This window comes from Pungitius pungitius, chromosome 16 (assembly GCF_949316345.1).
Source record: "Pungitius pungitius chromosome 16, fPunPun2.1, whole genome shotgun sequence".
NCBI classification, from domain to species: domain Eukaryota; kingdom Metazoa; phylum Chordata; class Actinopteri; order Perciformes; family Gasterosteidae; genus Pungitius; species Pungitius pungitius.
In genome coordinates, this window is record NC_084915.1 from 16,805,914 (window position 1) to 17,063,816 (window position 257,903).

Below are 257,903 nucleotides of genomic sequence, written 5' to 3' on the forward strand. Positions count from 1 at the left end.
CACGCTCGCTGTCAGGGGTTTGAACGTGTAAACAACAACCCACGAGGTGCCCCCCCCCCCCCCCACCTCTCTGCGCCGCTTTACTCCAACAATATCTGAAGTTCTTTCATGGGTTCGCTCATTCTAACCATGTGTTAATGCAGAAATGCATGTGATTTGATTTGATTGTCAGTTTCAGTATCAGGTTTGTTTGATTGGAATTATTTTCCTTTTTTAATTATTAGGCTACGTGTTGTTTGGAGGACGGTTTATTGTCTTTTGTTTTTTTAAAAGAAATGTTTTTGTGCAACAAATTAGTTACTCATCTTTCCATATTTCAACCATCAAGGTGTTTTGGGCTTGGCAATTGACTCATTGTTCCTGTCGGTAAAAAAAACTAAATAAAAACAATAGCAACGAAACACAAACAACATAAACACCGCTCATCAAAAACGTGAACGTGTTAAAGAAGAAGCTTAATTCAAGGTCCATCACCATCTTTACCAACCTGCAAATGCATCTCACTCTCTACAGTTATTTTGCTAGTCATTGCGTTTAACTAGTGACCTAAGTAAGGAACATAAAAGGACTTTCCATCACTTGACAGATGCTCCAAACTTGTTGGTTTGATGACAACTGAAGAAGAACCTGCCTCTGAAAGCTCTGAAGACTCAAGATAATGGACTTTGATCTTTTGGGTTGGACGGTTACTTTTGGACTTTCTCCGGCCTTTTCTCTTTGTTGTTGTTGAAGCCCCCGAGGAGAGTGCGATTGCTCTGCCTTGGATTAGTTCCCGATGAAGTTAATTAAAATCACACAATCGGTCTCACGCGGATGTTTAGGTATTGATATGTTTATCGGTATTTGAAGCCCGGGGAGTGAGATAAGAATGAGGCGGTACACTCATTCCTGCACTAGCATTGTGTATAAATCACCCAATAGTTCCTTGCAATAGTAGGCTGCCCATGTTCCATCAGAACATGGATGCATTTACAATAACAGATTTCCTCAACTGTGTCCTCTTGTAGTTTCCTCCCTAATGCGCTGACCCTGAAGAAGAAACACTTCATTTAAACGTAGTACATTGTACCAAAAGTACAATGAGCTGGTTTTGCTGTGCTTTGTTAAAAAAAAACTGGACAATTATTAAAATCATACAAAAGCAATTTGATGGACCTCTTGGGGCTGTTATTCTTAGTGGTGCACAATACTGTTAAATTCATAGGAATCACAATTAGTGACCCCTTGACCTTTTGTGTAGTATATGTATAATGTGCATATGATTAAATGATAATAATCCCGCCCGTGGGTGGAAATGGGACTTTTCATTTGTTTTGTATTTTCAAACGACCTCTGACCTCTGGCTGAGGGATCCCTGAACGTCCCGACCGGAGCTGAAAAAAAGGAGACCATAAATGCGCTGTTCTTCCTCTACCTAGCTGGGAATTCTACAATAAAAATAATCACAAAACATTCCAGGGTTGTTGCTATTCATGTCACGAGCGTATTCAAATGTGTTTTGTACTTTTCTTTATTCCAAAGTAACCCGTGAATCATCTCAAACAGCCAATTTCACGCAAGAAGCTGAACAGGCGCTGACACGCTGGTGGCAGCTCAATAACGCATTGTCCAATTTAAACATTGTTATTTAGAAATCTCTACATTACAGCGTCAGGTTCCGCGACAATTAATTGATGTTTTCTTTTCTCTTTTTTTCTCTCGGCTGAAGCTACTTTGAACAGCCTTATCAACAGCCGCAGCCCCACCATCTGCACGCCAGAGATGGAAGCAAGGAGAGGTGGCGAGAGGGAGGGGGGGGGGGGGGGGGGGGGGGGGAGCACGGACGAGGGAGTGATGAAAAGATAGGATGGAGAGAGAGAGAGAGAGAGAGAGAGAGAGAGAGACAACTAGGAAGATGAAAAACAAGTTCAGGGATAAGGCGGACGTAATATCGAGCCCACAGACCGAAGGAAGGATGAGAGGGAAGAAGAGACATCAGAGCGGATCGCAGCCAATCACCTGTACTGCCGGAGCCACTGCAGAATCCTCCCCCCCCCCCCCGGGAGTTGCAGTCTTTCTGCAAAGGCTTTTGTCTAAAGCGACGGTCAGGGCCCGCTTTCGAGGAACAACAGCAAGATGTAGGTCCATCAGGACTAAGAGCTCCCGCCACAGTTTGTTCCCGTCGGCCGTCTGGCTCATCAACAGAGCCCGGGTCCCCCCCCCCCCCCCCCCCCCTGACTAACTCTTCACTCTCTACATGTACATACACTTTGTCACTTTTACTTGTCACTTTCTGTTTGTTTGTATTTTTAACTCGTACTGTCTGCTGTCATGCACCAACCGCCAAGTCAAATTCCTTGTCTGTCTGACACATTATGGCAATAAATGTTTCCTCATTCCTGTCTACCGATCCATTAACATGCCGCGCTCAACTAGCACTATGAAATGTATAAATGTATTGACTGCTAACGAGGAAGCAGAACACACACCAGATATTGTTACATAACTGGAAATCTCTATTTGTCAAGTTTCTATAAAAGTTAAACCGTTGCCAAACTAAGGGTTGAATTATTTCATCATCTGCTCATTATTTTCAGGCTGTATGGCTGCCGGGGAAAAAAAAGGCAACCTGGCTGTTCTTTCGTCTCTTCCAGCCCATGATGCAGCACGTAAGTAAAGCATTGAAGACCGAAATAATTACGGCTACATCTGTACGCTGCCATGTTTCGGGGGTGAATCCATTCATCAGTCAGCGCTTTGAGTCGAGGTTTAGCCGCCCGCAGTTCAAAAAAAAATCAAATAGACTGAGATGGAGGAAGAGAAAAGGACGAGATGCCCCGTGGACGGTGAATGCCCATCTCCCGTCCTAACGACGCAGCTTCTGTCTGATGTCTGGCGGGCTGCAGCTAATGACGAGGCTTCGTTAGGTGAGGGAAACGATGGCGGGGCGGGGGCGGGTAAAGAAACCGGCCTCGTTTGATGTCTGCCTGGCCACAGCTAAATGATAAGTCAGGTAAAGGCAGGTGAGAGGGGAAGGGAAGGAGGGAAGGGTGGATTCAGAGAGAGAGAGACCACCAAGTGAGCAGAAAGGTCAGATCAACTTGCGCTCCAGACCTCTACGAGCGTGGTCAACTTCCACCCCCCCCCCCCTCCACGACCACCCGCCCCGCGTCCGCGTCCGCCCTCGAGTGTACACCGCCGGATTAATCGTGGCGGGGGGGGGGAGGGAGCGCCGGCCGAGCGTTCGGCATCATTACCTCTGCCTTGATGGGTCTTTGGCTGGTTTGTGCGCCGTCTGCTAACTCATTACCTTTTGTGTTTCTTGGTGGAGTTGTTTATGTGATTACGGGGGGGGGGGGGCCGCGGGGTACTCGCTGCTGTTTACATATTCAGGCGTGCCATCTGTATCCGCCGCGGCGGAGAGGAGAGGCGTCGAGGCCGCCGCTGCGGCGAGCCCCCTCAATGCACCTTTGCGTAATTACTCTTTAAAGAGAGGGCTGTCGTTGCAAATTGTTACTCGGGCTGTTTTTTTTCTCGTGTACTCGAGTGGCTCGTAGAAATGAGTCGTGCCTTTTTGTCTCTTCATCACAGAGCAGCCACAAATGATCATTTCTCTTTAATTTGACTTTATTTCAAAAGAGGGAGCTGTTGCCCTCGAGGAATGCGGCTTCGTTAACATCCGCCGTGGGAAAAATAAACGTTGCGGCTTCGTAATAAGGTCACTGTTAGCATCGTCATTATCAACACCACCATCTCCCGGCTAATCATTTCTCACCTGCAACGGAGGGGGAAGCGCTGGAGGGAGGGTGACATTTGACGAGGGAGAAAAGAGGTGCGCGAAGGCTTATTATTACGTTTTAATGGCTTTCCACCTGGCAGCGGAGGGCCCCGTTTCCTGCTCGGGCTAACGACCGGAGCGAGCGGACCAGAGGCGACGGCGTGCAAGCGGGAACAGAAGGAAGGGACGGGCGGGAGGGGGGGGGGCATGGACAGAGGAACAAGAGGAAGAGGGGGGTAATAGAGGGCAGCTTGTGATGGGACCCCCATGCACGTATTCCTCTTTGTGTAGAGCACATCGGCAGAGAGCCGATTAGCTCCCTGCGCTAAAGTGTTGGTGTAGTGTACTTTAAAGGAAAGCTCCACTCCAAAATGTTACTCCTCGCTTGGAAAACAGCAAAGAGCTACAAGACCCTACTCAATATTTAAAAAGGTAGACATTACGTATAGTTCACCACAAGGACCGAATGCCACTCGGAGGGCGAACATGTCTGAATGATGTCGTCACAGAAAGAAAAGGGCAGAAGCGGCTTCTGTTCACTCGAAGGAGCCATTTTCTGGTGGTTTGAACAACCCGCCGACGTGGCGCCGAGGAACGGCGTTCACATTTTGGCTTTGTGCCTTCTGCACCGGGCCGCGAAGCCCAGCGGGTGAACTGTGCGCTCGCTGCACCTCAGGCGCCAAAGCCAGCTGCAACGGTTAAATGTTAATCACCTTCTGAGGCATCTTCACCGTGGACACACACACACACACACACACACACACACACATGTTCTCTCCCCCGCTGCGCCGTGACAGCAACGCTTCAATCCAGCGTGATACTGTGGTTTCACTCTGCCCTCTAGAATATTTGGAGGCTTTTATGAAGAATAGCTCATTACTTTCACAGCTTTTTGGCTCATCGTCACCCAGGGTGCCAATAATTCTGGAGGATATATATCTTACCCTCCTACGACTGCTTCCCTCCTCGCCGTGTGCAGCCTTATCTCACTTTTACGCTGGTGAATAATTCATGGGCTTGGGCTTTTTTTTTTTCTGTAAGTGGGAAATTATACTTTAAAAATGAGCAAACAACAGGGATTTGATTATCTGAACAGGATTGAGCTCCACAGAACACTCTTAAATTTGATCTGTGCTCAGTGCTCTCATCCAACAATTGGAAAAATAAAAAAGACTCCACGCGGGCTTTTGGTGGGAATTTGATCTGTTTTTGAGTAGATGTTTAGTCTCGTTGCTCCTATCTCGTGTATACCTTCAGCGTAGCACAGAAGCACTAAATCCATTTAATGCAATGCTCGTGTGTTCTGATAATCACAAGGCAATTAGCTAAATGTCTCTAACATTTATCTCCCATTGACAACATGTCTGTAGAATAAAAGTGTATCAATAATGTCACATGTTTGTTTCAGTCTACTTTGAGATGAAATTGCGAGGGAAGAAATGGATAAAACACGACTAAGAGCGATTTCCCCTTTGACTTTACAGACTGGTATAAATAATCCTGTTAGGAACATTTGTGCTCAGCCTTTTTAAATGTCTATACTGCAGAAAAGGAACTTAAAATATTCCTAGCTGAGCACTGGATAATTGTGAGGATGTGATGGAGTTCACGAGGGCCAGTGGAATATTTTGTTGGAGCAATAAACTAGTAGCTTCTGTCTTTGGTGCTGAGCCAGGGCATCTGGGAACCCATCCACCACCTTGGAAAGACGAGCTCAGGATGACATAGCGGCTGCGCTTTATGGAGCTAATTGATTTTTTTTTTTTTTATCACATCTAGATGATGATTCTTGTGGCGAGTGATTAGATTCACACAAACAGGCAGCGCTCATTTGAGACGCACACCTCCAGTACTTTTATCCACTGCTGTATATCATCTTGAGCTTTTATGTCCAAAGTGTCGAGTGACCAATTGGCTTGACGGTGGCTTATTAATCATGATTTTATTCATTTGTTCCCAGACAGTCTGGGATGATAATAATGTTTCCTTTTGAGAACCGCTCTTGTTTATTGAGTAGAACGTGGAGTCTTTTATCTGCATTGTATTGAATCTCATCTGATCTGCTATGTGCAGACATTGAGGTCGTGGGGGGTCGGGGGGAAGTTTTAGTGAAGGGTGAAGCGTGGCCAAAGTCACATGGTGCATTCATGCACTTTTAACCAAAAACGTCACCCTGTTGAAAACCCCAAAAATAAGAGGTATATTTTCCAAACTGGTGAAATTTGCAGATCCCATGAAACCTTTTGACCACAGTCAAGGACGATGAGAATGATTTTTAATCTCTGCTCCATCAGACCCCACTTATGATAAAAGACATAAATGTGTCCGTAAGCAGGATGCTTAAGAGCAACATTACTCAATCCTCTTTTTTCTTCATTAAATAAAACGAGGTACTCAAACTCTTTGTGGTCACATCTACTTTGCCTCCTCGGGAAAATGTAAATGCGAAGAGGAAATGATGCATCGGGGGTGCACAGCCCCACTTCATGATGAATCTGTCCTTCCTCCCACCTCTGAAATCCCAGTGATCGTATTGCACCGGAGCTGCTTTGCATTATTTTCTGTAATGTTCCTGCTGCAGCGAGGCAAGGCAATCTCCTTCTTGGTGGTTTGGTTTGTGGTCCCCCTCTTTCTTGTGATGCTAAAACATATTAAGAAAAAGAAGCCAATAAAAAGTTGAATGAGTTTTCAAGGAGACAGATAGCTCACAGTTTGCTGCTTCTTTTGGAGAAATAGCTGGGAAAAAAATGAATAATTGAATGAATGTGCAAATAAATATGCATCATTGATTTATTCGGATATTGTTGAGTGCATCTTTAGAAAGATTACTGACGAAAGTTTCTCAGAAATAATTAAGGTTTCAAAAAGACTTTACTACTTTGCAGTTGAATATTTATTCCAACGTAAAAAAAAATAGCAATAAATAACTTTGACAATCTTATTTGTGTCCCCCTCTCATGCGATTGAGTATAATATATGAAATAATAATAACTATGATGTAATATATACTGTATATATATATGCCCTCTATTGGGAAAGTTATTATGATACGCTCATGCGATTGGCTGATAAGCTTCATTTAGAACTCCATCTGTTTCCTTCACCGATGAAAAAGTGGCACAACGACGAGGAAATCTGTGCTTCTTTATCCTACAGCGAACCTCGTATAGAACAAGTCTTATCGGAATGTCCCCCCCCCACCCCCCCTCCTCGTGACCTCCTCAACGTGTGTCTTATGGGGGAGAACTAGGGCCTCCGGGGGATTGATGCCCCTCCCTTAATGTCGTGTTTCACTGTGATCCCCGAGGGAAGCAGAGCTAACCGCAGAGGAGCCGTGTGCTGGAATGGGGTTTTATTTAAAAAATTCCCCCCACCGCTCTACTTTGGCTGTATTTCATCTCACTCTGTGTCCAGGTGGGTTAAACGAGGACATCTCGAGGAAGGAATGGCTCAGATTTGAATTGAATAGAATGTAAATCAAACTCTGCACACTGAGATTTAATAGATGGTTAATTGATGGGTTTATCGATGCAAGGTTCCACCAGGTGTGTTTACTGTAACTACGTATCCGCTACGTGTGTCACAGGCTTCTCGCGTTGGTCAAAGGTAGATCAATAACGTCCTCTGTTGTCGGTCACATCGGCCAACAGGACGTCCTGGTGTCACGCTAACTGCTAATGAGGGTAGCTTTTTTTTGTCCAATCAGAATCCACTGTTGATTGGCAGTACAAAATTACCTTAAGTGTTCAATTAACTCTGGTATGTGAACTTTAATACACTGTCAGAGTTCATTTCCACTGATTTAAATGAGTTTCGACTCCCTCTTCCAGGAATATTGGATGAAATCAGGTTGTTTTTGCAAAAACATGCAGAGGGGAGAAAAGTGTCTCCCAAACGGTCTCCATCTTAAAGCACAGCAGAGATTACGATGACGCCGTTGACACCTAACAAGAAAAATCAATGCAAAAGACTCAATATACAAAATTCATGACCCACCGGCCACCAGGTTTTAGGCTTTAACTCCCTGAGGAAATATTGAATATGTATCTTGCAGGCCTTGCTTCAAACTCACTTAGATGTCTTCCACTAGTCCGTCACTACTGCATTACGTTCCACGACACACGATTTATATTCGGCATTGTAAGCAAGTGGAGGGTAAAGTGCAGCGCGTCGAGCAGATGGGAGTGAACCTATTTCAGATGTGTTAACGTTCCACATCACTTAGAATGAGAATTGATTAAATAAAAGTTTATGTCAATGCTCCCTGCTTGGTGGTCCCTCTAAGACGTGAGTGCCTTTTTACATATTAGCATCAGTAAAAACAGACAGAAAGGCAGAGGCTGGCTCATTGGACCCCGTTTCCTTCATTAATAAATCATGAAAGGACCGCATTTATTTCCATAGCCTTCATTTGCAATTAGCCTCTCGTTTCGGGACGCACACTTGGACCTTGATTGCGACGGTGGCGCCAATCAAACCCGAATCCCAAAACTTGTTTCACCCGTTAAAGGTACCGCGTTGGGGCCCTTTTGTTTTGTGGTCCAGTGTATTTTCAGGAGAGTCCTCACAATATGTGAATTTGTATCTGTCCCCACCAAGTGACTGATGGCACACACACACACACACACACACACACAGCCACTTATCCTCCCGTACCTCTGTATTATATTCACAGATTCTATTTTAAAATAAAAATCTATTGAATTCAATTCAACCTCAGAGGTGATTTCGAGCGAGGCCCTCGACCACGTCGCTCTCCTCCTGGAGGGGCCGGCGTGCTGAGAGCTGCAGGTTCACACAAAGAGGACGCCTGCCCCCCCCCGCCCCCCCGCCCCCCCCTCTTCTATTTCACACTCGGCTGCACTGAGGAGAATACCAATGGTGCGGCGTCGTCGGGCCGCTCGCTGCGAGGTGCGCGCCTCGTCCTAAATCTGTTATCTGTTCCCGCTCAGCTGATAAACTGGAAGGTGCAGATGCGGCCATTTTCTTTTTGACAAATTGTTCCCGCGCCGCCGCAGGACACGGGTCGCAAACCCGTGCGCTGCGGTCGCTCCACACAATGCCCCCGAAAAATAATTACCTCGCGTGTGAGAGGATGCAATTAGTGGGAATCGAAGAGATTGGAATCAGCTTAAACTCCTAATCGCCACGAGTGGGAAACAATGTGAATGCAAAAGGCCGGGATGCGATCCCACGGGCCCATTAATTATCAATCGAGCAGGCGCTAAATGACGAATGCCGGGGTCCCAACCAAAAAAAAACAACTCTCGAATTACAGCACGGGTCAGCACAAGACGATGATGTTTAATGCTGTGAGAGTATTTAGAGGTGGATTTTATTCCCTTCCCACCGACCTTTGAGTGTTGTTAGTGATGCTGTGCTGTCCACTGAGTCCACAGCTAACGATTCCTTCTTCCCATTCCTTTTCCTCGGCACAACCGGTGTGGAAATGCTGCATTGTGGGCCGTGGCGTAATTTGGGCATAATCACAGCGGAGCGCCGCTCTGAGAAATCGCTCCACCCGCCGCTCTTTTCCTCCTTCTGAATGTTCGAGGCGCAGCACAAAACACTCAACACAAAAAAAGCCACTCAACTTATTTGTGTCAGAAAAAAGCTTCTCAAACCAAGAAATGAGTCCTGCTGAAACGCAAAGAGCAGCTGGATAATGAGCATCTGGAGGAGGGAGAATAATAATAATAATAATAATAATAGACGATTTCACCTGAACTGAGTGATGGGTTTTTTCTAAAGTCGGCTCAAGCGAGGGTTGCTGCTTCTAATTGAATTCCTGTTGGCTTCCAGCGTTATAAAACCAAAAATAAAAAAGTTTAAAGTCAGTTTGAAGTTTCTTGGGAACTAAAGATCATTTAAAACGGTTAGAACATTTGTTTTGTTTTTTAAATACGAGTGCAATTTACCATACTTACTCTGGCATTAAGGGAATAGTAACTGGGTGCACTTAAGTGATCATCACCTAGTTCTTCAAATTGTAATTAATCTTTAGGATAGGAATCTAAATACGAAGCGGACTCTTGGCCCATTTAATCAGCACTAAATTAAAGTCTTAAACTCGGGGGGTCCCGCTTGAAAGTCTTGCGTTGGACCCTCTCGGAATGAGAAATTATAAAGCTGATGAAGTCACTTGTCTGTCTCAGTGAGGCCTTTCGTCTGGTTCCTGATATGTGGATGTAGAGAATTGATTTCCCTGCTGATTCTCCACCTTCTGATTGTCGAACATCGGTGCCGCGCGAATAGCTCTGACATTTATAGATGAACAAATGTCCTGTTGTCCAAACTCATTGAGGCTGAAATATAATATATTAGTTGGTTAAAATCAAATCTGATGCTTTTTTACTTTATTCAGCCTTTTCTTTTTCCTTCGGGCTGTCTTTTTATTGCTGCATAATTTAGTCCTTGGAGGATGTTATTTGGTACATTGTGAATCACAGCTAATTTGTGCAGTCACACGTTGGGTTTTTGTTCTGTTTGTTTGCATCGTGCTTCATCCTGCGATGCCGCTCTCTGGGTCTTCCGATCAATTTCTGTTTCAGCAGCACGAGTGGAAACAGAAGTCCACACAAATGTGGTTATTTGTAGAACAGGCTGAATGCAGAAGTGGGTTAAGGGCTCCAAAAATGATGCATCCAGAACCAGGCTCTATAGCGGGACTCTTTCCACTGAGGTGAATTATTTCAAGTCTTTTAGTTCGTGTGGCAGAAGCAGGTGAGCAGATAGAGGTAATAAGGATAAGGCCTTCTGCGTTTTTTTGAAAAATGGGGTGTTTTTCTATTAAAGCTGAGCTGGCTCGGAACTGTTAGAACAAAACCTGAACAAGTTTTTATATTTTCTTACTTACTAATGAGCTACCTTCCAGATCTGAATGCGGGCAATAAGCCGAAACATTCTTTTTAAAGGTTGCGCTGCATAATAACGGCTCCACGTAAAGGTTTAGATGTTCTGGCTTTAAAATAAGAATTCTGATTAAACCATCTGCTCAAATGATTAATATCTTTGTCATAACTGCGTATGGATCGACTCATTTAAATCTGCTGTAATTCTGCCTCTTATCAAGTAAAGGCATAGAACATCTAAATATTTATTTCATGAAATATATACACCGTAATCGCTTTTGAGTCTTTTTAAGCCAAAAATGAAGCTGGTGGAAGATCTCAATCTGCTGTGAAAAGGGCCTTCCTGACCCTCACTCTCCATTCCCTGGACTGTGAGAGTCTCCTTTGGTAATCACCACCAATTTCAATGAAAGAAAAAGAAAAAGCAAATTTCTGTGTCACCACAAATCAATCGGTGTGATTTACCTTCTAATTACAAAATGCTGGTCTCTGTGCTACTGAACCACTACTGGTCCCATTTTATTTGTCTAGCAGCCCGTATGATTAGCAGGCCTACATGCAACTTTGAGGACTCGGAGGACTTGAATGCTTTGGAGGAACAAATCAGAAAAAAAAACAACTACATTAAGATGAAATAGAATGAAACAGTCGAACAAAATCACGTTTCAAGATATGAACAAAGTGTCTCAACTTTAGAGAGGTTCCTGCTTGTAAACACTGCAGCAGGCGCAGGTTTTCTGTTCGAAACCACAAAAACAAGATTGTGTTTCATTGTTGAATCATTCATTAAAAATGATTTCCCTGCCAAACATCTGACATTTAATTAAGTTGAATTCATGTTTTCAAAGCAATTCATCTTTCTCTTTGTGCGCGAAGACAGACTGAAGCCGAGGAGCAATCGATGTCACGTTTGATAAATGGCCCGATCCAGTCGACTCCCCTTTTGTTCTGTTCACTGCTACAGAAGAGCCACCTGGAGGGAGGGGGTGGGGTGGGGGGGGGGGCAGCGACCCTTTGGTCCTTGGACTCATGCACCCCGCTGTTGAGTAATGCATATTAAGGGGAAACCCAACGTGGTCCATCAGAATCTAAAGTCTCTGTCCCCTGATCGGATCGACGGTTTTGCAGAGCCAGGTAATCAATGATCACAGTTGGCTGGACCTGTTGCTCCCTCTGACAGAGGATAATTATTTTAACTGTGAATCCCGCTCCTCTCTGCAAATGTCTCCCCCCCCCCCCTTTCTCCACTCTCGTGTTTCTGTTGCTCCCGACCTATCAGCAGCCAGCTCTTTGTGTGTCTCACGGGGATTCATTAAAGGTCCAGACCTGTTGTTCCGGGCCGAGGACTCGTGGCTGTCCGATGGACGTTCTGAGCTGTTCCCAGCTGACTCTTCTCCCCAATCAGTTTGATGTTGGAGGCTTTGTTCAAAATACACAAGACGTCTTCTGCTTCGCTGTTGTCATGCAACAACACGTTTGACCTAAAATGGTATATTGGCAGCGAGTGTCAGCTGCTAACGTCTGCGTTCCTCTCCAAAGGCGGCGCGCTTGTGCTACCGCTAACGCTTTGGCTCTTCTGCGCGGGTTCCTCCTGCCGCTCTCTCCTCCCGAGCCTTGTTATCCCGGCCTTTGGTCAGGAACGGATCGCCCATTAACCCTGACTTCAAAAACAAACTAACAAGCAACACAACAGAGTGAAATATGAAAGCCTGCCATGCTCACTGTGTGAAGGGGACACACACACACACACACACACACACACAGTCTTTTAATAAAGGGAAGGGGGGCTGAAAAAAAATCACAGCAGCCAATGAAGAAGGAGCTATTGATTTTATTTTCCACGCTGACAATGCAACAAACAATTAGTGTTGACTAATAGTCATTTTGATTCCGGCGATCACGCAAAATAAAAGCCCAAGAAGAGAAATAATGAGCCATTCATAAGAACTCTAACTCTTAATCAAACAAAGTTCATGTAAACCCTTCACAGACGTCAGCGACACCTGCACCTTCATTAAAGAACTTTGTGATGTGATCCTCACAGGGTCGCGTGGAAGCTTTGGAGGAAAGTGGCCCGTCACGCGCCGCGCGTTCAGTGAGAGGTTAGGAGGCGCAGAGCAGAGGATGCGTTTCACGCAGCTCGTTGTGCGACGGCGTAAACGTTGCGTTAAGTTGTGGGAAAAGGCAGCAACAAAGGAGCAGGCGGGGGTGAAATTGGCGTCGGGAAGAGCCATTAAAGTGACGTGGAAGTCACCCCGGAATGAATCGCTGCTTTTAGCCTTTTAAATGTTGCCATTTCTCTTCTTCTGTCTCGGGTTTGGAGCTGATGTCGTTTTGTGTTTGTAGAACATCTGGGCCTTTTAAAATGTCAAAGTTGCTCGGTGAGTGTTTTAATGAAAACTTGTTGCGTGCACCTGATTGTTTAATTAAAACGTTCTTTTTCATGCCATGGATGGAAAGTTGACTTCTCTGCACAGGTGACAGAAGATACAGGTCCCAGATTTGCGTGTTTAACAACAACAACTCCTGTCTAATTGGACCAAATTGCAGACGCAGAGAATAATAGCTGCTAAGCATCAACTTGTGTCACCGGGCGATGGAGTGAGTGGAACACCTGGAGGCTAAAGAGGGTCTGTGGAAACCTACTTAACTCAAGCATGGATACTTGGGTATCACACACACACACACACACACACACACACACACACACACACACACACACACACACACACACACTGCCAGGACTCTGGCTTTGCAGGGATTCACCCCCCTCAATCAGCTCATTCGAATGCAAAGCCAGAATTTCCTTTCCAATTACACACTTTGCACCAGAGCAAAGTAAATCTGGGGACGCTTTTAGAAATGACAGTTATTAGATTATGAAGAGCAGAGTTCGGTTGAGAGGCTTAAGCCTCCGCAGTTTGCACGAGGAAAGCAGCCGCCGTGCAACTTCAGCCAGGAGCGCGTGTAACGCCTGCATGCGTGCAGCACATGCAGCGAGGCTCGCAGTTCCTCGTGGCTCCACCTGCTTTCTGCATGTGCTGCACGCATGCAAAAGGAAATGCATCAATAGAGTCACCAGGAAAACATGAAATGTTTCGTAGTGTCTTCAATGGGTTTGTTCATATCTAAATAAAGCAGGTTTCATGGGAAGACTTCATCCTGTCTCTCTTCTTCCAGCTTCATTCCTGCATGCGGCACGGCTGCAGCATCCCGAGCTGCTTCGCTTTCCTCTGGGTTCTGAACGTCGCCGTCCTCTCGGTTCTGGGAAGCCGGGCGTAAAAAAACGACCCCCGGGGGGGGGGGGGGGGGGGGGGGGAGAGGGGGGGGGGGCGTCGTGGCTGAACCACAAATCGCAGGTTTTGCGGCGACACCCCTGCAATCAGCCGCCACTCGAGTGTTGTTAAGCGAAGCGCTGGATCCAAAGCACTTTGTTCTAAACAACAGCGACACAAACGTCGCCCTTTCATTCTGGTTTCCTGGAAACGGGGCGCTCCTGAGCGGATGGAAGCAAGCAGAACGGGTGAATTCACACGTTATTCTTCAAAAGGTGCCTGTAATTGTGCTCCCGCAGTCAGAGGCGTCGTCTTCGTCTCCGTCCCCTCCATTACTGCCACGTTTAAGTATCACTTGCACGAGTTATGAATCCAGACAACATGGATTTTTGCGGGCCGGGCGTTTGACACCCAACAAATAAACACGTATTTAGTTAAATTGGGCTTTTACCGTCACACAGATTGCTGTAATTGTGTTACACAATGCGTTTGAAAGCTAAAAGCACACAACCCCCCCCCCCCCCCCAGCTGTTATTTTATATGTCATCCTGTCATCCACACACGTTAACAAGTACCACTCTCTTTGCCCACCTACCCGTCCAGCGCTCTGTGCAGCCTGCGTCCACTCAGCCATCCGTCCATCAGTCACTGCTGCAGTCCTTACAGCTGCCTCGGGAGAGATGCTGTCTTTCTTTCTTTCTTTCTTTCTTTCTTTCTTTCTTTCTTTCTTTCTTCTTCTTCTTCTTCCAGTTTGACAGTTCAGAGAAGACAAAGTGCTCTCGAGGCCGACAGCCGGCCGGTCAGATAGGAGCAGGTAAGTGGCACCTTCCGTTCATCACTGGCAGCAGAGAGTGGGCGCTGAGCACTCTCCCTGCTGCCAGTGGTCCTCTGAAGGCTCGGCGGCACCACGGCGGCACCACGGCGGCAGCAGATTTTGACGTGATCAGCAAAGGTGGCATGTATAGACTCAGACTCAATTTTCCTTAAATAAAATAAGTGTATGAATTATCAATCAAATAGTGAATAACTGACAGGAAATGTCTGGCTTATCAGTTTCAAGGATGTGGTGTGGCTAGAAAAACGAATGAATTTGAGCATTCTTTTCATGGACTACTCTATTAGAACATTTGTGTTTTAATTTGTAAAAAACACGCAGTTTGCTGTCAGAGCAAAGAATTCCTTTGTTGCTGCCATCAACATACAAACGGATCAACGTGATGACTCGCAACTTTTCCAGATAATTTGATCATTTCTTTAAAAATGACGGCAGACGCTCGTTAGTCAGGACGCATTCCTTCTCTCCCTCCCTCCACATCCCAGAAGTGAAGCTCAACTTCCTTGAAAATTCCCGCTGTGGCTCCGCCGGACTCGTTGGGCGGCCTTTTTTTTTATTTTTTCATTTTCAAGAAAACCCATTTCCTTCGCCATCGCCGCCTCGGCGCCTTAATCGGCCTCCAGATCGCCGTGATGGCTGCAGCAGATGGTGCGGCTGTCTGAGGAGCCTCAGTCTCCGTCTCAGGTGATCCGCTGAGAGGAACCGCTTCACTGGCAGCGTCATCAACAGCCGAGCCGGCCTTTGTTTAAGAACATAGCTGATTACGTGTTCTTCTGCCACGTGAATGGACATCATGCATCAGTAGACAAAGGCTTTTCTATCTACTGGGCCAATCTTGATTATTGAAATCAGGGTAAATGGTTGTTTTACAATAAAATGCACAAAATCCACCTCCAAGTGAATGAAAAAACACTGACAAAAAAACAGTGTCTCACAATCAATGGAGCAAATTCACCTGCCAATCGATCATAGACCTCTTAGTTTGTGACAACATGTTAAATCCTTATGGATTGGATGTCCCATTTCTGAAAATGCATTAAATGGATGAAAAATATCCCCCCCCCCTCTGGAGCCGTGACCTGAACTCGGACCTCCCATAATCCCGTAATGCTTTCTTCTGCTCGTGTTAAAGTGGTGAATTGGAGGCCTTTCTATCAGCCTGTTTAAACATCAGTCCGGGTTGATTAATTATGCCCCCGCATAGAGACACAGAGGAACGGAAGGGGGGGGGCAGCGGAGGAGAAATGAAGAAGAAACCGGGAAACGATAGTCCCGCGTGTCCTTGACCCGGCTCTCTTGTGGTACCTGCTTGTCTTTACAATAGGGAGAAAAAAAGGTATAAATATTTCAAGTCAAATAGAAAAAGCCGTATAAACTCAGTTTTCATCTTTTATTCATCAAAGCCGAGGGATGTGGATGCACATCCACCAGCCCTGATGCCTGCAGGGCCCGAAATGCTCCGGCTCTGCACATCTGTGTGGGTTTTCTCCAGGCGCAACAACTTTTCACGAAGAAAAACTTTTTGTCGTCAAAGCCAGATGATGAAAGACAAACTGAAGCCTTTCGTCCACCCTCCTCATCTTCACCCGAACCCAACGCTGTGCCGCCCTGTCAGAGGTCAGGTGACCCCTCGCGAAGAAAGGTGGACTTGTCTCAGGAGACGTGTGACTCTTTTAGTTTTCTAACAGGGCTTCATCACCACATCTAGTCTGTTAATAACAAAGCAGGTCATGTTATTGTCGAGCCTTGGTTTATGTGTTTTTGATGCTATTTGATACCACACTATTCTTATTGTTGTTTGTCTCTGTCCACTTTGCCGCAGCGATGCTGTGAATTCCCCCATTGTGGCACAAATAAAGGAAGATCTACCACGCGTGTGACACGTTGGTCATTCTACGTACGATGACATGAATTAGAAATTCAACTTACATTATGGAGTATTATGGTATGTACTTTCGCTATTGGAACATTCTAATTTTTCCATTCAGAGAATACCGAACGCGACATTACGCGAGATAACCTTCTGGAATACAGATGTAACATTAAACCCTGCGATATGAATATGAAGTGATTGAGTCCTGACTTTTCACCCTGTTGTAGCTCCTCCATCTACTCGAGAGATGATTCAAAAGGTTTGAAAAAAAAAAAAGAAAACCCTGTGCTAGCTGGATGCTGTCAGACTTGCAGGATGTTCAGTGGTAGAAACGAAGCCTCTCCACAGCACTTTAGAAGCCTCCCCTGAGTCCCGCCTGCACTTTTAAACCACTATGAAATAAGAAGAAAAAAAAAAAAGTGGACAACTAATGGTATCACCAAACATCCCACCAGCTTCATGTGATATGACCCTGCAAAAAGAACATGAATTCATGAATAAGTCATTTTTTTTCACGGGAGAAAAAGGGGATCAGCTTTCGTAAGACCACCTAATGACCAGCAGCCTCTCAACCACAATATTAACTGTCTATCAAATAATTAAGAGAAATGATCCGTTTTGAGTGATTTGCTGTTTTAACCCTTAACATTGCATTCAGAGAACTGTTGTATTCCTCCTTTCAAAGGGACCCCCGAGAATGAGAAACAGAGATTAATACACCGAAAGGAAGTCTTCTTAAAACTCGATGTTGTACCAGAAGCACAATAACCACATTTAAAAAGGAAGTCTGTGCAAGTAGGGACTAGACACAATATGAAGCTCGATAAATCTGTTCCTGCTCAGGCTCTTTGGATTGCGTTACATCCCAGTAAGCAGTAAACGCCGGGTTCACTTCGGTAAACAAAGCATCGCGGGTGTTTACCTCGTTTTGTTTGGAGCAAACGAACGAGGAAATAAAGTAGTTCGGGGAGAATTTGACGCATATTTGAAACTTTTTATTTATTTATTTTTTTTACAAAGTTTCACTCAAACGGAGCGCATCCATCACCACAGTTTACACAACCCCAGGCATTTTTCTGAGCTGTACAGAGTTAAGAGTAATGAATTAAGGGGCGTGGTGGGACATAAGCGGCAAATGGTACTCAAAGTACCAAATCAGAGGTATGGAGGGAGCTGTGTTAAAGAATCGCTCTTCAGGTGGAAGGAGGCAGAATTAGATATTGATCCTGCGGGGTGTTACAATGAGAAATAGAAATGAAACAGATAACAACACTCCTCTCTCTTAAAAATAATGGTAGAAGGGTCCAAATACAGAGAAACATGAGCAGAAGAATAGATGAGATACGAGTGTGCCGCGAGGGCAGCGAGCAGAAGCCTCAGTGAACGCGACGAGTAATAAAGGACGTTGTGATGGTTCACCAACGTGCACACTGAGTGATGTCCGGTATTGTGCAGCTCATAATTAAAATGAGTTCCAAAACTGAAATGATAAGCTCTAAACAAAGAGAGTAATCAGTCGAGAGAGAGAGGGGCCACGCAGGTCTCCAGGGTTTAGCCGGGTCCGACACGTGGGGCCTCCTCATCAAATCGCTTTCTGTCCAACAAAGCAAAGAGCTGCAAACAGCAGGTTTCTCCCAAAGGGTCTTTGTTTGCTCCCAACTGCTTTAGTCTCTGACCACCTCCATTTTACATTCACAATGTGCCACATTAATTACACTGAAAATCCTTTTTAAAAAAATGGTTTTGTTGTCAAATCAACAGCGTGTTGTTTTCTGGTGTACAGCGTGAGCACCATCGACCAAGATCCATTGCCCCCCCCCGCTCAGCGTGATGCTCTCAGCGGTGCCAGGCAGATGGAGGGAGGAGCGGGGCTAATGCCTGGCGAAGGCATGGGGGGTCAGTGTGCAGGGCCCTGCATGAGGGGGGTCAGTGTGCAGGGCCCTGCACACTGACCCCCCATGCCTTCGCCAGGCATTAGCCCCGCTCCTCCCTCCATCTGCCTGGCACCGCTGAGAGCGGTGGTCAGTGTGCAGGGCCCTGCATGAGGGGGGTCAGTGTGCAGGGCCCTGCATGGGGGGGGTCAGTGTGCAGGGCCCTGCATGAGGGGGGTCAGTGTGCAGGGCCCTGCATGGGGGGGTCAGTGTGCAGGGCCCTGCATAAGGGGGGTCAGTGTGCAGGGCCCTGCATGAGGGGGGTCAGTGTGCAGGGCCCTGCATGAGGGGGGTCAGTGTGCAGGGCCCTGCATTAGGGGGGCTCAGTGTGCAGGGCCCTGCATGGGGGGGGTCAGTGTGCAGGGCCCTGCATGAGGGGGGTCAGTGTGCAGGGCCCTGCATGGGGGGGTCAGTGTGCAGGGCCCTGCATGGGGGGGGTCAGTGTGCAGGGCCTCCTCAGCGCGTCACCGGCCCGCCACATGTGCTACAACCTGTTAGCTCCTGTAACTTCTGTCTTTTTTTTCCCGACCGCGTTCGGCGCTCTGCTGATGTGGGAGGGGGCGCGGCGTCCTCCGTCTGCAGCTACCTGCTCGAAACGGGGCGGCGTGCGCGGGTTCAAGGAGCCGCACGCGCTCAACGACACGAGAATCCCAGCCTTTGTGCTGAGGGAACCGAGCGCAGTGCGCAGGGAGGAACGTTGGTGAGAAAACAGACGACGACTCGTTGGCTTTAGATACTTCATTCAATCTCAGTAGTTTTTCCTAATTGGGTCCTCAGTGCCACTGTGGACTTGACTCTCGGTGCAGAAAATAACTTTCCACACGGCGATCCCCGCGTCCCCAGGAGGAAGCGACTAGAAGGACTCATCCAAAGAACGCGTCCGGCTGCACGGGCGCTCGGCGATCTGGCAAATTTTGGCACTTGATCTAAATGTGGCGTACGAGCGAATGTCCTCCGTCACGGATGCACGATGCATCAGTAAAAGAGACGAATGCATGGACGCTTTCCTAGAAGACACAGTTCTGCTGTCGCTGCTCTGACGTTTTTTTAAGAACTAGGCTTCATTTTTCGTTCAAGACTGCAGTTCTTAATCCAATGTTTAGACTTCTGTTCTGGAAACCCAACTGCACAGAAGCCTCATAATATGTGTGTCTCAAAAGAATTCTAGGGGTTACACAAATGTTTTTAGCCTCAAAGAATTCATCATTTCAAGTCAGTTTACAAAGTTAAGCTTTGAGAAACGGAGCGGTTCCTGTCGCACCTTCCCCTCGGGTCGTATCCGCTCGTCAGCCACGCCAAGAGAAAACAGCGCCTCGGAAGGACCCCGGATGTTGTGCACGTAACGGAACCCACCCACCCTCGGGGTCCCAAGCGCTTTACAGCCGTGCCATTACACCTCCATGCATTTTTAACAGCGAGCGAGCCGGCAGCTTTTAACCCTCTAAATGGATGAAATCAGGCCATCGGCCCCTCGTGTGCAACACAGACGGAGAAGGATGTTCAGACATTGAGATGTTTTCAGTGGGGTTTCAGCAGGGTTCCATCACTGTGTTCACCTCAATAAAATATGCGTCTTGTTTCCGTGACAACAATCAAACAGGCTGTCAGCAACAAGGGTTTGCTGCCCGGGTTGCTCCCTCCTGTCGGGACGTGGTATCCGTTCATTGATCAGCGATTTGTGCTCCACAATCTGCACACAACACCTTGCTACGGAAAGCCAATTAAAAGCAAAAACAACTGTTAATTTTCCCACTTTGATTTTCATCACATCAAACCAGCGTTTGATTGGTTTTCTGGCTGGTATTTTATTGTTATCGTTGAGTATTGATCATTAGTTACTCTTCTACATATTGACCAGTAGTCTCTAGTGTCTACAGACGAGTATCCGTTGTCTACACAGTAGGTTTCGGGCTTACCGGCTTCCTCAAGAGAATTCCATGCACCTTAAATAAAATAAAAGCAAAGGCTACAGTGACATCCGTGGACCCACAATGCGTCAGACAGTTATTGGTGTTGGACCGGAACCAACTGACACCCCCCCCCCCCCCCCCCCCCCGCCCCCCCGAGTGGAGGTATTAGAGTCGGTATCTGGAGAACAAATGTCTAATCCGAGCATCTTGAGCCCCCCATTTGCTCAGATGGAGCCGCTCATCGCTGAGCAGAAGGAGACTTTGGCTCAGCTGAGCACATCCCGGGGTGGGGGGGTGGGGGGGGAGCGGGCCGGGCTGTTGCCGGGGGAACCGCATCTATGATGATGCGCTGTAAGTGTTCTACCCGGGCAGATAAAGGTTAAAAGGAATTTAAAGCCAGCAGCTGCTGGCCAATGGATCTTGAACATGTCCAACGTGCTCGGAGGTAATAGAACAAGCTCTCAGAAATCCCCAGACTGTGAAATTACCATCAGTGAATGTAGCTTAAGCTTCTCTCTCATCTTCACCCAATCAGGAACAAAGCAGCTCTCCTCCCTGCGATGTTAGCGACGCTCTTTAGCCACATTTCGGGAAGACTTTTCCTCCGACTCCAGCTGCACGTCAAAGGGAAGAAAGAAAAGAAATCTATAAATACGCATTATGTAGGTTGCTTTTAAATGGCAGAATGTGATGTAATGCCACTGAAGCAAAAAGGTACGTATCACTTTCACAAAGCTGATGAAATGGGGAGAAATATAAATAACGGTTTAGGGCAGCAGGTATGTTTTCAATCTGCATTGCACAACACATCACATGCACCTCCTTCCGTTTCCAGCCAGCTTTCTGGAGCATGTACTGCCACAACAGGAACGTGTGTGTGTATATATATATATATATATATATATATATATATGTGAGTTACAAAAACTCTCAATTTTATCTCAAAATCAAGCTCCATGGTGCCACGATTGGTCAAAAACTCCACATTGTACTGTATTGTTATTCAGTGCAGATTATTGTCAATATGACTACAATTTCTACTAAATATGCAACGCGCATAAATTAAAAATAATATCCATTGAAGCTTTTAAACAATGCAAAATACAAACGAATGAGCAGCAAACTTGAGTTTCATTAAACAGGAGATAATTATGTTCTTTTGTGTATAAACCATAAAACTGAGCCAGCTGATACAGAGATTCTGACATCTGTGCGCATTTAATGACGCCATGCATGATGTCAAGAGAGGATCGAGAGGATGCAGGTCGTCATTCCATTTAATCAAGCGCTCGGGAAAAAACGTCCCTAATTGGATCCTCGGCTCTCTGGCAGAAGTCGTGCTAATCAGCGGGAGCGACTTGTTTGTCTCGGCCTGAAAGGAAAAAGCTGCACGCAGCACATTTGAATAAGTTTGGGCCTCGGGTTCATGTTCAAAATGTAGATCCCACTTCAAATGGCGACGCCAAAATTTTGCAGAACTCGTCACGGCTCTACGCTTCCCCCCTCTCACCCCGCTGGGGGTCGCGACCTGCGGGGTGAGGGGGGGAGGGGGGGTGTTGGAGAGGGCTGGAACATCAGTCAAGTCCACACTGCGTAATGACGTTTGCGTCGGTCAAAGCGGGCAAAATGATTCCGTGCATTTGCATTGAAGTGGAAAAATGCACTAAGACATTTTTCATTATTAAGTTTTCTCTTCTTCTTTGTGTTTGGCTCCTCGGGGGACGCTGTAATGTAGGGGGGGGGGGGTAAAAAAGACAAATTACAGCTTTCGGCTCCTTCATTGTTTCACCAATAGTCCAAAAGCCAAATGATGGCATAACGTAAAGCAGTAAATCCACACAGAGATGCATTGGTACGGCGACTCAATGTGACAAATATCTGCCTGCTTATTTCTGTGCTCGTATTCACTGATCCTGTTAAAGCTCAGAATTACACTTGGTGCATTCTTTATTGTCTTTATGGTTGACTGACATTTCAAAATTGTCTTCAAACAGCTACTAATATAAAATATACAGCACCAGTCAAAGATATTAAGCACATCGAATGAGAAAACGTGTCCAAACTTGCCTGGTATAAAATACAATAAACGTAGAATAGATGGTCTTGGAAACAAGAGAGAACTTTATCCCGCTGTGACACATTTTCAGACCGTGTCTTCTTAAAATAGACCTGTTATCTCTCGCTGACTGCAGTGCAGTGGAAACAGAAACAATTCCACCTTCCATTCGTGGGATAAATTAAGACATTCCAGTCAGAAAGCAACATCTGTTTACTTCGGCGCGCTGAACTTTTTCTTTTCTTATCAAACGATCCCGAAGGAGGTGAGAGGAAAATCTCCCCCCCTGTTTCTCCGGCTGTTTGAAACAGTTTTTTCTAGAGATTTCCTCCGTCCTTCCGGGGGGGTATCGTGACACTACAAAGAGGGCAGACAACGCGGGAGGGATTTGACTTGATCAACCAGAGCCTGCGGGACATGATGGATCTCCTGGTGGCACAGCGGCCCGGTCCTCTAACAGGACGATTAAATTACATCCCTAACACCGGTTCCGCTGGGTCCTGATATACATACACAGTGTGTGTGTGTGTGTTTGTGTGTGTGTGTGTGTGTGTGAGAGCTCAGGTGGAGATCCTCCGGAGACACACACACATTCCTCTGAGCGGAGGCGTGTTTGCACTCTGCTCTGCTCGGTCCCTCGAGGGAGGAGACGGGGCGCAACCTTTAAACGACGGCCAAGCTCCTCAATTAAAAGGACCAATTTATTATTATTTATTTTTTACATTCCATGTGGTAACTTTTGAAAGCAACACCTGTATCAAAGGAATCATTTGCTTTAATCGAGCCGATTTTTAAGCCGACTTTTAAGACTCAAGGCACGCGTGTTCCCTGCTACTGGCGTGTTTTCAAGATCCCCGGGGCAACAAGTCAGTGAGTGACAGCCGCGGATGCGTCGCCCCGGCAACAAAAAGATGCCTCCGCTGGCAGGGCGGGAGCCCGGGATCCGAGGCCTCGCCGGCGAGCCGCACTTTGCGCACTTTTGCTCCTGCGCCATTTTGTTTTGTTTGTTTTGCAACCAGAAGGAGAAAAATTCTCACTTCTTTTCGTCACTCGCCCGCCACCAAATGGAGAGGCGTAGCAAGCGCGCCGGTATCTCCGTGATAAATCCCCCCCCCCCCCCCCCCCCAAAAGCAGAGAGAAAGCGCAACAAATAGCCGAATGTCTGCAGAAATGACGAGCAGCGCCCCAGCTGCCTCCTGCCGTGATTCGGTCGTCTCGCTGTGGTTAAATCAGCGGGTGTTAACAAGCACCCCGGGGTGCCGCCGGAGGACAGAGGGGGGAGGAGGGGGGGGGGGGGGAACGATAATCTGATAGAAGGGCTCTCAAGGCAAAAAAAAACAACAAGGTGTCCTCCTGGCTGATCGAATCCCACGCGTTTTATTGCGAGTCCCGGCGTGCCGCGCCGGGGTTTGCCGCCAATTAAGAGGCCGCCGCCCCCTCTGGCCTCTACAAGATGAGCACTCTGATTAACGCTGTGACCTGCGTGTGAATGGAGACCCCCCCCCCCGGGTCGTTTAATCCGAGGTAGGGGAAAGACGTCTCAGAGAAATGATTATATTTCTACGAGCATCCGTCAGTCATCCTTCAGTCTGCTCTCCGCTTCCTTGTGATTCCGATCTTTGGCGGTGGTTCTGGATCCGGTGGTTTCTGGATCTGGTGGAAGTCCGACGGTTCCTGGTTGTCCTCCTTGTTGCGAGGTCAAAATACGTCTTGAGAATTTCTGAGCAGCCTCCGAAACAAATTGCAGCCGCAACTGGCATATCTCTCACACATATCAATGCGTCCGTATCGATCATTTCAGCACCAAGGGGCCATCAGGTTCCTCTCAAAATTCTGCTTTTGAAAGTAAAGCTCTTTTTTCTTTTTAATTGGACTAAAAAACGTTTTGTCGCGAGCCGATTTCAGTGTAATGAAAATGTTGAATAAATGAACACAAACCACCGAATTGTGTACATTGATACAAAGTATTCATGAGACATCAGGCTCACTGTGAGGAACATGAGCCCGAGAGCCTTAATTATGAATTTGACATTTCAAAATCTTTTTTTTTTAATGCTGTTTAACTGGTCAGTCTGAATTTTTAGAGTTAACAAATGTCACACCCTTTAAAACTTCCACCCTCATATTGTGGCTGGAAGGGCTGCGAGCGGGGGGAGGTGAGCGGGTGGAGGTGAGTGGGGGGAGGCGAGCAGGTGGGGGGGGTGGGGGGGGGGCCTCGTTCGGGCTCCGCTCCTTGATTAATGCGCCCCTTCTTTTCACAATCCGGTATTCAACGGGAATTCTGATGAGACAATCATATTTCCGCCGTTGCATTACTCCTCCGGCACCATGAAGGAATGCACCTTTTTTTTTTCGTGGGGCCCATTGTTTTTAATGATGGATCGCGTGCTGCATCTTGGGAGAATCTGAATGGGGGGGGGGGGGAGTTTTGCTCGCTCTGCTCTTTCACCGCTCTGATGAAAGGTGCCTCTTCCACCAGACGAACGTTGTGTGATTAACTAAACTCCGGATTCCAAGTTGCTTCATATATCTCGCAGAAACCTGCGCCACGTAGCGCGCTGGAGGGTCGACGTGTTCCACGCCCAATTACGTTTCTCCATTCGTTTTCAATTAAGTAAGGTTAATTTAGTTTATTAAACGTTCCCCGGTGCATCTTGGGAAAATGGCAGTAAATAGTTCTAGGTGTTTAAAGGGGAGCAAATGGATTAGTTTTATTTCACCCCAAACACTCAATGAAAGCTTGTGAAATGAAAACAGGCCAACGGAAAAGTTACAGGTCACCGTGATGTCACCGTGATGTCACCGTGATGTCACCGTGATGTCACCTCGCATACGCATGGAATACGTAACTTGTTTGGAATCGAGCAGGAAGGGAGTCGCACAAAAGATGAGCACACAGGATGATGCAGAGGAGCATCGGACGTGTTCCCCCCCCCATCGATGACTAACTCTCGTGTACAACACGTTTGTTCTCGTTTCGTGTTTCCAGTATCGGAATAATGTTGTTTAAGTTGTTGGCAAAGTAAGCGTTTGTACGATCATGTCACAGTGCAAGCACACAAAAGGCACAAAAAAGGGTGGATCCCACCCACGCTCACACGGGTCTCCAGTGACCTTCCTGACCTCTGTATCTCTGTATCGACACACACACACACACACACACACAGTGAGCATGAGGCTGCGTCATCGCCCCCGAAAGGCTCTCTCTGCCGCTGCGAGGCTTTCTCGCTGTAATGTGAATCTGAAAAAGACGAGAAAAGAGGAGCAACTTTTCTTCTTCACCTTCTTTGCTCGGCAGGCGAAAAATAGCAGGGTCTCAAACCGATGTGTTGTGTGCAGCAGCTGGAGCTCTTTCATCACACCACTTCTCCTGTGGAGAGAGAACCAACACAAGTCACACGGGCAGATGATCAATGGACTGATGGCTGATTAAATGCTTTTTGGGGGACATTTTCTTTTCATGTTATTTTACCTTTTACATTCATGGTGATTGCTGTGCATCCATGTTCAATAATGCATTTCTTTTTTGTCGTTTTCAGACTTTCAGAGTTTCCTGGGGTGCGTGCACTTGACTGACTGGCGTCCCAGTGCTTCCTGATGACGTCACGGCCGTCTATACATCCCCTTTGAGGAGGTGTTTGGGAGAAGAAGAAAAAAAGCACGGCGCTCCACAGCAGGGAAGAAAAACAGCTTTAATCTGAGATATTTTCCTCCCGACGCCTCTAACATCGCGTTTCTGAATCACGGTTCCCTGGAATGTGAAGCATCCGCCTTTACTCCACTTGGAGAAGCAAGGAGCCTTTCCTCATCTATTATTTAGCCACACTCTGCTCCTCGCTCGCAGCTCCTTTTCAAGTTTAGCAAAAAAAAAACGGCGGCCCCGTGTTTACGCTCATCTCCGGTGTTTAATCCATGCGAGGTGATCAGTGTGGAGGTTGTCATGTATGAAGTGTGTGTGGCAAAACACGTGTCCATGCGCAGAGACTTTTAATGCAGCCATGAGTCGTTCAGTTTGCAGTAAAACAAAAAAAAGCAAAGAAAAAAAAAAGCAAATGATGCTGATAATGATTTAGATTCCATAAAATCATCAACTTTTCTTTTCTTCAGGCGGACGCATCACACCAGGATGAAGGGATGAGGTTAATGTAGACAACGTGGCGGTGACGGAGGCGCTGTCAATCACAGCAGCCCCCCCCCCCCTCCCTCCCGCCCTAGAGCCCACCCTGCTTTACAGTCTGAATGACTCCAATTGGATTTATTGAATGAACATCACACCGTATGTTACAATTTACTAGTTTACTGATCCAATGAATCAAGTGGGAAGGAGAGTCAGTTTTTTTTTTAATTGACTTGCATACATTCCCACTTCATGGAGGGAACGAACGTTCTGAGACACCCCCCCCCCTCCCCCCCGTGTGCCCCCCCTCCCCGTTGTGACGAAGGTGAGCGATGAAGGTGCGGGTAAACCTGTCACCATGAATACTTCCTGATTCATTTTACTGAAGGGAACTGCTTCAGCACATCTTTCGTTTTGTCCGCCTCCGGGATCAGGTTACGGTAACGGTTCCGTCCTCGGTGAACACGCCGCTTTGTGTCTCATAATTCAGAGTTTTAACCAAATATCAGAAGACGGCTGGTGCTGCGTGTGTGTGAGGCGCTTACAGTGGAGGCGCTTTCTCCCCAGGTCACAGGTCACCTCCTTCCCGAGCGAGTGGCGAGATTCCTTTTGGCGGAGCTGGGGAAACGTGGCGTTTAATGAACGGGGGGGGGGGGGGGGGCAAATTAAAATCCATTTTGCGTGACGCTTAAGTGCATCTGGCGGGTACATTTCCATAAGCCAGACGGGGGGGGGGGGGGGGCTTAAGGGGCAGCACTCGAGGCGTCACTGCGCTTGTAATAACTGAATTATAATTTTATTAGAAGCAGCTAATTTCAAGTGAAGAAAATCACTCTGACAAGTGGCGGCGTTCCGGGGGGGGGGGGGGGGCACCGAGCGGAGGCCCTTCGAGTTCCCGACGCGGCGCACGTGTTCTCTTCAAATCGCTCCGTGACGGATTCGTTTTTCCCGGGCCTGAGCGGAACCGAACTAAGTAGGTCATGTTTACAAAGTGAAGCCTGAAGAGCTACACACGCAGTCAGAGGAGCAAACTTAAATGACATAAGACCTCTGCTCTGATTTGAATCTTTTCTTCTTATTCCTGCTGTTGGGTTGAACTCTTTGGCCCTTTGAAGGCTGGTGGGGGGGATCCGTTTTCTCCTCTCGGGGTCTGCAGCCAGCGGGTTCTGGATAAACCGGGTGCTGAATGGGTTTGTTTTTCCTGCAGCTGCGTTTAATTTAAGGAGAAAGCTTTATAACAAAGCCGTTGTGGCAGACAAAACGGTCAGTTCATCCCTGCCAAAACCCATTTGAAGCTGCAGGGTATAATTGTGTCTTGTCACAGACCTTATTTTTCAGCAGGAGCTGCTACTTTGAGGAAGCGGCTCCAGCCGCCCACGGAGCTCAAGGATAATTTACTTCCTTTCTTTTTTTCATAGCTGTCTTGGATGATCTGGATCGTCTGGTGATGCAGATTCAGAGGCAGGTGTCAGCATAAAATAAAAGAATGGGTAACTAACTATCATCAGGCCAACTCTGATTGCCAAAGCTGACATTTGAAGATGCAGCAGATGCTTCCTGGTGACGCCTTGACCTTTGGGCTGCTTCTACGCTTCCGCCAAACACTCCCATCGATCTGAAGCTTGGTCCATGCGAGCGCCAGGGGCAGATTTTCATGCAATTTTCTTTTTAAAATGCATGGCTGCCAGTGGAATAATGCTAATTTACTGACCTTAGCCCCACTGTATGACAGAACCACGAAGCCCTGCGAGAAGTGTACAAACTGCTCTTGGTGCCCAGTTAATGCAGCGGAGCTGCATCCTCTTCCTCGTCCTCACATCTTTGCACTGCTGTCCCACTTTTGGATTTTAAAAATCCCCGAATGATTTGGGTTTACCAAACTGAGGCTTAAAACGTTTCTATTAGTCACAGGCTATTTATTGGATTACAACTAAGGCCGTTATAGACTAACTTAACTTTGCTCGGCAAACCAACGTTCCCAGTGAAGCCTTTTGGTTTCTGCTTGCCTTCGGGGTCGGATATTTTTACTCCAAATGACACCAAATGTCACATGCCTAGTGTTTAATCTGCAATGCGTTGCTCTGATTGACATTTACTTTCCAGTTCCCAATTTAAATTACTTTAAATTTCTTTAGAAACTTTTGTTCTTGTCTCAGTAAACCCATTCGGAAAGGAAGACAACCGGCCTCTTCTCTCTGCTGTCTGAAGGGCATTTCTGTGTCCCTTTTCGTACTATTTTCTCCCAAAGAATGTGTTACATTGTATTTCATTACTTCTTTTTTCCCACCTGTGATCAATTCCACTGCTGCTGGATGAGAGGATAGGAACCGGGGGGCGGGTGGGGGGGGGGGCGAGGGACGAGTCCCTCTTTGTGAAGGGGAGGAAAGGAGTTGAAGGACCACAGGGGGAAGTCGGCGTGTCGACTGATCAAAATTGGCTTGTGGTTGCCATGGTTACGGCACATGAAAATGTCACATTGTATTCTGAGGAGATCAATAAAACACACCAATCATGTAAAAAATAATTTCCAAAAAGGAGGAAGTGGAAGGAGGCTTGATCAAGAAGGAAAGTACTTCCATATTTTTAATGAAATGTTAAATAACAATCATTTGCTGATAAAAAACAGGATTACTCTCTTACTGCCTTCATCACGCTTTGCTGAAAGCACTATCATCCATATTTCATGGGTTCCTCAGCTCCTCTTTCCACGTGAAAGCTGTCACCTGAAGAATGGAAGAGCATTTTTTTTTTTTTTTGGCAGATTGGTCTTTGAGGTTTTCATCGCCCCCAAAAGTAAGTTTCTTCATCTCACACTCCTGTAAAAGATTCACCTTTTTTGGAAGAATCTATTGTCTCTCCATGGTTTTCATTTTCAAAAACACGTCGAAGTGTCGAGGTTGAATCAGAACAAAAAGCCTAAAGTATCCCCCCCGCCCCCTACACAAAATAAACGCGTGAAAAAGACCGAAAACAACATGCTGACGGTGGTATTTTAAGGTGAGGCGCTCCACGATGACGACGTCGACTCTTCTTGGTTTTACAATGCTGCAACATGCTTCTCACGCCCCTTCCTGCCGTGTCTGTGAATGTCTGCAAATACATTTGTGACAAGTAATCCATCGCAGTGGACGCTGTGTCCATCTTATTTAAATGGCGTGGCTACGCTGTGCAAACCCATCTGCATTTCAAACCCCCCCCGTCCTGCAATGGTAGCGTCATTTCGAGGATAAGCGGCACAGAAGACGACTGACTGACTGAGTTCGGGTCTGATGTGAAACTCTGACCCAACAGAAGAGCAGTTTGCAGACACGTTGTTGTAGTTCTACAGCCGGGTGGGTTCATGTAAATACAACAACAACGACAACAGGTGTTCTACCAAGTCACCGAGCCTCGGGGAGCACAACAATATATTAAAAAAAGGGGGTTTCACAATACGGGATGAGATGTTGAGGATCTGATACCAGTTGGACCAACACACCCTCAGCTTCCGTGACCTTTTTTGGGGCTAACGGGCTGCAGTTGTTAAAGCAACGGAGCTTCATGTCACCTCGCTCCAAAGGTCAAATTAGGGAGAACTTTGGGAGCGTGATTGACCCCCGAACAAACGTTTGATACCACAAAGCGACCAACTAGATGTCCACGTGAAGGAGGTTCTGGGAGAAGTGTCCCTCTTGCAGCCTGTGAGTGGGAGGGCCAGCAGGGCCGCAGAGATGCACCGATAATACATTGTGAGGGTAAATATAGCTTTGGTTAGAACACGTGGCGTCTTGGTAGCAGTGGAATAGATGAAAGATCTGCAGATAATTGGGCAAAGCATCCCGCAAAGTCGTGTTTTTTTACCCGCACGACATTTGCTTCCACGTTTCATGAAGTAGTAAATCATTCTTTCATTCCCTCCATGCGGCCTGAAGGAGGAGCACGAAGGGCACGAAAAATGGAGAACGTCTGCAGCCTGCCGCCAGAGGAGCGCTGAAGGATTTGACCCGAATCAGTCCGCCCCTGCCCCCCTGCCCCCCCCCCTGCCGCGACGTGATTCCCCATTAGTGCGTGGCAGCGAGGGCCCCGTGGAGAGGCAGGTCGGCTGTAATTATTCAAGCGGCAGGCCGTGTGCAGAGCAGGGCCCGTCACACCTCTCCTGGCTTCCTGCGCGGGGCGAATTAAAGCCAATGACGGGGGTTTGGTGATTAGTCAAAGCAGCCAGAGAGGGAAACAGCACTTTAAGGACTCATCGAAATGGGATTCTTCTTTTTATAGGACCATTTGCCTGATTAAAAAGTGACTTTTTTTTTTTGGACCAAATAAAACTTTCTGGACATTAAAGAAAAAAAAAAAAAGGTTTTATTTTTCAGTCAGAATCAATGAAAAAAATAAAAATTCAGTTTTTGTCTGCTGGCTCGCATCTTTCTTTCCGTTTCATGCCGTCTGATGTTCACATCGGCAACACGATGGCGCACAATTTGCAGGGTCGTAATAACAGAGGCGAATGTGTAGAAATGGAATCAAAGTGACAGCTGTGGGGCTCTTGGCCTTTGTAAAACGCCCTCGACACGTCGCATTACAGAGTCAGCGCCGATTACCCAACGCTCGCTTCTGATCTTTCTCCGTGTGACACGTCGACGATTTAATCGCTGGTCTTTGCAGGAACTGAACAGAAATCCCAGTGACGGGCAGAAAGTGAATGGGAAAACGTCACTTCAAACTCCTTTCACTTCCACATGGCCGCTGCTTCTATCAGAACTGCAGAATGTCTTTCATCTTTCATTACATGTATCACTTTATCATTAAATGTGATTTCAGACACGTCGGTTTGTATCAATAGTTCATTTTAATGACCATGAAAACATATGCAGCCTTTGCAACGACTTTTCCTTCATCAACTGTGCTTTAAATGTCTATTTTAATAAAAACAGTTTGGATTGAAAAATCTGCCCCGATAACAAACCAAACATGTGCATTATAGTGGCGTCCATTTTTGAAACATATTATAAAATGACGACATGTTTGTTGAGCGTTGACCAATTTATGAAAAGGGCTTTAAAGATGTGGAGCTTTTTTTACTTGCAATCAAAATATCAATTGAGATGTTTATTGAGAAAACTATTTGTGGAAGTCAATTGTGACATCAAGAGAAATGTTCAACTAAATTGAAAGATTTCTTTTGTAATCCAATGAACTTTGTTACTGATCACACATAATGTGGATTAAGTTAATGACAAAAGTAATTTGACCCCTTTCTTTCCAGAACAAAGTGTATCATGAATATTTTTAATCGGGTGAATAGTTGTGGGTGTTGATATAAAGATTCATTATTAAACTCCAAAAAGGCCTAATATTACAGACTCAGGTTGATGATTCTCTTAATAAAAAGGGAAAGTGGGCCGAATGTCTCCTCCGTTCTGAAGGATGATGATGAGTTTCATCAGAAATGCATCTTGACGTTTTGGCTCGTTTACAGGAGCTGAGTCGAGGACCCGAGAGGTCAAATCATTTTGCTGAGACTTTCCAAATATCTGCACATGACTATGAAAGCCAACAAAATATCCGTGATTGGTCAGAGCTGTTCTGACCACCGACGGAGACCCAAACCTGGAAATCTCGTCCTTCTGGACATGGTGAGCTTTTAGAAAACATTTCTGAACAACCACAACGTTCTGGGGTGGTCTCCCTTTCTTTTCAGTAGCTGTGGCGCGTGGTCCTCGAACTCCTCCGGGTCCCAATCAGCCATCGGGTTGTAGCCGGGCCTCTCCTCGCTGAGCTCGGATCACACGGCAAATGAACCCAGAGCAGGGAGAGCGAACCGTGGCGGCAAAGCGAGGAGAAGCAGTTGCTGCAGTCATTTGTCAGACGGCACAAAAATATAAAAGGATTTAAATTGGAGAAGTAGTAGAAATTGACACCATTTCTTGGATGATTGCGCAGTAAAAAAAAAAAAAAACAGTTGCACCTTAAATATCTGAGTGTGTACGAGAGAGGAAAAGAGAGCCTTGCAGTTCATCTGCACACTGCAGGAATAATAGTTTCAACTTGTTCTGATTTCCTGAAGAGTTTGCAGAGGTTTTGATCCGCCGGAGGAAAGGAAAGGAGAAGAAATTTCCCACTTCTGGAATTAAGGCAACTGTTAAAAAGGACGAGGCGGACGAATAGACGATCCATCAGTTTGTGTTTCAGTCGGGGGACATCACAAAAAGGTCCGGGCTTCGGTCGGCGAGAGCTCCGTGTGGCGACCACGGGGACGATCAGGTTTCCCCCGTGGTCCTCCCACCTGAGGAAGAACAACACACACAGGGAAGTTCATCCTTTTTAAGACCAGTTTTGACCCCGTGAGACTAGTTGAATGCTGGTGCTTGGCCCTTTACCTCCATCCTCATCACTGGCTCGCGCGGCGTGATCGATCGACCTCCTTGCCGCCCGCGCCCAGTCGGATCTCCGCTCCGCCCCCGGGGCGACGCGGCTGTAGCAGCGCGTCATCCGCGCCTGGCCTCCATTAATATCTGGGGCCGACAGCAAAGAAAGACAAACGCTGTATTTCCTTTTCGCTGTTTTCCTTTCTCCCCCCCCCCCCCCCCCCACCACCCCCCACCACCCAGCCGCCGCGTTGATCCTGCGAGGAGGACCTCGCTCACCTGATCGGATGGGAGCGTCGCTTCGCGGTTCTTGGTCTCCCGCGGACGCCTCACCTCAGCGTCCCGGGGCCCCCGCTGGAGGCGCCCCGGTTGAAGAGCTCCAGCACGGTGGCGTTGGTCCTCTCGAACAGCCACTGCTGGCCGGGGGACGAGGGGTCGCAGGCGCTCATGAAGACGCGGCGCTCGCTGGGGCTGCAGTCGATGCAGCTGTTGCTGACGGGGTGATACAGGCTCTTGTCCTGCAGGGAACAGAACGGGGACGCTATTCATTCAGGTCGATTAAATGATCTTAACTTGTTGCTGATACAGAATGTCATTGGTTCTTTTCTCAGACTTTTTGATTGATGATGTTTTGTATGATGGTGGTCCTTTTAGCGAGTGCAGCTAACAACAAAAGATACCAAAGTACCACATGGGAACCAAACGTCTACCATATAAAACACAGATGAAGATGGATGGGCAAAGAGCAACAAGCTAGAAGTTGCATCTGTTGCTTATGTATCCTGCAAATTTACCTTTATATTTATATCATCCTAACAGATGGTCACGATTGTGTTAAAATCAAGTCATTGTTCGACTGAAATGTTGCCGAACTGACCAAAGTTCTGAAGGCCGCAAAGAGGCCCCCTCCCCCCCTCCCCCCGCCCAACTGTCCCCCTTTCCCCTCCCGCACCTCTCTGTAGCGCCACAGCTGGTTGCCCCTCATGCCGTGGCAGTCGTACAGCGTGACGGGGCTGTTGTGGGACACGGCGTCGAAGCAGACCTTCCTGGTGTGGATGGGGTCGCCCACCCGGATGTCCTCCCTCCACCCGAACGTCAGCACCTGAACACGTGACACGTAAACCTGCAAAATCGGTCCGCGGTGACAGGCTACAGAGTCCTGCGGTGTACCGACCCCGGGGGGGGGGGGGGGGGGCCCTCACCTGTCCGTGACTCCAGGCCACCTCGCCCCGGCCTTTCACGCAGCTCTCCAGGCGGATGGGGCTCCCCGACACAAAGTGCTTGATCTCCATGCACATGCCGCTGCCCGCGTTCCGGATCTACAAAACACGAGCAAATGTAGCCACTGCTGCAGAGGGACTGCGTGATGTTTGGAGAGGGCCCCAAGGTGTGAGAGCCGAGCGGACTCCCCTCCTGAGTTATTGCAAACATCTTGCATCACCTTTTCTTGTGTGTTGGCACCGCTGGGAGTTCTCCCCCCCCCCCTCCCCATCTCCACACCCTTCTCTCAAGTTGGAAACCTCCCAGAAGTATTTCATTCCAGCCGAGTCCAAAGACGTGTGTTGAATTGAGCGGGATATTTATCCCACGACCTTTTGTCTCCTCTGAATAAGACCTCTCCAAACTACGCGTGATTCTGCTCCAGGATGCCTGCTGGAGGAACAGCTCGAGGAACACAACCTCCTAGTATGAACAACAGGATACTTTCAGCAACGTGTAAAGTCCACAAAGGTGTGGACCAAGCAAGGGATGCGTAAGTGTGTAAACATGATTCCTCAGAAGGTAGAGAGCGCTGATAACTTTGCTTTTAGCTCTGTACCCTTTTGTACCCAATCCCTCGTTCCTCTGTGATTGCTCTTACTTTTGTCTCTGCAGGTCAGTTTTTATTTCTGAAATTAAAAAAAAGAAGATGTCATGTACGAACTTTAAATAACCGTGCTAGTGTCGACAGTGAGTGGGAGCTAATTGCCTTATTATTATCTCCACCGGGACATTATCTATTAGCCTGTGTGTGTGTGTGTGTGTGTGTGTGTGTGTGTGTGTGTGTGTGTGTGTGTGTGTGTGTGTGTGTGTGTGTGTGTGTGTGTGTCTGCCCACGGCTAATCCCACTCTACTGCTCGACCCGTCAGCCTTACTTTGGCGCTGCAACAAATCATGCGTGTTTCTAGAAGTTTTACTTTACAGCATCATTGACTTCTGATTCACGGATTCTGCATTATTTCTCTCTAAGATTTGCACGCGACGCTTGCATGCATGCATGTTAAGATCGTGGCCAACGAGGGAGGAGGGGCTTTTTAAACCCGGGCACATCAACAATTTGAACTCTCGACACAAGCCGGACATCAGATGTCTCCTCTTTCGTCTCCACCTGCCTGTCAGGTGTCCATCGGAGCACGGTGCGCTGAAGATAAAAAGTTTCACGGCCGGTTACCTCTCCCCAGGCGGCGGCGGGGGGCTCCACCATCGGGTAGTGCTTGGGCAGATCCCAGGCCACCTCGCTCATGAACCACTTGAAGCTCCGGCAGTTGAGCCGGTTCCTCAGCTCCTTCTGGGCCGTCATGTCGCCGGCCGACAGGTGGCGGTACTCGGGCCGGCGCTGGTACACATATTCCCCGTACTCGTCCATCCACACCTCCGCCACGCGTTTGAGGTTCTGAAATGGAATCAGAGGGAGCGAGAGAGAGAGAGGGAGGGTTGGGTTGGGGCGGGTTGCGTTCATTCAGTCGAGCGGCCTGCTTTCCTTAGCGGGCGCGTGGCGTCTGCCAGAATGTCTGTGAGCCTCCCGCAAATAAGCAGCAAATCCCTCAGTCCCTGGCAGCGAGGAGGCATCTCGCGGAAGCACATTGGACTGTTTTGTGAACATAAATGTCTGAGGGTTAGTGCTGCAGATGCCTCTCTGGGAGTCTGCTGCGACAGTACCACCTCATGCAACACGGGCCACCGGTTTTGTGCCTCCGATGTGGAGCGACCGGTCCGCGCCGACACCGAACCGCTGTGTCAAACCGCTGCAAAACATGTGATCTGCTGCATCGTAGTCCAGAGGAAAGAATTACCTTGGCCAAGCTGATCCCACCGGGGACCTTGTAGGGGACGTACTTCCTGTAGATGTGTCCTACCCGGGAGCAGGGGATGTCCTCCATTCGACCACCGCACATCCACACCTGCAGACACACACACACACACACGGGGAAGAGTCCCTTTCATCAGATGGAACTCTTTTGCACATGGAGGCTCCGTCTTAAATTGCAAAGATAGAAGAAGGTTGAGGTAGGAGGAAAGGTGAAGGAAGGAGACGATCAAGGAAATGAAGAGGAGAGTGATGGCTAAGCGTAAAAGAGGCGACGGTGCAGGGATTCTAACAGGTTTATGAATCCCGAGAGGAGAGAAGACACCTAAACTCGATTATGACGGTGACCTGAAATCAGCAGGGTCACATTGGAGGAACTCATCGGCAGAGTGTACGAAGTTTAAAAGGAGCAGATGGGGGGAGAGACACAAAAAGACTGGACTGCAGAAGCCTTCCAGGGAAACCACGCGTGCCGTTTCTTTGAAATGTTGTAGTCCTACGATAACATTTCATCCTTTTAAGCACCTTGATGTGCTATTTTTAATTAAAAATAAAAAAACCTCCCTTTTAATGTTATTTCATCTCGTTTGTTTTGCTTCCCCTTGTCAATCTCCCACAACCGGCTCCTCGTTTGAATCCCCCGACCACAACGAGGACAACGGAGACGATTCTCTGTCTCGGCTCGCGGCGTTGAAAATAAACCTCGTGAGAGAGAAAAGGGAGGCGATGAGGAGGATCGCCATGAAAAGGAAGACTTAAGAGACAGCAGGCGAGATGGAAGAAGGGTTTTTGTTTCGTGGGACAATGGCGCAATGAGGAGCCCGGGAAACGAAAAGCCGGATTCAAACACGAGGACAACAAGCGAGGTGTGAGCGTCCGGGACGCACAAATAGTTCCTGCAGAGTTAAGGTGCTTCAATACGTAAAGCGGGTGGATGCCGTGTGAAGGCCTCAAACTGCTGGGAGTTTGAGAGCATCGAAAGGAACGTGAAATGTACGTCTTTTATGCAGGATTTCGAGGTGTAGGTTCGAGTTCTGTTAGGGATTTAAGAAGTGCACACCTAGCGAATGTATAGAGTATAATACATGTCGAAATGTTTAGTGTTAGAATTGTAGTTTGTGTGATGGTAGATAGCAGTAATTAAATTAGCATGTTAGAAGAGATGATGCAATATAATCAAATAACAATCTATAGTAATGTTATTACGCCGTACAATTTGTCCCAATGGAATGTCGAAACCGAATTGTCGTCCTTTATGATATTTAGTTTAGTTGTTGAATACTTTTTGATTTTTTAATTCGAGCCAGATGACTCTTCTGATTCACCGTTTCCGGCCGGGTCGAGAACAAAGGAGTGTGATCTCCCTCGAGGGGCCTCGAACCCCCTCCAACAGGGGGGGGTGAGAAGACAACTCCTGTCAGCCAGCAATCATCTTACTTCAGTTGGACTTCTGCATTTACAGACTGTACATCTACTCTTAAAATGACCTTTTAAAATGCAGCCGGGTGAAAAACTCAAAGCTCAGATACGAATTATATTAAAATGAGGAAGATAACGACTGGTAGATTGCTATTGTTTTTTTTCTGATTCATTAAGGACTTTTATTAATATGACTTCTAATACGTTTAATGACTTTGCTATTTGTTTTTACTTTGTGTAAGTTATTGTTAATTCTGAACAATCGCTGTCACAGGAAGGTCCTTCAGGACTCATGAATGGCTGTTAATGAAAAAATATGCTAATAGCTGCTGTACTTAATAGGTTCAAGGCTTAAGAGTTGACATTCTTATTCTAATCTAAATCTAAAAAGTGCACACTCAGGGTGTTTTGACAACACAATTCACTCCAACTGCGTGTATAAAACATATCGCTGCCAGACAAAACCCAGCGAGGACTATAACGGCAAGTGAAACTTGAGTTCTCTCTATTGGTGTCCGTTGGATAAATAAAACATAAGCTCAGTAGATGTCGGTAGATGCTTGAATAATGATGACCGAACCGAAGCTGGAAAGGAGCGGAAAACGTGACGCCTGAAGCTCAATGCTCTTTAGATCCAAACGGAGGTCAACAAAGGTCCTTCTTCGTGTTCCTCAGGCCGGTTGGTTCGCATGAAGCACACTGACCAATGTGGGAAACTTTATGCAAGGCAAAAAAGTCACGCAACACATTTTCTAATACCTTTTTGTTACGGTTTTCCACTGTCAAATGGATGACTTTTACACTTTGCCTTAATGGATGTTTCATTCTTTCTGCGTTAACAAAACTGAGGCTACATCCAACCTCCAGCCAACGTGCACGCCTCGCTCCATCGCTCCATCGCCTCGCGTGGCGTCTGGGGTCGTGTGAGGACCAAGATGGGGGCTTCAGATCAACTGTACGGGTGAGTCAGGTGTTTCATGCGGTTGGAAGGATTCGGGTGAGAGCCCCTCTCTTCTGTATCAGCTAATGGGGGATCTTGAAATTCAAATTGAATATCTGTGTGCATGAAGTAGGGTCATGAGGCACAGCCACGTGCTGATAGCTCAATTTAACGTTGGTTCGGTGGAAGTCATCTTTTAAATGAATTTAATGATCTAAATGAGAAGCTTCTAAACAATATTTAATTGTAGGGGCTCACCTTTCACCAAGGGTTTGGAAACCACTGAAGGTCACAGTCATCCTAGTCCAGGCGCTTCGGGGAATTCATTTACATTTCAGGTCGGATTTCTTATGTTTAATTAAACCCCGACATCACACCAGGAAGAAAGAGGCCGCGCATTTCCGCCAATAGAGCCGTGTTAGAGATGCGTTTGCAAGATCACAAAGGACCTCAATCGTTGGTAAAGAGATTCCAAAGGCCTTTCTTCAGCTAAACTCAGAGAGGTCAACAATCCCCACCTGAACAACTTCAAAGAGGACAACAGTAAAATATGTCAAAGCAGCTCTGATCTGAATCACATTTCTCAGGGACGTGATGGACATGAAACAGGATGGTTGCATTCTTTGGGAGTCATTTTAATTCCCAAAAGGAGGTGTCTTATAATAACATGTGTGACCCTGATGCAGTGAGAACAGGCAGAACAATGATTGTTTAGAGGACGCGGCGTAAATTCCCTTAAAATATCCTCTTCAAACGAGTACAACACATGAGCGTTCACATTAGGGACTTCATCACTTTTACCTTGAAGGAGATCTCGTACTGTTCTCCTCCCCAGATCTCTAGACCCGTGTCGTATCCTCCCAGCTCCCAGAACCACTTCCTGTCTATAGCAAAAAGTCCACCTGCCATCACGGGGGACCTGAAGGACGCACAAATACAAAACACGAGTGTACACGCTTCTCAACGGCCAACAAAACTCACAAACAACTCACTTTTTATTTTTTTTGATCCAAAGGAACAGGATGGAGAGCGAGAGACGGCGAGGGCGTGTGGGACTTCTCCACAGAGCAATAGATGAGAGATGTGATTAGATGCGTTTGGACTCTAAACGTTTTTCCTCTCGGCCCGAATATCTGTTGTTTACACGTGAAGCCCAGAAAAAGAGGCCTCTCGTCTCCAGAGGCCTATTATATAGTTATACGTAATATAATCATTGTGAAATTAAATGGAATTATTTGATGAAAATGATGCTCTCCGTAATAATCGGTCAAAAAGAAAAAAGTTTGAGAGAAGTCTATTTGCTATTCAAAAGAAGAATAATTGGTGTGAGGTTTTGTTTGAATAAAGATGGGGAGCTAGGCCTGATGTCCTGATGATGACGAGAAATTATATGCAATTTTTTCTTGTCCAATTTGCTGGCTTCACCAGGGTCTAGATCCCATTATGTACCAAATCCAACTGAAAAGCAAACAGCTGATACGACCGTTGATCCAGAGGTAGCAACACACGGCAAAAAAGGGTCAAGATATATACGAATAGAGGGCTGAATGAACTCAATATGTCATGTTCACTGGATGAATCATGAGCAATAGGAATAGGAACAAACTGAGCATGTGAATGGGGAGCACAAAAGTGGACTGAAGTTGTTAATTATTGGACATAATTGTGCTTCTTGCCAACTCTGGTTGTCATTTGGAATCCACTGTGACGCCTGTGAAGTCAGAGCCTTCGTCCTTCAAAATTCCGATGGTGAAAATGAGTCGGAGTAGTCAGGAGATCCTGCATGTTTCTCAGCAGATAACGAAGATGCACAGACGAGCGCGGGGACCCACTGACCGCCCCCCCCCCCCCCCCCACCCCCCCACCCTCCGAGCACCGCGGCATCCTCCTTCAGTGACCCGCTGCACGCTCGTTAGCAGCCCCCCCGCGCCCCCCCCCCGGATCGGCGCACCTGCACCTGCAGACAAACGGGGGCAGCAGGTGTGCAGTAATAACGCCACATCCCACCCCCCCTCCTCCTCCTCCTCATCCCTCCACGTGCCCTTCTTTAATAGAAAGCATGTCACACCGGTGACCCAGACCCACAATAAGCGCTTGCTAGATACCACGCACGGGGTTGTCATAGTTACGAGCTCTTTCCATCAAGCAGGAGTCGGAGGCGGGGAAAGCCAGCAGGTGGTCTGCCGGCGCGGAGGAGGATCAGTTAAACGGCAGACAGGGCGGCTCATGTACTGTACTCCCCCCCCCCCCCCCCCCCCGCCCCCCCGCCACGAGCTGTGAGCACAGACGCGAGTTCCCGTGGCGATAACAGCCGGGCTTCAGAGGTTTTCCGTCTCCGAGGGGGGGAGGGGGGGGGGATGAAAGGAATCGAGTGGCAGCGGTAACTATGCAAACACCTGTGCACGTCCCTGCGATGTTCTCCTTTGGTTGTGTCGCTCACTGTGTTTTCTAGATATAATGAAGGTATAAACAGAGTGGAGAGGGGGGGGGGAATATCTATGGGGGTGTGTCCCTGTGCAGCAGGGTATTATCCTGCTCACCTTCACCAATGCCCAAAATACAACTCACCATTCAACACGTGTGGACGTACTTTATATATACCAACTCAAGCAACAAGTCAAACGTTTCCCCCCCCCCAGTGAGGTATCCATGTTTAATGCTTTGCTTTTGACCGACTACAGTTTTCAGTTCTATTAGAGGATTTATTACAAATGTTCGCAGTGAGCTTGATTCCCATTGGCTGGACCACAGTAATTTGAAGGAGCCGCAGTGCGATTACACAAAAGGTTTTTGATTTTGCATGATTTTCAAAGGAGTACATGAGGGAGCGAGCTTTAGAAAATGGCTTTTGTGTGTCGTGTTGTTTAAGAAAGCTGACGCTGCAGTTACACAAACAGACATATTGTGCAGCTTTAATAACTGTAATTATCACGTTATTCCCAACCAACCGCTCAACTGGTGATACTTTATTTCACCGAGTAAGTCCGGCCTGCACATCTGCAATTCTTCCCCCCATTCAATCCCCCCCCCCCCCCCACAGCCGCTCTCTAGTCTACAGCTTGCCGGTAGTATATACAAAGAGAATCACAAATGTTCTCCTGTGAGCGGATGTGGAACGACGGAGAGGCTGTAAGCCGGAGAACCACTGAGCCCAGATGTTTAATTCATCTGTTGACACGGCGTCTACAGTTAGAGGAGCACTGCAGGGGGAGGTGGGGGTGGGGGGGGGGGGGCACACATGGATTACCCCCTTCTCCTCCTGGGCTCTCAGTAGAAAAACAAAAAGTACAATGAATGACTGGCTTTTAGCCTGTCCTCACCTCCTGCACGCGCCGCAAGTGCTGCACGTGTCAAACCGGCAACCGGCATGACGGGCGGGTGAAGCACAGGCTGGAGTATTTCTGACAGATTTTTGGTGCATTATTATCACGTTTACATCCCCGCCCCCCCCCCAAAAAAATTCCAACAACTTGCAACAACCGTGCGGGTTTAAGGGGCCGAGTACGAGATCATCCTGGATTTGTGAGCAGAGGGCAGCGCCATAGGGACGTGTGCAGTGACTCACTGGAAGGGCTCGCTGGGGTCGTCGCTCTGCAGCTCCGGAGGGATGGGGATCCGCTTGTAGTACATCTCCCAGTCGAACGCCCCCCGCATGGCGTCCCCCGCCTGCGTGTCGTAGCCGAAGTTGTCGTGGTCGATCACGTCGATCATCGGACACACGATGGTCCTGCGGTTCTGGGCGATCCGGTCTGAGGGACACGGACGACACAGGCGGATGTTTTTCAGTCCCGGGGGAAGATGAAAACCCATCCGCGTCTTTTTACAGTGGTGATGGAGGAAGTTTGTGCGCTTTATAGTGCGTCGACTCGGTATGAAGGACAATACTGTACGAAAAGCACAGCTCTAAATCTATTTGAATCTCTATATTTCTGGTCCAGACCAGCTCATCTGTGACTCAACGTGTGAATATTTATAAGTGAGGGACTGGCAGTTTCTTTGATGTGTGTTCCTTGAAAAGCCATTATTTACCTTTGCTTAACAATTGGGAATTGCATATCATTAACAATGATTACACGCGTGTCATTTCAATGCCACACGTGGTGCATGTCAAAAGGAAATTGTACTCATCAATTCGTCAAAGCCTCCTTTAATGTCACAAAGTGCTGTAACTGAACACAACAGGTGGTCCGCTTGTGTCGCACAGCGTGACGCGGCTTTAAGGTTTTAAGGCCGATGTGGCGGCGAACGAGGGTCAATGGAAATGTAAAAAAAGTCATTCATGCCATGTTATCTTCTGCCATTCAAACCGTCAAATGCCCCCCGATGGTCAGTGGCGCATTAGTTGAGGAAAGCTCAACTGTTACCGTAACGTATCTACGGCCGAGGCGGCTGGCGCTAACGTGAGGTCGTGCTCTCGGGGGTTCGCTCGCGTCGCTCACCCATCAGCGGCGGCAGCCAGTTGGCGTTGGCCTCGCAGTGGGAGTCCAGGAAGGTGATGACCTCCCCTTTGGCCGAGGAGGCCCCCAGCAGCCGGGTCCTGATGAGCCCCTCCCTCTTCTTGGTCCTCAGGATGCGGACCTTGGGCATCCGCGTCATGTACTCCTCCAGGGCCCCCTTCAGGTGCTCTGAGAGAGAGAAAGAGAGGGGGGGGGCGGGGGGGGGGGGGTCGTCAGTGTCATGCTTGGTGCTGTCAAGAACCGTTCAGTGAAGTGCTATTATTTGCTTTCTCTCAGCCTGACACACAGACAGCAGTAATTTTCTTGGTTTCTCAGAATGCCTTTGGAAAGATTACAGAGTCGGAGATGAAAATTGTCAACAAAGCTTGGGCATTTCTTTAATCTGTTGATGGTGAACTTCAGATCGTTTGCTTGTTTAACCCGAGGTGCTGATTGGTGGCCACTCACAGACGGATGTTCCAGACTGAACCTGTTGAAAAGGCTATACACCCAGTCCCATTTTAACATTACAGACTAAACATTAAACGGCTCAAAGCAGCCCACACTTATGTTGCCCAGGACATGTTTTCATTAATGACAGAGAAATAACAACTTGAATCACATCCATCAAATCAAAGTTAAGTCAAGTCAAAGATCGCTACAATAACTTCAGCTTCCTTGGTTATATTTGGTTGAGGTATCATTAAAGATTTGAGTAATGTCTCTAAGGATGTGTTTTATTGTTGTGGAAGACATTATTAGACTGTGTTAGAAGAGACACAATTCTCCGACAAGCTTTACAAAACAACTTATTTTTGGACTTGTTCCTCTCTTGTATATTTGGAATGTTTGCCTTAAAAGCCAAGGTAGGGTTTGTTTGTTGCATTGAGGCTCCAAACTATGATCTAATTTTAGAGGATGAGAGCCTGTGGGGTCTAAATAGCAATGATCCCAGAGGAGGTTAAAACATAAAACATAACTTTGACAGACCTTTTGCTTTGTGCTGAGTAATAAAGAACTTTTTCTTTTACAAATTGATAGAAATAGGCAAAAATTCCACCAAAAAATACCAAACAAAGACACCAAGAACTCAAAAAGGTACAAGCAGGGATTTTGAGCTTCCTGCGAAAAGGTCAAGCACTTCAGGAGACTACTCATGAAATCCATACGTCCTCCGAAAGGTCTCATGACGCCGTGATCATCGTCAAGGTCACAGCTTATTGTTTTCCCACTCGTTTTCATTCCTTCCTCTGCATCAACCCCCTCTAAAAGACGAATCCCAATTACAATCCCTCCAATGTGAATTCTGCCGTCCCTCCCCCACGTATTTTCCCCCCGAGGCCTGCGAAGGTCAGCCGTCTTTATTTTTCCCCAACGCGGCGTTTACTGCGTTGGCGGCCGGCGCGCCGTAAAGTGTGACATTGCAACGGAGGGTGACGAAAGGTCGGCGGCCCAAACCGCGCCGGGAAAAAGGCGAGCCGTCCGCCCAGTGTGCTCCTGCAGAAAATCAACCCATTAAAAAAATATATATATATATATATACACTGACCATTACAAGCCTGACTCGCCCCTCAACACAGCGGCGTTCACGTCATCCCACTAATCAACAGGGCGAATGGAGCATGTGTGCAGGGGGGGAGGGGGGGGGGGGGGGGAGATCAGAGCCTTTCATTATGATTGGTTAATTTTCGCTGAATAAAATTTTAATACCCGCTCGAGATGTTTACTAAAAAGCAGAGGAGGCAATTAATCACGCTAACGAGAGCGAGCCGATGTCGGCAAACACCTGGGTCTTTATTGGGAGGGTGGAGGAGATCGGAGGGTTGAGGGGTCGGGGGTCACTCCTCCGCTATTGGATCACAAGGTGAGTAAAAAAAAAAAAAAAAAATCATTTAACCATGTATTCCTATCTGAATTCCGAGTAACCCGTCCACCGCTTTCCGTTTCTTCCACATGCCTGCAGTACGTTGCTCTCTCATTTCCTCCGGTGGACGCCGCCCCCCCCCCCCCCCCCCCCTTTTTTTCATCTGCTCGCGCGGCGCCGTGTTCGGCCCTGAGCCAGTAGGGATGAAAGGGGAAGGCAGTCCGCCTACGGCTCTCGTCGAAACGTCTGCGGTCATTAAAAAAAAATGTCATTGATGAAATGTGATTTCAGCTTACTGAGCTGAAATCACACCAGCTGACCGGAGTGATTAAAGAAAAGGAGCCGTTACCGCGTGGCCACCATGTTCACACACAGAATGCATGTCAGGTTGGCCTCACAAGACGCCCGCGTCCATTACAGGGATTTCTACCACCCTCCCGGACATATTTATCTACATTTTGTAGGAGCAGGTCCCTGCTTCCTGGCATTGGCACATTGCATGACATTTGGGATTTGTTTTGAAAGAGAAAACAGTGTTTTCTCTCCTTCTACCATAATGATGTCGTTCTTTAGTGCTGGCACATAGCTGTGGAGACCTTGAATTGAAACTGATTGTTACATATTCCCTTTCCGATCTTTAAATAACCCTTTAAACGGGCCGGTGCATGAAATTCTTTAAGCTTCATGAATGAAGGTCAAAGCAAACTCGCACACTATAAAATGGGGTGGCCACACGTTGCCACCACGATAAACCCCATCCACCCAAATGCATGAAGACAAATCATGCTCATTAGCTCAGTGTGCCACGTTGTGCCCCCGTCTTTTGTTTCCAGGGTTTATGGATTAATCCAATGATGCTCTGGCACGCCACCAACGACTGGAGCCGCCCGCTTATTCCCTCAGCTAAATATTCAAATGCCCTTGTGAACTCCATTACGCACTGTCAACTCCTGCAGCAGCTTGCATTTTGGATTTGTTAATAAAAAAATGATTTTCAGGCGAGTGACTGGGCTTGTTGTAGGTCAGTGTTTGCTGCATTGTGCGAGCGACAGCATGCACGGGGGGGTTGGTTCGTCATGTGGTTCGTTCCTTTCCCGTGACGTTCCATCACTGCAGAAAACCCAAAAACCCGCGGCCGCGACATAGTCACACCCAGAGTGCGCCGGAGGTCAAAAACGGTGACGAAGACGGTAGAATTTTGTTGAAAAATGGGGAAAAGCAACAAAGAAACCAACGGGAACACGAGAGACATTTGAAGGGCACAGCTTGGGACATTCTGAAGGCGTACAGTGAGAGGAGGTCACCTCTTGATCGGGTTCACTGGGGGGGGTCAAAGCTATTGAAAGACGCGAGGCTCCAGCTCTGTTTGGAAGGTCTGCAGGTCACCGCCCCTTCCTTTTTCTACCTCGCACTCACTGCACTCACTGCTAAGCCTGCGGAGGCACGGGGTCAGATTGGGTTCTCCACTTCGAGAGGGTTTCCACTGAGCTCTTCTCATGTGTGACGAGCACATGTTGTGCCACCTGGAAAGTGTCTTACAACAAAAAAAAAACAAGGAATAGAAGCTCTATCACAGAGTATACACATCATGCTTTGGAATTGTAGGGATGATTAAATCCATTTGTAAAACTGCACAACAAATAAATATGTGTGACCAAAAGAATGAACAAAGAAAATATAATGAATTAACATTTTGTAGAGGAAAAATATTTGCTCACTATATTAAAACTGAGTGAACCATAAAACCTGATTGATTTATTTATCTATCCCTCATCCTAATGTCACGATTGCGTCGTTGCTATGGTGAAATCTGGGTACCACCCCAGCCTCGTCCTTGCATCATATTACAGGTCGCATCAAACAATCAAGATCGAAGGCGAAGGTCTCCCATCAATCCTCCACAACCACACTCCAGCGCAGGTGGGGGATAGTGAAAGAAACATCACATCTATTGCAGCCTCAGTCCCAAACCACACAGCCATTTAAATTGTTTGCAACATCTGTTGTTCGTCTTGTAATCGGATAAAAATCTTAAGATGCCCCGAGAGTGTCTGGCCTTTGCCTCTCCGGCGCGCGTTTACTGTCGAAGTCTCACAAAGCGCGATCTGTCTCGGATTTCCCTTTTTCCGACGCTGCGCTTCCGGGGGACGGCGTCGAGGAAATGTCCTCTTTGCCTTTTGGGGTGAGGCATCGCTGACGCTTAAATGGAGCACCCTCACGTTAGTGTCTGTTATAAAAGCACAAACTGGATAGTTTGCCATTTCTTCCAGGTAGGTTTTGTTTTCTAGCTTCCCATCCCGACCCCCGAACCCCGATTAGTTTGTAACAAGTACATTAAAAACTAAAAATGTGACTTCCTCGTAGCCATTCATTTACGGTTGTCGCAACCAGAGGCGAGGGAATTTGCTCGTTGGCCTTTAAATGAGGCTCAATGGCAACGTTTTTCTAGTTCACGGCTTGATGCAGAGGCCAGTAAATGCATCGCCACGGCTACAGGAGACAACTTTGACGCGGTCCTCCTCGTCGAGGAGCTTGAATCGATCAGCTCCCATCCGACGGCTCGACGTCTCCAAATGGAAACACTTAATTAGCTCCTTTTGTCCCCCGTCGTCTGTCTCCCCCTCAACCTCCCTCTTCATATCGCTCTCTCCCTCGCCTCTCCGTCACACTTCACTGAGCGCCATTATCTCATTATCTCCCCACAGCCTTAGTCACATACAAAAACACACACACACACACACGCGCACACACACACAGAGACAATGAATAAATAAACATGCTGAACTTCGTTCAGTCTCGCTCTGTATTGCTTCCTCTTCCGTTCCTCAAATTGTCTCTGATCTCCTCGTGAACGCCGCGTTCCCCCTGAACCGATCCATCACGCAGACGGTTAGGCCGTCGGTGTCGATAAGACTTTTCAAAGTGGCTGCGCGCTGCTGACAGCCGATCCGCCATGCAGCGGTTCAATCATTATTACAACTTTCTTGAAATTAAATCATTGCATTAGGTACCAATTAGAAACGTGTGAACGGTACTTTTTTTTTCTCACCGTTTTTCTCCTCCAGCTAATGGGCTGTCATAGTGATGTCACTTGGTCAATAGTCCTGTCTGTCAGGCTGTCCATCAATAACAGAACACTTTGCTGCAGAGCTACAGTCCCTATCTGGACAACTGCAAGGCAGATTGCTTTGACATTTGCTGTGAATATTTTTCATCACAGCGGATTTAAAGGTTTCCTTCATGAGAAATGTACATTAAACTTAGTATTATTGTTCCCCTGGAGATGCATCCTTAAGGTTTAGTCACTCCACGAGCTTCCCTGTTGTGCCCAGCTAAAGCAAATGTCAAATTTGCTGGTGGTATTTATTCCTTTGGTTGCAGAAGCTACTTTAGCCTCACCATGAGTAAACAGGAGCATGTATTCAATCCACAAGCAGCTGTGGCTGCCAGGCCGAGGTTACAAATCATTCTCTTTTCAAGCGACACAGTGGAAATCTTTCCGCCTCCAGAATGCGAGACCTATTTCTGCACAATTAGCAGCGGGCCCTGTGGTTGCGTCGGGTTGGGGGGCTGCGCTAACACCTGCCTCCCCCCGCACCCCCCCCCCCCCACCACCAACGCCAAGCGGCATCTACATCTGACTGGAAATACATCACAAGTCCCTCTGCATAATAGCGGTGTGCGGACCCCTCTTTATTCCAAACGAAGTGGGGCAGCCATTTGCCCAACTGATCCCGATGGGGAGCTGGATAGAGGAAAGCAATAAATCAAACTGCCACCGGCGCGTTTGCACTACGGCAGCGGCTACTGGAGGGAGCCAGCGAGGCGCCGCTGGGTAAATACGGGCTCTGCTACTTACTACGACGGGAGGCTTTTGGCGTGTCGGGGAGATAATCAACAAATGCAACGAAAAATAAACCCAACCGGTCGTGCTCACGGACCGGGAATTCATAAAATCCAACAATATACACCACTCTAACACCATGGATGAATAACAGCCTTTGTGGGTTGGGTTGGTGCCGGCCGAACGAGCGGAATGAGCAGAACCTCCACACAAACCATCAATAAATTGATTATGGACTGATGGAGGAGACGAGATGCCTTCGGATCGGTGAGGTAGGGGATTGAGTCATCGATAAGATCACATTCGTGTTGGATCGTGTGTCCACTCCTCCCACCGCCGTACCTCCGGGGCTCTTGTTGCTATGATACCTCACCAAAAATCACTGACACTTGACAAATAGCATTGATCACCCGTGGCTTATGTGGGAAAAGGCTGCAGCTGAGGACGGAACCGAGAACCGCTTGGACCGTTTGCGTTTATTCTTTTTGAGACAGAATCACTTTTGGCGGACTGGTTTAGCGCGGCGTTCTCTTTCGGGTTTAGGAGGTCACTTCTGCACCGTTGGGGAGTAACGGAATACATTTCAGCGTCCGAAGACTCCCACCTGAAGAAGCGTCTTAAAGTAAGTTTATTTTTTAACCCTGACGACCGGACAACATGTCTCCCCCCCCCAGGCCCTAAAACAAAAGCTGGCTTTTGAAGAATGAGGTTGACGGGTTAATGGTCAAATCTTCTGGGACCTCATCACTAACTTCCTTTACCTTGGTCGACTTCTGACCGGTGGACACGTCATTGAAACGAGACCATGAGTCTGATTGGATGATCTGCTTTGTATCAAGGCCCCGGCACCTAGAGCGTCGTGGCCGTACTTTCACCACTTTTTTGTTACGTCTCTCCGCTCTGCAACAGCATGGGGGGGGGAGGGCGCGTCCGTCCTCCGGGGCTCGGGGTGGGCGTCACCCTCTAAGCGAGCCCGAGGGCGGCGGGAACGTCTCATTACCGTCCAGACGGGGACGTAAAACACATCCTTCAACCGGGGGGGGGGGCCGTGACGGAGAGAGCTAATTGGCAAGGAATTAGAACCCTTTCTTCAGGAGGGCTGGCAAGAGGCAGAGTGAGAGACAACAAGAGACAGGTGCACACGCGAGACACCGACGCGCACAAAGAGACGCACAACGACGATGCGGCGAAGAGACAAAAGCAGAGCCGCGCGGAACGGCACACAAACAAAAAACAAAAAAAAACAGAGGTCTTTTTGTTTGGCAAGATATGATTATACCTTGGTAATAATTTTGCTCAATGCACACTGATTGGACCAAAAGGTTTGTTGGGGGACTTGGAACTGAGACGCGGCAAAAAAAACACACACACTCACTCAGGTAAAGTACTTGAGGAAATGGCAAATCAATTTCTCTCTAATCTTGAATTATTTCTGAAGAATGAGCCCATGTTCTTCTCTTTCTTCACGGTTCAGGGGGTCAAGACGTGATTCATGAAAAGACCGACTACTAGTCATGTCAATCTAATGCGGTTTAGCTGAAAATACTCTTTTATCTTAAGCGGCTTACGGGTAGAGGAGGACAGAGATGGAGAATAGAGTCGGCTCAATGGACCCAATGACACGTGAAAACATCACATGAGTACCGGGCTTTCAATGTCTCAGCCAACCTTTGGCTCATTTCTCTGTGTATTAACAGATACAAAAAACATGAAGGTTTTCTTTTGGATTAAATGAGAGATTATCACTGGGAATAACACTTTTTTTCTTTTTTTGATTAAATGAAGAAAGAAATACACATTCTGATCACAGAAAGACGCTTCATTTAATTACTCTTCAAATGTAGTATTATTAACTTATTCTTCACATGCTATTGTTTGCAGAGAGATTATTCTGCTTTTCAGCTGCTGGGTTTCAGTTCTTTAGGAGGCCGAGCGTGAAGAGGTCAGAGATCGACTGATCATTTTTTAATAACCTCTTTACAGATTTAGCGAGTAAAAAAAACATCCATGATGAGAAATTTGATGTGTCGGAAACCCTCTTCAATTGGTCTCATCTACAACTAACTAAAAAATAATGTAAAAAAAAAAAAAAAATCAACAGAATGATCTGTTAAAAGTAAACAACTATAGTTTAGACCTAATAAGCCATTTATTTAAATGTGAATAAATGGTAGTATATATATTTTTTTAAATGCTATAAGTATATGTATATTTCAAAATGCCACACCAGGTGGTACCTTTGTCGCTGAAGTCGTCGACCAGGATGACCTCGGCGATGAGTTGCGGCGGCGAGCGGTTGAGGACGCTGTGGACGGTCCTCAGCAGCGAGGACCAGCCCTCGTTGTGGAACGGGATGATGACGCTGGTGTTGGGCAGCTTCTCCGCGTACAGCTTCCGCTTACAGCTGCAAAAAAAAGGGGGGAAAGTACATACGGAAATAAAAACCACTAATGCATGAAAGTACCATTCAGACCATTTCAGTGAGTGGTTATAAACAGGCCTTCACATTTCGTACATGCATCTCTATGCTTTTGGTGCCAAAAAAAATAATAGCAATAACAACAATCAAAACACAGATGATCACATTCCTCAAAACCAGCCATTTTCAGTGAAAAGCTGTGAGTAGTGCTGGCGGGGTGAAAGGTAACGGATGCTTAGGACTACACCCACATGACATCACAGCGTGACCCCTACATGGCAGCTAATCACGGCCCGCTCGCGATGGAGAGAGACGGAAGGGGGGTGGGGTGGGGTTGGGGGGGGGAAGGGGGTGGAGCCGGGTGTAGCGAGCCGTGTCAGTCGATCAGCGTCCGTGTTGAACACCGGCCCCGCTTGTTACTCATTCAAATGTGACCGCTGCGGGGACAGTCTGGGTGATCGGCGGGGGCAGTCGACTGGTGACTCTTAACAAACCCTGTCCAATTCCTGCATGCGTGTGCGTGTGTGTCATTTAAATCTTGTCAGCCGTGGGGGGGGGTTGCGAGCGGCTGCCCGGTCGCATGCCAAACACCAGGAGGGAGACGCTGCCCACGGCGCTCACAATCAATTCTCAACAAGTGAATAGTCCGAATTAAGTAACTACACGATGAAATACATTCTTTTATTTTGCTCTGTGGAATCAATATTTTTGGCATTTAATTATTTTGTATCGACCGAAAGTGCAAAATGAATAGAACCAAAGTTAAATTAGAAGGAAAAAGATAAACTGTTTGTTAATGCACGCATGAAGAGATATTGTAGAAGTAGATTTATCTTATATAGGAATGTTTATCACAATATATCCACATATGATTTCATCACAATACGTTTCCAAACAGCCTCGTATTGCATTACATCGTCAGTGTATATTTGTATGCCGAGTCATTGTATTGATCTACATCTCGGCCCAAAAGGCTATCTCTACTGAAGATGGATCCAAAGGAACTCCAGACATGACTAATAATTGTGCCTTCTTTGAACTTGAATAAAAAGCAATATGACAGGATTCGATCAGCTGACTGACAGCTAGTACCTGGTAGTTTTGAGGCGTTGTGGAGTTATTATTCCGGTTAACGGTTGATGCTTTCAACGGCATCGGTTTGGACAAGAAAAGAAACCGATCCTTCAAAAGGTTCAAGAGTCAGATGAGAGCGCGCCAGGCAACCAAAAGAAAAACTGGTCTTGAAGGCCTTCTACGAAATCACTATTTGAAATGGCCCTGGTCTCTAAATGATATAAAAATGGTGTTTCTGTCCCCATTTTGTGATGCAGCTGTAATGGTCCATCGAAATTGCAGCTGACGTTCTCTCCACAGCGAGCTGCTCCCATGAAGACGAACACAACAGGTGGCTGTCAGGGACTTTAATATCCACATCGTACCCAATGTTCAGGGTTCAACGTCACAGTCTCAATCCGGGCCTTTCACTACCAAGCTGCGTTTTGCACTCCAAACGCACACATTGACAGCGGGGTGGACTCACACAATCACACACACACAAAGTCGTCTTTCTACGAAGCTTCGGGACATTACGTTGATTCACACAGACACGCGCCGGTTGTGTAGAGAGATTTAAGGTCCCCCGGAGGACGCACGCCAACGCCGACGTACCCACGCGGGGACTCACTTTGCGTGTCGGATGTCGGGGACGGAGCGGTTGAGGGAGATCTGGTTGCTGATGTAGATGTTGAAGCCGTTCTCCCTGTAGGCCTGGTCCACCCGGTCACTATCCGACAGAGGAAACGGTATCCCCTGCTCGCCGTTCCCTGAATGCAACACACACACACACGTAAGGGTCAGTGACGCTGCATTAACCCTGAATCCATCTCAGACACATACATGTGGACCTTAACACGGTACATATGGACTAAAGGACGGAGGTTTTCCGGGCTGGAGGAGATCAGGTGTTTGTGCAGAAATGTCAGTTAAGGGTATTGTGACATTTCGTTACCTTTATGATGCTTCCTCACTGACATAGAAAGATCAGAGACAAAAGGTGATATTGAGAGGTACAAACAATCTAAAGGATCAAATTATACAACCTAAAATACTTTTTAACTGAATTGTCAGGAAATAGTAAAAAAGAAAATGTTTTCCTAATCTTGAGTGACTTGTTTTGTCTTACCAACAGTCCAAAAGCCAAACCTATTTAGTTTAATATCATTAAATAGCAAGAAAATATGGAAATATTCCAATTCAAGACACTGGAACGAGCTGGTGAAAAATGACTCTAAAAAAGGACAAATAAACCACTAAGCTTTCAGTTAATCATCGTTTCAGATCAGGACGGAGACAGTCCATGTATACCTGTCCATGCACCACGTGGCACTGTGTAGATGGCAGACGTGCACACACAGGCGCGCACGAAAAATCACCGAACCAACCGAACGCACAAACAACGCAACTCATTTCAGCGGTGCGTCAAATTACACTGAGCCGCATGTTCCATTAACCGCTCGTCAACAAAGAGGCTCATCTGCAGTCAGAGGAGGGCGTCGCATTAAAGTCGCCCCGGCGCCTGGCTTCATTACAGATGATCTTTCTACATTTCTGTGAGGTACCAACTGTGAAAAATAACTCTCTTCGAAGATAAACTCTTCGACTTAACTGCGTTTTTTTTTCTTCCCCCTCGAATAACAAACTCACTTATTTCGTTTTTTTTTCTTCTGGTCGTTCACACCTGAACCTTAAGAGATATTTTAAAACCATCCAACCCTAAGATTTGTTTTTGAGTGAATTACAGATTGTTTCAGTTTTTCTCGTCGGACGGAACCGTGGGAGCTCTTCACATGCCTAGTGTCGGCCCCATAAACACATTTGGTGGACACTTTCCTGGGTTGCGGCGTGTGAAAAGCTCCAGGCAGGTTTGGTTATTGACCGTCTCCCCAATTTGCCTTCCGCCATTACTGCACGCTGGGACATTCTAACCCAAGCTGTGTCCCACATTCAAACCGCTCAAACGCTCCGCAGCTCCTTTGTCTCAAAGCACAAGGAAAACGCTCATTTTTCATTGCGTTTCACAACAAAAAAATGAATTTTGTTCAACAGGAAAATACAAAAAAATACAAAACTATATTATACAGCAGAGGGAGAAAAAAATCCAGGGCCCTCACAGCTCAGCTCAGGTTGTTTGTGATGCTCATTCCCAGGACCTCAACACCATCGACTTTGCTCCACCTGTGCTCCATCGATGTGGACAAGTGTGTTGGTGTTAATCTAAAGTCGCTTTCGCCGTCTTTTCTTCCAAACGGCACCGTGGCCGATTGAGAGTGACGTCTCACGATGTCGGAAAGCCTCACAACAGAGTTCCCTAATATGCATTCTTCAGGAGTGATGTTTAGGAGTTTTTTTTTAATATAGGCCATTCTGCAGCTGCAGCTTCTTCCATCCAAACCTAAAACGTTTGTTGAGAGGTGGTCTCCACGGCCTGAATGAATCTTTATGTGAAATAATAAAAAGGCATATTCGATCGGTAACGTTTGGGACGAGGGTTTGTTTCCCACTCAATGCGTGAGGCTGAATCAATGCTTTGAGTAGCAGATTAACTGAGTGTATCTACAAACTCTGTTGAAATGAACTCCCAGCATCGATTCTCTCGCTCTCTGAAAAGCGGAGAGAGAGAAAGAGAGAGAGAGAGAGAGAGAGAGAGAGAGAGACACCCGGAAGGAATGAGTTGTGGCTCAGCAGAGCGCGAGGACCCACCTGAGCGAGCAGCGTCCCTTCTCATGGCTTCGTAGTCGTGCCAGTCCGTCCGCCGCACGCCGTCGGCTCCCACCTGGGCAACCTTCCTCACCTGGTTCGAGCCCTGCAAGGATGGACACACACACACACACACACACACACACACACACACACACACACACTCAGCGTTAAGGCCTGGGCCATTGGAGCCGGTGGGGGTCTGGAGATGCTGAGACCACACGACATCTGTGCATTCAAGATGCTTCCTTGAAGATAAATAATACAGAGGTGATGCTTAAGGATCCACGCAATGTATTCAACGAATTGCTGCAGTAAGATGCAAGAATAGAAGGAAAAAGAAAAGAGCTGCAATAAATCTTTTACAACAAACACACAAACACGTGCAGAATCCCACTTAACGTCACTTCATTTTCTTCCGCATGGTTATGTTTTCCTCCTTAAAGTGCCCCGCTCACAGCTGGGGGTTTACACAAAGGGTGGAGAACCTCCTTCTATTTTTTATGACATTCAGCCTCACACATGCACAGACGTGCAGACGTGCACATCAACAAAGCCATTATTCTCAACTCAGCGTTTAAATCTCAATGCAGCCATTTATTTAAATTTCCTCTGCTTTAAGAAATTACTTTGTGTGACTCTGAGGATATTATGGGATCACAGCACAATGATAAATCAATTAGCTCCATGGGAGGATGCAAATTAGCAAGTGCTGTTAATACAAACGACGCGTCTGACTGCGTGGAATGCCATTAAGACGGCTGTTAGCGGATGCCACGGCAAACAAACCACAACGTGTGTGACAGGTGTGTGTGTGTGTGTATGTGTGAAATGTGTGTCGGCTGCTTCCGGTCACAATGCCGCTCGACTTTCCACAGGTATTAAAGGGTAAAATTTACTGCATAAAACATGATTAAAACTCAAACCATGTTATTTACCTTCATTATAATCATCGTTGTTGTTTTTTTGTATCGATCTCTGAAGGCAGGACTTTAATTTAATTCATGTGGGGCCAGAGGCATATTGTCTTATTTCACTGTGAATGTATTTCCACACTGAAAAGCCTAAAAGAAGCAACAGTGGGTGCAGGAGTGTTTCATATTGTGTTAAATTGCATTTTGGGGTCAGAACCTCTGTTTTTTTTTTTGAGAGCCGCCTTTTTGGAACCAAAAGGTAAAAAATGTCTTGAAGAAGGCTCCAAAGGCTAAAACACAACGGTGTGAGAACAGAGCGGTGAACACGGGCCTCGTCCCCTCAGGCCGAGGCTTCAAGCCACCACGGGCGCGCCTCCCCGCCCGCCGGCACTTTCCGGTCTCCATCAATATGGGGGCGGTGCGGCGTGCGAGCGGCTACTGGGGCGCGACGGGGAGCCGCGCGGGCCGCGTTCCGTCTCCATCAACTGTTCCGCCATTAATTACCAAAGCGCCGTTTCACACGTGCCGGAAAGGAAGTCACACTTTATCAGCCCGAAACATTCAGGTCGAACGCAGTGAGGGAGAGAGTGACAACGAGGGGGTGGGCGGGCAGGCGGGGGGGCGCTAATTAACTTTCATGTAGCCTCCTAAAGACAAACTCATCTATTGGTCCAAGGATTGCAGCTTACAAAGCATCGGTCCCCCGGTGGAGGTAAAAATCAGGAGCGCTAACACACTATAGAACAATGCAGCTGATCATTGACTAAATGAACATCATGCTTGATTGAAGGAGACTACAAACCAGTGATTTGAGACCATGAGCCCATGTTTACGATGTTTATTCGTGTCACGAAAGAATTTAAAGCCAACTAAGGCGGCGCTAAGCAAATCATACCACTGCAGCCACGTGGGAGATGATGTCCTCAATCGTATTCTTGACATATCCACCACCTGGGACTGTTTTTTTTTTTTTACCCTCTCCCACTGGCTTCTGAAAAGGCCGCGCTCGTCGCACCTGAGCAGACTTGAAAAGGTCTCCAGCACCTCGAAAACCCCATGAAAAGCTCGCCACAATGAAAGGAAATGCCAGGGCTAACCTTTGAGGCATTATCTTTCCTGAGTTACCTCATCGGGCTTTGTTGCACTGGCTTTATTCTTCAGTGGATGTACAGTCTTATGGCACAAGGGGAGCTGCTCTTCTTAGAAATAAGTGACAGCAAAATCAGAAGAAAATGCCAGTGGAGTCTCCCTGGCGCCCTACCAACTTCCCATGAAAGCGTGGTCTGAATGCTTTGTATTCTCTGTCAGAGGACACCCCCAGACGCAGTCCCTGGAGTATGGGGAGACTTCCAAGTCGACAGAAATGCAATATAAAAATAAAAATATTTATCTTGTATAAATGTTAAACTAAGCAAATTTGAAGCCACTTTTTGCCCATTTCCAGCTGCTTCCAGGTCTGTTGTTTCTGCACAAAGACGCGGCGTCGCCACAGGGAGACTACTGTCGGACTCCCTTTGTTTGGAACGGAGGAGAAGCTGGTATTACCAGCGGAGCAGAAAGCCCGATAAGAACCCAGCTGCCTATTTGTTCTCCGAGGAGGACGAGTCCAACCCCCCCCCCCCCCGGGGGGGTCAACGCTTCTCTTTTCTGCTTCCTCTCCCCGCACTCACAGCCTGACAAGAGCTCAGAGTGGGAAGAGAAGGCCTCTCTGTTCTACCCCCCCCCCTTCCTTCCTGTCCTCTCAGATCACAAACAGATCCAACTCAACACCCCCTCCCCACCCCCCACCCCCCTCAGAGACACAATTACCTGTCTTTCTCATTCCACCTTCAACCCTTCAAGTCAAGCTCACCAATCCCCTGTTACCTTCTCTGAGAACATGAAAACCTCTGCATCTTCTGACTGGCCCGACGTCATAACCCCCCCCCATCCCCCCCTCCCTCCCTCCCTATACCCTATACCGAGCAGCAGTATAGGAGACACCATTCAAATGTACACATGCGCCATTTGAGTTTCCAGCCCTGTTTGGAATCACATGCAAATGCCTCCAGACCACCGCCGACTGCGCTGTCAGAGCTAGACATTAGTCTCGACCCTCCCCCCCCTCCCCCCCCCCCCACACCCCCTCGAAGAGAAGGACAAACAAAACAAGCCGCGTCCCCTCGTCTCCCGAAACAGGAGTCCGGAGCCCTCGGCCCCTCCGCTGGCATATCGACGGGTGCTTACAAAGCGACGAGAGCTCTGAATCAAAGTAAAGATTAACCCAAAGGGCAGAGAAGAGGACGCAAGAAGAAGAAGAAGAGGCGGCATTTTTTTCCACACCAAGCATCTTTTTCTCGGCTTTTCAGTCTTCCTTTTGATGTTATTTCTCTCAAACCAAATTACCAACAAGGACCAAGAGGACTTAACAAGGTCTAAATACATAAATAATTTGAACAATTTGTACATCTGCCTTAGGAAATATGGAATAATTTAGTCGTGGATGAGAAGGAAAACATAAGAAAAATGGTAATAAGAAGATGAAAAAAAATGGAGCCAGGTTCCAACATATTGTGTAAAGAACGGAGGCTGTGCAGCACATGTCTTTGTGTGCACACACACATGAACAAAACACACAAACAGAACAGACACACACACTGTCTGTTGTGTATCTGGAAGGGCTAATAGGCAAACCGTGTGTGGACAAACACCTGCAGCTAAAAGCAGCCGGACACCCAGGGTCCTAAAGTAGATTCATCACTACTGTTGAAGGATGCTGCTGGATTCAAGTGTTTAATTACAAATTACACAAAGAGGGCGACCAGGGCCATCCCACTCCATGCTGCCGGAGTGGTTTTTGTCCCCAGGGCATTCTGGGATATTCAGCACAGTACGAACGAGTTTACAATGCACCTACACATAATGCGATAATCATCCAGCACTTCGTCTTATGTCACAGTATATATTTAGCGCGTTAATAACGCTAATTAACTTGCCCAGTCCTAAGAAATAGTTACAAATTGAATTTGGGTGCACGGGCCGTTTCAGGCCTCCCTCAACAAAAGAACACACACACGCACACGCTGTGTGGGGTTTGCTTGTGATTCACAGCGGCGTCGGTTCTGCCTCCTCTGGCTGCGCTCCAAACACATCTGAGCCGTTCCAATAAGCTGCTTATTATCACAGGAAGGCTGGTCGGAATAACGGAGTGAGGCCCGGAAACACAGAGCGCCGGCCATTACGTTCTAAAGGCCCCCCCCCCCCACCCCCGCGGCTTCCTGTTTTGTTCACCGCCCGAGGCGCAGGCGAGGTGACACTTTTAGTGAGCTGTTGCTGAGCCCGGGGCTACTAAAAGGACGGGTTACCTTACTGTACGACTCCCCACGTGAAGCCGACCCACTCTGCTGTGTGAGTCTGTGTGGGTTGAGGTGTGTTTGTTCACTTTGAGAAACCCACAGTAGAAGTAACAATGGAAGCTCTCCTCACGCAGCACGGCGAGTGACGCTCTTCGGCCGCTTTAACATTTTAACCGTTAGCTTGACAGGCGACAGTTTGCGTTCCAACGTGCCCCACAATGAGCGCTTTTCATTCGGCTAATTTATTCGTGCCTCCCAAACTCGCGGATCAACCCGAGGTCCACCACCATCGCGATGGCAACGGGTCTCACAGGAGAGGAGAGGAGCGAGGAGGGAGGAGGCCCCTAGAAGGCCCTTGGGAGCGGAGCCGTTTAGTCGTTGGTGCGATCTGACGGGGGGGGGGGGGGGGGGGCGAAAGCATCCGCCGGCGCCAACGGATCTGTAATCACTACCGGAACGCCGGGCCGCACTTAATCATTTCCTCAGATTTCAGGTCAGTGGAGATGCTGTGCATCATGATTAATTGCAGTTGCCTCAACGTGAAGCCAGGACGCCTCGTTTAAAAAAAAAAAAAAAAAAGATACATCCCTGCTTGGCGTCTTTAAGACCGAAGGGAGCGATGCAAACGAGATTCAAGTAGTATTGTAATGAGTAATACTCCATTGAACTCTAGTGGTACCCAGCCACAAGGACAGTTTGAGATCATCTGTGAGGTTAGTTCACGAGGTCAAATACGATTTAGATATTTATTTTTCTTCTTCTTCTTCTTCTCCTCCTCAAATACTGAAGCTCTTACTCTGGATAATCCACACAACGCGCCAGTGCGGCCGGCAGTTCCAATGGAAACTGGTCACAGCGAGTTGCCGCTGCGCTTTCAATCTCCACACAGCAGCTTTGTGTCAGGCAATCACGCTCTCCCTCCGACCTCAACTGCTGCTACCGCAGGGCCCTGGAACCAATACCGCAGCCCAAACGCACCATTTCATCACAACCAGGGTACGTCACGTGTGTGTGTGTGTGTGTGTGTGTGTCTGGCTCAATGTGGTCTAAGGGGAACTGCCAGCTGTTCTTTCCCTGCAGACTCTGAAGAGTCCGAACCTCGCTCCTTGTGTAGAGGTCAGCGCTACGGGGGGAGGGGGGGGGATGTTGGGAGTGAGTGAAGATGGAGAAGGTGTTGGTCCCTGAAGACACTGAGGAGGTCCGCTCCAGGGCAACAGGAGGAAAATGTGCAACCAATGAAATGTGTGTTCAGTTGTAGAAAAAAAAAAAAAAAAACTCCCGTCTACCCCTCCTTGGTTAAATAACCCTTTAAAAAACGGATTCATTTGAATGTAGTGTATTCGACTTAAATCGAATACATCAGGGGGAGTGACCTAATGAGACCGCAGCTCATTCTGATGGTTCAAGCAACTGTGTCGTCTCCAAGCGAAGCCGACAGGATCCAACAAAAGGGAGGGAAATATCCGCTGCGGATGTCTCTAACAAGACTTATGTGGGAAAAGGCTGAATAAGGGTATTGATTTTTATCTACTTCAGTGAAGCCGTACCAGCCCACAGGGAGCACTCAAACACAGAACACAAGCAGATATTGGTCCTTCCTTTTCCCTCATTTGTCCTTTGTTGCGGTTGCCTATTAAGTTTCTCAAATTAAAAAAGAAGAAAAGAAATGCTTGCAGCTAGCTCTCCAGCTGCGTAAAAAAGGTTCTGTGTTATAGCACAAGCTGAGAGACACGTGTTAGCGTTGCTTGATGTAAATCCGGCCGCTTAGAGTTCTTTGCAGAATCAATGACACATCAAGTCAGAGATTAACCAGTTCCTCACCTTAAAACCATTATGTCTCGGCATGGAACCAATTAAATCACCATGTTCTACTCAGCAGACGCCGCAAGGACGTAGAGTCACGACAAAGTAAGCCGATCAGTAAACAAGTATTCTTTCTTTAATGAATTAGTGCTGAAAAAGACTTTAACAAAGCAAGCTTTTATCCAAAGCGCTTCCCAGCGTGACTTTAATCCATCCAGTCGCACAACCACGTACAGGCGACAGTCCTCCACCCTTTGAATGTGGAGGCATCACACGTTGGGGTTCAGTCTGTGGGCCCAGAGCCCAAATGTTTGGCAACCACGACCACGGCCGTGCCTCATCCGTCATAAGGAACTTCACCACGGTTCAGATGTTTAAAATGGCTTGGGAGTCATCCTGAAACACAATGATCACACTCTTTGATAGAACGCAAAAAATGAAGATAAAGTATTTGATTAGCTTTTATGTTGTTGAATTCTGGAACTAAATGAAAGGCAATTTAAATGTTCCCTCAGGATGACATCAAACGTAATATACAGCACCTGTAATGGTTTTAACAGCATTACATTAAGTTTAAAAACCGCACTCTCGCACAGAGGCATGCTTAGGGATAAATGACTGAGGACTTTCCTCCAGGAAAGTTGAATAAATTCAATTTTTAAGGGAAAACCAAGAAAATATTTTTCTGATTCATGAGGAATCTTTTCACCAACACTTTATAGAAGCCATATTACATCCAATTGAGTCATGGATCATACTTCTGCTACAGTTTCTCGTTAATTTCGATTTTCCATCAATCTTTCCATTAATCAATACTGCATATAGCCACTGGCAAGCTTACTTGTCCCCAGGCACTAAGGACGATACGTTAAAGGGCAGCAGCATCAATTAAAACCCAATCCCTTAATGAAACCGTCTCCAGTCGCTTCTCCGAATGAACATCTTAAAATGTCACCACTAAATGCAAAACATCCGCCGGCAGCATCAATAACACCGAGCAGCAAACAAGGCTGACGGGAGAGAAGAGCCTCGACCTCGGGCCAATCCTGAAGTACCCCCCCCCCAAAAAAAAAATTTGAATAAACCAACGCGATCTTTGATACGTCCCGTGCGTTTTGCGCTCTGCGCGCTCCCCGCGGCGCTGAACCCGAGTGGCGCTCTCCAGGGTCCTGAATGTGCGCTCTCCAGGGCCCTGGATGTGCGCTCTCCAGAGTCCTGACTGCGTGCTCTCCTGCGAGTTGACTCAACATCGGTCACAAAGGCTCCGTGGACTGGAGATGACCGTGAAAAAAAAGAAGACACACACCGCGGGTATATTTTTCTCTCCGAGATCCACTCACCTGCGTCCGGAGGACGGCGCCGCCCCCGCCGCCCGGACCGCCGTCCGCCGCGTCGGGCGAGTTCTCGAACACCCGGTCCCGGTAGAGGGACCAGAGCCCGACGTTGGGCAGGAACAGGAGAGCCGCGACGAGCAGCCCGGCGACCTGCAGCAACCGCTTCTCCTTCCGCCTCATGTCCTCTCTCCGGCTCGGAAGAAACTGAGGAGTCCCGGCCGGCTTCACCGAGCGGAGGCAACTTTCACTCTGGCCGTCGGAAGGGGAGGGACTGCTTTTCAAGCTGGTTGAAAAAAAAAATAACAAAAAAGAAAAATGTACGCAACGTCCTGTCATGACTTTCACAATAAAGTAAAAAACACGAGTTGCTTTGGCTTTGCTGGAGTGCAGTTCAAAGAGTAAAAGGGAATATACGCAGGGGGAACAGCTTGTTATATTCCCAGTTTAAAAAACTGGGAATATAACTGGAAATGTGGGAGTTTCATCTTTAAAGTGTAGAATTCCCACATTGCAAATGAGATCTGGTACAAATATGAAGGTTTAAATTGATCTTAAAGGCAGTGCTGAACGTCCCAGAGAATATTTGCCACGCCATATTAGATTAAAAAAGGAATACAAAAGGCAGATATTCACATATAAACTAAAAGGTATGATTTGTCAAATGACAGCTTTGTTAAGTTATATAAACAAACCACCATTATTGCTATTATTAATAAAATTAAAGAAGAAATCTTTAAAAAGCTACACACCTAAAGAATACTGAAAGATGTTTAAGTACAACCAAATGATAAAAGAAGATACAAAATGCATTAGAGCCACACAGCAGAGATGTAGAAACTCAGAGCTTTTTAACCATGTGGACTCCTGTGCAGGAAGTGTGTCTACGGATCTGAACGGAACAGAATTCCTATGTTATTATGCAAAGCACTTCTTGTCCCCCCCCCCCCTTCTCTCTTGCGAAGGACGGCATCCATGCTTTTATTTTGAAGGGTAGATCACTTAGCTTCCTGTATTTTTCTGACTCCGCTATCGAACTTGATCCAGTTAAAAAAAGGCATGAAGGGTGATTCATTGGATCCGCCTTTAACAAACTTCTCTAAATTTAGTGCGTGAGACTGAACAAAAGGAGGGAAACTAAAGATAGAAACTGACTTAAAGTGAACAACGTGAAACTGCATGTACCAGTTCATCCAAACACAACACCTCCTTCATCCTGGGCTCAGTCATCCCTTCCTGACAAGGACTGCTGACCTTCATCCAAAGTGTCCTTTGTGTCCCTGCCGGCTTTTAATTCCTACCAAAGTAACTTTTTCCTTTATTGCAAAGATGTGCAGACCTTTGGAATGAATCGAGGACAGTTGACTCCCGTGAATACTGACTCGATCACGAAGGACCAGCAAGAACATGACATAAAGGTTGTTTTGAGCTGCTGAAAGCGTTGCTGTACACGGCCGCCGTTGTGGGCTTTGATCTATCGAATAAAACTTCTGGGCACACCAAACAGAAACTGATAAGAAGCAAAGAAACTGGAAGCTTCCAAACAGAGAGGGCAGTAACACACCTCCCAAGCAGTGGTCGAGTGTCTCCTTAAAGGGAGACTGAAACCAACACGGCAGATATTCACAGGGAGGGGACGGCAGGGCAGGAAGTGACGCTAAGGGACACAAGAGGCAGGAAAACACAAAATAAAAAATCATTGACACATTAACAAATGCATATTTTCTTACGTCTGTCTTCGCGCTGTCTTTTGTGATTATTGGATCGGTTCGGAGCAGATTCGGCAGCTTGATTCACCCAAACAGAACGATGCTTAGGTAACGCTTATCAAGGGAAAGTCGTGGCGCGGCCTTTTCTCTGCTGCGCTTTCAGCACAGAGGAGTAAATCGGGGATTTTCCACCACGGGATAATAATGCTTCCATTTCCTCTGCTTTGATTTACTGAGAATTACCTGGGTTTTTCTTGTTGTTTTTTCCCCCCTCCTCCTGAACCTCGAGCAGGGAAGAGTCGCAAAGCCTAAATCCCCATCACATTCAGAGGGTTGCAGGGTTCATCCATAATTCACGCGGGACGACGCCGAAACGGATTGAATTGTCGCAACTCCGGGCCGCTCCAGATGGAGAAAAAACCCACGGGAGCAACGAGCCGCTCCCTGTCTGTCCCCCGAAGTGTCCAGAGCAGGGAGGGACGCAGCTGGATTAAAGACGAGGGGGGGGAGAGACTCCGTCGAACAATGCGTCTGATCCCGGGTTTAACCCACCCTCGCTCCTTCCACTGTATGTGCACGCCTGGCAAACGCGAGGGGTCGGGAGGGATTAGAGAGATGCTCGACTGGTTTAGGAATGAGGATTAGTTTGCGCGTGTCAGAGGTGGCCCGAGACGAGGCGGGTGCCGCGTGAAACGATATTGAATCAAGAGGGGGGGGGGGGGGGTGAGTTCGAGGTCAAGAGGAGGAGGTCAGCACTCCTGCTTTGCTATCAGTGACAGGCAGACGTGCAGCTAAGTGAGCGAATTTGTATTGAGTTAAAAAGCGAATAAAAATCCTCAGTTTAAATGTGTCTCAATCTCAGGCAGCAGGCCTTATGCTGTCATCACACATAGAGAGACACAAACAGGAAAGTGTTTCCACACATTGATTCATCTGCCCAAAGAGGTTGTGGTTCCGGTTTGTCTGTTTGACAGCAGGATTAGGAAAAAAAAAAAAACTAACGGCTCAATTTGGTGCACTGGTGAGCTCAAGTGCTCTCTTGGATGCCCCCAATATGTATAAAACTTGACAAAGTGCCCCTTTGGAGCGCTGTCACAGTTGAGGAAAAAGAATGAAGTTCCCTTTTGGAAGCAACTGCAGTGTATAAGACCTGATGGGATGTCCACTGGGGGGAACCTGCCGGTCATAGAAGGCCCCTCTGGATGCCCCGTACAGTCCAACACGTGATAACGTGCCCGCCGAGCAGGAGAAAACAGCGTGAGGTGTCTTTCCAGAAGAGAAAACATGATGAAGAAGATGACAAAGTGTCTTTTGTATTCCCCCGGAGGTGCATCAAATGGGACAATGGGCCCTCCTGGAGGCTCTCCTCTTGGATGTCCCTTTGACAGATGGGTCACCCTGGGTCGCCCCCTCACGGTCGATAAAATACGATCTGGTGCCCTCTGTGATGCCCTTTCTTAATGTGATAACATGATGATTAAGTGCCTTTTTGCATTCCAGTGGAGGAAACACAACAAAGTGCCCTCTTGAAGACCCCTAAGGCAACTAAAACATGATCAAGTGCCCTGCAGGGTGCCCTTGAAGACGATCAAAAAAAATGATAGAGTACCTTCTTGAATGTCCAAAAGGTTTACCTCTAGGGTTCAGTTTTAGCAGAGAAAATGAGATGCAGGGCACTAATGCCCCACATGGCAGACAAGGTTCTAGTCCCTGGTGCCCTCGTGCACCCTCACATGCAGCTGCAGTCCTACTCCATTATATTTTAGATAATGAATTTATAGTAAGGGATTGGGGAGACGACGCCTCCTCCAAGTGCAATCTGAGAAGAGGTCCTGTTGCATCTCCATCATCTGAGGTTGCAGGTTGCATGAATCACATGAATCAAGTTGTTAGATATACAGTTTGGGAAAGATTGCAAAGTGCAAACTCAGTCGATAGGAAATCAAACCAAGACGCGATCTGAACACTGGAGGAGACATTTATTCAGCTTCGTTAAAACGCTGCAGCGCCACCTCTGCAATTGTCTCTAATTTTAGAAATGTGTTTCCGCTGCTGTCATTGTTGTTCCCGTGGTATCAATTATTCTACGAGTACACACCTCCCGATAGATCACTGGCGTGTGTGTGTGTGTGTGTGTGTGTGTGATCTCGTGTGCACCTGGCGTTCTTTTATTCAGTTTCCCCTTAAGGGATTGAAGGTCTGTGACTGAAAGCCGGCACTCAATCAGAGAATGAAGAAGCTCCTTTTTTGCAAAAAGTATGACTGCAAATGTTCAGAACCCTTTTCCTGGCAGAGTTGCAGCATAAAAAGACATAAAAGCCTAAAATAGATTCAGGCGGGGGGGGGGGGGGGGGGGGGGGGGGGGGGGTTTGCATCAAACACACAGTTGTGTGTCGTAGCCGTGTGTGCGATCACCGCAACGCCTAATTAACAGAGCGCTGCCTTTGACCTGCGCCGTGTTCGTGCTATTTCGGTTCCCGCTTAACGTGACGACGAGTTTTTTCACTTAGATGGCACAATTTTCCTGGAGACACAACAGGTAAACGTGGGCAATTATTTCTGCAGCTTTGGCCCGTCTCACCTGTCTCACCTTTCCACGAGTGAGACATTATTCCTCTGGAGGATTAAGCAAGAGGCACCAAATGACTCTGATACACACCAACTCTGGGGATTGATAATCACTCGCAGCTGTGGATGTGTGCAAGTTGTGTTTCAATGAGTGATGTGTAAGCACATTCGTGGGCAGAGGAAAATGTGCACCTCCATAGGCGATGTGTGTGTGAATGGTGGGGGGGGAATAAGATGAAAGGTCAATCTCATTCAAAAGAAGGGACAAAGGAAAACGAAGGAACGTCTGCTGTGCTCAGCTGAAGAGTGGAACTGTTCTTTTTTTACTATCTTCATCTGGTGCTTTCATCATCATTTCATTTCATTGTTGCACAGCTTTTACCTCAACAACAATTCAAAGATATTCACATGGACGCGAAAAGCCCTGAAGCGTTACAATTAGGCAATACCACCACTTAGCTAATAAAGTTAGGTAAACCTTCTCGTGTGAAAGCTGAGTAAAATGCTGAAATGAGCCACAGATGTCCAAACACTTCAATTTTGGGACTCTCCTGGGACTCAAGCTGCGGCCTCCTGGGAGAAAAGTCCCGAAGTGGAGATGAAGATGGAAGCTAAAGGCTACGGAGCAAAGTGTGAAAGTGAACCAGCGCCAACACCTGGCGATCCAAACGGATGACGGTGAAAGTCACTGCTCCTGTGAAGACGGGTCGGTTCTCTATTAAATTATTTTCATTATCCCAACTTAAAAACCAACCCCAAAAACAATCACTTCATTGTGTGGTGTGTGGCAGCCAAATAAAAAGCTTTTTTGTTTCCATGCGAGGGTCCTTCTGTGCTCCAAATAATGAAGCCTTGCTTTTTTTGTGTGTGTTGTGTGAATTAATTATGCAGCATCAGGCTCCCTCAGACTCCTGGGGTTCCTGGCACAGAAAGAGAGATTAGAGCTGTTCCTGGACCAGTGCCCTCTGTGAATATGTCTCTGCTGGTCCCACCTCCGTCCCTCCGCGGTAACTCTCCATTTGTTCATACGTACATTCGTATAATATGCCAGGTGGTCGTATCTTTCCCCTGGAAGCTCGTCAAATATCCCGGCTGTGGGACGCGAGCTTACTGTCTGCTGTGCCCATTTTTAGACTTGTGTTGCTTCCTGTTGGTTTTTGTTGCTCTCCGATGTGTCGGTTCTGGTCCTGAGCAGTTTATAATGTGCCCGTCTCTCTCTCTCTTGCATTGATGTGAAGTTGCTGACCCTGTTTTTTTTGTTTTGGAAGAGTTCTTGTTTGCTTGCGTTTTGCTCTTTTCTATTTTATCTTATCAGTGCACCAGAGGTTCAGTTTCTCTCTCAAATACGAGTTCTATCGCTCACGTTGCGAACAAATCCCATGATGCCAACAAACCGCATGAGATTTAAACATCTCTGAACAACTTGGTCCTTTAATAACAGACCTATTTTAATATATTCTCATGGATATACATTAATTTATGTAGTCCTTTATGTTTTTGCAATATTCAATATTTCTTTCAAATATGTCTTCATATTGTATTACTGTTTTTTTATTTTTTATATGCTCGGATCCCAAAGTGTGCAATAATACTTGCAATGACCCGTTTCTGATTCTCATTCTAAATGTAAACCCCACCATCACATGACTGACAATGACAATAGACCATTGGCTCATAACCACGATCTCTCCACTTCTTACAGGCTCATTAAACGCAAAACATCAGCAAACTTAAAACATCTCTGTCAGAATGGGAACTTTTTTAAATCATCCATCGTCATGCTAAAGTTAGACATTTTTTGCTGGTCCAATCAGGACTATTGGTTCCTAAATGCATCCGCTATGCTAAATCCCCCTTTCTGTCTCAATTATCTTTTATCTAATAAGACATGCAATCCATTCATCTCCATCATGTGACGATTGTCCTTGATATTATGTGTGAGCTCGCCCCCATAACGCCTCTCGCTCCCTGCTGGTGTTTGTCCATCTCTGTGTCCTCTGTTTGTCTCCTCCTGATGCCTCCTCAGACGCTCCCGAGCATCACGGTGCGTTTATCAATTGCCCAGCGATCCAAACACCTTCATCAACATCCTCCGCCCGGCCACTTTTCTTCTCATTTTCTAACCGATTTTCTTCCCACTGGTGCCTTGATGGCTTCTTCGGCCTCTAATAAACCAGCGGCCTTAATTTGCCGGGCAGATGGTGCTGCCAACTTATTTACTTAAGGACAGTGAGATGGAGCTTTGAAAAGCAGCAATAGTAGTTTCTAGTGAGCTGACCTTCAAGCTGAACTGACCAAATAGCTGCTTTGGTAGTTTGTGTGTTATAATCTTCTCCAGCTCAACGTCCTCGGCTTAATCTCAGTTTTTCCGTTTTTTTCAACTGCCCGCATCTCAGAATGATAAACCTGTGGAACATGTTGTTACTTAGTCGTACTGAGAACAATCCTCCAAAAGCCGTGTTACTCCTTACTTGCATGCAAGAAATACATCAAGGGTTGGGTTCTTTTTTGGGGGGGTTTTGGTGCATTTTGGAAAAGGAGATCTTTGTGCCCGGCCAAGAGGCAGCGTGAGGAAAGTAGAGCGTGATGAGTTATAGAGTCTGAATTTGAGACGGAGCAGACACAGGGAATAAAAAGATGAAGAATGAGATTATGCGGCTCCGCTTCAGTGCCTTCGCGCTCCAGTCTTCCAACAAGTGCCTCGTCTTTGTAATTGAAAAAGACACGTTTCGGGTCAAAGAGAATGGGGGCGTTATCAGCCTCAGCCTCTATCTGTTATTCATTAAAGTCAAATAATGCAGGACCTCGTCCAACGCTCGGGCACCAACCAACCCGGGCAGCCGTGTTTTATTCCAACTGTCAAGCACATGTCAAGCAGAACATTATTAAAACATAAACTGAATGTTAATGTGAGTTTATGCACAACAAGTTTGATGTATCTCCGATGAGAAGAAAGAGCGTATTAATGTTGCAATTATTAGTAATGTTTAAAGAATTCTGTACCTGGCCGCACGGTGCTTCGTGATGATGCACCTCCACAGAATCTGTGGATTTGGGGGAAACAAATACAAATAGAAGTCTATGTTTGGGCTACTTCCTCAAAAGTAAAAACGCTTTTTTTTACTCATTTGTACGACTAACGACAACAAACAAATGCAGAGTGGGGGAGGACAAACAGGGGGTGAAAAGAAGGTTACATGGACCCCCCCCCCCCCCTTTCTGCAGTGAGTCTGCCGTACAATGCTTTATATAAAACATGGTCTCCCTCGCTGCTGCTGCTGCTGCTCGGAAAAGTTTTTCCAACTGTCACCCTTTCAACTTCACAACTTTCTCTGTGAAACCCAAAGCGACGTTGACTCAACAACGCAGGTGCGAGGACACGTCTGCGGCGACGCGGCTGTCAAGCGCTTTTGACGAAACAACCGGGACAGTCGGAGCAGCAGAGGTTCTAAATGACAGCGGTGCGAGCCCTCGGTGGGCGGATGGAGCTGACAGTGATGATCTGAGGGAAGAAGGAGAGGAAAAAAAAAAAGAAACAGTTTTAGAAAGGAAAATAGATTTGAGGTTGAGCTGTGATTCTGCTTGAATCAGTTCAAGACGGGTGGTTAATGGTCGCGGGCCGAGTATTTTGTATTAATTCCAAAGGTCGATTTCAGCGGGAAGGAGCTTCTCTTCCTTTTCCGTAGGAGCTCGTTCTTCTCCTGATCCTCATCTGCATGGAAGCCCATCAGGCAGATGTATGAACCAGTCAGCCCGCTGGCAGATACGGTCACGATGGATTCGTGAATGGAGGACTTTCTTTACCCTTTCCGTCTTTTTCTTTGTGCCTTCCCCCCCTCACAATTTTTCTTTGGCGGGAGCGAGCGAAGCGACCGTTTCATTACTTATTCCACCGCCTTTTAAAGCGCTTTCATCGGGGTGGGGGGGGAAGCATTCCCACCATGCCCTCTATTTTATGTATAATACATATATCTAATACTGTGATAACCTGTGATGTGACTGAGTGGCCAATGGAGAGACGCGTGTCTGCGTTAAATCGCTCAGGCTGTGCGCGCTAACGTTAGCTTCAAGGCTGCAAACATTTAAGGGAAAAACAGCACTTTGAACCGCGAAAAGCATTTTTTCCAATGAGGAAAAAATTCCAAGTTCCAATTTTATGACGCTGTTTTTCAAAAAGAAAGCATGTTGATATTGATCTCGCTTCCGTTTTCATTAGCATTGAATGCTAATGGAACCTTCAATCAGGAATATTGGTTCTACATCCCACAACGCAACTCTTTTTGTTCATTTGTTCTGATATTTTGCTCTGTAGCTGTTGGAGATCAAGATGATGGAAATTTGGGCCAGAACAAAACTACCAGGTAGAATATTAAACTGAATTGAAGTGTACCACTTTTACCGCTGCCCCAAAGTGACCTAAATAATGTAATTATGAATGAATTAGCTCACACCTGCTTTTTTTATGGTACATTTCTAAAGAGTCCCTGGTGAGCATGAATCCAGAGCAGTGATATAAACAAATAAGGACTGTTCCTGTTACAGTCAGCTTCCCTCAAACACACCCTCACTCCCTAATTATTACACACAGGAGGAGGCCAGTCGTCGATGGACTTATTGATAAAACAGTGCATTGGAGGTAATTAATGAGCTGCTCGTACACAGCGTGCCCTCCGTCCTAACTCACCACAGACAGCACGCGCATGAGTGATTCTCGCTTTGGCGCCATCGACATCTCGGGCCACGCAGCTTTCACCTTCAACCGAAGCCCGTGTCAATGCACCCCCCCCCCCCTCCCCTCCCGGAGGAGCGGTTCAGAAATCAAGTAATTGGTAATACTTTAGGCCGCAGGATGATTCAGCTCCGGCCCCCATCCGTTACACGGAGCAATTCGACGTGACGGCGCCACCGGCCCAGCGGTGTAACCGGGCCAGGATCACGAGTGGATCGATCATAGATACGAGCCGACGCCTCGGAGCAAAGATGCACGTCCGCCCAGAGGGAGGAAGTAAAGGAAGTAAAGAAGGTAAAGGAAGTGAAGGGTGTGAAGGGTGTGAAGACGACGAGGCGTTGTGTTGTCTCCGAATAAAAAAGCATCAGGATCCACACTGACTGTTCGAGGTCACACAGAAAGGAGATGAATATAAAAAGTTGTGTTCTCTAAAGAAAACGGTCAACGTTTTCGTTATCATCGTAAAGCATGAATAGCAGGTGCACTTTTATTAATATAAGTTGCTGAAACGGAGGCAGGAAATCGTATTTATTAGATGTGTTTATTTTGCTCTGTTGAAAAACAGGATTTTCATTTTCAATTAGATCCAATCCATTTTTGTCCTAACTTCCTGCGGCTTCCAGCGGTTGCTTAGCAACTGCTCAAAGCCAACAAATAGTCCATACACAACTGCCGGGAAAACAGCTAATTGTCACATATTTACCCCCCTTTTTAAAATTAAATAAAAATGAGGATTTGTTGATAACTGAGCTGGGGGATTTTGTCATGAGGTCATTTTAAGCTAAATAAACTGATCAACTTATGTGTGTGTGTGTTCGCTGCTGCTCGTGTTGACCCCCACGACCTCTGGTTTTGTTCCACTGCACGTTCCTCTCTGTGTACACTTCATACTGCACGTATGTGCGTGTGTGTTGTTGTTGTCACACATTGTGTCATCTGTCTGGTGCCGGCAGGACCCGATGCTCGCGTCTGCGTTGTGTTGCCCCCCGGTGTGTGTGTGTGTGTGTGTGTGTGCAACCTGGCTGGGTTCGGTGCTGTGATAAAATCAAAAAAACAGGAAGGCCAGCTGCCATGTGGGTTTTGTGCCATATGGAGGCAGAGCCGGGCTGCCGCTGGACGGAGAGATTAGGGAATAAATGGCTGAGAGCTGGGAGCCAGAGAGCCTTGTAGAGCAGAGAGGCGAATCCCAACCTGCAGCCTCCGAGGAGAGAAATAACGGAGGTTTAGGAGGTAATCAACAGGCTGCGATTGGGTCTGCATTGCATCAGAAAAAACTGCATTGTGGGTAAATGATTATTCATTGACGCGGAGGCTGTATTTGTGCACATTTCGTATTTGGCACATTTAAAACTGCAACGCGTCAAAGCAGCGTTGCCTAATTTGTTTGGATGGACATGTGGGAGTTTGACCTGATCAGTAAGGAACATTGATTCATTCTTCATGTTTATGGAACTCGGTGTGAATATTTTTGACACCGTGTAAAGAATCAAAGCTGGCTGAACGTTCAAAAACATTCACGAAGACAAACGCCATCGGCCACAGTCACCACCTGAAGCCCAGCTGACTTCAACCTGCACAGCTACCAACGTCAACAGATGACGGTCTAGTCGGACAGTCTTTAGATCCAATCTCCAGGGCCACCTGTACTTCTTCATTTCTTCCATTCCATTCAATACACTTTTCTCCTAATTTCCTGAAGCTTGCAGTGGTTGCCTAGCAACTGCTGGCCCCACAGCATCCTCGCCGTTATGAATAGTCCCGAGATTCCGGGTTTCTGTTCTTCCGTCCCTTTAATCATGCCGTAGACCCATCTCCGAGTTACCGTCACTCGTCCCCCTCCTGCCAGCGCATGCGGTGGATCTCCACGCGTCTGGTCCCGTCCTTTATTTCCGTCGGTCGCGCGGTGATATGACATCTCCTACCGCCGCTACTCGGATGATATCCAGCTCCTCCCTATAGCCGTGACGCCCGACTACGTCGCTGCTCGTCTGCTCACTGGAACCAGAGAAAGGGGCCGAAGCCGTCGGCATCTCTGCTGCCCTGCGCTGGTTTCCTGCTCTCGTTTCATGATCCTTCCGTTTGGTTTTATATGGTCCGGCTCCATCTCTATAGTCAGTAAGCCCACCATGGCTCCTTTGTGTTGTATCCCAATCAGCCCCTTCCCTAAGCTCATTTAAAACAACTCAAAACCTCCCTGTTATTGTTGAACTTTGTTTTATTATGTATTTTATATATATACAGTATATATATATATATAGTTGGAGCTCCTATGCTATGCTGCTATGCTGCTATGTATTGAAAGTGGCATGCTGCACTAAAGTGCCAATTAGCACCAAAAGAAAGAAAGAAATCAGGATGAATTCTGCCTAAACCATCAAACCAATAATGGCACCATTTCAAATAAGTATTCACTGTACTTTCCATTTGACCTGGTGAGTTCAATCGGAGGCAGCATGAGTCGTGTCTTTCAAGAATCTTTAATTCTCCTCATATCTAATTTTAGGTGAACACTAGACAAGAAGAATCCAACGGTTTGATCCCTTCTTCTTCTTCCTCTATCCATGTAACCAGGGACCTGCAATCACAAAACTGGACACTGGGACCAGATGGAAATGAGTACAGGGGGCGACACTGATGCCTCGTTAATGGAAACATGATGACGCGTGTTGCCATGGATACTGTTCACTGCTACATCCACATGCTGGGACCCCCGTGCAGCTTTGCTGAGGCGGATATTTACATTGGCTGATGGGGAGCAAGCATTAGTCAGAGTCCGGAGGTTGGGGTCACGCGCGCAGAGAGGTTTCTTGTTCCTTTGTGATGTGAAAAAGACGAAGAAGGTCACAGCAGACGGCCGTTTCTGTTCAGGCTCATTGATCTTGAGATATTTCCTTTTGTATGAGCACCGAGGGGCACTTTGTGGTTTGACGGTTTTAGTTCATTTTTTCGAGTTTCGAGGTTCCACATCTTGTAATTATAACGACAAAAACATCATCAAGTCCTCCAGCCCCTACGAGCACAAAGGCTGTCTGCTCCTACCCACGTAGACCTTCACCCCTCCTCGTACCCTGTCCTCTCTCTTCCTCGTTTATACCCCAGTGAGCTCGTGTCACATGGCGTGCTCAGATATTCTCGCGGATGCATTTGTTTTACGTAGACTTTACATTGGCTTTATTTTGCCCCCCCCCAACCACCACCACTCAATGAGCTGTGCAGAGGTCACGGCCATTTCTGCATCATGACAGCAGCTACCCGTCCCTCCTGAACCAATGAGGCTCTTAGCGTTCGCTCGTACTCAAAACAGCTGAGAAGAAAAACACAGTGACCCGAGCTTTTGAGGCTGATGCTGAAATGCAGTGATTCTTGAATAAAAGGTTCCTACAGTACGAAGGTGAGAGAAAAGTCACATTTTCCAGGTCGGTTATGTGCAAATCATCTTCATGAGATGCTAAAGACGGCCTCCGCGGCTCACGTGTAAGTTCTGCTGCATTCCGTGCAGAGAGAAACGTGGGACTTGAGCAGGACAAAGGTTGTTAATTACTTTTTTTGGGGGGGGGGCTCCAAGGTCCCGGCCCTGTGAATGTTAGGAGTTCTTCAGAGCTACAGATCCACTGGCAGGCACTCGGGAACTTGGCCGAGGCTGAAGCCGTTTCGCAGCCAGCCGAGAGATTTGTTTTTGTCTGGGGCAAAAACATCATTGTTTAATTTTGCATTAGAACATTAGAACGGGAGCGGCGCATTGTGCCAATGAGCATTACTCTAATTGGATCATCACAGGGAGACGCATGTGTGGGCGCTGTTTTGTCTTTTTGCCCGTTGCGATAATATAATGGAACCATGTTTTTCGGAGTCACCGGATTGTGGGATTCAAGTGGCGGCTAATTATTATTTTCTGCCTGTGATCAGCGGATCCACATTAACCGGCCAAAGCCAGCTTGTTTGAGAGTGTTTTTCGACGTTTATTGTTTTGATTTCCATTGTAGAATCAGCTCTGATCCCCGGGGAGCAGAGGTCTGGCTGTAGGTTTTTTTTTTTTAAATAAATGTTTTTGGAACTATTGATTGAGTGAGAAGGGCAGATGATGCTGCAGACCGTATACGCATATCAACACAGCAAATGCGTTCCAAATCCTACACACACTGCCGCTGGTTTAACCGTTTTTACCCACTTATTCAATTACAAATTATCGATGTCTGCGAACGCATAATGGAACTTTTACCCTCTGGAGACAAATGGCTTTTCCCTGAAGGACGAGCTCCAATTTTCCCGTTTCTCAGAGTGCTGCTGAATCGTCATAAATTCGGGCTGACCTTTTAAGAAAGCATTTTGAGAGCGGAAAACCTGGACTTTGTGCTTTTGCGCCTCGATTCCCGCTGCACCGAACGCTTCGATTTACGGCGAGTTTGAACAGGGAGGGACGGCGGCCGCCAATTCAACGAACCTTCTGGAATGTAATAATGGTTTTTAGGGAGTAAACGTCCGACGGTGCCCTTTAATCCATATTAGCCGAAACAATAGCTGTGGGAGATTTCACATTACTTCCTTTAACCGTGTTAGTGTGAGAAACCATTAATGAACAGAAGGAGCGAAAAAAAAGGTCCAATTAGATTGTTTCTGAGTAACAGCAAATGTATCGATTTGCAAGTTTCAATTATTCCAGAACACGGCGTCGCCTGTTGGGATCTGGGTGTAAAAAAGTCTTTGCAATTTGTGTTTGTAAAGTGGGCTCCATTGCGTAAAGTAAATCATACATTTGGAGACGCTAAAAATAGCTAAATGCTAAAATCTATTTGGCTTCTTCCTCTCAGCTGTGCATCTGCATAGAAACATGTTTGGACTGAATTCAAATATTTTCTGGAATAAATAAACGATGGACTCGATTTAACCGCCAAGCAGATTTAGGTCCTCGGGAAAAGTAATGGATTCATTTTAACATTACAGCACATTGCGGGGGACCCGCAGGGTGACCTTGATTCCGCCGTCGTTACCGTTTTAAATTCACAGATGAAGCTCCGTGCATTTTCACCGAGATGAAACCCGACGACCTTCATTACTCAGCAAAACCGCGTCAGAAACCACAGGATGACCTTCCCTCCGATGCAGGAGCCCGTCAGAGCCTTCTGTTCTGGACCAGCAGGACGACCTTCACTTCACATTTGGAACCCCGCGGTGACACGATGACGGACCGGTCTGAACCGGACAGAATAGAAGTCGTTCCCTCGTCGGGGGCGGGGGGGGGGGGGGGGGTTGACCTCTCAATGAACCACGCCCTGGTGTACTTTAATGTAGAAGCAGAATATGTTGATTCAATTAATTTCTCAATGAGTCATGTACTGTTGATGTTCCATTTTTGTATTTCACTATTGTCCACTAGTGATTACTGGCATAATATTTATTAATAATAAAAATACTTTAATTTTTCATAGTGTTTTTCTGGGTACCCGAAGACACTTTACAACGTAAATCCAAGTATTAGTGGTTCTGATATAATAATACATGATAGATTGGGTTTTGTCATACTTGATTACAAAATGTGCCCCATGAGATAAACAAAGATTTTTCAGAATGTAATTTAAAAAAAGGAGGATGTCTTTTCTCAATTCCAATGAGAAGGCGAAGAAGTGGCAAAAACAAAGTTTCTCCAATTGTGGAGGGGGGGGGGTACATGGGTGCAGAAAGAAGAGGTCGAAGAGCCACGAAACTGACGAAAAAAACAATCAACAGAGCCGACGGAGTCACCGAGCAGCCTCCATGGCCTCCAACCTGCCCCCCCCCCCCCCCCCCCCCCCCCCTCACAGATGAGTATGTACTCTTCTCTTTTAAAGAAAGAGTCGTCTCCACCGCGGAAATACAGCGTTTCCTTCAATGTCACCTTCAAGCCTGCACACAAACAACTGAGTCGTACCGAGGGAGGAAATGTTTGAGCGAGCCGCAGAGCCGGCGAAAAAAACGGATGCAAATCGAAAACTTTTTCAAATTTACAAAAAAGTAACACCGAAATGGTTGAAAAGTCAAAATGGGCCTGAAAATAAAAGCTATTCCAATCAACATTATTTTCAGAGATACTCCTGCAGTTCTACGTTCTTTAGCAAAGGAAATTGTCTCATATATATTAAAGAAATAAGTATGAAAAAAGTGTTTTATGCAAAGCAACTGTAATTCTTTCACACTCTCACGTGTCTCTTTACTTTGCAGCACTTTAAAATAAACCCAAGGAAAGAACGTTTTCTCACACAAGTGAAGGAACTGCAACAGGAGGAGAGACACTAAAAAGTAGTTCCGAACCTGCTAAATGGACGGAGGCCTCCGAGGGATTTTTCACCCTACGTAGATTTGCTCACACAATGAATTCAAACTTTGGAGGAAATGTGGTTTATTTGCAGCACAGAACATTTTCATTCCCCCTCTTAAGACTCCCGTTGGTCACGAGGGCCGCGTCCCTGTGTCACGTTCCATTTTTAGCTCGCAAGCTGTGTTTGATTAGTCCAACTCCTTCCTTTTTCGCAGCTAGAGAGAGAGAATGAAAGCATAATGAAACGCCTCGGGGCTGTGTTTTCAGGCAGTGGGGGAGGGAGGGAGGCGGGGGGGGGGGGGGGGGGGATTTATTTCTGATGGATGTCAGATGTTGTTACGGATGCAATCTGTCAATTGTTTGTGTGCAGCTAAGCGGCAGCGAGTTCGACAGGTTTGCTTCCTTTTCTTCTCTCTTTGCAAAGATAATTCTGTGAGCAAATGAACTTTGTAATTGAACCTGGACAACGGGTCCAAACGATGAAATACCTTCTTTATACCGTAGGATTTGGTCCACAAACATAACTTTCTTGCCCTGAGACATTTTGGAAAATGAACATTTTCTGATCTGACATCTTGTTTGGGCTCAAAAACGCATTTAGCATGTAAATAAACCCCTTTGGTGGCAAACTGCAAGAGGGACTAAAAAATGTAGAATTGAGGCATGTTCCCTCTTCAGATCCCTTTTCTCACGTTTCAACCCGACGGCGTCCCGCTGGACCGCAGCCCCTCACTCATCACTGCACTGTCAGCGCAGGTCGAGGAACGCGGCACGCGACCCGGGTCGCGCTTTGCACGTTCTGTGTCAGAGCGTCGTGTTGTGATCAGTCCTTGAATGCATTGGTTGAGCCTCCAGCGACCCGGGACGCATGTGTCCGCCTCAGCCGGGTCAGCAACGTGTTCCCTGGTGTTCCTCAAACTAATTGTTTTTTTGGATCAACAGGAAGTCTAAATGTATCAAATTCTCTCAATGCTCCTGTTTTTTTCCACCTTTTTCCCAACACACACACACACACACACACACACACACAACCTAATGAAATTCAAAGTTTACAGCCAAAGATCATACGTTACTACGTTATTTTTCAACGTGAGGTAACAATTCCTCACAAAACGATGTCAGAGTAACATTGACATTGATGGCTAAAGTGGACGGATGTAGTTTGGTGGCGTTACATCTGCATGATTCCCCCGAGGGGGGGGGTCCCACATGAAGGGAAGGAAAGGACGTTTAACTGTTGGAAGTGTAGATATATTTAAACAGTTTATGATAATCATCATGAAAGATTTACCTGACAAATTGGATTGAAGACTGCCTTTTGACAAGGGCTTAATGGTAAGTTCCTTTCAGGGGAATTCATGTGAATTGAATTACTTTGACAAATATTTCAGAGTAGTTTTTTCCCTGCACATAAAAGCACTTTCTTGTACAATATTGCCAACTATTCCAATACATTATTTACATTACATTACATTACATGTATGCTATAAACAATAATCATAATCATTTTCTTCTTTTAAAATCTACTTATCCTTGGACCTTGCTTCCACTCTATGTACCTACAACACATTTCAAGCCCCTGGAAATGATTTTCCAGTATTTTTCTCTTCTATAAAGCCGTTTTTTGAGTGGTCTCGAAATGAAAACGAGACGCACCGCGTAATGAAAACCCGGAAGACGACCCCGAGAGGCCCCGGGGGTCCAAATCTGTCACAGCGACGCTAATTGGACCCCGTCTCTCCATCTCCCTCCGTCGGTGAGAGGTGATGAATTGCACCATCACAACAGATTTGGGGGAGGACAGAGCTGCTCTCGGGGAGGGGGGGGGGGGGGGGGGGGGACACACGGACAGACAGTTCACGAGGGGGGTGGAGACATAAAAAAAAAATAAAAGGCGCAGAAGGGAAAATTGGCAGAGATGCGAGGTGTGATTGTAGCGGCGTATGTCTGCTAGAAACTGGGCTTGATGTCACATCTCGGGAGGTGAGAAGAGGTTTGTATTTTGGCTCATTGATCAGTCGTGTGAGGTAAATGTTCGCTACTTCAGGATTTACTCTGCCGAGGTGTTTCCACATTTCCCCATTTAGAACAGCAGCTCTTTCTGAGGCGGCAACCACCTTCAGAAGGTACCATCGATAATGGTCCATAATTTAGACCATTAATATGGTCTTTCATCTGTTTCTGGAGATGCCGTATAGACCCTCTTTAATTTCAGAATGCCTGGGACACGCAGACCACAAGGGACATATGTATAAAAATACTTTAATTTTTAGTAAAATGTAATTTACTAATAATTAAGTAAAATAGCAATGGAGTCATTTGTCATGCCTAAAAGGAAGTTTATATAGAGGGGGGGGGGGGGGGGCAGCAGTCCCTGTAACTCACACAAAAATCATGCAATGCAGTAAAATGGCACAACACACTAATCTTCTGCAAACCAGAAGAAACCCATCATTCCATCCGCTACCCTTTGCACAAAGGCAGGTCCAGCAAGAGATGTTTGGACCAGTTTGAGAACCTTGACCCGCCCCGACAGACCCTCGACTTGGGCCCTAACTTGGGCCCCCGCTCAGCACCTTTAACCTTAACACGAGCAAACCATTAAAACCACGTCCTAAAAACGGTAGCACGTCCGCCGCCAAATCCGGGGCCGGATCTTTAGTTCTCTGTGTACCTTTTTTTTGTTTTTAAACCTCCAGCGGAGTAGGACTTCCAAAGCAAAGAGCTTTGATTAAAGCCAATCGATTTTGCAGGTCACACAATAGGCCTCCATTTACCCGGTAGCTTCCAGCTGGACACATTAAATACATTTGTGTATTTCTAAATGCGGCAGTTGAGCTGCGGCCTGGTTTCAATCAGCGCTCATAGTCTGCTAGATTAAAGCCTATCTGCGCCTTGGCCGCTGATTGATGTTAGAAAGCGTCGCCGGGAAAATCTGCCGGCTTTGTTTCAACGGCGCGTTGCATCGCAAATTCAATCAATTTCCCTGGCCGCGGTGAATAAACAGAGGCGCGCCGTGGAAAACAGCTGCACGCCTCGCAGTCGAAAAAAGGGCGTCTCGCGGACTCTAACGAAACGCAGATGGGGGAAAACTCATCGGTGACGTAGATGTGAAAAAAAACAAAACAAGACAATTAGCGGCTGTCTCACGTTATTGATTTGGCGCGACGACCATTTGTCAGTGGAAAGGGCTTTTTAATCCCGGCAGATTGTGGGGAAAGACGCGTGGACTCAGCCCTGCACGCTCGCTGTGAGTTAGCACGTTAGCCGCGCGTTAGCCGCACGTTAGCTGCACGTTAGCCGCACCGTAGCCGCACGTTAGCCGCAAGTTAGCAGCGCGGTGTGGACAGTTTTCTCGGCCCGGCGCCCTGACTTGGGAGCACCATTTGTTTTGGAGCCTCGGCTCTGAAGCAGACCTGTTGTCTTTGTCATCATGACATGTTCACCGGCTCCTCTTCCTCTGTCAGGAATCCAGCTTCCTGACCCGGTTTTCTTAGACATTGCTACTCTAACCTGAAGTTTGTTTTTCCTGAGTTCTCCCAAACAAATCCCGGCTGATTCGCTAACTATTGACACCTGCTGCTGTCTGCACACCCGGTCCTGATTACCATCCCCTTCACCATTTAAGCCGTGCCCAGACAACCAGTCCCTGCCGGATCGTGACACGTACGATCTTGCTTCTGAACCCAGTTTCATAGTTGTGTTGTTTGCTCCTGTTTCCCTGCCTACAGTTCGTCACCTGGATTACCATTCTCACCTGACTCCACTCCGGCCCCACCCTTCACCAACCAATTGGACCAAACCATCCCCACATTCATCATTCCCAAAAAATATCCACCTTTAATTTCTATTTTCCCTGTCCTGGTCTGTGTCTATCTATGTCTGGTCACCTCCAGTCTTTGCTCTTCGACTGTTACATTTACAGCTTCTCCCTGTCGCCTCAAGGCTTCTGTACCGCTGTCTCCAGAACACACTGCGCTCCACCGACGCGTCGCTCAAAACAACTAAACGATGCGCGCGCTTCAGCAGGGATCTGTGTGCATAGAAAATAGCACAAATAAACAAATTGGGAAAAGGACATCGATGTACTGCAAGCAGTTGTGCAGCTCCCATTGGCCTGACTGGGATGTGCACCATTTAAACCACAGGGATGAAGGCCAGCTTGGTTTTTAGTGTGTCCACAACACGTTGTAGTGCCATGCGCCCGAATACGTGTCTGCTGACGTTCAAACGCGACTAATGAGGCCTTCGGGGGAAACGCCAGGTAATTTGTTGGGAGGAGTCAATGTTTCGCCCTCCCTGCAACTTTTCATACGTTTCCCTTTTAATAACTTATTCAAATGACAGTTTAATGACATCTCTTGTGACTTCTAAATGTATGCTGAGAAACAGACGCTAATTAATGTTGATAATAAATTGTAACGTCAACTACTTAATGTACTGATTTATTCCCCCTGAATGGCGCGGGATAAATGATGAGACTTTGGTTTCTAACTTTGATAATGACCTTGACTGACTGTCCTTCAGTGATCCTACTGACGTGGTACATAAAAAGTGTTATTGTACCACCTGCTAATTGTGGCATTAATATAATTATTTAAAAAAAAACTGATCTATTCATTCAAAAACATTATGAGGTTTTCATAAGACATCAAACTGCTTTTTATCTGCTGTGCTGGAGATGGAGAAAAGACCTTTGGTTATTTCCACTAGAAGGACTGCTTTGAAATGAATGATGTCCTCGCAGCACGACGTCCTCCAGCCACAAACTGCACGACCTTGCAGCAGAGGATGTGCGTCCTCGCTTGGGTCCCGCTGTTCGTCCCGGGGGTTTAAAAAAAAAAGACGGATTCCAAACATCCACTTCAACCACGCTTAACGTCACGTATGTTTTCCAGCGGCTCAGATGAAGTATCGTGCTTCATAAGAGGCCCGTCGGCGATGGCGTGCGTTTCTTACATTGATCCAGAGGCAATATTTGTAACAGCGCTAATTTTCCTCCGTTGAATCACACTCATCTCGGACATTGTCGTCTCGCGGATCAATCATCTAAATGGGACCGCGGGAAGCGCAGAGGGTGCCATCAGGTGAGTTGAATCGTGCTCGCTGCTCAAAGTGGAGGCAGCAGCCCCGACCGAAGGGGGGGAAGCTATTTAGCACTGGTCTTCATCGCTGATCTTCAAACCAGTCAACGTCAGACCACCCCCCCCCCCTCCCTCTGAATCTGACGTGTGTTTATTCTCACGACACAGCACTTTGCTGTGCACTTCACAGCCAATTAGGGACACTCACCTTTCCAGTCGTGACCTCGTCGGGACACTGATGAGATCTGGAGCCGACCCGAAACCGACCCCGGACCTCCACTCTGGAGCCTCAGGTCACATCATGCAAACCGTTGCCCCCCCCCCCCCCCCCCCCTGCGTGGACCTCTGCCTTCGTGTCCGGCCGTGTACTGGCAACAGGAAGTGACACCTGAACACCTGCCAGGGTCCCAGTTTGCGGCACACAAGGTAAATCCACAACAGTTCATGAGAGAAATAGAAACATCTGAATTCTGTTCCTTCACAAAATTAAAACAAAAATAAAACACGCCCTCTGGAACCTTCTTAATGTTGACCGAATCCAGCCAATCCTCGCAGGTTCACCTGCTTATAATGATCATTTTACTGTGTTCATTAAGTACACAATAAGGTGCGCGGTGTCTGCCCCTAAGAGCCAAGAGATATTTTCAATAAAAGCACCTCTAATGGGCCGAGGCGTCTCTCTCCGTCCTCAGCCTGCTACTCCTCATCTGTTCCCCAGAATATCTCATTATTCACACTGTCCAATCAGCAGAGATGATGAGCGTCAGATTGTGCACATCATGTGAGTAAAGATATGATCAATTAATCGCTGCAGCCAAACATAATATTGTCGAGATAAAAGCTATTTTACCAAACGCGCTGATTTTGCATCGAGGTGATAATGAAATTGAAGGGAGGTCGAACCTTCTCAACGGAAATCGTTTCATGCTGTCGGTGTGCCGGTGCAAAAATAATCCCATCACAATTTCAGCAAATCAGACACAGGTATGTTTCTGAAAGAAGAAAAAAGAATCCATAAACGTCATGGAACTGACCCTCCAGCAGCCAAACGTCACGAGAAGAAGATCTCTGTTCCCTTTTGGGGTTCCTTTATTCGGCTTTTATTCAACACATAACTCTTCTATTAGCATTAATGTATTTTCGGTCCCTGTTGTTATCATTCATTGCGAAATGCAATAATATTGTCGTTTTTTGGGGGGGGGTTCAGATAAAAGTGAAAAAGGGGTAATACGATGGCAGGGGAGCTCCAACGTCAATGCAACTTCCTGTTTATATTTGTTCTTTTATTTGGTATTGTTGTGTGTAGTTTAACGTGCTGCAGAACATCGACCTGCAGTCAGGCAAATTGACTTTCATCTGTTTGTCTTATATATAATGAAATGAAATGAATAAATAAGCCCTCATGGTTAGAAAACATTCCCTTCTCTGTTTGCAGAGAAAGCGGATACGTCCCTGTTTGTTGACCCTGTAACAAACTGGACACGTTTCTCATGGTTCCTCCCTACGAGAAGGAAATCAATGAAGTGGTCTTTATTTTCAGCAATTGCATCTTTAATTGCAGGCTTCGGCTTAAATGGGTTTCTGATTTTCAAAAAAAAAGATTTAATCTTTAGGTTTAGGTTTTTAATCTGGAAAGACCTGGGAATTTAAAAAGTGCAATATAAATTTAATAACACTAATTGATAACGACGCCGCGTCCTGTGTTTCTGTATCCGGGACGTCATCCTATGAATATTGGAAGAAGTTTACAGCTGATCGACTCCCTTCCCCTTTGTGATATTTTGGCTCCGTGGCCCATATCGCATGAAAAGAATGGCGTCTGTCAGGCGGGAACTTTCAAGGCCTCCTGCCTGAGGTTCTGGAGCTGAGGTGCTTCTTAATGTTTAATTAATGACGCGAGGCATCTCTGCAAAAGCCACGGGTTGCCTGCCACGCGTCTCCTGGAGAGGAACAAAGAGCGAAGAGGGGACAGGGGGGGGGGGGGGGGGGACTGGCGGCCTCGTTGTCAACTGGATCCCTGGAGCCTCTTTGCCTTTATCTGGTGCCGCGCTCTGCGCCATCCGTCGCTGCCTTTAGCGCCGTGTGTTCGCCTGGCTTGGCTCTCCTCCTCCTGTTGATTTGCGATTTGATGGTAAAAACAGAACTGTCCTCCTTATTTTTATTTTTTTTGCCTTTCTTCAAATGTCGCGAAACGCGTGAGCCGATGCGCGTGGTGGTGTTTGTGAGTGGGTGCGTTCATGCATCCACGCATGCGTGTAAATGTGAGCGCTTAGAGCGCTTCGCGGCACATATGGCGCCCGGGTAAACAAAGGCTTGCGGGACATATGCCTTCCTGCAGGTGCTGCTCGGTGCTCAGGTGCTGCAAAGCACGTTCTGCACACCTATGAGATTATCTGTTTTATAAATATTTCACATCATAATTATTAGGCAAACATAAAGACGCTGAACACAAAGCACGGGCTTTAAGCGTCCCAGGTGCCGCCGCCGAATGCAGGAAAGACATCTGGCAAAATGTGAATATGTTTAACATAATTACATTTGTGCATCCCGGTTAATTACACTTCACTGTGGAGCCCCTATGGTGTGACGCACTAGACTTAAAGACAAAGCACAAAGTACCCAGCGTGAACTCAGCCCGTCCTCCTGTGTGCCTCCACGACCCAACGGAACCCCTCTGGATACCCACGTAGCTGTTTTTGGAGCTTCTAGCAAAGTTAAACACCAATCACAAGTCCTCATGGGTCGAATGATTCATTAGCTTATTTGTTGCCACGGCCGTGGGTCCCTTTGAATCTATTGTAACTGCTCTTGAATAGAAGCGAACCGCAGCCGCCACCCTCCACGAGGGAGCCAACCAATAATCAAATACTCGGCCGTTGAGAAGATAATCAATTACAGTTCAGACAGTGAATCAATGACTTCCCATTCATCAAAAGTGCCACACACATCCGCCCAGGTCACACACACACACACACATTTTCAGTGGTGCATTGTAGATATTTTCTAATCGAACTCGGGACTTTTTCAGTATGACGCATTTATAATATCAAAAGAGTGTCGCCTGTGTTCATTGCCGTCCGAGTGCTGTTTAAATGAACACGTCTGGTACGGATGTGTTAAAAAAGAGAAACCACACCTCTGATCAAAGGAGGATTCACATCCTTTGATTAAGTCAAACAATAAGCCCCGAGACGGCGAGACCTTCCTCTGATGCACAGGCTTTATCCTTCATTATTAAATCTATGTCACAGAGCTTCATGAAGGACATTTGTATTAGTTTGACAGAAGCGTGTTAAAGGTAAAGGTTCATTACGTAATCCTTCAATTCCATCATAACAGTCAATAGGTTCATTTTGTTGAAGCGGCACGTCTCCAAAGAACAGAGAGAATGGCCGTCGTCAATGGTCTCCATTGATCGTGACTCAGAAGTGGTCGTGTTGTTCATGAGTCTATGAGGACTTCGTTAAGGGCTTCGTTTACATGGAGATGTTAAAACAAATCCTTTGTTATGTTCTACTAATATCTTCTTCTTGCAGAATTTTCTATTTTTATTTTAAACAATGATCCGGTATTCATTTTAAAGAGTCATATGACTGGAAAATGTGCAATATTTAAAGGGTTGTTTAGGTGAATTCCTAATTTTCTGAAATTATTGATATTGATATTTGGGTTTTAAGAGCCGCCTTTGGACATCTATCCAGCGCATTCTCACACAAGAGAGAAAAACGCACTATAATTTAAAAACAACTTGCACATCCACAGGTTTCTGTTCCTCTCTCTGATAGGAACTCGTGTCAGGTCAGATGCTGAGGTGCGTATGTGATAAATAAATATGAAACCTCAACATGAAATCAGCATTCCGGGCACAGGCCTCCCGCAGGCCGCCTGCATAAATGTGTCATGAGCAGCGCCGGCCTTTTACTGTACAGTCTGGCAGTAATGGATGTATCCGGGGCGAGGGGGGGTGTGGGGGGGGCTTTGGTGAGAGCGGCGTGTAAAGGATGACTGGGCCGGAGTTAGTGACGCACCATTACCCGACTCCTCGGGAAGCTCGCAGACGGGGGGGGGGGGGGGGGAGGAGAAGGAAAGCCTGGCAAGTGGGGAAATCAATACAAAGCACATCAGTGTGTGAGTCTGTGAGAGGGGGAGGAGGGGGGGGGGGGTGATGTTTGTCGTATCAGGATCACTTTAAACACAGAGGGCAATAAACACACGGGGGGTTTGCGGGGGGGGGGGTGTACTGGTACTTTACAAGTTTGACTGTGCACGATGACACGAGGTGCAAAGGAGAATCCCCCCGCCCCCCCCCCCCCAGGCTGGGAGGGAACAGACTCCTTCCTTCCTCGCGTTTCCGTCAAAGCGGCAAACGCAACGTCGTCGCCGCTTGGAGGCGCTGCGCTTTGATTTCAAATCTGGACACAACACAAATTCAGATTGCCAACAAATAGAATTGCAGAGTGAAAAAAGGATGATGCTAAACGTAAGTATGCAGTCGCATTTAAACAAGGTCCTCAAACTGAAAAGTGCTTTTCTAATTGCAAAGTAACATATTAAACAATCCACGAATTAAAAGCTCAGATTGATATTCTGAATGAGGAGCGGTGTCCAAAGGTGCGACATCTTCCTTCTGCCTCCCTTCCAGAGGGGGGGGAAGGGGGAACTTCCCTCCCTAATAGAGCCAGCGCCCCGGCTAAAACCTTTTGATATAACATGCGACACGACGTCCCAAAAAAAACGACGGACCAAAGGAGAAAAACAAACAAGGCCCGTGAACATTATCACATTTGCAGAGGCCCCCCCCCCACGGCCCCCGCCTCGTCTCCCCATTAGAGGCGCCAAATTGGTTTAACTATCTGAGCAGCTCAGCAGTCTGTTAATGAAATCCCCAACCTGCAGCGTGAAGACATCAGAGAGCGCCTCGCACACCAGGGTCCTCAAGAAGAAAGGGGCTTTTTCTCGGGATGCGTTGTAGGCGGGAAGAGGAACCGTGTTTGTGCTTTAAAATGTGTGTGTGTGTGTGACTGTGTGTGTGTGTGACTGTGTGTCGCCTGCTGTTTACGGGGCGGCTGAGTTTGCTTAACATTTTGTTTACACAAGCTGTCGCTCCCATGCGGCGTCGCCGCCTGTGCGAAAGCGCTCCGGAGGACTCAATGCGTTCAAAGCGCCGGCGTTTTGCTCAGCTGCAGGACGCCGAGCGCAGAGGGGAGACGGGCAGGGGGGGGGGGGACTGACGAAGAGAGGCCTACCAGGTCTTTAGCGCTGGTTGACGTGAAAACAAGACGATACGTCGATGGTCAAGGTAAAAAAACAGAGCTTAAGGTGAGGGGAGATGAGGGCATTAAGGAGGTAGGACGTCTCACGGGAGCCGGGGACAGGAAGCTTCCCCAGTGAGACAAGGACTCCCGTCCTTCTCATCGGCAGCCCTCGTCCCCGCGTCACTCATCCCAACATACAGCTGCCACGTCGAAAAGGGCAGATCAAAGTTTCACAGGGGAAGAGCTATAAGTATCATCGAGAGTTTTATGTGCCACACATTTACATATATGACATGTCACTGCGAGATCTACACACATTACACTCGTTTATTCATGTTTTTGCTCAATAATGCAAACTTATTTACTTTAAAGTATTTTGCCCTTGAGCTAGTAAAGGTAAAGTCTTGACCTTGACCTTGGATTAAGTCCCATAGCGACGATCTTCATTTGACCTTAATTACACCAGCCGTTAAACATTTATTGTAGAAATCGATGATCACTGGCGGACAAACTCCTGACTTTCAGCTTTAATGTGAGAAAGTCAGAGCTGCAGCTTTTTTTTTTTTTTTTTTAATGAAGGTTCATATCCCCAGTTTTATGGGACGGAAAATGACATTTTTTAATTATTTTTTTTTAAAGAAATAAACCTGAATACAGTCGTCGTTTTTTATGACGGTGTCATTTCTGTGGCTGGAGTCCTCCATGTTCGCTTTGTTCTTCCTCAGTCGGACGCATTCGGGTGGAATCCATTAAAAACACATGATTCACAACAGACACAAAGATGAACCTTTCCTGAACTATTAGCTAATCGTTCTGTGACACACACACACACACACACACACAGCAAACGTGTTCGCGTTCCCGTGACCTACATATGGCGGAACGCGGCTCGTACGGAGCCCTAAAATGATGCTCTGCAGCCTGGGGACGGCCTCCGACAGCTTGTCTTAGACTGATTTATGGAAATATAACCAGAGCTGAAGGTCCTCCTTTTGACTGGGCGCTTGAGTAGTAACTTTGCAGTCGTTTCAGTAATGTCATCCAGTAGCTCCCAAGGCTTATTTTTCCCCCACAGAAGCACATCCCACCTGTCGGTGCAAAGATGGAGGAGGGAGCCGGTCGATAAATATTTCACGAGATCCATTTGCTGCATATTTATAGTGTTTCTGACACTCGGGTGTCATCTGCCTGCCGTGAAAACAACTGTTGAACCAAGCGTCCCCCAAGGCGGAGCCGAACGGTGGTGGAGTCCCGAAGGTGGAGCCCCGAAGGTGGAGCCCCGGCTTCGTGTTGGAGAGCATCAGAGACACAGAACGAGCGGAACGAGGGAGGAACGGATCTCCACGAGGTTTTGGTTTGGTTGGGAATTGGGGAATTGACGCTCACATAAAGCAGCACTGAAAAAGGTCCGAGTCAAAAGACTCCTTCTAGATGAAAAGTGAGAATTAAGTATTAAAAAAGCAGAGGATTTGGTTGAAATGTAAGCGTCCTGTGCACCCCGTGGAGAGGATATGCCTCATTTTACCCCTTAAAAACACTGCATGTGAACACAATCCCAGCAGTGGTTGGGTTTGTCACTTTGACGCGTGATTAAGAGGATCATTTATTTCTATATGAATGGATATTGATATTAAAGTCTTCAGGTCAGACTAAAATCAAATGAAGAGAACACAACCTTATGCCCTTATTTCCTGACCAGTGTACTCATGGTTGTTTTTTTTTACTTCCTTGTGTTGTTGCGTTCGGGTTTCTGTCATTACTCTTGCAATAAAAGAGATAAATAGTAGAAGGAGTAAACATTTGAATACAAAGTGTTGCGTCAAGCGAGTGTGATGCAGGGAGGCTGCAGCGGGTTTGAAAAATGACCGGAAATTTCCGGATGGCGTGTACACAAACTCGGTTGGAACATTTTAAGTTTGCAGGAGCAGAGACCCGAGGACGAGCTGCACGAGGAGGAAAAAACAACGTTGGGTGGAAGAACGAGAATAGAAGCGATGACCTCTCTGGCCCGAACCCACGGCTCTGATTTGAGGATCTTAATCACGGTCCCATTCAAACTCACAAAATGCAACAAATGATCATTAGCGACGGGCTCTTTTTGTTCCTTCGGGGACTCCAGATGCTCCCTGTGTGAAGAACACGCACCTTAACCCTCAGAGTGGAGGCAATTTACAGCTTAAGATTTGACACCTCAAGGTTTTGGACGGCTTCAGGTGTGCTTTGAATATGACGCTATCACTGCGTAAGCCAGCAGCACTGCTTACAGTCACCAGAGAATATATATATATATATATATATATATGGAAGGTCATGCAATTTAGTTTTCCCTTCAAGAAATGTTCTTACCAAACATCAAATTGTACTAAAACCGCCCTCAAACCTGTAAATATTGACCAGTTAGAGGAAGCGTTATCAAATGTTCTTACATATCCATGCATGACCCCATTAGGGTTCCCATCAAAGGGGTTTCGGTCCCCCACCCCGAACCCTGGGGACTGATCCACAACTTCTCCGCGAGCCACAAGGACCCACGTGCAGAGCGCCCCGACCCCCTCCCCCTCCCTCTCCTCGTCACAACGGCCCCCTCAAGGTGCCTTCTCTCCGTGCAGTGTGCATCTGTCTGAGGATGCAGGATGTGACCCCAATACCTTCACCCCCGGTCCCTGGCGAGCACGGCCCCCCGCCGGCGTGACGCCGCGGCGGCTATTATTTCCCATTAGCGCTCGACAGCGGGGCCGTTTTCGGCGGCGCGAGACCCTGCAGAGAATGGGGTCAGCCCCCCCCCCCCGCCTGCGGCCTCGTCCACTTTGTCGGTGCATGTGCTGCTCTGTCTCTCTTTCATTTTGTTGGTGGTTTATCTGGAAATAAGGACAAAGTGCTGCATGTGCTGCACATGTTGCTTTGAATGGACGGAGCGTAAACCCAAAACCCAAAGCAGGAAAGGTGAACCTTACTTACTTACTCACTGCGGCTTCAAATCTTAGAAAAGAGAGAAAATAGAAGATGTGGAGAAGATATTGAATAACAAGACCACGAGTCCACCGGCATCAGCTGAGGGAGTCGCTGCAGAGCTGAACGCCGATGGACCGGATGGTCGAGACAACGCTATAATTGGGGGCGTGTCCTTTTGCGAGAGTTAAAACGACACTATTGGACAAGTTTAATAGTTCAACTGAGGATTTCAGCAAAGCTTTCATCAAGCTCCCGGACGGTCTAAAACCAAAATGTGAGCCAGTCTTGTAAATATTCATGGGGATAAGACCGGAGTTGATACGTGGACTCTGTGTGGACGCCCTGTGGACGTGGGTTCGGAGCCCTTTGGTCACACGAAAGGTTAAACCTCGGCGCCACAGCACGCAGAGATGTTTCAGTCAATAGTGATCCTGCCAACGGGTTGCCACGGGTGACGGCCGTCCTTCAACGACCTCCGAGCCGGGGACGCGATTGCACCGGGGCGGCGTATCCGTCGCCACGGTTACCGTGCGGTTGTGCTCCCGAGGGTTCGGACGGGCTAGCGGCCCACACAGAGAAAGGCACGTCAGGTCTGCTGGATGGAAGACGGTCCAGCGCAAAGATGAAGAGAGCAACACTGTGTTGTGGATCTTTGTGCCATTGAACCGTGAACGTGTATACACACACACACACACACACACACACACACACACACACACACACACACACACACACACACACACACACACACACACACACACACACACACACACACACACACACACACACACACACACACACACACACACAGCAGAGCTAATCAAGATAGCTGCTGCGAGGCCTCTCGTCTGACGGCCAGATATGACAAGCACTTCTCTCCACGTGTCATCATCCGCTGTCCTCTGCTTTTTCTTTTTTTTCTTCCTGCCTTGTTGCTTCAGGCTGATTAGAAATAAAATACAATTAGCAACGGTTTTCCTCTGACACGATTTTATGAGCAATTTAAATTCAAGGAGTTCAAATGTACTGCACGCACATGCTTCATTCATTAATGAGTATGCATAATCAGACACACACACAGTGAGAGGTTTTAAATGCCTTTAACGAGCTGGAATATTAACGGCCGTTTTGTTGAGTGAGGTTATTCTTAAACGTCACAATAGAAATTGAATCTAAGAAACTATTTCAACAGTTTGGGGTCCTCATTTTAATCAATTGTTCAATAGTTATTATTCAAGGATGTCATCAGTGTGAATGTAAATGCATTTTTTTCATTTCCCTCAGATACACATGCACATTACCTTGAGGACACAGGAGAAGTAACCCATCCTTAAAATCTTTCCTTCCCCTTCTCCTTAAACGTCCGCTGTGGCTCGGGATGATGAATGATCGCTCGGCTCAATCAATTCTATTTAGATAAGCTCGCCTCCAGCAGAGGACGGGAAAGGGGAGGCGGGATGGATTTTTTTACTTACGTAGCACCGAGACCCAAGGATATTGTTATTTGGGCCGCTCTCCAACCCGACGCGTTTCAGGTGGGGCAGACTGTAACGCCGCGATACCTGTGCATTCCACTGTGATCAACAATAAGAGTGAATGTCCAAGCGTCACCTACGTTCCGTTTGTCTAAAAGTTGCACGGTACAGCTGCAGGTTTTTCAAAATGCACCCTCAAGTCATTTCAACTGGGAAAAGCCCAAGGAATCTAAACTCAAAAGTTCAGCTCACCTTTCCTCTCTAACACCATTAAATGTTCATGAACAGCTGACGCGGTGCCTGTTGGGATGAAACGATGTTCTACACAACAGCTCCCCCCAGCGGTCTCATCGGAAATGTGGCTCAAGCTTCCTGAAACGGCACAAAAGACCCCCAGACAAACCGTTGCTAGTTTATTACTGTGTTTAACTGTAATACGTAGTAGGAGTCAATAAACAGTAACAATTACTACAAAAAGCGTTCAACCAAAGCTGTCCGGTTCCACAACTGATTTACAGTTAACACACACATCCATGTTTCTCATCATCGAGTTCAAAAAAGCTCCTCAGAGCCACAGACACAAGTACAACATGATTTTGAGATTGTGATCTTTGGTGTTTTACTTCAAAAGCTGAAGAAAAAAAAATGAAAAAAAAATCTTAAACATATATATTTTAAAATCTTTTTCTCTGAATATGTTGAACAATTCATATCCTTAAGCCTTGTGACACCACTTAGATCAGTGTGCACATGTAAAATCTGCACAATGACACAAAATAATCAAAAACACAACCCAAACGGGCTGCTATTTACGTTCCACACTAGAAATACAAAGAAAAGAAAAAGACCCAATACTTTTCCAGCCGTGCACCCATCAAAATACGATTAACCGCACCTGCTCATTCATCAGCGAGAACGCCTCCCTCTTCTTCTCGTTGGTGACAGATGAGTGACAGGAATCAAGAGGCATGAGAACAACCTGACGCGAGGACATTTCATTTCGACATCTCGCTCCGTGGCGGCGGACCGAAGAACAGCTCTCAGATCAGCCGCTACACGAGACGCGATCCCACCGTCCCACGGACGTTAAAACCAAAAGATTAGACGGATTGAAGCGGGGGGGGGGGGGGGAGATGAGTAGAACTCGGGCCGCTGTGTTGACGCTCGGTGTTTGCGATTTAAAGATTAGTTCTGAAACAGCCTTCGGATTTGTGAGAGGAAAAACTGGATTTGCTGCACTTCCCAAAGTCCTGCAGGAATACGCAGCGTGACTCGCCAATTTATTTTCGCGCCACCCCACGGGGGGGGGGAACCTGAGTGGCGAGGCCCTTCCCTTCGCAGTTGGGGCTCCTCCCACTCCACAGGGGGGGGGGGGGGGGGGCGGCGGCGTCTTTTCCTCGGCCTTACACGTTGCTTTCGTAAGACGAGCCCGGCTGCTGGAGGCTCGCCGCGGCGTCCACCTTCTCGGACGCCGTGTGGACAGAGACTTTGACGTCGACGCCGCCGCCGCGGTTCGACAGCAGCGCCTGCCGCGCCGCCGCGTCGTCATCGTCGTCTCCACCCCCCCCGGCCTTGGCGGGGCCTATCGCTTGCCGGTTCCTGGACCCCGGCATCCCGCGCTGCTCCGCGGCGGGACCCGCGTCCGCCGTCTGCACCACGTCCTCCGTGGACGTGCGGCAGTGGAGGATGAGCGGCGGCAGGGGGACGCTGCGGGCCAGGTCCTCCATGTGCCGGGCGAACTCCATGGTCTTGAACTGCGTGACCTTGGCCAGCTCCAGCGTCTTGGCCGACGTGACGATGGGGATGCGCTTGGCCACCTCGAACGCCTTCTGCAGCTTCTCCGCGCCCTCGGTGCGGAAGAAGTCGTTGATGGCCCGCTCGGTCTTCTTGAGGTGGCTGCTGACCATGCAGAGGCGCGCCACGTTGAGCACCATGGTGACGGCGAACGTCACCAGGCAGACGACGACGTAGTAGAGGCCCAGGCCGCTGTCGGTGTGGGCCACGCGGAGAGTGACGGCGTAGCTTTCGGTGCCGTTGGCGACGCAGGTGTAGAGGCCGCGGTCCTCGAAGGAGACCACGGTGATGTTCAGGACGCCGTTCTCCTCAAGGTTCCACTTCGCGCCTGCAGGCCGAAACGCAAAAGAAAATCCCAAGAGGCGAGATGAGGAAATTAAATGCCAATCGTTTCCTGTATCAAAAATATTTAACCGGTTCCTGCTCAATTTAAAGTGCAGAGCGTCACTATAAAACTAGAGAATTAGTAGAAAACCAGTAGAATATATAAAATTAAAACTATGCATTTTAATTGATTTGTGGACATTTAACATTAAAGCATTGTAATTCAGATAATATAGAATTAACATGTAAAAGTAAACCGTGATTAATACCCGCGTCGTCCCCCAGCAGACGTCCTTTAGAGTTGTACCACTTGATGTCCTCGTGGCCTCCGGTCACGTTGCACTCGATCCGCGCGCTGGCCCCCTCCTTGGCCAGCACGGTGCCCCCCCGCCGGAGCGGACGCGGAACCGCCTCGGACCCGACGAGCAGGAGGCCCGCGTGGAGGAGGAGCAGGAGGAGGAGGTGTTTGTGAGGCGGCAGCATGTCGGAAGGAGCTCACACGGGAGACAGGTCGAACCTGACAAACAGGAAGGGGACGTTCTCCTCCGTTGACTTTTGTCCAGTATTTTTCTTACTTTTCACTGATCACATTTTTTTTTTTAAACTACAATAATATTTGATATTAATTACGTTGAATTTTAACGCCGTGGCGCATTTCGCGAGACGAAGAAACCGCACCCAAACTGGTCATCGATTCTCACCTGCTGACAGCGACGTGACAAACTAACCCTACACCGACGATTGTTTTCACTTCCCCGCTGAAAATATATTCCGTTTGGACTTATTTCACTCTGCTGACCCGCTGTAGCTTTTCTCGGCGCAGCGCTCGGTCCCTTCTCTTCCTGGTGGGTCAGGTGAGACTGAGTGGGCGGGGCTTCTCCTCAACACTGGCAGGCAATTGATGTCTGGTGAGTCAAATCCAGGTCAACGGTCATTTGAAAAACAAACGGAAAGTTTAAGTTTTGGTCTTGAACATTGAAGAATAAAATTTCATTTCAATAAAAATAACTCGACGAAAGTATTTCTGGGTTTAGTATAGTTTTCACTCAGTTCTATAAATAAATATTTTTTTCACTTATATACATTTTTCAACATTTGCTGTGTTATTTTTTTCAATGGCGGATTTTTTATTTTCAGACTCAAATCTTATAATTTCAACTTTCAGAACCCTCTTTCACTTTTGGATCGTTTTTTCACATTCAGACTTTTGACCCTGTGTGGCGTAAGGGGCGGGGCATCAACTGAGAGGGGCGTGTATCCATGAGTGACAGCTTAACAAATAGATTGAAACAAAAAGATGAATTCACACATAACTCAACTTCAAGCCCCTCGACATGTCCCACGTATCACTGATGACCGAACAAAAAATGTATATTAATATTCATAAAGTTTTTTTTTATTTACATTTTGCATTCAGCAATTTTTCAACTTTGAAAAATAGACCATTCAAAAGTCACAAAAAAGTATACTATACTACCATATTTATTCCGGGGAACTGAATTTTTCAATGTTTTTGTTTTTAATGTACCGGATATTTAAATCATTAACATCCACTGTCGTGGTTGATTTGCAACAGGATTAAGCAAGCTGATATGTTAGAATGACATCAATAATACGTCAGGTCTTCCTTCCAAAAGAAAACAATAGTTCTGCACACGTTGGAGAGGAGCCAAATAACAGACTAATCTAAAATACAAACGATGGTTTGGTTGTTTAACTTTGATATATGTTGCAACACGGGGTGCCACTTAAACTTGTTCTTACTTTTCTATACCGTACATGTGTTTGAAATCGCTGTTCTCGAACAAGACTTTTATTTTGAAGTTGCTAACCGGAACCCAGACTTCTTAATGTCACTAACCGTCGGACCCGCGCGGAAAAACACAATGTGACGTGGCTAATCGTTGGACAAAAAGAAACCAGAAATCCTAAATCCTTAACTCCTCTTTACTGGAGAACTAAAACGTGTTGCAAGTGTGCAGACACACGTTCGAACCCAAATAGAGAAGATAAACCCTGCGCGTTGTCGACTTATGGGAGTGCTAGCAGGCTAGGGTGACGTTAGCCGCTAGCCGCTAGCATCGGGACTTTGAGAGGTGAGTTTTTAGCCAACGTGTAACAATGTGACGTCACCCGTGTTTCTTCCCGACTGACATTATGTTGTGTGTTGATCATTGGTGTGACAAAACCCAAAGCTCGCCCTGGCCAGGTTATCATTAACGTTTGCTTACTACAACTAGTAGAATATCATCATCAATATAACATCATAGCACGTTTTTCAGCTGTGAATGCATGGTTTATGTTTAATTATCATAATATAACTTTTTGCTTGTATGTATGAGATATTCATACTGTGATTGGATTCCCTTTTATTCTAGTTGGACTTCAGACAAACGCAGATAAAAAAAACACCTGATTAGTTCACATCTGTTCCCTCGATGGTTTTGAAATGCATTCTGGGAAATGTTTGTCGTTTTTTGTTTGTTTTTGCATAAACACGGCGTTGTACGCAGTAGTTAAACCCAGATCTGTAACATTTACACCATTTCGAATGAAGGCATGCGCTGAGACGTTCGAGATGTCGGACAGCGAGGAAGTTCCGGAGGTGGCGCCCGAGGTGCAGAGCGACCCTCTCGCAGAGACGCCCGACAGCTCCTCGCCGCCCATCCCTGACAACTCGACCGACGTGGCCCCGACGAGGAAGGCCAGGAGGAGACCAGACGTCGACCCGGCACCCGACGAGCAGGAGACCCCCAAACTAGAGGAGGAGGAGGAGCAGCATGCGAAGGCACCGGTTAGAGACAAGAGAACAACTCCTGCAGCTTCTTTGAATCCAGTCTGGGATCCATTGACATAGTTTACATATCTTACTGACCCTCCAGTGACCTCTTGACCTTACTCAGGGTAGTTGTCCTTGTTGCATCAGGTGCTGACTGTGCAATTTTATAGAAGCTCACTTACACAAAGGTCACAAAAGCCATGGATGTTTTTCTTTCCATTATCTTACCAGTTCTTCACAATCTCTCCCTGTTCGTCTCTGTGTCCTTTCCTTCCCTCCCTCCGTCCTCATCCTCGTGTCCTCTCTCCCAGACACCGAGTGAGTCCACTGTGTCCCAGGGTGGTTGGGGATACTGGGGCAGCTGGGGCAAGTCCATCTTATCCACAGCAACAGCTACTGTGGCCACTGTGGGTGAGTGTAGCGCCGCCTCTGTACTGGTCCACCTACGAGGTGTTAGGCGGTCTGCTGGACAACTCCTCACTGCAATGACTATCCTCTGAACAATCCCCTGCTCCCTGTGTCTTCCGCTCCGTCCAGGCCAAGGCCTCACGCAGGCGATAGAGAAGGCAGAGACGTCGCTGGGAATCCCCAGTCCCACCGAGCTGTCGGCACGAGCGGAGGAGGAGGAGCAGCAGAAAGACCACGGTGCTCCTCTTGGACACGGATGAATGCGAACATGATTCACCGCGCAGTATACAGAGTGTAACGCTGTGATTTTATTTTTTTCTTTTACTTGTCCTGCAGGCGGATCGAGCATCCGGGCGGACAGGGCGGCAGCAGAGGGGTCAGGGGCTGTGGGGGGCGCGATGGGAATGCTGTCGTCGCTCGGCAGCGTCATGCAGAGCACAGTAAGCGCAAACATAGCAATGCGATGCAAAGTTTGTTCAGTCACTTGTTTACTATTATATTATAAGTGTAACGTATAATATGCTATTGACTCGTCTTTTAAAGCGTTCAAATTGGCACGGCCCTGGAAAAGGCCCGAAGTGCCGATAAAATCAATTTGAATCTTCTAATGGGTTGGAAAAAGAAGAAAAAAAAGCTGCAACTTGATTTATCTCCATTTTTCCCAATTCGATGCTGGAAGCAAGCTACAAAACATCATGACTTCTTAATAAATATGTCGCCGTTGTTGTTGTTGTCGTTAAAACGAAACACTCCTCCCAGGGGAAGACTGTGATATCGGGCGGTCTGGATGCTCTGGAGTTCATCGGGAAGAAGACGATGGACGTGATAGCAGAAGGCGATCCCGGCTTCAAGAAGACCAAAGGACTGATGGGAAGGAACTCCACTCTCTCTCAGGTGGGCGGGCCGCTTCACTCGAAAGCTCATTTTCAAAAAGCCACGTGAACATCGGCAGCCTAAATCATACCTGCGGCGTCTGTGGAAGACGACACAAAGGTGGGGACGAGAATCACAAACATCAGCATCTCCCCCCTTCCTCCCTCGCTCTGTCCCCTAGGCGTTGAGGGAGGCGAAGGAGAGAGAGACGCTGCAGGCAGCGGAGAAAGACTTCTCCGATTCCGAGAAGAAAGTGGTCGCTCACTACGGGATGCTGTTTGATGAGTTTCAGGGTCTGTCGCACCTCGAGGCGCTGGAGATTCTGTCTCGAGAGAGCGAGTCTAAGGTACGGGGGGGGAACCTCGGAATCTTTGCCTATACGTCTCGTAGTTGGATTTGATGTGATAAAACCCTCAAATGTCTCTCTCTGTTTCTTGTGTGTGTTTTCTGCAGGTGAAGTCGGTGCTGACCACTCTGTCAGGGGACGAGGTGGTCCAACTCCAAGAGGAGCTGGATCTCATCAAGGACTCCTTCTCCCTGGTGGAGTTTGACGAGGAGGACGTGGACGAGAAGAAAGGTACTTTTTTTTTAAATATAGATACCAACGACAAGAGAGGAACACAACACCAGGAGTATCAGGAGGGATGGAATCACCGCAAATAAGTGACTTTACTTTTCTATTTTGGAGACCAAGACGGCTCTGAGTTTGAGAGGGAGTTGGCGGAGGCGTTGGAAGGCCTCAGTGTGACGGCCACTGTGGACAAACTCAGCAAGGTACCAACAACACACACGCATGCAAACCACAGTGGGGTTGTTGTTGAAATAGAAATGTGTGTCCTATCACAATGCAGGTACTTTACATTCATCTTGCATGAGTTAAATGCTCAATAAAAGGAAATTCAGTGAGTATTGTCTCATTGGATTAAGAAATGTTGTGCAAAGTAATGTTTCAAAAGGAAATGTCTAAAAAATGCCATGGAAAGAAAATTAACAGGATATCTCTACTTAAGATTAGATCACAAAATGACTCCATTGATGCACAATATATTATCGTAACACTTGTGCAGTTCCTGTTTGTCATCGTGCTCAGCTGGTGGTTCACAAATCTCAGTCATGTTGATGCCATGATCTCTGACCTGCAACAGGCCTGCAGGAGCACCTGCAGCCGGATCACTGACATGAGCAGAGAGGAAGAGGAGAGCGAGGACGACGTGAAGAAGGCCCCATCCGTGGAGGTATGCCGCAAATGCAAAACCAAATAAAGAAAAGCGGCAAATTCTGACGGTTTTTTGGTATAACAATTAGTCATCAATCTCAAAGGACAGATTCAATATTTGGATGTTTCAGTCCAAAGCCTCCTCAGCTGTGTGTGTTGTGTCCCATCAGGAGGTCCATGCCGCGGCCATCAGGAGTCTGGCGGAGCTGACGGCTCGATCCATCGAGCTCTTCCACAAACTGGCTGAGATGCTCCTCTCCTCTGGCGGCGGCGTGCAGGCCGGCGTCCTGTCGCAGTGAGTCGCCGTGGATTTCCTCCTCGGGGGGGGGGGGGGGAACGAGCGAATTCAGTTTTATCCGTACTTTGCTTATTCACCCCCCGTGTCTTTCATGTGGTCTGTCCTCAGGTTAACTGTGGTCCTCTGTAAAGAGCTCTCGCTGCTTTCCAAGAAGTTCACCTCCTGCCTGACGACAGCCGGCGTAAGCGAGTTATTCCAACTAGTTATCAGACTGCTTGCTTTTACAATTAGCTCATTTGTTTATCCTTAATAATAATGTGAAAGTAGTCATGCTAAATCCCTGAGGGACATGAGGAGTGTTAAACAATTAAATAATGCGATCATATTCTTCATCATCATCATCATAACAGTCCAACAATGTTTTTGTTTAACGCCGAGTGCGATCTGACCGAAACATTCTCCGTCTCTGCAGTCCAACGAGAAGGGAGACGTCCTCAACCCGCTGATAACCGGAGTCTTTTTAGAGGTGTGTGTCGCAGCGCCACTCTGTTCACGCAGCAATTAAGACACACACACACACACACACACACACACGAGTCAGTTCCACAGATGGGAACATGTTGGAACGATATTAAACGTTCGTCTTCTTCTTCTTTCCTCGCAGGCGTCCAACAGCGCGTCGTACGTCCAGGATGCTTTCCAGCTGCTGTTGCCCATCCTGGAGATCGCCCACATCCAGAGGAGGGACGAATCCACGGAGCAGTGACCGTGTCCGAAGCGTTGCCATGACGCCCGGGACTCGCTGGACTGACACATCTTTAAGATGCTCGTGCTGCTTTGTCTGGTGTCCGGCACAGAAAAGGGAATCGGTTTCACACCTGGGAAGAAAAGCGTGTTTTCGTCAAGCAGTGTTAACTTTTGTTGTGGTATAATTATTATAATTAAGCTTAAGTGGATGAACTTGTGTCAGCACGAGGTAATCTTAACTTAAACATTTCTTTATTCAGCCCCGGAGAACCCTTTGGCAGAGGTAATTAAATAAACTACAGGTGTGTGACACTATAGACAGTACGATATGTAGTTATTTAGCAGGAAATTGGGACTTTAATGCAAATCTCTCCCATTGTAACTCTCCAGTGTACAGATTATTGTTGTTCATCCTCGTGAGCATCCGGACTCTGACTGTGTGTTATACGAAAGAATCGAGGACTCAATCAGCTTTAAATAAGTGTGTTCTGTCCCTCACATGTCGCCGGAGCCTTTTTTCGCTTTCACCGGCCACAGAATTCAAGACTCAAGACTATTTTTAGAAGTAAAAATTGCTGAGGGACGAGTCTCAGGTGTTGACCCCATAGTAACACACTACAAACATTTTGGCCGCACAGTTTCTATTTTTGATACCAAGGTGGTTTATCTCTCAGGACCACACCTTCAAAGACCAGTTAGAGAAATGTGCAAACGTACACATTGTAGATTTCACTTTTCATTATAAATCGCGTCATTATTATATTGGACTTCAGGTGTTTATTAATCAACGCAGGAGTGTCTCTCTGCCACGAGGATCGTAATCGTTATCTTTAGCTAACGAGCTTTAGATACATGACAGTGGACGGCTAACAGCTGTGTGTTTAAGCAATATATTTCACTGTACATCAAGTGCTTCAGATGGTTTTCAAATAAATTGGCCAGTTTTAGTGTGTGTGTGTGTGTGTTAGAAATTCATTTTTCATGAATTTGATAACGAGTTAAAGTCCTGTGCTTTGATGCCAGAAAGAGAGTCATTTTGATCTGTGTTTTTTTTCTGGTTTGAAACCAATACCTAAAATGAAGAGTTTTCATTCTACAGCAGACAGTGATATTTAAGTGTGTGTTTACCTTTTTTGCCCTGGTGGTTGAATGGGAGCAGATCAATCGGAACTGTTTCTTTGTCAAAGCTTTGGAGGAAGTATTCAGATCACATAAGAACCAAGGATAACAAGTGCTGTATTTAAAATGTACAGTAGAGTACTTTGAAGTAAATAAAAGACCCCTAAAAGGAATGCACAATTGTATTGATATATTGTTGCAGAGATGCATTGATCCGTAAATAGCAATCTTCTTGGTGAAGTTTACTATTCATCTTGTTTTGAACTTCTAGGTTTTAGATTGGGAATATTAATTTGTAAGAAAAACAACAGTGACCGTCTTTCTCAAATGAATATATAAATACAGAATCAAAAATGTGAGTTGCTCTGTAATGTGTTTGGGTAATATAATTAATCAGACTTCCCCTTTGTGGCTGGACCATTTTATTTTGCGTCGTTGCACCTCCCGCACAGCAGGGCGCGCTGTGCGCACACCGATCAGTCTGCCAATACACGCGAAGAAGAAACAACAGGGAGAAAACGAAGAAGAAGAAAAACAAAATCGCTATCACCCAGCTAGCTTGGCTGCTCACGTCGCGCAAATCCTGAGGTAACAAAAAGACCTGTTTGTATGTACGTTAATACTTTCGTACTCACGCGGTGATGCGACGTGACGTCTGCGGTGCGCGCGGCGGCCGTGACGCCTCCGGAGGCGTGAAAGCGGAGCCGTTTCGCGTACTCCGTGCTCCGGTGTTGTTAGCTCGGTCGGTAGCGCGAGGATTAGCGTTAGCTCGTATTCGTTAGCCGGCGACGGTGCGCACGTCGCCTGCGCTTCGGTCTGTTAGACTTCTAACAGCAAGTAAAAATAAAAATAAAAACTCCAGAGCTGTTTCACTAATTATGTCAACGTTACATCTTTTTTTTAAATAGTTTAAGAGACTCATTTTGATGTTGATGTTATGTGGTGTTTTTGTCTGTTGAGATATCCGTTGGAGCAGTTGGCCCGATATTATAAATAACTAATACTAGCTAACTTGTATAAGGTTAATTCAACTTAATCAGTTGTAACATGAAGGTAGTTTATGTTAAAGGAAATTACATTTACCAGCAATTACTTCACTAAGGATTTATTCTAAAAAAATAAAATAAAAATAATAAATTGCCGCTTGAATCCATTATTGTGACTGGTGGCTAAAGTATGAAAACCCCCTCACAGTCCATCGCGATATATTCACAAGTCTATTTTAATCAATACATCTCTCAAACGTCGTAACCTTCCTCGTGGATTGTTGAATTGATTTGGATCGTCGGCCTTGACCGGTGAAACGCGCATCACATTCATTCCTCATTTCCACGCTTCGGTTTTATGGCACAACTAAGAACATAATGTTCTTTTGCATGTTGCAGCATGCAACTATGAGTAGAAACTTAACAAGTCAATTAAAGCATTTACATCTCATTTAAAATAATGCAATGTACGAGTTACATTAAAAAAAATAACACTGATGATGCATATGTTGTTGTTGTTGCTGTTTTTTTTGCTTTTCTGTATTCATTCGACTTGTTTGGTGTGTTTTTCGTTGCAGTGTCAGTTAACTTGAGTTCTGTGCTACTTGCTGTATGCATCATTGTCAATTCTATTACCAGGAGTTATTCAAACATAAATCCTCCTCCTTGCTTATCTGATGTTGTTCTAATACCAACGTTCTCTCCTTCTCCTCCCGGAGGTGTGTGCCTTCATCACTCTGCCTCCCCTCCGCCCCCCTTCACCCGGTCCGCAGTATTGTTCGGGTTTTTAGCTCTTTTCCTGACCTGCCAACATGCCAGCCGCGCTTACAGATTCCAGTCAGGTAATCTGTGAAGTCTGGGCGTGCAATGTGGAGGAGGAAATGAGGAAGATCCGGCACATCATTCAAAGCTTCAGTTTCATAGCTATGGTAAGAGACTTTATGTTGTTTTTCAGTCCTTGTTTAATCATTGTAACACACATTTATTTGCTTCCGTTTAAAAAAAAAAAAGATTATAACAGTGTTACGGCAAAGTAGGAAACAAAAATATACAGCACATACCGATGAGACTCTGTCGGGGTATTATAGCGTCTTCTGTCTTCATACTTCATTAGGACACAGAATTCCCCGGGGTGGTTGTCCGGCCGATCGGGGAGTTTCGGAGCACAGTGGACTACCAGTACCAGCTGCTGAGGTGCAACGTAGACCTCCTGAAGATCATCCAGCTCGGCCTCACGTTCATGAACGAGGAAGGAGAATCCCCCCCCGGCACCAAGACGTGGCAGTTCAACTTCAAGTTCAACCTCACGTACGCCAACCGCCTCTAATCCGCTCCATCCTCCCTCGTGTTGCCGAGCTTGACCGTGTTCTGTTGTTGTTTTTGTTGATCTTTGCTCCTCACAGAGAAGACATGTACTCACAGGACTCCATAGACTTACTCCAAAACTCCGGCCTCCAGTTTAAAAAGCACGAAGAAGAGGGAATTGAAACGCTCTACTTCGCCGAGCTGCTCATGACGTCTGGTCTGGTGCTGTGTGAAAACGTCAAGTGGCTCTCCTTCCACAGGTCAGTTGCTGCTTTAAGATACTTTAAAAGTATTTTTATTGTATGTCCTTCCGTTTCTAGCAGTTAGGCTCAGGAAGAGGTATCACATCTGCATCCTTGAAGATCCTCATTTTCACCATTTTTTTTTCTGTTTACATATCCTCTTAATATTGATTAGAATAAATGATCTCCATCTATGATAACCAAGTAAGATTCCTGGTGTTTCTTAGTTTGAATTCCTCAATACATTGCTAGAGGCAAAAGGAAACTGGATAAGCCGAGCCCGACAACATGAAGCAGATGTTAAAAAATGCTGCCAGTATGGAGGCGTTTCGGTGGATTGGCTTCATTCATACGCTCTTTGGGTCTCATTGTGTTCCACAACCTGTGTCTGCCAGCGGCTACGACTTCGGCTACCTGGTGAAGCTCCTGACCGACACGCGGCTCCCGGAGGAGGAACACGACTTCTTCCAGATCCTCAACCTCTTCTTCCCCGCAATCTACGACGTGAAATACCTGATGAAGAGCTGCAAGAACCTGAAGGTACTCTTCACCGGGTGTAGACGGCCAAGAAGCCGTGTCGGCGGCCTCTGTTGAGTTCTTAGGATGGCAACAAGTCTTCGGCCGCCTCACGCGTGTCTTTTGGGCTCCCGTGTTCGCAGGGGGGGCTGCAGGAGGTAGCGGACCAGCTGGAGCTGAAGCGGATCGGGCGGCAGCATCAGGCTGGGTCGGACTCGCTTCTCACCGGCATGGCTTTCTTCAGGATGAAAGAGGTACGGACCAACTAGGTGTTACTGTTTTTCCTACTTCAGCTGATTCGTAGGCGTTTCTTTACTTTTACCGACAGAGGATACTCTCTCCAGGTCGCCCCCCCTCTTGAAACTCTTGAAAGCAAACATATTACAAATAGATGGTGTTAATGAAAAAATATTTTTTTCTCTCTTGTTTTCATTTAGCTTTTCTTCGAAGACAACATTGACGACGCAAAGTATTGTGGGCGATTGTACGGCCTGGGCTCGGGCTCCACCCAACCCCAGAACGGCCTCTCCAGCTCGGGCCAGGAGGAGACCAACAACAAGCACTGACTCCAAGTAGAAGACACACTTGTTTTTAAAACCCAACCAGCAGCATCCCCCCCCCCCCGTGATTTCCCTCAACACTCGACCCCTGAACGAGACTAAACAACCCCTTTTTCTTTAAGTTTCCTCCTGAGTGACTGTAAAATGGACCCGCAGTGACCTAGGATCCTTCACTGACTCCGTCGGTTTTTTTCTTCTTTTTTTTGAGTACGCGGCCATATGTCCAGAACACTTTTTAAAATGTTTATTTTTCTTTTCAGCAGCTTTGTAGGGACGCCCGTCATTAACAGCATGGGACCAGCCCCTGTATCATACTGTGATTTCTGACCAAACTTTGCCAAAAACAGTCCGATTCTTCAGTTCCGACTATCCTCCTCGTCAGCGGGAAGCGTCTCTTGTTGCAGGGATCTCGTTTTTTAAGTTAATGTTGGAAGGGCCTGTAAATTACCATGTATAATTTTGATGAAAAATAAAAATGTTTTAGCTCTTTTCCACTTTCAGAACCTTTTAACAGCGGGAGTCGAGGTGTGTAACGGTGCTTGGTTATGCATGTTTCAATGGTCCTGTACGTCCAGCCGCCAAACCGTTGTGGTTACTGTTGTTTTTACATTCTACATTGTTTTAAACAGTTGTATATTAAATTGTTTTGTATTTTCAATGTAAACCTTAATTATTTCATCTTTTAACAGCGACACACACACAGCCAGAACAGTTCTGTTCCTAAGGGTTTATTTCAAGTCTTGACTTTTTTTAATTATGATTTATGTATCCTCAGTCTAAAAGTATGCAGCAAGGCTTATCTGGATGTACACTCAAAACACAATTTTATCGTATTCGACAAATACAAATTGCTTTTTAAGGTGTATGTAATAGTTGATGTAATAGTTTCTTTCAGACCTTTCACAATAACGTTAAAATTGTGGGATAAATAATCTTTGAAAGTCCTGGTATAATATTACCAGTAGTACAATATAATCGAAGTGTGGGACCGGAAAGGTTGGTGAGAATATAAGACGTCATCTTTGGACCTGGACAAGTCCAACGCTTTGTTTTGTCAGTTAAATGTCATACGCCACGGTTTGAGTTTTAAAATGATTTGTGTGCTGATGGATGTGAAAACGTCAAGTATCTCCACACATTAAAAGGCGTTAATACAGGTACATGTAGACAGACCGTATGAGAAAGAATGTTTAATCTGATCATTACAACATGTAAAAAAAAACACACAGCAGACCCTTACATGTCCCCTACAAATGGTTATCAAGTACAGCTTCTGTAGACTGGACTCAAACTAAATGCATTTCATCATTTATTCAACCAAAAGCTGTACAGGGGAAGAGCTTCCCTCCGGGTTCAGGTGAGGAATCTCCGGGCGGCTCTGCAGGCCGACGACTCCGCTCCGTATTTGCTCAGCAGATCTTTGGCCTTTTGTTGCAGCGACTCTGACACCGAGGCTGAAGACTTACTGAGGTGCAGGAGGACCAGGCAGCATTCCACCACGTCGGGGTGAGGATACACCTGAGAGGACACAGAAGATGAGAAGAAACGTGTATTTCTCTGACGAGGTTAAACACGCGCGGGCCCACCCCCCCCCCCCCCCCCATCTGCTGAATGTTGTACCTTGAGCGCGTCGGGCAGGTCGCCCAGCCGCTTCTGGTGTTCGGCCATCTTGGTGGACAAAGACAGCAGAGTCTCCTGCTCCTCGGGGCTGAGGGACAGACGACACAGACGCTCAATCCAAGCCACCGAGCAGAATGTTGCGGGGCGGGGCCACGGAGGTCACCTGGCCACTCGCAGCTTCATAAAACAACAACGATTCATCACCGACGGCAGCCGAGCCCTCACCGTCGCTCGGCGTCAGCGGGCTCCTGGGGGGCGGGGGCCTCCCCGGAGTGGAGCTGAGCCCGACTGTGCTTCAGCACCATGGCCGCCAGCCGCTCCTGGATCTCGCCCACCGACCTCTGGGCAGCCTGACAGGCCGCGTGGCGCTCGGACAGAAGCGCCGACGCCACCGGGTCCAGGCCGCCGCGCGGCCGGGTCTCCTCCGCCGCGTCTCCGTTCGCCGCCGCCACACCCTCCGGCCCGTCGACGTGGGTGGAGTCGCTCCACCAGTGTTCGTACAGACGATGGTAATGGACAAACGCCTGCAGACTCGCAGCAGCGGCAGCAGCCTCCGGTTCCTCTCCTGCGAGGCGGAGAACTTCGGAACAAACACCGACGTCATCTGGGGGAAAAGAACAGGGCGAAAGGGAATCAGGGAACAGGAAGGAAGAGGCATCACAACGCCAATGAGAGTCCAAGTGTGAGGACGGACGAGACGTACGGTCGGGGAACAGCAGCCTGCAGAGCTCGGCGGAGACGCCGAAGTGTCCGGCTTCCCTGAACCAGGCCGCCGCCCGCCACAACTCCTTCACCAGCGGCCCATCGGCGCCCAGCAGCGAGCTCAGCGCGGCGCAGGTCAGATGGAGGGACGCGTGCAGCTGGACCTGAGGACGAGAGACGTCAGAGGGGGGGGTCAATCTCTGCGAAACCCGCCCGCGGGACAATCGCCGCTCGTACCTGTCCGAGCGGAACGTTGGCGGTGGGCGCCGGACTCTCCGCGGACTCCAGCTCCTGCAGAAGCGCTCCGGCGCCGTGGGGCCCCGCGGAATGTTGCGAAACGCCAAAGTGCGTCTCCCACACGTCTCTCACTCGGCCCTGGATGCCGCCGCTGCCTAGCGACGCCCACGGGTGGCTGCGGGCGGCGGGCTGGGGCGCGGCCTGGCGGTCCGCCAGCGTCGCGCCCATCAGCTCGGCGACGCAGAGGTGCAGCCTGTGAGCCAGCAGGCCGTCCTGCCCGCTCAGGATGTCCTGGGCGCCGATCCAGTCCCGAGCGGCGGCCAGGTCTTTGGCGCACCTCAGCGCCAGCGACCGGGCCAGAGCCGCCTCCCCCGAGACTCTCGCCAGACCGGCCGCCGCCCTCAGCGAGGGGACGTCGTTCTTCCTGGCGATGACTTTAGCCGCGTCGAAGCTGGCCCCGGCCGCCAGGTGGCTGGAATTAAACAATTGAAAGTGTAAATGGGGGGAGGGGGGGGGCAGGCAGCGACGCCGGCAGATCGCTTACGTCTCACCATTTGGCCGCTGCGGAGAAATGTCCGTCCTTCTCCAGCGTGGCGGCCCAGCAGGTGTACAGCTCCTTCAGGACGGGCTCATCCGCCGGCAGCCGGGCTTTGACCAGAGCGATGGCCTCCCTGACAGGAAGCACGGGGGGGGGGGCGACACACGTCAGCGCCGCACGTCAACATTCAAAACACAATCGAAATAACGAGGCCGAACCTGTAGAGCTTGTGCGAGCGCAGCAGGTCGACGGCCTCGTACAGCTTGTTGATCGACAGCAGGTGGGACGCCGCCTTCAGGTACTGCTCCTGCAGGCACAGCTGCTTGACGTAGGCCTCCACCGTCCGGCTCCACGCCGCGAACCCGGCTTTCAAATGGAGGACAAAGTGCAACGGCGTTCATTTTTTTTTTTTGCAGTGTCACCCGGCGCGGATTGCCGATGGAAGCGAGCGCGGCGCGGCCGCCGTACCCATGGGAGCCACGGAGAGCAGGTGGTCACTCAGCTCTCCTTTCTCCGTGGCGAGCTGCAGCGCCCCCTCCAGGTCGCCGCTCCACAGCCGCAGGTACACCACCGAGTCGAAGTGACCCGCCTCCACGTGAGCCTCCTCTGGAAAGAAAGGAGATTCAGGTTTTTTGCCCGGCGCAAATCAAGGGGCCGAATCAGAACCCACGCACCTTCTGCCTGGAACATGCGACACAGAGCCGGCCTGTCGGAGAAGAGGCCCAGGTGGATGTGCTCTCCTCGGCCAGGGACGCAGCCTGCAGGGGGCGCTGGAGACACACGGTTCAGTTAACGCACGCAAAGCCTCACCGCTGGAAGCCAAGCATCAGGGGGAGGAGCCTCACCGGCGCCGTGCCTCACGGAGGCCAGAGTCACGCAGTCCTGCAGCAGCTCCTCTTTGGGCCGATGGTCCATGGCGGTGCTGACGGGCAGCATGGAGCGAGGCTTCTTCTTCTTCAGCGTGTTCAGCTCACCTGGCTTCTCTTTGCTTTTGACGGCAGCGAAAGACTTCCGCTGCACCTCAAACGGGGCTGAAACACACGATTCCGTTAGCTAGAAGCCGAAGACCCGACAGCCCCCCGTCTACGAGTGCCCCCCCCCTCTCACCTGACGGAGGTGCAGGACTGCTCGCTGGGCCGACCTCATCGTCCTCTTCAGCAGACAGCTCCGCCCCCGGCCCCGCCTTCTCTCCTCCTGTGACCGCCTCCCCGTTGGTCTGCGGCGGAGCAGCTCCTCCGGCCGCCTTCTTGTTGTTGTTGTTCTTCTTCTTCTTGGGATTGGCCTTCATCTTCTCCCTCAGGTCGACCATCTTCTTCCCTGAGAGGAAAAGGCGCGTGGGGGCGTTACATTCTGCTGGTCACACAGAGAGAGAGAGAGACGTGGTACCTTTGGGTGGCCTCGTGAACTCCTGTTTGGAGACGCGCCACTCGTGCAGCGTGAAGTCCTTCCCTCCGGTCCAGATCACGTCCGGGTCGACGGGCGACCAGTCCACGCACAGCAGGTAACCCACGTGGCCGCGGTAGTTGGAGAGAGGCTCCTCCTGCAGCACGTCCCACACCTTGGCCGCAAAACACGACATCAATGGACTCACTACTTTAAAAGCAAGTGTACCAGATCACATGGTAACATACGGGTCCCCCCCCCCTCACAGTGGCCCCTTGCTGACCTGCGCGGTGCCGTCGTACGACACGGTGACCAGCCGGGCCTCGTGGTGTGGACTCCAGGCCATGCCGGTGATTTTAGACGTGTGACCACACAGCCGGCGATACGGCTCCGTCAGCACCACCGGGCTTTCTGGGGGATTCTCTGATGGGGGGGTTGGGGGGGGGGGGGGAGGCACAAAAGTCAACGCCTAAAAAGGAGCTACGAAATCGAGGAGGCGTGACGCCGGCTGCTCCGCCCACCTATGACGGCGCGGAGGTCGTGCACGTAGACGGTGGCGTTGCTGGAGCCCGACGCCAGCAGGCAGTGCAGCTCCGGCGGCGAGTCGTGGTCGTGGTGCCACCGCAGCGTGTTGATGATCTTGTGGTGCTGCTGGATGCTGCACAGCTGCTGCAGGCTGGGGACCGCGTACACCTCGACACACCTGCTCACACAACCCGATGTTCTGGACCATGAAGGCTACACACTTGGGGTTGTTGTTTTTGTTTTTTTGTTTTTAACCCGGGTCGGACCCGTGCGCTCACTCACCCGTCCTCGTTGCCGATGGCGACCACTTTCCCATCGGGCTTCCAGCTGAGGTCGGTGTGCGGCGACAGCTTGTGCTGTTGGGAAGCGGAGCTCGCCGTCATAACCCGATCACATTTGGCCCCCCTCCCCCCTCCCTCCCTCCTCCCTCACCTGGATGTTGTTGGTGTCTTGGATCAACTTGTCGATGTCCGAGGCCTCCCCGCTCAGCTTGGACGGGTCGTGCTGCAGGATGACGCCCTCGCCGGCGCAGCTGTACAGGCTGTGGGACGGCTTCCCTCCGGCTGCACCTGAGCGTCACACACGGGACACACAGCTGTGGCGTGGACCCTTTTTCCAAAAACACCAAAGTCCTTTGGCTTCGATGGCGACGTGGGAACCAGCTGGAGTAGGAACTTACCGAACGACACGGGGGGCACGGGGGGGCCCCAGGCCAGCGTGTACACAGTTTTTTTGTGGTAGGAGCTCGATATCTGAGGAGGCCTGAGGGAGGAGACGAAGCAGAGCTGTTGGAGACATGGAAACCAAAAAGAACCTCTTACACAATTCACCTCACCTGTTAGCGAAGACTTCGAAGATGCCCACTTTGCCGTCGTCCGTCCCAAAAGACAAGGTTCCTTCTTTTTTCGGGTGCCACGCCAGCTGCAGTAAAAGAGACGCTTTGTTTATGTGGTTTGATGAAAGGAGGCTGAGCTTGGTTGGTGTCAGCTCGCCATTATGTGGTTACTGATCTCATTGAGTGTCATCAGCCTCTAACTATACATGGAGAAATTGACTGTTTGAATGATGGAAAGTTTACAAATGTCCTTCTAAAATGTCGTGGCTGGTTGAAAAGAGTCTGTACGGTCCAAGCATATTAAAACATTTAGACGCTATTAACACCCCGTTTTCCACTAATTATTTCATAAATATGCATAGACTGTATAAGACTGTATAAGAAATCCTATAAAACAAATGCATTCAGAAGAAGTCGGTGCTTCGCTGGTGAAACGCTCTCACCGCTGTGACTTTGGACTTGACGCCCTGCCAGAAGGACCTGGTGTCGTACTGGTTCTGGGTGGTCAGCGTGTTCCACACGCGGATCATGTTGTCGCCGACGCCCAGCGCCAGACACCCCGCCCCCACGGGGGAGAAGGTGAGGGCGTAGACGAAGCCGCCCAGGGTGGGCAGAGTCCAGCAGCAGTCCAAAGAGGCCAGGTCCCAGCATTTGATCTGGAAAAAAACAACAGGCTCTTATGGCTCTTTGCACGACACCACCCCCCCCCCCCCCCATTCAGGCAAAGCGGTGACCCACCTCCCGGTCCATGGAGGTGCTGATGAGCAGCTCCCGGCCGTCCTGCAGGCGGACCGAGCTCATGTTGAAGACGATCCGGCTGTGGTTCTGTCCCTCGGAAGACGTCCCGAGCAGAGTCCACCTCTGCTTCCCCGTCCTGGTCAGGTCCCACATCACCAGCTCCCCGCTGGGGCCAGATGAGTCCAACGCGTGAGACACTGTCGAGTGACTAATACTGTGTGTGTGTGTGTGTGTGTGTGTGTGTGTGTGTGTGTGTGTGTGTACCCGAAGCAGCTGGACACCAGTTGCGTAGGACGTCCCGTCGGCCAGTGGACGTGGAGCCAGAGTCGCTCTTTGACCCCGGGGTCGACCGCCGAGCCTCTTTTCTTCAGATACGGCAGCTTCAGGGTCATCACACCTGGGGGGGGGGGGGGGGCGGGGTGGTGGGGGTGTCATCGATTAAGCTGTGTCGTAAAATAATGAATTCAAATAATATCAGAATTTAAAGATGCTGAATTTAATGCTGACTTTAGCTTGTTTTGCAATTAAATTAAAAAAATATTACATTTTTCATCATTCTGAATAAACAAGGTCTGTCTTGAGAGTTCTTTCCCACTTCCGTCACGTTGCAGCTCAAACCCGGAAAGAATCGCTTACTTTTTCCCTTAGCCGAGCTCCAGATCCTCATCGTCTGGTCTTTGCTGCCAGACGCCAGATAGCAGCCCTTCTCGTCTCCTGCAGACGCCCCGCCGGCTGCTGCTGGAGGAGGAGGAGGAGGAAGAGGAGGAGGAGGGCGGGGAAAATTGTCAAAATTGAGTTATCTAAAAAAAAAAAAAAAGGAAATAGCTGCCACTGCTTTGAGCAAAGGCAAAACAACCGTGCACCGAAACCAGAGCAGGACTGTTGTTTGTCATTATTTCCCTCATGACATGCGCCCCGCTACCTTCCGGGTCCTCGGGTCGGCTTTGCAGGACTTCCTCGCTGGCCACCGGCGACCACGCCAGCGAGTGGATCTCATCTTCGTGTCCACGGAGACGGTGCATCACCTCGCCCTTCCTGCTCACGTCGATCAGCACGATCATCCCATCTTTGTACCTTGGACAGAATGACGACGCCACTAATCATATATATATATTCCCTTTTCTCAATTTCTTTTGTATTTCGCTTGTTACTGGATGTATTTTGATTTTCTAATAGAGAGCACATGTACAAAATCTGCGAATGCATGAGCATACGTGGCGAATAAAGAGGATTCTAATCATTATATTTTGCATTAAAAAAAGGTTCAAAAGTGAAAATGATTTCAAATTAAATTCATAAATCTATATCATAAAAAGTAGGAGCTCACTACACTTGGAAGCCCCACTAACTTTTGGTTGGGATCATAATTTGTGGCCTTCTCACCCCACGGCCACGGAGCTCCAGGTGTGAGGGGAGCAGGTGAGGCAGAAGATGGTGCGGGGCTCCGGGAAGAAGCTGGCCGTGTCTCCCGTGTTGTGCCAGTGACACACCACGACGCCCTTCTCGTCCCCAGACACCACCAGGTTTTTGTCCACTGGAGACCAGTGCACCGCCGCCACCGGGGTCTGCAAAAATAAATAAAAAAAATCAGACATCCTCTGTGTCAAATGTAAAGGTGCAGCGCTGCCCGGACCCTCACCTGGTGAGCCGCATGCTCCCGGATTAAAAGCTTGCTGTCGGAGTCCCAGAAGCGAACCGTCCCGTCGCCGGAGGAGCTGACGCAGACGTGACTCTGCCCTGCGTGCTGACAGAAGGAGAAGCCCGAGACCAGGTCCTTGTGGCCGACGAGCTCCCCTGCCATGGCCGGGAAAGGAGAGGAGGGATTAGGCAAAAAAAAAAAGGGCCATCATCTGGGCCAGTCTGAGCTTTTTTAAATTATTTTATAAAAATGCCAATCATAACCTTCCACTGTCCAGGAGGACGTCTACTTCTAGATACTTTAGTTAAGCACATCTAATGTATTTGTTAATCCCTAATATTAAGGCAGCATCAGACCGGGCGTGTCACCCATCAATCCAGGTGTCCGTTTCCCTTCGGTCAGCTGGAATCGACCCCCCCTCCCTCCCTCCCTCCCTGGGGGGGATCCGATCACCTGGACGTTAACGCTTAGCTGTACAGAGGGCGCGGGGCGAGAACCGCGGTGACTGTGTGTAGCGGGTTGTTCGAGCTCACCTGTGACCCTGCAGGACGATGCGGACACATCAATCAGAAAGATGACGTTTTTGGCTCCGACGCCCAACAAACCGCTGTCGTTGACGTCACTGGAGCGCGAGCAGTACCAGTTGGGAGAAGCGGGAAGGGACCTTTCGTGCATGACGCCTCGATTCGCTTAAAGTGTACGAATGATACGAGAAAGTCTTGCCTGGTGAAACCAAACTTCTCACATGTTAGCTGCACTGTCGTAGCAACTACATCACCGGCCGTACGGACAGCGTGGTGTCGTAAATCCTGCCGGTGCCGAATACGGAATCCCAGCTGGGTCAAACCACCTCGAGTTTGCTGTTTCGTCCATAAATTGTTTTTTTATATATAACAACCATCGCCACGTTTAGCTTATTCTCTCAAACATTACTTTTTAAACACCTTAACTATAATAGTATTATGGATAATATTCAGCAAAAACGATCAAATATCTCTGTTGAGGCTGTAAACATGACTACCGTCAAGCAGACACGATAGTGTCGTAAAAATGCAAGATGGCGACTGCAATGACAGGACATGGTAGGAGAAATGCAGCCTAGTTTTTCACAAAAGTGCCATGTTATGACATTTATAGTGACTGGCGGCGGCATTTAAAGGGGTTTGTACTTTGTTTTCAGGTATGGCGTTTATTAGGAATCTATCCGGAGTGTTGCATTCAAGGTACGTTCATCCAGTAAGATAGAGCATCGTAGCTCACGTTAACGTTACCTCAGCAGCTCAACGTCTCTGCGGAAGGACACATTTGACCCATGTTGTCCCAACTTTGTTTGGTCGTTTTGCACGTAGAAATGTCTAAACGTGTTTGCAAGTCGTCTACACAACACCACAAACTGATCACACGTGAGATACGATTGCATACATGAGGCAGATAACAAATGTCTTTCCAGGTTACAGGTTCTCCATCCCCAGCAGCTGGCATGTCTCCACACCAGCACGCCGCTGGAGTCAAAGAACTGGGAGAGGAGTAACCTGAAGGTGTATCCCCCGCAGGGAATAGACGAGGATCGCAGACCAGCAGTAAGTCTTTCCATCCTCTCGCGGTGCGAAGTTGCACAGTGACGGGACGTCCCGGCGAGGTGTCACTTTTAAGTACTTCCATCCTTTTAGAGTGTCTTTGGGATGTTAATCACGTGGTTTTGGTTCCATAAGCCTCACACTTTAAGTTGTCTCTTAAAATGTCTGTGTGCCCCCACCCCCTCAGGAGGTCCATCACAGCCGGAGGCAGATCAAGTACAGCAAAGACAAGATGTGGTACCTGGCCAAAATGGTGAGACCCACAGCCGAGAATGCCCTCATCAATAGTCATATCACCGCCACAGTCAAATGTTAATTGATAATTGATCCGGCTGTTTGCTGCCATTCTGCCCAGAGGGCCCCTGTGGTCCGGTTTCACTTACACATGGTGGTAGAAAACACAAGTCACACGGTTAGTTCTCTTTCACAGATCCGAGGGATGAGCATCGATGAGGCCATCGCACAGCTGTCGTTCAACGACAAGAAGGGAGCAAAGATCATGAAAGAGGTCCGTAGGTGCATGCTCACCTTTCATCACCGTTTCCCCTTCTCGTATTGTTTTTTATTTTTTAATCATTGATTATTTTGACAAATTCCCCCATCACACCAATCCACCATAAGTGTATTTATAGATGTCACAGCTTTTTGTGTGTTTGCTCAGGTTCTTGAGGAAGCTCAAGAGATGGCGGTCAAGAATCACAATGTAGAGTACAAATCCAACCTGTATGTGGGTAAGTGTAAAATACCATTAACCAGTTGAGACTGCGGTGAAAATTATGGCTTAGCTCCTAGTTATTGTGACTAATGGGAATTGCGACTGAAAGACAAAACTAAAAATCTACCCTTTTTGCACGTTTTAAATAAAATGTGCTTTCAGCCATTCTCTCTCTGTTTTTATCTCCCAGCTGAGTCCTTCTCCGGTAAAGGGATGTACTTGAAGCGGATCCGTTACCACGCCAGAGGGAGGTTTGGCGTCATGGACAAAGTTAACTGTCACTACTTTGTGAAGCTGGTGGAGGGATCGCCGCCCAAGATTGAGGAGAAGACGAGCTTTGACCAGGCCAAAGAGTACGTCCAGAGCCTCAAGGACCGAACAATCATCCACAGCCTGTAGACGTCTCCTCCCATCATAATTAACATGCTACTTTTACTGTGTTTATGTTTCACTTGAAATTTGTAAATAAAAAAAATGAAAGAAACTATTATGAGATCTTATAGCATTACATCTTATTTCATTTTAGAAATATGGACATTTTTACTATACTACATCAGAAATTTGAGATGAATTGCTTCCCACCTTTTAACTAAATATCACAGGAGCATAATTAGAGACTTAGGGAGTGGCTTGACATGCCCTACTCATCTCGTTTCCGTAGTGTAGTGGTTATCACGTTCGCCTCACACGCGAAAGGTCCCCGGTTCGAAACCGGGCGGAAACACATCTTTAGTCTTTTGACGTAATGAATTTGTATACTTTAACAACAATATTGAAAATACCAATGAATAATAGATGTACATACAAGTTTTAAAAGGAGTAAGGCAACCAACATAGAAAGTGAAGGGGAGCCGAGTGTCTGACGTTAGTGAAGAATTAAATTATCCTAGCTCTCTAAGCCTTAAGAGACGACGGTGCATCACCAGCACCTTGTAGGTGCGAAGGAGTATTTTGAATTCTATTCTCGATTTAGGAAGCCATTGCAAGGACGCTGGTTAATACACGTGCTGCAGCATTCTGAATCAACTATGATAAAAACAAGTAAAACCACATCACAAAGAAAATTCCCGTCTGCGAATCGAATCTGAGTTTTCCTTTTGATTCTTTAGCTAAAATCCCTAAAAAGTTTTGTATTCATTCTCTACGGTAGTTCTGATCCACTACGGATGTAATATATCTTTGGCCGCTAGTGGGCGGAGAGCATTCACGCACCGGTTATTCATGCAGAGAGATGCAATAATGCAATAATGTGTCCTGCTCTTGAGTCATGACAGGCAAATGATGGTCAGGTTTTATTCATTTATTTCTACGGCCTGAGGATCCTAAATCACTTACAGCTCAGCTTGTTTGCTGTTTCTGCATCTTTCTGTAATAATGAAGGGAGAAGAAAAGATTGTTTCCGCCCGGTCTCGAACCGGGGACCTTTCGCGTGTTAGGCGAACGTGATAACCACTACACTACGGAAACTGTATTCTGCTTCCAATTCTAAAATATATTTGTAATATATTAGATATGACATGCAGTTGGGAATATGTATTCAACGACATACTGTATATCAGCAACGCTACGGCATATATATCTGAATACACACTTTGCCGATGAGCGGGACTTCCACACAGCGAGAGGTTCGGTGAGGGTGAGCCGTCTGCCGGTGCTCTCTCCTGGCTTGACGGAAAGAGAAAGTCCCGAGAAGGTCTTTGGATGAATACCCGGCCGTAACTTTTTACAGCTAAAGCATCAGAAAGTCTTAGGAATCTTTATTTTCTTTTTAATGTATTTTATTCTTCTACTCTGTCCAGTTGATTCAAAATGCTGCAGCACGTGGAACTCGGTGGGAGTTGTGTCCTTTACTTTTTATGGTGGGTTCCTTACTCATTTTTTAAAATATTTTTTGGTTTATGCGTGTATTGTTTATTGCCGTTAAAGACTACGTTTTAAAATACTGTCGTGTTAACGTATACAAATCCGTTCCGTCCAAAAAATAAAATGATGTTTCCGCCCGGTTTCGAACCGGGGACCTTTCGCGTGTGAGGCGAACGTGATAACCACTACACTACGGAAACGCGGTGAAAGTACATGTCCAAATCTGGGTATAAATTCCAAACCATGGTCAGATATTATTTATGATCTTTGTTCGTTCGGTCATTAAGGTCAATCGAATCATTTTGGTTGTTTATTGAAATGTTCTGATTTCCAATATTACGAAGGAATTAGGGATCGCTGGCCTCTAGGTAAACACGCTCACCTCCATACAATTACAAATCAGCTTTCCTTATTTTGAACAACTTATATTTATACTCTACCTTGACTAAAACACTAGCAAACCGTAGCACTAACAAATGATAGCACAAGGTCAACTGCTGCTATTTTAAAATGTTTTAGAAACACTGCTATAAATAGAACTATCACAAGGTTGAACCGCATTGATAAAAATGTCGCTTAAAGCAATTCATCACTTTTTAGCGTAGGTGAACGTTAACAGCAAAAAATAGTATGGTTTCTTCAACTCCAGAAAGGGACGTTTATTCATGTGTGTGTGTGTGTGTGTGTGTGTGTGTGTGTGTGTGTGTGTGTTCCCTATTGCCTGATTCTGGAAATCACAAGTTCAGCTGAAAGCCACAAGTGAAGATGTTGAATGACACAACAGATGTGTTGTGGCACCACTGGGGGATTCCCCCTCTGGACATTTGAGAAACAGCTCCATGGGAAATTCTTAACTTGATGGTAAGTAGAGAAAAAATAAAATACACAAATATTCGTACTGACAATGACATCACTGATAAGAAACATGGAGCGAATAGAATCTATAAGAGTACAACATGATCTCTAAGTTGAGTTACAGTTTATATATGTATAATCTGAGTCTGTAAAGAAGCTTTACCATAAACGTAGTAAAAAGCACAACATTACTGGAGGGGTTTGGAGCAGGAAGTTGCACATAATGTGAATACTTTAGTAGCAAACCTCAAAACTGTGCTTCAGTACAATACTTATCACCATCATCTTTACAACGGATTGAAACAGCTGATTGAAGGAAAAAGTATTTCCTTATTGTTTTTCTCTGCGATGAATTCAAAAGACTTTCGTTGACTTGTAAAGAGGAACTGACACACACACACACACACACACACACACACACACACAGAGTATAAAAGCCCGGTGTTTGTTGTGCTTCATCTCAGTTGCCTCTCAGCATGGAGGAGACCTACGTCAGACACGTGGAGCTGTTGGGCTTCGAGAAGCGTTCGTACCCGAGTCAGCACTACGTAAGCTCCAGACCAGACGCACCCACGCTGCCGAGGTAACATCTGCTGCTTGTGTTAAAGTGTGATGTGCTGTGCGCAGGTGTACATGCTGATGGTGAAATGGAGCGACCTCGCGGAGAAGGTGATATACAGGACGTATCCCGAGATCTACACCTTCCACGTGAGCTCCTTCACTACTACAAAATAAAAGCTCTGCTGACTAAGTATTGAGTAAAAAAAACAAAACAAAAGGCTTTTAACGCTTTATGTTTTTGGTCGCAGAAATCTCTGAAGGAGATGTTTCCCATTGAGTCTGGCGAGATAGAAAGGAAGGACCGAATCATCCCTAAATTACCAGGTAATAATAACAATTATGGGGTCTACATTAAAGCTTTATTTAATGGAGTTGTGGGAGACACAAAACTAAATGTCATAGAATGAATTAGCCTTTGAAACCAGTACTAAAAGATAACTGATGTAAACGCAAAGTAGCTAAATAAGACATTTCTAAGATCTTTTTCTTGTAAGTGGTCTTGTAAGAGGTTATTTTAAACGTTTGGGTGAATCCACTTCTCTTTTTTGGTATTTGTTAAAGCAACCGAAACAGTTGCAATCACTGATGTCCACATAAGGGTGGAGGAGGGGGAGGGGGCGAGGAAGGCTATCAGCAGTTAAAGTCAGATAAAAGAAAATAAAAAAGACTAAAAATGAGGAACAAGGTAAGTAGCCCACAAAAGAAAATTTGAATGGACAGAAATAGGTGATTATTTATATTATCTAATTATAACCAGCTTGAATGTTGTGGAGCTGAAAAATGAAAAATAAAGTCCTTAGTTGAGCAAAGCATTTAGGGACTGATTTGTGAGTTGAGATCAGATTCATTTAAGTTACACGGTAACACAAACAAACTCACCAACTGAACCGCTAAGCTAAGCGCTAAGCTAAGCTAAGCACCCCTTGATTCCAGCTCAGTGATGTGCACACAGACATGAGATCGATGTCCATCCTCTCATCTGACTCTCTTCAACGGAGAGGCATCAGAAGAAGTGCAACCAGCTCTGGAGATTTAGACCTTTTTTTAAGGACAGCCAGGTGTGAGCGGGGCAGGTTTCTGTTCCCGTTCCGCTACAGGTGTTCGGGTCCAGTTCTCTTGAAGACCTCGCTTCCCCTCCGTGGAATTTGGATTACAAAAGCAATGTAAGCAAGGTTGCAAACGTGTTGCAATGTAAAGAACGAGAAAAACCGAGACCACAATTGTGGTGCAACACCTGTGGAAATTCTGTGAAAACGTGTACTTCTTGAAAGCAGTGGAAGAAAATAACTTGACACAGGTACAACTTTGAGGTAGTTTGACTTATCTAAAGGATGTTCTGTACTTTCCAACATCGCAAAGTTCAGTGTGGTGCTTTTTACAACAAAACAAAACAGGATGCAACAGGATATCTAGTAGTTGATTCATTTGTAAATCTGATGTGTGTATCAATATTACTCTGTTAACAAGTAGGAATACTTTTGTCAAAGCTCAGGACTTGAAGATAAATATGAAGATTTGATTCTGCTTTTTTCCGATCTTGGACTCCAGATATCTCTGCATTTAAAAAATGCAGCATCTTCTCTGTATAAACGTGTAAAAATGGCGTCCCTTGGGAACCCGGCCCTCCACAATGACAACCGGCGCGTCACGTGGTTTGTGTTTGTGTCCCTCAGCGCCGCGGTGGCTGATCAGCGAGAAGTCTCCAGAGACCCGACAGATCACGTTGGCCGAGTACTGCCACGCGCTCGTCAACCTGCCGCCTCACATCTCCCGCAGCAGGCACCTCGCCCACTTCCTCGCCGTCCGACCCGAGGACGAGAACCCCGCGGCCCCAAACGCGTAAGTGCAACACACACACACACACACACACACGCACACGCTTCTACGTCTATGAGGAGTCTAACCGTACGTGCGTCATTTGCTCCTCAGGGGGAAAAGAAACGAGACCACAGAGTTGGTCAGAGGAAACGCGTCCGGTGAGAATCATTCCAAACCGCTTCAGCTGATTCACGGAATCCTACAAACATTTGGTTTCCTGTGAAATTTTAACGTGTTAAAAAAGTCAGTGACGTTGTGGTTTTCTTTTACCTTTCAGTGATTTCTGGCCCCATCATATTGGACACCTACAGAGTGATCGCAGACTTCGAGAAGACCTCCAAACACGAGATCAACCTGCAGACCGGGGACCTGGTGGAGATTGTGGAGAAAAATCAGAACGGTGAGCGAGAGTTCGGCTCTGAAACCTAAAACTCTCACTAAAGATTCCAGAAGGCTCCAATCGATCAGAGGATGCATGATGCAGAATAATTCATCTCTTGTCACGAATACTTATAAAAAAAATAACTGCAGTGACCACTTCCATCCACAGGGGCCGCCAGAATCTACACAGAATAAAAGTCGCTTTAACGTGAAAAAATCTTCCTGCAGTTTTTTTGAGTCTGGAGTTCTGAGGTCCTGCTGTCGCCCTCAGGTTGGTGGTTCTGCCAGTACGAGTCGAAGCGGGGCTGGATTCCTGCGTCCTACCTGGAGCCCCTGGACGGGCCGGAGGAGGCCGAGGAAGACGAGCCAAACTACGAAGGCGAGCCTGCGCGCCCGTGGTGTGTGTGTCGATTGAGAAACGCGGCGTCGGCCTTTTTTTCCTGACGGCGCCTCTGTGTCTCTGCAGGAGAGCGGTTTGTCACAGCCAGAGCCTACAAGGCGGAGCAGGAGGACGAGATCTCTCTGGAGCTCGGTGAAACCATCACGGTCATTCACAAGCTGCTGGACGGCTGGTGGGTCGTCAGGTATGACACGCACACACACACACACACACGATGAGGAAAAACCTGAAATGCTAGCACTCAAATATTTTAATTTTTAAATGGCTTCTTATTTGTTATTTGTATTATTATTATAACATATTTGCTCTCTTCTTTCTTTAAACGCAAAATTTCTTTTCTTCACTGGAAGATTAATTCATTTAATTATTTAAACATATTTCTTATATATTTCCCAACATTATCAGTCATTATTGGTAAACTAGTTATAAAATATCACTATTTTATTGTTAGCATGTTGGCCCGTTATCTCAGCAACAGATAAAGTATTTCTTCAGTATGAGACACGTTAACAAAAAAGCTTTAATGCAAAAAAGTGCCATCGAGGAGTTCAATTGTCGTTCATTTGGATTCATCAAAAAAAAAACAGGGAACTCACATGGAGGCAGCGATGAACCAGCAGCTCCTTTTTGACTGCTTTTGTTTGCTTGTACTTAAATAAGTTAAAGAGGGGAAACTATTAAAAATATAGTGTAATCGTAAACCGATTTTACCAGACACCTGTTTCTCTTAAATACCGCCCACGAAGAGGAAGCTCACACACAGCTGTGAACATCTCCACTGCGGGTTTGAAACCTTCTGAAACGAGTCTCTTAGTAAATGTGGACATTTTCACAGGAAAGGAGAAGAGACCGGTCATTTCCCCTCCATGTTCCTGCACAAGGCCGGCAAGCGAGAGCTGTCCGAAGCAGAGAGGTCCAACCCGCAGGGACAGAAACTACCGCCGCGCAGGTAAACGCCGCCGTTTCGTGCAACCAACAATTCGATTCGGATGAACGACGCGCCTTTACAACCCGCACGTCCTCCTCCTCCGGGTCTCAGGTCCACCATCCGAAACGCCAAGAGCATCCACAGCAAGGCCCGCCAGCGGCTCAGCCAGGACGCCTACCGCAGGAACAGCCGCCGCTACCTGCAGCAGAGAGGAGGCCCCCCGGCGGGCGAGCCCCGCGGGGGGGCCAAGAGCGCCGCCAAGTCGCCCCTGAGGGAGAGGAAGATCCAGGGTAACGCAAAACACGAAACACAATGAATTGTGAATTGTTAACAATTAGAAACATGGTAGGAGGCATTCAGGAAACAGTCCAACAGAAAGCACACCTGACGACGGCGTGATTTGTGACCGACAGACAACATCCCCGAGTCGTCCGGCTCGGAGAGCGAGCCCAGGAAGGAGACTCCGGTCGTCCCCCCCCGGCCGAGTGCCGAGCTCATCCTGGAGCGCTGCAGCGACAACACTTGCAAGAGAGTCGGCTCCATCGGGTCCAGCAGCTAGCGTCGGGATCCACTGCAGTCAGACCAAGAGAAATCATGAAGGTCACGATGAGCAACATGAGATTTCGTGTTTTCTTCCTGATTTTTTGTTGTTGTTGCAATTTCTGATTGTTAACTTTGTAGTAAATGTATTTGCTTAATAAATATTTAATAAAACTAAAAATTCATACCTACACTATTTTCTCGAATTCTTCTCTGCACAGACTTTAAATGATGGATTATATGATTATAAAATATCCCTTGAGGTTTTTTGGGACAAGTAGGGAGGAAGTTACAGACAATGTAGGTCTGTCTATAAAAAACCTCAACTACCTCCAGCACAAATTAGGCTCAAATGTTTTCACTATTTGGCTGTTCATTAAATACAAGAAGTAGGCTAAAGTACCAGGGAAGTAAACACTGCTGAAGTAAATTACTTGGGGATAATAAACGTGGTATTACAGGGATTTTTTTTACAATCTTTTACAAAGTGACTGTTACTACCATCAGCCGCCACGTCTGATATGTATGCGAATGTTCTGAAGAACTCTACAGATCCGTAGCAGAAAAATGAACACATGGCGACAAAAAGATTTGACCCCGACGTGATTTGAACACGCAACCTTCTGATCTGGAGTCAGACGCGCTACCGTTGCGCCACGAGGTCCTTCAGCATGAGCTGGAGTCTCGGCTATATGAACTAAAACACACATATATATGGACGACACTTTAAGACAAACCAATAAAACCGCTAGCTTGCATGCTTATCCGTCCTTTATGCTAACAATTAAGCTGGCTTAGTCCGCTATGAGAAAGCATGTTAACTTAACGTTACTTTTCTAACGTTACGTTAGACGTCGATAACGTGAAACAGAGATATTGTACACGGAAGAAATGAATGTTGTGCCAACTTAACTTGAAGCTACGATAACCGCATATCTCACTCCGCCGAAGAAACAAGGGAAAGCGTTAAAGCCGAAAAGTGGACATATGACGTAAGAACTGCCAGGTCACAAAGTTGTAATATTAGTAAAGTAACGTGCGACAACTCCCTCAGCTTTCCCTGGTGGTCTAGTGGTTAGGATTCGGCGCTCTCACCGCCGCGGCCCGGGTTCGATTCCCGGTCAGGGAACTGCTCTTTTGTTATGGGTTTTTCCTTCAAAGCTATCTTGCTAACAAAGATAGCTGCTAAATCCGAACAAATTAACAATTGTAACAAAATTGGGTCAACAGGACACAATTTTGAGTAGAGAATTAACCCTCTATGGCATGACTTTTTTTTTGGAGGCTCAATATTTCCTCCCTTATTTGGGGAGCTTGGGGCTCCCTGATTTATGTCTCCCCACCCCCCCCCCGACTTGATTTTGGTTTGTTGCCTCAGGGCAACATTATGCTGTGAGGGTATAGAAACACCAAGGTTTTATCTTGCAAATATAATAAATGAAATAAGTCAAATAAGCAATGTATTCATTTAGAAAGAGTTTATTTTCACAACATTGACCCCAAACAATGACAATATAACATCACATACAAAATATACCAACAAAGAAATGAAATTACCAACACTGTATGTTCACATACAAAACTTGTAAACTAATTTAAGCATCCAATTGTCCACTTCTGCATACGCCTTCGGCGATGTAGGACTTGAAAGTGTAAAGAGAAGATCCACTCCACCCACATTCTTATTATATATCTTTACCGCCGCAGGGCAGGAGACTTTGAGGAGCATCTTCTTCTTGCGACCCCACCTCTCAACCTCTGACTGGGTGGGCTCCAGTGTCATACCATTATCATACCATTTGAAAACATGCAAAGGGGTTTCTCCAACCATGGCCATCTTCTGCTCAAAGGATCCACATCCACATTCACGCTTAATGTCCTCGTCACTGTCATCGAGCTGTCAGACGAAAGGGCCCTAACTGCTCCATCCTGAACCCCTTTGGCCATAAAATGTTCTTGTGTCCATTCCCCGTCAATATCATTAGTTGGTAAAGCAAAAACATTGACTATGGTCAATGACCTAACTGCACAGTGTTGCCTTGAGGCAACAAACCAGAAAACACATTTTTAATAAAGAAATTATAACAATATAAGTATTTAAACTATCAAAGATACTTCCTTACATACTCACGCACATGTAAACATTTTGTAATTAAGTTATTTCAATTCAAACAGGTTAAAAAGTTAGATTTGTCTTACCGATTTGTGGCACTCTGTCCCATGCAACTTGGCAGCCATAAAAAAACGCTTCACCCCAAGAGAAACGGTCTCACCCACTTTGGTCCCTCATTTGATTGGACACAGACATGTCTGGTGAGATATTATGCATTGTTTATTAATTAAAAAAATAAAGGGGCAGTGTTAAGGTCCAAAAACTGGTTTGTTGCCTGAGGGCAACAGTATGCCATAGAGGGTTATATAATTATCATAATCATATTGACATTAATGTGAGATAAAACGGTTTATGAAGACAAAATTCCGGCAGCAGCCTGTTTAAACACAGGCAGTGCTGCAGTAATATGCTCATCGTATAATGATGAAGGAGGTCACTGAGCGTTCATTCATACAGGACAAAGGACAGAATGGCGAGTTAGACTCTCAGTGTTTCTTCATCTTGCCTCCTCTGCAGAGGCTTCTTGGCTGCTGCAGAAAAGTTCGTCAAGTTTCACAAAATTCAGCCAAACAGGACAGGATATTAAGTGATGTTCGTATGCCTTCAAAGTAAAATATATAAAACCACTACGTCACAATTTACATAAAAAATGTCCATCAGGACCAAGACCTCCCGCCACACAAACAGTTTCTTTCGCTTCAGCAGTCGGGCTCATCAACAGAACCTGGGTCCCCCCCTGACTGACTCTTAATGTCCCACCGGTCACTTTCTTCACACTCCACAACATGCAAACAACATGCAAAAACGTGAATACTTTCACATGTCACTTTCTGGTCGCTGGTGCACTTAACTTTAAAAAATAATAATTAAAAATTACGTTTTTTAACTCTTATTCCTTTATTTTTTACCTAACCCATAGCTTTAGATTACTAACCCGTAGCATTATATTTTATTCCTTGCACTATGTTGTCTTGTCTAAATGTCTGTCATGCACCAACCGCCAAGTCAAATTCCTTGTATGTCTGACATTATTGCAATAAATGTTTCCTGATTCCTGATCCGGATTCCTCCTGGAACAAGGAGAAGCTACTTAACATCCAATATAAACATTAGTTTTCATATGAATAATATTGGACATTACAGTGTTCAAAGAATGTTAGCTTTAAACTACCAAACTCCCAAAGATATGGAGTGGTGATATCGTAGTCAAATAATTTAAAATTAAAATCTTTGTATTACTATCTTTTCATTTCATGCCATTACATAAGAAACCGTCACAGGCCAGCTAGCGCTCTTATTTTGAAACCCTCGACCGGCACGCTTTCTTCTTCCTGTCGCTAACTTGACTCTTGGTGCGTTGGAGGAGAGGGGAGAGGAGAGGAGAGAGAGACCCGCGGCGCTCCGATTCCGCACTTCTCCAAATGCCATCCGACAACCGGGAGCGGCCTCGGACACCGGACGGAGGGCGAGGGCTGCGGCGGCGGCTGCGGCACCGCGACGCGGGGCACTCACCGGGAACATGGCGGCGGGAACAACGCGCTGCTCGGTAACGGAGCGGTAGATAAATCTAAAGAGGACGGCCGCCGGCGAGGGGAGCGCATCACTTAACACAGGTCAGCAAACATCGGCGTCACACCGAAGATGAGCCGAACGCAGATGAGGAGACGACGCATACAATTTAAAAAAAAAAAAAAGATCCATCTCCTTATCGATTGATCCATCAGTCGATTTATCTGCGTATGGGGGAATGATCCCGTTGCGGCCTGACTTGTGATGCTGGCCTGCCTTTAATATAGTTAGTTGTTCTTCATCCAGCTATTCATTCTAAAATTTAATTTATGAAGTAGACATTTTTTATAGTGTTATTATCCACTCTTAATTCCCCGTTTTGTGTGATAGATTAAAGAAAAGGTGCAACAATAAAGATGAGGTTTATTACGGTTAAAATGAGTTTACTGCATAATTTCGATGAAAATGATGGCTAAAGAAGGACTACAATTAGCTATACATCATATTTCTCACGGAAGTGACAGAAGCTGAAGGTCAATGGTGATGAAACCAGATTTAACAAAATCGAATATGGAATATTAGTGAAATTAATGTTGTCTGTAAGGGACGCAATTCTGTCGATTTAGGATTTAAGTGAAGAGTTAGAGAAAACTACATTTCATTTCTTATGGTAAATGTTCCAACCTTTGTTTTGCAGCTAAGAAGTTCGGAATCAGAAGGAATTTTGAGCATGACAATATTGTTTTTGTAAAAGCATACGTCAGCCGAAAAGAAATTCACAATGTGCGTGTACCTTCCATTGATTTCAGAGAAACTTTGGAAACAAATGAACTAGAATCGCAAACATGACTCACGCGAAGAAAGTAGCATAAAAAGAAGCAACTCAGGGTACAAATACCTCAAATTATAATTTCTCACGTCTCAGAAAGCAGCTTTTATTGTTACGGTAAAGAGAATGGTGGAAAGGTTCCAAGTGGAGGAGAAAGCGGACTGTTCATATATAAACTTATTATTCCGTCCACAGAGGCGATGCGGGGGAACCTGAAGGCAGCCGCCCATCTCTAAGCAACAACAACAACACAGCGCACACACCATGGGCTACAAGGTACGTCCCCACAGAGTCAAGTATTCACACCCTCTGCTGCAGTGACTGTACCAATACAACACGTCCAAGTACACTCCACTACAGGGTTTTTTGACCGTTGAAGTCCAGTGTGGAAGACAAAAAAATATCCCCCCCCCCCCCCCCTTTAGACCTCTCTCCTCGGAAGAGTTTCTTCGAATGAGATCAGCGGCGAATGTAATAATTTATGATGTTCTGCCTTAAAACGAAGAGAGCAAAGATACTCAGCTGGATCCGGCGCTCTAGTGGGCCAAAAACATAAATGTGCAGCCAACCAATCGACCGTCTCCGTGGGTTTTATTCAGAGCTTTGCGCGCGTGTGTGTGTGTGTGGACACGGGACAATAACTCCCTCACACACTGCCAGGTCAGATTAAGACACGCACACACGCACAACAGCAATGCACTCGTTTCATTAATCTGCAGTAGTTTATGGCCCCATAAACCCATGCATCATGCACACCTCTGGCTGCGTGTGTGTGTGTGTGTGTGTGGCCGAGGTTGTGTGAAGGCTGGGGATTTAGGGATTCATCTTTACCTCACCATCTGTCTGAAGCCACGTCGTTTCATTCCGTCAGGCGTCACATCCGTTGGGTTTTACATCCCCTGCCCTCATCGGGCCTTTTTCAGATATACAGCGGGTGAAGTAAGTATTGAACAGGTCACCATTTTTCTCAGTAAATATATTTCCAAAGGAGCTATTGACGTGAAATTTTCACCAGATGTTGGCAACAACCCAAGCAATACATACAATGAAGTTCAGAAATAAAGTTGTGTGTAATAATGTGAAATGACACAGGGAAAAAGTATTGAACACGCTTATTCAATACTTTGTACAAAAGCCGTTGTTGGTAATGACAGCTTCAAGGCGCCTCCTGGATGGAGAAACTAATGCATTGCTGTGATTTTGGCCCATTCTTCCACAAACAGTCTTCACATCCTGAAGGTTCCGTGGGCCTCTTCTATGAATCTTGATCGTCCGTTCTTTTCATAGATTCTCAATGGGATTTAAGTCAGGTGATTGTGGGCCATTCTAGCGGCTTTATTTCCTTTCTTTGAAACCAGCTGAGTTTCCTTGGCTGTGTGTTTGGGATCATTGTCTGAAACGTCCCTCGTTTAGTCTTCATCGTCCTGGTGGATGGCAGCAGATTTCTGTCAAGAATGTCTCTGTAAATTTGCCCATTCATCCTTCCTTCAATTCACTGTTTGTCTGGTGTTTTTAGGGTGATGTGCAGTACCATTTCTCCTCCAAACATGGGGTGTATTATGTTCAGTTCAATTTTGCTCTCATCTGACCGCACTACATTCTCCTAGTATTTCACTGGCTTTTTCCAAATATTGTGCAGCAAACTTTAAATGAGCTTCAACATGCTTTCTTTTTTTTTTTCTATCAATGGAGTCTTGCACACAGGCGATGGCGGTGCAGTGCATTACTTATGGTCGTCTTTTAGACAACAGTACCTGCTAATTGCAGGTCTTTTTGAAGCTCTCCACACGTGGTCCTTGGTGCTTTGACAACTCTGATGATTCTTTTCACTCCTCTGTCAGAAATCTTGCGAGGAGCACCTGGTCGAAACAAATTTATGGTGAAATGATTGTCCTTCTACTTCCGTATTATGCCCCCCACAGTGCTCACTGGGACATTCAATGCTTAGAAATGCACCTTTAATCAATGCCATTATTGTGTTTTGCAACAATTAGGTTGTGAAGGTCTTGAGGAAGCTCTTTGCTTTAACCCATCATGGGATGTGTCTTGTGTGACACCTTAGCAATGAGACCTTTTGTGAGCCATAAGTTGGGACGGAACCAGCTGATATTAATTTGCACTGACAAGGGTCTGGATTGTTTTTTAATTACTGATAGTTTGCAGCTATTGTCTTGGCTTTCCATACCTTTTTGCACCTCCCTTTCTTCATGTGTTCAATACTTTTTCCCTGTGTCATTTCACATTATTACACACACAGGTGAAACTCAAAAAATTAGAATATCATGCAAAAGCTCATTTTTTAATACTGAAAGTAATTAGCTTTTGCACGATATTCAAATTTTTCGAGTTTCACCTGTAACTTTATTTCTGAACTTCTTTGCATGAATGTATGTATTACTTGGGTTGGTAGCAACATCTGGTGAAAGTCAATAGCTCCTTTGGAAATATATTTACTGAAATAAATGATGATGTGTTCAATACTTATTTCACCTGCTGGAAAAAGCCACGGTTGAGCGCATGCGATTGTTTCCCACCAACATTAAATATTCAACAGGGGTTGCAAGAATCAAACGGTATGTAACTTTTCATCATTACATTATATTCAATAATGCAATTCCTTCTACTGGCAAAGCGATCGCAAGGGAAGAAAAGAGAAAGCCACATTACTGAGACATTAATAGATTAAAACCGCATTTTTACTTCAGTGGATATTACGTATTAGATCAAAAAGACTCAACCACGGCATCTCAGCGGGGAAAACGAAATGTCTCGTTGTACTTGGATGAGTGAACAAATCCTCAGAAGGTTTACGCAGAGCCCGACAGAAACAGATCCCAGATGTTCAGCATATGGATCAAATGTAGTTGTTAAGGAGTCCTTCCTTCAATCCGAACAACGTGGGATCGTTTCCCACCGCTCTCAGCTGGGAGGCCAGATGGTTCATTCAGTCTGAACTGGACTTCAGGAGGGTTTTCAGTTTCTAAATCCTCAAAATAGCCTCCTGAATATAGTATCTGCTATGCTATCGAGTTTTGGTTTGAAGACATTCACTAAATTATGACACTTTTCAGTATTTGCTTCACTGTTTTAACCTGTTCTAACCCTATGTGACAATAAACCACATATCGGAGATCGTTTTACAAATTTTCTGACTTGTCAGACTGATAAATCAATCGATAGTGGAAATAATCGTTAGATGAATTGGTTTAACCTCTCTGGTCTAAATCAACGTTGATGAGAAAATGTGACACTTGGTTTGTCCTCCAGAGAGAAGAGACAAGTTCAGCTACACAATGGGGATTTGTTTACACCAGGTGTTTGGATCAAAGTGCCGTCGTGCTGTTCTTCATGCGGCGCCCTTTGTGCCGCTGGCTGAAATCGGAACAGCTGCTGTATGTTTAGACATAACAAAGCAGGGACAAATTGATTTTATAAGTTCTCTGCTCTCTATTGCAGCAAAATGGGGTCTGATGCATGTGATGAAATCAATACTTGACTTCTGGTCCATTTGGCCACGTTGTGCAGCGGCAGGGGAAACTGGTTGGGTTCTGGTTACATTTAATATCAGATCCTGGTTCAGATTCCTCCATTTTATGACACAATCGGTGATAGAAACTGGCTCCTTTCTCCGATGCACATATATTTATATACACAGCCTCCTCTGGTCTGAGGTACTCATTATAATATACAATGTTAACAGTACTGACATGCAATAATCAACTCAAGTGAATATTTGAGCACAATATCTAAAAATCATTTCTGCTTTTCAGAGGATGAACCCTCTTGATTTTAATTATCATGACAGTGACCCATGAATAATGATTTCCTCTTTCTTCTTCTCCATCACATTATTATGTTATTAGGTGGTAAATTGATGTTTATTCACTAGAAACATTTGGCCAGACTCAATTCCATCAAATGTGACGGCTGTAAAAGTCTTGTGGGATAAAAGGGAAATCCACTCCGATAATGGCCTTTCCATCCGTTTTTCTTCTTTATGTCCCAGGCTCTTACTTTTGTTCATCTCTTATTGTTAATGGCATCCTTATCCTCCTCTCTGCTATTTCCCCCGATTTCACTCATCGCTTGAGGCATTGATGGCATGCCCCAATGTCCTTATTCTTCTTTGTGGTTTCACATGCAATATTTAGAGACAAAGACTCCTTTATAATATTCCCTTTTGTATTTAGGAGAAGCAGGTCACATCAAAAGGTTTGTTTCCAATTACAAACAGATTTTATCCCTCACATCTAGTGGTAATAAAAACAAAAGGACAGAAAGTGTGACTGGAATTATTGTGAATAATTCTTCAATAAAAAAACAACAAAATATTTATACACACACACACACACACACACACACACACACACACACACACACACACACACACACACACACACACACACACACACACACTATCTAATGCAATTTCAAAATAATGATAATAAAATTAAATATTTTAATAATTGACATTCAAAGAATTTAGAGTAAATCATAACAATAATTTGTTAGTTATTATAATAATCCATCCATAAAAAGGTCAAATTCAAAGATCTATGTGGGGGCCTAAAACATGAATATTTAACGTTTATTTCTCTTTTAAAACAGAGATGCAAAGTCTATATTAAAAAGATAGATTATAACTTCCTGCAAGTAAAGAATACAACTGATAACAGATATATACAACCTATCTCAGTGTATAGAATATATATTTTCCCTTGATTATTGAATTAATAAGTAATAATAAAGTGAATAGTTTATAGTTTCATCACTACGGTCAAACGGTTGCCGAGGTGACTATATGTTAGTAAAGACTCAGCGAGTGTCCTCTTGCAGATCCCCGGGGCGGCGATGGACAGAGTCAGCCTGCTTTGGCGCCTGAGGCGCCGGGCTCGCCGCGGAGTCCTCTGCATGGCGTTCTTCTGCATCTCCATGGCTCTGCTCTACGCCATCTGCGCCGAAAACAGCGTGCCCGTCACAGACGCCATCTTTGGGGTCCGTGCGCGAACCCGGGCGCAGCCTCGTGCACACTCCGTCGCCAAGGTCTGTCGTTGCGCTGCACGTTGGTTTTGCATCCCAGTTTCACACTGACATTTAATGCAGAGTAGGATATGAGATTTATGAAATATTTTAAGAAACAACTGCAAAGCCAGCAGGTCATTCATTGAAGCTGCGCCCAACGTGTAGTTGTTATTTAGCAAGGATTCAGGTCCTAATCTTGACATTTTAGTTAATTATTTCATGTGTGTTTATGCATAGTTGCAATGACCTATTTTACAGCATAACAAATGCTGAGTAACTAGAGTTTGTAAAGTGCCACGTTTCCCTGAGTTCAGGGATGTTTGTTTTTTGCCAAAACGATGTTTTAAGAAGCTTAGCTGAAACTCACCTGAACATTACCACATATCGGAGTGAAGAAAATGATGGTAACAAAAGTCGGACGGAAATTCAATTTAAAAAAATAATAATAATCTGGTTAAGAGTGATTTAGTTCACTGCGGTGTTTGACGTGAACTTACCGTCCTTCCGACGCAGGTGCTGCGAGGTGGAGCCAAGCCCATGTACATCGACCCCCAGAAGCTGCCGGGGGTCGTCCCCGGCGACCCTCAGCGTCCAATCCCCGTCCTCTCCTCTCCGAACCAAACCCGCTTTGACGCCGTGGACACGCCGTCAAAGCGGAAGCCAAAGGAGCGGGACCCCCCCGGCTTTTTCGCCCGGCTGCTGCCGCGCCCCTTCACCCGGGCGCTGGAGACCCTGTTTGGGGGCCGGCGGAGGGGGGAGCTCAGCGGCAGAGTCGGGGAAGCAGAGTTCTTCGGGCCTCACGGGCTTTTGGGAGAGGTGTGGGATGACGAGATGTCCAGTAGCATGCTGGGAAGCAGGCTGAGGAAGGTGGTGCAGAACTACCAGGTGAGACAGAAATAGAATTATTTTAAGAGCATGCTTGGTTATTAGCTGGTGTGAAATCCAAATTATTAACAAAAAATCCACAACATCATTCACCCTGGGAACAGGAACATTTAGTCTCACTCAATATGTTGATAGCTTAAAGTTAGCTCACTTCCAGTGACCAATCTAGCTAAACAACACTATATTAACAGCAGCAGAATGGAACACAATTACTGTGTGAAACGTACGCGTTGTACTTTCCCGTCAGGCGATGAACAAGTACGGAGTGGAGTTCTCCGGTCCCGGCGGTGTGTCCAGCAGGCCCAAGCTGAGCGGTCCAAAGCTCCTCTGCCAGCTGAGGGACAAGATAAAGGTCACGACTTTGACCAATGACCTCGAGCCCTTCTCGTCGCTGCCCTGGGCCGTCCAGCTGCCCCCGAGCACCCTGAGCGCCGACCTCGGGCCGTACAGGAGCTGCGCCGTGGTGTCTTCTGCAGGGTCGCTGCGCAACTCCGGCCTTGGAAAAGAGATCGGTGTGGTATTTTATTTGTCATTGTTGCTTCAACACTTTAACATGTAGTTTCTACTCTTATATTCACTGTTAAGGATAAAAAAAGAAGATCATTAGATTACTGCTTGTCAGTTTCTTGGTTCTTGATTTAATAGTCCTGTAGCTTCAGAACCATTTTCTATTCTCTTAAACCAAGTCTTATTCATTTACAGACTCTCATGACGCGGTGTTGCGCTTCAACGCGGCACCGACGACCGGCTACGAGAAGGATGTCGGTTCAAAAACCACGATTCGCCTCATCAACTCACAGGTGAACACTCTGACCCGCTAACAGAAGTTCCGTCACGGACAATTTTACAACAAAACATGGGAGTAATAGAACTCAACGATGATTTCTATCCTTGTATTTTGAGACAATTATTGTTTCTTTCTCAAAGTTTACATGAATTGATATAATTGATCATTGGGATTAACCATCATATTACTTTTAAATATTGTTCTACTCCCTATTCTTTGAATTGTTGTATTTATAATACATCAGAAAATTGTGGTTTAGTGACATGTGATACCTCATTCTCTTGCCATTTTTAATGTTGACAAGAATATTACTTAATCAGTTTTGTAAATATTGATTATTTTAACAACAGCAGGGCTTATTTCTACAGGTCATGATAATTATTTATAAATATGATCATGACGTTTACAGAATATCACTAACATTTAAGTATGCCAAATGTGGAGTCAGTGGCTCCTGTTTGCAAACAACCTAGTCTGCAGTTATTTGAAAGCTTCTTAATAAACACCATATTTATCTAATGAGATGAGCCATTGTGTTCAGATATGGATGTGATGCATATCGAACTACATTATACATTTTTTACTCAACTTTTAGGTGATGGCGTCAGATGACCATCATTTCCTGTCCAGTTCTCTGTACAGCTCAGGTGCTCTTGTGGCCTGGGACCCCGCCCCCTTCTCCGCTGATCTCACTCAGGTGACGTTTACATGAGAGCTAGAATGTTGTACCTTTTCAACAGTATTACAGAACAACCTTTAGCGATGAGAAACCTCCTTTAACTCTAAGGAGAAGTTAGATTTCTCACTTCTCCCTTTTGTTCTTCAAAATGCCTCAGTTTAACATCATTCTCTCTAAATCATAGGATAACGTCTGATTATCAGTAACTTTACCGTAGAGGGAATGTTACCTGAAGCAGCCGTACACCTATGTGTCTCCCTCTACAGTGGTACAACAGGACAGACTACCCCATCTTCACTCAGTACCAGAGATACAGGAGGCTTCATCCTATGCAGCCCTTCTACATCTTGCACCCTCGCTTTGAGTGGCAGGTCTGGCAACGAATACAGGACAACATGGCCGAGCCCATCCAGAAGAACCCGCCCTCCTCCGGCCTGCTTGGTATTAAAAACGCCAACACTCTCACTAGAACACATTAGAAATACAGTAGACTGTTTTTTTAAAAAAAAGAAGAAAGACAGAAGAACACAGAGCACCCATGGGTGAACCACACCCTCCAGAGCGGCTCAGGGTACGAGGGACTAGCGCAGCAAAGAGGGAGATACACATGGAGATTGCGAGATGCGCAGACAGCAAAATTTTTTTGAAAAATGTCAAGTGTGGATATATTATTTTTTATATATAAAAAATAATAATGTCAAACCTAATCTCCTCTCCCTCGTGTCCCGCTCAGGAACGGTTTTGATGATGTCGCTGTGCGAGGTGGTGCACGTCTACGAGTTCCTGCCGTCCCGCAGGAAGACGGAGCTCTGCCATTACTACCAGCGCTTCCACGACGCCGCCTGCACGCTGGGCGCCTACCACCCTCTGCTGTACGAGAAGAACCTGGTCAAACGGATGAACCAGGGGCCCGACCGCGACATCTACACCCACGGACGCGTCACGCTGCCCGGGTTCGGAAAGATGAACTGCACCGAGGGCGCCGGAGGTTCAATCAACCGCTGACTGGAAAACACCGAAGCAGTGTAGCACAAACACACAACCTCCCCCAACCCCCCAGACACACACACACACACACACACACACAATGCAAAGCAGAAACCTGCATGAAAATACGTAGATAAGAGGACAGAAGCATGAACATCATTCTCACTGCTGGAACAACAGGAACGCTCACTCACTATAAATATTAAATGTTGTCACTATAGGTAGTAAACACACACTGTGCAGTCCAATCGACTGATAGATGTGCCTGCTGTTCACTCATTATAGCCATTAGTACATTCCACAGACAATCCGTGTTCATCACTAAAACCAACCCTTAAATGGACCATAGCGCTGTTTTTAAAAAGGTTTTTACCATCATATTTGTTTTTAAAGAAAAAAAAAAGATTTAGACACATATGGTAATTAAGCTATTCCATAAACCTTTCATAACAATGTACAATCATATAACACAGGAAATACTTATGATTTTAATTTAGAGAAACATTTTACAGCTCTATTTTCAGGGCTCTGAAAAACCATCTAGGGTGTGTTGGCTTGATGTCAGCTGTCTCCTTCAAATGTGATTGTATTTGTTCTCAGACTGAGTCACAGTAAGAGAACGCCCACGTTAAGATGGTTGACTTTTTAAATAAATGCATCTACATGTCTCTTCTCCCAAAAAATGTTGCAAACGCAGCATGCAAACAGTCTAATATAAATACACCGAAATGCAGAAGAGATGTAGCCATATTCCTTTTATAGGTAGTTGACGAGTTCTTTGCAGAAATTCAAATTCAAAATTGTTTTGCCAATACTGAATGTTGGCAAAACAAAAAAACAGTGACGGGCAAATAGTAATAACAGATGTAGGTAAACATCTTAAAATAAAAATAAATTCAAACTATTTATAAAAACATACACTGAAAACATGTAAATCAAGACAGCTTGGCCATACATTTCTAACCTCAGTCGCACAAACTAGAATCTAGATCCAATAGACCCCACAAGGTTTCACTGAAGAACGACAACTCAAACTCTGAATGTCCGTCTCTACATGACGCATACACCTCAATAATTATTCATTTATTGAGGATAAATGCTGCCTGCGGAAGAGTCTCATCCATACAAAGATCCAACAATCTCGCCAAAAAAAAAAAAAAAAACGTACTCATGTAACCTGTAACAACCTTTTCCTAAGTCTTTTTTATCAGTCATACGTAGTGTCCATATTGATGCAGTGACACTCTGAAAGGACGGTGTTTAATGTGATTCTATGCCATGTGAAGCACAGCTGGAGTTTTATTATTCAAGATACATATTTACATACTTGCTAACGTAGCTGCTAGCTTAGAATATATTTCTAGTGGGACATTTTATTTAATTTTTGGCACACTTTATGTATAAATACTGAAAAAAATCTGTCATCTGGTTGTATTTCACTTTTAAAAAAAATTAGACTACTTTTACATCCCTATACAGTGTTTCCCCTAGGTTTACAGCTTCGGTGGGGGTTAATAGGCGGGAAAACAGTTTGGCAAACGAGGAAACACTGCTATACAAAATTACATATTTACTGTAGCCACGGGGAGGATGAGCTTAGCATGACAACTGAAAGCAGGTAAACAGAGCTAGCCTGGCTCTTTCAAAAGGTCAAAGAGACGCTTACCGCCATGGAGCTCACGTTAGCACTGCTGGTATAATTTTCATGAAACTTGCAGCGCGGGCAAAGGAAGAACACTTAACATTTTGGGTACGATCTCGTAGTTGCAGATACAAGTTGTTTTTACGGTCATTCGAGTGTGGCCTTGTTAGAAGTTGGCGTTCGGCAAGTGTCCTTCTTGTTAACACATTGTATCTTGTTTGTCTCATCATTAAAAATATTTAACTAAATTCTTGGGGGATCAGGTGCTGGACTGTTAGTTGCTTCCAGGGTTTATGCTGAAATATTTTGATTTATTAAGAGCCAACGAGTTAATACAAAAATAGTTTGGGCGATTTCACGTTTTTTCCTTCTGGAAATTCTAACCAGTTTACTTTCAGAGAACAGGACGGGGATAGTCCTACATTAATAAAATTGATTTCTCATTGTGTTTTTAAAAAATGTTGAACTCTCGCACTTGTACTTTCAGTATTACAGTTGAGGTAAGCCTTGAGTGTATTGACTTTTATTCTATTACCACAAAAGCATGTGTAGCAACAGGAATACCACTCACACACATCTGATGAACAGAGAAATGATGCACGCATGGCACGGAGTCTGCTTTAATCCCATTGCTTTTTCTTCACCAAGCGTGATGTAAAACATGCATATTGTTATTAGCATCATCACGGGTGAGCTAGCTCATTAGCATGCAAACAACAAGAAAAATTAGCTCCTTAGGGATAGTATTTGTCTAAACTTTAAGATTTTACTGTTTATAAATATAATCTGGTCGGATAGGTAGTTGATAATCCATCTTTAACTTACAGTCCCAGGTTGACCGCGTCAAAATGTTTTAGCAAATTGTACAATGGTATTATTCTGAAGAAGTATGAGTTAAAGCAATGTACATTTAAGAGTTGTCTCGATACCATGACGATGTGACCTCCCGTTATGATCACAATTAATCAGCTAATTAAATTAAATCATGCGTTCAAGCTCCTTTCAGAGAAAATGTGTAATGGATAAAGACAAATTAAAACATTCTGTTTTCTGATGTAATCTTGCCATTTTTTGTTTTTGGCGAGGAACTTTAACAAATGCAGTTGTTTGGAAAGGTTTTCCTTTTTGTAATAAACCTAGGGCGGGGCGGTATACCGGTTTGAACGGTACAAGATTTCCGTACGGTAGGAATTTCTCACGTACAGCTCCTACCGTAACAACTAGGCCATAACAACTATGGCTGCACGGTATTCCGGTTCAAAAGGTATAAGATCTCCTTACAGTATAAAATTCACACTGTTCATACTAGTGTTATGCCATAACACCTGAAGTCGCTATTCAGCAGGCGGCACATTTTATTTTTACATGTCATCACAGAGCGCCCGGAGCTAGTTGTCTTACGCATGTTGAGATTGAGTCATGGTTATAACATCAATGAATAACCCACAACAAACTCTCTATAACAGGGTAAAACACAACAACAGCTTGTGATACATAAACATTTTGTAATACTAATAATTGTACTTTTATAAAAAAATATTCCCCGCCGAAATGCATGCTGGGTACAGCTCACAACAAGAAGTAACGCTGTTACATGAAAACACGGAAAAGAGCGACACGGGAGGAACAACGAGATACCGAAGATGCATCAACACAACTTGTGCCCCAAGAGGATCGGTGTCCGTTTGGAGGGTTTTGGGTTTAGGAAAATCTAACATAAGCTCCGTTAGATCAGAAAACAATTTATCGCAAAGTCTGTCGAGCCTCTGGTGGCAACACAGGCAGAAACAACAAGCTAACATGCTAACGAGCTAACACGCTAACGAGCTAGCCAGTTACGAACAAATTGGCCAGCTAGCGGCGAACAGCTGTTCGGGTAGCGGCGGTCCTTTTTGGGGTCAATGAATTAGTGTGTTTACTTGAAAAGGGAGTACCTCCATATACCGGTAAACCGTCAGAATCTTTCTAAATATGGATTTAAACATAAGCACATAAAACTATCAACAAAAAGTAGACATGCAGCGTTTTGTGTGAATTGTTTTACTAGAACTCTATTGTTTTAGTATTTTCAGAGATTTCTAGAAATTCATTTGAGTTTTTCCCATTTCTGTATTTGTAAAATAGTTTCAGCTTCTGCCATATCTGTATTTTCAGCATTTTTTAAAATTCACTCCTTTCTGTATTTTCAGCATGTTGAAATGAATTATAGCTCTTCGCTTTCAGCATTCCAACGCATGCATTTTCTCGTTATTAAAATTATACGTTTGTGTTTTGAGGATTCTTGTTTGGTTATTGAATTTCTGTTCTGTTATTCCGTTAAATCAGCCTTTTTGTTCTGGGACCAGGAAGTTGGGACAATCAATTGTTTAAGTTGTTGGGAGGGACAGAATACACATTTAAAAAAATGTATCTGAGAACATTGGTAAAATCAACATCCGACAAGAAAATTACTTGGAAAATCATCGTTGTAAAGAATGGGAAAGATACATTTAAAATATGGAACATTCAACACACGTAAAACTAAGAAATATATAAAACAATATAATGAATACTTAAATTTTGCATCAAAAGTAGTTTGAAAATACTAAATCTGTGTGTATACACTCACCGGCCACTTTATTAGGTACACCTGTCCAACTGCTCGTTAACACTTAATTTCTAAGCAGCCAATCACATGGCGGCAACTCAGTGCATTTAGGCATGTAGACATTGTCAAGACAATCTCCTGCATTTCAAACCGAGCATCAGTATGGGGAAGAAAGGTGATTTGAGTGACTTTGAACGTGGCATGATTGTTGGTGCCAGAAGGGCTGGTCTGAGTATTTCAGAAACTGCTAATCTACTGGGATTTTCACGCACAACCATCTCTAGGGTTTACAGAGAATGGTCCGAAAAAGAAAAAACATCCAGTGAGCGGCAGTTCTGTGGGCGGAAATGCCTTGTTGATGCCAGAGGTCAGAGGAGAATGGCCAGACTGGTTCGAGCTGATAGAAGGGCAACAGTGACTCGAATAACCACCCGTTACAACCAAGGTGGGCATAAGAGCATCTCTGAACGCACAGTACGTCCAACTTTGAGGCAGATGGGCTACAGCAGCAGAAGACCACACCGGGTGCCACTCCTTTCAGCTAAGAACAGGAAACTGAGGCTACAATTTGCACAAGCTCATCGAAATTGGACAATAGAAGATTGGAAAAACGTTGCCTGGTCTGATGAGTCTCGATTTCTGCTGCGACATTCGGATGGTAGGGTCAGAATTTGGCGTCTACAACATGAAAGCATGGATCCATCCTGCCTTGTATCAACGGTTCAGGCTGGTGGTGGTGGTGTCATGGTGTGGGGAATATTTTCTTGGCACTCTTTGGGCCCCTTGGTACCAATTGAGCATCGTTGCAACGCCACAGCCTACCTGAGTATTGTTGCTGACCATGTCCATCCCTTTATGACCACAATGTACCCAACTTCTGATGGCTACTTTCAGCAGGATAATGCGCCATGTCATAAAGCTGGAATCATCTCAGACTGGTTTCTTGAACATGACAATGAGTTCGCTGTACTCAAATGGCCTCCACAATCACCAGATCTCAATCCAATAGAGCATCTTTGGGATGTGGTGGAACGGGAGATTCGCATCATGGATGTGCAGCCGACAAATCTGCGGCAACTGTGTGATGCCATCATGTCAATATGGACCAAACTCCCTGAGGAATGCTTCCAGCACCTTGTTGAATCTATGCCACGAAGAATTGAGGCAGTTCTGAAGGCAAAAGGGGGTCCAACCCGTTACTAGCATGGGGTACCTAATAAAGTGGCCGGTGAGTGTATATTTTTTTGCCAAAATATATAGAAAAGGAAAAGTGTTCTCCCCGTCGGGGAATCGAACCCCGGTCTTCCGCGTGACAGGCGGAGATACTGTCCACTATACTAACGAGGACGGATGAGACATGTCCCATGAAAATGTCTCAAAAGACGAATCCAAAATGGCCACCACAATGTTTTTATAGCTTGTTGTATTTTCTATGCAAAGTTTGCGGCGTGGGGCAAAAGGGCAGAGGCAGAGTGTTGGAGGCGTGTGGGGGGAGGGGGGAGGGTGTAAAAGAGGCAAAGGCAGAGCAAGTGTTGTCAGGATATATTGTTAGGAAATCAAAAGGGCTTAAGGAGGGAAAATAATCAGATTTAATGAGGGCATTATATAAGAATGTAACTTGAAAGACAACAATATATCGACTGACATATTTTTGAACGTCTTCAGAGTATTGTTATGTATGGAACACATTCCTTTCAATAAGTGCTCAAAAGTGCACCAAATAAATTAATACATAATAAACTAAATATTCATATCTTTGCACAAGTTGAAATGTTCGAGTATATAGGATTTTGATGATCAAATTAATAAATTCAAAAAGATTTCTCCCCGTCGGGGAATCGAACCCCGGTCTTCCGCGTGACAGGCGGAGATACTGTCCACTATACTAACGAGGAAGGATATATATATATTTCTGGGTTTTACTTTTGTTTGTGTTCAAAGTATTCAACCATGTAAACACATGGTGAACACATTGCTTCATTGCACATATTACAGCAATTATATCATCAATCAATCTAAATCTGTTCATATTAGATTATATAGCACAGTGAACCAGGCAATGGGTGTTTTGCTAAATACAATGAATATGTGACGGACACAAAATGCATGGATATGTTACAGAATTTATATAAATAATTGATACAACTTTCTTTGATTTGGTTAATAATAGAAATCAGGCAGAAGTGTATTTCTACCGATGCCCAGTAGGTGGCAATGCAGCGCTGTGGTTTTAGAAATTCAGCAGAAGTGTATTTCTACGGGTGCCCAGTAGGTGGCAGCGCAGCGCTGTGGTTTTGCCGCTATCTGCATGCAGGTTCTTCTCATGCAGGAGAAGCAGTTAAATGTCAGATGCCAGATAACTACTAGAAGCACTACTAACTACTAAAATAAAATACAATATATTATCATTGCCAGTATCAAACATTGTAATACACTAAGGTAGGCTAATATATTGATATTTTGCACTAAAACTGTAAAAATAACGTTACATAAGTTCGAGGAGAATCACTGTGTAGTGTTTGTGGCAATACTGTTTTGGCTGATGACTTGCTGTTTCAATATTAATGACAACTAGCCCAACGCCAGTTTACAGATGGCGGAAATTTCATTTTTTCCCGACCGGGAGACGCGGCTCCCCCTCTAAGATATGCAAGGAAAGCCACCTCAAAAAGCCCAAGCCCTAATCGTTTTTTATAAGAACCATGTGTGCGCCAGCGTGTTAAGAACGGGTTTTATATTAGATAACGTTAGTACAGCTGTGTTACCAGTAATGATAAAGTTAATCCTTCCGAGTTCAGTCGTGATTAACTTTAAACCGTTGTACTGGTGAGTTTAACAGACAAGACTAGCAGATACCAAACCTCAATATTAAAACTATCGATTCAAAATTCTTTATACCGTTTTATAACAAGTGAGTGAGCCTTGGTGGACATTCTCAAGAGTTAGCTTCGCATTCGGTGAGAACATGTGTAAAGGCCACCATAAAGGCCCGTTCATACATCGTTAAATGTTAGCTAAAATCACGAACGTGCATTTTCATTCGGAAAAACAGACATATTTAAATGAACACTTTGAAAGCCAAATTACCATGGCTAGTTAAGTTTGCTAACTTAAAGTTAATTAATTTACTTGCTAGCCAAAATCATAGGCCAGTTAACGTTAGCTTAAATATGAAAGGTCATCGCAAACGCTGTGCTAACGTTAGCTAACATTTAACGTTAGTAGGTTAGATGCAGAACCCCGAGATAATTACTATTCTCATTGTCATATTTCAAAAATAATGATTTAACGTTAACGTCAATTACCTTCGGCATTCGTCATTACAGCGGGAGATAATGGCCGCTGTTGTCTTGAACCGAGTGTTACTGTGGCAAAGAGCTAACGTTAACATGTGATCGTTACATCACGAACACGTCAACGATACTGTCCATCGTTGGCAGATTATTGGAAAGCGATTAAATTGCCGCTAAATTCTTACCTGAAACGTCTGGTACTTCGGGTAAGTTTAGTTGTGAAGCCCAAAAGTGCGTGTATCCCGCCGAGTCACGGCCAACCACAAGGCCCTGCGTCGAAGACGGGAAACCTGTCTAGGTGAAGGCACGGCCCGCCCATCTCACGCTCTGATTGGTCAGCGGTTTTAGGACCTAATAGTTGGATGCCCAAAAATGGTAAAAATGTGTTTCCGCCCGGTCTCGAACCGGGGACCTTTCGCGTGTTAGGCGAACGTGATAACCACTACACTACGGAAACTGGTGACTACTGCTGTGTCCAAACACCTACAAGAAACTAGGAGATAAAGTTAAAAATAATCTAATGTAAAGCAAATTTGAAATTTCTTATGCATGCAAAAACAATCCATCAAAAAGTTTGCTAAATGCAGCATTCCGGGACAGCAGGTGGCAGACTTTCACAAGTTTGTCTGTGGAAGTGGTAAGTAAGTATTAATCTGAAACTTGGTTATTTAAGTTAAAGATTGCTATGGTTTGCAAGATAAAGTCCAGCTCTTTAATACGTTTTAATAATCTACCCAGGCTGTAATGGGGAGGAAATTGTTTCACAATTGTCACAAGTGATTGCTTGCTGTGTTTCTTCCAGGTTTGAGAAAAAGAATGACCCTTTAGTGGCGGTTGTATTTAAGATGCTAATTAAAACACCTGGAAGAATAGTGTTGTAGTTGGGATAACTAGACCTGCTTGATAACTAAACAGTAGAACCTCTTGTAACCAAAGGCCCATTGACCATTAATTAAAACATTTGGCAGTCCCAATACATGAGCAATGTAACCTTAATGATACTTGATTTAAATTACGACGGTTCTAATTTAGATTGTGCAATCTGGTTAGTTGAGGTTTTATGTATTTAAAAACGATCAAACGTCAGGGGTAAAGATGTGTTCCGGCAGGAAACAAATAATGTTCTGGTCCATAAGAGTGAAAATGAATAACTTCATAACGAAAGCTAGTTCCCTTTTTGTTCCCAACCATGATTAACAGTAACATTAAACATTAGAAATACACAAAATACAAACGAGAATGTTTATTACTAATAAATTGCCAGAAACACTAGTCGAGAAGACTCCAGTGGTCTGAAAAGTCTGTAAAGACAAAAAAACAAAAAGGAAAACCTAAGCAGACATTTAACTTCAAAGCGGTTACTTCTAAAAAACCAGTGACACTTGACAAAAACACAAACTAAACCAGCAGAGAAACTTAAACAAGTTGCTTGTTATGTAAAAAGGTATGTAGACTTAACAGGAAATCATGCCACAGGAGCATGATGTCGAATTATTTGTTTTCAGCCTTCACCCACATCCCATTACATCCCAATTCTTATGTGAGCTTTTCAGATGTTGAATACCTCGGTGAATTCAAAACGTCCTGGAAATAAGCGTGCAGGCAGTCGTTGCAGATTTAAGGAATTATAAGAGTTAAAATCATTTTGGTGCACTGGATTCCACATTAAGTAGGGGGGGGGGGGGGGGGGGGAGTTACCAAATGAGGGAACGTGAAACAGTTCGTTTTGAGTTATGCTCCACGTTCCTTCATAACAGATCATTGGGTTGTGGGGCGACAAAAGACCAAGAGAAAATTCAACGTTGACAACTGAAATGAAATCCTAAACTTCTAACCATCTTCCACCCCACCCACCAGCTGAAACCTGGAAGAGCCCGCCAAAACAAAATTTACTGAAAACTGTTTATTTTGTCAAAAAAGCTCCTTTACAGCGCCAAGATTTTCAATCTGTAAAGCCAGCAAACATGTAAAATACAAGCCTTACAATACATTAGAATCAAAACAGGTACCAAAAAGTACAGTAAAAATTACACTTCCATTGATGGAAATGTGGAAGGGGGACGAGAAAAAACAAGAAACAAAAACACCGAAGGGAAAAGTAAAACCTAAAAATGATAGGATTAAAAAAAAAAAAGTTACATTTCAGATGTTTTCTGTACAAATGGTCTTCTGTCATAAAAGAGGTCGAGTTACGCCCAGTGTGTCCATCCAGCCGTCGGTCTCACTGGATCACTGGAGTCCTAAAGGGGACAGTATGAATGTTTAGTAGTGCAAAAGATATATGATCAAATTTTGCCACCATTACTAATTACCAATTAAAGAATAACCATATTAAGAGGTACAGAGCCAATAGATTATAGAAGCTAATCTAGAAGGATAAAGGCTATTTAAATGCATCAAACGTTTCAAAATATCCAAACGTTTTGTTTTGCTCTCAAATAAAAAATTTGAGGTTGTTAGAAAAGGGAACCGCTCATTATTCACCACTTGATATTATTGTGAAAACATCTCCTTCAAACATAAGTACTTAAAATATACCGTGACATCATGTGAACGCAACATTATGATCTACCATGACCACTCAATGCAGCCAGAACGCATCATGACCTGAACCAAACATCTGTTTGTTAGCGGTGCTGCTAACGTTACTGGCTTACCCGTGTACTCAAACACTGGTTGTTTACATTGTAACATCACATGGTTTATTTTACAAAATATTGGCAAAAAAAGATTACGAGGTGCATCTGTTACACCACAAGAGTTCATTAGCGGAATTGGCGTAAAATACATTTGTGCCAGTTTTAGTGGAAAATATTTTGTTAGTGAATAGAATATAAAATCACAAAAAATCAACACATTAGAACACCCCAACACGACATTCGTGGGGGGGGGAGGTGCAAGTAGGTTATGGTATGAAGACATACCTTGCACTGCCATGTGATCATCAGTATGGCTTGTAGCCGGTCTGGTGTCCTCCCCGTCTTGGAGTTTTGCCGTAGCTGCCGTTACCCTGGTCAGCTGAAGGGGGGGAAACGGGTGAGACAAAAACTTAACCCTCTGAAACCCCAAAACTCACTGGTTGAACAGAAAAGCAAGTTCTTTTAATAAATCAATACATTTCATTGATGTGAAAACATGTCATTATGGTCAGAGTTCATCGTTTGGACAGTTCTCACCTACAATTTCACCGCAAATAAAAACTTTTACTTAATGATCCATCCGAGACATTCATTTGACAGAAAAAAGTGAAACAATGAAAGGCTGTGAAAGCAAGGTTTCCATAAAGCATGTGCACATTTCAACACATCTGTATCATCTGCTACAGAGCTGCAACGTTAGCAATTAGCCGTTAGCAGCCTGGTGCAGCTGGGCTAAATAGCCACGCTAACAGTCAACAATGACCAAGTTATGATGCGTTTGACCTCAGTTAAAATAAGGAGATGTTTTCACAGCAATATAAAATTTGATATAACTACTTTAGTTTTAGGACATTCAGTGTGTGTACTTACTATAATCATAACCGGGGCCATATCCATAGTAACCAGAAGAGTAGTCGTAGTTGCCGTAGCCTCCATATCCACTGTAGCCGTAGCCCTGGTTACCATATCCTGGGTTCCAGTAGTTTCCATAGCTCTGGTTCCAGCCCTGACCTTGACCTGAGAGAGTTCACATTGACGTGTCAGACTAAAAAAAACACAATTCCAACAAATATGTACGAATTCAATCTTTTGACTTCCAGCCGGTAAACTAACATTAAGAGTTTTCCTTTGCTAGCAAAGAAGTGGAAAACCAAAATATCTATTTACCTCCACGCCCTCTGCCTCCCCGACCGCCGTAGCCGCCGCCGCCACCACCACCTCCACCACCGCGTCCCGCCCCGTACTGCTGCTGTTGGTAAACCTCCTTAGGCTGGGCGATCTTCAGCTCACACTGTGGAACAAGCACTGACTTTATCATGCTGATTTTACAATAAAACACAGCAGTATCATGAACCACCAAACCAACTCTGCCAAAAGATGAGTTCGTACCCTTCCGCCCTGGATGGTGTGGTATTTCTTCTCCAGACACTTCTTGACGCTTGCCTCGTCTTTGTATGTGATGAAGATGAAGCCCCTCCTTTTCTTTGATTTAGGGTCAATGGGCAGCTCAATGGTTTCAATCTAGAAGGAACAGATTTGTTTGAAAGTTTAATCAAAAAATGGCACGTGGATTAAACATTGAGCAAATATTTTCATTGAGCAGATTATTTTCCTTGTGCCAAACTGGTGTGTTATCATCCATCCAATTTTAACCAGGAGCCAGACATTTATGTTACACATTTGACTCATGGCGCTCTTTGAACACAACTTTTTCAAATGATTGATTACTCTATTTTGTCTGCCTGAATGACAGAATTACTGATTGGCGAGTTGTCATAGGAAACATGTACTCACTTAGTTTCCATCAGCCACTTGTTCATGAGCCAGCATCTTAATTAGGCTCAAAGATTAAAAACAACATGGCTGTATCCCTTCAAATTTCTTTATTTTTGAGCACATTAGTCTGTTTTAAAGCAGAAATCTACTTACATTTCACTGCAATATCATTTGGCTTACTCTAGCAAAACTCACCTCGCCGAAAGCCCCAAAATATTCCCTGATGGCATCCTCAGTCGCCTCAGGGTTTAAACCTCCAACAAAGATCTTTTTGGCAGGCTCCTTCTTCATGGCCATCGCCTTCTTTGGGTCAATGGGACGTCCGTCCAGTCTGTGTTCCTTCTGCTCCAGCACCTGCAGACGAGTTACGGTGTTTAGCATAGAGTGCTAACGAACGACTGAAGCGGCTGTTAGAAATGTGGCTGTGTCAGTCTTTTGAGCAACACAACTGAACAGTTCTAGTCTTGGTGGCCGTGTCCATAAGAGCCACTGCTCATCATTCGGAGGGTTAATCGTGCATCATTATGTGTTTTTCTTAAGTTTTTCGTAAGTCTTAAAGATATCAGAAGGACGCACCTTTTCCACGCTTGCAGCCTCTTTAAAGAGGACGAAGCCAAATCCTCTGGATCGGCCAGTGTTGGAGTCCATCTTGATGGTACAGTCCGATACCTCGCCAAACTTACTGAAATAATCCTTGAGGTCCTTTTTACTCGTGTCCCAGCTGAGGCCACCGACGAACATTTTTCTGTAAACACAAAATGATACATTGCGGTTAACTGCTTTCTCCACAAAATAGACATTATATTATCAGCAGAATCAGAAAGTCTCCCTCACCCAGCGTCTTCCTCTCCTTTGCTAGCGTCAATCTTGCCGCCATCAGCACCGTCACCGCCCTCAGCTCCATTGTTATCCTGAACATCTTCCTGGATGTCTTCTTGGATATCTTCTTGGATGTCCAGCCCATCCTGGCAGTCCTCCTCTCCCGCCATCAACTCCTGCTCTTGCTCCTGCTCAGCTCCATTCTGGTCCTCCTCCCCATCGTTGCCATTGTGGTCCGATGTCTCCATGAGGAGATTTTCTGGGTCTGCCATTCTGACGGTGGGCTCTTAAAGAGACTGGAACAGGGGAAACGTTTAGGACGAAAGACACATTAAGATCACATTTTATATCGTATGATGCTACATCAAAATTGCGCATGGAGCAATTTTCTGCAATAAACTGTCTTTCAATATTAATGCCTTCTACAATAACTTTTAATTGCAATAACTACTTGATGTATTATTTAAACAACATGCAGCTGATCGCGGCGAAGGCTATAACAAAGCTAACGTTACAATAGCCGAGCATCCAGGCTCACTTTGTCCATTGGCTAGCTAACGGTTCGCTGAATTCTACAGTTCTTAATTATGTAGCTGTACAACCACCCTTGAGCTGACTTCGTAACGGTTTTTGCCGGCGTAGGCGGCTTGAGGAGTGCACATTGAGGCTTTGTTGGCCAACAAAGGGCAGCAATAATCCAGCCGGTTACGTCCAGTGTTGAAGCGGACCGCGCTTTGCTTGGTTGCCGCTCGGAAGAGAGAGGAGGCCCAGCTAGCAGCTAACCGATAGCCCGTTGGACGTGAATAACACAACATTTAAAAATACAGCCAAAGCGAAATCCCACTACGCGTCGTGAAGCACGTTGGTTTTATTAACACTACAGTCGACGAACGGCTTATTCAAGCAGCACAATAAATGCGTTAACGTATTTAGCGCTGCGGCGGCTAACTGTTAGCGGCTATCACAAGCGTGAGCTAAATTAGATGAAAACAAGCAGACACTTCTCGTACAAAATCAGGACGCAGCAGAGACCATAGGAAAACAAACCACAGCGTTGTAAAAAGAATGCACCGTGCCAATATTTAAACAACACAATAAAATTAAAAAAACAAAAGAAAGCGTGCTTACTTTGTGGGGGGAAAAATACCGGAGACGCCGACTCGCTGCTCAAAATGGACACTCTCCAAATTCGCCGCTAACTCGTGGCAACATATATACGACCGGATGTGAGCGGGCGCTAGGTTACGTCGCAATGACAACGTCTTTGATTGGACGATCAGCTCTCTTAGGTGAATAAAGGCGTTACACTATTGGCTGATTGGCTGAAGCGCTCGTGACATAAAGGGAAATACAAGTAGCCAAACGTCCTTTCTTCCTTCGCGTCCTCTTGTCGCCGCCCAGACCCGTTGTGTGATATTTAATGATATTTTAATCGATGCGCAAGACTATGCAGTCTTTCTGTTAGCTATGACAACGATGCTTATATGTATTGTTTTGAACAAGAAAATAAACGTCTCAAGCTACTTCACTGCAGTATTTTTTATTGAGTAACAAAGCTAAAAGTGGACCGTGGCAGACATATGCATTTTAATCAGGTTGTAACGAATTATATTAACAAACATGAGTTTACTTTAATAGAGGACAATGATGAATAGGGTAAATAATCCAGTATTAGGGTATTTGATTGAATATCCTCTTATTTAAACAGGACACACGGCTTTTCTCATTTTAATGTAGCTATCTACTGAACCTGTCATGAAGTTGGAAGCTCGCAGCTGTTTGCAAGTTTGTCTATGCACCTTTTTGATGAATATTTCTATTTTGGACTGATGAAGCGATACTTAATTTTGTTCCCTTGTGTAGCTGTATGGATGACAATACATTTTCTCATCTCTAATCTGTATTCATTAAGAGGTGTTATGATTTGATTCCAGTGTTGTATCGGACAACATGAACCATCACCAGTGCAGTATTTTAGATGTCAAGAGATTATCAACAGTTCAAACTCTTCAAAAAGTGATTTTTTTACAGTATTTTATGCAAATGTAAACAGTGTTTGAGTATTTTCTTGTCATCCCTTACTTAAAAGGGGTTTATCATATCAAAATCCAGGGGAAAGACAGCACCTTAAGGTGCAATGTGTATCGACCTGCTCCAAACAAATAGAGGGCAGCATTCCATCTGTTAGATCTTTAAAAGCCAACAAAAGCAATATGCACAATTCACCTTAACTGCTAAAACCAAGAGCCACCCCCCCCCCCAAAAAAAGTTCTCTAATCTAGATTAACGTCAGTATTTTCAGAACCGCAGGTTGCTCCTTTTTAAAAATTCAGAGGAGCTAAACATGTAACAACTGGCTGATATGAGAAGACAAAACAGAAGCAAAATAATAAATGGTGCGTGCAAAATTCTTAAAAGTTGAGAATCATGACTTCTGGCGTGTGATTGAAAATGTGCATGTATGGCTAAATCACTCACTTAAATAATGCATCTTAAAGTCACGTCAAATGTGCCTCTGGACAAGAAACCAGAGATCAACTTGAAATTTCACCAAAAAAAAAAAAAAAAAAAGAACAATTTTAGAACAACCACCAAAGCTGACAATACGCATTTATTTCTTTTCAATGACAGTTCAATGTTACTTTATTCACACTACAACCAATATTAGTTATAAAAAAACAAAAACACAGAAGAGATCATTTAAAATTACATGAATATTTGGAAGTTTTAAAAACATGCTTAAACAGCATTACTTTACATCATAAACATTTTACAAATCATACACATAAACGCTTTATCCTTTAAAGTAGATTGTCCGTAATCCTTTTTTTCTCCCCCCCCGGTCATCGGGATTTGCTGACCCAGTGGTACTTGTCAACGCGAGGCCCGGCGAAGGTGAACGTGGCTCTGTAGGACTTGAAGCCCTTCTGGCCGCCGAACTGGGGGGGCGGCCCCGCGGCTGGGGGAGGAGGAGGAGGGTGGTGAGGGTAAGGGTGAGGGTGAGGGGGGAACGCGTCCACCGCAAAGGCCTTCCTCTTCTCCCTCAGCCAGGTCTGAGGGGCGCCCGGAGAAAACTCGCTGAACTATAAAGAAGGAAATAAAGAAAAGAATAACACCAGCTCCCAGAAATCACTTCTACAACGTGTGCGCATCGGGTGTTGAGTCTCACCCGGTAGACGCTGTTGGGGTTGCTGACCGTTGGGATGGTTTTGGGCTCCGGGTTTGGGCCGGGGGCGACCGAGGCGGGACAGGCGGCCGAGAGGTTGCAGCTGCTCGCGCTTTTGTCTCCGCCCCGGTCCTCCGCCGCCGCCTCCTCCTCCTCCTCCTCCTCCTCGTTGTAGTCGTCCTCGTCCGAGGAGCTTCCGGACGGGACGTCGCGGCTCGCCCGCTCAACGGCGTCGTGAATTCGGCGGGAAAATTCCCGATCCGGACGGCGGGAGCCGTCCACGATCGAGACGCAGAACGGCGTGCTCCGCTCCCCGTACCTGCAAAGAGGAAGACAGTTTAGATATATTTACAAGACTATAAAATATCAATTAGTTAGCAAACTAGCTAGCAAGCAAACTAGCTAGCAAGCGAGCAAACAAGCTAGCAAGCTAAGCTAACACACATGGCAAAAGTAGCTTCCCCGAAAAACAAATTAAAAGAGCAAACATTTGCCAATCTTTTAAATTGACAAAATGAGACTTAAAATAAAATAGAAGACCTGACCTGCAGGACACCTCTCCAGGGTCGACCCACACTGTCATCTCCTGGGGGAGGCCCAGATCCTCGTAGCGCACCGGGCTCCGACTGCAGGCCTGCTGAAGCACCGGGTCCCGCAGCTGCATGCGGTTCACACGGAGACACCTGGAGAAGCCGCAGACATCCGGTGTCACATGGACTCAAAAAGCACCATTTCGCTTACAAAGTTTCCAGAGGTTTGGTTGATAATGGCCAGCCTCTACCCTGGTTTTCAAATTAGAAATTCGAGGTGCCATCACCCTCATAACGTCCAACCTCTTCACAGGTGTCATACAGGTCTCTGAGGGTTTAAGGCTTTAAGAGTTCGTTTTAAGCGGTCTGTGTTTGACCCGAGCTGAACAGCGCCGAGCGTTAAGGCCGGGCCAGTAAAAGTTGTGGTCTACGGGCGGGGCCCTGAACAGGCAGAATCAAAGGAGAGTCGCTGACCTGTAGGCCTGACCCTTGGTGGGTGCGTTGGGGTGCCAGTGGTTCTTGTAGTTCTCGAACAGAACGCAGGTGAGGGCGGCCGCGAAGCGGTCCCTGCCCTCGTTGTCCAGACATCCATATCTCTTCACCAGTCGAGCCACGAAGAACACGGCGGCGGCGATCTCCTCCTTCATGGCTCTCTGACCTCAAAACCTGAAAGCTAAAAATAAAAAAAGCTCTATGGAGAATAAAACGCTGGTGGAAAAAAACAAAAAAAAATACTTAAAACTAAGTGGAAGCCGGACAACTTAAGCAAACATATTTGCTGCTGGAGCTCTAGAGAGAACTCAGCTTTGCTCTCTAATGACACCGATAAAATAAAACACGTATGTCTACATAGGTCTGCGTGTGTTTGTGCAGCAGCAGCTCAATCAGGAAGCTCCACAAACATCAGACACAAAACAGTCACTTCCACCGGAGCTTCTCACAGGGGTTTAATACAACCACAGTTCAGATGTGTGACAAGCTCACCTGAAGCACATTCACCTGATTACACTGTGTGTGTGTGTGTGTGTGTGTGTGTGTGTGTGTGTGTGTGTGTGTGTGTGTGTGTGTGTGTGTGTGCGTGCGTGTGAGCTGCTGCAAATATTTAAAGAGACAAAACAAATATGAAAGCGTGGCTTTGTGGGAAATGGTAAGTAAAATGTTTTGATTCTTGTTTCACGAATACGTTTTATTTATTTGTTATAATGTAACCTTCATTTAGATTTCTAATCACTTTTGCCAAATGTGTCAGAGAAAAGTTTCTGCACTTGAAAATGAAATACGAGCTAAATAATTTGAAACAAAAACTTCACGTAAAAGTGATGACAGACTAAATGAACAAAATAATTATTTTAGTATTAAATTCCTAAATATATAGTGTAATTTGATTGATAATCTGTTTTTTTTGTTAATCGTGCATTCTTATAAAATAATCTAGTGTAACTAGTTTGTGTCACTCGCTCTAAATAAGAACAGGCCTCAAAAACATCCATCTCCACCAAAAACGTGTCCATTGTAGGAGTGTAAACAGTTACTGATATTTTCAGTCAAACTACAGAAGCAGGAAGTAAAATCATCTCAAAGAAAAATGTGCCATTGAACCCAACCCTCTCAAATACGAATATCTAAAATAGCAGTGTGCAACAGCCTGTCTCCCCTCAATATTGGACCAATAAAAATGTAATAAAAAAACTAAGAGAAAGTTAAGACACAAACATTTGGGAAGAATCTATCTATATATGTTATATTTAAAAGTTGAAATCCAGCTGTTGCCCATCGACAAACAAGACACTAACTGATACAGAAACATCACAGCATATATTTTATTTGAGTGAACATTAAATTGATATGATGAAATTGATGAAGCTGAACCCAAAGAAAAACTTTAAAACACAGACACTGAGAATCCCACCATAAAATCATCCAACATCAAGGTTACAGACAGCGATGACACACCTAAACAGAGAAAATATACTTCATATTCAATCATTCTCGCTTTGTCAGAGCACCAAATTAGTGTCAGAAAATCAAAATGACTTCAATATTTTGACTGAAACTTCTTTGAGAGACAAACAATTCAAAGAAATGATTCATTTATAAAAAAATAAAACTAAATATCCATAAAAAAATTGAGTTGGAGGAATGATGCCAATACAAAAATCAATATAAAAAGGATTATTTCATATAGCTTTGCTGTTGTGTTATTGTTGTTTTTCCATTCTGGTTGAGTGTGGAGGCTTTTTTGAAGAACTGATACATATTTGGTGATTTTGTGGAGGAAGTATTCTTTTAATAGGCAACAAACTACAAAAACGTTGACAAGACATCTCAACAAACCATGCCAGTGGGAGGACTCAATAGTCAAATAAATAATTCAGGTCAAATCAGATCAAGCAAAATAAACAGAACTTAAAAAAATAAAAATAACACAAATAGATAAAAAGCTTGTAGAGAGTTTGCAGCTAACCTCACGTTCATGGAATCACATGAAGAATTAGAAGTTATTTAAAAACCATTTGGTTTGTTTTACCTGGGTGGAGTTTAGAAAACGTAACGAATGTTATCAATCAAAATGTCTATAAGACGTATCTCAATTAAATGTAAAGCAGCTTGATAAACATGTTTTGGCCTCTTGCGATCAATAAACTAACTAAGTTTAAGTGCTTTTGAAATATTTCTCCAATCAAAGCAGCTCACAACACGTTTTTGAATGCATTCATGATAGTTAATGGAAAAATAAATCTATTGAAACGTAAATGAATTATCTTGGACCTGCTTCTTAAATTATATTTTTACAATCGAGAACCGTTAAGAACAAAGTGCAGAAAGAAAAAAAAAGACGTAAAGCTGTAACAGGATTGTGAGAAGAAAACGTTTAGATTCAGGACTAAACGCCTGTCGCTACAGATTAAAATGACTTATTGTTACATCCATGATGAAAATCCAAGATTGCTCGCTTAAAACACAGGAAAGAGGACTCATATTAGACTCTGGTTTTAGGAAACCCAAATACAAACAAAACAGCATGAAAATGTTTACCGATGCTTAAATAGTTTACGTGTGCGCATTAAACATTTAAAAAAAACACAACTTATTCCAATTTGGTTTGTTTTATGTGTGCAGTTGAACTTAAATCTCTGCATTTTCAATGTAAGACTTGCAGCTATAAAAATGTGCCTCAATAGTGCAAATAGTGCGCAGGTGACAAAAAGAAACGCATCCATAGAAAAGATAAAATGTAAAACACCTTCATAGGGAGTGAAAATTTGCTTAGAAATACAGACCGAGAGGAGGAAGAGCACAGTCTGGCTGTGAAGGGTTTTTAGAGGCTCATTTTAAAAGGCTTTGGTTCAGACTTTTGCTCGTTTCAAGTATAACTTCACTCACTCTTGAGATCCCAGATGTTCAGAGTTTTGTGTTCAAATGAGTCTGAAACAAATCCGAACAAGTAATTAATAGAACAAAACACACAAAGTGTCGAGTCATCGTCTGACAACGGGTCCATTTTCAGATTAAACTGCACTTTTTGAGGCACCTCAATGTACAAATGTTCTCGTCATATTGAACGTAACTGTTACGGCGGCGTATCGGGGTCTCTGTAGGTGACGAATAGAAGAAGAATGATTGGCAGAGCTGCAGGAGGAGAGCTAACATGAAGAGAAAAGAAACCTGCGATTAAAGTCGTACAAACAAATCTCTGTGAAGTCGCATGTCAGCTCATGAGATGACATTTTTTTTTATGAGAAATGAAATTTAAATCCAGGAGCAAAAAAACCTTTTATATGGTCATAACTTACAAGAAAAGCATGAAAATGTTCTCCTCGAGCTTTGTAATGTACTAATTTTTAGATAAATACGGTGTTCTACTCTCCTCCTTCTCTTTAGTCTTAATACCGGTCTCTCTGCATCTCTTTCATGCAACTCTTCCTCCCCATTCAGCAGTTTAAACCGACTTAAAAACAAGATGCAGATGCAAAAAGTTCAAAATGCTGGGTTTGTGTACGTTGTTCAATTTTAAAATTTCACCTTCAGCTTTTAGAAACCTGAACGGATATTCTGCGACAAACATAACTAATTATCCAGTTTTTTTTCTCCAAATGTGTGAAAAGTGGGTGTCTTTTTAAAAAAAAGGCAAAAGTTCTCCTGGAAGGGAATCCACGTCCCGTCTTCTGCTACAGCGGGAACATCTAGCTGCCTGGTGGAGTGTCGGTGGCGAGAGCGATCGCCGCGGCAACAGTACAAAAACACAACCAGTGACCATAAATAAAAACTAAAACCCGAAAAAGGGACACAGAACAGAAGATTTGGATGAGCATGGAGGCAGATGACCAAATGCAGTGTCGCATCATCGCCGTACATTTGGGGGGGGGGAGGGGGTGGGGGGGTTGTGAATGAGCGCCGGGTGCTGCCGTGCTCACACCCTTCTTACGCCCAACACAGTCCAACAGACCGGCCAAGTCCCGCCTCCTGCGCCGCTTAGAACGGGAGCTTCTTCAGCTGCTCGAAGGTGATGAAGAACTGGGACGGACGTTGAGGAAAAAGCTTCACAGGACGTACACACAGCACAACAGGCAAGAGGAGGAGAAATTTAGATTTTGGGGCTCCTTCCAACATTCCTTATTTTATTCTACATTATTGTAGTAAACAAGTACTGCATTCCTATGGTGTCATTTTGTGAAGGATACGATGATGTTCCAAGGACCCAGCCGCAGCCAGTTGGGCCAGAACCCCTTGTAGAGAGCGAAGAAGCCCTCGTTCTTCCACGTCTGCATCAGTCCGTCCAGGGTCCCTTTGTACATGGGGGCCCCCGACGAAACGCGCTGGTTCATCATGCGGGTCCGCACCACGTCCACGGGGTTGGACGCCAGCGCCCCGGCCAAGCCGCACGTGAAGCTCGAGCTGCGCAAAACACGCCACACGGGTGAACGGACAGAAACGGCGCCGAACAAGCACGATCGCGAAGGAGGAGTCCAAACCCACATGAAATGCGTCATGATAGTGTCTCCCATCTGGCCCGATTGAAGGAGGTGCTTCTTTGTGATGTCATAGACAGGAAGTTCCACCCCGACCACGATGGCCGCCCGCTGTGCTGTGGGGATGACACCCTGAGGAGGACGAGGAGAAAAAAAAAAACCTCAAACAGAACCTTAAGTAGAGCAAAGAGTCTCCAGAGGGAGTAAAGCAGGACTGACCCTCCACAGCCCTCTGGTGCCCTCGGTCTGGTAGATGTTCATGAAGTTGGACATCATGCTGCCTTGGAGCAAACTGCCCTGCGCCTGCATCCTGATCTGGGACAGACACACAAACAACGATTTAAAGACCACACAGGAGGACATTTTGTGTTCAGTGGCAGAAGCATGGAATTAAAATGGTCGAAGAGGGTCTTGATATTGATCTCTGCACTGGTACGGATGTATTGGGGGATCACCTTGAGGACGTCAGTGGGGTTGGCCAGAGAAGAGGACAGGACTCCGGACACAACGCCGCAGAACACGTTGATGACCATCGTCTCATCTGACGTGAAAAACACAGGAAACGCCGATTCACACACGCCGCCAAAATGTTCAGATTGCAAACAGAACGGAAAAAGAAGAAACGAGAGCCGCCTCCTCCGCCGACTGGATTCCTTCAACTGCTTTATTAGAATTTGATTTAAAATCAATATTTTTCAATAATCCCACCGAAGGCACAAAGACATTTGCCCTGATTCATTGCTGCTGACTCACTGCTGCCAAACAGGAGGTTTATTACTCGACTTGTTCACTGTGAGTTCACACTATGAGGGGGTTATGTACTATTCCAGCATATAATACCCTAATAAAATAAATACGATTTGTTTAATCACACTAAGGGGTGATTGTGAGGTTTTGTACATCTCGACAGCCTCTCATTCGCACAAACATGAGATGCGAATCAACTTAAGTAAACGAGCCCCTTTCACAAAGACGTCTACATCGACCTTTAAGAAAACAAAAAGAAGACGTAACGCTTTACTCTTCCTTGATCTGCTCCGTTTTATATAAATGATTTATCTTGAGTACACTAATTGGCCATAAAATATTGAGTGGAGCATAAGGAAAGCGAGCAAGAGAATAAAGAAGGAAAATGTGCAAAAAAAAGAGAAATAACAAATAAAACCAGCGGATGTTCATTTATTGGCCTTGTTTTTGTTGCAATAGTATTTCTTCTTACTCTGTGCACATATATGCTGACGCATCAGACAAAAAGGTTGATCCTTTCTTAAGCATGGCCTTATATGTGTCGTCTCTTTGGGTCTCAGAACAAGGGAAAATGTGTCCGTTTTCCTTTCAATCCGATAAATAGAAGGGTGCTCTCCATACGAGGCCCTTCCTGGAGGCTCTCGGTTGGCTTTCATATCAGTGCCGGTGGGTAAACACAGGGAGTCCGCTCCCAGGCGGAACAACAAAAGGTTGTCACGACCCATCCGACCCGGTGTGGTGTGGAGTCTGCGTCAACATCCCAGCGCTGCCCCGCTGAGCGTTCAGGAGACCGAGCGTCAACGCCATCTGGAACGTCACTTTGTCCTTCCAGGTGGAAAAAGTAGTCAATTCTCAACTAAAGAGAAATGTCGAGATACATTTTTTTCTCGTTTATAGGGTTTTCGAGGACATAAACGAAGGATTCTGACTCTGTCCCATTCAAACCACCTCCTGAAGTTCATTGTTAGGAGACCGGTCTCTGAACCTTCACCGTTGGGTGAATAGTCTCCTTCTGTGGTTTTCAGGCGGTAGATGTCGAGCATTAAGATTAAGGAATTCAAAAGGTGGAAGACTCACCTTCTGGATTAGTCACAAACAGCCTCTTTAGAGAATTGTAGGTTCCGATCTTGATCGTCCCGTAGGAAGCTTGTCTCAACAGAGCCGGAGAAATCCTGAGAGGAAGAGTAAAGAATGCTCATCGACAAACTGAAAGCAGACACAGAGGTGAAACTAACCGTGTTCCAGTCCCCAACATGTCAGTCGCAATGGCGATAATGCTGAGGATTTATCACTCCAAAGCAGAGAGGAATCTTAATCACTTGAATCCCTGCCGCTGCTTTGATAGTCAAAGAGGAGCTGGAATAAATTTCCTGTTCCAATGGGATTCTTTTCACATCTCTCGTTGGATTCAGAGACGACGCATTTCAAAAACACCCACAAAGTAAAACAGCTCTCTGTAATAAAACCAAATCACTGCTTTTAGAAAGAAACTTTCATTTCTTGATTGTAAATAGATAGGTGTGTTTTTTAAAAATTATTCACAGAACTGCTGCACTGTCCGTCTCTTTCTCGCTCTTTTGTCAGGAACCCGACAGAAAAACCTGACATGACTTTAAATGCTATCAAACCAAAAGCAGGCTGATCCTAAATCGATTCTGTCCTTCCTTCCTTCCTACCCCGGATGAAGCAGACTCCTGCCTAAAAGTTTGTGCGCTTCACCTCCCACAGGAACTTATACAGGGTTAAAATACACCCAGAACTTCATTCAAAAATCGGTCCCTGAGGGTGAAAAGTAGCAAGTTCCTCCTCGGGGGAAGGTTGCTGCATTCAAAGAGGCTAAAGAGTGCGTTTGACTTAGTAAAAACCTTTTGCATACCCAGAGTAGAGCGCTCGGATGCCTTCCTCCTTGCCGATCTTAAAGAGGGCGTGGAACATGCCTTTGTAGCGCACCTCCGTGTACTGGCACTGACCCTGGACCTGTAAGCGAGTCTTTGTCAGGTCAATGGGAAAGGTCCCTGAGGATTCAAAATGTGAGAATAAGAATAACAACAACCATAATAGGAAAAGAAAATGCATGTAGTGGAGTCAATAATTATTGCACATTGAGGGTATTTGGTACCAAATATTGATGAATTATACATTATTGTGTTTTACGGTTAAAAGTCGGAGTATGACACATTTTATTCAACATTCTAAACAAGAAAAATTTTGCTAGTCAGCAATCTTTATTTTTGTGCAACAGAAAAGAAATATAAAACAAATTAAAAGCAACATAAATATCTACTAAAAATAGCTAGTAGAACTTGGTTCGTGTCCCTAATTCTTAAAAACGAAAATAGCAACTCGACAAATGGGTAATATAGCTTATACGGCAGCACTTAACTGAATAATGCCTTACGGTGTTTGTATGAGTATCATCTGAATTACATTTTTATGCACTATTTAAATAATCCTGCAACCAATATTTGTAACTGATCCCAGCTCTGCAACTCCAATGTACTGACGGTGGTGTCGGGTTAATTACTGCTGTAAAGAAAGGAAGCAGGATGTTTACCAACAAACTGACTTGATTTATAACTTGGTGAATTGTGTACATCGGCATTTGCGGATGGACAATGCATGTAATGTGTACCACGGTGCTTGGACATTTTATTCAGCTGGATCCAACATTTTCCTGTGTTTGCAAATATGAAAATATGAAAAAAACACTATTTGCATAGAACATTAGCTGCCATTGGAAGTACAGTGTATAGGCTTACTAAGAAAAATGCAGCAGAGTTGCAATATCTGTTTGAGGTGATGCATCACGTAGCTTACCAAATTCTGCAACAATCGAGGCCATCCCTCCGTAGATGAACGGCTTCCAGTTCAAGTCGATCATCTCCGCAGAGGATGTTGCTTCCACCTGCTGCAGCCCCACCGCTAAAAACAACAGCAGGCCGCCCAGACAGAGGTCAACGCAGTGCTGCAGCCTCAGACAATACAACATGGCGATAAACGTAGAAGACCTAGCGATGCTACAGATCAGCGAGAAGCCTCAGCATCAGCATCCAAAGCGAACTGCGCCGGAAAGAGGAGCCCGCTGCGCCGCACACCGAGGAGGGAGCGAGAGAGCGAGAGAGAGACACCGCGATATGCGTCGTTTTTGTAGCGCGGTTAGCTATTGGCTACGAGTCCAGTCAATCAGAAATTTAAGCAATTTAATTGGTTTACGTCTCAGGGAGTGGGGAAGAGCCCTCGAACAACAATTTATTTTCACCAAAATGTTAAATAAATGTGTTTATTATCGTTAACGTTGATAAGGTATGCAAATAGATGACATAACTAATTTTATCCGTGATGTATGAATTTTAAACGTTAAAAAAACGTGTTTTTAATTCATTGGAAGTGGCCGTTATAATTATTGCTAACGGCTACCTTAACGTTACATCGTAGCAGATGGCTATTGCTAGGCTAACAGCTAGTCGGCTAACACTTGTGGAAGTAACCAGCGGGCTTGTTAGCATCTTCCTCCGTTAGCAACTAAGTTAGTTATCTTGCCTTCAGCGGAAATGTCACGTACCTCTAGAGTCAGTAATATCCGCCAACTGCTACTTGAGTTGGTTTTCCATGACTTAAAATACAGCTTGACTTAACTAAAGTACAAGCAGAAACTTATTGTCCGCTGTTAGCTTTTCAATTCAGCTAATGTCAAATAAACCAGAGATAAGCTTCTTCTTCTTCTTCTTCGAGGCTTAAACGGCAGCAGACACACTCTTTACCGCCATCTTCTGGAGGTAGTTATCTCCCACCGATCAGAAATGTTCCAACATCACGTCCTTTGTACGCCTAAATTTGGGACTAATAATTTATATAGTTATAATGATGATAGTAATGACATTCAACGTTATTGGTATCGCACCTTTAATATACAAAATAAAACACAAAGAGCTTTACAATGAAGGAAAGTAGATCTGGAATGACAGAATGCCATAATGATTAGGAAATACGATGGAACATCAATCAATCCAAACAACCGGATATTTTCATTGTCAATGCATTTCAATTAAAAAAAATAAAAATTGAGTGCTTGATTGATAGATGTTGTTTTACCAACTAATTAAAAGCACACATATGGTACTAGTTGTGTGCCACTTACTTTTCAAATACAATTAAAATCATCATCATGTTCCATCTATCAGATAACATCAAATCAATATTAAACTTTATACATTTAATCAATTTCCGTGCATTAATCCGCAGCCCAGCTGCTGCTTTACTTCGTTACTGTTTTTGCTTAATGTCTAAATATGTGTAATCATCACATGTCTTTAGATATTACCATTATCAACAACATCCCATTGCGATATATACATACATTCTTTACCGTCGTCATTTAAATAGGTACACTTGAGGTCAGGGCTTACTAGTTTCAATCCCGCATTATTTAATCTTTGATTATGGCTAGCTTCTGTTCTGTGATGTTATGTCCGAGCACTTGAAAGTAATAAGCAGCATGTTGTAGTTTTAAGTCCCAGCGCAACTCAAAAAGGAGGACAGATACGCGTCTGCACGTGGCATTGGAAATACGGACGGTCCGGCCTAAATCCTGATGTCAGGTCATCCTAATATGTCCCCATATCTTTGGCTATATAGTGACATTTGGAGCACTGTGTAAAGTACAGTCATTGCCGTATCCGTTGAATTAGTTGAAAATACTCTCTAATTGGATGATAGTAATGTGCAAACAACATTAAGTTTATACAATTTATCTAATTTAGCGGCTGGCTGGTCGGCTAGTGTCGAGATCTCCGATCCCTCAGAGTTGGTTGATGAGAAGAACCCGATACGTCACTCAATTAAAGTCAAAAAGCTTAACGTTTATTTAGAAGATAAAAAGAGAACATGAGCAACTTTCTCATGCCTTTGAAAACTAGTTTGAACCGGTTCCTCCTGGATGGTTGTTGCACGGGAGGTTCTCTGTGATCTCCCCTCTGTACCATTCCGTGCTAGGTGTACTGTGTCAGATGGTGATTTATCTTCACGCGTCCTGTAGTCCTTCATCCCTCAGTTCCCATATTTGCCTTATATGGTCACAGCGTTATTTCCTGCATTGTCACAACATCTATGAGAAAGAGAATGTAAAAACACGCACACACACACAGGTACATACATCTCACACTAGCTAGCTTGCTAATTCCAGCATACTGTCATGCTACAGTTACAGAACCTATAAAGAGCCACATGAAAAACGGGGCTTGCTTAAGTCGATCTAACATACAGCCAGACTTTACCATTCATATGTAGCCGTTAATCTTTCGATTAGCTTATGCTTAATTGCTAGCAATGTTAGCACTAATCGCTAGCGCCAAACCAGGGTTTCACAACAAAATGCAGTTGAAGCCCTTTTTCCAAACTAGAAAAACATGAATAAAACATTATTATTAAACTTTCATTAGAAGGAATGCAAACCGATGTTGGTTTCATATTTCGCCCGCCTCCAGAACAGCGAATAGCAAAATGTATCACAATGAGCACATCTACACTCACCGGCCACTTTATTAGGTACACCTGTCCAACTGCTCGTTAACACTTAATTTCTAAGCAGCCAATCACATGGCGGCAACTCAGTGCATTTATGCATGTAGACATTGTCAAGACAATCTCCTGCAGTTCAAACCGAGCATCAGTATGGGGAAGAAAGGTGATTTGAGTGACTTTGAACGTGGCATGATTGTTGGTGCCAGAAGGGCTGGTCTTAGTATTTCAGAAACTGCTAATCTTACTGGGATTTTCACGCACAACCATCTCTAGGGTTTACAGAGAATGGTCCGAAAAAGAAAAAACATCCAGTGAGCGGCAGTTCTGTGGGCGGAAATGCCTTGTTGATGCCAGAGGTCAGAGGAGAATGGCCAGACTGGTTCGAGCTGATAGAAGGGCAACAGTGACTCAAATAACCACCCGTTACAACCAAGGTGGGCATAAGAGCATCTCTGAACGCACAGTACGTGGAACTTTGAGGCAGATGGGCTACAGCAGCAGAAGACCACACAGGGTGCCACTCCTTTCAGCTAAGAACAGGAAACTGAGGCTACAATTTGCACAAGCTCATCGAAATTGGACAATAGAAGATTGGAAAAACGTTGCCTGGTCTGATGAGTCTCGATTTCTGCTGCGACATTCGGATGGTAGGGTCAGAATTTGGCGTCTACAACATGAAAGCATGGATCCATCCTGCCTTGTATCTAACGGTTCAGGCTGGTGGTGGTGGTGTCATGGTATGGGGGATATTTTCTTGGCACTCTTTGGGCCCCTTGGTACCAATTGAGCATCGTTGCAACGCCACAGCCTACCTGAGTATTGTTGCTGACCATGTCCATCCCTTTATGACCACAATGTACCCAACTTCTGATGGCTACTTTCAGCAGGATAATGCGCCATGTCATAAAGCTGGAATCATCTGAGACTGGTTTCTTGAACATGACAATGAGTTCGCTGTACTCAAATGGCCTCCACAATCACCAGATCTCAATCCAATAGAGCATCTTTGGGATGTGGTGGAACGGGAGATTTGCATCATGGATGTGCAGCCGACAAATCTGCGGCAACTGTGTGATGCCATCATGTCAATATGGACCAAACTCCCTGAGGAATGCTTCCAGCACCTTGTTGAATCTATGCCACGAAGAATTGAGGCAGTTCTGAAGGCAAAAGGGGGTCCAACCCGTTACTAGCATGGGGTACCTAATAAAGTGGCCGGTGAGTGTATAGCACAACAGGAATTCAAGTCGATTGCACTTGAATGTCAAAGTTAAGAATGAATCCATCGACAACAAAGTACTGAATAAGTGCTTTGGTGTTTCTTCTATCATCATTAGGACGCTCTATATTCACTATAGCTGAACACCAGCCAGTCATAAGTGCAGGCCTAACAGGGGTCATAGGCCGACCTTAGCTGCCCCGTTAATAATAATGGATAATGCCTCCCTTTGATTTTTAATAATGCCTCAGTGTTTCTAAGTGTGTGTGTGTGTGTGTGTGTGGACGTTGCCCCCTCGCTCGGCTTTTGCAGGGGAAGTGACTGGATTACACGCTAATCTCATTATGACTATGCTGCAATGCGATGGGGGGCCGACCGGAGGGATCAGAAACCCAAAAGGTTCGAGCCCACCCCCCCGGCCCGGGACGCTCAAGCGAACTGTGGCGACTGTAGCGACCAACACAGACGCCGACGACGCGTACAGACCGTCCGGATGACAGCGCCACCGGCCGACAAAGGAGGGCACACCTGGAGCCACGCTGACATGGTATGTAGTGTTAGTTAGTATTCTCGGAGCTCTCAGCAGCAGCAGTCTTCAAACGGACAACCCAGCAAACAGTTGATGGATGGTGACGTTCGGCAGGCGGCCAAGTTTGGTCTCAGCTTTAATGAGTCGTAAATTCAAAGTATGTTATGGCAGTTGTTTTTTTTGTATGGACTCTGAAAGTTGCCATCAAAAATAGAGCAGGCATTTAAGGTGTTTGGATTTAATTAACTACAGTGAAAAAAAAAAAAGATGGAAGAAATCTTCAAGTCATTTAGTCTCCACCTTTGAAATCCTAACTTAATAGTCAACACCAAGGAGACGAGCAGCAGGAGAAAATGAAAGCATGAAGGAAGGAGAAAGCTATAAAAAAAAACTATAACTAAAATACAAACATGTAAAAGAAAAAAAGAAAACAGATTAATGAATGAAAAAACAGTGCTTCAAGCGAGTTCATTCCATCTCTGACTTCAAATATAAATGCAAGAAGGCTGCTCACAAACATTCTTTTCTTATTTTTGCAAACCGAAGAGACTTTCGTTAGCTCTTTTCGTCAAGCAATAGGACACCTGAATGTTTTCTGCTAAATTACATGTTTTTTTTTTCACTCAATTACAGTGTACAGAAAATTAAGAGCTTCAACGATTGGGATTCTGCTGAACGTTGCAACACCTGTTTGAAGGAATGATTAACGAGGCTGGTAATGATATGTGTGTGTGTGTGTGTGTGTGTGTGTGCATGGCAGGAGGTGAAGGTCAGGATCACAGAGACTCGACACTTTAACGAAGGCAACAGATTGTCCGACGGAGGAAGAGAGACAATGTTACGAAGCAGCGTCCATCGTCCTGGCTTATTGTTTCTTTAAGGGACAGGAAGTGTCTCAAACTGCGAGGACCGCACTTCTCCGGCTGCCGTGGTCCGATGCGGCCAGCAGAGTAACAGTGCTGGTTTGGAAGCAGAGCCACTTGGTTTCAGGTCTGAGGGAGCAGGAGCAGCGAATTTGCATCTACACCGCGTTCTTCGTCCTCCGCCTCCTCCTCGTCCTCCGCCACGGCTGCAACTTCAGCTCCTGCAGCAAAGGAACACCGTCGAATCCTCAACGGGTCCGCCGTCTGGCTCCCCCAAAATCTGCAGTATTCTCAGGTAATGAATGGAAGTGGGCTGTGTGTGTGTGTGTGTGTGAGAGAGAGAGTGGTACATTACTCTACAGTGATTTCAAGTGACACAAATGTTGCTTGGACACATACAGGGTGCAAAAACTAACAGGTTCCACCATGTAACCTCATCAGTTGATTACAAATCCATGTATTTACTGTCATCCTTTTGGTGAATTTAGGAGAAATGTACAGGTGCCGAAAGGCAAAGCATTAAAGTAAATATTTCCACATGTCTGAAAGAAGACGCTTTATCAAAATCAAAATCTCCGGTGCATGAAAATGTTTTTTGCTTTAGTGTCTCGCGCTATTTGAAATATGGAAATTGAACATTTAAATGATGTCTGGCTCTCAGCAGTTGAGTTTTTAAATCTACACGACAAGCAGAGTTTCAAAAGAGCAGAAACCTCGGTTACAGCTAAACTTGAAGAAAACAATAAATAATTCAGTCCCTGAAAATATGTGAATCTGAAAATAATACAACAAAGACAAACAACACGGAAATTAACCTAAGAATTTAAAGGCGTGGTCGTCTTTTCACAGTTTGATTTGTCATAACAAGAACTGTTTGGACAGAGGTTTGGACTTTACCACGTCGATCCAGCCAGTTTCCAGACACAGGTGAAGCGTCACACATCCCAAACTGTAATTACCAGCAGACGACGCATCAGCCTGCCAGCTGTAAATAATAATTTTGTGATGAGAGATAACAGGGATTTCTCCCTCTTAATGAAAACAATTATAACAGCAGACCGGTACTGAAATAGCTGAAAGACACCTACAAACGTCTCCCCATCAACACTAACACTGTTTAGTTATTTTATTAAAAAGCAGCTTGTGTTTGGCTGTTTGTGTGTGATTTAACTTGTTAAAACTCTACAGTGAAACAGTGAAATGTACCAAAAGTTGAACTTTTTGTTCATGAAATACAGTTCTGGGGGACCATCCCATAATCATTACAATTGAATTAATCATAGATCTCATGAATGAAATGGTTAAAAAAAAGTCGTATCGAAGTAAAATATTGGTTAGCAAATTTGGGAGCAAATAGCTTAGTGCGCTAACAATGCTAACAGCCAGTAGCGTCTTCAGGTTAGCTCTCACGAAGCAACGCTTGAATGAACTTCAGACAGAAATGGAAACGTTTCAGAGACTCGAGTCGACTTATTCGTCAGAAAAAGAGAAAAACGGTGACGGATTTGCTGTCTGGGGGGGGCGGGGCTCCTCCATCACAGTTGTCGCCATGGCGTCGGCCGCTCTGGAGCTGATGGGCTTCTTCCTGGGCCTGCTGGGAATGCTGGGCACCGTGGTGGCCACCGTGCTCCCGTACTGGCGGATCTCCGCCCACATCGGCTCCAACATCGTGACGGCGGTGGCCAACATGAGGGGCCTGTGGATGGAGTGCGTCTACCAGAGCACGGGGGCCTTCCAATGCGAGACCTACAACTCCATGCTGGCCCTGTCCCCCGACCTGCAGGCCTCCCGGGCCCTCATGGTCATCTCCATCGTGCTGTCCGTGCTCGCCATCGCCATCGCGGCCCTGGGGATGCAGTGCACGCTCTGCCTGGAGGGCGCCGGCGCGGCCAAGAGCCGCGTGGCCGGCGCCAGCGGGGGTCTGTTCCTCGCCGCGGGCTTCCTGTCGCTCATACCGGTGTCGTGGACGACGCACGAGGTGGTGCAGACCTTCTACCGGCCGGACTTGCCGTCCAGCATGAAGTTCGAGCTGGGCGAGTGTCTGTACGTCGGCCTGGCGTCCTCGCTCGTCACCATGCTGGGGGGCGGGATGCTGAGCGCGTCTTGCTGCGAGGAGCAGGACGGCGGCCGCGGGAGGCGGCGCGCCGGAGGCTACCCGTACCCGGCGGGCGTCGGCGTGCCGGGAGCCGCGGGGCCGCGGACGACCTCGCAGACTTACCACAACCCCAGCCTGCAAGCGGGGGGCGCCACCGCGGCCTCCAGGGGGCAGGCGATGGTCCGCAGCACCAGCCACAGCTCCCAGTCCACCGCACACGGAGTCCAGGGAGCCAAGAAGCCCGCCGCGGCAGGATATGACATCACGGGTTACGTCTGAGGTCACCATCACTCCATCACACCTTCAAACGCCTCACAGCTCACATGTGTTTGTCCTCGGTTCTGATCAGGACTTCAGTGGTTTTAAAGTATGATCTCTGGTGGGTTTAAGCCTCTTCTAAAGTCTGGTTTAATAAAGTGACAGATCACAAGGGACCCTTTGACAGAGTTTTCTCTCTACATCTTCTGGTCACATGACACACTTTTTCTCTCTGTTAAGTGGAAAAGTGGAAAAGTTATACTGTCAGGCGCATGTGTTGAAAAGACAGAGCGACCCTTTGATTATGTTGCATTGACTGTTTTTATTGATTGACCCATGCAGGCATTGATCATTTTGTTAAGAGAAGAAAATGCTAAAAACGATGCTGTCTGTGAAGTTGAATTGATCCTGGAAACATGCAATTAATTGATTTGGTCGTTTCTAGTCTCGAACGGTTTCGTCAGTTTTAATCCAGAAAAGATTTGATCCGTCAGTTGATGTTTTAGCAACTAAACCCTAAATCCAGCACATTGACAATAATATTTACCAGAGGATTGTTCTCACGTGACTAAAAATTACAAATTTGATGATGGAAAAATCCCACAAAACTTGCAACATTTTCACAGACTTACTGGTGACTTGAGAACATGTTGGTCCTGTTATGCTGTAACCCAAATCAAAATGTTCTTTTCTACCTGATTACAACTAAAAAAAAACTATCAATAGCGTTTTTCCAGCTTATGAATTGTGTGCCTTATTATTTTCATTGCAGTGTGAACATGTTCTTTCATTTGGTTTGACAGTTAAATATATTCAGGTTGAAACTTGAATGCTGTTTGCTGAATCTGCAGCATCAGCAGGGGGGGGGGGGGTTTCTTCCCTCCTCTGGACGAATATTTATACACATTAGTGTGAAGATCCCTTTTTTTATTAACCAGTCTGAACATCAATCCACCTCCAATCCGCCATATCGCAGGGTCTCAGTTGATTTACATTTTCTACAGATTTATCACTTTTTACAGAGCATTAAAACAAACCGTGATTTCAAAAACAAAATCTGGTCCTGTATTTTTTTTCTTTGGCGATAAATGTAAACTTGCGTTTGTTCAATGTTTTCCCTCCATGTGGCACACTGTGGATGATTGTGAGTGCAGAGATCTGTGAGCCCTCTAATCCTCATTTCTGAACCACATGCAGAGTTTTGTATCCAGACTGAAAAACGACGTACGAATTTCGGAGATTTATCAGAACAAAAACATTCGGGAACAAAAACCCTTCAATGCCTTGAAAATCAACAGCTTTCAAGTACCAAACATGCGATAACCGGCACACGAAGGCTCTTTCACAGAGTGCACGTCCACAAATATAGAGTCCAGAATGGGGAAAAGATCTCGGCCCTGAACTGGAGGCAAACAGAAGATCGACACAAACAAACCTAAACAAACAAAGCCACCGGTTTAGTCCGATCAATACGCAGTTTCACTCTGACCTACAGCTGGATGGTGAGAGCAGCAGTTACAGTCATAGTTACATAGTCGAGTCCTTCTGATGAGTGTTAACGGGTAGTAATGCCTTTATGAAGCCTTGTAAAATGCATATCCACATTATTGTGTGTTGTAAACGTGTATTGTTTGATTCTGGGTTTTTTAGAAACCTTTACTTTGGCTTTTTGCTCATCCACTTGGAGGCACTTGGTGTTCTGGGTCATCTGATGATCATCCCGGTGTTTAATCTCGCGGTGCCAAAGACGATCGTCTACACCCGAGGTCGACTACCAGCACCTGGGCCTCTCTGAGAGGCCTCGGCGCATGGTGTGTCAACATTAAATACCCTGTTTGGATGATTTTAACTAAAGCGTTGTTAAGTGTTAACAAACAAATTATTCATTTTGAGCTTAATAAATGTTTGCGGTGCTTTTTAAAAATTTTTTACAGCCACTCTGTGCAAAGCAGGAAAAGAGCCGTATATTAATGTTAATAAGCATCATGCGAGGACTTATAAGGGCCTTATTTACAAATGCTTATTACAAGGACCTTAAGTCCTGTTAGTACATTGAAAGGTTCAGCCAACACACATATGACCGATTGAACACCAGAGATAAGTGGATAACAAGCACACACACACACACACACACACACTGAGACTGTGGGAAAGACAAACATCCCACAAACGTACAGTGAATGAGCACCGTTTATCACGCAGATGCCGTCTTTTCAACCAACATGGGCAAACATAACACAGCACAACATAACAACATACTTTAAACCTGCAGTAAAGCGATACAATTATGACATCAGACTTAAAGACCAGCTTTTAGAATTCAGTGATAAGATCTCTTTCATTTAACAATGAGATAAGAAGTAAGCAAGTTGGCTCAAGTGAATGTTTTTGTTGATTTATGGAGCAAATTTAAAAGCGACGTCAACTCTTTGCTATTTACATCATCAGCTTTGGAAAAATCCTATTTGGCCACTGAGAAAACGTCCTGGCTGGGTCTTAAAAATCAAAACCTTTCAACACTCGGGGGACAAGTACAACCAGCATCAGTGCGAGGACGAACTCAAATAAGCAGACCACGTGACACTGATCACGTGACACTGATCACCACCTGGATTTAACCTCCACAGCTGCCAAAACAGGAATTACACCTTGATACTGTCTTTTTTTTTTCTTCAGAAAGGACTTTTGTTACAGGCATCTTGATACGAGGCTTCTGGAAGCAGCGAGCGAGGCGGCCTTGGTGATGTAACAGTCTCACACAGCGGCTACATTCCACTTTCACCAGGATCTGAAGGCATTAAAAAAAATAAAAACTAACCAGCTCCTTAGAGACGATTAGGAATAAACTGAGGCTGGTTCAGTTAAAGGTTCCTCGCACTGACTCGAATAAATAAACCCCCCAAAAAGCATCGGCCTTACAGACATTCAAGGCTAATTATGAATTGAATATTGCCGTGTTCTGTATTTTTCCTGCAGGCTGCTGTGATGGCAGCTGGCGCTCTGAGTGGCTGCAGCTGAAGCGTCATTAACCAGCGTCACAAACCATCTCTCTGTGTGTGTGACTCTCAGTGGAAAATAGTCCCATCGGGGCCAGATGTCTCTCCTGAGGTCTCCGGGGGCCCGGAGCAGGACGTCAGCCAGCCGGGTTAGAGTTTAACTAAACTCGCCGCACGCACACACGCACACACACACACACACACACACACAGGCACACACACGCACACGCACTGTTTGTATCTCCAAAGCACAGCACATGTCAAGGACCACCCGGTGGGTTTCCATCCTTATGAGGTGGTTTGTCCATAACGTTCACGTTGTGCTTCCACCCTCCAAACAAGATTTTCAGAAGTTCATCAGAAGTTAAGTCACGGTGACATTTGCAAACGCAAAAATTACATTCCACAATGTGGGATCTGCTGGAGAAGTTTCATGGTGATTTCAAAGGGGCTATTTTTATTACCCTATAACATACATGGAGATGTTTATTTTCTCTTGTTGTTGACAGTATTTTGGGATTTATATAATTATATAAAGAGATATCCATAACTTCCTATGTCAACAAAATGAAACAAAGTGATTGAACCAGGCTTCATCCAAAGTTCACTATTATTTTTTTGAGATTTATGCAGATTTGCACATATTTGATAACAGAGTGCCGTGTTTTCACAATATCTATTAGTTATGCGGTAAAAAAAATTAGAGAAAAAAATCATTGATCGTGCTTCACTACTTTAATTATTATTTCACCTCCCCTTTTTAATAATTTCTGTGAAAGCAAACATGTTAAATAAAGTGATATTCTTCATGGCTCATCACCACCAATCAAGATTTAACTTTAAAAAGAAAATTCTTGGTTTAAAAATGATGAGTGGATGTTTAAAAATAGAGATTTTCCTCCTGGGAGCAGGGACAAGGGTCAATCCAGCAGCGGAAGGGTTTGCATGCGTGTGCGTGTGTGCGTGTGTGCGTGCGTGCGTGTGTGTGTGTGTGTGTATGTGTGTGAGGGGAGGGGATATGCGAGAACTGCTGATAATGCTGTGAGTCTTTCTGTCTTTCTGTCATTTGTTGTCGCACAGCCGAGACCGGTTGGACTCAATGGATGTTTGAACAACAGATTTTTTTTTCTCCTTCCTTTAAACTTTGGAACCTGGAATCTCCGCGGAAAACGTTTGACAGACAACAGGACCCCTCCGCGTCGCGGTGATCGCACCCGCGTGCCCCCCCCCCCCCCCCCCTCCCCCCCTCCTCGGCCGATGAAGCGCTGCCACGCGTCGACGCCGTTGGAGTTCCCTCGATATATATTTCGGCTTTTGTGCCAACGACGGCGGCAAAAGGCAATGTCCCCTCTGTGGATTTCCCATTAAAAATGTATTCTTTTGTCGTCAACATGTCGTATCTGATTGGGGCACCGAGCGCCGAGCCCGCTGTGGGCGTGACCGCCGACGAGCCGGTGGCGCCGAGCGTGAGGCCGCGGGTGATGGGCGTGATCCTGAGCATCGCCTCCTGCCTCATCATCTCCACCAACCTGCTGGTGGCGGCCGCCCTGTTCAAGCTGCTCCGGAAGAAGAGAAGCCAGAGCTGGTGCTTCGTCCTCAACCTGGCGCTGGCCGACGCCATGGTGGGAGTGGCCATCACCGGCCTGGCCACCGAGGACTTCGACAGCAACAATGGCGCTCAGAGCCAGTGGGGCCTCGGCGCCGGCGATCCGCCCACCGACGCCACGCCGCCCGCTCAGGGCAAGACCCGCTGCTTGCTGCGGATGGCCTTCGTGATGTCGCCCTGCACGGCGTCCATCATGTCCATGTTCCTGATCTCGCTCGACCGCTATGCCGCCATCAAGATGCCGCTGCGGTACTCCCAGCTGTCTGGAAAGGGGTCGGCGGTCGGGTCGCTGCTGGCTCTGTGGGTCAGCTCCCTCACGATGGGTTTCCTGCCAGGTGAGACCGCGAAATTATGCGTGAATGAGGGCTAAAAAAACACAAACGAAAAAAGGTCAGGAAGTTGTTGGTTGCCGAGAGGTCATGGTCAATTTATTTGTTACGTACAAACTTAAGACACTTCCTTAGTTATTTTAACGCAAACCACAACAATAAAGTATTTCACGATCTTTCCTGAAGATAGCCAAGTATTTCACGATCTTTTCCTGAAGATAGCCAAGTATTTCACGATCTTTTCCTGAAGATAGCCAAGTATTTCACGATCTTTTTCTGAAGATAGCCAAGTATTTCACGATCTTTTTCTGAAGATAGCCAAGTATTTCACGATCTTTTCCTGAAGATAACCAAGTATTTCACGATCTTTTCCTGAAGATAGCCAAGTATTTCACAATCTTTTCCTGAAGAAAGCCAAGTATTTCACGATCTTTTCCTGAAGAAAGCCAAGTATTTCACAATCTTTTCCTGAAGATAGCCAAGTATTTCACGATCTTTTTCTGAAGATAGCCAAGTATTTCACAATCTTTTCCTGAAGAAAGCCAAGTATTTCACGATCTTTTCCTGAAGAAAGCCAAGTATTTCACAATCTTTTCCTGAAGAAAGCCAAGTATTTCACTTTCATTTTCTCAAACCTAACTGAATATTCATTTTGCTTAAACCTAACAAATTACTTCAAAAAAGTTCTTAAAGCTATTTCACAATCTTTTCCAAAACCTAACTAAGTAGTTTTGTTGCTAAATATTTTATTATCTTTGCTTAAACGTAACAAGTAAAGAATTTCACGTAAAACTAACTAAATAGTTTGGTTGTCTAAATCGAACAAAATATTTTGTGTTTTTCTGAAACTCAACTTTGTGTTTCTCAACCTTTTCCCCCTCTACACCTCGTTGTTTTAGTTGTGTAAAGGAACATTTTCTGTTTTCATAGGAAAACCAACAAAAATGGAAAAAATACAAATGAAGATGCGTAAAATGAATAAATAGTGTGTTTCAGAGAGGAAGCTGGTGTTAAGATAAGGTAATATTTGTTAGTCCTGCGGTGGGGAAATTCTCACCATTTACAGCAGCGTAGTGTTGAGAGCAAACAAGAAGCACAGTAAAAAGCAAACAAATATTATAAAAAAGCAAATAGGCAATTAAGAACAGTAATAAAAACAGTGAAAAATCCACAGCGTAACAAGACATGAAATAGCAGCGCTATCGGGCCACCACAATGAGTGTGGAACACGTCGTCCATGGGCGTGAAGCTTCTCCGGCACGTTGATGGACCTCAACGAGGGTTTGCGCGAGAGTCTTGGAGAGTCGCGTCTCCGTTAACCCGTCTTTCCTCTGCTCCTCAGCCATGGTCCGGCAGCTGCAGACGGACAACTACGCCGGCTTCTGCGCCTTCTTCTCCGTCATCCAGCAGGTGGGCATGATCGTGCTGTTCAGCACCTGCTTCTTCCCCGTGCTCTCCGTGTTCCTCTACATCTACCTGGACATCCTGAAGATCGCCTGCGGCCACCAGAAGCAGATCTGCCAAGTCAGGCAAGCCGGTTCCAGGACGGACAACCACCAACACTGCGAGCATCACCACCACCATCTGAGGAGCCATTACTGGAGCCACGTCAAGGCCCTGAGGACGGTGGGGTTGCTGGTGGGCTGCTTCCTGGTCCTGTGGTGCCCCTTCTTCGTGGTGTGCATTGTGCACCTGTTGTGCGAGAGCTGCAAACTCACCGGCCTGCTGGAGAACCACCTGTGGCTGTTGGGGCTGTCCAACTCCCTCATCAACCCCTTGGTGTACGCCTTCTGGCAGAGGGAGGTGCGGCTGCAGCTGGCGGCCATGTTCTCCTGCCCTCAAGCCGGGCACCCGGCCGCCGGGCCGCCGGGCGCCGCGGGGAGCTCCGACCGGCGGCCGCCCGCGGAGGCTCGAGCCGTCGCTCCCGGCGCAGAGACCCTCAACCCGTCGCTGCTAATGCCGATCATCGGCAGCAACAGGGCGCACGCTTTGCCGTCCTCTGCCGCCAGCAGCGGCTTGTGAAAGAAACCCCCGAGAATCAGGTCCAACAGAAAGACGGGGATACCCTCAATGGAACATCTAAATTACAGGTCTGGACTTTCCGTGTGGAATTTGCAACGGTGCGCTGTGTGTGATTCACACGGTCAAGGTGTCGTCCGACCTGATTACAGTGATTCCTCAAGGCCCAAATCAGACCACCAACCACACAACCAAGTAAACTCTAGTTTCAGTACGATCTATTTCCAGGACTACAGGCGTAATCAAGCCCGATACTTCTTGTTGTGAAGAGTGGAGCCAATGCTTTGTGCCTTAATACCTTCATTCTCAGTCCTTGAGGGGCCAAACCCTTTGGTCATAGAAGTCTACGAGAGAACTACTTCTCTCTTGATTTATTTCCTCAGTAAACATTGTAAACATGCGTTTATGGTCTCAATCTCTAGTTTCAAGTCTATTTCAATACAGCTTGATGTTCATTGAGTAAATTATGGACCATTTAGAGTCAAACAGGCCATAAAGGAGGGGATGCTGCTTTATGCTCTATTTGACTCTAAATGGACCAAAGTAAACATCGTGCTGTATTGAAGAATTGAAACAAGATTTTGAAAGCATCAAGTCGTCACATTTTAAGAAATGTGTTTCTCGGTCTGATGACCTGCAGATGATTTGCACTGGGCTTGCTGAGAGAGACACCAGCAAAAAAAGTGGGCTGTGATGCTAAAAAAAAAAAGACTAAAGTCTCAAATAAAATGTCCCCTGAATCATTACCTCTTGTGTGGTGTGAGATCTGTATACTTTTTTTGGTAAAGAATATCAGAGGAAATTTAACTTGGATTTAATCGTTAGGCCTAACGGTGCATTCAGGGTACGATGTTCAAAGCGCTGATTTTTGTACTTTAAAAAGTAAAATCTCCTCCAGAGGCTCCACTACAGAACGTCATTTTGACCTCACAGAAACATCCACCAGAGAGAAGGAAACTACAGCATTTTTCTCAATGAATTGTTGTATTTTGCCTTTATACGTTTATTATATCCTGTGTGTAGTAAATTGCTGCGGCAAAGGTCACGAGACAGGCTGGAACCCGCCACATGATGCACAGACTGTATGCCTTGGCATGGTTTCACCATGCTTTATTACCTGCATGTGATTTAGGAGCTTTAAACTGATGGTCCTCAGATAACAGAGGAGACTACCTCAGAGCTGGATAAATATTTGCTCATGGAAACTTCCCCTGACGCTTGAATCTTGCTAAATATCCGCCTGTTTCAACAAAGCGGGTACACATGTTGACTTTAGACCGGCTGCATGAAGGAAGGGTGTGTCTATATTTATATGCACCACTTAAAGGAATAATACTCTCATGTCATCTCTGCTTTAGTCGAGGTTCCACAGATAGATGGAAGGGTCGCTACAAAATGAATTACTACATTTTATTAAGAGACACAAAATGACAAAAAAAATACAATAAGACACAAATGATACAAATAAATGAAAAGCAAGCACAGGGACACAACATATTAAGAAGAGACAAAAAAAAGCAATAAATGACCAAAAAGAAAGGAGTAAATAGAAATAGAAATTATTTACCAACGATGAACAAATGAAGGAGAATACAGAAATATTCTGTCTGAATAACTATTGGGTCATGATGAGATTTTAAGATGAAGTCGACAGAAATGCTCCCTGAAACAGGCTGGATTATTTTAAAAAGTCCAACTCATCAGCTTTAAACAAAAAACAGTTGTGTGTGGAGGTCCAGAGGCTTGGAGCCTCCACGAGGAACCTTCCTGATCCCCGTGGATTCAATGTCTCTGAGCACCAGACTCAGACCTTTAGAAAACCATCTCATCATTTCAGTGCAGCAGATCAGTCCTGGATCCGCGTCTCTCCCGTTGCCCCCCCCCCCCCCCCCTCCAGCGGGTCCAGCCGTCCGCCCTGGATCTCCGGCAGGAGGAGGAGGAGAAAAAAAAGGCCACTCTTCTGCTGGAGGTCGGATCCGTATTAAACTATTTTTTAGAAAGCGTCAAAGTGGCTTCAAGTCACAGGGGGGGGGGGGGGGGGGGGCTTCTTGCCCCACGGCGGGCCGAAGAACGGGTGCCACAGCGCCTCCTCCAGCGTGATCCGCCTGCCGGCGTTGTACTCCAACATGAAGCCCAGCAGGTCGAACAGCTGCCTCTCGTCCTCGCTCGTCCCCCGCATGTACCTCTGTGAGAGAAGCCAAATTCACCCTCAGCTCGGGGGGCCCCTCGGGGGGCCCTCGGCGGCGGCGTGTTTTACCTTCAGCGGCCTGCAGTGTCTCCCGACGCCATCGCCGCCGGAGGTCAGCTGGTCCCGGGCCGGACGCCCGCCGTGCACGTGGCGCTGCTCTCTACACACACAGGAGGAGAGGAGGGAAGCGCTTAGTCGGCCCCTCATGCTTCCTGCTTCCTGGTCACGTGGATTTGGGGGGGGGGGGGGGGGGGCGTTACCTGGGGGTCTGTTTCAGCAGGTGGAGGGGAATCGGCCCCAGGATCCTCTCCATCATCGCCAGATGTTCTTCACTGTCGTGGGTCTGGAAGCAAACAGACGGGACAGAAGAGCTCACCACCGCTCCGGTCTGCGTGCACGTGTGCGTGTTTGTGTGTGTGTGTGTGTTTGTGTGTGTGTGTGTGTACCTGGAAGAGTGCGTGTCCCAGGTAAAACTCCATGAGAACGCAGCCCAAACTCCAGACGTCACACGACTGGTTCCAGCCCAGATCTGCACAGAGACACACAGTCAAAACCTTCATTTAGTGTGTGTGTGTGTGTGTCTGTGTGTGTGTGTCTGTGTGTGCGTGCGTGCATGTGTACCCAGTATGACCTCTGGAGCTCGGTAGTGCCGCGTTGACACCAGGGATTCGTGGCGCTCGTGGTCGAACGTGGCGGTGCCAAAATCCACCACCTTCACATCCAGGCTCCTCAGCTTCTTCTCCTCACACTCCTAACACACACACACACACACACACACACAAACATCCCTCACTACTTGGTGAAGGTCAAAACAAGGCCGTGACTCGTTTCTATTCAAAGTGTATACCGTCTCGTGGTTGTACTCCTGGTCGTAGTCGGAGCAGATGAACAGGATGTTCTCCGGCTTCAGGTCTGTGTGGGTCAGTTTGTTACGATGCAGGACTGTGGGACACGCACACACACACACACACACACACACACAGTAGTTGTGTGTTTGTTCTTAAAGATGAGGAAACAAGTCATTAATAAAAAGCTCAGGGGGTCAGGGGTCACAGGGCGAACTCACAGCAGACGGCTCGGAAGATCTGCGAGGCCATGTGTCGGATCTGCTCCACGCCGAACGGGAGGAAGTCGTTCAGTCGCAGGAATTCGAAGGTGCTGAGGCCGAGCAGCTGGAACACGATGCAGATGTGACCCTCGTGGTCGAACCAGTCCAGCATCCTCACGCAGGCACTGGAAGTGTGGGGGGGGGGGGGAGAGTTAAAATGAAGAGTTCAAAATGGCTGAAAGAAGGTGTCACAAACTCACAATCTGTTGTCGTCGTCCAGGCTGTTGATCTCCTCCAGCACGGCGATCTCGGACCGCGCCGCGTCGCGGAAACACCCGATGTTCCGCAAGATCTTCACGGCGACGCGTTGGACTCTGAAGGACACACGGTCAACACCGACGGGTTTAACTGCCTCCGGTTTCTGGATTTCTTAAATAAACCGGTACTTTTTTTTCCCCACGGCAGACGGAGGCCAGAAGGTCTGATGATGTCATCGCGAGCTTACTTGTCTCTGTCGAGGCATTCCACCACTTTTCCAAAGGCTCCCGCTCCCAGAGTGGACACCACCTCATCTGCAGAGGGACAGAGGGACATGCAAGCTGTTGATCCGGTTGTTCAGGAGGTCATAGAAACAGCTGCACATTCAGAATGGTTCTTTGTTCTGAATGTAGCACTGAAAATATAATGAATATTCTATATTATGAATAATCACAATCATTTTAAAAAACAGAAATGACCCAAAAGACCACGACTGGTGTCGAGTACATCTTTCTTTCATCAGGAGTCCGACGTGGTAGACCAGGTGGCCCTCTGCTCCGTCTTCTCCCCGGTGACCCTCCCCCCCCCCGTCGCCATCCTCGTCGCCGCCAGCGGCCGCCGCTCCGGCGGCGCCGTCGCCAAGCAACGCAGGTCGAAGCTGGAGCACAGGGGAAGACGGCGAAATGCCTAATCATATATAAAAAAAACGCAAAATGTAGGAACATATTTTGAAGTTGTATCATTTAATGATTTTCTGTAACATTAAAAACAAGAATCTCACCGAGTCGCACAGTTTGAAGGGCAGCAAAGTCAGCCGTGAACGTGAGGTTACCTCTCCAAGAGCCACGTCCGTCCTTCTGGCCCATAGCTCTGCTGCACACCCTGCACAGGTCCGGTGGTAAGTGGACACAGATGAAGAAGAAGAAGAAGATGAAGAAGAAGATGATGAAGAGGAAGAAAAAACACAAGCAGACAGGATGATATTTTGACCAAATATTTTTAAAATTTTCTTTTCGTGGCTTTTTTCCATCCAACTTATTTTGCCTGAATAACTTTTTTTCAGAATGAATTAAGACTTTTGGTCAAAGACATTTATGACCTATTTAAACTTTTTCCCATCACATTTTTAGAGAACATATTTTTTTTCAAAAGAAATTTTGTCAGAATTTCGCTCAAATATTTTTTCTATTTCATTTTTGCCAAACATTTCGAACTTAAAATATATACTTTTTCCACAACATTTTCTGCTCTCACATATTTAAACGTTCTTTTCAAAAACAAAAATAATTTTCCTCAAACATAATCATTTACAGCCTAAATGCCTCTGGGATTCATCCTTTGGGAACCAACCACATCATATCACAGACGTCCATCCACTAATCATCAATCTCCTATTTTATAGATCAAGTTGGACTTTCATCGCTAATAACACTAGTTTACAGGACAAAAAAAACCAAAAGGCATGAGGCATAAGTATCTAAAAATAGTAAACAGGAGCATTAAAACTTACAGTTGCACCTGAATAAAGAGCAATGGTTCCTGAGAATAAAGGTCCAAAACTCTTCTTTCTTCTACCGCACAAAGCTGGAATCGTTTAATTTGCTCCTCTCCTGCGCCTGGGGCTCCGACCCTGCGACCCTCCGCAGCTCCTGTTCTCCAGCTCCAGGACAAAGAGGTTTTCCAAAGCTACGCACAGTGCTTCGACCCTCTAAGCTTCAACCCGTCCTCGTGTGGAAAAGGGCTTCGTCACGAGTGCCGAGCCAGCGGGTCAGCTTCCAGAGGGGCCAACAAGGAGACCCGAAGCTGTTCCCTGAAACTAAATATGTTTATAGGATGCATGGATCAAGTTCGGAAATGTTTTGTTACTCTGCATTTTTTAATATGTTCCACTAGAACAGACTTTTTTTTATTTGTGAGCTTTTGACTCAAACGGGAGGGAAAGCCGCATATTCGAGGGGGTGATTATTTTTCAGGGGTTCTGCGCTCTGGTTGCGGGGCAGCGTGTGTCGGGTCGGCTCAAAATAAACTGTCCGTGAAGGACAACCAGGGTCACGGCTCACCCGGTGTCTTCGTGGTGGAGAGGGACAAACGCGGCGTCTCCGGTGTCCACCAGGGGGCGACTCCTCCGCTCCCATAGACGTCTATGAGGAAATGACTCTACTTCTCTCTTGATTTATTCCCTCAGCAAACACTGTGAGCGCTACGGAGTCCACGGCCCCGGTCTCTCCAGTTTCAAGTCTTCTTCAATGCGGCATGATGTTCATTCGGTGAATGATGGTCCGTTTCAAATCCAGTCGCTGAATCATGTTCGCAGCGGGTGATTGACACGTTGACAACGTGTCCACAAGCTCGCGGCTTGCTTCCACCGTGCCCTCGTGCAATCAGAACCTCTCTCTTCCAAAAATAGCAGTACCATGCCATTATCCATCTTTTCGTCACCTCCTCCACTCCTGGCTGCCATGTCGCTTTGACCTTTGCATCAAATGTTAAAGAGAGCTAATAGACTCCCATTTTATTTATTTTTTTAAGTTTCTGCTCTAACGTGCATTGAAATATTGACATTCTGTGGTGGACTGGCTTGGACAAGGCCAGGGGCGCAGCTTTTAATAGCCGTCACGGGGAGGGAGTGGTACCTTCCAGGGAGGGGAATGGATCCCCGGGCTCAGCTGTCCTCCATCGACTGTAAATCAGCGCTTGGGGACGACTCTCTCGCGCTGACACTCACTCGCGATGCTCCAACACTCTCTACTGCAAACTGTCAAGGGAGCGGAACGTCTGTCCCTCTGCAGGGAGGTGAGGGGTGGGGGGGGGGGGGGGGGGGGGGGCAGGATATGATCTCCATTCCACACGCCGCCACCAAGGCTCAGCGTGCACGGAGAGCAGGTTGGAACACTTAGTCACTGCGACATCCACCATCCTGGAGTTCAGCGTTCGGACCGTCGCCCTCTCGGGGTCCTTTGTCTTCGACTTGCCTTTAAATAGGTTTACAGTTTACAGTGTTTTTTCTTCTCTTGTCACCGATGTCTTGTTCAGACTAACTGGGATGTGATCTGATTCATTCCGGAAGGCGGCGGTCAGGGGGAAATTCGGCCCCTGGCGGTTTTAGTTTAACAGTTTAAAGTCGCTATTTAATAACCAACGTCCGTGGAATAACGGCTTTTGGGATAATACGTCATTATTTGGCGAATGCTTGATGAGCTACGACATGAAACACGTGGTTGGTTGTTATTATTTTGAGATATTGAGTAAAATAGTGTTGACCCAGAGGCATTGCTCACCTGTCTTTGTCTCCGTTACGGAAGCTGTGATGTCCTCTGCTGCCGGGCTCTCTGCGGTGTCCTGCTGGTCCGTCGGAGGACCCCCCCCACACACACACACACACACACTGCCCCCCCACGGCTCAATAAAACAGGACGTCCCACAGAAAACCAAGACGTGAACATTCCTGCGCACTTCCAGGCCGTAAAATCCTCGGCCAGCTGCCGTGAAAAGGGACACGTTGGAGCCGCTCGGGCCCCCCGACCCCCCGACCCCCCCCGACCCGGGGCTCCTCTTTCATCCCGTATTGTAGGGTAGACTCTATAGGACGTATAGGATGGATGACGGTCTCCTCCTTCTGGGTGATTCAGGGCTATTATTTCTTTTTGTTCTTATTAGACGGGACCAGAGGAATTTCCTCTGGTTTGGTTTCACAGTGACGCGATTACCGCGGACGTGGCTTTAATGAAGTACATAAAGTTATGTCAAATTCATTTAATCAATTTAAATAGCTTCTACGACAACTGGAAAGTTGTTTTTTTCGGAGTTCTTGACCCTGCTGTGGCTGCCGCGGTTGTTGCGCGTGGCCACCGGGGGGGGCGCCGCTGTCAGACCTTCTTTCTTAAAGGAGACGCCGTCGGCCTCCGCGGGGGTCTGAACCGCTCCCGCTCAGCGGCCATTTTCCACGCGTGTGATAAATCGCAGGCGAGAGGAGAACACGTGACACATTTCATTTGGGAGAGAGAGCGCGCGACACACACACACACACACACACACACACACGCGCACGCACACACACACGCGCACTGGCAGCACTCTGTAATGAAGAGTCGTATCGACACACAGATGTGAAAGCTCTCAGCTGCGATTGGGATCCGGTCCATCAGGGGCAGACATGCGGCGCAGGGTTGATATTTATGGGGCTGGGAGTCTGTCACACTCAAAGTGACACGTGTTTTTAAAAAAAATTTTTTTATTTAAACTAACAAAGGCTCAGAAGCACAAGTTCAATGTCGTCACCGCGAAGCCGCTCACCTCGTCCCAACAGCTCGTGTGATCGCGACGTGCCTCGACATTCCATTTAGACGACATTTCATTGCTGGAAATGTGCAGCACTGATACAGGACAATGCGTCATTTGCACCATTCAAAGAAACAACTTCACACAGCTTCAAAAACCAATTGCCTTAATGGAGAGAATCACCCGGGAGGTTCCACGCTGATCTATTGTGTTCTATTGATAATAATCCAGCTGAATGGATAGAGGTCTTCACCCCTCAGGTGGTTCAGAGGTTGTGACCCTCATGCATGTGCATGAAACACCTCCGACTTGACAACGTCAGGGATTCTGGTTTGGTGAGTCCGGATGGCAGGCACAGTTCTATCAGTAACAATGTTTACCCTAATATTTGATTGCTTGTATTGATCACTTCAGTAACACACTGTGCACTGTACTTTAGGCCGATGAGGTTTATCGAGCCGGACGGAGAGAGGATGAGACAGAGAGAGAGAGAGGTTCCTCATACTTTAATTGAGTTCAAAAGTTGAGCCTTTTATGTCCACTTGAATCATGGCGACAGTGTGTGTGTGTGTGTGTGTGTGTGTGTGTGTGTGTTGCAGCGGTCCATACTTCAGCAGCAGCAGAATTTGAGCCAGATCATCTCTCTCTCTCTCTCTCTCTCTCTCTCTGTCTCTCTCTCCCTCACCATCAGCTGTGATTACTTTGGTAAAACAGCGCTGCGTCGCAGAGAACCAATTTTCCTAATGCACAGCCTTCAGAAACACACACACACACACACACAGCATGGTTATTGATGAGGTAAATGGGGAGGGGGGCAACAAGGGGGCACACACACTGCTGGGAAATAGAGAGAGAGAGGGAGAGAGGGGGGTGAGGATAGTGGGAGTGAGACAGAAGGACGAGCTGGAGGGGGGGGACAAAGAGAGAGGGACAGCGGTGGGAGACGGGGACGGAGGGTCGGAGGAGAGGAAGAAGAGGGCCCGGGAGATGACGATAGGGGAGGACATTTCAGATGGAGCTAATGGAGAAGAGGACAGAGAGGGAAGGTGGATTTATGGGTAGGATGAGGACGAATAACGCGGATCTACATGCTTTGGCGTGATGTTCTCCAAAGACAGGGAGCAGAAGTCAGACATCTCACTCTCGGGGCTTTAGCGGAAAACACAGAGGCAGTTTCATGAGGTCTGTGCCGGGCCGGCGAAGCATCAGAAGGCGGATGGGTGAGGACGAACGCAACGCAAAATGATCTGAAGTCTGATGTTTGAGGGCAGAAGAACCCTCCATCATCCGAGCCTGAGGACATACGCGACCACCCACCTGTCCAAGGAGAGGAGGGCAAAGCTATGTTTTTTAAAGAATACTTCAAGAAGAGTTTGGAATAGTTACCAACGTCCTGGGACTTTTCTCTCCACGTGGACACCAGGAACATCTGTTCACAGACGGAACTCTCAAACCTGAGACCCTCCTAAAGAACAAGGGGGCGATCCTCTATCCAAAGATCTTCCTTTAAAGGCTTGCTGTCCCTTTAAGGGTTCACATCTCTCTCCACGCTCTTAAAAACTTAAATCTTAAAAAAATGTCGTACCCCGTGTGCTGTTTCTTTAAGGCTAACGGGCAGTTAGCATGAACCAGGAACATCTCAGCAAACACCTGCACAAAGCTGTTACTCTTCCACCCGAAAGCTCTAAATAATGTCGAAACAAACATTCGGAATCTCTTTTTAAGCCTGAACCTCCCTTTGAGCTTTAAATATTCACTCCTCCCTTCTTTAAAAAAAAAAGGTTTACAGCCTCTAAAACATTTGTGGATTATTCTACTACGAACTCGTATCAAGGCACAATATTCCCCAAGGTCAAGGTTGTTTTAAAACAAGATTTGGCAAGAAGTGAAAACATCGATGAAGGACGTCTGCTAAAGAATCCGCGAAAAGAAAGGATAATTACAATCCGTCCCGAGAGGTGGAACCTGTATTTAATGACAAAAATACACCAAAGACAATCTTTTTTTTAAAGCTTTTTCTTCCGAGCAGCGACTCTCTTCTCCCACCAGGATGTTAGAAACCAACACAAAGTGCTTCTAGTCGTCATGATGCTGAAAGAAAGAAAGTCCTGAGTGGAGCATTTTCTACCACTGGTGAACTTTACTGAAAGACCTACAGCATGGGACTCAGCTGCTTCAAGTCCTGGAAACATGACAGCACAGGCCACAAAGGTGACACACACACACACACACACACATACACGCAGACACACACGTGTCATTGGTTAATCCCTCTAGATTGCACGCTGCGTGAGTCGTCCTTCAGTTCCAACTCTGAAATGCTGACTCAGGGTCTTCTTCTTGCATACATGTGTTTGTGTGTGTGTGTGTGTGTGTGTGTGCGCGTGTGTGCTTGATGTGACTTTGAGGAGGACACACATTATGGGACATGCGATGGGGAGGAGGGGTCGTGCAGCGATCTATTTCTGAGAGGTTCTGCTGTTTTGCTTCCGCGTCACGTCGTCTTTCAGACTAATGGAACGACTCATTTGACACTTTGCATATTTGCTTTCGGATTTCTCCGATTCGAGCCACTGCGCGAAACCGTTGTATTTGCACCGATCAAATGTGTTGAAACAACTTCAATGATAACGAATGCGTTTGATTGACCGCAAACATTGTTGAGACGTGACTTGTGCGTCGGTGCAGGAAACAGAGACGTGTTGGCCAGCCCGGGGTCCTACTTCTTCCTCTCTAACAGCGCCGGTCAGGGCGACGAGTGGCTGAAGAGCCTCAACAAGGGAGTCTGGATCCCTTTTACAGGTGCACACACACACACACACACACACACACACACACACACACACACAAACAACCCTAAAGCCCACTCCATTATCTCTAATGGTCTGACTCTCCATGGACCATCATTCACTAAAATGAACATCATGCTGTATTGAAGAAGACTGGAAACTAGAGACTGAGACCATAAACTCACAATGTTTACTGAGGAAGTAAATCAAGAGAGAAGAAGTCATTTTCTTATAGACCTCTAACGGGACCAGAGGAGTCGCCTCCTGGTGGACGTGATAGAGAATGCAGCTTTAAGACACAAAGGCCCGATAAGGACCCAAATCCATAAAAAACAACACTGAGCACACATGGTTTCAACTGGGGTAGATTTTTTCTTCATAAGCATGGGATTTATTTTACTTATTTTATTTGACCAAGAAGCACATGGCGTCAACATTCAAGTCTGTTGCCTTGATGCGGTCACCTTGCTTCCGATTGGCTGGCTGGCTCCAGAGAGGAATCCCACTCAACCCTTGCTCCCTTGCAGGAGTCTTTGGGCAGCGCCTGGAGGAGACGGTGCTCTATGAGCGGCGGTACGGGGTGCGTTTGGTTCCCCTGGTGGTGGAGCAGTGTGTGGACTTCATCCGGGCGTGCGGCCTGCACGAGGTGGGCTTGTTTCGCCAGCCGGGACAGGCCAGTCTGATCAAAGAGCTGCAGGAGGCCTTCGATGCGGGAGAGAGGCCGTCCTTCGACAGGTACAGTGCGTCGTCTTTTTTTGTTGTCACAGGTGGGGTGGGGGGCACACGAGTCATCTGATGTGTTTTTCCTGCAGTCGCACAGACGTGCACACAGTGGCGTCACTGCTAAAGCTGTACCTCCGACAGCTGCCGGAGCCCCTGGTTCCTTACAGACGCTACCAGGACTTCCTGCTGTGTGGTCAGAAGCTGTTGATTGAACGCACTCTGGTAAGTTGGTTCATTGTTTAAAGTTACCGGCAGCAGGTCAGCTTTGTGTAGTGTGCAGTGCGTTCGGAATCACTCATCCTGACTCACGTCGGCTTTCTCCTCTCAGGTCTTGGCAGAGTTGAGAAATCTTCTGCATGAGTTGCCAGTTGCAAACTTCAACCTACTCCACTTTATCTGCCAGTAAGAAGACAAACCATTGACACATCTGTTTTTTCAACTTTAAATGCAATTGAATATTTGTATTTGAAACTTTTTTTTTATTTTTTTTTCTTAAATAGTTTGCAGCAGAATTTATTACAACTAAATGGTGTCAACTATTAATTAGCTTTTGTGTGTGTGAAGGTTTCTAAACGAGGTCCAGAGTTACTCCAGCAGTAACAAGATGAGCGGACAGAACTTGGCCACCGTGTTTGGACCGAACATCCTCCGAGCCAAAGCTGAGGACCCTCAAAGCATCATGGGAGGTAGACGGCAACACGAGACTGACTTTGTCGCAATTTACCGCATTAACCACCTCACAACCTGCCGGTAATTCGTACCGCTCTCTGTGCTCTCCACAGGTGCGGCCCTGGTCCAGGTGCTGATGTTGGAGCTGATCAGAGAGCACGAGTCTCTGTTTGCCAAAGTGGGCCCGACCTCCCGCGCCCTTCCCCCGCCAGGCTCCCGTCGTTCCCCCGGCGCCCTGCGGCAGCCGCACCTCCAGCCGCCGCCCTGCCTCCGCCAGCTGTCGATGCCTCTCATCGCGGATCGCTCCGGACAGGACCCCAGGTACGACCGAACCGCCGCCATCACTCCAACGCTCACGCCGGTCTCATTCGCACCCATTTATGCAACGTCGGCTACGGCGCAGATGCCACCTTGTCCTGCAGGACCAATCGGGCCCAAGGAAAAGCACACGATGGACAACCCGTTCTACCAAAGAGCCCAACAATTGGGCTTTAGGTTAAAATAAGCACCTCTGTTACTTTGCTCCAAGGCTGTGAAGCCTACCGCGACGGGTACTTTGATGGGGCTGTATACTTCCTGTTTGTAACCCGGTAGATGTGAGAACAGACATTGATTTTATTGACGAACTATAACAACAAGAGCTTGATTGCCTGATTGCTTGTGCAACCCCTGCTGCATCTGCCCATAAGACATTCAAAGAGATCGGCCCCCCAAGTGGATGATCAGGAAAGTCTAACTTTACTTTCCTTGCGGTCTTCAGCGGCGTCTCCTCGGCCGCTGCCAAATCTGACTTGTCCTTCGGCCAGAAGAGATTTCTCGGCCATCGCTACACCTCCTCCCACCCAGAGAACTGCTTCTACCCCGTGCCGTCCTCCAGTCAGCCCCTCCAGCACCATTCTGACCGACACCACATCGATTATCGCCAGCGCCACGCCGGGCCAGGGGCCTCCTGCGCAGATGTTGACCCTGGAGAGGCGGGCCCTGGTTTCTGGAGGCCTGGCGGCGCAGAGGAAGAAGGCGCAGCGCCAGGACCGGCCAGCAGGCGGAGCAGCGAGGCCCGGGAGGACAGCAACCTTTCTGCCTACGACAACCTGGACGGAGAGTCCCCGGGTCGCAGGACGCAGGGCGCCGGGCGCTTTGAAAGCGACGATCCGGGAGGCCACGTCGGACCTGGCGGGGAAGATGCTGCGCTGGCGGGGGCGGGGCCTTCAGGGGACTCCTCGTCTTCGTGGTCTTCCTGCGAGGTTCTACCGTTGGACGAGGGCGGTGAGGCCATGGCCTTGGTTTGTCCCGACGCATCGCCAAAGACACCCACGACCCCGGGGCGGGTGGCGGGGGAGGAAAGCGGCGACGACGGCGATCCCGAAGGCTGCAGCGACAACGATGAGGACAACTACGGCGGGGACGGCGGCGTCTACCACCTTAACTCCCCGGCTTCCTGTTCCGTACCCAGTGGCAGCCCTCTCAGTACGGGCAGCTCGGAGGTGTTCCTCCCCTCTGGTCCGCCAGTCCTGCGGGGGCCTGAGCCCACGTCAAAGCCCGGGGACGCTCATTCAACCCTGGCCGAGCTGCAGCATCAGATGGCCCAGCAGAAGGCCGAGTACCAGACCAGGATACAGAGGTGAGACACCAGCACGAGGGCCTTTAAACTTTCACAAATGCTATCGTGTACCATTTGTACCTGTGTGTGTGTGTGTGTGTTCAGGTTGGAGCGCTGCAACGACGTCCTGGAGCGGCAGGTGGCGGTCCTGCGGGTCAGCCTGGAGCGGCAGAAGCGCAGCCGCAGCGTCGCCCAGATCAAGGTCCGCAACATGGAGCGGGCCAAGGCGGACGCCGACCTCCGGAACAAAACGCTGCAGAGGGAGATGCAGCTGTTCTTCCAGATGTACGGGGAGGCCAAGAGAAGGGCAGGGGACGAGGGAGGAAGAGGAGGCCGAGGGAGTCTCTGAAGATGGACGGGAGGATTCTTTGGAGCGTGCAGAGGAGGATGTGACAGAAAGGGGGAGGGGGGGGGGGGGGGATTAACTGTGTGAAAGGAGATGATGATCGGGAACTCGATCAGTCGGACCACGGAGGCATCAAACCATGACGAAATTAAAAGGAGCTGTTGTCCGATCCAGAAGACACGACGTGACGAAATGAGAGCAACCAGGTAGACTCGAGTTTACGGTGTCCAGAAGGTTGTGAAGCTGAAGAGCCGGTTTCGGAGGTCGGACCCATAGAGTGCCTTCTTGCAATGAACAGAAAACGATTTCTTCATCAGGGAGTTGTACAAGTTGATTCAAACTGTACCTGAACAAAGGCCTTTTCAAGATGTCCGAACGTCACTTCTGATCTCAGATGAGGAAAACGGATCAGAACTCGAGTCCATCGGTGCGTCTCCTGTGGTCCTCGTACTGACTTTTAATGGCATCTTGAAAAAAGCACCAGAAACGAGACACAGGTCTGTGAATCGAGACGCCACGCGGTCGTGTTCTTGATTTCAGTTTGAGGGACGGACGACAGGAACATAAAGAGTTCACTTTGCATGAAGAGAACACTTTTTACCGGGAAAATAAACTCAGTTAAAATCCGTGAATCTTTTTAATGCGTTTTTCACTTGACGGGGATCTAAATATTAACCACAGAGGTCTGCTGGGAATTACAGCACCAACGGAAAAACCACAAATGTTTGTTCTTGTAATTGTAAAAGTTTACATTGGGGCTGACAAATTATAGATAATGAATGAATGAATTTGTCAAAAATATTACACAGAATAAGTTGCAATGAAACAGACTCTCGTTCGACTGAGGACAACGTAACATTTATTTATTCAGAGACTGTATGAATAAAGCGAAATGTCTCTTTGCCATCCACTGGAAAAATATTGAACACATGAACATAAACGTCACACAGATTCAGATGTGATACTTCAGTCAGGGCGTGATTCAAAGGGTAGTGTCACACGTAAAACACAGCGAAGAAATATTTCATATTTACAGCTGCTGAGGGTCCAACAGCAGAACCTTATGTGTCAAAAGGAGATTTCTACTACTAGGACAAACTACAGTGTGTGAGAATCGCAAAATGAATCAATAAGCGCAACGTAACAACAGTCAAAGAGATGATTCACTTCAGGTGAAGTCATAGTGCTCATTAAGCGCCACCGAGCTACACGTCTTGCAGCGACCTTGAATAAAAATATTAGCCTTTAGCTATTGGTGCAGAAAGACTTTTCTCAACGGTTCCTTCCACGTGGGAATAGAAAATACTTTTTTCTCTCTCTTCAGTCGATAATCACAAAGCAGCCGGCGAGGCCCCGAACTCGCGTGGAATCGTTCACAAATCGACCGAAGACCAGCAGAAAAGCTAAATGCAGTCTTTAAACCCTCCTTTGAGTAACCAGTGACCTTAAAACGCGTCTGTGTGGGAGTCATATCATGCAGTTCGGGTTTTTACTTCCACGCACTCCTTCTGGTCCCAAATTAACTTAATCTGTTGCTAGTGGATAAACATCTGTATAAAAAAAAAACAACAAATAAATGGAACGTTTCAGTAAGCAGGGTTTCCTGAGACCTTTTGTTTTTTGTTCAGTTGTATTAAACTACGTTTAAAAAGGACTTTAGTTTTCTTGCCACCCAGCTTATTGAGATGCCACTTTAAGAAGACAAAAATACTATCAACACAACGGAAGAAGAGGTTTTTGCACATTGAGCTGCATCCTGGAGGAACGTGGAACATGAGGCTTCATGTCTGGTGGGAATAAAGTGCATAATCATTCTCTTACTTTAAAACCAGGACCGGCGTCCGGATCGGCCGGCACCCTGCAGCCGCCACGGTAAGAAGGTCACCGGCAGGTAGGATTCTTACTGCCAAGCCGCACAGGAGACGCCTCAAAGATGAAGATGGGAAGTCGTTAAGAACGTGGCATGTTTTAACTACTGCCGCACATGCAAAAAAAAAAAAAAAAATCAACCAGGACTTTGTTTCCCGCTAAATGAGATTATTTACATCTGTTCTCTTACGGTCGTGATGGTTCCGTTCATTTTTAGTCAAGTAAACTTTAGAAATGTCACACGAGATGAAATGCTAATGCGGCGCATTTCAGTTTGGAGCGAATAAACTCGGCTGTAGGAACGAAATGTATTCATTGCATCGTAGATTATTCAACTACATGAAAAGAAAAAAAGCCTCAAACAACTCGGGGAAATTCAGTAAATTGTCAGAGGAAAAAAAAAAAAAAAAAAAAACAGGTTTCAGAGAACTTTTGACTTTTTTTTTTCCATTAAAACAAACATACGAAACCTAATGAACGAATAACGAAAGGAGCGCGTTGATGGAAACGTTCTGCACTTCAAAACGGCAACGACGAGACAACGACGAACACAACATCTGCAGCCTCAGAAGCCGGAGGGCGTGAGCACGTTCATGTCTCTGGGTTTCAGCTTGTGCGGCCGCGCCCCCTGCCGCCGCCCCTCCACTGTGGGGATCTCCATCTTGGGGGGGTTGACCTGCTGGGCGCTGGGGTTCTCCGCCAGCCGCGCGGCCTGGGACTTCATCAGCTCCATGGGGGTCGGCTTCTGGGCGCCACGGTACGCCTGGAGGGCAAAGCCTGCTGGGAAAAAGGGAAAACAGAGGAGAGATGTTGTGAAACGATACAGGACAGGTTGAAGCTTTTATCACAGCCGGAGGCTTGAAGAAAGGAAAACTTTATTACACGGTCTTTGAACACATCATGTGCGACAAACTCTTCTGTTGGAAAAATAAGCAAAAAAGAAAAATGTATATGAAATCTTGCTTATTTAATTATAAATAAACATTTGTAAAAACATTCCATTCTGATCTCCTCAATTCAACTAGAAATAAAGACTGTTCTCAACTGCTCGAGGTTCAGATTGTGTAAACAAAATTAGAACATTCTCTCATAAATTTCCTGTTTTTCCTCTAGCTTCGAGTTATTCTGATTAGAATCGCCATGAATCACCTACCTGATGTCATCTTGGAAAACAGAATGCGATAGATTCCATGTGAAATTGTGAGCTTTGTTTCTCAGCAGCCGTCAACACTGTGAATTCAAACTGGTCTGATCCGACTGTGACAATCGTTTGGTCCGTGTTTACCGTCGGCCCAAAGTTCATGTGATCACCCATTAACCTACATTCTGGCGCTGCGGTCCATTCCTCACCTCTACAAACACAGGCGAAGCCATTGCGCTTCCTCTTTCGGTCTGCTTCGATGTCTAAAGGGTCCAGAGCCTCACGGGGGGGGGGGGGGGGGGGGAGGAGTGGAGGTTTACCTGAGGCCGCAGGGTCTGATCCCAGGTCAGAGGTCGACTTCTGGACGACCGGCCGCGGGGCGAAAACGCTCCACCGCTCCACCGTCGCGTCGCCGGCGATGAGATCCACGCTGCTGTTAGAGGAGCTGACGCTGACTTCTGAACCGGTGCTGCCGAACCAGCCCCTTCAAACACACACACACACAGTGTAAACAAACCGCACCAACGTTTGGATCCAGGGACGCATGGTGCATGTGCGCAGGTACCTGCGCTGTTGTTTCGGGGAGCTGTGAGGAGTGTTGGACGGAGTGGACTGCGTCGAGGAGCTCTGTCGATCTTCTCTGGCCTCCAAACTTTGAATCTGCAGTTTCTGAAACAACAACAACGACGACAACAAAGCAGAATTCCGTCTTTAGTAGAATCAAACAGTTCATTCTCTTGATCCAAAAGTCATGACATCATCATGGTAGAGAGAGGCCTAGTCTGTTGGGGAGGGATCACCTGGAGGGATTCGGGCATGCGGTGGTGGAGCCTGGTCTCCTCGGCGGTGAGGCCTTTGTGGGGGGTGTAGCTGGTGTCGGTGAGCCCCGCCCTCTGCTCAAACCTGTAGACACTGTCGTGAGTCTGCTCTGTGGGGGAGAGAGAAAAAAAAAGCTTCAATTATAGTTTTAAAAAAAATAATTTTTTAAGAGTTAAATGATTGTTTCAGACCTGACTAAGCTAGCTAATTGTTTTCCAATTTTAAAAAAAAGAAAGAAATTAATCAAATAACTTTGTTATTATGCACTGAAGATAAGAGTACAGAGAGTAAAAACGGGATTGACAGCAGACACTTACTGGTGATGAGAGAATTCATGATGACAGAGGAGGCCTTGGTCTTCACTACAGCTGGTGCCCTGAAGAGGGCGCTGTCCGCCACTGTGGACTGACTCACTGCACCGCTCTCATCCTCCTGGAAGAGAATGACAAACCAAAACATCATCATCATCATCATCATCATCATCAGCTAAGCGGCATCCTCCTAACCTATTTAATACCAAAAACATTTCACTACTGTCTTAATAAAACTTTATACATATTCCACCCAACTGTACATAATCCTATCTCACTTTAATTTAAATGAATATGTTCTGCTATTTTATTTTACTGTATATATTGTGCATTTTTCCTTTGTCATTTTATTTACTGTACTGCTGCACACAAATGTCCTTTGAGCTTTTTTTATACCTCTGCCAGGCGTGTGAACTTCCTCTCCGGGATGACGGGTCGTCTCCACAGGTTGTTGATGCTGATGTCGTGGGGGGGCGTGGACATGGGGGCCTCCAGGTTGTCGTCGTAGCTGAGGGCTCGGCGGGTCATGCCGATGGGAAGCCTCATCCCGCCCATCCCAGAATCCTCTATGGCTGTGGACGCAAACAGCGACGCAAACAGCTCTTTAACACCACAAACCGGCAGCAGACACACAAGTTGGGAATCGTTTCAGACTTTGAACCACGTCATTAAAATCTTTTGTTCATCTGAGGAATATTGCGATTTTACTCGGAAAAATGGTGAAATACTAACTCACGCTTTTATTTCTAAAAAGTTTGACTATAGCAAGTCCTTTTTTTAGAACGTTAACTAAAATAGTCTATTATAAATAAGAGTTTACATTTTTTTTTGTGGATATAAACTTCATTCTGTAAAAAAAAATAATTGGATGTTAACCATAGATCCCTATTTTAAAAAAAGAGGATATCAATTATAATTTATTATTAAATTGTAAAAATGTTGTGTTTCATTTCCTCCTCTGACAGCAAACGGATGATCTCTGAGCGCTGGATAAAACAGCATAAAGACAGTTGATGACGTCATCTTCAGAAACAGCCAACAACCAATGCAGCAAATAAAAAGGACCGATTAACCAAACATGAAATGCTGGTTAGTTGCAGCACTAGTTGACACACAAAAGCCCTAAAGCGCTCTGGTGTGAACCTTGCATTAGTCATTTCCAAGGCGTTGGTTGGGAAAACCCATTTCTTCATGGAGCAATTTGTGTGTTAAAAACAAGAAACGGGTTAAGCTGAAAAGTGCAGGAGAAACTCACCTGGTAAATCCCGTGGGCCGGACATGATGTCAGAGGGACGACAAAAGATCAACCAGGACAGAAGCTGCACCGGGAAAAAAAAAAAAAAAGTTTAGCACTTATAATGATCACAAAGGAAATTTGTGCCAGAGGTTCATTTAAGATTAGAAGAAACAAACAACCAAGAAGAATAGAATTACATAGTTTAACAATAGAAAAATAATTAATATGTGTAAAATAAAGTATACGGACACTAGTGTAAAAAAGAAGACAATAGAAATAAGAGAAAGTAAAAAAAATTCAATGAATACTAAAAAAGTAAAAGACGGAAACATAAGATAAGAGTACAACGTGTGTGAAAGAAGCGATACACCAGTAACTAATGGAACATAAAACACAATACTGATATTGTATAAAATTGTACAGAGGTCAATAACAGAAAACCAAAAGTTCTCGTCATTTATATTGTAAATAAATATAAACAAAAACCTCACCTTCCGGCTGCGTTTCCGTGTCGTGGACCGACTGGAGAAGTGGAAGCCACGGGTTACAGGAGTAGGTCTGAGACACCTGAAGACCTCTGGCAGTGCATTGTGGGTCAGCAGCCAGGAACGAGGAAGTAACTAAGGAGACAGCAGCAGAGGCCAAAGGTCAACAAGGCAAACCACCATACTACTCTCTTCTCTCTTTTAGACATATTGTCCTCACAGAGACTTTTCGTATTTAGTTGAATCTCAGGAGTGTTTTCAAATGTAAACGTGTCCAGCAACATGACTCTTTAGTGACGTTGTCTTAGATGAACTCATAGCGATGGTCTCCCAGAGGATGAAGGTGACATAACTCAGCAACGGAGGCCTGCATCAACACTTGCATACAAAGCGTACATTTTGTCTCTGAATAACCTAAGAACCTTTCACCTCGCAAATCCTTAAGGGCCGATCGTGATGTGCGGTTCGTGGACGCAGGAGACAAGACGAGCTTAACCTTAACGTTGGTTTTTAAAATGACATTTTTACGACCACGGACACTGCGTGGGGACATTTTCACTTATCCCGAATTCAAGAAGGGCGTCTACACATTCGCAAAATGTGTAAATTAAATATTTAAGTTTTCGTACGCCGACACAGAAGCGTTTTATCGCTAAAAACGCCAATGTTTCCGGTGTAGTTCGGTGGCGGCTCGGCGCGCGAGGCAACACACACAGCGGAAACCGGTCTGGGCTGGATGGAGGACGACAAAACGGCGACTAACGGTCGACCCAATCTGTTGCTGTCGGCGTAGTCTGCGGCGTCTGGTCTCACCGGAAGGTCAGAGGAGATTCAGGCCGACTACTTAAACATCGACGAGCCTCCGATGCCGACTTGTTCACGCAGGAGACACCGAAGTTGTTTGGTAGCAGCCATTATTGTGCGCGATAAAAATAAAGCCACTTCCTCGATCGGTGGAATGGTAAAAGTCTCGTTGCCTGTTCTCGTTGCGTATCGCGAGAGTTGAGCTCGCACACGCCCGTCAGCGAGGTGACAATTATTTGGTTATATATTATATTATTATTATATGTGACAACCCCTTTCTGTGATAAAAAAAAATAAACTGCATTATAATGGCAAAATAATAATTTAGAATTTTTAAAATAAAGAGTTAGTGTATCATTGGGATGATTTAGCACCTAAACAAAAATAGTATGCCAAAATAATCATATAGCATTTCACAATAAATGTATTATTTTAGACTATTAAATGAAATATATAATGTAACACAACTAGTCGATTAGTTCACATGTTGTCCTATATTTGTCTATTTCTATTCGCATTATTATTGCATAGATGTATGTGTCTTTTTTATATCAGGATCAGGAATCAGGAATCAGGAAACGTTTATTGCCATATTATGTTGGATATACGTGGAAATTGTCTTGGCGGTTGGTGCATGACAGAAGACAGTACAATAATGACAACATAGTGCAGCAATAAGATAAAAATAAAATAAGAGTATAATAAAATGTATGCCATGGGTTAATATTGAACATCTAATTGGACAATGTTTTCAAATAGGCCAAAACAATTCAGGCGAAATACCCTTCAAATATGCGTACAATAGAGGTAATTTACATGTCAATTTTAAATAAATGCAGGTGAAACAGAGGTCAATTACAGGTCAAATACAGGGGAAATGCAGGAGTCCATGTGCTGTGACAGGAGGTGAGCATCACACTCCTTACCCCTTGTGTAAGTTCCCTTCGCCTAGTGAGGACGCCACTAGGCGGAGACAAGCTTTTATGTGGAGTTAATCTTCCATTTTGTCTCCTGGCAGTGTGTCACGATGGTTTAAACCTCATGCAAACATGTATTTAAAAGAGGACTGAGGCGTTCTCTGCCCGGCTTTATCATCATTTCATTTTACTAAATTATTTGTATTCATTCATTAGTTTGTTCTTATGTTATCAAGTGATTTCGTGGATTCATTTATTGTTCTGTGGTATTAGAGAGTTTAACTTTCCCATAGTTTTACTTGCTTTTTTGGGCCAGTTGCTTTATTTCCTCGCGTTTGACGCACTTTTAAAAGGCTGCAAAAATAAATGTGATATGTTGTTCCTATTACTTTGGTGCACTTTAAACTGTTCACGTTTACCAGCCAGGTAGGCCTTCCTTCCCCGGTGGTCCCTCCCACCTCCCGGGAGGAGCAGAGCGCCTCCCCCCCACCTCCAGCTGCGTCACCCCCCCGTAGAACAACTCCTCCAACCGGACTTTCCTCTCCAGTCTACCGGGCGGAGGAGGAAGTTGAACCGCGCAGGAAAAACAACCGCAGAGTTTCTTTTTGAGAAACTTTGACATTTTATTTCCCACATCCCTCTGTCCTTCAATACCGGAAAATAAATAAAAGATGTCCGTCCATTCGAACCGGACGACCAAGACGAGCTACCGGACCGTGAGCGTGGCCTCCTCCCCGCAGCCCGTCCTGGCCAGCACGGTGCCCTCCAGCGGCTCGGTGTCCTCCAGCGGTTCGTTGTCCTCGAGCGGCTTGGTGTCCTCGAGCGGCTTGGTGTCCTCGGTGCAGCCCGCCGTGCAGCACACGGCGCTGAACGGCTCCTACGAGACGATGCGGTACCTGGTGCCGGTGCAGCAGCAGCAGCTGCGGGCGCAGCAGCAGTCTTTCGTCCCGGTGCAGCAGCAGCAGCGCTCGTTCGTCTCGGTGCAGCCGCAGCAGCAGTCTTTCGTCCCCGTGCAGCAGCAGTCGTTCATCCCGGTGCAGCAGCACCAGCAGCAGTCCTACTACATCATGCAGCAGCCCATGGTGCAGCCCATGGTGCAGCAGGTGGTGGCCCCGATGTACGTGCAGACTCTCCCCCGGTTGAACAACAGCAGAATGGAGTCCAGCGACGTGACGGTTCACCTGCAGAGCCCGGAGCGGGTGAGTGGCCTCCCGGTGACAAATAAAAAGACCCGTTTAGAGAAACGCAGCTCCGACATGACATCCTAAAGGTCAGAGGTCAGAGATGGCAGACACACGTTAGTGGTCAGTAATGTGGTGAACAGGAACGGGCGTTGATACAAAACATGAGGAATAATGAATTCAAATAGACCTTTAAAGGTGTCATTAGGTCACTTGAAGCTATAACGTGGTCATTCAAGTGTAATAAATATTGTTTATGTAATCATGAGTGCACCCGTTTATCACCCAGATTGTAACAGAATTAACTAAGCAAGTAAGTAATTAGCAGTTTCTCAACCAAAAAAAGAAGTTATTTTAATAGTAAATATGCTTCATGAAATGGTTGTGCAAGAATATTTTACAATATGTGTAAATGTTGTTAACTTAAATGTTTAAGAAACTATTCTCATAGTGTAATAAGTAAATGTGCAGAAAACCGTTATGCTTTTAGTACATTTTGGGCAGTTATGACAGTATATTAGTGCCATTCATTCAGCTCTTGACCTGTAGTGCAAAATAAAGTCAGTGGTCATGTGTTCATGTCCTTTTATCGCTCACTTGAAATTCATGAGCAGCTCGTTAATTGGACGTCATTCGGCGGGGGCCCGTGAAAAGTGCACGAGCGTCAACGTCGCCTCCTCACAGACGAATAAAAAGCTGAAAATGAGACTTGATGGTCTCACGTCGCGTTCCCGCTAAATGTCAGCGTCTCTCTCCAAACGCATCTTTGGTTTCGGGAAACTGCGCGCACAGGAATCCCTCACTGAGACGCCACGGAGGGTTTACTAAATCAACGGGAGATATATATATACAGTATATATATTCATGGTTCAGTGATGGCTCATTCATTCTGACACCACGCATGGAATTCTCACAGCTCAGGGTGAATAAAACAAACACACATTTAAACACAGCGGGCACTGCAGAGGTCAGAGTTCATGCATTTGTGGAGCATATATAGGTGTAGTTTTTGGAAGATGAAAACATTGACTCCATTTCCATTTTTTTAACCTCCCAGCTGGACGTGAGCTTGCGGCTAAGTGAACATTCACTGAAGGAATTAGAAACTCCCACCACCACTCCCTCCTTTTTGTCAGTTGCCTCCTCGGCGATTAACAGCGCCGGTGTCACTAGACGAAGGTGCGGTCACCGCGTTCAGAGCTGCACCTGCCGAGGGACGCTCCGGTGAACCCCCCCCCCCCCCCCCCCCCCCCTCCCTGCTGCCATTTGCCCGCCGGATGGTTTACAAAAGCTATTTTAACCCCCCACACGCCCCCCCCCCCCCCCCCCCACACACACACACACCTTTCTCACCGATAAAACGAATCGGTTTGATCTGTTTCTAGCGTGGCGTGTGTCAGGATTCCCTCTTAATCATTAACCCAAAGGCGAGTTCTGCGGGGCTCGGCTCACGTTGCCCCGAGCTTGTACAAACGTGTTTCGGCGCCGCGCCCGCCCGGCCTGTGGCTCCTCCCCCCCCCCCCCCACCCCCCCACCCCCCCTCAGGCGGCGCACCCTCACGTCTGAAGATAACGCAGCAACACCCTCGCAGATCGTTTCGTCTGCGTCGGGCCTGGACACCTGATTGGTGGGCGGCGGTGTCCTCCCACCGATCAAACCGGCACTTTTGGCAAACGAAAAAGCTGGTGTCGGTTAAGACGATGGACGCCTGTGATCATGTGGTCATTTAACAAAAACACAAAAAAAAAGTATATATTCTGGCTTTATTAGTGAGAGATCGCTTGATAATGAAAAGAAGTTCAACGTTTGTTCCGTCGTCTGAGGGTCAGAGTTTGTTCTTCTGTTCCGATGTGACCCTTCCTCTCTGTGTGTGTGTGTGTGTGTGTGTGTGTGTGATGTTCCAGATCTCCAGCAGGAAGTCGTCCGTGTTCAGCCAGTCGTCCAGTCTCATCGAGACCGGCGCGCCGAGCGCCGAGGAGGAGGCAAGGACACACACACACACACACACACACACACACACACACACACGCGCGCCACAATTCTTCCCATGAATGCCGTCTTGTTGCTGAAGAACCTGGCAACCACACAAGTATGTGTGAGAACTCAAGTCTTGTTGTTTTAGTTGGGCTCAGTCATTCTGTCATCCAATAAAATTAAAAAAAAAGTCCTTTTACTTTCCGGTAATATGTCCCAAGTCAAGAGAGACAAGCCCCTGCTCAAGTGAAGTCACCACCCCCCCCCCCCCCCCCCTGACTGGAACCAGGTGAAAGGAAGATTCATTTTTAGAAACCACGGCGAGCATATGAGCTTCAACGTGTGTGTGTTGTGTACAAAAAGAACCTCTGCTGGTTAAAACTGGGGCGGCGGTTGGTGGAAACGTGAACAAACGTCTGAAAAACCAACAAAAACCAGGCTTCCTGCGGCTCCTTTATCCGTTTAGGACTTTTTTTCTTCATCTCCTTCCAAGTTGTCGGTGCTCTGCCTGCAGGTGGAGAACATGGAGGTGTTTCCTCAGGGAGAATAATAGCTGGGTTCAGCGCCGAACACGCCCCGAGGCCGTGAAACCTCAACATGGGAACACGCACAAGTGAAACTGCAGAAGCATCTTCTCATGTCGGCCCACCCCCCCCTCCCCCCCCCCCCCCTCCCTGTAGCCCCGCCCGGCCTCCACATTCAGACTCTTACAACCGCACTTCGTTTCACACTGTCGCAACACCGCCCAGGCCGTTCGGGGGGGGGGGGGGGGGGGGGGGGGGGGGGGTTGGGTGCAGAACTGCTTTCCCAGAGGCCTTTGCTGCTGCGCACGGGGCGGGATTCCTTTTTTTTTTTAAACTCCAACCTGACGCGTCATGTTCAAAAGGCTGTTGTCAAAACAGGCAGGTTCGGGGATTTAAAGCGGCGCTTCGTTCCCCAGAAGGTCGTGTGTCACTTTAATGAGTTTTTTTATTTTAAATGTTGGATATTCTTATTCTCCCTCAGGTGTTGCTCCCGAGTCCCCACTCACACGAAGCTGTGTGGAGTATAACGTTTATTTTATAAAAGGTTAGAGCGATCTTCATGGAAAACGCAGAAAGGCCATTAGGAGCTTTGCCAAGAATCCCCGTCATGTGACACGCCCTGCAGCGCCCACAGAGACGCCGCCAGGAACGAGGCGCACGGAACCGCTCGTCCAGAATAACAAGTTTAAAAGTCATCGTCGAGTTTGGATTTCATCGATGTTTCTCAAAGCGCCAAACGCTCGCCGAACGACCCCGAGCACCCGCTTGACCAACGGAGACGGGGGGGCCCGGCTGTGATTGGCCTGGTTCCGCTCGAGCTCAGAGCGTCTCCGCTGTGCTGGAGAAACGATCAGACGCCGCTAATCCCATGCAGGGCACGCTGCTGCAGGTCTGAACAGAGCAGTGACCTCACCTGCATGTCCCGCAGTCAAATATGAATGCAGTGATTTAGTTGATTTTCTGTATTTAAACACTTGAAAACACTTTTTTTTTTTTGACAGCAAGGAATTCTTTTCCCTGTTCCAACATGATGAGGAATTGGTTTTCCAGTTTTGAGCAGAATTAGAATTTAACCGTTTTTATTATTTCTTAACTTTAGGCTGGATGTGTGGATGTTGCGCGTCGCAGTTTCATCTCAATTTGAGCGGGAGGCCACGGCCACGGCGCTGAGAGAGCGACAAGGGCGACGCGTCGGAGACGGAATCCGTCCTCTTTCAGTCGTGAGGTTTTTCCCTCCAGACAAAAGGATTACTAGAAAAAACGCTTTGCCTCCGCTGGAAGGTCGTTGTCGCCACTCGAGAGCACGTGACGCATTCAAACTTTAACCGCGGGGGCCGCGAGGGGGGGGACGTAATGGTAATGGTAATGTAATGGTTTTCACTTTTTCTTGCCCAAGCGTCTCCTTGGTGATACGAGTAATGACTCTGGAACTACTCTCGTCTATCCGGACAGTTGTTGTTCCTGTAGGATAAAAGGGGAACAAATAATCAATCAAAAGGGCATCCTGACACCCTGATTGGCCAAGAGAGCAAATACACCCCGCAGCTCCCAGCTCTGCACCCGGAGCCAATCTCTGACCGGAAGACTATTGGCTAAAGATTCTCGTGTAGAATCTTATTGGCCTGAATGATTCTTGCAGCCTGAAATTCGTCCTATCGGTTCACCGCTCCCCCGGCGGAGGTTTGTGCTCTCGGTGCTCCTCCAATTCTCGCCTTTGTGTCTTTAATCCAGCTGCCTGTTGTAGAAGAACCCGGAAAATAATGAAACTCAGTTCAATCAAGTACCGAAATTCAGTTTGAGAATCGGCAGCATTCTGCCCGAATCACACGCATCAGAGAGCCTGTGTGGCAAAATGACGTCTCTCATTATCAACCGCTAGTGTTACTCATCCCTGGATCGCACACCTACACACTCACACACTCACACACTCACACACACTCACACACACACACACACATGCTCGGGCAGGAGGCCCTGGGTGAGATCCTCGGGTTACTGCTGCTTTTCACACAAGGCTACACAAGTGAAACCAGATCAGTGACCCTGACCCCGTGTTTGTGTTGAGTCGGGCGCATCTTAGTGGCTTTTGGGCCTGGAAAGTCCTTGAAAGGTCATTAAATCACATATTTCACAGCCTTGCTTGTAAGACAGAAATGTCTCAAGACAAACGGTTTGATCTGATGGTTGTTCAGCTCTCACAGACTGACCTGGAGAGGCCAGGCCAGTCTGCCACACACACACACACACACACACACACACACACACACACACACACACACACACACACACACACACACACACACACTATCATCATCATAAGGTTGCTGTTACCTCCCACACATTCTTCACAGCAGTGTAAGCTTAGGTCTGCGGTGGATCTCTGGAATGTTGCGTCTGCAGGTCAGCTGCATATTAGTCCACCTGAGACATTCCTTCACACAAACCAACAGACACACACACACACACACACACACACGTGCATCAGCCCCAACAAAGAGTATCTTTCGATCCGATTTGTCCTCAAAGTCAGCTACTCTCAAGGTGTTTTCGTCGGGTTTGTTCGTCATGTTTGTCTCGTAAAATGCTGCAGGTTGTTGTTCTAGTCGGTTCCGGACAAAAAGAAAAGGCAAAGAAAATGTTACAGCAAGAAATATCGGAAGGAGAGCAGCCTTAAACGAGGGTTTACACGTTACACATTAAAAATGATTACCCACATTCTTGCCTCAAATGGAGTTCAGAAAGGGAAGGAAGGAATGTGGGTGTGCCACACCCTCCTGCATTCAATCACTCGCTCACTTCTCTCTCCTTTGACGACAAAAGTGCCCGATCGCCCGTTGATCTTCCTCCTCGGGCGCTTTGATACGGTGACAGTTAACGACACACACTCGTCTTCAGGTTTTTTTTTACTTCATGAAAACGAAGACAGTTTTAATATGTTTTCTCCTCAAGGCAAAATTTTTCTGTGAAGCTCTGGGAACATTTCAACAAAAGCCCGACGGTTATATGATCAAATCCCAGTTTCTTGTCTACTCCGTTGCCCTCTTGTCTGAGATCTGAGGCTCTTTTGTCTTTGAATTGGGTCCAGTGGTGACCTCGTTTCACACGTTTCACATGTTTGAGCCTGAACAAGGCAGCGGGTTCTGGTTCTGTTCCTGGTCTAGTGATCCCTGAGCCTTTCGCTTGGGTTGTTTCTCCCTCCTGATGAATCAACTCTTACACTCGGCTCCCGTTTTTACGGTTTCCTGGTAGAATATTTCCTTTTCCTGCTGCGTGGGTGTTTTGTCCACAGGAAGGGGCGACCAACAGAGACCGAGATCTTGGGGCGTCTGGAATGTTTCTCTTCATTAGTGAGAGTCGTTTCCAATAATTCACCCCCCCCCGCCCCTGTTTGCTAATGTGCGTTAACTCATCCTAACCCCTCAGCCGGCCTGATGGCATCAGAAGGGGCTGCGAGCTGCGTGCAGCTGTCAGTCGGTGCCTTTGTTTCTTAATGATCTGCCAGGCGCGTGTGGAATCTGGCTGGTCCGCTCTGCACAGGTACGATAATCACCTCCCTGTGAGAAGTGCTGCTGTCGTAAATTAAAACAGCACAAAGCCTTCTGGAGGACACTGTGGAGGAGCTTTAAGGCGTGAAAAAAAAAAATCTCGCGAAATCGCTGCATTGCGTTTGAAAGTCGAGCCGAGAGCCCCGAAGGCGCCTGCAGTAAAAAGCAGCTGCACCTTTTGGTCTGAGTTTGCTTCCTTCATGAGTCGTAACTCAGACCTGTGTGAAAAGAAAAGAAGAAAAAAAAAAAACCCCGTCTTCTTCACGCGCTGCGCGCTCGATAAAGAAGGTTACGCAGCGCTATCTTCACGCGGTGCGGAACCGGGAGGTGTAAGGGTCAAAAGGCCCCCGAACCAACCTCCAATGTGACGAGGAGGGAATGTAATTATCTGTGCTGCCTCTGTAGAAGATCTGTTAAGACACGTCAAGCTTTTAAAGCCGTATAGAGGTTAAAATATCGCGTCGACTGTGTGTGTGTGTATAGAAATACTTTTGAAAAGCAACATATCTCTGTAACAGTGAGGAGGACACATTGTAACAGGTCACCTTTCCTTAATTCGTTTGCACATTCCGTGTCACTCCGCATTTGAGATGAAAAAAGGAACGCGTTGTCGTGGTTGCTTAGCAACGGGTATCACTGAATGACCACCACAGTGTGACCTGATCTGATAATATATCACTCACTGGCTTTCGTCCTTCTGACACGGTTAGTAGAGAAGAGACACTTGCTGCACTCGTCGGTCGTAAAACACGCGGTCGCTAAATACCCGTCTGTCGCCTGTTCCCCCAGGAGTATGAAGAAGAAGAGGAGGAGGAGGAGGAGGAGGAGGAGGAAGAGGAGGAAGAGGAGGAGGGGATAGTGGTGGTGGAGGAGGTAGAGATCGTCAACACCATTCAGCAGAAGCCGCCGCTGATGAGCCAGAAGACGTCCACGATGGAGCTGAAGACCGAGCTGAGGGAGATGCCGCAGCCCAACAAGATGGACACGCGCTACTTCGGCGAGCTGCTGGCCGACGTGTACCGGAAGAACTGCGACATCCACTCCTGCATCTCCGAGCACGTCTCCAAGATCCGGGGACAGTGAGTGTCAATTATCTGTCCGCCCGAAGGGATCTCAAACCGCTACTAGACCTGAAATCATCAGAAAGTTTGCTTTAACCTTGTTTATTTCTGCTGTGAAGAGTTTTAACATAGAGGTCAATGGGGATCGCCCGCCTCTAGTGGCCATTTGAGGAACTGCACTCTACTGCCCCCCCTCCTTCTTTCTTCCTGCTCACTTGTCGATTGGTTGTTATAAAATGTCTTTTCTATAACCGGTCCTCACAGAGATAGCTGTGCCAAAGTGCAAACGCACACTCGCCTCGTCCGCTGCTGTCCTCATTGTGTGTCTCTCGTCTTTGTGTAACAGGAAACACCTGCTGGATCCCTCCAACGACTACAAGGTGAGAAACACACCTGCGTCACAAACATCTGGTGAATGAATCCGACCAGAGGTCAACGAGACACGACCTCATCGGTCCATTTAGTGCCCGAAGGACGACAAAGACACAAAAACAGGACAAACGTCAGATATTAAACGTCTCAGAAGTACAAGTGCACTTAGTCTAATTGCATTTCTGGAAACGTGATTTCCCATTTTTTAAATGGCGGCTGAGCTGTTTTTTCATTCATTGTGCGTGTGTGTGTGTGTGTGTGTGTGTTTGTGTGTGCAGGTGGAGAAAGAGGAGGTGGAGGCGTTGCTGCCCAAAGGAACCAGTGAACTGACCAAACAACAGATCCGCTACCTGCTGCAGGTGAGTCAGCCACGAGAACCACGGCCCCCCCCCCGGGCCCCATTTCCCACCCGGAAACGCTCACGTGACGGATTGTGCTGTTTGTGCGACAGACTCGTCTCACGGCGGATAAGAGCATGCGCCTGCTGCTCTCCACCTTCAGCAGCCTGAGGGAGGAGCTCCTGCACATGTCCGAGGACCTGCGGGTAAAACACAAACAAACAGACGAAACCCCACACAAGGGTTTATTTAGTTTCTCCGTTTTTGTTTATGCTCCATTACCAAGTAAATGACATTTGTGTAGTTAACACAAGCGTATAAAGTGATGAAAACAACGGATGCAATGTTCAAGAGGGATTAGTACACAAACATTGGAGGTGAAAATTTCACGACCTCCTTTTGCATCAACTTTTTCACATGTATTTAGATATTTGAGATGCATTGTCCAGAATATGCACTTTGTCAGGAGTTAGTCTCGGTATGAAGTGTTTTGAAGAAACAACGATGTCCGTGTGTGGTTCCCAGCGGCTGGAGAGCGAGAAGGAGACTCTGGAGAGAGATCTGAGCTTCAAGGCAGACCAGGCCAAGCAGTACGACAGCCTCCTGGAGGCCGTGCGGGAAAACAACCGCCAGCTGCAGGTGGGCGGCGACAAAAAAAAGCTGAACGCGCTGCGTCTCGTCCTCACACGAGTGACGCTGTGGAAATCCTCCATTTGTATTTTCAAGGATGCTTGGCGGGGGTTTTCAATTGAATCCATTTAAAACAGACGAGTCTGTATCCCTGACCTCCGGTGTGCGTGCTTGTGTCTCGTCGCCCCTTCGCAGGCGTCGCTGAAGGAAGCCAGCAGCGCCCAGCGCTCGCTGGAGGGCCAGCTCATGAGCGCCAGGAGCGACGAGTCGGGCCGAGACTTCCGGCTGCAGGAGATGGAGAGCAGGATGAGAGCGCTGGAGGGCGAGAACGAGACGCTGCGACACAAGGTGACCGGGGCGGTCGCACCGCGCCAGGCGGGGACCTGAGGCGGGCCGTGTCTACTCCGCCCACCTCGATGATGACCTCCCTCCCCTCGCCTCCCCTCTTCTCCCCTCCCTCCCTCCTGGTCTGTGTTTTCCCTGCAGCTGGCCGGCCAAGGCAGCAGCAGCAGCGCCAGCCTGCAGCTGAAGACGGAGGAGCTGTCCCGCCATTACAAAGACCAGCTCAGCTCAATGAGGGAGGAGAAGGACCGCGAGATACTAAGGCTGCGGGTGAGAGTCATTTGAGGCGTCTTGAGTATTCATGCGCCATCATGTGGACGTTTTCTAGCAGTGCAACACGGTGTGAAACGAGCCAATGCCTCACCTCTTGAAGCTCTCGGCTCTTCTCTGATGAATACATACGTCTCACGTGTGCTTCCATGACTCAATGGTGCCCGTGCGTCCTGCCTCTCAGAGCCAGATAACCAAGATCCAGACGGAGATCACCACCACCACCACCGACAGGTCGTCCTCGGACAGCAGCCTCCAGCTGAAGATCTCCGAGCTGCTCGCCACGCTGCAGCAGAGGCAGACGACCATCACCAAGATGGAGGAGGTCGGTCGACCACGAGACACACCAGCAGATCGGATAAAAGATTCGTCCTTTTCTTTAGTGTTTTAAATTTGCAAACATGGTCTGAAAATGATCTGATTACGTAGATACAAACTCCCCCCCCCCCCCCCCCCCCCACACACACACACACACACTCCAGGCTTGTGAGAAGATTCATTCTTTATTTAACCTCTCAGGTCCAGCTGCATTCTGAGTGTTTTTGTTTTTTGTGCCGAGGCCGTCTGACGGTTGATTTAACCTCAGGAATGCTTTTGTCACCTCGGGGTGCTGGATTCTACTCACGCACACTCACACACACAAACACACACTCACACACACACACAAACAGCAGCAGGTTAAACAAAAACAGAGGGGAGGAGCACTTTTTCCTCTATTTGACAAAAGAAGACGTAATTCTCAAAAGTTGTCAAGATAAATCTTAAACATTCTGATAAAAAAAACAAAAAACCCCATTATGATCCAAACTGACCTCTGACCTCTTGCGGCTCTCAGGAGATCCAGAGGCTGATGCGGGAGAGGAACGACAGCTCCAAGGGCCAAGTCACCAGAACCACCATCACCAACAGGTAAAACGACACAAGTTCCCCCCTAAGTTTTTGCACCATGTGCAAAGTAGATCGGGTCGACACTTTTTGAGATAGATAGGACAAACATACAGACGGGACAGAGATTTAGATTAGACATCAATGTGTCAATCATGTGTGTGTGTGTGTGTGTGCAGGTACAGCAACAAGTACCCGCTCCTCGGTCTGCTCGGCGACGACTACGACTGCAGCTCCTCCGTCAGAGAAGGCAAGACCGTGGTCATCGAGAGAAGCAACCAGGTGGTCAGGAACTGAACAGGTAAAAGCATGCAACGCGTCACTCTACATCGTTTACAGTTTCTTACGAATAAATAAATCGGCTGGAGAAATAAGGATTTTCGGACACGACCACAGTGGCCACGTTCAACGCCAACGTCTCGAGCACTTCACACAGTAACGGAAACACTCACACCTGCAGAATGTGGAACCATTTTTATTCAGATAGATTTTCAGAAAAGGTGCCCAAAGGCCTTCAGCCTGTAACCAGCCATCCGTGTTGATGATGTAATAATATACAACCCCTTAAAGACACTCTCTGCTTCCCTCTGACAGGAATGATGGAGCAATAAGAAGACCCAGGAGTCCCCCCCCCCCCCCCCCTGCCCCTCATCCTGGGGCTCCCCGGATTGGTGGCGGGTAAAATTTAATATAATATTGTAAGATTGTAGGTTTTAGTTGGTTGCAATTCTACACACTGGCCCTTTAAGTGAAGGTCAAAACATCTCAGATAACAAAGTGCCTTTTGTCCTAAAGCAAGCTGTTGTGTGGTTGCCGTAGAAACGAAATGCAATGTGAGAAACGATGTGATGCGAAATGTGTTTTTTAATAAAGGCTTTCTCTTCTTTAAATGTAACCCCTGTGACTAACTACCACTGGCAAAAAGCAGGTTTGGTGTTAGGTGACAAAGCTCCAGTTGTCCCTTCTGCACGTCGAACTGCGTGCGGCACGAGATCCTCCTTAAAGGGATGAGAAGGTGTTTCTATGATGTAAATATGTATATTTATATATTGAGCTACTGTAGGATGGCCACGCCCTGCTCCGAGGAACCTCTGAGATCTGTTTGGGTTTTGTTTTGTTGATTACTTGATCGGTTATGGGGTTTAATCATGGTGGAATTAAAATGTCTACGCATGTAGTTGTGTTAACTGTGTGTTGAGTTTATGTGTGTTCAGGCTTTTTAGACTACAGACATGGATGTAGGTCCAGAAGGTGAGATGCTCCATAGCACACACCACACCTCTGACGTGCACATTGGGATTGTAGGTTGTGATTAAAATCACTGTTTCTATGCAAAAAGTATCTTGTTGTGTACTTTACTGAAACTATACACAATTACACAATCACTACGGTCATGTTGTTTTTTTAAAATTTCTTGATATACTTTTTTAATTGACAGTTTTTATTTCACAGTTTAAAAAGTAGCAAACAAAATGTCATTATTAGATCATCAGTAGATCAATCTAATTTTTAAAGGAATAGGATACACACAATATTTTAGAAATCACACAATTTTCTCTTTGTTGTGTTGAACTCGTCCTTCTTTACTTTTGTCTTCATATATAATCCTTGTTCTCTAAGATTAGATTTTAAAAAATTGACACGATTTGACGCGTTTCCTTCCAGTTGATTCCTGAAAACGTACTTCAAAGCACAGAAATGTCATTGGACCTTTGAATTTATATTATTTTGCACCTATAATCATTTGTATATATATATATATATATATATATATATATATATATATATATATATAATAACATAGTAATATTTAGTCATTTCGTTGTTCTTTCACCTCATTTTCCTTCCTTTCTTAACTCTCATTTGCAATGTTCTACTTGGTAAGAATATCTGCTGCCTCCAAGTGGCTGAAGAACATACTAAAAATTAAACTAAATATCTTTTTTTATTCACACAGATGAATTGTTTTTCTTTTCCTGAAGTTTATAAAAAGCATTGCGTTTTCCAGCGTTTGCGCTCTTTGCTCTTTGCAGATAAAAGTCCTGAACATTAGAAATAGGCATTAAGCATAAAGAAGGAGCGTTTCTAAAAGGGTTACCGAGCTCGCTGTTCAGTCAGTTTCAGAGAATGTTTGTGACGTGTTTGATGCTTCTTCTGCCAAGGAATAAAACATTCATGTTTTAATGGAAAGTTTCATGAAAATTCCCATTTTTAAACTTTTTTTTGTTGCTTTTTATGATATCAAGCGCTGGTTTGATGATTTTACCTTTGGTGATCTGATAATCTGCCAATAATGACGTATTTTAAGCTTCTCACGGTTTGATTTTGGTTTAATTTGGGTGAATCCCTCAGATGGGTCGAACCTTCAGTCAAACCCACTGCCCTCATATCTTTTCCTTCAAGTGCCCCCCTGCAGCAGAGATCCACCCGAGGCCTCTGCTGCCTCTGCTGTGTTGCCGGGTGAAGTTGCAACGCCGCGGGTCTCCAGCAGAGAGCGCCGGCTCTCCTCAGCATCTCGCTCTTCGCTCACCGGGGGGGTCGCCCGGGTGGAGCTGATGGAGCCCAGGGACGGAGAATGAGGTCACGGTAGACCATTCCCTGTCACCACGTGGCTCCGGAAACCGGACCCCCCAGGGAGGTGACGGATCACATCGCGGGGGACCAGAACATCGACGGTCAGTGGCCGTCACCGATGACGGACGGCGTGTCGAAGCGATTCTATTCGAGAGTCTGGAAAAGATGACAAGGAGATTAATGTTTTGGAGAAATATCCAAGACCAACCACCACCAAAAGAAACTGAATTAAAACCGCAGTCTCCCTAATGTCCACCAGGGGGCGACGCCTCTGGTTTTATAGAAATGGATTTATTCCCTCAGTTAACATGGTAGACACGAGTTTATGGTCTCAATCTATAGCTTGAAGTCTTCCTCAACGCAGCATGATGTTTCAGTCAGGGAAGGCTTTGAGGGCGGGGCTAGCTCGTGATCGACAGGTCTCCACAGAGACCACAGTGCAGCGTTAGTGTCTTTTTAAACATTTATTCTCCCGAGCACACACGGAGAGCCACATGCCCTCGCTGCACGACAGAAGTTCTGTGTGTCAGGGTCCGGCTCATGCAGCGAGTCTGACGTAGCCGCCGCTCCCTCTCTGCAAACCCAATATCCTCCGAGGCCCCGGGGTTTTAGAGTGTAAAGCCAGTGCACAGGCAGGAAGAGAGAGACTGCATTATCTGCATCAAAGAGCCAGAGTTAACAGCCATAATCAATGCTTCCCCATTACGCACTCCGGTCTGCTGCTCCCTCTCTCTCTCTCTAATTTGATCAATGTGCTTTATTGGCATGAATGGAAGTATGGTATTAATATGGGGCAAAGAAACGGGGGAATTCATCAACAAAAGGTGGCAACGCGGAATGAAGCGGCTCAATGATTTAGAGTAGAGTCAAAAAGAGATCATTTTGAGAGCTTTTGAAAGTTGAAAATAAATAAAAAATATCCCTAAACCCTACACAATATATAATAATATAATATATAAACACCTGTAAGGTTATTTACATGAGTAGATGTTGCCTGAACCTCAATGTGATCATTTTGACAGTCATTTTGTCCCCTTTGGCCATAAACCTTTTGTGTCATGTCTTGACTTTTAACAACATTAATTGTTGCTTTTAACATTTTAAAAAGTATTTAAAATATGAAACAGTCACCTTCAACAAATGAAATAGGTGTTTATCTTTTAATTTTCCTAGTTAATGTTGTAACGATTTGCCAGAGTCATTTATACTCATTCACTAAGACACAAAAACAAGTAAAAGCACTAAAAATGTAACACTAAAGCAAATGAAAATAACTATTCTCTGCCTTTTGCCCGTATTGACACATTCTGCCCCACACAGGCAGAACTATCGACCCCTCTCCCCCAGCAACCAGGCCCCGTGCCTGAGGTCAGTGACCCGCTGAAGCCCCCTGCCTCGCTGTGGGGTCGTGAAGTGTGTGTGTGTGTGTGTGTGTTCTCTTATTGACTTCCATACAACCGGAGACGAGGCGCCGCCCTGCTGGTCAGTGGATAGAATGCAGGTTTGAGTTTTTTCGGGTACATGACTGACGCGGCTTTAAAGAAGGGTGGGACCTGTTCATAAAAGGCAAAAACAGGATATCGTTTTTTGTGAACCCTATTGTGGTTGTTCTTTCTTTTGTTGTTGTGGGTAATATTTGAGTCTACGTGATGAGTTTAGCAACGGAAAGGTGCACTGAGTGACCGTTAGTGCAACAAAGTTACGCTGTAAGAGATACTGCGGAAAAGCTCCTGCCGATCTCTCTTTCTCTTTTAATGTCTGGGCTCTGGTTTGTTTCACTTAATTCCATCTCCTCATCTCCTGATCTATCCATCAGTGTCTCTCTTTGTCTCCCACACCCCCTCCGCCCCTCCCTCCCCCTCTCTCTCCCTCTCTCTCCGGCCCTCGCTTGTCTCACGTCGTCTCCCTGCAGCTCATTTTCACTCCCATCACCCTTTGCTCCCCCGCCCCACCTCTCCTCCCCCTTGATGAGCGAGTGAATGAGTGAGTGAGTGTGGGCGAGCCGCTGATGCACTCCTGGTCATTAATAAAAGTTTTATTCACAGTCAGGAAATGCATTCGAGCCGCGGTGGCTGGAGCTGCTCTCAGACGCACAGGAAATGGGCGCTTGGCCGGCGGCCAATCCGGCTATTTCAGGGGTTTGTCCGGAGCCAATCAAGCTGTTCCTGGTCAGTTAATGGATCGGTCGCTCTTCTTCCTCCCTGCGCCCAAATATCAGCTACGATTAGAAGATGGGGGGGTGGTGGTGGTGGGGGGGGTTCAAGAGGCAAGGGAACACAACATGGACACTATTGAGAATGCGCCAAAATACCAAAAAGTTTTCTTCTCTTCTCTACAGCAGGATGTTCATTTAGCAAATGATGGTCCGTTAAGAGTCAATGAGACCTTCAAGTTCCTGCGTCTTGTCGTCACAACAAGCCTTTTCTTACAAGTTTTGCTCAACTAAAGTTTTAGTGTCTCCAAGTTTTTAAGTCCAACGTTTTTTTTGGCTCATCAATGAGCCAGCTAGCTGGAGCAGCTTGGGTGTCCGCTAGCTAGCTGGCTAGTTAGCTGGCTAGTTAGCTGGCTCGTTAGCTGGCTGGCTAGCTGGCTGGCTAGCTCCACTGCGCTTTGTAAGACCACAACTGCACGTCTCCTCTAATTCATTCCTGCAAAACCTTCCCTCAGTGGGACTTTGCCTCAGTTGTCCTAGTAAGTAAGTTAGCGCGCAACGAAGGAACCCACAAAAAAATGGCCGACCCTCTAAACTTCCCCGCGGACGTTTGATTTTAATTCGAATTTCTACTGCTGTCACAAAACCATCAAATCACCACGCGTGAAGAGGCGTCACAGTGTGTGGGGGGGGTGGTGGGGTGGGGGGCGGGGGGGGTGTGTGGCACACTGCGACGTGTTGCGTAAGTCGACACCCATGCACCCACGTGCGCACGCAGGAAGAGCCGTTCGGAGCGCCGGCAGAAACAAATGACTTTGTAGAGCCGCACACGCTGGTAAACCAGGCCATCCGACATCGATCCCGGGCCTGACCCAGAACATCATTCGCTTGGTTTTGCCTAATTGGCGACGTGCATGTTGCATCGCAGGGAAGCAACACATCAGGAAATCCTTTGAGCGGAGCGATGAGTTTACAGACTGGGTGTCTGTGTGCTGGCTTTCTGCTTTCAACATAAGTGAAAAAACTAAAAACTAATAAATACTGATTTTTGTTGTTGTTGTCTTCAATGTTTCTCTATCAGCAGTTAGTTTCATCTCAGATATATTCCTCAACAGGAAACAGGAACCCCCCCCCCCCCCACACATTATGGCCTCGTGTCCGGTTACCTTAATGTGTGTGTGTGTGTGAGTGTGTGCCTACGCTCTGTGTGTCTTGCTTTGGTCCGGATGGGTTTGCAAGTTGCTGAGTAAGGGCACGGACCAAAAAGAGACAAAAGCACACGCACGCGCTCACGCAGACACAAGAGGAGGTTCATATTACAGTCATGCAGCATATTGTACGTGATGTCACCCGTCCTTATGGAATGAGTGAGTGAATATCTCCGACGTGCTTTTCTCTCCAGCGATACGAAGATCGCCAAAAAATGTGTGGAATGTGGTCTGAAGACTAATTGATAAATCTCCTGAGAAGTGTTACCACCAACATGTTCTCATGCAGCGAGTACTACAAAAACTTCTCTCTTTTGTTTTCCAGTTAATGTCCAACGACGTAAAAACTTTTCAAAGGAAAACGGTTTTCCCCAATAAAACGTCTTTGATTCATCAAAACATCATGAAATCCTTCGTTAGGAGAAGATTGCCGGGCGTCACCGAGGGTACAAAATTCTGTTTTATGATGTAACAAACTGACAGGCCGCACAGTCACAGCAGAGCAGAGGCTGCAGATTTTGATCATGCATGCAGCGATGCCATCATGTGAGCACGTCTGCATGGAGAGCGTCGGCTCTGCTTTGAGAGTTTGGACACAACTAAAGTGTCAGAATAACTGCGCGCTAAGTGGAAAATGGGGAGTGTGTTCGACGAAGCACGATTCATTATTTAACACATACACAGAATGTTAAATACTTTACAACTGACACAAACAGAACGTACCCCAGTCTTTCATATTTGATTCACCGCTCAAAGGTGAACTGCAACTATACGTTTTAAAATCCCCTGACTCACCTGTACCAAAAAATGTGCTTTGTACTTGTAGATGTCCCTCAAAACGATTAATTATCATGAAACTGAGTATATTGACAGCGAAAGGTTTTCGGTGTATTAGTCACGCACCTTCTGCACCAGGATCTTACCCTAAAAGCAGTGGAGGAAGGAAGTTTATTTTGAAAGGGCTGTACACATATTGGGCGCTCCACTTTCGTAAAACCCACAGAGATTGTGAAAAAGCTTTTGGAAGACACCACATTGCCTGGAGGATGCGTTACATCACCTGACCACGAACTACAGCCATAGATGAAATGAGAAAAATACTTATTTTCAACTTCAATGTGTTCCGACCGGTCCTCAAGCCATCGATGAATCAAACGAAATGCAACACCAGCCCTTCTGCCCCGTCATGTTGGTGGAGCAGAAGTGAACTGAATTCAGTGATGGGAGAGGAAGGAGGGGTGAGAGAGGGGAGGGGGGAGAGAGACAGAGAGAGAGAGAGAGAGAGAGAGAGAGGCAGAGCTCTCAGTCATTCATCTCTCGGGGAGAGGAGAGGAAACTACAGACGGACGGGAACACAAACAGGAACCACAAGGAAGGTTTTTATTCTCAAAGCTCAGGGTTTAATCTCCGGAGCTTCTTGTCCGAACCAGCTGTGCAGATTTCTTTTTCACGGCCCGAAGCGTTATATTTTTTTCTTCTGCCTCTCTGCGTGGAGATACTTCCTCCTGTGCTCCTGGACCCTCTGAAAGCAGCAAACTGAAAAAATTAAACTGTTAAGACGCTGCTCCCTCGCATGCACTCGCAAGGGGGAGAGAGGGAGAGAGGAGCTCGCAGGGAGGGACCGGCTGCTTTCCTCGGGGGGGAGACCAGAGCGCTGCGGGTCGGAGCTCCGGGAAGAAGAAGAAGAGGAAGAGGAGTGGGAAGAGGAGGAGGAGGAGGAGGAGGAGGGAGCGCCACGCTGAGGGGGAGCATCCTCCCAGCCTTACAAACACACACACACACACACGCACACACACACACACACACACACACACCCTTAGACAACAAAGCTCCTGTGATCTCATGAAATACTGTCGCTGGATACCAGAGAGCGGTTAACCATACCGTAAAATAACATTTACAATCCATCACTGGGTTCAATAGACAAAGTATAAGTTAACACACACACACACACACACACACACACACACAGACGGACACCCGGGACGCCGCAGAATGGATCTCCCACCAATCAGAGGTAATCATGAATTCAAGCTATCGCCATTCCGCTGATGAGCTGTTGATGATCCGCGTGAGCTCGGGATGAAAAAAAAAAGTTTCATAAACGAGGGAATGACTTAAAAGTTTTGGGTTTTGGCTCAATAATATAAAGTCAGAGATGTTTTTGGAGTGTGATATTGGTGACAAAGCAACCCAGCCAGATGCAGATGGAGAGAATGTTCATATTTAGGGATTTTAATCTCGTCCAGAGAGAACAAAAGTTCATTTTCCCTTTGAAGCTTTTGACATTTTTTTCACAGTCTGCACGTTAGATTTGAGTTTTTAACTTGAGTTTTGGAGAAAGTTAGCAGACTTCACGTAAAGAGACTGGAAGGGTTCCTCCCAAAGTGAAGCTTGTTTGCATTAACTGATTGTTAACATCAGTCCGCTCTGTGTGTGTGTGTCTGTGTGTGTGTGTGTGTGTGTGTACGTGAGGGGGACATGCAGGGATTGATTGTCCTCAAGGTCGGATGCAGAATGTCAATACCCATCTCCGCTGGGGTGGGACGGGGGCAGAGGAGTGGTGTTGTAGGGGCAGAGGGAGGGATTGACCAGGGATGGTTGGATGGAGGAGAGGGCTGATGAACGAATGATGAAATGGATGGATGGTTAGATGGATGGGGGGAGCGGGAGGGAGGGGGGGGGGTTACGCCACGTTTGGAAGAGCTAATGCATTGACTAACGCCGCATAGATCCACACACTTGTAGAGACGGAGATCAACAGTAAAAAAAAAAGCTTTGTTGCGAAAAGGAGAAAAAACAAAGTAACTTCAACTTGAAAGATGAAAAACGTTTTCTCCCAAGAACTAATGGTGGAGATTTGGTGGAACACAAAACTTTACATTTTCTTCTGATTGTGTTTGAAGCTCGTATGAGAGTAAAAGAAAAGTCATTTTCTCACAGATGCACAACTAGAGGAGTCGCCGCCCTGGTGGTCATTAGACAGATTGCAGCTTCAGGAAGCCTCTGGAGGCTTTTTTCACAGGATGGTTTTATTGCTTTTGTCTCCTTCTCTCTGGCTCTTTGTCACCGTGTCTATCAGGCCGATGTGCACACGCTCTATCGTAACAGAATGACCCGCTTTACTTCAGCTTGGAAAAAACATTCAAAGTCAAAATGTTGACAACCTCATTGGGCCAAAATGGACATTTTTGTGAATCTCCTTCGTAAGTTTGAGGAACATTTTGTCAAAGAAACTAGTCCCAGTTTTCTAAGCTTTTTCTCATTTTGGACCCCACAAACACAAAAAAACTACGTCACCACTTTCGGCGTCGTCTTGTCTCTCTGACCTCCCTGTGTCATCACTTTGTCGAATGGACTCTTTGGTATTAGAGGTTTGACTGGTGGCTTCGTTGAAACGGGAATAAACCAAAAAAAAATTCGGGAGTCTTTCCTCTCTGTTGATGATCATGTTTAGGGGACCTGACTCGTGTCAGGGGCCCCAATCACCATGGTAACAAGTCACGCATACGCACCCATGTGTCCCCCCCCCCCCCCCCCCGCGTGTCTCCATGAAGCGCCGGCTGCTCTCTACTCCAAGATCACAAAAACAGTGACGGCTTTGGAAATCTTCTGCCGCACTGTCAAAAAACTGCTACTTATTGGCCTCATGGTCCCTCACTCATTCACATTCACTGCCTCTGGTCATCCCTACCTCCTCTTCTGGTCTCCCAATCCCACCCCTAATCCCCCCCCCCCCCCCCCCCACACCCCTGGCCTGGACTTGCTAGTCTGCAGTGTCTATTTCAGTCTTTCCGTTGGGGTCAGATTCGGCACATCCGGTATCTCATCCAGTTTATTGTCATTCAATCCGGCCTCCGGAGGGCGCCTGGGGGGAAGGCCCCTGGGTCCTAGAGCCTGACGGGGCCACAGTCACGTGCACTCAGAACTATAGAGGGCATTAATAGTCTTGATTTTACGTTATGTCTTTACGGCATTTTGTGAAGCTTTAAAGAACTCGCAAACACAATCTGTCACATCAATTTAAACATGTTTTAAAAACAATAACGTTAATGTTTTTACACATGAACGTACCAAATGAGAGATGTTCTGATACTGTTTTTTCTTCCAGCTGCCCGAATCAACCGATATTATAAGATTGCGTTTAAAAAATACAAGGATATAAACAGACAAACTTTCTTGCAACTACCTCAAAGTGGATTTTTCCATTACCCATGTTATCTGTGGTGCTAATTTTAAAAAAGGTTAAACAGGTTTAGTAGCATTACAAACCACTGAGACACTGCTTCCATCTAAATGTAGTATTCATTTAATCAGTAGTGTGCTAAATAATCAGTAACCTTACTTCTATGTATTATACCGTATTTCTTAGGACAGACATTGAAAACTGAACTAAACATGTTTGAAGTCAGAATGTGAGGATGGAGGCACACATAACTTAAATAACTAAAAACAAATTTAATTTAAAAGGAATTCAGAAAGCTCTTCTTCTCCTACATCTGTTTAACACTGTGGGGACGAAGAGGGAGAGAAAAGGGAGTGAAGGACAGGGTGGAAGGGAGCGCGAGCGGAGGAGGTGATGTGAGAGGGCGAGAGGAAGGGAGGAGAGAGGAGACGACGACGACAGGAAAAGCGGAGGAGAGGAGAGGGCAACCCCTCCTCATTCCGAGGCGAAGGGTCACTGCAGGCAGTTTTAAAAATAGCCCCCGAGGCCATGATGTCACCGGCGAGAGATGCAGCGACGCTCCGTCCGTTAAGAGTCGATCGACCATCGGCGGGCCGAGTCCAACTCAGCGGGGGGGGGGGGGGGGTGGGGGTCCAGTCCGGGACGGACGAGGGACCCGCTCGCGTTTCAGGATGTTTCTGCATCAAATCTTAATGTTTTCAGGTGTGTGACCGTCCCTGACTCATCAGAGGCTCTTCTAGATGAACGCTTGTTAATACCCAGTCAGGGACACCGTTGTGTCATTATTAAAACAACAATGGATGTTTGCAAATTTCCAGACAGTTCAAACCCAGCCGTGTAAATGTTGGTTGTGCATGTGTGCGTGTGTGTGTGTGTGCGCACGTGTGTGTGTGTATGTGTGTGAGTGCCATGGCAGGGCCTCAGTCATTACCGATACTCCCCCAGCACAAAGGTCCGTGCTCAGGTTTCCTCCGTCGGCCTCTTGGAACACCATCTCTCTCTCTCTCTCTCTCTCTCTCTCTCTCTCTCTCTCTCTCCTCACTCCGGATGCTCGACCAACGCTTCTTTGCACATTTTACATAAAGCAACATAGTAAAAAATAAATAAATAAATAAATGTGTGGATGCTGCTTACAAAGAAGGTTCACACCTGCTCCCCTTGGACTCTCCTCTTCACTATGGACTGCAGACACGGTGCTTTGTAACAGCTTTAAGGGTTATTACAGATGGTCTCAACCAGGAAATGAATATGAGCTCATGGAAATGGCGTCGCATTCTTTTTTTTTTTTTAACAATTAGACGGGCTGATGGGCCGGGTCTGCCTGATACGATTAGTCGCCAGGACCCTCTCGTCCCTCCTGGGACCAACGGGTGAAAACGCTTCCTCATCCAGTCGAGCTTCTTATCTGCTCCAGCATGCTGCACCTCAGCTTGAAAGCCCGGAGGACTTCTGGGTGTAAATAACAGGGCAATATTATCATGTCATGTTTGTGATCAGTAATCTGCCTTTAATTAGGTTACGTAATCTCAAATAACGTCTGTTCTTAAAAATGTTGTTAATCTGTAACGTGTTGGGGAGCTTTGCTCGATGTGACGTAACAGTGGATCATTTATTTCATTCCTCATTTAGAAAGAAAGCGACGGATCATTCTTAAGAGCAAACTTGATACATTTGGGTTTTAGGGACTGTTAGTTGAATAGAGGAAACAATTTGATAATCTACATAACAGTAATTGAAATAAATATGACATGTAGCCCTTATATAGACATATCCCGTATCCAACTCACTGGCCCTTTAAGGAAGTTAGAGTCTAAAGTAAGTGTTTTTAGTTACTATCCTGTTACTGAAAAATCTTAGATCCCCCCGTCCCCCCCTTCCCTTGGCCACTTGGCGAGACCTGCAGTATCTTTGTGTGTGTGTTTGTGGGGTTTTTCTTGTTTATCATACACACAATTACAACGATATGTTCCCCTTTCAAAGTGAGCAGCAGATATGAGGCTTTCCTTCTAGAATCTCTTCATTCAGCAGGGAATCAAATCAGCTGCACTTTCCACCAGACTTGGACCTTTTATTTAATTAAATTTTTGCTCATGCATTTACTGCGCTCATGAGCAAATTTAGATTTGAATTTTCAAGCGTTTCGAGGCAGACTCTTCGTTTGGAAATTTGTCAGTGATTCTGGTAATTATACCTTTCCAGAAACAGCGTCCCTGTTACTCCGAATAAACCACACAGACAGAGTTTACCAGGAAACACTCCAGGGTTGATGTTTCCATTTTTAAAGGCAGTTATTGGTAGCCATTAAAGAAACCACGTCCTACGGCTGAAATCCACAAACCACAACTCAGCGCACTTTGTATTTAATCTCTGGTTTTCTAAAAAAAAAAAAAAGCCTCCTTCTCAACGAGTTTGTCCTGAATGGGACCAATTCCAGATACTTGAGCAGATACCCTCTAGAGCTCCATAAACGACCCTCTTCGGGTCCGGCCGATGTACAAAGACTTTGATTCAGAGCGAAACCTGCGCCTCCGCTGTTCCTTGGCGGCCTCCTGCTCTCTGCAGGTGGGTTTCCTCCGCGGACGGCAGCAGCTGCGTTCAACAGATGCTAAATTACAGTGTGGGACCTGATGGTCGTATCTCTCGGGCTCTGGCGGGCTAATAATAGCGTTGGCCCCGAGCGGCGGAGAGCCTCCGCGGTCACGATGACATGGCTCGCGTGGAGGGCTGAGCTGTGCTGCACACGTTTCTGCAGAGTAACAGGCCTTTTCGCTGTGTGTAATGTCCTATGGATGCACTGGAAGTTTCGTATTGTTGTTGATTGAATTTTTGGATCTTTCAGGACAGTTTGTTAGACGAAATATGTCATTTTAAAGCTGTGAATTTAGATTAAAGATACAAAAATATTTGTCTGTTGTCTGGGCAAACGTCGTTTTAAATACGGCAGTACACCTTCTGTTCACCTTTTGTACAATATGCTTTAAGCTAAATAAAGTAAAAGGTGTCCATGTATTTCATAAACAGGTGTGAGCATATGCAATATGCAATAGGTGCTCATTGAAGAAGGGATGTCTGATGGAATGTTTAAAGCTCCGCCTCCTCTCTGTGTGTCGGCAGGTTTATCTGATGTGCCGTGAGCGTTGGGAGCACCTTGCCCCAACCCCTGCCCCCCCACCCCCCACCCCCCCTGGTGCTACCCAGCCTGGCTCATCAGGATGGACCCCGCTCATTCCTTCAGGATGGAGCTGGACGGGCTGGACCCCCAGCAGGTACTGTCGCTCGACCAGATACGTGCCACCCGGGCCAACAATGACTACGTGGAGAGGCCCGTGGCGCTGGAACCGGCGTCTCTGTCCGGGTTTTTTTATGCCCACGAAGACCGCTACCCTCATGGAGTACACGCCCACTACCCACAGCCGTCCTTCCACTCGGCCCTGCCCCGCAGCCACAGTCAGCAGCAGCACGCTCACCTGTCCCACCTGAGCCGCTCCAGCACCATGAGCTCCTCCATGTCCCGGACCAGCGCCACCTCGGACCAGCGGCTGCTGGCGGGTTTGACGCCCTCGCGTTCCGACCTGGGTTCGGCGGTCCGCTCTCAGCCCAAAGGAGAGCTCAAGCCCGACGCCCCCCTCGGCAAGGGCCTGGCGGAGGACGAGGCCGAGCCGGGCCGCCACCTGTTCATCTGCGAGCGGTGCGGGCGCTGCAAGTGCCGGGAGTGCTGCGCCCCCCGCCGCCTGCCTTCCTGCTGGGCCTGCGGGCAGCGCTGCCTGTGCTCCGCCGAGAGCGCCGTGGAGTACGGAACCTGCCTGTGCTGCGTCAAAGGCCTGTTCTACCACTGCTCCGCCCAGGACGACGAGGACAACTGCGCCGACCGGCCGTGCTCCTGCGGCCCGGCCCACGCCTTCGCCCGCTGGGGCACCATGGGCCTGCTGGCGCTCTGCCTGCCCTGCCTCTGCTGCTACCCCCCCGCCAGGCTGTGCCTCGCTCTGTGCCAGTGCGCCCACGACCGCTCCACGCGCCCCGGCTGCAGGTGCAGCAACACCAACACCGTTTGCCGCAAGATCTCCGCCTCCAACCCTAACCCCGGGCGACCGCCGCTCCACAGCAAGGCCCCGGAGAAGCCCTTATGACAGGCCTGGAAACGCCAAAGCAACGTAGTCGCCAAAGCAACGCAGTCGCCAAAGCAACGGGGTCGCCAGTCGACCCGTGCCACAGCTGACATTTGGACGACAATGCCAACTGGTCCCACCCACCTACATACGACAAGCCAACCAACCAACCAACCAACCAACTGTGTTGTTCACCTTGAACTTACTTCATCTCCAGCTCAGGAGGGACCAAAGCTTCACTGTGCCTGTTCACGTGGGAGACTTCAAGCCTAAGAACTCAAGCTGAAGAAGAAGAGCCTGTTGTGATTCGCCCGAACTGCCCTTTGACCTTAAACCGAGACTTAACCGGAGAGAAAACACCTCTCTCTGCATTCTGCGGCGTGTAGTCTGGACGCGTCGAATCCATTTATTTATTGATGAACCTCCTCCCTCCCCACCTTCGGCAGGGAAGCGCACGGGCGGGGGGCGATGGGGACGGAGAGTCGCCCCGTGGCCATGTGATGTGGCCCGTGCCAACACATGATCTGTCCTCTAGAAGACAGAATCAGAAGATGCATGAGAGATCGAGGGCCGCGACCCGTGACGTTCTGAAAACTCCTCGAAAGGTTATCCATTAATGAACGAATTAAACATTTTAAAAAAAAGCCTTGTGCCGCAGTGCATATTTGACTGTGAGTCTTTTAACAAAAGCACCGAGGCATTAAAGTGAGAACAAAGACACATCTGTAACTGTTTGACACCAAACCAAGGGACCATGCACTGTATGAACTGAGTGAATTTCAATGCTATTAAGCTAATTTGTAAAGCAAAAGCACTGTGAGGTGGATGGACGATGTTTACCCCAGAAGCCCAGAGCTGAAGGGAGGATTATTTAACCGGAGGGAGGGTGCATCCATTGTCACCAGGCAGCGTGTGTGTTTGTGTGTATGTGTGTGTGTGTGTCCTCCACTGTACAACAACCTGTGCATGTAGAAGCTTTGCGTATGTGTTTTTTTCCTTTTCTCGACAGAAGAAGCCTCCCTTGTCTTATTTTTAGCAGCGCTGCTTCAGTGGAGCTTTGAGGGTCTGGTTTCCTCCCGAAGTCAGTCTGTCGCCACCGCCCCCCCCCCCCCCCCCCCCCCACTGCCCACCTCCTCCCATCCGACTTTTCACTCTGCCTGAACGAGAGTGAGATGGTCCAGTCAATACCTTGATCCTGAAGGACTTGCAGCCTTAGCAGCACATCAAGCACTAGCGTGAGAAATTATTTTGCCTCAATGAAACTATTGTGAGAGAAAAGTTACCTCAGCTGAAACTAATTAAATGTGTGAAGTAGTAAGGACACTGACATTTAGTCACTTCCTCGTAGACTGATGTACAACCAGTGGAGTCGCCCCCTGATGGCCATTAGACAGAATTGCTCCGTGGAACCGGAGGTGTTAGCGCATGTCGGTGTGATCACTTTAACCACAGCACCGAGCATGAAAGGCGCCAATCCTGTCGGTTAACGAGGTGCGGCTACTGGTTAGCAAATAGCCGACATTAGCGTCCCTTTGTCTAAACCACTAAGACCAAAAGAAAATCAGTTGCTGATCCTGCTAATGTGCAGAAGTTAGAACAAAAAATGATAACGAGCTTTTAAAATGAAACAAATAACATAATTACAACCCAACACACACACACACACACACACACAGCCTTATATCCCTGCTGCCTGGTCCGTCTCTCCTCTCACGCTCAGCGGGCTAAAAGCCTCCAGTTCCTGGTCCACAGAGAGCCGATCAAACAGGCAATTAGCTCCATGATATAGCTCCTAATGGGCCAGAGAAGAACGGAGGGAGGGGATGAGTGGACGCGTGGTGTTTGGCAGATGGACAGCTGATGAGGACGGAGAGAGGGATGCTGGGAGAAAAGAGGAAACGTTGATGTCGCCATTCAGTCAGATGAAGGCCTTTTATGCAACAACAAAAAATAAATAACGCACTTCAGGATTTGACTTAGTATCAAACGTAAACACAACGAAAGCCAAAAAATGTTTTACTTTGCTATATTTTTATATGTAAATATGGGCTATTAACTATTTGTATTCTGCTTTACTTTGTCTATACGAGATTGTTGTTGGGTCTGTTTTGCATCATGGTGAACATTTGCTTTACTTTGCTGTCCACTTGGGATCAATTCAGGAACTTTTGGGGCAGTAAACATTAGTAAAAAAAACTAACAAAAAAAACCCCATCTAGAAACAAAAGCTTTATTCTCAACGTGTAACATCGTTGACAAGAAAGCAACCCTAAAGATTATTTTTTAATCCACAAACAATAAGAGGGCTTGCTTCAAGGATGCGTGATTGTTTCCCCAAACGTTTCTGTCCTCCCTGGTTTGACGGACAGCTCGGAGACTGTGGAGGACACACTCAATCATGATATGAATGTTCCGTTGTTTCCTTTTTTTTTTAAATGTTGCAACTTTTCTTCACTTTAAGCGTCACTCTTTTTTCTTCTTTTTTTTCTTCTTCTCATCACAAGTCTTTGGCGACCGAACCCCTCGGGTTCACGCCGCGTCCACGTCGGTGCGGACGAATTTGAAAATGCGCAGAACAAAGATCCCGAGCGTCCCGTAAGCTCCTGTCCTGCATGCGCGCGTCTGTGAAAGGACAAACGGCGACACCAGAGGAGACAGACGCGTTTTCTCCTCTTATGGTGACTGGTGAAACAAATTATCCTAAGCGGGGGAACTGTGCGACCTCTGACCTCTTTCGGGGACGCCGCGCTCTGTGCGTTCCGCAGGCACGCGGCGGCGGCGGCGCCGAGGGAGGGTTGGTGTGGTCCAGTCGTGAACGGGCTTCAGAACCAAGAGAAAGACCGTAAATCGAAAACAACTCAAAAATAAGCAAACAACAGGGAAGAAAACAACAACAAAGGGATGCAGAACATCTTTCAGTCTTAAGCTGCTTCACGCTGCATCTGACTTCTTTTTACTTATCTGTTTTTTGATGCCATGCGCATGAACGCACCCTTATTTAGAGACAGTCGGGTGGATGATTGACAGGAGCAAGTTGACAAAATGGCATCAACAATTTAAGGAAAATATCAAAACGCATTAAGGAGCAACGAGTAGTTTTCCATCACTTGGTGAAGTCGAACTCTTTCTAGTCATCAGTCGCCGGGGGGGTTCGATGCCCTTCATGTCCGCTCTCTCTCTGCCCCACGCGTGTGTGTCTGTGTGTCCATGAATCCAGATGTTTTGATCCCCTCACTATAACCACCCGACTTCTCCTCTCTTGTCTTAGCAACCATCGCTTTTGGTACTAATTGGCATTTTGTGTTGTAAGATAATTTAAGAAGAGTATATGGAACAAATATATATAGAAATCTATCTTAAATGAATATATTATATATGGAACAATGTGCATTTCTCACTTTTCGTTTCATCGCACCGCTTCGTGGGTATTTATTTAAACGGTTGCAACAACAGAGCTTACAGTAACCCCCGGGATGTCGGTATTTATTTCACAGGTCAGAGGAGGCCTTGTTTGTCTTTTCATTTGGTTTGTTTGTTCCTCTCGGTGCGGCGCGGCCGCTGCTACCCTCCTGGCTAAAGATGAACCAATAAAAAGGAGTTTCCGAAACACAAACTGAACAAATGTGTGAGTTCACTGACTGAAAACGCGGACCTCGGTAAACACAGGGTTTGATCCACGGATCCTCGTTTGGTCTAGAGCGGAAATAACGTGACACATGAATGATGTTAACTTGCTTTGCCTCCTGACTAACTGACGCGACGCAGTCATTTTCATCATCATTTTCAGGAACACGTAGTAAAGATGAACACGACACTTGACGCTGAGATGAAAGAACAATTAATACAACTTCCCGAAGGCTCCGGTAGCATCTGTGACCTGTCAATCAGAGTAGCCCCGCCCCACTGCAATTTCCCTTTATGATGCATCCGACTCCAGAGGGACCAGAATTTACAAAATGACCATCATGCTTTTCTTCAGAAGATTGGAAAGAAGAGATTGAGACCACGAAGTCATGTTTTACAATGTTAATAAATCCAGAGAGAAGTCAAGTCACTTCCATTCATTCACTGGACTAATGCAAGTTGGTGGGAGTCTGCTGCCTGAGGGGCTTCCTGCCAAACAGCTCGACGTCATTGAAATACACATCAAACCAAACTAACACATCCTAATTGTCTCTGGGTATGAACCCCGTGGTTTGTTCCTTCCGCTGACGTCGCAGGCAGAAATCAAGCGATGAGACCCGGGTGAAGTCAGGGAAGCGTCCTCATCATTGAGGGACCCTGGTATTCCACTCCCCTCACTCTGCTGGGCCCATAAATAAGTAATCAAGGCCGGGTCACACTAATGGCTTCCCAGAGCAGTGGATACACATGTGTGTGTGTGTGTGGGGGGGGGGGGGGTGGGGGGGGGAGGGGGGGGGGATTATTAGAGGAAGAGGAACGCAACATGAGTGTGTGTGTGTGTTTGTGTTTATGTGCAAAACAAAAAAAAGGAAAAGCACAACCTTCCTGTTCATCGTCCTGAATCAAAATGCATTAAGGGGGAGCTCTTAGGATCTCACACACACACACACACACACACAGACACACACACACACACACACGCTCACACACTGTATGTACATACATGCGCACACACTCATACTTTCTCTCCTGTATGTGTGTTAAAAGTCTTCTGATGCAGAAGATAAAAAATGCATGCATGTTTCCCCGAAACAAGCTCTTACCAATAAACCAGTTGACCAGAGGCTGCCGGTTCCAACCCCACAGATGTTTTGTGAGCGACCTCTGACCCCTCTGCTGAAACCGGCACATGCTTGTATTCATCTAGGAGCGGAGCTTCTCACAGATGATTTAACGATGATTCCAAACGTCTCCGATATGAGACGCCAGAGAAGAGTAGAAACATTCCTCCATCTTACATTTGAGCGGTGACGCATGAGCTCATCCTTCCAGGAACTCTTTTTATCGGCGGACTGATGTCACACCACGCTCGAGACGACTAACCTTCTGTATGATTCGTTTGTCCTGCAGACAACGTAAGTCTTTTGAGGATGGGCTTTAAAAAAGATATATATTTTGTATAACAGTTCACTAGAGGTCAGGTCAAGTCAAGCAATGAGAAACAAACAAAGCTTACACTGGTTTGCTAAAAAGACGCGATCCCATCCCCCGGTGATGAGTGATGCCACTTCTGGCCATGACCTCTGACCCCCCTCCCCCCCCTCTGCCCGACCCCTTTACCCTCGCCAACCTGTGCATCTTCACTGTGGCCCTTGTCGTTTTTTTTTTTCATACAGGCGCTGTCCCGGTGCACCATGGGAGTTTGTCCCAGCGGTGACTCGGGGACAAAAACCACCTGTCCGTCAAGCAGCCATACAGCTGTCAATCACCTCGGAGATCATTCTCCGGGCGCACGATGGCGGCCGCGCACTCACTCATCGCCAACGGCCGGCAGAAACACAAATGAGGGGGGGGGGGGGGGGGCGGGGTCAGAGGTCGAGGGGAGGTCGAGGACACTTCAGCGGGATGAATGGAGGCCGACGCTGTGACCTCACACACGTGGTTACGGTGGAAGTCAATGTGAGTTTGAGTGGAAAATCAACAATTCCTTCTTCTTTTCCCTAATTTTTTTTACTACGAATGGTGTCAATAGTATAAGAGGAGAGCATGATGTTCCCAAAATATATTTAAAAAGGGTGAAAAATAAAATGTAGCTCAGTTCCACTGTGTTACCTTTGATAATGGATCAAGAAGCAGCAAAAGCTTCGGGGAAACGTTCAATGTTCTGTTTTGATAGAATGAAAATGGACTCATCTGCTGGCTGAGTGTTTGGAAAACATTGTTGTGTGTGTGCGTGTGTGTGTGCGTGTGTGTGTGTGTGTGTGTGTGTGAAAGAGCTCCAGTGGGAAGCTTCTACTGCTTGGTGATTGGTGCGGGACAATAAACACGGTGCAACGGTAAAAGATATAATTTTAAAGACTTTAGATAGAAAAATGTGCGATCTAATTTGATGAACAAAAAAAATGAAGAGCAAGTTTTTATGTAACTTTTGTACTTTTTGAAATAAATCAATTAATTTCACCAAAAACTAAGTGTACGTGAAGGAAACACACAAGAAACCTTCCACAAGACGTCTCATCTGTACGAGGATGCTAATAAAGAGACAGTTAGTTGAGAGGGGGGGGGGGGGGGGGGGGGGGGGTTAAGGGAGGACACAGCTGCAGGAATGGGGGAGGGTGGGAATGTTATCTTCATGGGGTCAAAAGGTCGGGACAAAGGTTTTAACTCACTTCCTGTTGCTGCTGCTCTCCCTCCCTCTGGAATCCGCATCCCTCCCTCCCTCTCTCCCTCCCCCCCCCCCCCCCCCCCGCTCTCATTCCTTCATCCCCTGTCCGGTCTTTTTTTAATCTCCCAACATCCGCGTCCCCGTTCCAACAGGAATCGACACATTATTTCTGCCGATTTGTGTTTTTTTTCGCGTGACCCGGTCCTCCAGAATGAGAAGTTGACGTCTGGTCAGACATGCGAAAAAACAACAACTTCCCACCGACTTTAGACGTATTTGAGACTTCATTTGGTCAAGTGAGAGAACTTATGAAGGCGTGAGGTGGGTTTCTGTTGAGGAGGAGACATGAAAATCAACTTTTCTCCTCACGTCATGAGACTGCTGTGAGAGTATGAGCCGACAACTTGATGTAGGTCATCCCCACACACAACACACACACACAGACACACAAACCCTTCATCGATACACACACACACACTCACACACTCTTCAATGGACTCTGCATCCTGGAGAGAATGCAGAGAGGAAGTGATTGAATAATTCAGCATATTTCCTGAACAGTAATGGCCTGCTGCTGCCGGTGGAGGTGGAGGTGGTGCTGATGGTGCTGATGATGGTGGTGCTGATGATGGTGCTGTGTGTAGTCAGCCAGTCATGCAACAAACCAAGCATCCGTTCACCCATCCAGTGCCGAGTTTGGCCTCAGTTGTTTTTACAGCTATTAAAACTGGGGACTTACATAGAGGTAAAATATCACTGCAGAAAGCTGACAAATGCTGCTAATATCAAAATATAACGTCAACCACATTACACAATGAAAACTCATCTAAGATGAAGAGAATTTAAAGTCTTTTATCTGGGACCTAAATGTAACTAATTGGATTCATATCTTACACAGAAAATAAATAAATATTTTTTCTGTGTTTTTGACCATTTTGTTACTAATTCTTTCACAATACTCTAAAATCCCAGTTAAAAATAAAACTAAAGCAGCCCAGCCTCTGGCTCCTCCCACAGGACGTCTTCCCTTGACTTGAGGTTGGCCATTTTGCCGCCGCCATTTTGTTTGCGATCAGGTGATGTTTATTTTTATTCATTTAAGCTGATGGGGATCCATTAAAAATGGAAAATCTTTCTCACTGCGATTCTTTCACTAAAACGCCATTCAAGCCGAGCGAACTGAGCTGTTACATTTCTGAAATAACATCGTCTACTTTGCTTCTGTATTTTGTGTATTATATTTAGCTGTTTGGTCCAAGAAGAAAGGAAGGAGAAAGGAGCGGGGGGGGGGGGTTGTTGGATATTGGTGAGCCTTGTGGGACAAACCGGGGTTCGAACTTTCCCACAGTCTGAGCTGGAAACCGCTGGACGGAGGCCCCTGACAGCTGGATGACGAAGTGCCCGCTGCGTCCACAGGAAGGAGGGTGTGGGGGGGGGGGGGGGGGGGGTCACAGTGCAAACGCACACACAAACACGCACACGTCAGGGATGGTCTCATCGCACACATTCATCCTGAAACACACGCGTTTCTCCGCCGGGTGGAAGCGCTGCGACGGACCCTGTGAACTGCAGCTAACAGCAGAGTCTTTGACTCAGGAGACGGTGGAGACCCAAAATAAAGCAAAAAGTATGTTTGACTTTTGTCCACCGAAATGGTCATAAACACAAGCTTTGTAAATGGAAACGGTTTTTATCACCAGCAAATCGTCATTCAACACTTTGTATGATATCTCACAGAAAGTCACAGTTATTTTATTATTAAGCTTAGGGGGTTTGAAAAACTTTAGATATACAATTTACTCAAATTTCCGTCAGTTCATGAGGAAAGTGAACACAAAGATTTAAGACAATTACTAGAAAATGAATAAATGAATACAGAGAGACACAGAATAGTGGCTCTACATCTCAATAACCTCTAACTACATAGAAATGGAAAACTAGAAAATAGATGGAAAGGGACCAGAAAAAATGCAAAAAGGAATAAAGACAATGATCACAGTTGGTTACAGTGGGAGCAGATCAACCCTTTGATAAAATATAGGCCTATTTGTTTTTATAAAAAAGATTGGTTGAAATTGTCATTTTGATCTCTACCTTCCCTCTAATGTATGTAAAAAAAAATCTGTTTCTTTGGAGGTTTAAAAAAACCCATCAATTCCACAGAACCCTGAGAGAAGTCTTGATGTCCAAAGATGGACGCTGGAAACGCACCAACTTCCCCCTCTTCCCACAACGCTGTGTTCAGGGTCCAGAAAGAGTGTGGGAAACATTTTTTTCTGTGTGCAAAATACACAAAAGGTCAACACATACACACACACACAAACACACACACACACACACACACACAGGAGTTCAAACAGAGAAGCGAAGACATCAGTGGAGTCTTTTGGTCTCGTGTGGAGATTAAGGATCCAGCGAGGAGATAAATGACCTCCTGCTACGTCTACGTTGACCTTTCAGGTAAATCCTGAGCGCCACCTCTCCAGGTGAGCGTGCACGTGGTGCTGCTCCACGTCGATGCAGAGTTCATCAGCTCCTCGGGCTGAGAGGTGAGGAGTGTTTTTGTGGAGCTGTGGCTCCCCCTGGTGGTCGTACCGAGGCACGACGGGTAAATGTTTCACGCGCTCCTCGTGGTGTTTTTAGTTCACTTAGTTCCCAGATGTGTTTAACTCAACAGACTGTGAGAGAGTAACGCAGACACGTTCTATTTTAAAATGCAGTTTTTTGTCCAACTTTTGTGTTGCATGAAATGTATTTACAAAAGTGTTAAAATTGATTGATTTCAGCTTAAGTTTATGACCAATGTGTTTTGTTAACGCTAAACAGTATTGAAATAAATAAATATAATGACACTCGAGTCAATTTATGGAAATATTATTAAAAATAATGCAAAGCGTATCACACGGTTTTAATAAATTGATAATTTACTAAAAAGTGGCTTGTTTAATGGCTCCAATCTAGTAATTGATATTTGCGTATTTATGTTTAGGATTTTCTCATAACAACTTGCCTTGAGAAATCAATACATTTTAATTCTTTACACAACCAATTCTTTATTGAACATTTATTGGTCAGTCTTTACTAAAACACCTGAATATGGATTGAATGTATTTTTTAGAAAGATACAATGTTTGCTCATCCTCATTTAAACACTTAATATCTACTAACTATAGTTGAATTATCCCCGTCTCGCATGCAAATTAATATTTCACATTTTTTCCAGTTATGTTTGCTACGTTTTAATATTGGACTGATTTTTTACTGAAAAGTATTGGATTAATAGACACAAACATGTATATGTTTAATATGTGAGTACACTAATAAGATTGATTTCATGGCACCTTTTTATTGCTGTCTAAGTTTAAGTGGTTGAAAACTACACATGCGTTGCTCTGCTCTACTTTCTACTGAGAGATTTAGGGGAGAAGGACCCGAGGTCATGTTCATCTTCAGCTCATCAGACTTCACGAGGATGAATGGAGGCGAACGGAGGAGGAAAAAACGAGGAAGAACAAGACGAGCTAGAGGAGGAAGGGGAAGCAATCATGGGAAATAAAAAGGACGATTAAAAGAGAGGAAGGAAAGTAGGAAAAGGACGAGAGAAGAAGTAAGCAAAAGTGCAGGAGACCTGTTCCAGATTATGCTGTAAAATGTCACAAATGATTGAAAAATATCCCTGAAGACGTCTTTAAAAGTATTCATTGTCCAAAATTGATTGAATGATATCCGACAGAAGAAATCCAGGAAAATCCAGAGTTAACTTTTGCCACCTTTGCATTTCGAAAAAAAAACGGTTGATGGTACGGGATGAAAAGAAGGAAACAAGGAAAGGAATCGGTGAGGAAAGCAAAGAGGACAGAAGCAACTGGAAACAAGGAGACAAGGTTCCTGCTCCTGGCCACAAGGGGTCAGTGTTGCAGCAGCAAGAAGCTCACGTGCGCGGTGCTTTGAGGAGTCAAGGAACACCTTCAGGGAGCTGCAGCTCCAACCAGCATCTCCTGGCAGCAGTGTGGTTCAGATGCACCTGTGCAGACTGAGGCCCTCTCTGCTCCCTCTGCTGCTCCTTTCCAAGAGATAAAATCCCAGCATGCTCTCCTGCATGTTATAATAACATTCTGCGACCTAATCGGTCAGTAGAGGTGGTGCAACATGTGACTAGCTTAATATTTGTAGCATGTGGAGTGGATGGATACCATTGTTTGCCTTAAAACGAGCAGCATGGAGTCTCATTCAAGGTTAATCAAAGCCTCCAAGTCCATGAGGTGGAGGTGAGATGGAGGCTGGACCCAGAGAGGTCGGCCTTCTGATCGACCCTCCTTGAAGACTACGATGTTTGCAGACGGAATGAATCAATCAAATGAGAAGAAGAATAATTTTCTCACAGGCTTCTACGTGGCGAGTCGCCCCCCCCCCCCCCCCCCCCCTGGTGGCCGGAGGAGAGACGGCACCTTTAGGACGTGAAGCTCTGGAGGACGTCGCCTGCTCCAAGCTCACCTTCACTTCACGTGTCACCTCGTCACAGAGAGCGGTTGAGCACAGCACAGGGTTCATGTAAGGGTCACTGGAAACTATATTAATGCCCCCCCCCCTCCCCCCTCTCACACCGGGCGCATTGCAGCAGCAGAGTCCCAGGCTGATCAATAAGTGGCGCTGAGGGAGGCTAGCTGTCACTCATCCAGTCTCTGACATCTGCAGAGCAGAAGGTGTGAGTCTGTGATACCCTCACTGACTCTCTCTATAAATACATCCAGACACAACCTACATGCAGATACAGAACCATTTGATCTGAAGGGGATGTGGCAGCTCTATGTGAAGAGAATAAAGCAGGTGGGAAGAGGCAGGTGGGGCGTTTAGAGTAAACCGCCGTGCCGTCCATCCTCGCAGTGATAGACGCTACGTTGAGCTTCTCCTGGTGACAGCTGGTGACCCCCCCCCCCCCTTCCCGTGTCTTTAAAGACTAACACAGAAACATGTTACAGGAATCCTTCAGGCTGGGAGGCCGTCACACACCGACTGACAGCCGGAGTCTGCCAGGTGGGTTGGGAGGACGGGGGGGGGGGGGTGCAGCGAGACGGAGAAAGAAGCAACAATGAATGTTGACACACGAGCAACAACGTAACACCAAAAGAAGTATGAGACACACAGACAAACACGCGTGTGGGGTTGGCCCGGTGGTGGGTGGGGCAACGTGGGCCGACTTGAAACACCCCCGGGGAGCCGCCGCCCCCCCCCCCCCCCCCCCATCTCTGATGCAGCGGCGTGGAAGAGAGGTGTCTCGCCGCAGGGGGGCTTCTGATCACTCACTTCAATGCAGCCACACTGTGGGCTCCCTGGCGCAGCTCCGCCAGGAGGCTTCAAAGGCCGCCGGACCGCGGCGGTGAATCCGCCGATGGCTCGATAACCAAACGAGGGCTTGATTTCACGCTTTGGAGCTCCGGAAGAAAAACACATCCCCCGATCACGAGCCTTTCAAACCCTCTGGGTCAGAAAGAGAAAGGAAGGAGAAGGAGATATACACCTACTTTGAAACATGATGAAAGACCTGGAAGAACTTTTTAAGAAGGTGTTTGAAAGAATGAATGATGGAGTCTAAGTTCACACGGTCCAGCAGGTCTTTACCAACAAGTCCTCAACCAGCAGGTCCTCTACGAAAAAGTTCTCCACCAACAAGTTCTCCACCAACAAGTCCTCAACCAGCAGGTCCTGCACCAGCATGTCCTCTACCAACAAGTTCTCCAGCAGCAGGTCCTCCACCAACAAGTTCTCCACCAGCAAGTCCTGCACCAGCAGGTCTTCCACCAGCAGGTCCTCCACCAACAAGTTCTCCACCAACAAGTCCGGCACCAGCAGGTCCTCCACCAGCATGTCCTCTGCCAACAAGTTCTCCACCAGCAGGTCCTCCACCAACAAGTTCTCCACCCACAAGTTCTCCACCAGCAAGTCCTGCACCAGCAGGTCTTCCACCAGCAGGTCCTCCACCAACAAGTTCTCCACCAACAAGTTCTCCACCAACAAGTCCTGCACCAGCAGGTCCTCCACCAGCAGGTCCTCCACCTACAAGTTCTCCAGCAACCGGTCCTGCACCCGAGAATCCTGCCTGTTAAAAGCAGAGATAAACCAGCTGCAGCTGTAACGCAGAAATGATGAAAGTCCACTGAGTTTCACTGCAGATCAGGATTCAGCTTCTAGATTCATTAACAGAAACAGGACTGAAACTGGAATATCTGGTGAATATTCCACTTGACCGTGGTGAACGTGGTCATCGAGTGTGTTTATAACAAACAAATATGGGGTCTGTTTATATCTAATAAAGACATTTGGGAATTCATCAGCATTTAAAAATTAAAAATGAATACAAAAAATCGTGTAAACTGTTTGAATTCTGCTGGCTTCGATAGTCAGTTATTTTAAATAGTAATCATTTATTGTCAAGTTTTCTTACAGCTGTTTCCTGGACCTGAATCTAATTGTAAATACATTTGAACTGAAAAGCAGATCCAGGTACGTCAAAGTAAGAGGATGAGTTCTGCAACCATTACATCACTGCTGCAAGACTCCTGATCCGCCCACACCCCCCCCCCCCCCCACCCACCCACACACACACAGCCGCTTAGCGATGCAGATTTCACCGTGTCTCACCACCTGGGACAGTCTGACTCAACCAACTTCGCCTCCGGATCCGACCCGGCGAGGATCCGACGCGGCGAGGACGGAACTGGAGAAACTCTCGTTGGACCCAACAGCTGGTTGAGCGTGAACGAGATGGTACAGAGGACCGAGGAGATGATGGGGAGAAAGAGTTTGTGTGATGAAGAAGTGCCCGAGACCTAATATCAGAAGGATTTATTTATTTTGCAGCGAGGGGGGGGGGGGGGGGGGGGGGGGTAGAAATTGTTGGGGGAGTTGTAAGTATTGAGTTACTGCGCCGGGAGATTTCAAGGCCAAAGAATTCCGACAATACAGAAGAAAAAAAAGCTCTCTCTTCGTATATTTTTTTTATTATCAATCCTCAAAACAAATTATTATTTTTTTCAGGACGCGGATGGATTTGGGGGGGGGGGGGGGGAGCAGGGAGGGAGTAGGGGGGGGGGGTTAGTTGATTTTTCCCTTTTCTCTGTTTTTCCTCTTCTCTTATTCTCCTTATTTTCTCAACAGATGTAAAAAAAAAAAAAATGATTGAAATCCCAGCAGGCCTCATTAGCGCCGCCGCCCCCCCCCCCTCCAGAGAGCCGGCGCGGGGGCTTTAAGGTCTTCAAGTAACGATTCAAACATGATTTGTATTAAAGCCAACGATCCTTCTCCATCCTGCCGGAGCATCAAATTAGCGAAAGCCTTCGCTGGCGGAGAAAGGAAGAGACGTTCGCCCCGGCGTAATTGTCTCTGAGACGCGGGGGGGGGGCAGAGCTCTGGAGGAAAAAGTCTGACGCCGCTGTAACATTGAATTAAAGACGTCGTTTCTTTGTTAATGGACGCGGTTTAACCTCAACAAATCACAAGAGCTTCTCATCCACGAGACGTCGTGGAAAAATGGTCGAGGGGCGTTTTGTCGGTGAAACCCCAGACCTTCCCCGGACCTACACACGAATCACGTGTCACGCTGTTTCAAACAGGCTCCTGTGATTTTACAGATAGTAGCAGTTAAAAAACGAGAAGACAGCGTTGAGTTTTTTTGGTCACCTGTCATTTTAATTCCTGCAATAAAATGTCCCCCCGTTTAGAGAGATCAATAAACAAAAAACTTTCCCTCAGAGACGGGCGTCAAAGTGTGACTTTACTGAACTATTGAGGGACTTTTATGTCCTAAAATAAATGCAGAAATGTAACATGGAAGGAAGTGAAATGACTTTGTGGTCTACTGATGCTCTTTTGCATATTTTGTCTCTTCTCTCAATCTCTCACTCTTCCTCCTTCCCTCCCTGGTGTCTTTTCCTGTCGTTCACCATCCCGCTCGCAGGCTCTCTACCTCCCCGCCCCCAGACCCCCCCCCCCCCCCCGGGTCCGACCCTGAGGCCAGGCAGGTGACTCCAGAGAGGATAGAAGACGAAGAAGAAGAAAAAGAGAGCGATGGGAGCAAAAAAGCGGGAGAAAAGGAATAGAACTCTCTTGTCACTCACTCTTCTCCTCTTCCTCCCCCCCCCCCCCTTGCTCCTCGCGCCTCCTTTCCCTCCCCGTTTGTCCGTGTGAATGCGAGGCTTTGAAGGGGAGAAGAGGAGTCGGCATCGATCGGCCCTCTGGAAGATGCAGCCCGAGCAGCCAGACCCCCGCCGCATTGTGAGCGCGCCGCCTCCATCACGCCGGCGGATCGATACCCGGGGGCCGCGGGTGGACTCGGGGCTGGAGGAGAAAGAGGAGGAGGATGAGGAAGAGGAGGAGGAGGAGGAGGAGGAGGGGTGGTGAGGAAGGAGGACTAATGAGCAGAATCACTGACAGGCGGACATGAAACAGTATGAAACAGCTCCACCAAAACACCGCTTTCACAACATTTGTTTTAATATCTAGCATCTGACGGTGAGTGTGACATGAGAGTGAGAAGTGAGTATCACGGGTTCTGCCTCCGTCACTTCATGGCGTAACGGGTGTCTGAGGAGGATCTCCAAGCAGAGCCCTCGGCTCATTAGACAGACTTAATGTCTCCTCATACTGGCCCTGGTGAACATACAGCATCTTTAAAGTAAGTATGTCGTATGTATGCTGCAGTCGGAATGTCCATGAAGCCTTTTTGTTCCATCACTGCCGTTAAAAAAGAATACCTGGATACCTGTCAACAAGTGAAGGATCTTTGAGTCATTGAGTCGGTGAACTCGCAGAAGCAGCCGGGCCGGGGTGGATTAGGACTTCATCCAGTGCTAATGAGAGCGGCTCAGCTCTGAATCCCTCCTGCAAATCAATAGAGAGAGCTAATAAGAGTCGGGCTGTTACCGGCTTACCCAGAGATCACAGCAGGCAGGAGGGAGAGAGGGAGAGAGGGAGAGAGAGGAGGATCATCCCCAATGATATCACCGATGAGATGTGTGTGTCTTCAATTGAGATGAATAAACACACAATGCAGCGTCTCGGTGCCCCCGAGAGGAGACGCACACTTTATCGGATCAGGAAGGTTCGGATCATAAGTGACAGAGAGGCAAACATCTCTTTCTTTGTTGTCCATTGCAGATTGAGGGGGCCCCCCCAACTCCCCCCGCACCCCTGCAGAAACCCACTCCCTCATGGGGGAGGTGGAAGTGAGCATGTGTGTGTGTGTGTGAGTGTGTGTGTTGATGGCGCCTTGATCAAGTCTTAATCCCCCCCCCCCCCCCTCCATCCAACACACACACACACGTCCCACTTTGGTGTGATCTATGCAAACACCATCTCCTCATGGTAAACAGCCTCCTCCCCTCTCATGATGAATGAATGAATGAGAAGAGGGGAAGGGAGAGAGAGAGAGAGAGAGAGAGAGAGAGAGAGAGAGAGTCCAAAGTGGCTTTTCTCAGTCTGTCCTTCCTGCGTCCACCATGTCCGTCTGCAGGATTGCGGCCAATCGGCTGTCTCCATTTCGATAAATCTGGAGTCACTGAGGGGAAGAATTTCACATTCCTTCATCAGTCTGGTTTGTTTTCTTTGTCCGTTAGCGATGACAATAAAACCGTCACTCCGAGTTTAAATCCTCCCGTTTGGTTTGTCCAGCTGCAGGAATGTGGGGGAAAAGGCCTCATTTCCAGCTGTGTCTTACCTAAAAAACCTTGAATGGCAAAAACATATTACTCTAAAAGATAAGAGTGTAGAAAAAAGGTGGAGAGAAGAACCGGAGCGAGGGGAGAAGAGAGAGGGAGAGAAGTTGGGGAAGGATGGAGCCCGGCCAGCAGCGGGGTTAAAATTCTTTCAGATCAGGTACACATAATAGGCCTCGTTAATATTCATAGTTTCCTCAGGTACAGCGAAGGTTAAATTTTACTTACTTTTCAACTCTCATTACTAATACATGACGGCAATAAGAATATTCAAAGCGGACGGGTGACCAAAGGTTGATGAGAACCGTACCTTCCCTCTGACATTTAAGCACATTACCATTTCAGGGACCCTTCCCTCGCAATCGCGCCCGCCAGAATAAATTGCCGCCTAATCACGTCTCGCCCCGCGCGCCCCGGCCTGAATGATGATGATGATGTGCCTGGAACCGTCCACCCCTCCTCCACCAGGACCCCCCGCTCGCATTGTGTGGGAGAAGAAGAAGAAGAAGAAGAAGGAGTCAAAACGGGGAGGGGGGGGGGGGGGGGGGGGGGATCTGACCGTCCACCCCGTCATCATCCCTCGATCCATCTGTCGTTTGCAGGAGAACCCCGGAGCAAGCTTTTCAAAACAAAGGCATTCAAAAATAAATTGTCAACTCGTAGCGGGCCGACTTGCTCCCACATCATGCACATCAAAGGCAGAATGTGTGAGATTTAGATGTTGATGATTGTTGATGAAGATGAATGTTTAACTCGCAAATGTTTTATTGCACAAACAGCAAAAAAAAACAACCAAAAAACAAACGCAACCCTTCATCGAGAAACAGAGATCTTAGACATGATGATGAAAAAAAACAAAAGATTGGGTTTAATTTTTTTTTTAATTCCTGTTAATTTTGCTGATATTAACAGTATGCATCACTTCACAGAAAAGAGGCCAATTTGATGATTCAAATTCGTGGACAAATGAATATTAGCATATTAGCATATTTTCTGTTATTTGCTACTCTAACCAGTCCAGATTTTCAATGACTGATTGATGTTGAATTGCTGCACACTCAGGGAGCACGAACAGGTCCGATCTGAATGATCCGGACCGGATGCGTCCTTCCCAGGGTGCCGCTCTGACGCCGCGCTGAACAAAGCTCTCGCCATCAGGGCCCATCAGCGTCAACGCCCGCCGGGGAGCGCCTGTCGCCCCGAGGCAGTCACCGCGGCAACAGGAGGCAACGAGAGAGAGAGAGAGAGAGGATGAGGGGAAGAAGGGCAGGTGACAAGAGGCGGGACACAAGCACACACACGTTGAGAGCTGAGAGCGTCCACATGTCGACACAGGTCACAAAGGGTTAAAGCCAGGCTGAAAGCGAGGAGCATCAGGTGACCACACGGAACTTTTCTGGCGTTTTCTAGCTCCACATCGGGGTCTCGTCGCCTCCGCTTGAGTGACAGCCGCCGGTACTTTGGAGACGCGTGACAGCGGGCCGCTCCGACTGCGACGATTCCTCCAGCGTCGACTTCAAGGCTCCCTTTGAAGTGATCAAAGGGAAACAGTGATGATGTCGGGATGGTCCTTCTGGACGGAGTTCACGGCGGCCACCATCCGATTCCCGTCGATACCGGCCGCCTCCGGCTTTCGCTCCACTTGGGCGGGAAACTTGTGCGCGACGACCGGTTCTGATCCATAAAGTCCTGTCGGGTTTACATCCATTAAAGCCACATTCTATAAGTTTTCCTCCTGAGGGCCGATCCCGCTTCTCGTCATTGTTCGGGATACGGTCGCTGGAGCAGAGGAGGAGCCGCGTTTACACGATTCTGCCATTATCCGGACTTCTGTTTGCCAGAACAGACCCAGCTGGATACCTTCTCCTCCACCTTCGGCTGACATCGCCCTCACCACCCCGCTCTCCACTCATCGCACGCCGACTCTCTTTAAAAAGCAGCGTCGTCTTGTTACCTTTCAACGCGTTCCACCTGTTACCCGATGTTTGTCCACGAAAGGTCACATGGTGAGAAATGCTGCGCTGCGTGATGCGCCGAGAGGCCCAGAAAGTAGTCCCCTCCGCCGACGCCCACCTCGCCGCCTCCTTCCCCCCCCCTCACGCTCCCGAAATCCCTGCTCGCCAGTTTGTCACTTAAACGAAAGCCCGCAGACTGACAGGCCGCTATCTGAGTCTTTAAAAAAAAAAAAACAGAAACTACCAGCAAATTAATTTTTCATCCTTTCTTATCAGTGACTGATGGGCCGCCGGGTCCCTCCCAAAAACCCCTCTGCGCCCCCCCCCCCCCCCCCCCCGGCATTTCCTGCAGCCCGGAACCAAGGTTTTTCATCCTAAACGGTGGTAAATGGCTCTCCGCACAAATAATGCATAAACAGCTGTTTTGCCCAAGTAAGTTATCCTCCTAAAAGATTCAGAACCCTCTCTCTCTCTCTCCCTCACTCAGTTAATTCATCAATTTCTTATGATAGCAACAGTTCTGCTCGGCGCGGGTGTTTAAGTACCAATTAGGGGGGGGCGGGTTCCCCTCGGCCCGGTCTGCCACACCTCTCCTCCTCCTCTTACACCGCGGGCTCTTCCCTCTCTTTCCTCCTTCCCGCTCCTCCTCTGTCCATTTTCGTGTCATTTTATTATTTTATTTTTTTCGGGGACTCCCCAGGTCCCGTCTGTTTTCCCCCCCGGTGCCCGCGGGTCCGTCCTTCGCGTCCATTGAGTCTCCCGTCTCGTCTCAGGAGTCAACATGGGAGAGATTTTCCAGAGTCTTTATTAACTTTTTAGTACTTTGAATTATTCATCTCAGATAATCACGGATCAAGAGGCCGGAAAACACACATCCATCAGGAGGAACTTGTGGTGGGTGTGGCCTCCTCCAACACTTCGTACTTTAGTTGTCTGCTTAGCTCGGCGCTTTCCACAGGATCTCGTCTTCACCAATGAATCCAGAACCAGAAAACAACACTGAGGACAGATGGTGTCGTCTTTGAAAGCTGCCACAGGACCTTTTTTTTCTTCTTCTTCTTCAGATGAAAATGTGCATTAATGTGTGTGTCCATCCTTGGGGGGTTGCGGCCCTGGCATAATACGACCAGGAAGCACAGGAGGCCCCCCCGAACCCCCGCAGGCGGCCATTTTCGATTTGTGAAGTGCCGCCACTTGGCCCACGCTGTCGTCTTCCGGCAGAGGGGGGGGGGAAGCCGAGGGCCGCTGCGCCTCGCCGTCCCGAGAGCCTCTCAGATGTCGCCGCCAACCAAGCACAGCGTTGGGGGGGGTAGGGGGGAGGCGTCTTTATTCAGAACCAGCGAAAACCCGGCGTAGAAATACACAGACGTTTCCAAAAATGTGCGAAAAAAAGCCGTAGCGTTGATTGGCATCTGGAGGAGCTGGTGAACTGTGAGCAGACGTTGCTCTGTGGCCTGAAAGTGATCTCTGATTGGAATGAAATATTAATATGTTGGATTAAAAAGTATTACAGCCTCCAATCTCATGCTGATATCACTTAATAATCCCCCTCTTCCTCCTCCTTGGTCCGGGCAGGAAAATGTTAAACTTCATCAAACAATCTTTTCGTTTTTTTTCATCATCATGTCAAATATTTGCAAAGCTAAGATCTCTGTTTCTCGATGAAGGGTTGGGTTTTTTTTTTTTTTTTTGTGTGTGTTTTTCTTTTTGGGCTCCTGCAGTCTCTCTCCTCCTCCACCTCCTCCTCTTCTGTCTCGTTAAGAGAGGACCTCCTCTCCGATTGAATCAAGCCTGTTTTTCTTCGCAGCGGCCTGTGAGTCGGAGCCGAGGGAAAACAAACCCCCGGAATAAAAAAAATAAAAAACCCTTCTTTGAAACCGTCCCCAGATCCGTGCGAGGCTTTCAAGTGCGCCATCTAGATTCATTTACTCGCCCTTTCATGTGACGAATTTGGATTCATCATTGCAATTAGCTCCGCCGTGTCCCGGCCAATTATTCCATTAAATTAACGCCTCTTCGGAGATAATAAGGGCTCTAATTGATTTTCCTCTGTGCTTCCTGCACACCTCACTTAAAAGGCCTCGTGCCGCCTCGCCCTCATTAGCGCTTCAGAACGTGCGCGTCTGACGAGGCGCCTCCTTACCGCCACACACACACACACACACACACACACACATGGGCACACACAGTGTGAATCAACTTCCAAGCTGTGTAAAGTCATTTGTCAAACATCGCCTTTAATGGGATACACGGAGGGATACGTGACTCAAACGGGCGTTTGTTCCTCCCTTTGTTGTTTCCTGCTTCCTCTTCATGCCCACCAGCACGGTGCTGCCACCCGGAGCTGCTCCTCTCTCTCTCTCTCTCTCCCTCTCTTTGTCTCTCGCTCTACTAGAAACAGGAGAGCAGAAAGACTTTTTAAGGAAAGCAGAGGACGGGGTATATGGGTGGTTGGTGCTGGTGGTGTTGGAGGTGGTGGAGGGGTTAAATGAATCATTCATAAGAGCCCACAGAGAGAAGGAGCAGAGGGAGAGAGAGGGAGGGAGAGAGGAGGAGGAGGAGGAGGAGGAGGAAGAGGAGGTTGTTCAAAGGGGAACGCCGTGGATTTTTCTGGCCCATCCACAGAAGCAGGAGGTCGGTCGTGAGGACCCCAGGGGAGCCCGGCCCGTCTCCAGTGGAGAGATGGGAGTTTCGCTTTGCTATAGACTGCCCGCCCCCCTCCCTCCCCACCTCCTCCACCCCCTCCCCCCCCCCCCCTCCATCACCACCTCCCGCCTGCCCCCAGGCTGATCGGGTGAGGCCTCCAGATCTCTCTAATGAAGCCCCTGGCCTCCTCACTGCAGGCTGTAAGAAATAAAGTTCTGGACATTAAAAAGAAGTCTGGTTCCCAGAACCTGTGTCCGTGTCTCTCCTGGTCCTCTGAACCACTTCTTCTGGGCCCTGTTACTTGACATGAGGCCCCCGAGATGTCAAAGTGGAGCTCCTGTTTGTCCTGATGGCTCATTGTAGTTTTGTGGCTCTCATCTTTTTGCATTTGTTTTGTGTGTCTTTGTAGTAATTTCCCGTCCTACAGTGGTTGCTTTCTCCTGTTTAAGAGTCACTCTAACTCTCTACATGTTTCTTTTGTGTATCTTTGTTGTTCTGTGTCTTGTTTTTTTTGCGTAATGAGGCTTTGCAGCTTTTCTCTTTGTTGTTTGCAGTCATTTGACCTCTTTGTGTCTCCCTCACTCATATATATATATATATATATATAGACGAGTAGAAGAACAAAAACAACTTGCAAAGCTGTGTCCCTGTGAAGTGTGCAAAGAGAACTGTGACAACAACAACAACAACTCTCAACCTCACTGTCACCGCGTGTCACCGCGCGTCTGCTGCATTTTGGGCTCCAGCTCAAAGAGACCAAATCGTTCTTTTTATCCACGCTCACTTTTTGAAGGGGTTGGAATCTCCATCCTCATCTTCAGCTTCTTCATCCCTCCCTCCATCGTAGCAACGCTCCCCGCTGAGATCCTCCAAGGAGCTGAACTCACACTCTCACACACACGCACACACACACACGCACACACACACCAAAGTTCACCCACACTCTTTGATTTCTGTATTCCTAAGCAACCGGCTTCCATCCAGGAGCCTCGGATCACACCAGGCGCTTTATGCTAATTCCATTTCCTCATTACAACCAGCGGTGCCGTCATTAATCCCATTAAGCCTCCCATTAATCCCAACAGCACCAGATCACAGGGATGCAGGTTAGTTTAAGTGTTTTTCTAAAGGTGCAATTTGTATCAGATTGTACAGATTTTTTTTTTCTAAGGGGACTAAAAAGTCTCAGTTCATTTGAAATGTTTATAGTATCGTTTAATAGTGTGTCCGATGTTATTTCACATTTACAATTTGATCCAAAAAAGTCCAGAGTCATAATCCCAGTTTATTATTTACGTAACATCCATACAGACACAGGAGTGTGGGATATTCATGCAGAAACCCGGTTTGTGATGTGAAAAGGGATAAAATCCTGGTTTGTTGTAACGTGAATCAAAGGGAGAGTTCTGTACACAGGAATCGAAAGCGTTCTTTATTTTTCCCCTTCTTCTCATTCTGTAAATGAGAAACATTACAGCCAAATCCATGCATGAAGCCCTGTGGCTTTTTCTCTCGTGGTGCTGCACGTCTGTGCTGCCGGCTGTTGTCCATTAATGGATGCTGGCATTGATGAGGTCCATTGACTCACTTAACATGCGATTGCATCATCTTTGCTGTAATTTAACGATGGAGTGAGAGGAACCTCTGCAGACAAGAAATTCTTCCCTCTCATCCGCCTTTTTAGATTTTTTTTTCTCCCCCTTATTGTAATTCCACAAATGTACAGATGTCCTCGGGACAGAAAGTCGAAGAAACCTCAGAGAGTGATTTCTCAAGCAGTAAGCTCTTTTTTTCTCTCTCTCTTCTCTCCCTCCAAATCACTCGAGGGAGGCAGCCAAACACCGCCGCGACTATAGATTAGCAGCTAAATTAAAAGTTGATTATTCCCCGGATATTCCCCGGCTGGAAACATATTTACACAGTGGCATTTAACTTTTAAAACCCGCAGTTTTTTTTTTTTTGCAAACGCAATAGCTTGAGGCCGGGTCTACAAGGAAAACGATGTGTGTGTGTGTGTGTGTGTGTGTGTGTGCGTACCAAAGCTAATTAAGCTAATCTAAACACTTTGAAAGGCCCTCTAATGAGGCTAATTATGGCTGCGGCTCATCATTAGCGCTGCCGAGGCCTCCTTAAAAGGAGGACACTGCGAGTCACGTGAGAAGAACAGAATCGTGGCCAATGAGGCTCCTTCTCCTTCTCTTCGTGTCCATCTATCTGGGTTTTTTAAACTCGGGCCGCCCTGCCTGACTTAAAGCAACAATTCCGTTTTTTGTCAAAACCTTTTACCTCCCTGACGGTTTAAAAAAAGCACATTTTTAAAAAGGTACGGGTCGCACGAGTCCCCGACTTCCGGGGAATCCAGACCACCTTTTTGCCAGCGTTGACGTTCATGTCGTCACCACGGCGACGCACCGTGTCAAACTCCAGCCGCATCGATCCGGTCCGATAGCCCCGCCTCCTGCCCCGCTCTGCATGCGTGGACGTGTGCATGTACAGTAGAGTGCGCTGAGTGGACAGGCAGAAAAACAAGGGGCCCCTCCATTCATAATTCACTAGCTGGAAGAGTACTGTAAGAGTGTTGGTGGGGGGGAGGAGGGGGGGGGGAGTGGGGGGAAGAGTCAGGTCCATTAATGGAGTAATCCGGTCCTGAGTGGTGGGGGAGTAAAAACATCTTACCTCCACTTTTGATGGGGTTTTGTTGGTGTCCCCCCCCCCCGCCCCCCCACTGCGGGTGAAAGTTAACGTGGGTTGTTTTGGGGGTTGGGAGTGAGCTCATGACCCTTTATTCCCTTTATAAATTTGTCCAATGATTTTAACAAAACAAATGTATTTTCTTCAATTCTCTTTATTCTTCTATGAATAAAAATACAGTTTTCCACTGAAACTACTTCGCTAAAATGCGTCTGAATTTCTTCTAAATGCGCCTTGTGACGATTCTGCACGTTCGACGGAGGCCAAACTTTAATGGATTCTGGAGAGCGTTCACGTGTTGAAGAAAAGGTCTCCCGGGTGTCCCATCGGGGCGGATGGAGGCATCTGACATGATCCGCGGTGTCCACTGAAGTGTGCCCGGGACTGTTTTGTTGCTTTTCCACTACACGTGCTGCTGTTCTGTCCACCCAAAGAGACGAGCCCGTGGGGACGAGTTGGTGGAGACCAAAACGAGACGTCAGAGGGACGGTTAATGTTGGATTCAGGTGCAGGTGTCCAGAAGCGTCCATCACGGGCCACAAAAAAAAACCAGCCACCGTGACGTCCCGCCCATCAACAGCCAATGTTGTAAGTACGTCCGGGCGGATGTGGAGACCACAAATCAGGCTCCTTTCCGTTGGTATTATTGAACTAAGCTGGACACAAACTACCTGATGGAATAAGAAAAAAAACATCAGTAAAAGTAACACTAAACACGAGAAATAAATCGCCCAAAATCCGTATCTCCTCCGTCCTGGTTTGAGAGAAATCCATCTCATCCATTATTTGTTAGCGAGGCGTCCTGCTCTTCACAAGGGGGCGCTAGTCTGCTGCCGCCCTTTGACCATCCTCTATTTTAAGCCGTTTACAACATTCTCTGTCGGTCCAACAGTGTGTTTTTCTTATGTGATACACAAAACTCTCACACACACACACACACACACGGGTGCATGTAGCTCTCAGTCTCAGTCACACAGGGAGTCTCAGCCTCCTCATTGATTCTCGCTCACTGACTGTCCCACCGGCCTTGTCCTTCAAAACATGGCCGTTAGGAAACTCACTGACGTGTGTGAATCTGTGTGTGTGTCTGTGTGTGCGTGCGTGTGTGTGTGTGTGTGTGTGTGTGTTCCCGAGCTCCTTCCTTACATCATCTGCATGGCTGGAGTCGGAGCACTAACACTAACAGAGAGTCATGATTTCTGTTACCAAGGGCCGCTCTGCAGGGAGAGAGAGTGTGTGTGTGTGTGTGTGTGTGTGTGGACTGAAGCAAAGGTCAGACCAGCTTGGTTCTTTGTGCAGAGGTTTTAGGGTCAAGAGTGTTTCTGTGTGTGTGTGTGTCTCTGTGTGTGTGTGTTCTCTTTGATATCCTCACCTTCATTTCTTCCCTCTGTCACCATCCTGTCCTCCGCGGCCCCTCGTCTCCTCGCCCTGGAGACCCCCGAGGGTCTCACACGACGCGAAAGGCGAGGGTCACGTGACCAAGCAGCTTTTCGGCCCACACCGGAATCCCAACTTTTTTAGTCCTCGGTTCACACACCCTGTCTCCCGGGGGAAGGACAGTAGCACCATCATGCCTAGGTGGATAATAATAATAATAATAATAATATAATACAGCATCATCTCATTGGGATATCTAGTCATTTATTTCGCAGATGTTGCTACAAACGCTGAATAAGAGGAGCCTGAATTATGGATTTAAGTCAGCTGGAAGCCACGCAGATGCTGAAGGTCGTCTCTGCATCAGACGAGGCGAGGACCGCTGACTAAGCGTCTGGATCTGACCAGTTGGGCTTAGTCGAGCGTCAGCTGCACTTCCTCGGCCCGACCGTGTGACCCCCCCCCCCCCCCGCCCACCCCACGCCCACCTTCTCCGTTTGTTGGCCTCTTTTTTCTTCCCTTCTCGGGCCCCTCCTCCGGTCGGCTCTCTCACCTGACGAGCTCTCCGCTCTTCTCCTCCACCTCCTCCAGCCCCGGGAGGATGTTTCGTGCTGGCCATGCTAGTTTTTCACGTGCCGTTGGCTTCGCCGTGTTACAGTTCTGTCTGCCGCCTCCTGCATCATTTAACAGAAACCTCCCACAGCGGGCCGCAGACAGGTAGGAGGAGGAGGAGGAGGAGGAGGAGGTGGGGGAGGGGGGGGGGGCCCGGCGGAGGCTACGAGGATGAAGGCGAGACGGAGAAAATAACAGGAGAAAGACAAAAGGAACGTGGAGAGAGGAACAGAAAGCGGGAGGCTGGAGGTTCAGAGCTGAGCAGCAAAAGTCTGATGCTGTTCTTCATCCAGAGCAAAAACTTCATTAAACTGAGCGTGAAGTTCAGACTGACGTGCGACTGTCGGATCGTTGACCTGCCGCCCGCGGCGTCGATGCTCGAGGAACAGCTGCATGAAAAATAGGAACAATAGTAGAATATTAATTTGCCTTATTAATCAAACAGATTAGTTTGTGAACTTGAGGGAAGTAGACGGTGAAGTTCTAGTGATGAAGTCCAGCCGGAGTGGATCCTTTTAACGCTGGCACCTCCGCGGCCCCCAAGGGGGTGGGTTACAGCGTCCCTCTGTCTACAGGACGGGACGAGGTCAGGCGCAGGGGAGGAGAAGCTGGAGGTGTGTCAATATGAAATGTGCATATACAGGCTGTGTGCACTCTTCTGAATGTTAAACCAGTGGACCCCCCCCCCCCTTCTCTCCCTATAGCTGTTCGATAGAGACGGGGCATGCCGTGTCTGGAGAGGGGAGAAGCACAGAGCAAAGATAATCTCGCATGAAAACCAAAGAGCCATCCATTGTGGAAGCCAAGGCAGAGATGATTGCTGTCACTAAATTATTTAAAGCGGAATTAAATTTTCTCAGCTGCAAATTTCAGTCACATTATTGTTTCCCCTTGTGGAGATTTCACTCGTTTCCAACAAAACCGACCCGATTCCCCCACTTCATCCTCACTTCATCCTTAATTCATCCTCAATTCATCCTCAATTCATCCTCAATTCATCCTCACTTCATCCTTAATTCATCCTTACCTCATCCTCAATTCATCCTCAATTCATCCTTAATTCATCCTCACCTCATCCTCAATTCATCCTCACTTCATTCTCAATTCATCCTCACTTCATCCTCACTTCATCCTCACCTCATCCTCACTTCATCCTCAATTCATCCTCAATTCATCCTCACTTCATCCTCACCTCATCCTCACTTCATCCTCACTTCATCCTCACCTCATCCTCACTCCATCCTCAATTCATCCTCAATTCATCCTCACTCCATCCTCAATTCATCCTCAATTCATCCTTAATTCATCATCACCTCATCCTCAATTCATCCTCACCTCATCCTAAATTCATCCTCACCTCATCCTCACTTCATCCTCACTTCATCCTCACCTCATCCTTAATTCATCCTCACCTCATCCTCAATTCATCCTCACCTCATCCTCACCTCATCCTCACCTCATCCTCACTTCATCCTCACTTCATCCTCACCTCATCCTCACTTCATCCTCACTTCATCCTCACCTCATCCTCACTTCATCCTCACCTCATCCTCACTTCATCCTCACCTCATCCTCACTTCATCCTCATCGCTGTGCCGAATAGTGGAGGAGCAAAAGCTTGAATTAACTTGAAAATACCAAAGAAAGAAATAACACAGAGGAGACTCACCAAGAGGGGAAGTCTGAGTCTAAAAAAGAAACGGAAGCATGAGTCACACGCGTGAGATCAAATAAAGAGGCGGAGAACTGTGCCCCACCTGGCGAAAGGGTCTGCAGAGCACTCTGCACCGATAACCAGGTCGGGGGGGGGGGGGGGTGAGGGAGGACCAGGTGGGAGTGATGGGACTGAAAGAGGTGTGGGGGGGGGGGGGTTTGGAAGGAAGCGAGTAAAGTAAAGTAGAAGGTAAAGGGAGGGGGAGGAGGAGGAAGAAGAGGAGGGCCAGAGTGGAAAATGGGAGGAAGGTTTTATTATTTTCTGTCTTCTCTCTGGATGTGTCCTCTTTCTTGCTCCTCCTCCTCCTCCTTCTCCTCCCAACCCAGTCTCCAAAAAAAGCGTGAAATGGCTACGTTGGTCCACCGTGATAAACGTAGTCATGTTACGTTTTCCCCCAAAATAACGTTACTATGTTACGTTTCTTTTGGCCCATTCATTTACATTGCTTTGCAAATAGGTCACGTGACTATCAAGTTTCCCGGTAGCGAAAAGAAAAACATGGCGGACGGTCAGCATAATCTCCGTGAAAAACACAATATTTTAAGAAAGCATCAGCATTTGTATGCATTTCGATGGCATTTCTAGCGAGAAGTATGCGTTATTCTTTCATAATCTTCTATCAGAGACTGTAGAAGACCTTCCGTTTATTCGTTTCTGCGAAGATTTGAGTGTCCCTTTGGCAAAGCGTGGCTACGCAACGCCTTTAACGGCGCATTATTAAAAAAACACTTCCAGTGGGGGCGTTACCGTAAAGAAGCGTTCAGCCTTAAAGCCACTAATCGCCAAACAAAACAAACTCAAAGCACTCGAATCACATTATGACTTTTTAAACATAAATTCCGTTATTTTTATGAGTTTTCAATGAAAGAATGCATCATTTCCGGGGGTAGGCATGCCCGGGACATCCCGAATTATGGGCAATTTTGATTTGTCCAGCTTTTTGACAGCTCCAGTCCCGACTTCCAATCACAGCCTCCTAAATCAATGACGCGCCTAAAACTCTCGGATCGAACATTACGTCTTGTTTACATGGGAAAGGGGGGCGGGGCTTCGCCCTCAGAGCGGAGCGTCATTTCTCGCTCCACACGTCTCCTCTTTTTACTGGCCAGGAAAACGGGCGATCTATCCCACGTGGGTCTGGCTCCATTCCATTGGCTCTGACGAATCCATAGAGAGGCGGGACTTATAATTTGCCCGGCAAACGGAGAGATTTGAGCTGCATTGCTTCCACTGTGCGTGAAGTGGCCGTGAGGCCTCCACTAAAGTCTCTCTCTATTTGTTCTGCTTTACTCAATAAAAGTAAAACCTTTACAGATATACTGTCCACACACTAGGCTAACATAATGGAGACTTCCAGGCTTCGTCCTTTATGTTTTATGGGGATAAAGCCCCTGTAAGTAGTTTTTTCCCAAGCAAATCTGAGTTTCTTCTTTTTTTGTGTGTCCCATACAAATATCAAAATATATATACTGATTTTCACATCCAAACACACTCACTTATGTTCCCTTTTATCATGACAACAAGAAATTTCAAGATATACCTTTTGCTTTCATAAATCATACAGTTTTAGTGTGTAAATGCCCAGCAGTGTACGGTCCGAGGGCCCCTATCGGGCCACTTGTTAGATGGGTTTGATGGGTTACCGACTAAAATATATGCCCCCACCCCCTAACTTGATTTAGGTCTGTTGCCTCAGGGTAACTTGTAAATATAATAAGTCAAACAAGCAATGTAAGCATTAAGAAAGTAGTGCATTTTGAGCACATTAACCACAAATGGATTCAAACATAAATTCAAAAATATTAAACAAAGAAATGAAATGACCAACACTGTATGTACAAAATCCACATACAAAACATGTAAACTTAAAGGGCTTGTTTGTGTCAAATTTTATGGCATACACATTCAACTGGCCTACAATAACCTGAAGAATGTCTTAAAATACTGAAGGGGGGGACATGATATCATTAGAAATGTTATGCCAGAGGGAGCACAGAATGTATTGTGGGGTGTTCAACAAGGAGGATTTTCAACCTCTACTATGTCTCCATCCTCATCTTGATCGACAGACTCACTGTCACTATCATCAGACATGCGTTATCCTAGTTTTAGTGTGTAAATGCAATTTCCAGCATGAGACCTAAAAAACGCCTACAGGAATAAAAGGGTTAAACCAGATACAACTTGCTTGTTTGACTTATTTGACTTATTATATTTACAAGTTTCCCTGAGGCAGTTAGGGGGTTGGGGCATAAATTTTAGTCAGTAACCCATCCAACCCATCTTAAAACTCAGTCGAAGGAGTCTAACGCCGGAGTCACAGGGTGCAACAAAACTCTGTAGTGAAAAAAGTGAAGGCCGAGGCATGCTGGGTGAGGTGCGATCCCGGCCCTTTTGGGACAGTGTTGTGCCTGAAAGCGTTCATAAACTTGTTGATATTTTGGGCGAACGTGAACTCAACGTACTGTATTAATGCCCGATGAACGTCACTGTTCTCGTTCATTCTGGTGTCTATGAACGGCGCGTTCGTTCAGCTTAACATTGTTCAATGGGGTACCAGATTTCTATAGAAAACACACCATAAACGCGCATTAATAAGTGTAGCAAAGAGGCGGCGTATAATAATTTTAAAGAGTTTATGAAGTTACTGACAAGGTCGGTGAGGATGGGAGGAATCTGACCTTTCTTTGCAAACATTTGCACCTTAATGATTACTGTCCTGTTTTTCTTTTAATAATTCCTTATTTAAAAAAGACCATTTAAGCAGCATGTGTTTGAGAATGTAGTGTAGGGGTAAACTCTGCAACTGCTGCTAGTGTGGAGTGAATAGACAGCAACATAGCATCAAAGAATCATTAGGGAAATGCTGTCCCCTCAATGCTAATGTAAACCCTGGTTGGATAAGGATTCAAATTGGATAAGAAGATTAAATCTGATGCATAGCTTCAGTGTTAAAACTGATAAAATAATTGCTGTCTGTGGTTCTGGGCTGTGGCAATAATTTTAAAAAAAAATAGCTCGCAGCAACGTATGGAAAAAAAGAACTGAACTAGTTCATTTTTTGGAACCGTGAACTTAGTTCAAATATTTTGAATTATGAACTGAACTAGTTCCTTTTTAAAATTTGTAAACTAAACTTTGAACTAGTTAATGTAGAAAGTAAACTTTCCCAACACTGGCTATAGGACCCCGGAAGATGATGAACTATGCCTGGGAAGGGCGAAGCCATGCCGGTACGAGCATGATGTGCAAATTAGTCGTCAGATCAAAGTATAGTAGTGATAGACTAATCGAACCATCTAACAAGTGGCCCGATAGGGGCCCCCGGACCGTACACTGCTGGGCATTTACACACTAAAACTGTCATATTTATGAAAGCAAAAGGTATATCTTGAAATTTCTTGTTGTCATGATAAAAGGGAACATAAGTGAGTGTGTTTGGATGTGAAAATCAGTATATATATTTTGATATTTGTATGGGACACACAAAAAAAGAAGAAACTCAGATTTGCTTGGGAAAAAACTACTTACAGGGGCTTTATCCCCATAAAACATAAAGGACGAAGCCTGGAAGTCTCCATTATGTTAGCCTAGTGTGTGGACAGTATATCTGTAAAGGTTTTACTTTTATTGAGTAAAGCAGAACAAATAGAGAGAGACTTTAGTGGAGGCCTCACGGCCACTTCACGCACAGTGGAAGCAATGCAGCTCAAATCTCTCCGTTTGCCGGGCAAATTATAAGTCCCGCCTCTCTATGGATTCGTCAGAGCCAATGGAATGGAGCCAGACCCACGTGGGATAGATCGCCCGTTTTCCTGGCCAGTAAAAAGAGGAGACGTGTGGAGCGAGAAATGACGCTCCGCTCTGAGGGCGAAGCCCCGCCCCCCTTTCCCATGTAAACAAGACGTAATGTTCGATCCGAGAGTTTTAGGCGCGTCATTGATTTAGGAGGCTGTGATTGGAAGTCGGGACTGGAGCTGTCAAAAAGCTGGACAAATCAAAATTGCCCATAATTCGGGATGTCCCGGGCATGCCTACCCCCGGAAATGATGCATTCTTTCATTGAAAACTCATAAAAATAACGGAATTTATGTTTAAAAAGTCATAATGTGATTCGAGTGCTTTGAGTTTGTTTTGTTTGGCGATTAGTGGCTTTAAGGCTGAACGCTTCTTTACGGTAACGCCCCCACTGGAAGTGTTTTTTTAATAATGCGCCGTTAAAGGCGTTGCGTAGCCACGCTTTGCCAAAGGGACACTCAAATCTTCGCAGAAACGAATAAACGGAAGGTCTTCTACAGTCTCTGATAGAAGATTATGAAAGAATAACGCATACTTCTCGCTAGAAATGCCATCGAAATGCATACAAATGCTGATGCTTTCTTAAAATATTGTGTTTTTCACGGAGATTATGCTGACCGTCCGCCATGTTTTTCTTTTCGCTACCGGGAAACTTGATAGTCACGTGACCTATTTGCAAAGCAATGTAAATGAATGGGCCAAAAGAAACGTAACATAGTAACGTTATTTTGGGGGAAAACGTAACATGACTACGTTTATCACGGTGGACCAACGTAGCCATTTCACGCTTTTTTTGGAGACTGGGTTGCTCCTCCTCCTCCTCGCCTGTTATAATCTGACTAAATAGGATAACCTGCTCTTCATAAAAAATGAATGCCACTTCATTCGGCGGGACCCGCAGGCAGGGCCCCTGGAGGCGCGGGGGGTCCACAACTACCGGGGCTGGCCAAAATCACTGGCCGTAATTAATTACCGCCGACCCGCTCAACCCCCCCCCCCATACCCATTCCTCAGCAGCCGCACGCCACCGTGACTAGCCAATCACCCAGAAATCAGATCTGACTAAAAGAAGCAGACGAGTGGGGTGAGAGGGTGAGACAGAGAGCAGAAAAAGGAGGAGCGAGGCCTAGAGGAAAGAAAGACATGTTGAGAGAGAGAGAAGGGAGGACGGGGTGATGTGAGGGGGGGAGCGGGCAGGGGTGGCGGGGGGGGGGGGGGGGATGCTCGCTCGGCAATGCAAGCAGCTTTTTACCCAATCACGTGGGAGAGTTTGTCAAGCAGGAGATTGCAGTCTGAAATATTAATGCAGCCCCCCCCCCCCCCTCCCTCCCGCCCCCCAAGACCGAGCGAGCCAGCTCCTGGAAGGGACACTCGCCCGTCAATATTTCATGAGCCGGGCCCCGGCCCAGACACGAGCAGGCGCTGCTGGGGCCGCCCGCCCCTTTAACGCTACACGCATCAGCCATCCCTACCTTTAATGCAGCCAGCGGTGGTGGAAGTGTGGGGGGGGTGGGGGGGGTAAAGTGTGTATGGGAGGGGGGAGGGGGGTCCGGTCTGGTCTCGGGCCGGAATAGCCTCCTCAAAATGAAGAGGAGAAAGGAGGCATGAGGACGACGGAGTTGAGGACATCTCCCTCGGAAAGCGAGTGCGGACAGGGGGAGAGAGGCTGAGAGAGGCTGAGAGAGGCTGAGAGAGGGGGAGAGAGGCTGAGAGAGGCTGAGAGAGGGGGAGAGAGGCTGAGAGAGGCTGAGAGAGGGGGAGAGAGGGGGAGAGAGGCTGAGAGAGGATGAGAGAGGGCGAGAGAGGCTGAGAGAGGCTGAGAGAGGGGGAGAGAGGGGGAGAGAGGCTGAGAGAGGGGGAGAGAGGGGGAGAGAGGATGAGAGAGGATGAGAGACGGCGAGAGAGGCTGAGAGAGGCTGAGAGAGGGGGAGAGAGGGGGAGAGAGGCTGAGAGAGGCTGAGAGAGGGGGAGAGAGGGGGAGAGAGGCTGAGAGAGGGGGAGAGAGGATGAGAGAGGATGAGAGAGGGGGAGAGAGGCTGAGAGAGGCTGAGAGAGGGGGAGAGAGGCTGAGAGAGGCTGAGAGAGGGGGAGAGAGGGGGAGAGAGGCTGAGAGAGGATGAGAGAGGGCGAGAGAGGCTGAGAGAGGCTGAGAGAGGGGGAGAGAGGAGGAGAGAGGCTGAGAGAGGGGGAGAGAGGGGGAGAGAGGATGAGAGAGGATGAGAGACGGCGAGAGAGGCTGAGAGAGGCTGAGAGAGGCTGAGAGAGGGGGAGAGAGGGGGAGAGAGGGGGAGAGAGGATGAGAGAGGGGGAGAGAGGCTGAGAGAGGCTGAGAGAGGCTGAGAGAGGGGGAGAGAGGCTGAGAGAGGCTGAGAGAGGGGGAGAGAGGGGGAGAGAGGCTGAGAGAGGATGAGAGAGGGCGAGAGAGGCTGAGAGAGGCTGAGAGAGGGGGAGAGAGGAGGAGAGAGGCTGAGAGAGGGGGAGAGAGGGGGAGAGAGGATGAGAGAGGATGAGAGACGGCGAGAGAGGCTGAGAGAGGCTGAGAGAGGGGGAGAGAGGGGGAGAGAGGCTGAGAGAGAATGAGAGAGGGGGAGAGAGGCTGAGAGAGGATGAGAGAGGGCGAGAGAGGCTGAGAGAGGATGAGAGAGGGCGAGAGAGGCTGAGAGAGGCTGATAGAGAGTGAAATCTCAACTTAAACTGCAACGTATCCTCAAACAAAGGTTCATTGTTACAGCTTGTTACAGGAACCTAGAACCAAAACTTTTCAAAATAATATTTGGACATTTTTTCCATGATTCATCTATGAAATTCAGGCTTCACCTCTCAAAACGTCCATGTGTAACGTTCGTAATGAAATCCTTGGTAAACTATTATCTTCAAGCTAAATTTGCTAAATTGAATATTATTATTTTTTTTCAGGAAGAATTTCAAATATTAACAAACAACCTTTTATTGTGCAACAACAGAGAGGCCCTGTAGTCTGAAACAAAGATGGCCGACTTAATCCTTTTGGACCCGGATCCACTCCTTTAATTCTTACCTTTCACAATAATACAACAATAGACTTTTAAAAATGAACAAAAATTTAATTCAGCTGACCTCTAACACAGTGTGAGTGAGTTAATGCACAGTATATGATGGTGTGTGTGTGTGTGTGTCTGTGTGTGCGTGTCGGGGACACTGAGGAGTCTGAAAGCCCCGTTGGAGTTGTGGTCTCCTGACCTGTCCCCCCCTCGTCCCCCACCCAGAGCTCTCGATGTGTCGTCAATAATTAATGTGGGGGAAAAGGAACGTCCCGCCTCGGGAGCCAGCTCTCTCACCTGCATCCGCACTGAGACACTCACCTCCCCCCCGTGTCCCCCCCCCCGCCCACACCCACCCGCTCCTCACGACACGTTCGCACACATGCCGGCTTATTGATTTTGTCAACCGAGCCGATGCTTTGGACCCCGCGGGCTGAGTGGCGAGAAGCAAACCGATGCCCCGCCCCCTCTACTCCTAAATGACCCACTCATTCCCCCTCGTTCCTCCTCCCGTCCGCTCCCCTCCTCTTTCATCTCCACCACTCCTGACTCCTCCTGGATCGCCCGCGTTCCCTCTGCGACCCGCGAGGAGCGCGTCCAGCCGCAGAAGTGCACGGAGCCGGAGGCAGAAACCACGAGGTCGCTCGCGTCTCCGCGGCCCTTTCAGATTGGTCGCCGTTTGTTACAACGAGAAAAAGCAAAAAAGAAGAACCAACACTCCAATGCCGTGTTAACACACACACACACACACACACACACGCACGCACACACACTCTCTCCTCCGGCCTCCTGGCTCTCTCTCTCTCTCTCTCTGCCCCAGGTGTCCTCTGCGCCGGTCCTCGCTGTCTTTTGTCCGCTAAGTACCAGTTTACAATATTGATGAGGCCTGGAGGTCCAACCGGCAGCAGGACACACAGTCTTGGGGGGGTGGGGGGGGGGGGGGGCATTGAACACAGTAAGTGTGTTAGAGTGGTTTGTGTGTTTAAAGACTGTACGTGTCGGGGGTTATGATGCGTGTGATGCTGACTCTTTACAGTTCATAAGTAGTGGGACTCCCGCCCGTTTACGTTGTCTTTCAAACTACTATGAAGTTAAGCGCCTTCATTTCAAGGTGTTTACTGAGGACTCAGTAAACCGGTGGAACGGGAAGTTCTCCTGACGTACCCCGTGATCTCACCTGGTGGCCGAGACGAGAAGCTTTGTGGGCATGGAGCGCCTTCTGTCCGATGGTCCTCTGTCACAGAGGATCAGGACTGAAGCTGCAGGAACAACACAGGCGCATTTTTGGAGATGCGACTCATTGGATGTTAGAAACCTACCTGAGGTTCTACCTGGCGGCTAAATCCCCACCCCCCCCCTCCTGCCCCCCCGCCCCCCCCGTCCGCTTCCCTCGCTGCTGTCTGTTCGGGTCTCCGTTTTAAACTCATCCAGCATCCAAAGATCAGACGAATTGAGATCAGCCTCCGAGGGCGAGACTTCTATCGCCTCGGGTCAAACACACCACTGATGAGCGATCGCTCGGCCTCACTCTGCTTCATGGAATATGAAGGGCGGCTCCTTTTATTCGTCTGTTCGTTATTAAGTTAACAGAATGGATTCATCTGCTGTTCATCTGTCAGTCACCGCCTTCCTATTCAGAGGGAACGCTATTGTGTCTTATTCATTGACCAGGACCGTTTATTTGCATAATAATAGGTGTATTGTATCGTGTTTGAATTCACTGTGTTTTACACCAATCAATATT

The 257,903-nt window shown here is 46.7% G+C and overlaps 18 protein-coding genes, 1 long non-coding RNA gene and 8 other non-coding genes across 35 annotated transcripts; 12 read left to right on the forward strand and 15 right to left on the reverse strand.

Annotated features, from left to right (window-relative positions):
• Positions 1-32,002: 32,002 nt before the first annotated feature.
• On the reverse strand, positions 32,003-62,341 carry LOC119215625 (polypeptide N-acetylgalactosaminyltransferase 10). Its single transcript, XM_037467918.2, has 14 exons — positions 62,087-62,341; positions 54,698-54,800; positions 52,623-52,761; positions 50,757-50,923; positions 42,815-43,000; positions 41,941-42,124; positions 39,177-39,294; positions 36,003-36,110; positions 35,381-35,602; positions 34,152-34,268; positions 33,902-34,051; positions 33,229-33,467; positions 32,962-33,096; positions 32,003-32,867 (listed from the first exon to the last, which is right to left on the reverse strand). The coding sequence occupies exons 1-12, from the start codon at positions 62,258-62,260 to the stop codon at positions 33,279-33,281; spliced, it is 1,857 nt and encodes a 618-aa protein (XP_037323815.2). The 5' UTR covers positions 62,261-62,341; the 3' UTR covers positions 32,003-32,867; positions 32,962-33,096; positions 33,229-33,278.
• A 29,324-nt stretch (positions 62,342-91,665) lies between these two features.
• Positions 91,666-95,150, reverse strand: LOC119215929 (microfibril-associated glycoprotein 3-like). Of its 2 annotated transcripts, XM_037468493.2 has the most exons (3): positions 94,961-95,150; positions 94,529-94,776; positions 91,667-94,263 (listed from the first exon to the last, which is right to left on the reverse strand). In XM_037468493.2, exons 2-3 carry the CDS (start codon positions 94,740-94,742, stop codon positions 93,545-93,547), a joined length of 933 nt encoding a protein of 310 aa, XP_037324390.2. In that variant the 5' UTR covers positions 94,743-94,776; positions 94,961-95,150; the 3' UTR covers positions 91,667-93,544. The 2 variants fall into 2 exon arrangements, with proteins under 2 accessions (XP_037324391.2, XP_037324390.2); XM_037468494.2 differs by lacking the exon at positions 94,961-95,150 and having other exon boundaries at positions 91,666-94,263; positions 94,529-94,954.
• A 973-nt stretch (positions 95,151-96,123) lies between these two features.
• On the forward strand, positions 96,124-101,472 carry fam114a2 (family with sequence similarity 114 member A2). Of its 2 annotated transcripts, none has more exons than XM_037466758.2 (14): positions 96,124-96,355; positions 96,817-97,053; positions 97,350-97,449; positions 97,576-97,683; positions 97,783-97,886; positions 98,206-98,340; positions 98,501-98,665; positions 98,773-98,896; positions 99,008-99,093; positions 99,465-99,554; positions 99,706-99,830; positions 99,942-100,014; positions 100,246-100,299; positions 100,438-101,472. In XM_037466758.2, the coding sequence occupies exons 2-14, from the start codon at positions 96,838-96,840 to the stop codon at positions 100,537-100,539; spliced, it is 1,482 nt and encodes a 493-aa protein (XP_037322655.2). In that variant the 5' UTR covers positions 96,124-96,355; positions 96,817-96,837; the 3' UTR covers positions 100,540-101,472. The 2 variants fall into 2 exon arrangements, with proteins under 2 accessions (XP_037322655.2, XP_062414036.1); XM_062558052.1 differs by lacking the exon at positions 96,124-96,355 and adding an exon at positions 96,431-96,468.
• A 627-nt stretch (positions 101,473-102,099) lies between these two features.
• On the forward strand, positions 102,100-105,906 carry cnot8 (CCR4-NOT transcription complex, subunit 8). Of its 2 annotated transcripts, none has more exons than XM_037466759.2 (7): positions 102,100-102,227; positions 103,345-103,554; positions 103,740-103,933; positions 104,029-104,190; positions 104,568-104,712; positions 104,832-104,942; positions 105,126-105,906. In XM_037466759.2, the coding sequence occupies exons 2-7, from the start codon at positions 103,438-103,440 to the stop codon at positions 105,252-105,254; spliced, it is 858 nt and encodes a 285-aa protein (XP_037322656.1). In that variant the 5' UTR covers positions 102,100-102,227; positions 103,345-103,437; the 3' UTR covers positions 105,255-105,906. The 2 variants fall into 2 exon arrangements, with proteins under 2 accessions (XP_037322656.1, XP_037322657.1); XM_037466760.2 differs by having other exon boundaries at positions 102,120-102,227; positions 103,399-103,554.
• A 262-nt stretch (positions 105,907-106,168) lies between these two features.
• On the reverse strand, positions 106,169-114,334 carry gemin5 (gem (nuclear organelle) associated protein 5). Of its 2 annotated transcripts, none has more exons than XM_037466764.2 (26): positions 113,999-114,334; positions 113,466-113,620; positions 113,210-113,391; positions 112,749-112,900; positions 112,463-112,561; positions 112,091-112,223; positions 111,827-111,992; positions 111,532-111,744; positions 111,089-111,174; positions 110,933-111,015; positions 110,686-110,822; positions 110,536-110,609; positions 110,250-110,431; positions 110,012-110,151; positions 109,732-109,903; positions 109,453-109,662; positions 109,191-109,376; positions 109,020-109,115; positions 108,814-108,951; positions 108,564-108,711; positions 108,359-108,478; positions 107,808-108,279; positions 107,572-107,734; positions 107,094-107,472; positions 106,869-106,956; positions 106,169-106,766 (listed from the first exon to the last, which is right to left on the reverse strand). In XM_037466764.2, exons 1-26 carry the CDS (start codon positions 114,138-114,140, stop codon positions 106,602-106,604), a joined length of 4,281 nt encoding a protein of 1,426 aa, XP_037322661.2. In that variant the 5' UTR covers positions 114,141-114,334; the 3' UTR covers positions 106,169-106,601. The 2 variants fall into 2 exon arrangements, with proteins under 2 accessions (XP_037322661.2, XP_037322660.2); XM_037466763.2 differs by having other exon boundaries at positions 112,463-112,564.
• A 117-nt stretch (positions 114,335-114,451) lies between these two features.
• On the forward strand, positions 114,452-116,244 carry mrpl22 (mitochondrial ribosomal protein L22). Its single transcript, XM_037466765.2, has 7 exons — positions 114,452-114,547; positions 114,646-114,688; positions 114,916-115,045; positions 115,230-115,295; positions 115,473-115,550; positions 115,704-115,773; positions 115,948-116,244. The coding sequence occupies exons 1-7, from the start codon at positions 114,523-114,525 to the stop codon at positions 116,154-116,156; spliced, it is 621 nt and encodes a 206-aa protein (XP_037322662.2). The 5' UTR covers positions 114,452-114,522; the 3' UTR covers positions 116,157-116,244.
• A 164-nt stretch (positions 116,245-116,408) lies between these two features.
• On the forward strand, positions 116,409-116,481 carry trnav-cac (transfer RNA valine (anticodon CAC)). The gene has a single exon. It is a non-coding gene; the product is annotated as a tRNA-Val (tRNA).
• Positions 116,482-117,151: 670 nt separating this feature from the next.
• On the reverse strand, positions 117,152-117,224 carry trnav-aac (transfer RNA valine (anticodon AAC)). Its single transcript has one exon. It is a non-coding gene; the product is annotated as a tRNA-Val (tRNA).
• A 523-nt stretch (positions 117,225-117,747) lies between these two features.
• On the reverse strand, positions 117,748-117,820 carry trnav-cac (transfer RNA valine (anticodon CAC)). Its single transcript has one exon. It is a non-coding gene; the product is annotated as a tRNA-Val (tRNA).
• Positions 117,821-118,939: 1,119 nt separating this feature from the next.
• ncf1 (neutrophil cytosolic factor 1) lies at positions 118,940-123,311 on the forward strand. Its single transcript, XM_037468561.2, has 11 exons — positions 118,940-119,023; positions 119,103-119,183; positions 119,285-119,360; positions 120,710-120,875; positions 120,966-121,012; positions 121,132-121,254; positions 121,507-121,614; positions 121,702-121,819; positions 122,471-122,584; positions 122,675-122,853; positions 122,977-123,311. Exons 1-11 carry the CDS (start codon positions 118,952-118,954, stop codon positions 123,120-123,122), a joined length of 1,230 nt encoding a protein of 409 aa, XP_037324458.2. The 5' UTR covers positions 118,940-118,951; the 3' UTR covers positions 123,123-123,311.
• A 384-nt stretch (positions 123,312-123,695) lies between these two features.
• trnaw-cca (transfer RNA tryptophan (anticodon CCA)) lies at positions 123,696-123,767 on the reverse strand. The gene has a single exon. It is a non-coding gene; the product is annotated as a tRNA-Trp (tRNA).
• A 393-nt stretch (positions 123,768-124,160) lies between these two features.
• On the forward strand, positions 124,161-124,232 carry trnae-cuc (transfer RNA glutamic acid (anticodon CUC)). Its single transcript has one exon. It is a non-coding gene; the product is annotated as a tRNA-Glu (tRNA).
• Positions 124,233-126,539: 2,307 nt separating this feature from the next.
• Positions 126,540-139,834, forward strand: st6gal1 (ST6 beta-galactosamide alpha-2,6-sialyltranferase 1). Its single transcript, XM_037468364.2, has 9 exons — positions 126,540-126,829; positions 127,750-127,830; positions 132,391-132,597; positions 133,090-133,461; positions 133,709-133,973; positions 134,164-134,261; positions 134,844-134,945; positions 135,194-135,368; positions 135,661-139,834. Exons 2-9 carry the CDS (start codon positions 127,819-127,821, stop codon positions 135,930-135,932), a joined length of 1,503 nt encoding a protein of 500 aa, XP_037324261.1. The 5' UTR covers positions 126,540-126,829; positions 127,750-127,818; the 3' UTR covers positions 135,933-139,834.
• Positions 139,835-141,418: 1,584 nt separating this feature from the next.
• trnad-guc (transfer RNA aspartic acid (anticodon GUC)) lies at positions 141,419-141,490 on the reverse strand. Its single transcript has one exon. It is a non-coding gene; the product is annotated as a tRNA-Asp (tRNA).
• A 476-nt stretch (positions 141,491-141,966) lies between these two features.
• Positions 141,967-142,038, reverse strand: trnad-guc (transfer RNA aspartic acid (anticodon GUC)). Its single transcript has one exon. It is a non-coding gene; the product is annotated as a tRNA-Asp (tRNA).
• Positions 142,039-143,820: 1,782 nt separating this feature from the next.
• Positions 143,821-143,893, reverse strand: trnav-aac (transfer RNA valine (anticodon AAC)). Its single transcript has one exon. It is a non-coding gene; the product is annotated as a tRNA-Val (tRNA).
• Positions 143,894-144,664: 771 nt separating this feature from the next.
• On the reverse strand, positions 144,665-149,936 carry LOC119215871 (heterogeneous nuclear ribonucleoprotein A/B-like). Its single transcript, XM_037468365.2, has 9 exons — positions 149,799-149,936; positions 148,686-148,966; positions 148,428-148,596; positions 148,047-148,205; positions 147,465-147,596; positions 147,243-147,366; positions 146,946-147,092; positions 146,361-146,454; positions 144,665-145,676 (listed from the first exon to the last, which is right to left on the reverse strand). The coding sequence occupies exons 2-8, from the start codon at positions 148,940-148,942 to the stop codon at positions 146,381-146,383; spliced, it is 1,062 nt and encodes a 353-aa protein (XP_037324262.2). The 5' UTR covers positions 148,943-148,966; positions 149,799-149,936; the 3' UTR covers positions 144,665-145,676; positions 146,361-146,380.
• A 1,304-nt stretch (positions 149,937-151,240) lies between these two features.
• Positions 151,241-153,301, reverse strand: btg4 (B-cell translocation gene 4). The gene is made up of 4 exons (XM_037468369.2): positions 152,841-153,301; positions 152,382-152,519; positions 151,840-152,155; positions 151,241-151,753 (listed from the first exon to the last, which is right to left on the reverse strand). Exons 1-4 carry the CDS (start codon positions 153,011-153,013, stop codon positions 151,514-151,516), a joined length of 867 nt encoding a protein of 288 aa, XP_037324266.2. The 5' UTR covers positions 153,014-153,301; the 3' UTR covers positions 151,241-151,513.
• A 2,074-nt stretch (positions 153,302-155,375) lies between these two features.
• slc25a14 (solute carrier family 25 member 14) lies at positions 155,376-161,806 on the reverse strand. 2 transcript variants are annotated; one of them, XM_037468367.2, is made up of 9 exons: positions 161,646-161,806; positions 160,901-161,005; positions 159,960-160,060; positions 159,161-159,255; positions 157,792-157,877; positions 157,556-157,651; positions 157,344-157,468; positions 157,049-157,262; positions 155,376-156,881 (listed from the first exon to the last, which is right to left on the reverse strand). In XM_037468367.2, the coding sequence occupies exons 3-9, from the start codon at positions 160,016-160,018 to the stop codon at positions 156,840-156,842; spliced, it is 717 nt and encodes a 238-aa protein (XP_037324264.1). In that variant the 5' UTR covers positions 160,019-160,060; positions 160,901-161,005; positions 161,646-161,806; the 3' UTR covers positions 155,376-156,839. The 2 variants fall into 2 exon arrangements, with proteins under 2 accessions (XP_037324264.1, XP_037324263.1); XM_037468366.2 differs by lacking the exon at positions 161,646-161,806 and having other exon boundaries at positions 159,960-160,098; positions 160,901-161,360.
• Positions 161,807-165,282: 3,476 nt separating this feature from the next.
• Positions 165,283-169,577, forward strand: cldn2 (claudin 2). Of its 3 annotated transcripts, XM_037467280.2 has the most exons (3): positions 165,283-165,369; positions 166,112-166,509; positions 167,064-169,577. In XM_037467280.2, the coding sequence occupies exon 3, from the start codon at positions 167,587-167,589 to the stop codon at positions 168,586-168,588; it is 1,002 nt and encodes a 333-aa protein (XP_037323177.2). In that variant the 5' UTR covers positions 165,283-165,369; positions 166,112-166,509; positions 167,064-167,586; the 3' UTR covers positions 168,589-169,577. The 3 variants fall into 3 exon arrangements, with proteins under 3 accessions (XP_037323177.2, XP_037323176.2, XP_037323179.2); XM_037467279.2 differs by lacking the exon at positions 165,283-165,369 and having other exon boundaries at positions 165,918-166,509; XM_037467282.2 differs by lacking the exon at positions 165,283-165,369 and having other exon boundaries at positions 165,922-166,509; positions 167,756-169,577.
• A 3,221-nt stretch (positions 169,578-172,798) lies between these two features.
• On the forward strand, positions 172,799-176,263 carry LOC119215264 (glucose-dependent insulinotropic receptor). The gene is made up of 2 exons (XM_037467278.2): positions 172,799-173,504; positions 174,841-176,263. Exons 1-2 carry the CDS (start codon positions 172,934-172,936, stop codon positions 175,518-175,520), a joined length of 1,251 nt encoding a protein of 416 aa, XP_037323175.2. The 5' UTR covers positions 172,799-172,933; the 3' UTR covers positions 175,521-176,263.
• A 229-nt stretch (positions 176,264-176,492) lies between these two features.
• On the reverse strand, positions 176,493-179,567 carry LOC119215808 (dual specificity protein kinase CLK4-like). Its single transcript, XM_062557987.1, has 9 exons — positions 179,259-179,567; positions 179,014-179,127; positions 178,772-178,938; positions 178,553-178,647; positions 178,327-178,456; positions 178,152-178,234; positions 177,966-178,048; positions 177,775-177,865; positions 176,493-177,702 (listed from the first exon to the last, which is right to left on the reverse strand). The coding sequence occupies exons 1-9, from the start codon at positions 179,345-179,347 to the stop codon at positions 177,532-177,534; spliced, it is 1,023 nt and encodes a 340-aa protein (XP_062413971.1). The 5' UTR covers positions 179,348-179,567; the 3' UTR covers positions 176,493-177,531.
• Positions 179,568-179,612: 45 nt separating this feature from the next.
• Positions 179,613-181,831, reverse strand: LOC134105992 (uncharacterized). Its single transcript, XR_009942499.1, has 3 exons — positions 180,522-181,831; positions 179,793-179,893; positions 179,613-179,698 (listed from the first exon to the last, which is right to left on the reverse strand). It is a non-coding gene; the product is annotated as an uncharacterized LOC134105992 (long non-coding RNA).
• Positions 181,832-184,829: 2,998 nt separating this feature from the next.
• Positions 184,830-189,484, forward strand: LOC119215542 (rho GTPase-activating protein 22-like). The gene is made up of 9 exons (XM_037467777.2): positions 184,830-185,500; positions 185,978-186,091; positions 186,606-186,813; positions 186,891-187,023; positions 187,130-187,203; positions 187,366-187,487; positions 187,584-187,791; positions 188,231-189,091; positions 189,176-189,484. The coding sequence occupies exons 1-9, from the start codon at positions 185,449-185,451 to the stop codon at positions 189,417-189,419; spliced, it is 2,016 nt and encodes a 671-aa protein (XP_037323674.2). The 5' UTR covers positions 184,830-185,448; the 3' UTR covers positions 189,420-189,484.
• A 774-nt stretch (positions 189,485-190,258) lies between these two features.
• LOC119215540 (putative monooxygenase p33MONOX) lies at positions 190,259-196,273 on the reverse strand. 2 transcript variants are annotated; one of them, XM_037467776.2, is made up of 9 exons: positions 196,092-196,273; positions 195,285-195,413; positions 194,812-194,875; positions 193,953-194,128; positions 193,563-193,677; positions 193,227-193,354; positions 192,992-193,095; positions 192,747-192,910; positions 190,259-192,062 (listed from the first exon to the last, which is right to left on the reverse strand). In XM_037467776.2, exons 3-9 carry the CDS (start codon positions 194,834-194,836, stop codon positions 191,851-191,853), a joined length of 924 nt encoding a protein of 307 aa, XP_037323673.1. In that variant the 5' UTR covers positions 194,837-194,875; positions 195,285-195,413; positions 196,092-196,273; the 3' UTR covers positions 190,259-191,850. The 2 variants fall into 2 exon arrangements, with proteins under 2 accessions (XP_037323673.1, XP_037323672.1); XM_037467775.2 differs by having other exon boundaries at positions 190,259-192,065; positions 196,092-196,272.
• A 1,226-nt stretch (positions 196,274-197,499) lies between these two features.
• Positions 197,500-209,460, forward strand: pof1b (POF1B actin binding protein). The gene is made up of 13 exons (XM_062558163.1): positions 197,500-198,198; positions 200,085-200,162; positions 205,013-205,302; positions 205,631-205,664; positions 205,935-206,015; positions 206,108-206,200; positions 206,520-206,633; positions 206,820-206,972; positions 207,111-207,236; positions 207,421-207,561; positions 208,072-208,145; positions 208,301-208,422; positions 208,716-209,460. Exons 1-12 carry the CDS (start codon positions 197,671-197,673, stop codon positions 208,416-208,418), a joined length of 1,830 nt encoding a protein of 609 aa, XP_062414147.1. The 5' UTR covers positions 197,500-197,670; the 3' UTR covers positions 208,419-208,422; positions 208,716-209,460.
• Positions 209,461-215,375: 5,915 nt separating this feature from the next.
• Positions 215,376-223,440, forward strand: LOC119215667 (protein sprouty homolog 3). The gene is made up of 2 exons (XM_037468002.2): positions 215,376-216,072; positions 221,356-223,440. The coding sequence occupies exon 2, from the start codon at positions 221,454-221,456 to the stop codon at positions 222,366-222,368; it is 915 nt and encodes a 304-aa protein (XP_037323899.2). The 5' UTR covers positions 215,376-216,072; positions 221,356-221,453; the 3' UTR covers positions 222,369-223,440.
• Positions 223,441-257,903: the final 34,463 nt, after the last annotated feature.

Bases quoted from the DNA above. Each gene is read 5' to 3' on its own strand.
- LOC119215929 (XM_037468494.2), bottom strand. From the start codon at position 94,742: ATGCTGCCGCCTCACAAACACCTCCTCCTCCTGCTCCTCCTCCACGCG. The intron at 94,264-94,528 runs GTATTAATCACG...TTCGGCCTGCAG, and splicing joins TCTGCTGGGGGACGACGCGG to GCGCGAAGTGGAACCTTGAG.
- slc25a14 (XM_037468366.2), bottom strand. From the start codon at position 161,072: ATGTTGTATTGTCTGAGGCTGCAGCACTGCGTTGACCTCTGTCTGGGC. The intron at 160,099-160,900 runs GTAAGCTACGTG...TTGAATCCTCAG, and splicing joins CTCGATTGTTGCAGAATTTG to GGACCTTTCCCATTGACCTG. The intron at 159,256-159,959 runs GTATGCAAAAGG...TCTTCCTCTCAG, and splicing joins ATCCGAGCGCTCTACTCTGG to GATTTCTCCGGCTCTGTTGA.
- LOC119215540 (XM_037467775.2), bottom strand. From the start codon at position 194,836: ATGTCCGGCCCACGGGATTTACCAG. The intron at 193,096-193,226 runs GTGATCCCTCCC...TTGTTGTTTCAG, and splicing joins GCATGCCCGAATCCCTCCAG to AAACTGCAGATTCAAAGTTT. The intron at 192,066-192,746 runs GTAAACCTCCAC...CCTTTTTCCCAG, and splicing joins ATCAGACCCTGCGGCCTCAG to CAGGCTTTGCCCTCCAGGCG.
- cldn2 (XM_037467280.2), top strand. From the start codon at position 167,587: ATGCTAACAGCCAGTAGCGTCTTCAGGTTAGCTCTCACGAAGCAACGC.
- LOC119215667 (XM_037468002.2), top strand. From the start codon at position 221,454: ATGGACCCCGCTCATTCCTTCAGGATGGAGCTGGACGGGCTGGACCCC.
- LOC119215542 (XM_037467777.2), top strand. From the start codon at position 185,449: ATGGGACTCAGCTGCTTCAAGTCCTGGAAACATGACAGCACAGGCCAC. The intron at 186,092-186,605 runs GTGCACACACAC...GCTCCCTTGCAG, and splicing joins AGTCTGGATCCCTTTTACAG to GAGTCTTTGGGCAGCGCCTG. The intron at 187,204-187,365 runs GTAAGAAGACAA...GTGTGTGTGAAG, and splicing joins CTACTCCACTTTATCTGCCA to GTTTCTAAACGAGGTCCAGA.
- st6gal1 (XM_037468364.2), top strand. The intron at 133,974-134,163 runs GTGTGGTATTTT...ATTCATTTACAG, and splicing joins CGGCCTTGGAAAAGAGATCG to ACTCTCATGACGCGGTGTTG. The intron at 134,262-134,843 runs GTGAACACTCTG...CTCAACTTTTAG, and splicing joins TTCGCCTCATCAACTCACAG to GTGATGGCGTCAGATGACCA.
- cnot8 (XM_037466759.2), top strand. From the start codon at position 103,438: ATGCCAGCCGCGCTTACAGATTCCAGTCAGGTAATCTGTGAAGTCTGG. The intron at 103,555-103,739 runs GTAAGAGACTTT...ATACTTCATTAG, and splicing joins GCTTCAGTTTCATAGCTATG to GACACAGAATTCCCCGGGGT. The intron at 104,713-104,831 runs GTACTCTTCACC...CCGTGTTCGCAG, and splicing joins AGAGCTGCAAGAACCTGAAG to GGGGGGCTGCAGGAGGTAGC.
- pof1b (XM_062558163.1), top strand. From the start codon at position 197,671: ATGTCCGTCCATTCGAACCGGACGACCAAGACGAGCTACCGGACCGTG. The intron at 205,303-205,630 runs GTGAGTGTCAAT...TTTGTGTAACAG, and splicing joins GTCTCCAAGATCCGGGGACA to GAAACACCTGCTGGATCCCT. The intron at 206,201-206,519 runs GTAAAACACAAA...TGTGGTTCCCAG, and splicing joins ACATGTCCGAGGACCTGCGG to CGGCTGGAGAGCGAGAAGGA.
- LOC119215625 (XM_037467918.2), bottom strand. From the start codon at position 62,260: ATGAGGCGGAAGGAGAAGCGGTTGCTGCAGGTCGCCGGGCTGCTCGTC. The intron at 50,924-52,622 runs GTGAGTCCCCGC...TTTTTTTTGCAG, and splicing joins CCCGACATCCGACACGCAAA to CTGTAAGCGGAAGCTGTACG. The intron at 43,001-50,756 runs GTACCACCTGGT...TCTCTCTCTCAG, and splicing joins CGACGACTTCAGCGACAAAG to AGCACCTGAAGGGGGCCCTG.
- LOC119215264 (XM_037467278.2), top strand. From the start codon at position 172,934: ATGTATTCTTTTGTCGTCAACATGTCGTATCTGATTGGGGCACCGAGC. The intron at 173,505-174,840 runs GTGAGACCGCGA...TCTGCTCCTCAG, and splicing joins CACGATGGGTTTCCTGCCAG to CCATGGTCCGGCAGCTGCAG.
- btg4 (XM_037468369.2), bottom strand. From the start codon at position 153,013: ATGAAGGAGGAGATCGCCGCCGCCGTGTTCTTCGTGGCTCGACTGGTG. The intron at 152,520-152,840 runs GTCAGCGACTCT...CGGCTTCTCCAG, and splicing joins ACCAAGGGTCAGGCCTACAG to GTGTCTCCGTGTGAACCGCA. The intron at 152,156-152,381 runs GTCAGGTCTTCT...TCCTCTTTGCAG, and splicing joins CCTGGAGAGGTGTCCTGCAG to GTACGGGGAGCGGAGCACGC.
- LOC119215808 (XM_062557987.1), bottom strand. From the start codon at position 179,347: ATGTCCCTCTGTCCCTCTGCAGATGAGGTGGTGTCCACTCTGGGAGCG. The intron at 178,939-179,013 runs GTGAGTTTGTGA...CCACACTTCCAG, and splicing joins CTGGACGACGACAACAGATT to TGCCTGCGTGAGGATGCTGG. The intron at 177,703-177,774 runs GTAAAACACGCC...CTTCTCTCACAG, and splicing joins GACACTGCAGGCCGCTGAAG to AGGTACATGCGGGGGACGAG.
- LOC119215871 (XM_037468365.2), bottom strand. From the start codon at position 148,942: ATGGCAGACCCAGAAAATCTCCTCATGGAGACATCGGACCACAATGGC. The intron at 147,597-148,046 runs GTGAGTTTTGCT...TGTTCCTTCTAG, and splicing joins ATTTTGGGGCTTTCGGCGAG to ATTGAAACCATTGAGCTGCC. The intron at 147,367-147,464 runs GTACGAACTCAT...CTTGTTCCACAG, and splicing joins ACACCATCCAGGGCGGAAGG to TGTGAGCTGAAGATCGCCCA.
- mrpl22 (XM_037466765.2), top strand. From the start codon at position 114,523: ATGGCGACTGCAATGACAGGACATG. The intron at 114,689-114,915 runs GTACGTTCATCC...ATGTCTTTCCAG, and splicing joins TCCGGAGTGTTGCATTCAAG to GTTACAGGTTCTCCATCCCC. The intron at 115,774-115,947 runs GTAAGTGTAAAA...TTTATCTCCCAG, and splicing joins CAAATCCAACCTGTATGTGG to CTGAGTCCTTCTCCGGTAAA.
- ncf1 (XM_037468561.2), top strand. From the start codon at position 118,952: ATGGAGGAGACCTACGTCAGACACGTGGAGCTGTTGGGCTTCGAGAAG. The intron at 119,024-119,102 runs GTAAGCTCCAGA...TGCTGTGCGCAG, and splicing joins CGTACCCGAGTCAGCACTAC to GTGTACATGCTGATGGTGAA. The intron at 119,361-120,709 runs GTAATAATAACA...TGTGTCCCTCAG, and splicing joins AATCATCCCTAAATTACCAG to CGCCGCGGTGGCTGATCAGC.
- gemin5 (XM_037466763.2), bottom strand. From the start codon at position 114,140: ATGCACGAAAGGTCCCTTCCCGCTTCTCCCAACTGGTACTGCTCGCGC. The intron at 110,610-110,685 runs GTGAGGGAGGAG...GCTTCCCAACAG, and splicing joins AAGACACCAACAACATCCAG to CACAAGCTGTCGCCGCACAC. The intron at 106,957-107,093 runs GTGAGGGCTCGG...TCTGTCCCTCAG, and splicing joins CCCGCTGACGCCGAGCGACG to CCCCGAGGAGCAGGAGACTC.
- fam114a2 (XM_037466758.2), top strand. From the start codon at position 96,838: ATGTCGGACAGCGAGGAAGTTCCGGAGGTGGCGCCCGAGGTGCAGAGC. The intron at 99,831-99,941 runs GTGAGTCGCCGT...GTCTGTCCTCAG, and splicing joins CAGGCCGGCGTCCTGTCGCA to GTTAACTGTGGTCCTCTGTA. The intron at 100,015-100,245 runs GTAAGCGAGTTA...CCGTCTCTGCAG, and splicing joins CCTGCCTGACGACAGCCGGC to TCCAACGAGAAGGGAGACGT.